Source organism: Pelobates fuscus, chromosome 6 (genome assembly GCF_036172605.1).
Source record: "Pelobates fuscus isolate aPelFus1 chromosome 6, aPelFus1.pri, whole genome shotgun sequence".
In the NCBI taxonomy this organism is placed as follows: Eukaryota; Metazoa; Chordata; class Amphibia; order Anura; family Pelobatidae; genus Pelobates; species Pelobates fuscus.
In genome coordinates this window covers 31,899,744-32,188,101 of record NC_086322.1, presented here as the reverse complement: position 1 = coordinate 32,188,101, position 288,358 = coordinate 31,899,744, and the positions used below count along the sequence as shown (strand labels likewise).

At 41.2% G+C, this 288,358-nt stretch overlaps 1 protein-coding gene across 2 annotated transcripts; it reads left to right on the top strand.

Moving 5' to 3' along the window:
- The first annotated feature begins 51,760 nt into the window (after positions 1–51,760).
- SLC4A11 (solute carrier family 4 member 11) lies at positions 51,761–240,682 on the top strand. Of its 2 annotated transcripts, XM_063457589.1 has the most exons (21): positions 51,761–51,853; positions 114,345–114,395; positions 143,950–144,108; positions 159,943–159,989; positions 165,732–165,963; positions 172,089–172,170; positions 182,328–182,451; positions 188,906–189,109; positions 192,117–192,155; positions 197,069–197,153; positions 201,655–201,780; positions 207,525–207,638; positions 210,237–210,369; positions 211,857–211,930; positions 216,352–216,601; positions 217,833–217,939; positions 223,897–224,065; positions 226,213–226,386; positions 232,729–232,924; positions 239,381–239,550; positions 240,009–240,682. In XM_063457589.1, the coding sequence occupies exons 1-21, from the start codon at positions 51,817–51,819 to the stop codon at positions 240,070–240,072; spliced, it is 2,637 nt and encodes an 878-aa protein (XP_063313659.1). In that variant the 5' UTR covers positions 51,761–51,816; the 3' UTR covers positions 240,073–240,682. The 2 variants fall into 2 exon arrangements, with proteins under 2 accessions (XP_063313659.1, XP_063313660.1); XM_063457590.1 differs by lacking the exon at positions 192,117–192,155.
- The last annotated feature ends 47,676 nt before the right edge of the window (positions 240,683–288,358 follow it).

Sequence of the window (288,358 nt, the reverse complement as noted above, 5' to 3'; positions counted from 1 at the left end):
CCTCATTATCCCTGTTAATGACCGTCATGTTAGAATGTACATGTCTCTAGTTTCATAAAATATCAACAGGGTTATTCACCAAAGTGAGAAGTCCAGGTGAATTAAAAAAGAGTTTCAAGTTAAAGGAATACTACAGGCACCCAGACCACTTCATCTCAACTTAATACTGACAGCCAATAGAGGCCCTACTGCAAAATAGTGGAGTAACCATCTGATTGGTGAGTGCGGCATTTTGTCACGTATGCACAAATCCCCTCAATACTTTCCTACGAGAAGGCATTCGATTGGCTGAGATCTTCAGTCTCAATGATCACAGCCAAAGCATCAGAGCTACACATTGGAGACCACTGCTGCGATTCAGAAACGTTAGTAAAATCTCCCTTTTAACCCCCGGCAGTGGAGGCTCTATAACCTAAATAGTCACTAGGGCACTATTGCATTAGGAATACACATTTGTTCCTTTAAGAGCAAAACTTAAAAAATTCTCAAAGTAATCTATGCTTCCAGTTCGTCAACTCTGACCTTTTTAATTTAAAGTTTACAAATTCTCGCCTGTTTGTTTCTTCCAATATTTAATGCACAAAACCAGGAAATATACACACACTGCCACTCTCAGCAGCCTCAATCAGCTCAGAGTCTGCCAAGGCAAAACTTTTATTTTCCCAATACACCAGCTGCGTTACTAAATGACTTAGGACTGGATTCCTGAAGTTGGGTAATGGCACTGTCATGTGAATAACCTTTTAATGTACACGGGTAAATTCCAAGAGAACCCTTAGTGCGGATTTCTTGGTAAATCATTTTTTTAAATAAATAAAGTGGGTGCCTTTCAGAACTATCGTTTGTCAATCTACAGATAGCAGATGCTAAATGTAGGAAGACAGAAGGGGAGTGAAACCTTGTGCAATTACAGTCAGCCCCCTCCCTCGATCTGTTTAGGTTTGGCATGATCCTGATGACAGCTGAGATGGTCATCATCATTTATTTATATAGTGTCAAGTTTATATGGAATGCCACGTACAAGGGTTGTTTGGTCAGCTGAGCAGCGCTAGACCATAGAGACCGTATCATAAGGATAATATGTACTGCTGCCTGGGCCACTGTTAGATAGACACAGTTGAGAGGGTGCATGGTAGTATTACTCTGTAGGAGGTGTTATTTAGCTAAAAAAAACACTCTCAAATGAATGGATATATATTTATTTTTTTAACAAATTGTTGCTATTTTTATGTGTAGCACTAGTAAGGGTAGTACATATTATAATTGCATAATATATATAAAATACAACTATTTTAGCACATTGACTGATCTTGATGCTAATGTGTTGTTTTAAACATGGGAGTAAAATGTTGCCCTGTACATTTACATTTATAATTTCTATTTGATTTTCAAGAGGTTCAAACATAAATACGCACAATTAAACAGAATAGCAATTATTTATAATTATTTCTAATATTCACTCTCGGTTCATTTTTATGATCAATTTTCAATTGACTCTGGTTAGTATTTGATTCAATTTGATTCAATGCTACTGCATGGGCTTATTCTTAAAAGGAATGCAATAGTGTTAGGAATACAAATCTGTATTCCTAACACTATAGTGCCCTCTGGTCCCCTCCTTGATTTCACATCCACCCCCTCCCCCCCCCCCCCCCCCCCCCCCCCCACACACACAACCTGGCATGTAAAGGGTTAAAAAAAACCGTTATTTACTCTCTTGATTCAAGCGCCAATGTCCATTGGTGCTGAGTCCATCTCCTCCAAAGTCGTCTGACGGGGGACCTAACGCACATGTGCGGCGAGTCCCGCTATCTCATTAGGCCCTCCCCATAGAAAAACATTGTCTTTCATATGGGGATTTCACTGATGCTGGGTGTCCTCATTCAGAGCCTCTAGCCTCTAGCGACTGTCTGGTAGACAGCCAATAGAGGCTTTCTTAGTCCTGCAATGTAAACAAAGCAGTCTCTCTAAAACTGCCATGTTTACATTTAAGCACTAAGTGGGGCAGGGACACTGCACCCAGACCACAAGACCGCCAGACCGCAAGAGCTGAGCGCGCATTCAGCCGGTCTCATAGGAAAGCATTTACATTGCTTTCCTATGGACGCTTCCGTGCTCCCACTGTGATTTTCACAGTGAGAAGGACGCAAGCGCCTCTAGCGGCTGTCAATAAGACAGCTACTAGAGGCTCTAGAGGCTGGATTAACCCTATTATAAACATAGCAGTTTCTCTAAAACTGCTATGTTTATTAAAAAAAAAAGGGTTAATTCTAGAGGGACCTGGCACCCAGACCACTTCATTAAGCTGAAGTGGTCTGGGTGCCTAGAGTGGTCCTTTAATCTGGCTGCTTATAGTGTGCCTTTACCTGCAGTCTTCTTGTGATCCCCAAGACTGTGCACAGGGGTGACAGAAACACACATGGGCTTATTTTTGAGACTTGAATTGAGTTAACAACCAAATAGAAAAACTGAGCACGGTATAGTTGTTAGAAAAGTCACAAATAAGCTGTCAATGCAAAGTCAAGTCAACACGACATTTACTGTTTCATGAACACGCTGAAAAGAAATGTTACAGAACACATTTGGATGGCTTTATTTATAGTTTACAAACAGAGAGAAGGGGGACAGAAACGGGGATAGAATAGGATAATACCATGAGGTTCTTTTGTAACGCACTTCAGAAATATCTGGTGGTGAGCATGAGAACACAAAACATACAAACCCAAATTAGCAGACGAACAATCCCATTTTCAACGGATTCCAGCGGGTTATGGTGATTTTTGACCCAGATTTGTACAAAGATTAGATCGAACTGCTGCCACCGCTATTGCAAACAGGTAGAAATCCGAGTTCATCCATACCTGTAAAATATTGTTTTTTGAGAGCCCTTGAATGTAGCTACTTTTATGTAACAAGTACCTTGGATCTCATACGACTAATACCAGCAATCTCTATCACAAAGTGAATTTCCATCTAAACCTTTAAATGGTACAGTGTTATTTTTAAGTTTGTTTATATCTTCTCCATAATGTCTGTTTTATGCCTCTATCAATAATCCATTTGCTGTCTCAACTTCCAAGGCTGTCTCGAAGCGCTCGTTACAAGGTCAGACTACGGACTCATTGACTAACTGTCTGTCTGGATATTCTTGGTCCCTTCCTATCTCTGGTTCCAGATACTTTTAGCATTTTTGTCTTGATGATTTTGTGCTTTATTTATTTACTTTTTTAAATTAAATTAGTTTAGTTTTTACCGATGAGCTGTTTCTGGTTTCTAAAAAAAGCTAAACAGGTGCTGGAATCGAAAAAAAAATATTGTATCACTTCACAGATTTTGTCTATCTAGTGTGATATTTAAATTATATAGCAACTACTTAGATTAAATGCCATTTTTAAAGGAACACTAACTTCAGAAAAACAAACATGTATTTCAAACCTCTAAAATAAAGAAGATTTACTAACTTTATTCTCATGCCATGCAGGACTAAGCCATGGCTCATCCAATCCAATGTCTCATCAAAGTGAAGAATTTGGGGGGCTACTATGTGACAATCCATGCAGTGAGCCAAGCACCATCTCTTCGGAGAGAAGCTCTAGCTCAATGTATCTTAATAGGAAGAATTCTGCATCTTTATGAAGACATCAAATGTCGGCCCTCCAGGACCACAACAGGTCCTGCCTGAATAACAGCCGTTAGAGATGTCCTTCAGAGACCACTGTAAACACTGCCTTATCTCAGAAGGCAGGCGGTGAGGCTCCTGATTGGAAGAGCCTCTTCCTGGAGAGGAAGGAATTTGTCTTCTATTTACACTTAATGTGCACGCGCAGAAACTTTAGGAAACTTTAGAACTTTTAGAGATTTAGAACTTAAAAAAAAAAAAAAGTTATATTATTATTGCACGATTTGTGTGTGTTAAACTGGAGGTGGTACATTCTTGATCATCGTGTTCCTTTAATCTATGCGTTTGTGTGTGATTTTCCAAGCACAAATAAAATGTGAGCACTGAAGGGTAAAATAGCTTGTGTGCATATTTGCAGACAAAGAATGAGCTGAAGTGTACTAATAACTTTGCCTGCTCTCGCCTTAATGGTATATGATTGTTGGAAATAAATGGACTATTAGGACAGAAAACTAGTTACCAAATGGCTATTTATTCTAGATTTATTATCAATCCAGTGCAAAATAAGTGCTAGTTTAATGTCATAGTACTTGCCAAGGTTTATTTGAATTCCAGACAATTCTCACTTTAGTAAATAACCCTGTGTGTGCATGTGTTGTAGAATCGTATGTGTGTGCAGAGGCGGCTCTCTTATTAGATGACCCGACACCAGGAGGGGGCCCGGCAGCTTGCTTGATATGCTGCCGGGTGCGAGACCCCTCCAGTCTGCACGGCTGGAGAGCACCAATCGCAGACACGGGTCTGCAGCTCGCGAGATCTGACCAATCAGAGTGTCGCTGCGGGTTACCACGGTAATGTTCTGACTGGGTCTCGCAAGATATATGGTCTGCAGCTCTGACCCTGTTGGGTTTACACAACTGCTTGTCTCCATGATTAAACCTCATATAATCTCATCACTGAATACAATGCTGTCATGTCCCCCACACACTGTCACCCACGTCACCATACTCCCACACACTGTCAGCCTCCCCAGACACACTGTTAGCATCCTGTCACCTCTCCCTACATTGTCATCACCCCCACACTGTCACCCCACCACACTGTCACCCCACCACACCGTCAGCTTCTTCATGCATCCACACTCACAATAACCACTCCTAATCCTGTTAATCTCACCCCCTCCAAACTCACCTGCCCCACTCTGCCATACTCACCTTGTCAAGTTAACCCCCCTAATTCTGTCACACTCACCTTCTCTCACTCTGTCACACTCTCCTCCCAACCCTGCCACACTTATCCTGTCACATTAATTCCTCTAATCCTGTCAACTCTGCCACACTCACCCTGTCTCATTAACCTCCCCCTTAATCCTGTCACACTCGTCCCTCCTACCATGCCACAATTGTCCTGACACACTTACCTCCAATCACCCTGTCACACTCCTTCATCAAACCATGTCATACTCCCTTTCCCTCATTCTCTCTCACAACCCCCCCACCCTGTCCCATTTACCTCCTTCACCCTGTCACGCTCTCCCTGCCACTGGTACCCCTTTACTCACCTTGTTACAGCTTTGCCATAAACGCAATGCACAAAAGCCACAGGCAGACCCCCATACACGCAACACACTTCAAGCAGCAACCCCATAAACGCAAACATGCTCACAGTGACATACATTCACACTCACAAGGATACTCTCTGTCAGACACACTCTCAGGCACATACACAGGTAAACTGTGCATCAATGTGTATATGTGACAGTGTGCATGCATGGCAGCTCTATTTTGTTCACTTTGGTGTTAGTGGGGCCTTATGTTTAAGTTTCGCCTGAGGCCTCATAAAGTCTAGAGCCGCCTCTGTGTGTGTGTGTGCATTTGAGAGCAGCTGCATGTGTGTGTTTGTGAATGAATTTGTCTTCAGATACTTGATTAAGTGGATGCTTTTAGTGAGTGTGTGAGTGTAAATGAGCGTATATTTTGTACGTGTGGGTTGATGAGCGTGTGGATACCTTTTTGAAAAGGCATACATGTGTTTATAGTGGATGTACCTTTCACAGTGTGTGCGGTATTAACGTGGGTCTATTAGCATGCATTAAAGCTCATTTCAGCTGCAGTTTGATTTTGGAGTCTTTAGTTCTTTTACCTGCAAGACGCCGGTTGCAAATCACCATAAACTCATGGTTAATGTTAACCCACACGGAAATTCTGCAAGTGTTTTAGTAAAGTGCGAAGTTAGGTCTCCTCCAGAGTAGATAATATTGTGTACTTCCTGTTTTGTTTCACTGTCAGCAGCATTTGTATTAAATAGAAGAATCTGACCAAGTAGCATGCACTATTACTGGGGAAAAGGCATGACTGCCAAGAGGTGCCTGAAAAGCATAATGAACCCCACTTTCCCCAGGCCCCCAATAAAGACACCGATTCCAAATTAAGGGGCTTGGCCACATATTAACCAACATATAATTTACAATCCTTTTAACTGCTGGCTGTAGAACCAAAAAGGTCTTAATATCACCCAGAATTTGGTTCCTATCAACTACCAACATCAGGAAGCCCCTCTACCATTGGTCTTGCTTTCGCAAGACAGGGAAAACTATGTAACTGTGACAATAACTGAAAAACAAAACACAAGAACTGTCAGGAAAGAGTAAAGAAAGCAAGAATCCACAGGAGCCAAGAAAAACTAGCAAAGCCAAGAAAAAGGGGCGTGAGGGTGGGCAAAGCTGCTTGCAGTGTGCTGCCACGGATCAACAGGAAGTAAGAAGGTAAGTGGCAACAATTTATACATCTTACACCCCAACATTGTATCTATCAATCCTCCATCCATAACTGCCTTGTCCCAAAACAGGCATGCAAGGCAGTCATGGCCCGCCTCACCTAAACGGTGCACTGGGCTTTGTTTATTCCAGATAAAGTCTCTGTCCCTCAAAGAACATTTATACAGCATCTAAAATCCTGTTTATTTATTAAACAGTGAAATGTGGGAACTTAAATTTAAACTTAGGTCACATGAATGAGCTAGAGATAACTATATTCACATCTTCGGTATTCGCATCTACCGTACGTTGTACAAATTAACCACATTATTATTATTTTTATTATTTTATTATTTATATAGCGCCATCACATTAAACTATTTAGCGAATACACTCTAACCAACTGTCCTGTTAGTATTTTGTAACGACCTCTTTCCTTTGAGAATAATTGTGCTGTTGATAAAAAATGGTTTACAATTCTAAGCCAGATACCAAATGGATACAGTATGTGTAAAACTGGAAGCCAATCAGGAACGAGGATAAGTGCACACTACTACCTATTACCCACTACCTATAAAAGTCACTTAAAAGAACACTCCACAGCCCAAATAAAATAAAATACACATACAAATCACTATTTAGTAGATATGCCCCTAATGAAAACATCTATACATTTGTTTATGATTTTTTTAATTTTTTTTATGGATTATATCTAAAATCCAACTTGTAAAACATGAAGTTCTCTTTTCTGCAGTCTTTGCAATCCCCCCTTCCTCCCCAGCCCAGACTTGCTGTGGCTGTCCAATCACAGACTTCCCAGTACAACCCAATGAGAAGTCTTTGCAAGGCAGGTGCTCTGGGCAAATGCTGCCTCTTGTGTTTAGCACCACTGAGCTAACCAAACCAGGAAGTAACAGGACCGATTGTCTACTTGATAAGCCAGGAGGTGTAACCAGGTTTAGTTATAAAAGTGTACATTTCCATTGAAAACTTCACTTTTTGTAAAGCTTTTCAGCAGGCTAAAGTGCTCTATGGGTCTGGAGTGTCCGTTTAGTAACTTTGAATCTATGCCGTTCCCTGCATAGTTTAATGCATACTCCTTAAGGAGTGCCATGTTTGTTATGCAAATGTATCCCCTCCCTGATTTTTCGTTTTGCACTCACTTGAACACATACTTTATAAGGGCGCTGCTGTGACTAACAGATACAGGATACCAAATACAACACGCTCAACTTCACACTAACTTTAAAGGATACACATTAAAAAAAAACAAAATAAAACACCTGACTTGGTCCTTATAATGGGGATTGAGATACAAGACAAATACCGTGCATTCAACAGGTGAAAAGTGAGATTCATATAAACATGTATGGTGTTATACTTCCTGACACAAAATAACCCAGACACCTTTATAAACATAGCCAATCCATTGGCTCATTACTTTTATTCAGCTTCACCCCCTACAACTTGATTTTAGAGTTTAAAGAGAAACTCTAAGCAACAAAGCATCTACCTCTCATTGTTGGTGTGTAGATCTTCACGTCCGCCGTCATCGCTCACCCCACGGTGTCTACAAATACGGTTAATACTACCCACAAAAAAAAAGCAGCAGGTTCTGTTCTTTTCCATGTGACGTATTGCAATGGTGGATTTCTATGAATGTGCCTCTCTTCCCAATGTTTCCCTATGAAAATGCACTGGACAGGACAAACGTCATCAGAACTGATGACTCCATCAGAGGAGACTGTCATTGTGCTGGAGTACAGATGTGATTCATGGATTTTTTTTTTTTGCAAGTGGGCCCCAGTGATTGAAATTGAAAAAGGGAGACTTTAACATTAAAATTATTTTAACATAGATGGAGTCCATGCCTCAACACATGGAGCTGTTTGGCAGCACGACGGGGACCTGCACAGTATTAGGCAGGTGGTTTTAATATTGTGATTAGTCGAAAGATGCCAGTAACCAACAGAATGACTTCCTTATGCAAGACAGTGAAAAATCATGTCCGTGTGTGATAGCATCCACGCAGGTTCTCCATTGACCTTAAAATGACAAGTTACTGCATACTGGTTCCTTTCACTGGAATGACTGCGAGCTCAATTATTATTTTACGTCACTGGAGAAACAAAGTATATACCTTGGATTACACATTACTGAATAATCTGCTAGATAGTTTCATTCACATACACATTGGAACCAATCTTCCCAATCTTGCAAATTCATAGCAGGCCACAGATTGGCCAGGACTGCCTAACCAAATCCTGAATTACACTGACAGATCAGATGATCCAGTAGATATATGAAAAAGCTTTAATAAATTATAGTGATATAGTTGTATTGCTTTGGTCATGTCATACATTTAGAATAATGGGCAGGAAGTGAAGCAGGAAGGACTGTCGGTTTTTAAACACTGTCTGACCCAAGGTGCTTGAATACGGCTGAAGGATCCGGTCATATACTAAATGTAGGGAGTTTTAATCTAGTTCCATTCAATACTTGTTTAACCCCTTAAAGACCAAACTTCTGTAATAAAAGGGAATCATGACATGTCACACATGTCATGTGTCCTTAAGGGGTTAAAGGATTATTATATTTAAAAAAAAAAAAAAAGATTACCTATATAAAAACACTGAAATATATATATTTGACAATTGCATATATCTTATGTATGTGCATATTCCAGCTCATAAAGTATTGTGTTTGAATCTGTGAGTATAGTAAGTGCATGCTGCTGAGTAAATGCATGCAGGGGAAGATAATGCTAGAAGTGTTTATGGTACAGAGAGGTTTAAAGCGACTCTGCCCTACCCCCCTCACAAAATGAGCATTTCATACAGATAAAATCTTTATTAAATGCTCATAAAGACTGTGTTGGAATGTTACTGTAATTCCAACCCAGTCAAAATATATCGCAAGACAAATTAGGGACTTCTTTGTCTTATGTATTTTTCCAATGCTTATCAAAGCTTTTCAAAAAAACTTAGCTACCGCTGTCAGCCTCTGTCAAGCCTTCAATTATCACTAGTGACGGCTGAGGTGGAAAAGGCTTAGTCCGACTCCATGGAGTATCTCGAGTACTTATTCTCATGCAGCCACTAGAGGCGCTTCCTTTACTACAACCAAGAAAACTTAGTTATAGATCAAATGTGCTCCTTTTGATTGATGCAGAGCTATGCTTTGCCGCGCATGTGCACTTGCATCCCACAGGATCCCAACATTGATGATATCAGCCAATCAGCGGCAGCAAGAAGAGCAGTGTTGCAAAGGCTTAAAGGTAAGTAATACTCACCTTTCAAACCCTTATGGTGGGGTGGGACACCTAGATAGGTCTCAGGACACTGTAGAGTTTGGAATACAAGATTGCATTCCTAATCCTATAGTGATCCTTTAAACTCAAAAATTTTCATGATAAGTGCTAAAAACAGGCTCTCCCTAGAGGACAGGCTCTTGTAGACAAGTCAGTGCCTACTCTGCCTAATGGGTGAAAAAGAGCATATCTTAAACTTTACCTAGGCAGTGAGTTTAATTGGCAGATTCAGTGAGTTTAATTGGCAGATTCAGGGTACATTGTGCAGTAAAATATTCCAAATGCCAGAGGCCTGCAATATTTTTGAAGACAGTTTAAACTTTCAAAAAGCAGTCTGCAAAAAAATAACGTTACTTTTAAATCTCTATGCCTTTCCCCATTCTGTATAAAGTTTATTTACATGCACACAGACACAAACACGCAAAAATATGCACACTAATACAGAGACACAATTAAGTCAGCTGGAAAACAACACAAATGCTAGCCAGCAAGATGATGACTATTCTCCTCTGTGACACAGGGTGCTTTCTAAATGGCTATTTAGTCAAACATTACTTTGGAGTACTCATTAACTGCCTGAAGCTGAGTGAATTCATATCTCAGAGTATTAGACAATTCCCAAATGGGGACATTACTTTCTCTTTGACCATATTTGATTTATTTCTTGTCATATCTCCAAAACCCCAAATTTACATTAACTCTACCTGGAAATTTGACATAATTTGTTTATTAATGGTCACCCTAGCAAATGATGGGTTTATATGCTGTAATTTAGCAATGTTTGTAAGGGATATAATAGCTGCTGCCACATCATCATTTAATTTAGGGAAGTCTATAAAAATACATACTTCCGTTCTTATTTAAAGTAATACATGCCTAAAGTATGCATTTCTCATTAATAGCCCTAAATCAGATCACGATCTGGCAATCTTGTATAAAATTAATTGATGACTAATATATTTTAACATTCTCTTACTCATATGGTGAGTAATGCATCTTGCATCAAGTTATGGGTAAACTTGTATAACAAAAAATGGATTTGGAAATGATCTATGTATAAACTACATTAATATAGACAGTATCAATATTCAGTGTTTAACTATTTGGTTGTTTAGCTATTTTGCATACACTGAATTATGGGTATTATTTCTGGATTGCCAGTGTAGTTGCAAAAAAGCTGAGCTACAAATGGGCTTTAAGTGTAAGGAAGAGCTCACTTCTATGTCAGACTTCTTCAGAATGCATATTTCCCAAGTGCCCTTATTAAGGAGAGTCCGTCCCTATTTTGAACCCAAATCCCTTTGTCCCTCTTTTCTCTCCTAATGCCCCTCTTTTCTTGGAGCTTCATATTTTTTGTGTGTCTGAGAGTATAACAGAGCGCCACGGCAATAATACTCACATCACAGTTGTGTGTCTTTAAACTACAATAAATGCTTGTTAAGAAATCAGCCAGTGTAAATAAGATACATTGTTATTGTTCTGAGGGGACGTATTGGAACGATTTGACCGAGACCCGTATCATTTCAGTGAGCTGTAGTGGTTATGGTGCTGCCCCTTTAAGTTAAAAAACACAAACAAATTCACTATGAGCATTACCAGACGCCAACATTTTACAAGTACCTGTAATTCTCTTTCATGTCATTCGCCTATCAATAATCCCTTGTAAAAAATAAAAAATAAACACACCAGGTCATCATAGCTCTAACGTTGGAGTATCAAGTCGAGAGACAGTTTTCTTTTATATGCTTTTAGCTAGTACATGAAGGCTTCATTTAAATGTCATTTCACAGATATGGCCCAGCCTGCTTTTCATACTGATTGAAGTAACGTCTTGGACTTTCCATTTTTCTACAATTTACATCATGATGCCTTACCTACTTTTATATGGGGTTTTTAAGCTCACACATACATATTCATACACAGACGCACTCACTTAAGATTCTAATGTTTGCCAAGATGATGAATAATTGCCTCGGGGACGCATTCAGTCAATGCTTGTAAATGGTTACTTTAGTTTAAACATTACTTAGAGGTATATTTGAGGCTGGGTAAGAGAGACGGGGCTCAGAGCATTAGCGATTGCATTACTGAAGACGGTGCAGGTAATACTTAAACAGGGATAACAATTATTAAGTCAGGGAAACTTTCTAGAGCCCGTAGGAACAAACTGCATCGAGAACTTGTGGTTAATACAAATATATCTAAATAAATGAGAGCACTCTTAGGTCTTCAATAATAAATGCATTAAATTAACTCATACACTATCAATGTTTCATCCTTTAGCGCCTTTATTAAGATATATACAGGGTGGGGCAACTCATTATTTTGTTCCAGGTACATATTATAACCGTGTCTTGGGAGATTCATGGCTAAGGAGCAACAATTAAAAATGGTTGAATTTTATTTTCAAAATTGAGACACATGTTCGGCGAGCGGATAATTTCAAGAAATTCCCAGATTCATTAGCCGCCATGTTCGCCCTACCTTTCGGTGGGGATATGTGAAGGAGCGGGTGTACGTGAACAAACTGCATACACTTGACTATTTTAAGTAGAATATCGGTGCAGAAATTCAAGCATTAGAGCCTCAATTATTAACTATTGTTATGAACAATGCAATCAAAAAAGCCAGACTTTGCGAGGCGGCAAATGGAGCTCATTTATTAAATGTCATTATCTGTACCTAGTCAAACAAATCTCCATACGTTAAGCATTCATTGTATGTAACATCATTGAAATTGGCTATAATTTAATTGAAAAGGTTATAGACTTCTCAAACCCTGAATTTTGTCCACCCTGTATAATACAGTCTATTGTGCTAAGGGGTTCTATCTTCTTTAGCAACATTTATATAATAACTATTACTAATATATAATTACTGGTAACTTACCAGTGGAACTTTTACTCTGTAAGCCAAACAAATGGGTACTGCCAATTTTTATTTTTACGCATCATACTGGGATGACCTTAACACAAGAATATATCAAGCAAGTTTTGAAAGGGATTATCCACTATTGAGTTCTTCTGAGTTCTCAACCAAGGGCTAACTGTGTCTTGATTTTGCAAGTCAATTGTCAGTCCACCATAACTTAATGTGGGGCTCAAACTGTCCACTAGCCTACTAGCCATTAGATATTCAGCCTTGAGGAGTGTGTCATGGATCCCCCATTACACTCAATGCTATTTGAAAGCAGCTGTGTATGGCTACATTCCCTGCATACTTGATATCTATGGCCTTTGAGAGCAGGGTTAAACCAAGGTACATAATAGGCAGAGTGTATACATCTCTTATCCAGCGCTGGCAATTTTCCTGGCTTAATGTAAAATGAATATTCCCCAAGTGTAACCAAGTGCTGTGTTATTGTTTGGAAATTCCTGGTTAACAGAAGGCAAGATGGGAACCAAATATGCCAAAGTGGGAACAAGGACCAAGCTTCAGGGATGCACCAAACCTGCAGGTGTAACCCTGTGTGCTCACATAAAGACTCGATCGGTGCACTGATAGGCTCTGCCTTGCCTTAAACCCATGGCCATAATATGGCAGCACAAATGGTAAGCACATACACATGCAAGGCTTTAGGGTATATGCACAAGAAAGCAAGGAAATGCAATCAAGTAAGGGACTAGGTTGGCATCAAAGCCAACATTTCTCAGGGCCCTAAGCAGTGTGCTGGATTGGGGGCCCCTCTTAAAGCCCTGGGCTCTGTTTCTGTGAGTGGTGTGTTTGTGTGTTGGCTGATTGTTGTGTGTGAAGTGGCTGCTGCTTTTAACATGTCAGGAGGAGGCTGAGAGCTCTATGTAGGTAGAGGCTCAGTGTGCTTGTGTATGCTGATAAAGTGTTGAGTTTGTAGTGACTGAGTGTTGTGTGTGCAGTATTCAAGTGTGTGTATTTTGCTCACCTCCTGCTTACCTTTCCCTGGTGGTCCTGTGGGAGTGAAAGGTGAGTTGGATTCCCCAGTGGGGAGTCATTGTGTTCTGCACCAATATCGGGGGCAGACCTCCTTATGAGCTCCCTGACAGTTCTGGAGCTCCATTAATAACTCAGAAAGCTGGGGGGGAAGGGGGATGCGAGGGAGCTCCTAAAGTAGTCTGCACCCAATATTTGCACAAGGCCGAGCAAGGAGATTTATTCATACCCTTGCTGGCCCAAAGAGGGCGCCCTCACAGCAGGAGCCAAAGATCCATGCCTACACAACGACTTACTGGGCCCCTGTCTGGAAGCAGGTCCTATGCATCCTTCATACATGTAAAAGTAGATGACAATGTCTCTGCTTTGTCCCCTTTCTACTGATTGGGCGGCGAAACTCCTCTCCTCCCTGAGCGCTGATTGGCGTGATTTTTTTTTCAGGATTGGCTGTTGCTTGGTTTGGGCGCTAAGTTTGAATTCACCAGACCAAATCAAGCAACGCTGTGGAACTGATTTCAGGGATCTACAGCGCCTCGAAACCCAGACTTTATACAATGGTTTCTCAGGCTCTGTACATCCGATAGCCCCGCTATTTGCAGGAATCCTAGCTGGGACCCGTGGCTATCCAGGGATATATGTTTCATGTGTGTACAACATTCCCTTCTCGGGTGCGAGCCCCTAAGTGTTTGTAATTGTTGTGCAGTTGGTATCTCCCAGATTGGGAGATAGTTATCTGTAAACCCCCACCTCCCCCCCTGCCTGGGAAAAAGGGAAGTGTACTGAACTGAATGCAGACCCCCTGTGGGGGATATGTGCATAAAAGGAAGCTGTATCAATAAAGGATGTTCAGAGCTGTATCCCTCCAAGCTGTCTCCTGTCCAGTTATTGCCGTCTAGTGCCTGGGAGCGAGCAGAGCCAGCCATATTTGCGCAGGATTCACATTAGACACCCGGGAACTATTGCTCCATACTGGCTGATTATGCTCCAATGATGCTGCAGGAGGTGGAGTTACACCTCCAGCAGCAAAGGGGTTAATCTCCATTTGTGCAGTGTTTCGCTTAAGGCACCATGACCACTTCAAATCATTGAAGTGCTCATAGTGCTTGAAATAACTTTTTAAATTAAATTTGCACTTGTCCACATTGTCAGTGTGCTGTAGGTCAATCCCCTAGATTGCAAACTCGTTTCAGTTGGACCTTTTTTATTTCTTGCGTCTGTCAACATTATCTCTGTCTGTCAATTACTTATTGTTACATAACTGCATTTTATAATTGTAAAGCACTGTTATAATGTAATGTAATATTGTAATAATTATTATTTTAACAGCGCAGTCTGGACAGGACATAACTGCGGTTGGCCAGGAATGTAAAAGAAACCCCCATATTTGCAGTACTATGTTAACTTGCTGCCTGCAAATAGTGTTTGTTTATAGCTGGCAAACAAACGGAGTCTCTGCAGAGAACACATACCCATGCCATTGCCAACACCAAAGGGGACACATTCATTCCAATATATCTAGTCCAATAATGGCAAGCACGCAGCCTACTCAGCCTACTGCAGTCTTAAGATCTAGAGCTTGGCTGTATTTACCCATTTAAATTATAAGGATGGGTTTAGGTGTTAACATTGGCCTGAGAGTGATACACATTAATGTTACGAGTTCCTAAATAGCATTACTTACTAACTGCATGTACTGGTGATGACTCAAGTGCCTCATACAGCGTTCCATTGGGTATTAGTTACAGTATCACCATCAAAGGCCAGATACTATTAATGTGCTGATGGGAAACCTTTGTAAATCGCCTTTGGTATTTAGAAAACACACAGGTTTCCATGCTTTCTTACCCATTAACTTGAACACTGTCTCCTCTCTTCAAGCTTAACTTGTAATGGATGGTATACATAGGTATACACAGAAAGATTTCTGGGGCAGAAAACCATTATCTGTGTGGACAACTTAGGTTCCATTTAAATCAAAGGAAGTGCAAATACCAAAGGATACGCTTGCCCTCTCTTACCCTATGTTGTGGGCACATGTAAGGCTGTCTGCAAGTTGCTATGAATTCAGTTATTCGAGATAAATAGGGTAGAGATCACTAGTGGTGGCATCTCAGATGTTTAGAGAAAGCTCTACCAATAAAGACCTGCCTGGACATAATGGGAATTGTAGTACCTTAATATTCGGGTGCCAGGGTAACTTAGCACTAGTTTAGGACCCCATTGAGTTAAATTAGAAAAATAAAATGCTTCATCACTTCACTAGAAACTAATATAAATGTATTTTGCAGAATAAAGGTTAGCCCGTAATGTCTTGCTCACACTCATTTATACTCTCTAAATGATTACCAGCTTGTAGAGGAGCACAATTCTCTGCCAATACCTGAAAGTTTGCTGAAAATGTAGGCTCACCCCTTCCTTCCAAAAAAGTACAGAAACTTCTAATGGGTCATAGCATTCCTTTAGTAAGGTGAGTGAGGTGATGAATGGACCATCTCACTGCTAGTCTCACATTAACATTCCAGAGATTGATAAACATGGCTATAGCAGTTTAAATACTTTTATTTTAGAAATATATGAAATACGTAACTTTATTTACTGTGTGTGGGTGTTAAAATGTCAAATGTAGACATTCTTTTTGCATTGTCTAAATATTTTTAATAAGCTATACCGCTAGTAATGCCTTCGGGGTCCTTACCGATACCGAAAAGCAGGTAAATTGAATATTTTTTTATTTATTTATATTTTTATTTATCTACTGTGTGTGTGTGAAAGAAATTAATGTTTGCTTTTATACTAACAAATTAAATATGCCAATATTTTTTTAATCAAACGTGCTTGTTGATTTAAGGAAATCTTAAAGGAGCCCTATAGGGTGAGGAACACAAACATGTATTCCTGACCCTATAGGGTTAAAACCACCATCTAGCCACCCCGGTCCCCTCATGCCTCCCTAAATATAGTAAAATCATACTTGTATTCAAGTCTGCAGCTGCTTATTTTGTCCCTGTTTCCTTTAGACCTGCCCACTGCCTGCTGACATCATCAGAAGTGGTAGCCTGATCCAATCACAATGCTTCCCCATATGATTGGCTGAGACTGACAAAGAGGCAGATCAGGGGCAGAGCCAGCACAAGTCAAACACAGCCCTGGCCAATCAGCATCTCCTCATAGAGATGAATTGAATCAATGAATCTCTATGAGGAAAGTTCAGTGTCTGCATGCAGAGGGAGGATGCACTGAATGTTTGGATGTATTTTAGGCAGCCATGACCCAGGAAGGCTCTCTAATCTGAGGAGTGGCCAGTGAAGTTATCACTAGGCTGTAATGTAAACACTGCATTTTCTCTGAAAAGACAGTGTTTACAGCAAAAAGCCTGAAGGGAATGATTCTACTCACCAGAACAAATTCAATAAGCTGTAGTTGTTCTGGTGACTATAGTGTCCCTTTAAATATGATTTGACATTTAGAAAAAGTGATGGTAGCCCCTGTGCTCCTGGCTTGTGGTGGGTTGTGAAGGCCACCTCCTTCTCACAGACTATGGACCCTGTCGAGGTAACAAACCCTAAGAGTGAGCAAATAGATGAAATTCCAATTTTTTGCATTGCTAATGTCAGAGCAGTGTTCGGATGGAACTTGTTGCAACTTTTTTGTAATGTGCAATTTTCCAATTCAGAACTTGAAGACTTCCATCATCTAATGAGACCATTTTGAACAGACTAGTTTTTTTTAGCTGCTGTAAAATATGCAACTGATCGTGTCTTGTTAAATGCAATTACCCTAATTGATAGACAGAAACATATTCTTATGTACTGGTGGGACTTCCTTGTTTTGTAACATGTGACTTTCTAAGTCAGTTTATACCAAAAGCTGTGGGTGTTTTACGTTGTTTTATAACACAGGCCTTTATGACAATTTCATAACTCGAATCTTTAAAGTGTTTTTTGTTGAAGCATTCAGACTCTTTTTCCTGCAAGCTGTTTTGTTAGAACGAGCTGTAATGACTTCTTTTTAATCATCTTAGATCACTTTCAGCTTATTCTAAGTAGCTTAAAAATAATTAGGTTTGAATTGGATTTTACTCTCTTGATGTGAATCCGGCCGCTTTCTGTGTGTATGCTTTAAGCAGAAAACCACATCCGCCTGCTATGCAGGGTTCCACTGTGCACTAAAATACAGTCATACATTTTATAATTTGTAGGTAGAAAGCACTCCGAGCTGCGTGGTGTGTATGAGTGTTTGACAGAGCTCCCCTGAAATAAAACTCATATTAGTGCGTTGTTTGGCATGAGTGCATGCTGGCAATTTAGATCAATTTGTGGTGTTTATGAGTGTAGAAAAACTTACAGTGAGTATGATTGTATCAAAGCAACAAAACTCACTGTAATGATTTTATCACAGAGCTTTGCAGCAACAAAACTCACTGTAATGGTTTTATCACAGAGCTTCGCAGCAACAAAACTCACTGTAATGATTTTATCACAGAGCTTCCCAGCAACAAAACTCACTGTAATGATTTTATCACAGAGCTCCCAACAACAAAACTCACTGTAATGATTTTATCACAGAGCTTCGCAGCAACAAAACTCACTGTAATGATTTTATCACAGAGCTCCCAACAACAAAACTCACTGTAATGATTTTATCACAGAGCTTTGCAGCAACAAAACTCACTGTAATGATTTTATCACAGAGCTCCCAACAACAAAACTCACTGTAATGATTTTATCACAGAGCTTTGCAGCAACAAAACTCACTGTAATGATTTTATCACAGAGCTCCCAACAACAAAACTCACTGTAATGATGTTATAACAGAGCTTCGCAGCAACAAAACTCACTGTAATGATTTTATCACAGAGCTTTGCAGCAAACAACACTCACTGTAATGATTTTATCACAGAGCTTCCCAGCAACAAAACTCACTGTAATGCATGGTCTATACGCTAATACACAAACACTGACCCTAACACTTCCTGAAACCCTCTGTCACGTACATGACAGAGCCTGGGCCAGGCTCCGCCTCCTTTCCTCCTCCCCTGACGTCTGCCAAAGGCGGGGACCCAATGCGCATGCATGGCGAGAGTGTTGCTCCAATTAGGACTAGCTAGTAGGAAAGCATTGAATCAGTGCTTTCCTATGGGGTGTTAGCTGACACTGGATGTCCTCATGCAGAGCGTGAGCACGTCCGGCATCGGTTAAGCGACCAAAAGTCTGCTAAGGATTTCGGGTTTTTTCTTCATTCGGAATGGTGGATAACAGCTCCATAGACACGTTTCCTGGTTTATACAGACAGAGAAAGAGAAAAACTGTAACATTGAGTACTGTAGATAATATGCTACCAAGCACTAAGTTTAAACGGAGCAACGTATCAAAAAGTGTAAAGGATGTTAGAGGCATTCTATGCAGCAGTGCAGTAATAATCACCAGTCAACCTTGTAATTCATTGTGTTCCTGATACGTAGAGGGTTAAACATCAATATGTAATTCTGCAGAACATTTACATTAGCCAATAAATGTATCACTTATTTTTTTAAAAGGCATACAGTTACCATACACAACAGGAATCCCATATGACATTATTAATACATAGACCATAGCTATTTCATTAACTTTTATGAACGGACACACACGGAGAACTGACACACACAGAATATATGAAAATGTAACCCTGTACAGATATTTCAACTGCAGTGTTATGGCTGGAATTTGCTCTGTCTGGCTGACAATTGGTTAATCCTGTACAAATGGTATTGGACCCTCTGACATCTCAATAGAATTAATATTATCATTATTATTATTAATAAAGCGACAACAAGGTCCGCAGCTCTGTACAATGGGTGGACTAATAGACAAGTATTTGTAATCAGATGGGTTGGACGCACAGGAACAGAGAGGGTTGAGGGCCCTGCTCAAATGAGCTTGTTCTTGTATCAATTTAGTTATTGTTGTCCCTGATAATTAGATAAGCTATAATTACTATGAATAATTTAAACCCTCTCACGTAATCATATACAGGATACTTGTAAATACCCAATATTACTATGATGGATGTGGCTTTATAAAACTAAATTGCATCATTGCATACTATGAATACTTAGGATGTGACATGTGTTTGTTTTTGTGTAAGATTGGCCAGGTTTCAATTCTACATTTTTGAGAGAACTAGCCGTAGCTTTCTTCAGACACTTTAAAGGGACACCATAGGCAGCCAGACCACTTCAGCTCATTAACCCCTTAAGGACACATGATGTGTGTGACATGTCATGATTCCCTTTTATTCCAGAAGTTTGGTCCTTAAGGGGTTAAAGTGGTCTAGGTGCAGTGCCCCTATCCCCTTAAAGGACCACTCTAGGCACCCAGACCACTTCAGCTTAATGAAAATCACAGTGAGAGCACGCAAGCGTCCATAGGAAAGCATTATGAATGCTTTCCTATGTGACCGGCTGAATGCGCGCGCAGCTCTTGCCGCGCGTGCGCATTCAGCCGACGGGGAGGATCGGAGGCGGAGAGGAGGAGGAGAGCTCCCCGCCCAGCGCTGGAAAAAGGTAAGTTTTAACCCTTTTCCCCTTTCCAGAGCCGGGCGGGAGGGGGTCCCTGAGGGTGGGGGCACCCTCAGGGCACTCTAGTGCCAGGAAAACGAGTATGCTTTCCTGGCACTAGAGTGGTCCTTTAATCCTGCAATTGTAATTATTGCAGTTTGCAGGGTCAAGCCTGTTTCTAGTAGCTGTCAATCAGACAGTCACTAGAGGCACTTCCTGGTGGTTAGGCGACTTCTGGTCGCCCATCTGCTCTGCACCAGGAAGTCCAGCCTCAAGCAAAACCCCATAGAAAAGCATTGCAGCAATGCTTTCCTACGGGGAAGGTCTAATAGTTTTGCGCCGGTTGCCGTACATGTGCATTAGCGCCCTCCTCCCCCCACGCCGGGTGACATCGGAGGAGGAAGAGCCCGAGCCCAGCACCAAGGGACATCGGTGCTGGGATTGGTTAAGTACAGTAAGAATATTTTAGTCCTTACTCTGCCACGGAGAGTGGTGCGGGGGAGGGGGGAGGACAAAAGCTATAATGCTAGGAATACCGCTTTGTACTCCTAGCACCATAGTATCCCTTTAACTGCAGATAACCTATTCTATTCATGGAAATGTGGTGCTGTTATACCCAGTTCTTTAGGGGTTAAATCAATAAAAGAATACAGCTATGCTATTTAGAATAGTGATTAGACCTGTCTTGATAATGTATGATCCATATAATTGCTTTTATAACATTTGCATCACGCACATGATAGATTGGTACTGTTTATTCTCAAATGTTTGGGAAGAATAACATCTACATTTCAAATATTAGAACTGTGTTTCAATGAACTGGAATATTAAATACTTATTATTAGTAACAGATTCCCACGGAATCCCAAAACCCGACACTTGTGTACTTAGTTAGCCTTTTCCACCAAGTTTATTATTTAACTTGAGCCCCTAGGCAGAAATGATACACTTGTTTCAGGTCACAGAACCTGCACTGTTAGTGTTTTCCTAATCATGTGACCGGGAAAGTCATGTGATTGCAGCATGCTTTAGAATCCTCACAAGACTCTGACACAGCGAGAGCTGTCGGAATCTGTCTTTTAACTCAAAATACCGAGTTAGCGAAACAAATTACGATTGTGGTTCAACTACATCTAAAGAACGTCTGGGTGTCCCGTGTCCGTCCACGATGTAAACCGTAGGGAAGAGTCAGCATTAGGTAATATGACCCAGAGGATGCAGTCAGGGAGCTTTCGGACAGCAATATGAACCACACAAGAAATCAACAACAAAAAACTGTGACACTTGGACCTCAATTTAATATTTCAGGATCAACATAACTAATGAGCACAAAACTTTTCAAATGATTTATCTACAGAAGTCAACAGAAAAGTTTTTCTAACAGATTCCGACCTTTTGAAAAGCTCATCGAAAAACGTACCTCCCAAGTTTCCCTATTTAGGAGGGACAGTCCCTATTTTGGTCCCAATTCTGCTTTCCCTATTTTCTATCCTAATGTCCGTCTTTTCTAGGAGCTCCATATTGTTGCTATGTCTGATTGTATAACAGAGCTCTACAGTAATAATACTCCCAGTAATGTGTCTTTGTACTACAATAAATGCGTTTAATAAATGTGTTTTAGAAAGCATTCTGTGTAAATAAGATACATTGTTCTTGTTCTAAATCAAATTTTAGTTTTACAAAGTGCTATTACTGAGTAACCTAAACTTTCTCAGAACAGCCCCACTCCTGGTAACACCCACACTCACACCCCTAAAATTATTGTGTCCCTCTTTGTCCATTTGAAATGTTTGGAGATATGCAAAAATACAATATGGAACACAATATAAAATGTATATACATTTTCAATCTTAAAAGACTACACTATAGTCACTAGAACAACTACAGATTAATGTTTGCATTTTCATGTAAACACTGGCTTTTCAGGTAGTGTTTACATTGCACCTAGGGACACCTCCAAGTGTCCACTCCTCAGATGGCCACTGGAGGTGCTTCCAGGCTCAGTGCTGCACAGTAGGCAGGACTGCCGTTCAGCGTCTCCACGCTCTGCATGGGGAGGCTGAATTTTCCTCATAGAGATGCATTGATTCAATGCATCTCTATGAGGAGGTGCTGATTGGCCAAAATTACATTTGTTTAATGTTTTTAGTTAGAAATAGATTAAAAATGAATCTAAATGAATATACGAAGTAAAATAGACCTTTTAAAATTATTTGGTGGTTTTAAAATAAACTGCTATCATTATAGTTACATCAGACTTCCACTTAATACAGAAAGAGTTATTCTCACTGAGTATATTTGACATAATTTCACATGCTGATTAATGCACATATGTGATTACTCAAAACACATGTATTGAGTTAATTTAGATATTTGGAGAATTTCGCTTACTAGATGCACAATAGTTTGATTTGTTTGTTACGAGATCACTTGATAGATTCAATCCTTTGATACACAGTCAGCGCGAGCCATTGGTATGTACTACCACAAAGGCAATGACTTCAGTCCCAATTACAATTACATTATTTAAAACACTGATTCAAACACAAGTCCATAGTTCAAATAAAAAAACCTAGAGGGAAAAAATATCTAGTGACCAGCAATAAAAATATTGTTTCCATTGTTCTTTTCTACATCTGCCGAATGAATTTATTAAAAATGTAGTAAATGTGCTGGACATCAAACTTAGGTTATGAAACTATTTTCAAATGATTTGACACAAACCCAGGGTCTCCCATATACCGATGGCTTGATGCTTTACCCCTTACTATCTGTATATTTAAAGGGACACTATAGTCACCTGAACAACTTTAGCTTAATGAAGCAGTTTTGGTGTGTAGAACATGCCCCTGCAGCCTCACTGCCCAATCCTCTGCCATTTAGGAGTTAAATCCCTTTGTTTATGAACCCTAGTCACACCTCCCTGCATGTGACTTTCACAGCCTTCCATAAACACTTCCTGTAAAGAGAGCCCTATTTAGGCTTTCTTTATTGCAAGTTCTGTTTAATTAAGATTTTCTTATCCCCTGCTATGTTAATAGCTTGCTAGACCCTGCAAGAGCCTCCTGTATGTGATTAAAGTTCAATTTAGAGATTGAGATACAATTATTTAAGGTAAATTACATCTGTTTGAAAGTGAAACCAGTTTTTTTTTTCATGAAAGCTCTGTCAATCATAGCCAGGGGAGGTGTGGCTAGGGCTGCATAAACAGAAACAAATTGATTTAAAGGGACACTCCAGGCACCCAGACCACTTCTGCTCATTGGAGTGGTCTGGGTGCCAACTCCCACTACCCTTAACCCTGCAAGTGTAATTATTGCAGTTTTTCATAAACTGCAATATTTACATTGCAGGGTTAACTCCACCTCTAGTGGCTGTCTATTAGACAGCCACTAGAGGTCACTTCCTGGGTTCTAGCACAGGTTTCCTGTGCTAGAGCGTCGCTGGACGTCCTCACGCTGTGTGAGGACCTCCAGCGTCGCTCAAAACCCCATAGGAAAGCATTGAAATGATTTTTCAATGCTTTCCTATGGGGAGATGTAATGCGCATGCGCGGAATTTCCGCGCATGCGCATTAGGTCTCCTCGGCCGGTGAGCGAGATTAGTCTTGCCCACCGGCCGACGTAATCACTAGGAGGAGCATCGCGGAGGCGGAGACAGCGGCGAGGGACATCGCCGCTGTCCCAGGTAAGTCACTGAAGGGGTTTTCACCCCTTCAGTAACCGGGGATTGGTGGGTGGGAGGGAGAGGGACCCTCCAGTGCCAGAAAAACGGATCGTTTTTCTGGCACTGGAGTTTCCCTTTAACTCCTAAATGACAGTGAATTGAGCAGTGAAATTGCAGGGGAATGATCTATACACTAAAACTGCTTTATTTACCAAAAGTAATTTAGGTGACTATAGTGTTCCTTTAACATGGAGGCTCCAGGAGAGTTAAGAGGGGCATGCTGACTATGTAGCCAAAATTGCAATAGTTGTTATGCTGGTTCGATTTCCTCTTTAAACGTTGTTTATTAATACAGATATCTGGCTTTGTAAGCTTGTAATATGTCATACGTTTGTTTATAGAAGGTGAGCAACCTGTTTTTGAATGAGACAGCAGGTCCCAAAATGTCTGGGTTGATGTACAGAACAGCTGATGGTCTCCACTAAGCCATCTTTTTATCACACAGAACACGTGTTTGTGCCAATAATGTGGAGACACGAAGGTGCCTAGTAGGCTGATTTACTAAGCTCTCAGGGAGGGCCAACTTGTTTATTTCTTGTTCCTAAATTAAGGTGGGAAACAGACATAGTTGGATGTTCAGTTCTTGTTTAGCTGGAGCTGTGCTGAGTGCGGTTTTAATGAAATCTAGATTAGAAATATGCAATCTTTTTGGTAACACTGTGCCAAAGTATAATTTTGGACTCCATAATTTTTTCTTTAAAGTAACATTTACATACGTTTAGGAATTCTGCTTGTGTTATGTATCGAAGGGGCAGATGCTTTGTGAGGTTTTATGTTTGTGGGCTATATTAATTATGTGTGTTATGTATGTGTGCTGGATGTTTGTGGTGTTATGTGAGTGTATGTAATGGTTGTGTGTACATTGTTGTTTGTAATAGAACGCGTCTTATGTGTGAATGTGGGCTGTTTTGTGTTTTTGTGTGCATTTGTGTGAGTGTGTGGTGGGAGTAGTTTGCAGGTTTATGTATGAGTGAATTGTTTGTGGTATTTTTTGTGTGTGGGCTTCTTGTATTTCTTATGTATTTTTGTGCCCTTATTTATATTTATGTGTGTAGGGCTGTATGCAGGGCCGGACTGGGAACTAAAAGCAGCCCTGGAAAAAAATTCTAGACCAGCCCAATAATGCGTCGCGCCAGCATAGTGTGCTGATATAGAGGGTGAAAAAATAACCTAAAATTGAAAACTATTACTCCAGCGAAAGAACGCATATAGGGCTTTACGGATTACGTCTCCCCATAGGAAAGCATTGAAAAATCATTTCAATGCTTTCCTATGGGGTTTTGAGCGACGCTGGAGGTCCTCACACAGCGTGAGGACGTCCAGCGACGCTCTAGCACAGTAGACAGCCACTAGAGGTGGAGTTAATCCTGCATGGTAATTATTGCAGTTTATGAAAAACTGCAATAATTACACTTGCAGGGTTAAGAGTAGTGGGAGTTGGCACCCAGACCACTCCAATGAGCAGAAGTGGTCTGGGTGCCTGGAGTGTCCCTTTAAGTTATCTTGCTCATTTTGAAGTCCTATGGGTATGCTCTTCACTTTGAATATGTTATTGTGCATGAGTATGCAACTAGCAACAAGACTGGGCCAATACGTGCTCATTACAAATATGTATATATTAATGACATTTATGTGTGTATTATGCATATATAAATGTATATTAATATATTATAGGCATAATTATATATGTTGCTAATACACACATCAATATACATGCATATATAAATATATATATATATATGTGTGTGTGTATTACTGTCAGGATCACATCAATTACGTCTATTACGTTTACCTCGTTTAGTGTATCGTCTCCAATTGTCTCCTTTTTGTCTCTTACAGCGACCCTTGTGTTTCTTTTACTTCATCCCAGTCCCTGTGTGTTTCTTTTTACCCTTCTCCAGCCTCTGTATGTCTCTTTCCCCCAGCCCCTTTGTCTCTTTCTCCCTTTCCAAATCTCATCTGTGTGTCTCTTTCTAACTCCAGACTCTGTGTGCCTTTTTCTCTTCTCCCAACCACTCTGTGTCCCTTTTTCCCCCAGCCCAGTGTTTCCTCCCACAAATCTTGTGTTACTTTGTTCCCCTTCCCTTCTGTATGTCTTTGTTCCCCCAATAAAAACCTTCTGTGTCTCTTTCTCCCCTCTCCTCCATGTGTCTGTCTTCCCCCTCTCCTCCTTGTGTCTCTCTTCCTCATCTCCACCCGTGTCTCTCTCTCTTACCCCTCTGTCTCTTTGCCCCTTCCCCTGTCTCTATTACCCCTCTGTCTCTTTGTCCCTCCATCCCCTGTGTCTCTCTATTACCCCTCTGTCTCTTTTTACCCCCTTCCCTGGTGTCTCTCTATTACTCCTCTGTCTCTGTGTCCCCCCATCTCATGTGTCTCTCTATTACCCCTCTCTTCCCCCCCCCATATCCTGTGTCTCTCTATTACCCCTCTCTTTGTCCCCCATTCCCCTGTGTCTCTCCATTACCCCTCTCTTTGTCCCCCTTCCCCTGTCTCTCCATTACCCCTCTCTTTGTCCCCCTTCCCCTGTCTCTCCATTACCCCTCTCTTTGTCCCCCTTCCCCTGTCTCTCCATTACCCCTCTCTTTGTCCCCCTTCCCCTGTCTCTCCATTACCCCTCTCTTTGTCCCCCTTCCCCTGTCTCTCCATTACCCCTCTCTTTGTCCCCCTTCCCCTGTCTCTCCATTACCCCTCTCTTTGTCTCCATTACCCCTCTCTTTGTCCCCCTTCCCCTGTCTCTCCATTACCCCTCTCTTTGTCTCCATTACCCCTCTCTTTGTCCCCCTTCCCCTGTATCTCCATTACCCCTCTCTGTGTCCCCCTTTCCCTGAGTTTTTACTTCTCTGTTTGTGTCCCTGCTGTCTGCCCCTTGTCACAGGAGGACTGAGGGAGGGGGCGGAGCTAACTACCAAGCTCCCTCGCAGTTCCCATAATTCCCAGCACAGCCACATCATAGAGTAATCACTACTCTATGATGTGTAGATGCTGGGAATTATGGGAACCGCGAGGGAGCTTGGTAGTTAGCTCCGCCCCCTCCCTCAGTCCTCCTGTGCTGACAGCTATGCTGCTGTCAGTATCAGTGAGTGTGCTGCTGGATCGCTTAGGCGGCCGCCCGGCACACTCACTGATACTGACAGCAGCATAGCTGTCAGCACAGGAGATGGGGCCGCCGGCCGCAAGGTGAGTAATCACCTCAGAGTGTGCCGCCGGACCGGCCACCCGGCGGCACTGACATGCGGCCGGCGGCCGCGATATTCTTAAAAAGGGCTGCAGGGCTCCCTCTCTATAGGGAGTAAGAGCTCTGCAGCCCCCAGGTGCCGCGGCCCACCGGGAAATTTCCCGGTATCCCGGTGGGCCAGTCCGGCCCTGGCTGTATGTGGTATAATGTGTACTGCCTGATTTGTGAAGTATGTGCGTGGGCTGTTTGTGGTATGTATGTGTGTGGATTGTCTGTGGTCTTGTGTGTGTGCTTTCTGTGATAAGTGTGTATGTGAGTTGCTTGTAGTATTTGTGTCTGATTTGGACTGTCTGGTGTTGCATGTGTATGTGGGCTGTTTGTGGTACTTTATTTGTATCTGTGTATTGCCTGTGATGTTAAATGTGTGCATGTGGATTGCTTATAGAATCTGTGTATGGTGTTTTACTATCTAATGTATTGTGTGCATGGTATTTTTGCGGTATTTTGTGTGTCCTAACTGTGATAAATTGTGCATGTAGATTGCTTGTAGTATGTGCGGTGGGGATGTCTGTGCTGTGGGGGCTGTCTGTGGCACTGTGTGTGTATATGTGTGATGTTTATGGTGTTGTGTGGGGAAGCTGTTTGTGGGGACGTACATGTGTGGGCTGACTATAGTGTATTGTGTATACTAAGTGTGGGGGTGAGTTTGCAGGATTGTGTTGGGTACAGATATCTACCTTAAAAAAAGTTCTTATAAAATTATTAACTGAATTAAATTTGTATTTATATAAAGTTATTATACCATTTTGCCTACCCTTGGCCAGGGGAGGGGGTGGTGGTCTGCCTTTCTCTCCATTCTGTTGCTTCACCAGTGAATTAGAGCATTGCCGTGGTAACCTGTAAGCAAAACCTGGAATAACTGACAAGCTCTGGGCGCGAAGGAGCACTCCTTCTGGTGACCACAGGCTATCTTGTGCTTGTGAGCGCTGGGGCACTCGGGGCCGGCAAGGAGATCCTCTGTCTTATTTGGAAACATTGGTTAAAAAGTTGTTAAACAAGTGGCAATTAGTGACCCCTCATTGCGCTGGGCACAGTGACAGTAACCTATAAATTTCTCAGCTGGTTACTGTTTAATGGGTGTCCACGCTGAGTTGAGATTCCCAACGTTTCAGATTTTTATGTGTAATAGAAGGGACAAAAGATGTTATATATTAAAACTTGAGTTACATAGGACAATGAAAAAAAAGCACCATATCGTACAACATGCCACCTTTATAACAGCACAGTAAGAAAATATTTTATAAGGAATTGTAAACTGTATATTGATACTTAAAGGACCACTATAGTGCCAGGAAAACATACTCGTTTTCCTGGCCATATAGTGCCCTGAGGGTGCCCCCACCCTCAGGGACCCCCTCCCGCTGGACTCTGGAGAGAGGAAGGGGTTAAAACTTACCTTTATTCCAACGCTGGGCGGGGAGCTCTTCTCCTCCGATCCTCCTCCTCTCCTCCCTTTCGGCTGAATGCGCACGCGCGGCAAGAGCTGCGCGCGCATTCAGCCGGTCTCATAGGAAAGCATTATCAATGCTTTCCTATGGACGCTTGCGTGCTCTCACTGTGATTTTCACAGTGAGAATCACGCAAGCGCCTCTAGCGGCTGTCAATGAGACAGCCACTAGAGGCTTTGAGGGCTGGGTTAACCCTAGCTGGAGCTAGGGTTAACCCTAGCTGGACCTGGCACCCAGACCACTTCATTAAGCTGAAGTGGTCTCGGTGCCTAGAGTGGTCCTATAACTGTCTAATTCTACATTTTACCCTGTCACTGACATGCTCCCCCAGCAGTTGTAATGTTTAACCCCTTAAGGACCAAACTTCTGGAATAAAAGGGAATCATGACATGTCACAGGACATGTCATGTGTCCTTAAGGGATTAAAGAACTCATGAGATCCCCAAATTCCTCACTAATAATGATGCTTCCTGAGTTAGATTATAAAATATATTTGCAAACAACGTTAACGAATTTATACTCAAAGTTAATAAAGTACAATACAAAGTAATATAGCTAAATGAATATAACAACAAATAGACACGGCAACTGTACCCAAAATTTCTGATTTAAACATGCTTAACCCCTTAAGGACCAAACTTCTGGAATAAAAGGGAATCATGACGTGTCACACACGTCATGTGTCCTTAAGGGGTTAAAGAAACATACAGATATTAGTGTCAATTTGGACACCAACAGGTTAATATCACACACATTCCCTATTGTCCCTTCCACTGCACTAAATGGGTTAAACGGGCTGCTCAATCTTTCCAAGATGGGTCCACTGTGTTTGTCATTCACCTTAGTAATTGTGGAGCATCTATCTGAGACTATGTGATTAACTGTGATGACTGAGGTCCAGTTTTAAGTTGATAATTACATAGTTTCTGCAGCACTGGTAGAAAAAAGTTCTGACATTTTTCGACTTTGATCACATTGAAAATACCTACGTAATACCAACCAAAAGTCAGAAAATATTATCAATCAGTTACCGATGCTCAATTTTTAATTTACTCCTTAACCCCTAAAAGGGAAAGGGGTCTTTGCTGCCCTGTGTGAATGGAATATAGTTGAAGATAAAAAGGCCATACTGCATAGTGTTCCTCTTTATTTTAATGATATCGAAGAGGGGCACATAAGTAACTAATTGTAAGTCATTTTCTAGCCATGCTTAAAGGGACAGATTCAGCACCATAACCACTATATGTCATTGTTTCACCAAACTCAATGGGGCATGTAGACATAGCCAGTGCCCAGCTCCTGCTTGTCGTATTGCTAATGTGGACATCTCACGTTTGTATTAGCAATATCAATTTGACTCAGGTTTGTACATTTGGACAGCAATAATGGGCTGTGCCTGTTTGCTGTTGCTAGTGTTTGTTCACTAGGTCTTACAAGGCTCCACTTCCTCTAACTGTGAAGGAGCCGCAGACACAAACTCAAAAAGACAGCAAAATGCACAGATACAAAGTGCCCAGATAAGAGATGACGTGGAAAGGAAACAACAAAAACAGTGTTATAGTCTAAAATTGGAATTCTCAGGAATTGACCACAGAGTTGCAAAAACTTGCCCCAAATTATTTTGTAGGAAAAATAACTGAATATGTCAGAAACTGGACAAAAAAATTGACTCATCAGTTATGCTTTATACTCTTTCCTTAACGGGAAAGATGTGCTAAGACATATTGCAAACTTTTCTGAAAGGAAATTGTAAGGAAACCAAGTATATTTAAACCTCCTTCGGTAGTTCCTCCTGAACCGCCAGAGCCTAGTGAATATAGTTGTCCATTCGGTAGTTGAAGTAGACGAAATCCATACGAAATACAAATAGCTTTATAAGATAATTCCCTTAATAAAGCATACGAATCCCCAAACATCAGCCGAAGTCAAGAAGAAGAGTACAAATAGAACTGGCTTTAATTATCACACACAGGCTTTTATGCAAGTCCCCATGCAAGGGGACATCCCACAAGGAGGGACAGAGGTTAACCAATCGGGCACAGTAATAACATAAAACACACCCAGTACACACCTACAATTCCCTCCCCTAGCCCTGGAGATAATCAAGTCTGATAAAGTAATAAACTGATTATCTCCAGTAAGAAAAATCACAGTTTTCCCCAATATCTGGAACACCCCTTTATACATGAGGGATCCCCACAATTATTAATATGTCCCCTGATAGCCCCGATCTGGGTGACCAACATATTCAAATTTCACCCAGATCGGTTCAGGGGTTCTCAAAAACCATGGAAGTCTTCTGTGACCGGTTCACTGTGAGTGGGCTGCCCAAAATAGTTCCACAAGTTTGAGTGGTTTTGCCGGTCACTTCAGTAAAAGGGAAAAAACAAATAAAGTACCAAATGGATCCCCCTGGCTCCTAGCAGCGATTGTACCCCTCATTCGTATGCACAAACGTACCGAATAGCGCTCTTCTAGCTAATCGGTACATATAGATCCAGCGTTCGTGGGTTTGAAACCTGTGTTCGGGAAGTCGAGTGTCCGATTTTTGTTCCAGACACTCGATGACCAAGTCCCGCTGCCTTTGTTCGTCTGAAAAAAGATGGCCGTGGTTTTCTCAACCACGTGGCGTTCGGTAGTACAAACGCTGGCTGCACACATAGAGGGTTTAATTGAAACAGGCTTTGAAGTTTAATGAGCCAGGGGGTGGTCTTTGTTCGGTAGTTACATCTACCGAATGGATAATGAAGAAATATTGAATAAAAAGGGGAATTTCTTCACAGAAATATACTATATTTAGTGCGCGCAGGTATATACTTAAAGGAACGCTCTAGACCCTAAAGCACTTTAGCTTGCTGAAAAGCATTGTGTGAAGAGTGTGTCCTACTTTTTCATTTTGCAAAAAATGAAGATTCCAATAGAAATTGGCACTTTTCTTTCAAGCAGACAACAGGTAACTTCCTGGTTTGGTTAGCTCTGTGGAACTGGTGAGACCTCACTTGGAGTATTGTACGCAGTACTGGAGACCGTATCCTTAGAAGGATATTGATACTTTGGAGAGAGTTCAGAGAAGGGCTACTAAACTGGTTCATGGATTGCAGGATAAAACTTACCAGGAAAGGTTAAAGGATCTTAACATGTATAGCTTGGAGGAAAGACGAGACAGGGGGGATATGATAGAAACATTTAAATACATAAAGGGAATCAACACAGTAAAGGAGGAGACTATATTTAAAGGAAGAAAAACTACCACAACAAGAGGACATAGTCTTAAATTAGAGGGGCAAAGGTTGAAAAATAATATCAGGAAGTATTACTTTACTGAGAGGGTAGTGGATGCATGGAATAGCCTTCCCGTGGAAGTGGTAGAGGTTAACAAAGTAAAGGAGTTTAAGCATGCGTGGGATAGGCATAAGGCTATCCTAACTATAAGATAAGGCCAGGGACTAATGGAAGTATTTAGAAAATTGGGCAGACTAGATTGGCCGAATGGTTCTTATCTGCACATTATCACATTCTATGTTTCTATGAACTAAACTCAAGATTTAACATTGAGCTACATTGGGAAGTCTGTGATTGGGCAGCCACAGAAAGTCTGGCTAGGATTAGAAGGGGAAGGCTTGCAAAGGCTTTAGGTAAGAAAAGGGCAGGTTTTGCATATACCTCCAATGACAAACTACATAAATTAATGCATGCAAATTTTCATTTGGAATATATCTTCTACAAAATTGGTTGTTATTTATTTTATATTTCGGCAATAGAGTGTCCCTTTAAAGCTTAATGTAGTGATTCTAGTGTCTATAGCTTGTCTCTGCAGGGTTAGCACTGTAAACACTGCCTTTTATATTCCTGACGCTATAGTGTTCCTTTAATGATTATCTTCTTCCGTTAACAGCGAGAGAAAGTGAAATATTTTAAATATTTTACTAGTAAATATCTGTTCTGTGTATTATTTTGCACTCAGCATTGCCTGAAACTCTAAAACCGGTATGAAGAGAATATTTTTTTTGTAACATACTGAATTATTTATAGTTTGAATGACAAGTTCCCTTCCTATATCTAGCCAGTAAAAAATAATGAGATTTGGGACCGATTAGCCAAAATGCAGTGAATACCTCAGTGCTGTGGCCTTACACACAGGGGAGAGATGCTGGATTAGGACTTATGATTTTATTGCAGTCCTCGCCGTGGGAAACCTTCCGGTCATCCTATACACATTTTACTATCAATGTTTCTAAGAACGAACCTCTAATTGTAAGATAGATATCTGTAATTAGTTTCTAATTCCCTTACATTGACTAGCCTGCTTCATTAAAAATTATGGAAATATATATTTTATATAGCCTTTCCCACTGAATCCAATAAGGGGTCTACCAGGAGATTCAGTCTAAAGTACATTGCAATTTAAATATGAATTTCATATGAGTCATATCCCCAGTAGGTCTAAAATTCAGCAGGAAAAGCCAGACACAATTTTGTTTATTTAGAATTAGTCACACTTCACTCTAAAATTCTAATTAAACATCTCAAGGGTTCCCGACAGATATCCTAGTTCTAGAACGGTGGCACGATATATTTTATATATGATTCAAAATGACCTTTAATTAGTTATTTTTCCTATTATTGTCATGTTTGTTTAAAGTGCCAACATATAACATAGCGATGTACAAAACGCGGGCCAATTATGAAATCTGCAGAGGTATGCCAGTTACATCTCCTAAGATTTCGATTTTGTTGTGTCAGATATATGTGTCAGATTCCCACTAGAGTTAATCAAACAAAATAATCTGTAATGACTGTAAACCTAAATCTTATCTGGGTGTTATCCTAAAGATAAAGTTAGTGCAAAACAACCATAAATCTGTATTCAATAGGATTAACACATTAATAGTCAAATAGCTGTATTGTACACTCCAAAATCAACAAAACAGAAAAAAAAAAAACAATATTGTAATCTATCAGTGATAAAGGCTATATATAGTCAGTTAAACAATAAAGGCATAAAACTTCCATAAAAAAACCAAAATTAAAAAAACTTACATACAGCTTCAAAAAACAGGACGCGTGCATCAAACTACCCCCAATAGTAGTTTCGGCCACATTATTAGTGCCTTTCTCAAGTGAGAAAAGGCACTATTGGTGAGAAAAGGCACTATTGGTGAGAAAGGCACTATTGGTGAGAAAGGCACTATTAGTGAGAAAAGCACTATTAGTGAGAAAGGCACTATTACTGGTGCTGAAATGTTGGGGGTACTTTGGTGCACATGTCTAGTCCTTTGAGGTTGTATGTAATTTGTATTCCTTTTCTGTTTAACCCCTTAAGGACACATGACATGTGTGACATGTCATGTTTCCCTTTTATTCCAGAAGTTTGGTCCTTAAGGGGTTAACTGATTATTGAGAGCCTCCCACTGATAGATTACAATATTGTATTTTTCTGTTTTGTTGATTTTTGGATTGTGCAATACAGCTACTTGACTATTAAGGCGTGCATCTCTGCATATCAATTCCTATTAGAGGTCATTGTAATAGTCATTTGGTCCTAGTTCTGGGTTTCCAGCTGCTTTGAGTAATAGGAGTTGTAATCCATCTGCAGCTATGCACCTACAATGATAAGAGATCAGCATGTTAGTTAATTAAATTAACACTATAGGGTCAGGTATTCAGCATCTCCTCCATGCAGAGCGTGCGGACGCTGAACGTCAGTACTGCTTTTTCGGCAGCACTGACCCAGGAAGCACCACTACTGACCATCTAAGGAGTGGCCACTTGGAGGTGTCCCTAGAGGCAATGTAAACACTGCTTTTTCACTGAACAGGCAGTGTTTACATGAAAAAAGCCTGAAGGGAACTATTATACTCGCAAGAACAATTACATTAAGCTGTAGTTGTCCTGGTGACTATAGTGTCCCTTTAATATTGATTTTAACTCCTGATGGGGTGGGGAAGGTCGATGGAATTTTCATTTGGCCCAATTAATCTGTAACAATAAAATCAGGAATGCGATGTCTGGCATGAACTGTGCTGAAAGCTGTAGAAAATAAAACAAGCACGCCATAAGTCTTACAGTCTATAGGTGATGTAATGAGAACAAGGAATTTGCTGAGTTATGGAAATCAGTGAGCCAAGAAATGGAGAATTATTCTCACAACCTGACCTGATGAGTCAGGCTAACAATCCTTTTAAACAGATCTATGGCTGAAGGATTCATAATGGCTGGTAAGTCAGGACATCTAAAGCACAACTCAAATGTAAAAATGCAAAACAACAACGTGATATAATATATTGAGTCCCTTCAGAATAATGTGTACACTGATTAGCCACAACATTAAAAGCACAACATTGATTATATCTTTACAATGGCACCTGTCAAGGGGTGGGATATATTAGGCAGCAAGTGTACAGTCAGTTCTTAAATTTCATGTGTTGGAAGCAGGAAAAATGGGCAAACGAAAAGATCTGAGTGACTTTGACAAATTCCAAATAGTGATGACTAGACGACTGGGTCAGAGCATCTCCAAAATGGCAAGTCTTGTTGAGTGTTCCCGGTATGAAATGGTTAGTATCTACCAAAGGTTGTGCCAGGAAGGATAGCCGATGAATTGGCATCAGGATCATGCTCGCCCAAGGCTCATTAATGCACATATGGAGTGAAGGCTAGCCCTTCTGATCGGACCACACAGTAGAGCTACAGTAGGCTGCTGAAAAGCTCATGATGATACTGCTGAATTGCTCATGATGATACCTGTTGTCTACCACCAAGAGCGCCTTCCATGGGCATGTGAGCATCAGATCTGGACCATGGAGCAATGGAAGAAGGTTGCCTGGTCTGTTGAATCACATTTTCTTTTAGATCAGGTGGATGGCTGGGTTTATATGCGTTGTTTACCTGGAAAAGAGATTGCAGCAGGATGCACTATGAAAGAGTCAAACGCAGGCAGTGTTATATTCTGGGCTATGTTCTGCTGGGAAACCTTGGGTCCTGGCATTCATGTGGATTTTACTTTGACACGGACACCTACCTAGATATTGTTGCAGATCATGTACTCCATGGCAATGGTGTTCTTGGATGGCAGTGGCTTCTTTCAGTAGGGTAATGCAACCTGCTACATTGCAAAAATGTTTGGGGAACATGACAAAGAGTTTAAGGTGTTGCCTTAGCCTCCAAATTCCCCAGATCTCAGTCCGATAGAGCATTTGTGGAATGTGCTTAAACGTGCTTGAACAACAACTCCAATAAGTGGAGTTCCCACCTCGCAGAACTTAAAAATCTGCTGCTAATGTTTTGGTAGCAGATACTATTGGATGTGATCAGAGGTCTTGTGGCGTTCATGCCTTGAGGCATCAGAGCTGTCTTGGCAGCACAAGGAGGACATACATGAAATTAAGGAGGTGGTTTTAATGTGGCTCTGATCAGTATATATAAAAGCTAATTTATTAAAGTTCAAGGTTTGACAGCTGATCCAGCTGAAGGTGTTAGAGTCCACACGCATACCAGTGAATCCTGCTGCCATGTAGACTGACAGGATTATATTCTAGTCTGACCTGTGGGGAATGCAAAGTGAATTGAAAGTAAATTCCACAAATTTAGGTCAAATTAGCCGAACTGAAAACTTAAATGACTTGGAGTTTTTTTCCCCCAAATTAGCTTAATTTGGCCGCTATTTTGAAATCGACTTTCAGGGTTTCTCATAATACTCTCACTTTTAGTGAAATAGATACGAATTGTGAAAATAGCACCTCTCGTCACATCTTGATTAGTTTAGCTCAAATGTTTAGGTTATTTTCTGAAATTTTGTGTGATTAGCTTTGTAGAGAGAGATGTGTAACCAGGGCCGGTGCAAGGATTTTTGGGTACATAGGCGAAGATGAATTTTTCCGCCCCCCCTCTAAAATTAACATCTTCACCTATGTGCCTCCTAACCAGCTCCTCCCTCTTCCCCGTCCCTTAGTGTTCCTCTCCCCTCCCCCCTCTTTTCCCTGTCCCTTGGTTTTTCTCTCCCCTCCCCTCTCTGTCCCTTGGTGCACCCCCCACTCTCTTAGCGGTCACACTCCCCTTCCTGGTGTGCCTCCTACCTGTCTTGTAGCGTTGCGGAGCAGACCCTCTACAGGAGCTTCAGTTTTCTGTACCTGGCTGGACTGACAGGAAGTGCTCTCTCAGTGAGCACCTCCTCTCAGTCTGGCCGGGTACAGGAAGCAGAAGCTCATGTACTGCGCTCCGCTCCGCCACGCTACACTCAGTGGTGTATACACACTAACAGCCACACACACTCAATGACAAACACACAGACGTCACTGACAGACACAGACTCACTGATCTGACACACACTCATTCATTCATTGACAGACACACACTCAATCACAAACATACTCTCACTGATTTGACAGACACTCACAAACACACACACACAGACACACACATGCATACAATCATTCACAGACACATACACACTCACATACACAGACACACACACTCACAGACAAACACATACACAGACACACACACACAGAAACACTCACAGACAAACACATACACAGACACACACTCACAAACAAACACAGACACACACTCACAGAAAAACATACACACACAAAGACAAACACATACACACACACACTGACAGACACATACACACACACACACTGACAGACACATACACACACACTCACAGACACACACACACACTTACACATACACTTTCAGACACACACTCACAGACAAACACATACACAGACACACACACATTTAGACAAACTCACACATACACTTTCAGACACAGACACAAACTCACACATACACTTTCAGACACACACACTTTCAGACACACACACAAACTCACACATACACTTTCAGACACACACTCACAGACAAACACATACACAGACACACACACATTTAGACAAACACACACTCACACATACACTTTCAGACACAGACACACACACTCACAGACACACACTCACACATACACACACACTCACACATACACTTTCAGACACACACACTCACAGACACACACACTCAGACACACACACACACTCACACATACACTTTCAGACACACACAATTAAATATTAATATCCACCCAGCCTCCCTACCTGGAGAGCTGGTGTGGATGTGTCCCTGGGGTCCAGTGGGGCTTCCGTGCGGCTGGCGGCAGCGTTCTAATGAGAGGCGGCGAGGGAGCTCTAACCTGTCTGCTCTGCTCCCTCGCGGGCTGTCTGCTGATGCCGCGGGAGCCGGAAGATGACGTCATCTTCCGGCTCCCGCAGCATCAGCACACAGCGCGCGAGGGAGCAGAGCAGACAGGTTAGAGCTCCCTCGCCGCCTCTCATTAGAACGCTGCCGCCAGCCGGGGGTCCAGGAGGTGACCTGGCAGGAGGGAGCGCTTCCCTCCTGCCGGTCACTGAAATCTGGCGCCCCCAGAGCCGGTGCGCCCTAAGGCGGCCGCCTGTGCCGCCTTATGGACGCGCCGGCCCTGTGTGTAACAGACAGTTGCTACAGAATTAGGGCCTTCCCGTCATGATTCTGGGAACCTAACACGCTAACAGGTCACAGAGAGGAAAAGGTGACGGGTTAAGCACACCAAGAATAGTCAGGAGACAAGCCGAGTAAGATGAGCCAGAAAACAGGAGAACGAGAAACAAGCCGAGGTCAAAGGGATGGAGAATACAGGAGAGTCGGAGGAACAAGCCAAATAATCGGTAACCAGAGAGAAACACAAGCAAACAGCAATACAGGTAACCAAAGACCACAACAGGGCACTGAGGGACAGGAAAGGTAAGTATTTAAACCCTGTGGTTAATTCTGATTGGATAACTTCCAATCAGAATTAACAATCACACGTGGGAGATATCTATACCTCCCACTGTGATTGTCATACTGTGACTTTAATGCCGGGTCACGTGGCTGACCCCGGCGTTTGCATAAATGCGCAGTCTCCCAGCGTGCAGCGTTATACACGCTGCCGCCGGGAGACGAGAAGGAGGATGCGAGTGGCGTCCGAGGCTGTGAGGACGCCGCTCGCGAACAGGCAGATGAAGGGGAGACCAGAGCACATACTGACTCGGGCCACCAGTATCAAGGGGACTACAACATATTTTTTTCTAAGAAGTGTTGCAAATAGAAATCTTGCTTATAACGGATTAGTTTAACACATAGCTGTAAATAGACCTGTTAGGGTTCCGACATACTCAATTTGTAAGTAGAGAGATAATCACATTAAATAGAGCTTTCCGCAGATAAAAGCATTAGGACATAGGTCACGGGTGGATGATGAACCTGATGTTTTAAGAATATATATAATTTGGTTACAAAGTTTGTACAATAAATGATGCAACTTTTTCATTGTACAGCTTTATTTTAAGATCAGCTAAAAATGGCGAGAGCCAAGTAGACATGTGCCTAGGGTTATGACACATGATTTGTGATCGGAGGAGTATTACACCATTGAAAACTTTGTGTTATAAAGCAAACTGCAGGGCAAGACGAAAAAAAATCTCTTTTATGTTATAGGTCAAATGGGGACACAGTTTTCACAAGACTGCAATGTAACATGAACCCTCTAAATGGCACCTAAAGTAGACCCATTACCTAAAAGAACTTCACATTAACCAACGGAGCATGACAAAAAATGTCTATGTTGTGTTAAGATTTTATATACGGTATAATAGATTTTAGATTGTTTTGTTAACAATTTTACCTTTCTTGTACTGCTTTGGATACTTACAATGGAGCCTATTATAATATATTTAACAAATTCAGCTTATTTTTACAATTTGGCTAAATTTAGCTTTTAACTTTTCAATTCACTGATTAGTAATCAGATATTTACTAAAATACAAATTATAATAAAAATATTTACTAAATACTTACTAGCATGCACCCAATTCTTGTGCTTAAAATATATCTTCAAACATGCACATTTCTTGTGCTTAGAACAAAATATTATGTGTGTGCACATTTCTCTTTTGCTTAGAACATAATATTATGTGTGTGCACATTTTTCTTTTGCTTAGAACACAGAATTTATGAGCGTATGCTTGTAGCACAATATTTATGACATGTACCTCTCTTGTGATTAGAAGATGCCTGTAAGCGTGCACCTAGCATCGCCTATCTCATGCTTAGAACACAACAATTACCAACATGCACCTGTCTCTTGTGCATAAAAAAAAATCAATAACGGGCATGTGCCACTGATGTTATGGAGGGGACAGGGGTGTGCCAGTCTGGCGAGCAGGTATGCCAGGCTGACTGTACACCATGCTTACTTTACCAGCATGCAATGGATTTTGTGATTAGAACACATTATTTATTATCAGCATTTACCTGTCCATAACTCCCAGCAGTTCCTGCTCTGGCAGATTGTCACAATTTTAGGTTCATGTTCCACCATCCCGGATTGGTTCCCTTGTGTTCTGTATCCGTGGATAGCAGGGAACTGTTCCCACCAAGCCAAATGTGTGGCATTGTTACACTGTGCTGGGGGCACTTGGATCATGCAGAGAGCTTTTCATCATTCATAAAGAACTCTTAATACTCCATTGGTATAAATCACTCTAACATTCCAAGCCACCACTGAGGAGGAATGTTAGATGAGTGGCCAGTATACCAATCAAAGTTATTCACTAAACAGGGTTTACAGTGCGTTGTAGTGATTATAGTGCCAGGAGTTCCCTTGCACCCCCAATGTAAGTTATCAAACCATTTGGTAACAGTTTGACTTCCTACCTGGGAAAAAAGCAAGTTCTGCTCTCTGCCTCCTTACAGCTGGAAGCTCCATTGACTGAGGTAAACCAGGAAGTACAGGGCTTGACCCATTGGCTGAGAGTGAACATCTGACACATTCAGCCAATGGGCTAGTCTTGCACATCATCGATAAGCTCAATAAAGCTACCAGACACACCGAGCAGGAGCTCCCAGCTCTCCCTTCTGGATGTGAAGAGGCAGGGAGTAGCGCCTGTCATGAATGCACCCTACTTCAAGAGTGTGTGTGAAGTAGTTGTGGTGGTGAAAGGGTTAAAGTTCACTATTTGTCTGCACTAGACCGGAAATAATAATAAAAAAATCCCACTTAACACCACCCACACTTAACCATAATAATTTATAAGTATTACTATTTTAACGCTGCCACAACCAAGACAATTTATAAATGGGGTGCCTTGGTCCGCCAGGTAACATAATAATAAAATCCCACCAAATACAACTTAGAAAATGATCTAAGAAATTGCAAAACATTAATTAGTCTCTTCAGGCAACGTGATTCTTAAACAGACAAAGGTAGAACATAATAAAGGAATATTTATTATGAGCAAAAAAATAGTCACAGTGCCTTAAAAAAATAGATGATAAACAAATTATTTCCAGGGGGTGGAGTTGAGGTGTACCTATAGAAACAGTAAGTGACCACCCCCTTGTGTTCCAGACCAACATCAATCCAAATGGAAACATTTGGTTCTATCCCCTCTTATGTACTTGCCACGGAAATAATAATGACATCTATGAATTTGTTACCATTTTTCCATTCTATAGACATGTCACAATTCTTACTTTTGACCCAATATAGCGGACATCACAAACCCTTCCCATATGGGTAAGTTACGCAAATCATGTTTAGGCTTGATTAGAAGATTGTGCTTGTCCCATTCTAAATATAATAAAAATGAGGCTTAATTATTATTCTGTGCGTAAGTATTAGTGTTTCTTTTGGATATGATACTGGAACACAAGGCTTGTTTTTTTTCTTTCTTGAAAGTTATGATCATTCTTTGACATAGCAAAGAAATTAACTCATCAATTAAGAGGTACAGGCCATATGGCTGTGGACAGTTAGTTTACATTGGAACTAGACATCCAGGCATCTCAAGTGTAGAATTTAACACCTTGCAGAGCCTTTCATTAATCTAAGGCTCAATCCATGTTGTAAACCACCTGCCCCCTTTCACATTCCAATACCATTTACATTACCCCTTCTGTCATCTGACCTTGCAACCAAGTGACCAATTCATATATGCACTACACAAATTACATTAAATGGCAATATTCTATTGTGCAACAATAAATTATGCACCCTTGGAGTGACAGCCCCTATCAGAGCATCCCAAGTCAAAACCGTTAGCAACTGGTTTCACTACTTAAATTGGGGAGGGGGAGAGGGGAAGGAAGCACCAGGGCACTACTAGCACCATAACCACAACAGCATGCTAAATACAAATCTGTAATTACAAATATATTAATTTTCGGTGTCATCTTCTTTACCTCTTGGCCCCTCTTGTGATCTTCCATTTCAAGCCCCAAGTTTATTTGACTTACACCCACTGGAAGAGGAAGTACCCAGATAAGCTGAGCGGCACATGTTCACAGATATGAATAATGATTGTTAAAGGTACACTCTAACCAACATAACCCATACAGCTTATTACTGTTGTTATTGTGCAAAGAGTTTTGGGTGCCATCTTCAAGCGGTTTGACATAAACAGACCCTCAAGATTGACACATTTGGTACATAGAACTTCTGCATTTGTTGTCCAGGTCTGGAAGGCAATGACAGACTTAGAACCAAGCGTGTAGAAAAAAAAAAATAAAGTGACCAAAATTATATACCTGAAAAAAAAAGAAAAAATAATAATAAAGTTAACAATATGATATACCCCAAGTTGCCAATGTTTTGGATCTCTCAGCCACTCCTGGTCCTTTTCAGTGTTTTAATGGAGGCATTGCACACTTCCAATAAACATATAAAAGTATATATAAAATTACCTAGTGCAGAGATCTTGTAATTGAGTGTCAATATGATGCCGCCCAACATTATATGACATTTGGGCAAATAACGATGCCCTGGGTTTTACTGCAGAGTGTGCTATTTATTAGCAGGACAAGATTTCTATTGCATTCTTCTTCTAATTTTTATGTTCTAAAATCTAAATGAATACAAATAAAACCAGCAATGCTTGCAGTAGCTATCTTTAATTTCTTGTGAACTTTAACTAGATAACTTTAGTGTTGCAAGACAGAAAACATTGTTTTGGGTATTTGAAAAGTGTTGTATAAACAAAAGGTTTACTGATCTCAATAAACTCTCAGTTTCTATAATACTTTACAAGTACTGTTATCACACAAATCGACTGACAGTTACATGAGTGCTCTGAAACTATTTCCAATTTACAGACTATTAGAGTTAGCAACTAAACAGGAGCTACTGGGAATTTAGGGTGGCCAATGTTTATCCAATCCAGCTTTTCAAACGTGACCATTTTAAAATATATTGTTTTAAAGGATAACTATAGGGTCAGGAACACAAACATATATTCCTGACCCTGTAGTGTTAAAACCACCATCTAGCCCCCCTGGGCCCCTCATGCCTCTATAAATATAGTAAAAATCTTACTGTATTCAAGCTTGAAGCTGTAACTCTGTGTGCTGTTAGACTCAGAAAAACAAGCAGTCTGCTGACATCATCAGCCTGATCCAATCACAATGCATCCCCATATGATTGGCTGAGACTGACAAGGAGGTAGATCAGGGGCAGAGCGAGCATGATTCAAACACAGCCCTGGCCAATCAGCATCTCCTCATACCCTCTATGTACAGCTACACTATATCTCATACATAGAGGATTAGTAAACAGCTACACTATATCTCATACATAGAGGATTATTAAACAGCTAAATTATATCCCATACATAGAGGGTTAGTAAACAGCTACATTATATCTCATACATAGAGGGTTAGTAAATGGCTGAGTTATATCGCAGATATATAGGGTTAGTAAAGACTTTAGGTCTATCACAGATGTACGTGCTTAGTAAAGTACTAAACTTTATTCCAGGTATAGAGCTGAAGTAAGTTCACCAGTTATACATACATTTTCCTAATTCCAATCCCAGAATAATGTACACTAGTGACAGCGAGCCCCTGGCACCCAAGGGAAACTAAATATTACTCTGATGCTCAAAGAGCCCAGAGGCATCATGGGAAATGTAGTTTTTAAAGTTAGATTTAATCACTCTATACTGTACCATAATTATTATTATTATTATTATTATTGCCATTTATATAGCGCCAACAGATTCCGTAGCGCAATATTTTGAGAGGGGGGGATGTAACAATAAATAAGACAATTACAAGAAAACTTACAGGAACAATAGGTTGAAGAGAACCCTGCTCAAATGAGCTTACAGTCTATAGGAGGTGGGGTATTAGAAACATTAGGATAGGAAATATCAAGTAGGATTGAAGCAGAGCTGGAGGAGAGAGCAAAGCACTATCCCATAGGAGAGCAAGAGACAGGTATGTAAGGGAGAGATTACTCTGGGAGGCCATACGCTTTCCTGAAGAGATGGGTTTTAAATGATTGAAGACTAGGGGAGAGTCTGATGGCAGTAGGCAAGTTATTCCATAGGAGAGGAGCCGCCCGTGAGAGGTCCTGCAAGCGTGAGTTGGCCGTACGGGTGCGAGCAGCGGTCAGGAGGTGGTCGCGGGCAGAGCAGAGGGTACGAGGAGGGGCATACCTCTGGATCAGTGAAGAGATATAAGAGGGGCTGGAATTGTTCAGTGCTTTAAATGTATGGGTTAGCACTTTGAATTGACTCCTATAGGATACAGGGAGCCAATGTAAGGACTGGAAGAGGGGCGAGGTGTAAGAGGACCGACTGGATAGGAAAATCAGTCTAGCTGCAGCATTCATTACAGACTGTAGCGGGGCAGTACGGCTTTTGGGGAGACCAATCAGGAGAGGGTTACAGTAATCCATGCGGGAAATTACTAGAGCATGGACAAGCTCCTTGGTAGCATCTTGCGTAAGAAAGGGGCGGATGCGGGCTATGTTTTTGAGTTGGAACCTACAGGACTTGGCAACAAACTGGATGTGAGACTCAAAAGGTGAGACCAGAGTCAAGTATGACGCCAAGACAGCGCGCTTGTAGGGATGGACTTATGTGGATATCACTGACTTGAAGGGAGAGTGAGAGAGGAGGATCAGTATTAGGAGGAGGAAAGACAAGGAGCCAGTTTCTGACCTTATAATCTGTCTTTCAATATTTCACCTTGCACACATATTATAATTACATAATGACACAATCTTCACGTGTGCCCATCAGTCAGCAACACCATATTTACTGCATGCATGCTTGGGTGTATAGATAGTGGAAGAAGTCATATTGTTATCATGGGTGTTCACCTATCAGTGAGCCCCATGTGAGCACCGCATGCACTATCGTGTTATCTCAAGCCATTCATTTTGTGACCCTTAGCTTCCTTGGCTTGTGACGTACAATCATATTGTATCCACCTTCAGTACACACAGGGTTACAGTTGTATATTTTGGGATTTTGACCTCAGCTTTCCATACGAGGTGATCACTCTGCGTCTGTTCTGTTGCTGTTGCCAAGACGATCCAATTTTGTGAGTTTGTTCATTTTATAAAATTTTGATCTTTCTAACTACTTCTGAATTTATATCTCTTACAAGCTTAAATGTGCAGATACAGCGGTGGAAAGTATAACCTAAAATTTCAAACTATTACTTCGAAGCTTCAAAATAAACAGAAGAGTGGCTTTATTGTAAGCATATGGGAATTAGCATATAGTCAATGGTTAAGTCCTATTACCCTGACATATTAGGGAAAGTTTGGAAATGAGACTAAAATGGTGATTGTAAAAACTTAAACTTCCATTTTTAAATCCTACGAGTGCACTCTTCACTTTCAATATGTTACCGTGTTGGAGAGGAAGCCTAGCAACCAAACTGAACTACTAACGGTTGATGTTCTAAATGAATGATATTTCTGTGTGTATTACGCATATATACCTGTATATCCATATATGTGTAAATATCACAGGCATAATACACAAATAACGAATACACTAATTAATGTAAATGCACATATATGTATTACTCCCAGAATCACATAAATTACAATTTATTGCTGGCAAAATATATAGATCGGGAGAAAAACCTATTTAGTAAGTGAGTTCCCTGCTTCCAAGGGGTGTAAGTTAATTATTTAGGGCCATAGCTAGTCAGTTAGGAGAGCAAGCACTGCAGAAGTTGAATGCTATGCTATTACGCATGGTTTTAAAGCTGAGTATTAGTGTAAATAGTTAACATCTCACAGGTACTTCAATAGCCGATTCCTACAAGCAGATATTCATTAATAGACTAGTCACTACTATATGTTCCAGTTTGAAGGCAATAGGAATAGATCTTCTATATATTGTCCTTTCCATATGAAAATGTGGCAACTTGCTCAGTTTCTGTTTTGTATATATATATATTTATTTTTATTTATCTTTTTATTGTTTATATGTTTTACATAGTTAAACATAGGCTTTGGTACAGCGAGATTACATTGAGATTACAGTTTCAGTATTTCACAATTTAAACAGTACTAAAACTTCACAGAATGTCAGCTACAGGTCGTATTAAAATCATCACAAATTTTGCGGTGGATGAAATCTTTTGAGCGAAGATAACATAACAAGTAAAAATACTGTAACAACAGATAATTGAAAAGAAACAATACATTTGTCAAATACAATGTGTCCTGGTCAGCTCCGATGTGTTTCATGCGTAGATAAAGGGATGAGTTGTAGAACCAAGGTTCAGTAGGGAGTGATTGAATACTAGGAACGTAGTGGAGGTATTGATATAGGGGTGGTGTGAAAGCAAGTTAGAGTGACGGTTAAGTGTGTTTTGTCAATTGGTTACTTTCAACCCAATCCCACCTCAAAGGAAGAGGAGGAAGAGAAGGAGAAAGCAGCAGAGGTGGTGGCTGTTTTGTATATTTATTTATAAAGTGTTTCGGCACAAGATCTTACTCGCTGGTGTATGTGGTGCTCTCAAGTACCACATACTTTACTTCTGGTGTACTGGGTGATGTCAGCTAGATGTGTCTGCTGAGTATTCACCTGTGATGTCAATGGGGGGTAATTCTGAAAGTGTTCTGTGCTAAAATAAATTGGTGCAAAAAAAGGGATTTTCACTAATGGAATGTACTTGCCGATTGAACCTCCTCTGGACTTTGAGCGCTTGGAGTGGCGTTATTTCTATTTTTCTGTTTTAGCATTTACTTATAAGTTAGCTCCTCCCCTCACGCCAGAAAGGACAGAGGATATAGAGCTCTGAAAGTTGCATAAATAAATCCACCCCTGTCAGGCATTCTTTTATTTCCTGCCGTCTAGAGCAGTTTGGAAAGAGTTTGCCTAGATTTGTATTTTTTTGCTCACCAGGCCAATATTTGTTTAGGCCTATCCAGGGTTCAGCCACTAGCCCCTGAAGACCCAGCAAGCAGCACAGATGTAAGAATTGCCTCCCTGGGTAACCCCTTCGGTGACCAGGGGTCTGACCTAACTCTCTCCCTCGAGGAATGACTGCTGTTCACTGGATGCATGAGGTCAAGACGAGACTAAGACTCTTTCTCTGGAGACCCAATAAGGTGACTACCTGGGTATGCCTCTTTTATGTATTCTGGGGTATGCCCAGGGTTTGTGAAGAATGGCATATAGGACGCAGATCAAAGTCTCCATATTTTCATAAGATACTTGGCATTCTGTTTTAGATGATTATGTGCCAGACAAATATGTCTGTTGCCCTGAAGTTTCAATCCCCATGACATTACCTGTTTTCCATGTTCTTGGTAGAGCTGGGGGAGTTTGTAAGTTCTCTTTATTTTGGAATTTTCCCATGCAGTATTTTTTTTTTTAATTCTTTATTTTATTTGTGCAAATAAGTAACAGGCAAGTTTGTTCTGCCACAATAGCTGAAGCAAACCAGATGATACACAGAAAGAAATAACACTATGACATGGGAGGCATTGCACATTTTTAGGGTTAAGTGAACAAGATAAACATATAATATAGCTTAACATCGTAATCTGCATGGTTATCGCTTGGATCCGTTAGTGATTATACATGCATGGCAGACATCGTTAAATAACACAGCTTTGCTATCGACTTTGTTGTCGTCTTTTAACGTTAGTGAAGGCACCGTATGTGAGATTATGCTACTATAGAGATAATACAATTTTTTAACAGTTAACACTATACGTGTGCTATAAGTGTAGCTGTCAACATGGCAACTCTCATGTTTAAATGTCGCTAAACAAGCCACCTATATATACAAGGTATGATGAGATGTCCCGGTGATAATCTGCGAGCCATGTATTAAATAACAAATGGTTGTATCATAAAAAAACGGTATGTTAGCAGGCTGATTGAACATTATGTGCATTTCAAATTAACAATCTAACTGAGTAAAACAGGCTAGGGTTAATTGTGATATAAGATTAGTTAAGTTTGGTTAATTCAAGCTATAAAACATATACACTGTTATAGCTTTGATACCGCTGGGTTAGCAGTCTTGAGTCAGAGTCCCTGTCCGGTGACTGATCTCGGCCTGCAGCCATCTCCCAGAGTTATGAGGCTAGCCGATTCCCTGGTTGGGCACCTGTTTAACATACATGCAATGTCCCCTGCAGCCATCCACGCTGTTGGTTGAGAGCGAGGTACTTCCCAGGCCCCAGGCCTGTTCCAGAGCCTGCACCTTGTTGCCACTAACTTGGGTCTTCTTTGAGTCCAAGTTGTTCCCATCCGGGAAGTTACAGGGAGCTGTACCATGTTGGCTTTGGCTCGTTGTTCTCTCCTGCATACGTGGTCTGTGCTTTGGGGGTATTCCCCGGGTGACTCTAGGCCCAGGAAGGCATAACGTAGCGTGGTGTGTCGTTAGTGCGGTCGGGATGCCTTTGGAGGGTCTCTCTTGCCTCTTCTCTTTTAATGTCTGCTTTCTCACCCGTGGCGGTGCCGCAGGAGGCACTCGGTGCATCAGCTCCAGTAGGTTGGCCCATAGTTTTCCAAAGGCTGCATCCAGTCGTGCTTCAAATTGACCTAGTGCTAAAGTAAGGTCGGCTGGATTTTGCACCCATGTTTGAGACATAGGCGCATCCGCCATCTTAGGTGTCTCTGCACAGTATTTCGTTTGTCGTGGAGGCGGCTCACAGCGACCCGGGAGGACCTTAGCATGTGGCCCAGCGGGGACCGGGATAACCCCCACCGGCCCAGAGGGGGGAAAGCGAGATCCAAGCTGCCTGCGAGTCGAGTAGTGGACAGGAGACCGGCCGCGTCTCCCGCCCGGTGCCTATTAGTAGGCCGCAAGGCGCTCTCTTCACCACGGGTGTGTTTCGCCATCGGGTTTTCACACCAATGCTGCCCGTTTGCTTCTGAGTCAAGGTAGATCCTTGCTGGGTGATGTTGTGGGGTAGATTGCCGTTTTTCTTGCATATATATGCTTTAGGGTTGAGGAGCTCCCTCACCCTGCGTCCTGTTCAGGCAGCAGCCAGGCCCCGCCCCCCCCATGCAGTATTTTATTTATAATTCTGTGTACTCTGTAACCCATTAATAATATATGCCCATTGTCAGTGAAGGTGCCATCAAGACGTATCCTCTCATCTATTCCTCTGCCAGTGAAATGAGCTCAGTGCACTCTCCTGTGCCGTTGCTAGACCAGTAGGGTTCCCTGCGTTTTGTCTTTGTGCTTTCTCTGTGTCTTTCTTGCAGTGATAGTGAAATCTATATCCTGCATCCTCAGTCTTGTTACCGAAAGATTCACAGAAATTTGCCACATCTGTATCGCTGAATCGTCCTATACCTTATTGCTTGTACATGTTATTAATCTGAGCTCTCTTGTATTTATGGAGGAGCCTGTGTATGTCACATTCTGTCGTTTTGCTTTTTGGAAATGCTTAATACCCATGCAAGTGCCAGTGAGACTTTTCTTGTCTTGTATCTGCGTGCATGCTGCACAAGGGACATATGCCCTATTTTATGTCAATGAATCATGAAATTTGCATCCTGCTCTCTGAAGGGACTAAAGATACCCTGTGCCAGGTCGATGTGTAATCTCTAATGTTCCTAAAACTCATCGTGCCATGTAACCTTCTCCTATGCTTCTGAACACATACAGAAATGTGTGCCCTGTCCTGTCGCCCTAAAATGATAATGTGCTGTGTGCCCTGTCCTGTCGCCCTAAAATGATAATGTCCTGTGTGCCCTGTCTTATAGCACTGGTATCTCTGTATACTGTGCTGGGTACCCTCACTTTCATATCCCTAGACACTGAGCTAAGTGGCCGCTATGCAAAGATCATGTGTCACTTATGGCACCCCTGGAACTATAGAGTGTTCTCTCTGATGTCTTTCCTACCAGCATGTGCCCTCAGTGATGCACCTGTTCGTTGTTTGCAACCTCTCCAATGCCCGACTAGCAGACAATGCCACCTGTGGTACCCCATGCAAGCATATTGTGCCTTGTATGAAGCTTGTGCAAGCATATTGGGCTCTGTGTGATGCCCCTGCAAATATAGCATGCCCTCTTTGTTGCCTCTGGAAACATTATGTGCCCATGCGAAGCCCCAAGAATGCATTCCATGCACTGTGTATTTCAGTCTCCTGTGTGACCCCTTTCAAAGCATACTTTGCCCCGTGTGTGACAGTCTCCTGTATGATTCTCCATGAAAGCATACCGTGCCCCGTGTGTGACAGTCTCCTGTATGATTCTCCATGAAAGCATACCGTGCCCCGTGTGTGACAGTCTCCTGTGTGATGCCCTTTGAGTGCAAGTTACTTGTGTGATTGCCAATGAAAGCATACCATGCCCTTTGTGTGCCAGTCCCCTGTGTGATGCCCTGTGAGTGCCAGTCCTTGAGTGATGCCCAGTGTGTGCCAGTCCCCTGTGTGTGCCAGTCCCTGAGTGATGCCCAGTGTGTGCCACTCCCGTGTGATGACCTGTGTGTGTTAGTTCCCTGTGTGTGCCAGTCTCTGTGTGATGCCCAGTGTGGGACAGTCCCCTGTGTAACGCCCTCTGTGTGCCAGTCCATGTATGATGCCCTGTGTCTGTGCTAGTCGCTGTGTGATGCCCTGTATGTGTGCCTGTGTTTGTGTGATGCCCTGTGTGTGCTAGTCCCTGTGTGATGCCCCGTGTGTGCCAGTCCATGGTATGCCCTGTGTGTGCCAGTCCCTGTGTGATGTCCAGTGTGTGCCAGTCCACTATGTGATGTCCTGTGTGCCTCCTCCTGTTTGTTGCACTGTGTGTGTGCCAGTCCTCTGTGAGATGCCCTGTGTGATGCCCTTTGTGTGCCAGTCCCCTGTGTGATGCCTTGTGTGTTCCAGTCCCTGTGTGATGCCCTGTGTGTGCCAATCCCCTGTTCGATGCCCTGTGAGTGCCATTCCCTATGTGATGTCCTGTGTGTACCAGTCCCTGTGTGTGCCTGTCTCCTGTGTAATGCCCTGTGTGTGCCAGTCCCCTATGAATGTGCCAGTCTCCTGTGTGATGCCCTGTGTACTAGTCCATGTATGTGCCAGTCAGACCCTGGGCCCTGTGTGATGCTCTGTGTGCCAGTTCCCTGTTTGATGCCCTGTGTGTGTCAGTCCCTGTGTGATGCCTTGTTTGTGCCAGACCACTGTTTGATGCTCTGTGTGTACCAGTCCCCTGTGTAATGCTCTGTGTGTACCAGTCCCGTTTGATGCCCTGTGTGTGCCAGTCCCTGTGTGATGCTCTGTGTGTGCCAGTCTCCTGTGTGATGCCCTGTGTGTGCCAGTCCCCTGTGTGATGCTCTGTGGGTGCCACTCCCTGTGTGATGCTCTGTGTGTGCCAGTCCCCTGTTTGATGCCATGTGTGTGCCAGTCCCTGTGTGATGCTCTGTGTGTGCCAGTCCCCTGTTTGATGCCATGTGTGTGCCAGTCCCTGTGTGATGCTCTGTGTGTGCCAGTCCCCTGTTTGATGCCATGTGTGTACCAGTCCCTGTGTGATGCTCTGTGTGTGCCAGTCTCCTGTGTGATGCCATGTGTGTGCCAGTCCCCTGTTTGATGTCCTGTGTGTACCAGTCCCCTGTGTGATGCTCTGTGTGTGCCAGACCCTGTGTGATGCTCTGTGTGCCAGTCCCCTGTTTGATGCCATGTGTGTGCCAGTCCCTGTGTGATGCTCTGTGTGTACCAGTCCCTGTGTGTACCAGTCCCTGTGTGATGCCCTGTGTGTGCCAGTCCCCTGTTTGATGTCCTGTGTGTACCAGTCCCCTGTGTGATGCTCTGTGTGTGCCAGTCCCGGGTTAGGGAGGTAATGAGTGTCAGGGAAGAAGGAGGAGGAGGTGGAGGAGGAGGAGCAGAGGGTGTGATGTCTCCCCCCTCCCCAATCTCCTCCCATGCAGGAGGCTGCCTAGCTTTGGCTAAAAAAACTTAAAGTGTCAGGATGGTGAAGATGGGGTGAGAGTGAGATCCGGCAGCACACAGCATGGCAGCCAGACGGGTATTCCACCTTCAGCCATGCGGTAAGTCTCAGCACTGCTATAACGCTCAGCCAGCAACAGGTCCCCCACCCCCTCCTCTCCCTCCCCTCCCCCCCCGTAAAACCCATTCACTGCACTGGGCCCCCCAGGCAGGCGGGGAGAGTCCATCGCACTGCACTGGAGCAAGCCCTCCTCTATGCACAGAGCTCCTCTCACACTCTCTCTCTCTCTCTCACTGCATGGAATCCTTCTCACTGTCTCTCTCACTGCATGGAATCCCACTGTCTCTCTCACTGCATGGAATCCCCTTCTCTCTCTCTCACTGCATGGAATCCCCTTCTCTCTCTCTCACTGCATGGAATCCCCTTCTCTCTCTCTCTCACTGCATGGAATCCCCTTCTCTCTCTCTCACTGCATGGAATCCCCTTCTCTCTCTCTCTCTCTCTCACTGCATGGAATCCCCTTCTCTCTCTCACTGCATGGAATCCCCCTCTCTCTCACTGCATGGAATCCCCCTCTCTCTCACTGCATGGAATCCCCCTCTCTCTCACTGCATGGAATCCCCCTCTCTCTCTCACTGCATGGAATCCCCCCCTCTCTCTCTCACTGCATGGAATCCCCCCCTCTCTCTCTCACTGCATGGAATCCCCCTCTCTCTCTCTCACTGCATGGAATCCCACTGTGTCTCTCACTGCATGGAACCCCCCCCCCCCCCCCTCTCTCACTGCATGGAGTCCCTCTCACTGCACATAGCTCCTTTCACTGCATGGAATCCCCTTCTCTCTCACTGCATGGAATCCCCTTCTCTCTCTCTCTCACTGCATGGAATCCCCTTCTCTCTCTCTCTCTCTCTCTCACTGCATGGAATCCCACTGTGTCTCTCACTGCATGGAACCCCCCCCCCCTGTCTCTCACTGCACATAGCTCCTTTCACTGCATGGAGTCCCTCTCTCTCACTGCAATGAGGCTCCCCTTCTTACTGCACAGAGCTCCTTTCACTGCATGGAATCCCTCTCTCTCACTGCAATGAGGCTCCCCTTCTCAGAGCTCCTTTCACTGCATGGAATCTCACTGCATCCAGGCTCCCACAGGCATGCACAGAGAGCCCCTCACACCGCACTGGGCCCCCCCCCCTCTCACTGCCCTGATCCCCCCGTGGCTGGCTGTTTTTGGGAGGGAAAGTGTTTGTGAGCCAGGCTGCTGCCCCTGTCTGGGACATTCTGCCTCATTTCTGGAGATTCTATTTCCAAACACCAGGGATTCTGCTTCAACAGCAAACAAACAGATGGACAAGTTGCATCATAGCTGGTTTACTAGTCTGTATGTTCTATATGGAGAGAGGTGTAATAACTGCGTGGAGCTGGTCACTATGTACAAAGCATGCACTATTCCTGGCTGTCTCCACTCTCTGTGTGTGTAATAATTGTAATATTCATAACTGTGTACCTATCTCTGGAATGTATATGGCATATGTACTACTAACTGTATCAGGTGTATTTGTAGATGGGTTAGAGGAGTGTGAGGTGTAATATGGAGGACTTGGTACAGTGTTTGGTACACAGGGGTGTAATAACTATATGTGCCTGATACAAATAGCAGCAGTGCTTGCTGGGTGTGTAACAGACTGCTCTGCATACTAACATTCACTGTTTGTGTGTTACTGGGTTGTAAACAGATGGATGTCCCTATGTAATATTACCCAGCATGTGTTACTGGTATGTAAACATGGGTATCCGATGGAGCTTTATATAATAGGGATGTTTTCTCAGATATCACAATGCATCTGTTGATGGATGTTTGCATCCTCTATACAAAGTAAACTTAATAAAGTCAGAAAACACTGAAAGCTGCAATTTATCCTAATATTCCATTATTCTGCTGCTGCTTCAATGGACTAATAATGGTGCTTAAAACTCCAACATAAAAAGAAGCTGATTTTTCTCTTGTACAACACCAGTGGGGGTCTGTTAACATTGGATCTGTATTACAATTCTTATAATTTTAGTCTTGATCTGACCGTTGCCTCTCCTATAGGGTTTATCACTATATATAAACAATGTGCCTTTTTTTTATTTTTTATTTATTTTTTTACATACTCAGGGATGTTTTCATACAAATCAGAATTGGATATCTCCATCTGTTTAATATTAAAAGTCATGCTGCTTAAAACATGTCGGGCCCTTTAGCTGAATATATAACATCATTTATTTCTGTGAAGAGAATGACAATTGATTTGTATCTTTGTTGCCAATATTCCGGGGCACTTTATGGTCTCTGCGCAGCCTGTAATTAGCAGAGCTTTTTATGGACACATTTCCTGTCTAGAACAGCTTTTTTTTTTTTTTTTTGGATCACTTACATCATATAAATAATTAAATGACCCCAAGGCCTGCGTGGATATGGCAATGTAATTATAAAGTTGTTATCGTACTGGGTCGGGATAGTACAGCACACTGCCACTTAAACCAGAGCTAGTCTCTAAATAAACTACTGAATTAAATCTGGGGAAAAAATCAGTCTAAAATAGCCTAGCTTCGAACATAGCCGAGTTGGAGAATTTTTCCAAATTCACTATTTAAATGTAACTTTCTAAAATTTAATATTTACAGTGATGAACAAAGCACAGTAAGTAATTCCTGTAAATGGACACAATCACGCTATAGATTGCTAGAGTATTTGAGCAGGGCCCTTTTCAGCTCTTGTTTAGGTCAACATTTGTTTTACATTCACAGTGTACATTTGTAAAGCACTGGAATATACGGTCACTATAAATGATGACAATAGGTTGCCTAGGTTCCATTACAAACTCTGTTTTTTAAGTGTTCCATGATCGCGGCGTCATCAATAGAAAGCCTTGGTCTAACTAAAATGGCTCTAGAGATGAGCGCGGGGCTGTTTGTTGAGTTAGCTGTGGGCTATCTTGTTGCTAACCTTCCCCGTTGCTCTGACCCTATTAATAAACTCAAAAATGGGACCTATAGAACATGAGCTGATTGCTGCATTGTTTGAGATACAGATGTGGACCCGTGTTTTTAGATGCAGTTGTTATGGTGCATATAGAGCACCTCAAAATGAATATGCTACATTAAAGTCTGCAAGAGGCCCATGGCAGTTGTAGTAATAATTGTAATATCCATAACTGTGTACCTATCTCTGGAATGTATATGGCATATGTACTACTAACAGGTGGATGGATAACCCTAGTGCTGAGGAGATACCTAGTGTATTGGACCGAATGAAAACCATTTTGAAGACGTTCGGCTCTAGACCTTGTTATCTCATCATTAGCTTGCTCGAATTAAAAGGATGTGTGATCTCACCTCCATAAAGGATGTTCTATTTAGCCACTAACAGGCTCTGGGCTTTGAATTGTGAAATACAAAGTATTGAATGGAGTTGACCAGAAAATTTCACATAATAAGCCTGTTTGCTAAAAATCTGAAATGTCCTTGTCGGCTCTCCTCAATCCCTGATTTAGGGAAGAATCATTATAGACTGCTTGTTAAAAAAATGGAAGAGATCATGAAAAATGTTAGTTCTCAAAAACGTACAGTGACATTTGCTGCAGGGATGCCTCGCAGTTGGTTTGTGTAGGCATGACACAAGTCAGGGGTAGCTGGATAGCAGGCGGGGGGAGGAGGTTATTCGATAAACCATAAATTGCTAAATATAATTCGAGATGGAAAATGATTCTCCACCTAGATTTCCAGTTTGGGTAATTTTTTTTTTTTTTTTTTTTTTTTTTTTTTTTCTTTTTCAATTCTGGGGCTAATTCATCTCTATTTGCTATTTGTTAAAAGCTCCCCAGAGAGAGAGAACTTATCTCTTTCTGGAAATGCTGAACACTTGGCAGGTACAACTTTTTGCATTCATCCAATTCCAATCCACTTTTCTAATTTGGCTGCAATCAGTTCCTCAGTTGATATTGTTGTGTGTGGGTTTTTTTTTTTGCTGATTAATCGCTCTGCCTTGGAATGATATAAGGAAAGCCCTATATCCTGTTACGAATGCTGACATAAAAAAAAAAACCCCTCTACAGGCCAGAGAAGAATGTAAACATGTTTGTCATGCGTGTGCTTAAAGGGGTATGTGAAGGAAAAGCATGCCTGTTTGCTGTGTAAAAAGTTAACCCTTTAAAACTCCATGGTTAATAAGATCCATTGATTCCATGCCTTTGTTGTCTAAGTAGTTAACCAGATTAACCGTCCGTTTTGATATCCGATGGCCAGATCGCTCACTTTTGTTTACTAGCAATGCATCCTGGCATTCCCTCGTTGGAACGGAAGACTGTTGGTGGTTCAGTAAAATAGAAGATTGCAGGAATGCATAGTCACACAGATGTGGCTGCTGTTTAAAGAATTGTCGATACTGTTTCAATACAGTTTAGCGTTTTCTTTTTATTCTGCAAATGGAAGAGGTTATCAACTTTTTAATTTGGACATGATTACAATTTTTTTTTATTGTATACAAACCTATCTTAAAGGCTGGTAAACAATTTATCTGAGTGAGATATAAATGCTTAGTTGGTGTATTCAATTAAAGGAACATTATTTTAGGAATGCAAATGTGTGTTTGAATAGTTTTTATCTGCCAATTTTGGCATCCCCAAAGGTAATACTTACCTTTCAGCTCTCGTCATGCTGGTCTTGCCATGGACACTCTGCCTTCCAGGCCGAGATCATCAAGATTGATTGATTGATCTCCGCTAATGCTATAGGGAAGCATTGGGCGGCTAGGGCGCATGCGTAGCATATCACAGCGCCGTTGAGATGCTCTGTTGGAGCAGCTTTTGATTAAGAACCAAGTCTGACTCGTTCCCATAGGGTACAGTTTGTTGTGTTTGGAAGACCGGCACTAGATGTGTGAACCCTGCAATGAAAACATTAGTTTTCCCCCAAATTAAAGGGTTACTGCACCAGTTGGTTGCGGTAGTTGAATTGAACAGTGGGTTACGAAACTCAAAAGCTGAGCTTGCCAAAAATATATATATTGGCAGAACTGAAGATTGTTTGTATCTGTCTCAGCTCTTTTTGCCTAAATTGTGTAAATTGGTCAACACTTCCCACGTCTTTATGAAATGTGTGTTATTCATGGACCAGTGTCATTTATTTATTTTCATAGTGCAAGGAATACCATACAGGCATGTGATGCCATGACTGCATTGACAAGCATATTGCAAAATCACAGGTAGATACAATGTCATGGGAAATCAAGAACTGCACAATTTATTATGTTTTTAAGAAACATCCTGAATTGTTGGAGACAAGAAATCATAGGATGACGATGTGATTGAAACCAGCATTTCCACGGTTAAAACTAAACAATGGGAGATGCTGACATGCTAGCAACTAATTTAAAGGAGATTATGGTTTAGATCAGATTAGGTCTACATCTGAATGCTGGATGCGAAGTAAACTGTTAGGCTCATAATGCACTCCAGGCATATAGAGTATAAACTCAGGAGTAATGAGAGCCTGTGCCAGGTAAGTATCCACTATCCAATCAAGGAGCACAACCGTAAATGTAAACAGAACTTTATTAGATTGGTCCACAGAAAGTAGGTATATCAATAAATCAAAACATAAATCACATAATAATGGTACAGAAAAATTGCCAGAAGTTCTAGAATTACATCCAAGCAGAATATATAGTGAACAGATTCCTAGACACCAATGTTATAAATAAATCATAGAGATACGAACGCACCAATAAATAGATATAAGAAAAGCAAATGCAGAACTAGTGAGATGAGGGAAGAAAAATCAATCGGCAAGCCCCCAATGTTTCGGCAAGAAAGATGCCTTTTATCAAGGGAGCTAGGTAAGTATCCAGACATGTAGTGTCAACAATGGGTTAAGATAACAACATGCTTATCAATCTTAGAAACATATTGGTTTAGAAGTGCAGGAGCAGTTAGCTAAGCTGATTATGTCACATATGTAAAAACTATATCATGGGGGAAAACCAAGAGAAGACACAGCAGTTTAAATGAAAGAAACAGGAGTCCCAGTTAAACAGAAAGTGGTTGTGGGACACAGGTAGACAGTTTATATTAGGCACTCAACCAACTCCAGATCTCAAGGCCCACAGCTTGGTAGCAGGGGATCAGCTCAGCGATATGGTTCAGCCAGCCACCCAGTGAGATGCAGGACGGCATTGCAGCCGTGAGGCCAGTGCCCCGCTCTGGTAGGATGAATCTGGTAGCTTGAAGTAGGCAGGCAGTCCCACTCTCCGTTTGAGCTTGCCCTGAAGGCCGCACTGTGCTCGGAACTTACACACCCCTCTGATTCCTCTCTGGGGTAACTTTTTAGGTGGCAGGTGAGTATGCCTTTTCTCCTGTAAGCTCTGATGCCTGGGTGAACTCCCTGAGCTCGTCTGTCTGGCAAAGATCCGAAGCACCGTCTTTTTCAGAGACGGCGTCCAGTTTGCTAATGCTGGCCTCTAGCCACGAGGAGGAAAATATGCAGGCCCCACTTGCAATCACTGAGGCAATGTGACTATAGGAGAGTGTCCACTGTGTAGAGTAGGCTCCTGGGAATGGGATAACCCCGCCGGTCCAGAGGGGAGTGGGAAACTGGGCAGTAAGAGAGAACACTCTGCGACGAGACCGTGATTGCTCGGAACAGGAGAGCGGCCGCGTCTCCCGCCCAATGCCTCCACCAGGCCCTGCCTGAAACTGCAGTGATCTTCTTGGGGGACTAAAACCAGAATTGCAAGCCTCTCCCAGTGCTCTCTTGTGTATCAGAACACCGCTTCTGGTCGTCAGGTAGGTTAAGGATCTGCTTTTGTAGGCATGAAAGATTGAAGTTTGCCGGAGCTGTTGTTGCATGGTGGTCAGGCCCCGCCCACAGTGTCATCTTTTTAACCCCTTAAGGACCAAAGGAGATTTTTGCTGATTGAACAACCTGGTTCGTGAAGAATATATATATATATATATATATATATATATATATATTATAATTATTTTTTTTGTTTATTTACTTAACTTAGAATTGTAAAATTTGGGTTAAAATAGGCTCTATCTTGAGCTGAGTTGGCGATTTTTTTTTTTTTTTTTTTTTTTTTTTTTTACTTATGTATTTTTGCCTAAATTCTACATTAAGTATTTTAACTTGGAAAATAACCCTGCGCACGTCTGCATGCCTTGTTCTGCTTATTTAATATTGGCAATATTATACAGGCCATAGGTTTATAAGCGAGTGAGATTTTGTTACAGAATCTTTTAAAGACCAGCTTGTTTTGATAGCACATACTGCCTCTTATCCGTTCAGGGTTAATGCTGTATATTTGTTGTTTTGTTATTGCCACTCCCTTATCCAATGCATTGCATTATCCCTCTGGGGCTCAATGATTTAAATACTGCTGAGTGCTTCTTTTTGCATAATTTGGAACATATCCGCAAGCTGGACCTGCAGTTTATTGGATTCATTGAGTGTCTATGGAATAAACATGTCTGTTGTAGAACCAAGCCATGGGTTTCAGCAGCTCTCTGCTGGGTTTTATTTATAGGCAAGCTCTACCTCTCTAACGCTGGCTTACATAAGCAACGAAATGCATGTGTTGGTGTGCAGCTGGAATGTGTTGGATAAAGTGGAATCCTTGCCAATAGCTTCAAACCTCTCTTTCAAATTGTGCTTTATATTTTTTTTTTGCTCGGTTGGAGAGACCCTGTTTTAGAAGTTCTCCTTATCCTTTGCCAGCATCTGTAGCACATGCTATATATTGCTGTTGATTGTTGTTGTGTGCCTGATGGTCCCAGTTTCTTTCAAAGAGCGTTCCATATGCCTGGATCTTGCCTGTCTGTGACAAAACTGGTAAAATATTTTAAAATAGAGGGCGCATCAGTAGAGATCCAGACAAGATTGGACCACCAATGGTAAAACAAAAAAACTACCAATACCAATAAGATACACTTTAGTTTCTGTGTTTCTTTATCCATTCGATTTACAGCATCCATCCACCCACCCACCCTTTCCCCCGTATCCTCCTCCTGTGAAGTTTTAAGATTGCTCACTGAGCAGTGGAGTGTCCCTTTTAATTAAGAAAGTTAGTTAATTTGTTAATTTTAATTAAGAAAGTTAGTTAAGTTAGTTAATTTGGAGCTGATGCTGTCCTCTTAATATCTCGCTTGCCATGGATGTGATATGTAGTAAAATTGTATAGTATTTGATATAAGTATTATTTATTATTATTTATTATTATTTATTAGTATTAATTATTATTATTATTATTTATTTATTTATTTATATATATATATATATATATATATATATATATATATATATATAATTTTTTTTTTTTTTTTAATAACTAATTAAGAGAGAAGGAATGATCTCGTAAGACGCAATACTGGTGGGGTTTACTAATCCAGGAATTGTGTAGATTTGACAAGGGAATTGTAAATTTTAACCCAAAATTGCCAAGCTGGGATTATGGTCGAATTGTTTTTTAGTACAGCATTTGAAGTTTGCAACTAACCTGCCCATTCCCAGTTTTAGTGAACCAAGCCCAAAGTTTGCATCTAATTGTCACCTCTTGGAATGGAATGCACATCTAGTTCCTGAGGGTGATATCTTTATTTATGGTTCTAGTCCCCACTGCCCAGATCCAGTCACGTCTCCATTCGGGCTATATGATAGCAATAGACAAACCAGCTCAATCAGTCCATCCTCTGCGCTGTGAATGATTCTTAGGGCTATATCACTGTCTCTGTTCTTCGTGGAAGTCACACTGACTGAACAAGAAAATCTGGCCTATTGGTCCAGCGGCAATCACATAGCACTGCTAGAAAGAGAATGGCGATTGGTATGTGCTCACCTGTTTGCTAAATGGAATACATGTTTGTTGCTGGTTTTTGCAATGTAAATACTCTTGCAATCACAGAATTTGCAACGCAAGTGTTTTGCGGGGTCCAACAGATCCATGACCATCAATGGATAATAAAAAACTGTGGGTATGGGCGTCAATATGTACCAGCTAGGGATATGGTTAGAATCGTAGCTTTTATAATGTCTGTAATCTTAATACTCTATTTAAATTGATCTTGGCGACACATTTAAAATGCGTTTTTTTTTTTGTTTTGTTTTTTTTTTAATTTATTGCAGAGAATTTTTATGACGCTTGCTTTTTTATGTTGTATAAATTGGCAAACAAATGTGTTTGGTATCAGTTATTAGTTTTGCAGTGCACTTAAAGGATTATTCACTGAAGTGAGAATTCAAAGTGGATTTCTAATTTAAGGTCCGAGTAGGCGATCTGGAATGTTTCCAATTTGGCTATTTATACCTTGAATTTTGATTTTCTCTTTTTAGTGAATAACCCAGTTAGAATGCATTTTTAGTATATCCCTGGTAAATTAATATATACCGTGTTTATTGGCGTATAACACACACTTTTTCTCCCTGAAAATAGGGGGCAAATGATGTGTGCGTGTTATACGCCTATATACATATTTTTCGCTCCATAAGACGCACTTTTTTCCCCTCAAAAGTGAAGGGAAATGTCTGTGCGTCTTATGGAGCGAATGTGAATGTTTACTTGCCTGTCTAGAAGCATGGGCCGGTGTTCAGCGCGCACCGCGGTACTGGAACTTCAATTTCAGGTTCCGGTTTCCGGCGGGACTGAAAGGAAGTGTGCACTCAGTGTGCACACTTCCTTTCAGTCCCGCCAGAAACCGGAACCTAAAATTGAAGTTCCTGTACCGCGGTGCACGCTGTGAAGCCGGCCCACGCTTCAAGACAGGTAAGTAATTATGGGACAAGGGGAGGGGGGGGGACACTATGGGAGGGGGGTGGAAAATACTATGGAAAGGGGGGCGAACACTATGGGATGAGGGTGGGGGAACACTATGGGAGGGGGGGAGAATACTATGGGAGGAGGGGAAATTTCCTTCTTAAAATGAGGTGCGTGTTATACGCCGATAAATACGGTATTTTTAAAGCATAGTGGTACTTTTTATTCTCATTTTATTACATATATATTTAAAGTACATTTCTAAATATTACGTATGTGTGTGTGTGTGTATATAATGTGTGTGGGTGGCTTATTGTAACGGTGCACGGCTAATATCTGTCTTTGAAGAGTTGGGGCACCAGCAGGTTAATAATTGGTAGAGATTCTAGACATCTGCTGCTAGCCCATGTACTCCAAGACTGCAATTTTATACATTGTGCTGGCCAAACCACTTGCGAATGTATAGCCGAAAAGTTATTTAAATTTTTTTTTTTTTTTTTAGCCATTGTGCAATGTCATCAACATGGCACTAAAGGCTACAAAAGTCCGTAGGTCACGAATCATACATCGATACAGAATTTGCTGGCGCTTATTTAAATAATATATAATAATTAATTTGGAGACCCTTCCCAGAGGTCATGTAGTAGATTTGTAGTGGCAAGGAAAGTGTGTGTGTGTGTGTGTGTGTGTATGTGTATATATATATATATATATATATATATTATTATTATTATTATTATTATTATTATTATTATTATTATTATTATATATATTTTTTTTTTTTTTAAGGAATGGCTAGTAAAACAGATGTTAATAATTCTGCTTGATCATACTAAGTTGGGATGTTGAGTTGGTGTGATAGTATGGAAGTATTAGCTTGGACAGATAATTCAGCCTGGCTACGGAACCATTACCGTGTGCTGTAGTGGTTGTGGTGCCTTGAGTGTTCCTTAGATGCATACAATTATTCTTACAGTTTTCTGCTTTTGATGCACCCATCTAATCCTAATGTGTGCCAATCCTACTGGGATTGCCTCTGCCCTGATTTCCTTATGAAATGGATGAGCAAATATAGTGGAATATTTTATTTACATTTTTTTATTTATTTTTTTATACTTTGTATTGTGTAGTATAAAATTATTATGGTCCACCAGATGTTTTGGCCACATTTATTCTGTGAGCCTCCTGTCGTACTCTGTGCCAGAGACACACTCCATTAGTTATTGTCGTTCTTGGGGTTGTGTGCTTTGTGACATGGTACATTATCTTGCCGGTTCTATCTATCTGAGAATGGGCAGATTGACTGACTATGAGACGCAAATGCTCAAATAAACGGTAGTATTGAAATGAGACTCAACCGGCATTAGATGAACTAATGTGTGCCAAGTGAACCTTTCAATTCCAGTCCCTTCCACGCGCATTTTACAATGGAATTCGGGATTTGTAGACCTGTCTAATCTCCAGTTCTTAATTTTTCCTGCGCTATGTGCCCATTCTATCCTTTTTTCCTGTTGTTGGTCTACAGGAGCGTAACCAGTCCTGGTCCTCTTCCTGGAAGAGAAAATCAAAAAATGATAGAGAAATGTTAGATTTTCTGTTAAAAGGAGTATACGTACCTACTGCCTTTGTCTATAGTGCCTCACACCACAAATGTAAAAATGACTACTAAAGTATGAATTCTGTGAATTATACATGTAAGAGAAGCCAAACTGCAAGCATAGCTGACTTTGAATTCTCATTTTAGTGAATAACCCTGATTAACAAAAATCTGTTTTATGGCAAATGTAAATTAGAGTAAGAGATTTTTATTAAATTTTATTCTGATTAGTACTTCATGGCCCGGAAATGGTGGTAATGAAATGTGAAAAATTAAAGGCATACTATAGGCATCAAAACCTCTTTAACTTAATGATACAGTTTTAGTGTATACATCATGGCTGGCTCTGCAGTTTTATTGTTCAATTCTCTGCGAATTTGGAGTTAAATCCTTTTTTGTTTCTGTCCATGCAGCCCTTGACAGACTCCCTCTGGCTGTGACTTTACCTCCTGCTCTGTAAATTTAACTTTAATCACTCACAGACCTTGCAGGGTCTAGACTGGCACTAACAAATGAGGTGATTTTAAAAAATAAAGAGGGGGGAAAAAGTTAAACAGACTGAAATAAAGGAAGTATAAACATTAGATCTCACTTTACAGGAAGTGTTTAGGAAGACTGTGTAAGCCACATGTAGGAAGGCGTGGCTTGGCTATATAAACAGAGCGATTTAACTCCTAAATGGCACAGCAGTGAGACTGCAGGTAAATGATCTATACACCAAAACTGCTTCATTGAACTAAAGTTGTTTTGGTGCTTAGTGTAACTCTTTAAGTACATCTTGTGTTTTATTTTTATTTAGCATGTTATTTCAAATTTCATTTGGATTGAGATAAAGATTCTGGCTGGCATTGCATGTGCATCTATACCTGTTGACTTTTTCTAAGATTCCCTCTTGGCTTCTAAGAACATTTTCTAAATCCCCAGATGGCAGCCAGTTCTATTTGCCGTAGGTCTTGTTGCCTGTTTATTCCATCAGCCTGGGATTGTCTCCGATCACACATCAGACAAATTGTTTCACCTGTTGCTCTTGGCAACCATCCCCAAAAGAGCCCAAACATTAGCAAGGTTTTTAAAGTGTGAATTGCCAAAAATTTAAAGGGAATTTCAAATGATAGCTAGAATCTCCCAGCTTAAATTAGTACTAATGGGTTTTTTTTTGTGTGTGTTTTTGGATTGGTGGAATAAATGCCCATTTGTCAAGACAAAATAATAGACAGCAGAGTATACACTGATATAAAGATAGAAAACAATAATTAACAAGGGGTATAGCACTAATGTAACAGGGTAGATAAAAATATTATGCATAAGTAAATGTAAACACCACTTATAGTCACTGGGTAATAAGATAATGAACCGCTTATAAAGCCGGTCCATAATGTTTGGACGTGGCTAAGCTTTGATTATATTTTAAATTAAAGAAAAAAAATAACCAAACGTTTAGTGAGTAATTTCATACGAATGGACTACAGCTGTGCGAAGGGTTAAGGTCCAAGTAGAATTAAACTCTGCGTTTTCTCTGGTAAAGTTATGGCTGTATGGCAGTTATTTATACATGTCACCAGATAGCGAGCGTGTGTGTATATACATAACTACAGGGTTATCCACTAAAGTAAGAATTGCCGGGAATTCAAATTGAATTTAAAATTTTAGGCCAAAAAAAGTCAGTTCTGTTTTGATTTTGGCTTTAAATTGGAATTCCCTTTAAATTTCCTATGATTCTAACTGTTAGCGTGTGTTCACTAAATATACCCAAGAGGTCTGCCTTGACGTGGCAGGTGGGCATACCCTCTCATGGCCATTGGAGGTAACTAAAAACCTGCATTTGTTTAAGAATACATAGGGATGTGGAGAGAGCACAGGTAACTTTTTGGTTTTTTTTTTTTTTTACTATATGTATTTTGGCTGATGTGTACTATGGTCGTTGCTGCTGCCCAGGAGTAAGGGGAGTTTGAGCGCAGGACTAGTTTCTTTGTATTTGTGTTCACTAAGTATGGTGAGCCTTTTTTATCCTGCAATTCTTCCCTCTGAGGACATGGTATCTGCAAAAACATTAATACATTTTTACAAAAAATTTTGCCTCTAGGGAAACTTGGTTGCAGTTTAATGAGGAACTGCTATTTTTGAAATTGTTACACAATCGGACAGCTAAAACTCTTGTTTATTAATTGTGCTGTTTTTATTACTTCTTGCCAAATTCAAGGCATTTCTGGCACAGCCTGGCATTCAGTTCAGATATATTCCATGTTTGCCTGTGTGAGGCTCACTAATGTAGAGGGAGAAATGATGCCAAGCATGAACAACGCAGACCTCCCATCAGTCTAGCTTTTAGCTGGACAGTCTAGATTTCGGGGTCCTGTCCTATCCTGCCTTCCCTCTATAGTTCCCTGGTGTCCTGTATCGAGGAACACCAGGGTATTTTGCCCGGGCAGCACAGCTTGCGCTGTGAGGAAACAATAGAACCTGCGTGGTTCCAAAGACGTCACAGTAATGCACGTCCTATCACTGGCAACAGACCCCTCAAGGACCTGCCCACCCTGTCCTGATTGTTGGGGAATTACGACAACGCATGGGGCATGGTGGCTCGATGGTTTCTCCTTTCACTCTGAATCCCTGTTCCTGCCTGTGCTGTATAGATTAGCCCTTTATTAATTATTTTCTGGGGAGAAAAAGGAAGGAACTGCCACCAACCAAAACAATAGTGTGTAACTTTATTTTTTATTTTTTTAAAAATTCTTCACAGGAACCCGAATTAAAGGAAGATTCCAGGAATCAAAACAACTTCATCTAAATGAAGTTATGGGCCAGGAGGCCACTGGAGGCACTCTTATCTCAAGGTGTTAAACTGTCCTCAAACCATTTTAAACCCAAAGTTGCCTCCAGCAGTGATGCCCACTCCTCCCGCAGCACCCAGCTTCTGAAATTTCTGATTCAGGAAGCATGGAGTGCGGAGGTACGCTTCTATCCAAGTAAATTTTGTGAGAATGGTTAAACCCCTTGAGGTAAGAGTGCCTCCTGTGGCCTCCTGGTCCATAACAACTTACAAGTTGTTTTGTTCCTGGAGTGTCCCTTTTAAAGGACCACTATAGGCACCCAGACCACTTCAGCTCAATGAAGTGGTCTGGGTGCCAGGTCCATGTAGGGTTAACCCTGCCTGCTGTAAACATAGCAGTTTCAGAGAAACTGCTATGTTTACATATGGGTTAATCCAGTGCCTTTCACAGTGAGAAGACACTGACGTCCATAGGAAAGCATTGAGAATGCTTTCCTATGGACTGACTGCGCGGCTCTTGCCGCGCATGTGCATTCAGCCAAAGAGGGAGGAAAGGTAAGTGTTTAACCCCTTTCTCCCCTTAGAGTCCGGCGGGAGTGGGACCCTGAGGGTGGGGGGGGGGCCTAAAGACCAGATAGTGCCAGGACAACTAGTTTGTTTTCCTGGCACTATAGTGGTCCTTTAAGGCTTTTGTTGCTGATGCAGAGTGTAACGGATCGCCTGGCACCCCGACTTGGTACCTCCGTTAATGGATGCTCCTAGTGCTTCCTGAGGACTCCAAGCACTCTGGCAGACACCACAATCACCGAATCCGAGAAACCTTTAAATTCTCCCAAGCATATGAATGCTGTAGACCATTGAATAGGAACCATACGAATAGGCTTGTACTCCTAGCAGTCAACTGGAACAGCATGCAATAAATCCTTCCCCCAATAATGAGACGACACATCACTTTGAGGGTAAAACAGGAACTATGGACGGGCACATCCAGCCTGGCTTTTATTCACAAACAGGTACATACAGGACACTCCCAGGGGGAGGATGAAATTGACCAATCACAGGGATGTACCTCCCACACATTTCCTCCCCTTAGATTAACACTTAACCCAATTATACAGTACACACTTTTCCCCAATTCCTGGATGTACCCCAAAAACAGGGGGTACACCTTTAAATCCAGCATCGCTGGATAGCCCTTATTCAGGGGGACAACATACTCAAAATTCAAGTCATTCGGATGAATGGTTCGGCAGATATGGGTTTCCAAAGATTTGACCGACCGCATGGGTAAAGTATCCGAAAACAGTTCCATGCATTTTGGCCCTGCGGTCGGTCACAAACAAGGGAATGAAACAGACGAATTGCTGGTGTTATAGAGACTAAGGGGGATTCACATGAATCCCCTAGTTCGTGAGTTTCTTTCTACCGAACGGCGGGCCGTTCGGTAGTTTCCCCACGAAATCCTGGAAGTCTGGAGGTCTCAGCGGTGTTTGCCTAGTCGAGTGTCCGATTTTAGTTCCAGACGCTCGACGGCAAAACACCGCTGTTCGGTAGTTTAAGATGGCCGCCGCTACGTGGTCGGCTCCCGAATGGCGGCCACCCAGAGGACACAGACCACACTGCACTGATTGCCAATTACCCGTTTGCAACATTGTTGCAAACGGTAATTGGAGGCACACTCATTCCTGGGTGGTCTGGTTGTTCGGTAGTTTCACTCAATATAATGAATGGAGTGATTCTACCGAACAATCAGATGAATGCTGCATACAAATCACCCAGGTTAAACTTAACACATATATAAATACATATATAATATTACAGGCTGTACACTAGGATATGCTTCACAGTCTTAAAGGGACAGTAGTCCCAAAAGTCCCAATGTGTCCATAGATGCTGTTAAAAGGGCCAGTAGCAGCAATATACAGTATAACAAGCCCAAATATAAATCTTTAAATGTACCAGTTTTCCAGGGGCCATAGTCAGCGGGTAAGAGGCAGGCAGCCAGGCCCCTCCAATGTCCAGTGGCGAGGTGGGTTCCGCCACACAGAGCTCATCCTTCTTTAATCTCTTAACGGGGGTTTAATACAAGCTACGTAGCTGAGGTATTTTAATCGTAATTTGTGTTTGCTCATACTAGAGAAATTGCTGCCAATATAAAGTTAAACTAAGCATCTGCAGGCGGCCATGAATTATTTATGCTTCTCCTAATGCTTAAATGAGATTTTTAAAGTTGCTTGCTGTGACATTGCGTTTGTTAAAGCACATGTGCTACACTATGTTTATGACTTAAACTTTTAACCAGAATTCTTGCCTTGATGACACATGTAATGGGAATGCAAGTATATTTATCATGTATTCTTCTCAGTACACTAATGTGTCCTGTCCTCTATTTATTTATTTTTTTTTTCATTGCTGCCTTGAAACACATCTAATGTCCGTCAATCTGATGCTCTCCGTAGAGATGAATTGATTCAATGTATCTCTATGAGGAGATGTTGTTCGGCGCATGCACAGCAGCCTTCTAATGCTTTCCTATTGGAAACATTGAATTGGCCGAGATCAGAAAGATTGATGATCTTTGCCTTTGAGTCAGGGCCAGCCGCAGCAAGATCGACATTGGGAGAGAAGTGAACTTGCCTTTTAACGCCAGACTGGGCCGGAAACCTAAACAGTTAGCTCAACACTAGCATTGGGAATACTTTATATACTTATTTGGATTCCTGACTATAGTGTTCCTTGTAAGCTCTGTGCCGGTAGATGTTTGCTCCAACTTTGGGAAGTGTTATTATCTCAATGGTACAGTCTGAAAGTAACTGCCTGGTAGAAAGTACTGCATTTATTGAATTGCTGAGGATGTTTAAAAAGGTCAGCTAGGTCCCGTAATAAAGAATGCACAAGCCGTGCTATGGCTAGGCTGCAATAATATCACTTCTATTACTTGTTTGTTGCTACATAATAAATTCTATTTCTCTCCATCTGGACGTGTCTTGTCTTAACCAGGTCCTTGTACAGCTGCTGCCCCCGGGATACAGATGGTTTACAATGAGAGATAAATTGATCTATTTTATCAATCTACGTAGAACGTCTGCAAAACTTCTCATATGGTGACAGCCATCATTTAAAAAATATATACACACAGAAACATACCTATGCATTACCCAATAACCACATGTGAGAGGGTTTCTGGATGTTTGAATACTTTGTCTATTTTTTTTGTGTGTGTGTGTATTCTGCTTATTTGAAATGAAACCATAATTTTTACCTATCTGAGCAAAAGTGAATGTTCAAGGTATCTGTGTTATCTTTACCTGTACCTCCTTCCTTCATACTAGGAGTGTAGCTTCTCAATCCCGTCACTGCCTAAATATTGAGAATAATTTAATTTAATCCACAAAGCCTCACATTCATTTATACTCCTTTTCTTTTTCTTATTTTTATTTCTTTTTTTTTTCTGTCCATTCTGCCCTAGCCACACGTGCTCTGGCTGGAACTCATACAGCCTGCTTGGGGAAAAAAAATGGTTTTAATTTTCAATCAGACCTGCTCTGTAAATTAAACTTTAAAGGGACACTATATTCACCAGATGCACCTTGAATGGCCACTGGAGGTGCTTCATGGGGCTGTGCTGCATGATGTTCAGCGTCTACATGTACTGCATGTATGTGCTTAACTCTACCCATCGAAATACATTGAGACAATGCATCTCTCTCTGAGGAGATGCTGATTGGTGAGCGCGGTATTCTGCTATGCATGTCCATTAGCCTCCTAATGCTTTCTTATGGGGTGATCTGGATGCCTATAGTATCCCTTTAAGTGTTGGAAACATATTTTATGCTATTTTTTATTTATTTAAATATGTTGGCTGATCAATTCTAAAACAAAGTTTGGCACCCAACATTACGCCGTGAAAATAACCCTTTTATACACTGGGCTATATATGCACGTACGTTGGCTTACATGTTTTTTTCTGTTCATGTTGCCTGGGGGAACCAATAATTAAGTTCCAGGGTTTTTTTTTTTTTTTTTTTCTCTCATTCATTCTGCAGATTCACGGATACTGTGTTACTTTATGAATGAACATGTTGTTATGGAAACACAGCAGTAGGATTATTTGTAGTCTCGTATTGGTCCTTTCCACACGGTCTTGTTACTGACTAGGATATTTGTGACAAATAATTGGTCAGAGAGCTGATGCATTTCATTGGCTACCATGGTAATTGCACCTATTTTGATTTTCTACTTATCTATCTAAAAGCATTTCAGCAGTAAGAATTATCTCCTTTTGTAGTAGAAATTATAATTGCGTTTTCATCATCTCGTAATTTTAAAGAGACATTTTAAGTACCACAAACACTGCATTTTAATTTAGTGGTTGTGCTGCAAAGAGCCTGTGCAGTGAAACACTGTGTTTTCTAAGAAAAGGCTAGTTAGAGCTTTCGCTTGTGGTGGTGACTTGGACAACCGCTGGAGGCCCTTCCTGGTGCTGTCTTGCAATCTTTGTAGGACTGACTTTTGGTGTCTTCATTCTCGGCAGTAAGGTGCTAAACACTCCTCATTGAGATGCATTCAGCTATGGGAAAGCATTAGATTGGCTGAGATTTTCTGTAGTGATGATCTCAGCCAGGGGTGAAACCAGTGTGCTGGGGAATGAAAGGCAAGTCAACCAATTTCATTATCTCTGTGGGAGTCTGAACATTTAAATAGGATTAAAAAAAAAAAAAAAAAAAACTTCTCCTATTCCTAAGGTTTGTGTTCTGTTCAATATAAGTAAAGGTTCTATTACATGCAGTGTCATTGGGCTCTGTGAAATTTTGGAAACTGATAAGGATGTTCCTTAGTAGTCTTTTAGTTAATCTCTAAATTTTACATTTAGGAATTACTTTTTATTTATATGTATGTATTTCTTTCAGTCCGTTTTAAGTGGAACAGTGTTCTTGCTAAACCGAGTGGGAATTCAAGTTTTGGCTGTCCAGCATTGGTAGTGGAGACATGGATCGGCTACTGCAGGCAAACCGTCAAACTGTTCCAAAAACACTTGACTACTTAGAATGGGGAGGCACCAGTGCACTCCTGGTTATGAAGCTGTAGTGGTTATGGTACTTGAATTCTTCCTTTTTGAAAATTAAAGTTCGCTTTGAATTCTTGGGAATTGTTACTCTAGTGAACAACACTGCAAATCTCTGAGCTAGATGCAACCAACCAATTAGGAGCTGTCATTTCTCTGGAAATTACACAACTGAATAAAACATGAAAATTACCTATAACTTGTGCCAATATTATTATTATTATTATTATTATTATTTTCTTCATGTGATGCTGTTTTTTGTTTTTACTTTTTTTCTTTTCCCTTTAAACTTTTATATTAAAATGAAACTGTAATTTCCCAGGATTTTAATATCATATTTGCTTATTCTTACATTTAACAAATATGTATTTGTGAATTGGGGAAACATTCACATTAAAATTGAAAGTATATATCCAAGTGCCTTTATCCTGCAAATGGGTACCTCCATCAATTTCAAATAAAATAAAGGTTTAACACAAGTTATAGATTTCATGTGTACCTATTTTGGGCCAAAACCACTCTGTCCGTCTTTTTTTTTTTTTTTAATACCCCATTTCCCTTTTTTCTTCTTCTAGAAGCTCTGCATTGTTGGTGTGTCTGAGTGTATAACATCGCTTCACATAATACTCCCAGTAATGTGTCTTTAAACTACAGTAAATGTGTTTAGAAATCCGTGTACATTACATTTTAGTTGGCTATCTATAAATGTCTCAGCCGCTGCACTCCCCTCCCTCCCCCCCTCCACTCACACCACTAAAATGAGTGTCCCTCCTTGTACATTTCACAAGATGGGAGGTATGTGATTTTTTTTTTTCTCAAAGTTTTATTCAATAATGTGATTCCTAGAGGAGTGGCCCTTTTTAATTTTATTTTTTATAAGAAAATCATGATTCCATATTTTGTTAGACGTTTCCTTTACACCCTTTTTTTGGACCAAGCTATGCTTGTTGTTAGAGTGTTTTTTTTTTTTTTTTAAATGTAATTTAGAATAATTTATCTTAAACTTCTACCGTATTTAATATTGTGTACTACTAGCAACTATTTGTCATTAATCACTTCAAATTACCTACAGTATGATTTGGTGTTTGGCAACCCCTTTTTTTTTTTTTTTACCCTTTTATCTAGAGTAAATATTTGCATACTTTCTGGATTCATGTAGTATTAAATAAATAAATTGCAGAGACATTCCGTGATGAAAAGCGTGTTATGGTTGTTTTGGTCGTAGTCTGTGTTCACTGTAATGAATGAGTGTGGGTAGTGAGGCTGTATCAAGTGCTGTTCAAAATTTCATGAGCTGCTTGCGTAGCATCCAAAAGATCGGTCTACCAAAAAATGTCAGACTTTGATAGAAACCCTTCATGAGAGTTTATTCAGTGACTTTTGATCCATGCTATGCTCTTTTGTATATTCCAATCTCTTCTGCTTGAATTTGTTTGCTTTTTTTTTTTCCCTGCAAAAAATAAATAAAAAATTCTTGCAACACTTCTTGCAAGGCCATTTTCGGGTTAGGCTTCTAAAGGTCAAAGGCAACATGCTGAGCGAGTTACCTTACAGCGGTTTATTCGTTTCCTTCAGGCCAGTGACACTTTAAAGGGTCAATTATTTTTGTTACACTAGCAAGCAAAAACTTTTAACCAATTAATCTACAAACCAAAATAAATCGAAACTTTCAAAAGTATGGACTAAACTTTCTGTGGGGGAGTCACTGCCTCCCTCTAACTTGCCCGTCTCCATTTCAGACCAGTCCACTGACAGAAACAGGGCATCATTGTACAGCAGTGGGGAAAACCCAACTCCAGAGCCTGCTTTACATTCTCACCTGACCGAGTGTTCCAAGGTGAAGAGATCTTCCAACTGCACATGTGTAAATCTGTCAGGCATGCCCAATGCAATTTTCCAGCATTCCTAGGGATGTTCCCCCTGGAGTGCGCGTGGAAAGCATAATACAGACAAAGCAGGTCAAATATGAAGAGAAAAAAATCCTATTTACCTGCCTAAGTTAGTTAGGGGAAAAAATACTAAAACAACATTTTAGTTGGTCTATTTGTACATAATTGTTAGAAAGTTTAGTACTGAGGAGGCCTATTGAATTTTAATGGCCGATTCTGAGCAGACACTGAACAGACACTGCCTGCAGAATGACAATAGACAACTCTTTGCCAGATACTGCAGGGCACTGGGTACCTACTAATGATTTCAAACCTGACATCCCTGAGTTCACTGCCACTCCTGGAATTCATAGTAAAGGGAATTGGGGGCACACGTGGAACATGCATATTTTTTTCATTTTTTTTTCAGGAATGATGCTGCTGTAGAGACCAAAATGTATACATACTAGAGATTACAGAACAGCGCACACATACAACACATAACAAGGCTACTTTACAATCCCCTATCTCCGCAAATAAATATGGGGATACAGCTCACCGATATGGCCATATTTTAAGACCACCACTACCTGGAATCCAGGCGGATTTGTTTCACTGTAGTTCGCAGGATTTCATGCAGCTATTCTTATGTTGATCAGTATCTGGCACAAAACCAAAAAGGAGTTGTTAACCCACCGGTGTGTACCAGCCTTAAAGCAAGCAATTCTGAGCACAAAGCATGCTAATGGGCATAATAAAAAAAAAAAAAAAAAGAAAAAGTTGTTTGTACCCCATTTTTTCCCCCTGACTTTAACAATTTGCCACAATGTATTCTCTCCCCCGCCCCCAGTATACCCTAATGAGATACAAGGGAAGACTGGGGTTCAAACTATATATCCCAGTACGCGATAAAGCTGTGTAAACGGTGTGAACATGGTTGCCTCTGGGATCCCCCAGTTTGCCCAGATGTAGTTGGGACAAGTGGGAAAATTGTCTAGGACCCACTCAACCCCTTGCAATAGTATCCCACTACTTAAAACAGGGCTCGCCAAATCCCAGGTCGCCATGGCGACTAGGAATTTGGTCCTGACGCCTGTGATTCGTCTGTCTAGCAATGGCTGCTCACGGGCTGTCACAGGAACCATCAGTGGGGCCTGGCAGCAGAAGGATCCCCCATACGGTAGTTCCCGCATGTTACTTGCTGACAATATCCACCTCTAAGAGGCAGACTGATAACCCGATAGCAGATATGGCTGTTGCTAAGGTAACGCAGTGTTACTAGCTCCCGCTACCCCCGTTAACCCAGAGGTTCTAAAGCTCTAACCTCACTCACGACAACAGCCAACTGACCCCTTATATGTTGATCAATCTACTTTATAAAATGTGCTGTATTGCTGATATGTCCTGTTTATCACACTCTGACCATTGTTACACTGTTGCTGACATGTCTTGTGGAATTTTGTGCACCTTCAAAAGCACAACAAAAATGTCAACAAACCTGATTACATTTTGTTATAGATATAAATTTATATATGTATGTCACATCAGATTAAAGCCATTTTTGTCCCTTAAAACTGTATGTAATTTGTGTTGGATCAGCAAATGATAAAAATGCAAATTGCAGTTGGACACAAACAGCAAAGATTGCTTGTGTCCTTAAGTGCAAGACAGGATTCTGAAGCTGCGTCCTTAACCCCTTCAGGACGGGTGACGGACGAGGTCCGTCATCCTGGGGATACTGATACCCTTAACGACGGGTGACGGAGCTCGTCCGTCACGCGGTAAAATTAACCCCAGATCGCCGCAATCGCGGCGATCGTGGGGTTAATGGTGCTCCGGTCTGCCTCTGTATTAGAGGCAGACCGGGAGCACCCGATAGTGCTGCCCCAGCACATGTGCCCGCTCTGACAGCAAGATAGTGGGGAATTGGGGGATTTAGTGTTAGGCTAACTAGGGGTTAACGTTAAAAAGTTTTAAAATAAGCTTTAAAAAGTTAAAAAAAGTTTTAATAACGTTTAAGTAAAAAAATAAACCCTTTACCCAGTCCAAATAGAAATTAACCCCTTCCCTGCCAGTCGATCACTGCCTACAGGGATCAAAATACAGATCACAGTATTTTACTGTGATCTAATTTTTTTTAACCCCTGACGATTAACTTGTATTTATTTTTTTTAACCCTCAGGGGTTACATTTATTTAATTAACTAATTTAAATATTGTATAATTAAATATTTTGCTAGCTGGGGTGGGTGGGAGTTATGGGGAAAATGGTGAATTTACTGTTAGTGCTGCTTACTGCTAGTTAGGGGTTAACGGTAAAAAAAAAAGCTTGGAAAAATGTTAAATCTGTAAAAAAAAGTTTTTTACAAAAGCTTAGGAAACTTTAAAAAAATTAATAAGCAAAACAAAAGTTTAAAAAATAGTTTTAAAAAGTAAAACAAGTTTTAAAAAGTTAAAAAATACATTTAATAACGCTCATTACCACTACACCTGGTACAAGCTAGCGGAAAAATGATCCCACGCTAAGGTTCAAAATATGCCTTTTGAAATACCCTGGGATGTCTGCTTTAACCCCTTAAGGACCGACCTGTTTTTGCGATGTTTGTACGTTAAGGACCAGAGCAGTTTTAACACTTTTGTGGTGTTTGTGTTTAGCTGAAATTTTCCGCTCTCTCATTTACGGTTCCCATACAAGTTATATATTGTTTTTTTCACGACAAGAAGGGCTTTCTTTACATACCAGTACTTATATTATGTCATATATTGTATTTAAAAAAAATAATAAAATATGGTGAAAAAAAAAAAAAAAAAACATGTTTTTGGACTTTTACTTGAAAAATCTTTTACTTATCTACAAAAGCTAATGAAAAAAAATGCTAAATAGATTCAAAATTTTGTCCTGAGTTTTAAAATATCCAGTGTTTACATGCTTTATTGCTTTTTTTTTGCAAGTTATAGGCCTATAAATACAAGTAGGAAATTGCGGTTTCAATATATATATATTTTAAATGTATCAATAGTGACCTTGTTACACCGTTATCTGTCATAAATCCCCGAAACACACCTAACATGTACATATTTTTTAAAGTAGACAACCCAGGGTATTCAAAATGGGGTATGTCCAGTCTTTTTTAGTAGCCACCTAGTCACAAACACTGGCCAAAGTTAGCATTTATATTTGTTTGTGTGTTAAAAATGCAAAAAACGCTAACTTTGGCCGGTGTTTGTGACTAGGTGGCTACTAAAAAAGGCTGAACATACCCCATTTGCAATACCTTGGGTTGTCTTCTTTTGCAAATGGTATGCCATCATGGGGCTAATTCTCATTCCTTGGCTACCATACGCTCTCAAAGGCAACCTAACCAATCTGATAAATTTCAATAAAAAAAAAAAAGTAAAATCAAGCCTTATATTTGACCCTGTAACTTTCACAAACACTATAAAACCTCTACATGTGGGGTACTGTTATACTCAGGAGACTTCGCTGAACACAAATATTAGTGTATCAGAACAGTAAAATATATATATTTGTGTTCAGCGATGTCTCCCGAGTAAAACAGTACCCCCATGTACAGGATTTAGGGTGTCATAGAAAGTTACAGGGTTAAACACAGTGCTAGCAAATTAAATTATCTGGACTTTTGGCCTGGGTTGGCAGGCAGGTGCCTCAAATTGCAATCATTAAAATTACTTAATTAGGTAAAAATATTACATAAATATGCACGTAGAATTTTAATATATACATATTTATATATTTGACGTCTACGTGTATATTTATGAAATGATTTATGTAATTATATATGTGGACATATGTATATTTCGTATTATTTTTATTTATTTATTTATACATAGAGATATATATATATATATATATATATATATATATATATATATATATATAATTACATTCTAAGTGTATTTTGAGATATATATATATATATATATATATATATATATATCAATATCAAAATACTGTTAGAATAAAATTGCATATATATATAATTTTTTTTAATTATTAAAAATTATTTTTATTTTTTGTTATTTATTTTTATTAACATATTATTTGTATTTTACAATATATATACCATATATATAGTTATTATATATATTGTATATATTCGTGTGTAATTTAAATATAAGTGTATTTTTATATTATTATACGTGTATATATAAATATAAAAATACACTTAGTATGACATTATATATATATATATATATATATATATATATATATATATATATATATATATATATATATCATATATTATATATAGGTATATATAGATATAATACATGTGTATATATATCATATATATATATATATATATATATATATATATATATATATATACACATATTATTATTTTTTTACACTTTATTTTGGATTTTACACTTGCAGGGAGACTGCCTGTCAGCACAGACAGTCCCCCTGCAGGCAGACACATGGACCCCTATTGCGGTCATGTGATCGAGAGGTCAAATGTGCCTCTTCAATGTCCACATATACCTGGCAAAGGTACATACGGGGGTATTTTTGTACTCAGCCGACATAGCTGAGCAACATATGAAGTATTATACAGTGGTAGCACACATAAGGTTTGCAAAATATACTGCGCAAACTCACTTTGTGTGTCAAAAAGGCAGAAAAAACGCTTATTACCACTACACCTGGTACAAGCTAGCGGAAAAAATATCCCACGCTAAGGTTCAAAATATGCCTTTTGAAATACCCTGGGGTGTCTACTTTAAGAAATGGTAAGCCTTTGTGGGGTAGTTTGAATTTAAAACCTGCAAAGATGCTTGGAAATTGCACATAGGCCCAGCGTCAAAATTCAAAGTTCTGTAAAAACTGATATGGCTTGGTCTCCAATATGGCACTGTAGCTTCACAAAATAGTGCCAAAGACATTCATTGGGGATGTCTTTTTACTCAGAAGACTTAGCTGAGCATAATTTGGAGGTTTTGAACTTAGTGGCACATATGAAATATACAAAATGCCCAGCAAAAAATGCAATCCGTATGTAAAAAAAAAATGCCCCAAATTATTTTTTACCACATAGTTTGGCATATATTGGTAAAAAAAATGGGGGCATGTTAAGGCACAATATGCACCTTATGAGAGACCCTGGAGTGTCTACTTTTACAAATGGTAGGCCGTTGTGGGGGTTTTTGAACAGTCAAACTGTTATAATACCCCAAATGGAAGCATAGGCTCATTAAATCCGTCTCTCAAAATTCTACTGTGAATACTGAAAAGGACAGGTCTCCTATATGGCACTGTAGCTTCACGAAATAGTGCCAAAGACATACAATGGGGGTACCGTTGTACTCAGCAGAAGTAACTGAACACATAATAAAACTTTGTACAGGAATAGCACACACCAACTTTACAAAATACACATGAGAAGTTCTTTGTTATAAGTTTTGTGTGCCAAAACCCCCCCCCCCCAAAAAAAATTTTACTCCAATATTTAGCAGAGGTTGGCGGTAAAATGGCTACGTAGAAAGTGTCAAAACAACCTTAGGTAAATAGCCTGTGGTGTCTACTTTATATAAATATATACTTTTGTGTGGCAATTTTATTTTCTTTTATGGCTATTAAGCTTACAAGACAAACATACCAAATTCTAAAATCGCTCCACATTAAAAGTTTATTTTACTCCTTGTGCTTTGTGACCTGTAACTACCAAAAAAAAACTTAAAATCCCAGACACATTACATATATTCTGTAAATCAGAACAACTAAATGAATTTATTTTTTAATTACTTTCATTAACCTGCACTAATTGTGCACACATTATTATTGCAAAAACTGTAAAAAAAAAAAATCGATTTCTTTTTTTTGCATTTTTCTGTATTTTTTTAATAAATAAGCATTTATGTATATATATGTGTGTTACATCAAATTAAAGCCCTTTCTGTCCTTTAAAAAACTGTATATAATATGCGTTGGTGCAATAAATTAGTAAAATCCAAATTGCAGTTGAACGCAAACAGCAAAAAATGCTGTTGTCATTAAGTGAAAGACAAGCTTCTGAAGCTCTGTCCTTAAGGGGTTAATACATATGTATTTGTTTATGTTGGACAAACACTGCTTATAAATTGGCCTATTCATTACTGTTGGGCTAAAATTTTTAGGCCATTCTCGTCATCTTTACTATCTTGAGAAAACTCAACGATGTTTCATATTAATTCCATAATTTATTGTCTTAAAACACACCATCAGACCGAAAAATGGAGTTCAAACATTTACTACATAGCCGAGGTGAATCCTAGATTTTTCATTAAACAGTACCCCATTCATTAGGATTTCTAGCTTCGTAAATGGGGTCTCAGTCCTCCTGAACGGCAAATACCACAAGTCCCATTTATTACACCGTCACCGAGCCACCTCATTAGTCTTTGACTATTTTTGTTTCGATAGACATGACCGTGAAAACATGTTTATTGTGCCTGCTATTTTTTTTATGACTTTCTTCTATGCCTCTTAAAGTGTTTATTTCCTTAAAGATAGCACTGTCGGCGCACTTGCAATTACAAGCCGATTCAGACTGCGTGCGAATTGCACTCACGGTCCTAATAACTGCTTTACCCTCCCCTCTTTCTGCTTGCCCTTTCCCCTCCTTCCCCTCCTCAGCGATTTTGATAGGGGGGTAGGCTTTAACAGTGAGATGAGCTGTCACTCCTTAACACATGAACTGTGTGCATGCGCGGTGTTGCGTTTAGTGGTCCATCTATGCTTTTCTAACCATTTGTTTTGAACATGAATGGGAAGAGGATGATGACAAAGAAGGCACAAATGTGGAAAACTTGGTGTTAAATAGGTTATTGGAGCGAAAAAAAAATATGCAAGAATGGGTTGGATCACCCTTTTAAGCTTTTATATAATTGTATTATTGATTGTTGCAAGTGATGATATATTTTTTTTTTTTTTTTTTAATGTTCCACTTATTAGCCCTCTGTGTTTAGAGCTGTATAAGACCTACCTCCCTGATGAAGCACTATTGGCCTAACCTCACTCCACCTTTTCCAAAACACTTTGTAAAACTCTGCCTCTATTCCATTCCATGATTGTTTGTTTTTGTTTATATAGATTTTTATGTGTGCGTCATGTTCCAACATTGATCTTATTCCTGGTTCTAGGTTTAGGTAGAGATTACCTAAAGGTAGAGAACTTCTAGGTAGAGCTTTCTGTATCTCTTTATAATCTAGCTCGGCTTTGCTGCTCTGTTTGTGGAAGTGACCCGCTTGGGTGCTGTTGCCGGCTGATTTTCCATAAATGTCAGGAGTTGCAGTCACAACAATGTGACAGCTGAGATTCACAGAATTAGGCGTGGGGAGAGCATTGCAACCTTCGCCACGTGGAGTTCCTTCTTCCAAGTGTACAAGTTCTAAACACGAATCATCTGATTTATTGCCATTGGCATGGAACAGACTTATTGGACCGCATGGGCTGTGTGCCAACATCGGAGATTATTTTATCACTTTATGGTGATTGCATTCCTTTATTAAACACAATATTGTTATGGTATTTGTACATTAACACCTTTTCAGTGTGTTATTGTTTTATGTATACATCTTGCATTTCTGAAAATGTTGGTATGGAACTATAATGCAATATTTATTTAATCCTTTCACTGTTCCATAGCACTCTGGCACCCGCAGAGTTAAACCTAAACAAGTAAAGTCTAATAATTCGAATAGTGCCCAATATAAACAAATGTGACTGTAAAATTATGTTCCAAGTCCCCTTTTCTTGTCCAATATTAATAGTTAATAAAGCACTTAACAATTAATAATAGTAAGAATAATAATCGATAATATTAAGTTCTAAATAATTAATATTCAGATGTTCTATGAAAATTGTATAGCAGAAATGCTCAGTTTTCTTGATCTGCTGACCTATCGGAATTTAAATCCAGATGAGGTACTGCAAATCCGAGCAGCCTCAGCCAGACCCATCCTGGCAGTGTGAGCTCTCTGCGTTGTTTTGTCATGGACGAGTGGAAACTTTCCCCCAGTACTCACGGGCACATTTAGATCATGAGCACATAAAGTGCCCCCCAAAATCTACCTGACTATTAAAATATCCCAACTGGCTGGTACCTAAGTTACGATTAGAAATGTCTTTTTATTGAATGTACGAAGTGAGACCGAACATACTATATATTATTCTGCCATTATAATTCCGTGTTGTGTGCTGTAATAATTTATCCAATGTTTACTAATTTATTTTCCTGCCTGTGGGGAAGTTTCATGACTGTTGTAGATTCTCTGTTCCTTGAATAGGGAGAATTCATTAGCCCGCCGACTTCACATATCATTTGTGTACAGGGAGTAATGAAATCTGTTCCTTGTCTTGTTATAGTGCTCGGCTAATTCAGTCATACATCTTTTCTCTTCTGACAAATCCAATCTGTCTCTCTCATCAACACGAATTTGTCCTTTTCAGAATGTCTAATGTGTGTGGCTAAATGTATCCAAGTTCTTAATTGTACGCTCACAGATGAATGAACGGACATAATCCTAGTTGATTTGCCACTTATCCAGGATTTATTCAGAGTTTCTAACCCCGTCCCCCTGTGTTACACTGTCTTCATTAATCTTGGTAACAGGTTTTATATCCGGTACCCCAGGGCTTGACAAATTTGATTGGAATCTAGGAGCCAGCAAATAACGTTGGGAGCCAGGCTTTTCAATGTAAAATATGCAATTCTTAAAGGGACGCTATAGTCACCAGAACCACTACAGCTTAATGTAGTTGTTCTTGTGTCTATAACCTGTCGCTGAGCTCATCAAAATTGATTATCTCAACCACGAAGGCAGGGCCAGCTGCTGTGAGTCTGGCACTGTATGGTAAAATCACCTTTAATATCCAGAAACAGGAGGGGGGGGGGGGGGGGGGCGGACGACCACGACCACGACCTAATGCTGCATTTCAGCACTATACTGTCAGGAATACATGGACTCTAGCTATATTTACACAGGAGCTATACTTGTATAACCTATAAAGTTCTTTGCCATTTTTGCTTATCAAGTTTCCCTTGAGAGATTCTTGGTATATCTGCAGCGAAGCCGGATCAGGTGTTTTGCTTAAACACAGGCCAATTCTCTTTAATTCTGCATGTTGAGGGGAAGCAAAGCACCTGAGCTTAACCGTGGTGAAAGAGCCATGCACACAAACTCGCTCTGTGCACGCTCCACTGGTTTGGAAATGTGCACACTTGATGCATATAAACCACTCTTTGCTCAACACTGCAGATGGATCACTTGGGTTTTAACCCATACGCGTAATGGAAACTGCTTGGCGACCACTCGCACACCTTTTCTCAATGTGAGACACAGCTCCTCCTCAAAGGGCTTTAAATGTAAATGGACATTATTGGTAATTTAAAGGTGAATTCCAAGTTTAAGGGCAAAGTAGATGAACTGGATACATTCCCTAAGTCCACTATGCTATCGTTTCGGCTACTTTCTCATTACATTTTTAGTGGATATCACTTTAACATTGGAATTCACTGTGAGTTCCCATCATTTCTCCCTTTAGTAAATAACCCTAAAAATGTTTATACATGAAAAGCTTTGGCAGCAAATTGCAATGGAGGGATGGTAGTGTTCTTTTAATGCATTGTGTTTATCCCTTAACAGTGTTTCCCAACCCAGTCCTCAAGGCACACCTACCAGTCCAGGATTTAAGGATTACCCAGTTTTGTCTAAGGTGTTTTTTCTTTTTTCTTTTTTTTCTAGAAACACCTTAGACAAAACTGGGTAATCCTTAAATCCTGGACTGGTAGGTGTGCCTTGAGGACTGGGTTGGGAAACACTGCCTTAGAAATCATAAATAAGATCGCTCTGTGAAAATCAAAGCTTTTATTGAGGCTACTTTAAAAAAAAAAAAAAAAAAAAAAAGGACATGGAACATTTATAAAATAAATTGGTCCAGACGTTCTCAAAATGTTGGTGGACCACGCATGGTCACTCTAGGGTGGGAATTTTTTATTTTTATTATAAAGCAGAATACATTTAATAGATTTTAACATTTGGGATTTATAAAAAAAAAAAAAACCCTTTCCAGTAGGGAAGCAGATGCAGTTACAATGAACATGCCCTAAATTATATCAGAGAATGACATGCCGTATAACAGTCTAGTTGCGTCTGGTATCAGTGAAAACGTTGCAGATAAGTGCCACACAGTAGGTGGTGACATGACTTCACTCCCATCAGGGCCGGATTAACATAGGGGCTGATGGAGCTGCAGCTCCAGGCCCAGGCCCATGGAATAGGCCCATTTAAAAAAAAAAATAAAAATAAAAAAAAAAATATATATATATATATATATATATATATAATTTTTTTTTTTTTTTTACACACTACTCTTAGGTTTACCACCTGACTTTTTTTTTTACTGGCACAGCCGGTATTTGAGGCTGCCTGGCCGTGCTGGTATTGCAGTAATACTGGCAATACAAATACAGGTAATTTTCTCAGAATAAATGGAGATTACTCTGCAATACCAGCACCGGCCAGTAGGGGTCACTGTGTGTGGAGAGAGGCAGGGATAGGAAGTTACAGCATATCCCTGCCTCTCTCTACTACTCACTGATCCGTGGTCCAGACAGTCCAGACAGAAGCTCTACAGCTCAGGTAAGTGAGGAATGGGGGGAAAGGCAGCAGGGACACATGGGCACACTGAGGCACTAGGGGACATATGGGGACACTGAGACATTAGGGGACATATGGGGACACTGAGACACTAGGGGACACATGGGGACACAGACACTAGGGGACACTGAGACACTAGGACACAGACACTGGGAGACCTGGGAACACTGAGGCACTTGAGGACACTGGAAAACATGGGGACACTGAGACCCTAGGGGACACTAGGACACACTGAGACACTAGGACACACTGAGACACTAGGACACACTGAGACACTAGGACACACTGAGACACTAGGACACACTGAGACACTAGGACACACTGAGACACTAGGACACACTGAGACACTAGGACACATGGGGACACAGACACTGAGAGACCTGGGGACACTGAGACACTTGAGGACACTGGAAAACATGGGGACACTGGGACACATGGGGATGCTGTGAGACATAGTGACATTGGGAGACATTGGGACACGGAGACACTATGTTCCCTTGTCCCCCAGCCAGTGTCCCTATTGTCTCAGTGTCCCCAAGTCTCCCAGTGTCTGTGTCCCATGTCTCTCAGTGTGCCTAGTGTCCCTATATGCCCCAGTGTGCCCATGTCTATGTCCCCATGTCTATGTCTCCCCAAGTGTCTGTCTCCCAGCCAGTGTCCCCTAGTCTCCCAGTGTCCCCTAGTGTCTTAGTGTCCCCAAATGTTTCAGTGTCCCCATGTCTCCCAGTGTCTGTGTTCCTAGTGTCTCAGTGTGCCTGGTGTCCCCATGTGTCCCAGTGTCCCTATATGTCCCAGTTTCCCCATGTCTATGTCCACAACTGTCCCCATGTCTCCCAGTGTCCACAAGTGTCTGTCTCCCAGCCAGTGTCCCCTAGTCTCCCAGTGTCTGTGTTCCCATGTCTTAGTGTCCCCAAATGTTTCAGTGTCCCCATGTCTCCCAGTGTCTGTGTCCCTAGTGTCTGAGTGTCTCAGTTTCTCCCAGTTTCCATAAATATCTGTGTCCCCATGTCTCTCAGTGTCCCCGGGTCTCTCAGTGTCCCCATGTCTCTCAGTGTCCCCAGTACCCTAGTGACATGGGGACACACTGAGACATTGGGACACTGGGAGAAATGGGGACACATACACTGGGAGACTAGGGGACTGGGCAACATGGGGACATTGACACTGTGATACATAGAGACACTGAAACACTGGGTGACTTGCGAGACTGAGACACTGGGAGACGGAGACACTGGGAGCAATCCATCTATACAGCAGAATCAAACTGTGAGTAGTTTGTTGGTGATTTTACTGGATTTTCTCTGATGTCACTCCTTGTGATTTACATCATGTGATGTCACGCATAACTAACTAATTATACAAATGATTAAGGCTGGTATTTTTTTCCAAGAAAGGTGGCAACCTTAACTACTCTTCACATACTCTTGCTTAAAGGAGCACTATAGGGTCAGGAACACAATCATGTATTTCTGATCCTATTATGTTAAAACCACCACCCTGGCCCCTTCTTGCCTCCCTAAATATAGTAAAATATTACTTGTATTAAAGTCTGCAGCTGCTGGCTCAGAAGTGGTTGTCTGAGCAAATTACAATACTCCCCATCCCCATAATCCCCATAGGATTGTCTGAGACTGTCAACTAGGCAGATCAGGGGCAGAGCCAGCACAAGTCCAACATAGCCCTGGCCAATCAGCATCTCCTCATAAAGATAAATTGAATCAATGCATCTCTATGAGGAAAGTTCAGTGTCTGCATGTAGAGGGTGGAGACACTGAATGGCAGTGCTTCACACTAGGCAGTACTGACCCAGGAAGCACCTCTAGCAGCCATCTAAGGAGCGGCCAGTGGAGTTATTTTCTCTGAAAAGACAGTGTTTACTGCAAAAATCCTGAATGGAATGATTCTACTTACCCAAACAAATACAATAAGCTGTAGTTGTTCTGGTGACTATAGTGTCCCTTTAAGTTTGGAAGCTTAAGAGGGATGTATGGGAACAAAACTTGTGTGGACTGGCTGACATTAAATTAGTTTGGGTAATGCAGACGTTGGTCTCTCGAACACTCTGGCATGTCCCCTTTCTTCTACACTCACTACATACACCTTCTCTCTGTCTCAAACTATATACCAGGAACTTCTGCCTGCTAGTAAGAAGGTAAGGAGACAAGTGGACCAGCGAGTGGGGACAGACCTTAGAAAGCATGGAGTGAGCGCATCATTAGACACATTTATGTCAAGCTCAAGGTGCTGCCTGCATGCCCTTAGTTGGACAGCCTGCATGATTGGCAGGCAGCCTGACATGAATTCATGCCAGACTGACCTTCCAATTCTTTGGACAAACATGCCCCCTTTTTGGGCATGTTCACCACATTTGGCAGGTCTTGTCACGTGATTCGCGCCAGTGGCACACTCTTTTACCCCGCCCATTGACTTCCTGCTTCACTGGACACTGCTGTTAGGGGTTATGGATTTACGTGAAAGATGAAAGCATAAATTAGAGAGAAATTAGCATAGAGTATGTGTTTGTTTTCCTCCAGCACCATCTCCATCAGATACATGACGCTTGGGAGGTATGACTGTTTTAGTGTTTTTGGTTGATAAGATTGCGTAATTAGGCCCATCATAATTGTCAGCACCAGGCCCACTGTGCTCTTAATCCGGCCCTGACTCCCATGCGTCTCTCTGGTACCGGAGTTTTCCCGTTGAGCATCTGTAAAAGTTGTATTAGTCATAGTCTCCCATTGTCTACGAAAGGTATCCCTACACTCTAAATGACCTACCACGAGGTGTTGATACAATAAGGATACTGTTTGCAGTCTGGATGAGATGGACCCACAAGCCTACCATGTTTTCAAATACAAACAAATCCAGTCTGCCCTGATCTATATGTCCCAGGCATGGGGCGATGGAAATTAAACGTCCCTATAGACACTGCTTTTTGTAAAGGTGATGCACAGTGTGCTCTACTACAGTGTGCTTTCTATACCTTCCTCAAACCCTTTTAAATTCTGTATTGTAGCGTTCTAGGAAACTTATTCATCAACTGGGTGGTGTATAATTGAAAAATGATGGCGAAATTAACATGAGTGGAGAATTCCTAGAGATGCACTTCACTATTCAGCAAATAAACCCACTGGATAAAAGCTCCAGTTCTCGGACTCTCAAACATTAATATACATCCTTCTCTGCACCTGATTGCTGTGCATTACTGGAAATATGCCTACCAGGAATCTGTCCTTTAGGGGAATCCAAAAATCAATACCTTTTTTTTTGTATTTGGAAAACGAGCTTGTTCAAGCTTATTTATTATTTATTACTGCTAATATTGTGATTTTCTCGAGTTTATACATACCCTTTAAGCACCAATCCACGGGTGTGTATTACTGCATTACATGTCTCCCGTAACCCTCAAAGCATTCGTTCCAATCTGGAATTCTAAAATGACTACACGATGACCTGGATTATTAAATCATCGATTCTACTGAATGTTTAACATGCAGGAAAATACATCTCTTAAATGAATAATTACTGCCACTGTGGATGCATAAATTGGTTAGAACAAACCTACCATCGTCGGAGCAGGTGTCTCCGCTTTTTTTTTTTGGAAGCTAAATGATTATTCTTTGAATATATATTTTTTTTTTTTTGTAGTAGTAGTAGTAGCTTTACTGATTTAGGCCGGAATAATATATATATGATTTTATTAAACTTGACTGAATAAATGTAGACCTGTAAAGAATAGCAATGCAAACATCACAGCATACTATCACATTAAAGAAGGAGCACTATAGGTAAATATTGCTCCCCGTTTAGCCCCCTTAAAAGGGGTAAAAATTATTCCTTTTTTTTCCAGATGATCTGCGGGCACTGGCCCTGCACCCAAACGCCTCCTTGATGACCTCATCAGAATGTATTATTTTTAGACAAATCCAATGCTTTCCCAGAGGGAAAGCATTGGATTGGCTGAAATCGGCAAGGAGGCGAGGTGGGGCCAAAGCCGGACTGGCTAATCAGGACTTCTTGAATCCATGCGTTTCTATGAGGAAAGTTTAGTGTCTCCACTGAACGGAGTGTGAGGCACTGCCTCAGGAAGCATCTCTCGCCGCCATATGAGGTGGCCACTGGAGGTGTCCCTAGGGGGCAATGTGAACACTGCCCTTTCTCTGGAAAAAATGCCCGCAGGGAATGATTATACTCACCAGAACAAATACAAAAAGCTGTAGTTGTTCTTGTGACTATAGTGTCCCTTTAAATATCTTAGACAGAAACAACGTATAGCTAGGTCATATAGGCCAACAAAATAACCAACAAAACAAAGTAAAAACTCAAGCAAAGAGACTGACGGTATGCCATAATGAGTGGTTCCAATCCAGCCCTCAAGGCACACCTATAGTCCAGCATTAATAAATCCGCGACCAGGAGAAGTCTTATCACAAGTCTTCAAAATTTTTAGAGAGGGGTTAATATGGCACGGTTACGCTGTACTTCCCTTTTCCCAATCGCTTCCTCCTTATTTTCCTCGTTTTCCACAACTCCCCTTTTTATTAAAATGTTTTTCATCCATTTCTAGCAAAAAACACAAGGCAAAGTAGGGACTAGTTTGTCTTATGTATTTTTCTTACGCCTGACTTTCTTAGACACTGGCCATAACTATACCAGTGACGGCTGCAGGGAATTGGCTCTATCAAGGACTGGATACTGAGTCATACTCCACAGACCTCAAAGCTGTACTCCTGCGCATGTGAGAGAGTACAGCAGGGAGTTTGCTTTTGGCATTGAAGAGGACCCGCCGGAAGAAAACGATGAGGCCCATGAAGGATCAGTACAGGTAAGTAAAACTCCTCTTTTTCCTGACCCCCAGCAGCGATGACCATGCTGATTTATGATCTATTCCGCATTCACTCCCATATTGCTCCCTCTCGTTATTGGATTACTCCTCGCAGTAATTTTTCTTAAGTTTCCCTTGCCTTTTTTTATCTTTATTTATTATAATTATATATATATATATACACACGCACCCCCCCCCCCCCAATACCACACTCATTTACGTCATTGCAAGCCCATGACCAACAGCATGTGAGTATTTCTAACTATTATGGCCATGAGTACAAATTAAATTTTAATGTCTTTCTGGAACAATTTGATTACACTCTCTAATTTGAAGACAAATGCGTTTAATTTACATTTTCCAGCGTGGCCCAATAATTATTCTCGGTGCACATACTTACTGTACTATTTTATATACACGCCGAGTAGGTTTCTTTTTTTTTTTTTCCATATATTTTTTTTCCCTTTCATTTAACACTTAAAGTGCCAAAATGCTGTTATTTGGATGTAACCATGACATCAACTCCGCCTGGGATATCCACATGTAGTAGTCTTCATAGTTACATAGCTGAAAATAGACTTGCGTCCATCAAGTTCAGCCTTCCTCACATTTGTTTTTTGCTGTTGATCCAAAAGAAGGTAAAAAAACCCAGTTTGGAGCACAATTTTGAACAAGCTTGACCCCAGAATGGCAGTCAGATTTATCCTTGGATCAAGCAGTTATTACCCTACATTGAAAGAATCTATTCTTGTAAATTCTGTTTTTGCAAGTACGCATCTAGTTGCTGTTTGAACATCTGTATGGACTCTGATAAAAACACTTCTTCAGGCAGAGAATTCCACATCCTTATTGTTCTTACAGTAAAAAAAACAACTTTCCTTTGCCTTAGACAAAGTCGTCTTCCTTCTGGTCTAAACGCATGACCTCGTGTCCTATGTAAAGTCCGGTTTGATAATAGATTTCCACACAATGGTTTGTATTGGCCCCTAATATATTTGTATAATGTTATCATATCCCCTCTCAGGTGACGTTTTTCTAAACTAAATAGGTTTAAATTTGATAACCTTTCTTCATAGCTGATATGTTCCATTCCTTTTATTAATTTTGTAGCCCGCCTCTGCACTTTTTCTAGTGCCATAATATCCTTCTTTAGAACAGGTGCCCAAAATTGCACAGCATATTCAATATGTGGTCTTACCAGTGATTTATAAAGAGCCAAAATGATATTCTCGTCCCGAGAATGAACGCCCTTTTTCAGGCATGACAATACCTTACTGGCCTTGGCCACTGCTGATTGACATTGCACATTGTTGCATAGTTTGTTGTCTATAACAATTCCCAAGTCCTTTTCGTGTGTTGTTATCCCTAATTCGCTTCCATTAAGGTTATACGTTGCTTGTGTATTCTTTACGCTGAAGTGCATAACTTTGCCTTCCTTTTTCAACATAAAATGTAATCTGCCATTTGAGTGCCCAGTCCCCCAGTCTATCTAAATCACTCTGCAGCAAAGTAATATCTTGCTCACATTTGTATTATTTTACAGAGTTTTGTGTCATCTGCAAGCATTGAAACATGACTTTCAATGCTGTCTTCAAGATCATTTATAAACATGTTAAATAGAAGGGGTCCCAGAACAGACCCCTGAGGGACACCACTTGCCACCTCTGTCCAGCTTGAAAATCCACCATTAACGACAACTCTTTGTACTCTGTTTTTAAGCCAATGTTCTACCCAAGAACAGGCATTTTCATCTAGACCGATTTCCTTGAGTTTGAACACTAATCTATTGTGTGGAACTGTATCAAATGCCTTGGCAAAATCCAAATAGATCACATCCACTGCAACACCCTGATCTATACTTCTACCTACTTCTTCGTATAATGCAATCAAGTTAGTTTGACATGACCTGTGCTTCATAAAACCGTGCTGATTTTTGCTTATAACCTTGTTCTTCTCAAGGAATTCTTGAATATTATCCCTTAATAAACTTTCAAATATTTTCAAAGCCACAGAAGTTATGCTCACAGGTCTATAATTTCCAGGCCAGGATTTTGAACCCTTTTTGAATATAGGAACCACATCTGCTTTCCTCCAATCCTCCGGAACACTTCCTGAAAGAAAAGAATCTTGAAAGATTAAAAACAGAGGTTCACTTATTTCTACACTTGGTTCCTTAAGTACTCGTGGATGGATACCGTCAGGCCCTGGAGCTTTGTTTATATTAACTTTCTTTAGTTGCTGCAGCACCTTGTCTTGAGTTAACCAATTACAATTATTCTGCAAGTTTTTAGTAGCAATCATTTGCACATCTATTGCCATGGGTTCTTCTTTAATATATACGGAGGAGAAAGTTGTTTAAAATTCCTGCCTTTTCCTGGTCTTCATTAACTAACACCCCCGTTTCAGTTTTTAGTGTACCTACACTTTTTTTTTTTTTAGAATTTATGTACTTAAAAAAAAAATGCTTTGGGGTTGGTTTTGCTCTCTTTAGCTATCATATTTTCATTTTGAAGTTTAGCAAATCTAATTGCCTTTTTGCACGCATTATTAGCTTCCTTATATCTTTTATAAGACGCATCTGATTTGTCAGATTTAAATGCCCTTTTCTTATTTTTAATCTCATGTTTTACTTCTCTACTAAGCCACATTGATTTTAATGTGTTTCTTTTATATTTCCCAATGGTACATACTGAGAAATGTACCTTTCTAATATTTGTTGGAAGATGATCCATTTATCCTCGGTGTTCTTTTCACTAAAGAGTTTATGCCAGTCAATATATTGTAAAGCTGCCCTTAACTTATTGAAATTGGCCTTTTTAAAATTATATGTTTTAGTATACCCCATGTGCTTTTGTTTTTTTGAGTCAAAGGACACTATATTGTGATCACCATTTCCCTTCTTGAATGATGGTCAAAAGATCAACGTTGTTTGTTAAAACCAGGTCCAGACAAGCGTCCATTCTAGTTGGTGCTTGTACAAGTTGTGACATGAAAGTGTCATTTAACACATTCAAAAACCTAATTCCCTTTGCTGAGCCACTAGTCCCTCTGTCCCAATTTATGTCCGGGTAATTAAAATCTCCAATAATTAAAGTGTTACCCAGATTTGCAGCTTTCTCAATTTGCTCAAACAGCTGTTGTTCCTCGTCAATATTAACTTTAGGTGGTTTATAACATATCCCAACCAATAGTTGGTTTCCCTTTTCCCCCAAGCAGATATTTACCCATAAAGCTTCCACATTTTCCTTGTCACAATCCACTTGCTTAAGATTTGGCTTTAACTCCTGGTTGACATACAAACATACCCCACCACCCTTCTTGTTTTTCCTATCCTTCCTAAATAATGTGTACCCATTTACGGTAACTGCCCAGTCATGTGTCTCATCCCACCATGTTTCAGTTATGCCTATTATGTCATGTTGCTTTGTGTATGCTATTGCCTCTAGTTCCCCCATTTTGTTATTTAGGCTCCTTGCATTAGTAAGCATACATTTATTATCATGAGTCACTTGTACTTTCTGTGAATTATCAACATTACATAGCTTCTCTGTTCTGAGCTTGCCCCTCCCCCTGTCTCCGTCTGCATGCATAAAGTTTATTAAACCTTTTTTTTGTTTGCTGATGATCAATTTGTTTTGTGTGTTTTGTCAGCTATGTGTATCTTTAAAGATCTGCGAGTGGGACTCTTTCACTCCTACCTTGAAAATGTTGGTTCCTCAGCAATTCTCCCGGAGCGTCAGTTGTTGCATAACAGCCTGACCTATCCTGTTTTAAAGTTCTTAGGCTGTTTTGGAGCTGTATAAAATAGATCTGTCCTGCCTGGGGGAAAATTAGAACATGTGTGTGTGTGTGTGTGTGTGTATGTATGTATATATATATATATATATATATATATATATATATATATATATATATATATATAATTTTTTTTTTTTTTTTCCATTTCATTATGCTTGGGGACATTTGGACATGTTTGCTATGCAGGTGGCGGGGAATCTCGTAGCTTCTCTTTAGTCTATTAACTTTGATGTTAAATCTTTTCCAGAGTTAGGCTTGCAGCACATATTTCAGGATATATATTATATATATATTTTTTTACACTTTTGCTTGTTTCCGGAACGTGTGCATCACATCCAACAAGAGGTGAAGTGTCGGCAAGCACACATTCCTCAAAGCTAGAAACCGAACTTCAGCAAAACTGACTGTGTGTTATCACACATTACCTGTGAAATTTTTCCTTTTTCTAATAAATATGGAAACTTCATAATAAACCTCAAGACTGAAGATTGGGTGGTCTATTGTCTCCGGATACCAGAAAAGATTGCTTGCCCTTTAATGCACCCCAGAATGCTTTAACTGCAGTAACTTTAGTCACCATGAGAAACAAAAGGTTGCAAGTTCAGTACCCAGCAGGGTTTACACACCCTTTCATCCCAAATGCCGTTTGGCCACTACTATGGTAAAGAAGTAAAAAACGATTTTAATGGCTCCTTTTTAAGTTGAATTATTGCCATGTTTATTAAAACAAGATATATTAATGTGAATAAGTAACTAAATCTGCACAGTGCAAAAACGCTGTGCGTGCGCTCACAAATTGCGTGTGTGTTTGGGGGAGGGGCGCAGGGTTTTCTGGAACCAGTTTAACGATTCTCTATAGAAGGGTTAATTACATTTTCTAGCAGATCTATTTATTTAGAACATTATGTTCCTGGAAAGGGCTGACATCATGATTTAATTAGAAAAAGGCATCTGCACAAATGTATATGTGGTCATCGTTAGCCCTTATAGAATAGCCACGGTGCTCGATGTATTTATTATTAATGTTGCTAGTTTGAAATTGCCCACATATTATTATTTCTACTTAATTTACCGCCGTTGTAGCTTCAATATGTGGCATCCTGTAAAGCAGGTGTGGTAGAATTGCATTGTGCGGCTTGTCTGATGACCACGGCATTGATACCAGATCAAATGCCTGTTTTATATCATCAAGTTCTTTTTATCAAGTAAAATATTAATGAAGAGATTTAGTGCAGTTCTCATGTTGCTCTGCAGCACACGAGACAGCCCAAATTAAAATCTGCTGAAATTCTACTTAAGGTCCTTTTAGTTGGATGGTGAGAGCCACTTCAGCGCACTCCTTCCTCTCTACCCATCCTAAAATCCTCCGGTTTCTTATCGTGTCCCAGGAGGAAGGCGAATTTGTTGAAGATCTTACTGAAGTAAGGCGATATATACATTTTTTGTTTTGTTTTTACTTTTATTCCAAGCTGACGTAGATAGTTTTCAGTGAAGGGAACCAGGTGTCCCTTCACGGGTCTTGTATGACTGAGGAAGACAAAGGATTGGAAATGTTCCCTTAATCTTAGATAGTCCGTCTGTACCCTGTCAGGCAACATGTGGAGTCTGCTACATTTCAATAGTGTCCAATAATGCCTCCTCATAATCAATCCGGGGGTTTATGCCTGTTGCGGGCGGCTGGGCTTATGCGCCAAACAAGGTGTATCCTCTTTGTTTAGGTGGCTGGGAAAAATCTAAGCGGAGTGCCGAATTACCGGTCTATATGCTTCCCTGTGTCACACAAAGGAGAAGGGTCTCCCTCACTGGCCAGACCACTCTCCTGCCGTGGGGACAAACCGGGATATCTTCTCCTACTCAATCTTCCTCACTGGCCCTAATACTTTTATTGCATCAGAATGCTCTGAAAGCGCCGGCTGTAAAGAACTATCTACACCCGCTCTTGGTGCCGACCGCAACATCTTCCAGCTCACCACCAAGGGTTAGGATTGCCCCTGTTTCTGTGCCTCCTCCCTGGCCCAAAGTAAGCCTGAAGGAGGAGAGGGGAAGAAACTTCAGTTTAATTGGTGTTGGTTTGTTTATTATTATTTTTTTTCCCCCTTAATAATTCCCTTAATAATTCGCCTTTTTCTCCAGTACAGCCATTGTCAATATATCCTCCATTATTGGACCCATAATTGCCACTTTTTCCCATTATATACATTCTCCCTACAACTTTATACCCTATGCCCCTTACTATAGTTCATACAGCCCCTATTTCCCCCCCTGCTGGCTGGTAAGACACACATTTCCATTGTCCACTCTAGACATTTCACTGTTAATGTTTTTTGTTTATCAGTCCTGTTGTCTCATCCCCCTTAAATCTCAGCAGTACTTTTCTGGGATATTTAAAACTCTGTACGAAGGTAAGAGAGATCCCCAATGATCACAGTAGACCGCACAGGAGAGGGTGTTTGCCCGTGGCACTACATACAGAGTGGTGCGTAATGTCAGCAGTTAGAGCCATGATGCACGTCTTAGATGATCTTGATCTTCCAAAACGTGAAGCGACCAAAGGTTAGATCCCAAGGGCATTGTGGGTGTTGTAGTTCTACAATGGCTGTGAATCTGCCTTTCTACAAGGGAAATGCAGTGCTCCCTGTCCCTCCCGCATCCTCCCTTTCTGTCCATGTGCTAAGCTAAACACACAGCCAAATCCATTTAAACAAATAGGAAATGTCAGTTAACCCATTCACTGCCACAGCTGGAAGGCGGAAACTACAGGAAACTTCATATGGAAGCAGTGTTAATTTATTATCTACAATCAATTTTTATAAAGGCACCAACTGCATGAAATCCAAGAGGCTTAGAAAAAAGCTAAATAAATAAATAAATTCAGAACTCCCTTGGGTGATGGGAATGCCAAGCAGTTAAAGGGTTACAAAGTTATTGCTGCATAGACGTCTCTAGTAGATTTGTTTACTGTTGCAACGAATACTAATCTCAATTTTTTTTAATTTTATTTTTTATTTCTACTGGATATTGTATTGGAGCACCGTGAAGCCCGGTTAATTACCCTGTTTGTGACCGTAAATTACAACAGGGCTGACCTGTGTTGCCACCAAAATGTTTTAAAGGTTTCCAGTTAGCATGGCGTATTAACCCTTTCAGGGCCATGGCTAGATAACCCCAGGACTGAGAGAGCAATGGAGTTCCTTTTGGTTCTAAAGGGGTTAAGGTCACCAGATCCTATGCTGTGCTAGTATTGCCACGCAAGAGGGAGAAAAGTGACTAGAGCTTAAATCTGGGAATCAAGGGGTTAATGTGCTGTGAGTTTGGCATTTTTAGTGGCGGTTAAAGTTACCATACATCTCGCTGCTGGCTCTTTGCTAGATTACGGCCAAAATGCCAGCTGGGTATCAGAACATTGTCCGTGATCTTTTTGGGTATTTCAGAATGTTGACAAACTTCTTGAGAGGGTAAAATACATGAAACATTTTATACCCCCCCCAAAATAAATAAATAAATAACCCCTCTGAAATCTATTTCCTGCTTGCCCCATTCCTCTATAATGAAGCTGACGCAGATACGGCTCAGCACCTGGTTCTGGCAACGTTTTGGCAATACCTGTTCAGAATATGTGCGCTCCTCTTGTTTGCTGCCATCCACAAATTGTCCTTTTACTTTGTTCCTCCCAGTCCATACGAGGGCTTTCCTCTGGCATCTCTCGCATCTCTCGTCCAACATCCGCAATGTGCACACTTTTCATTACTCAGCTTATTTTTTTCCTCTCTGCATTATCAGAGACAGTGAGTGCCGAAGCAGATGGAGTGTGGCCTTCTCCAAATTCTTGGCTTTGGTCACTGTCACTTTTTATCGCTTCTCTCTCTCTCTCCCTCTCTCCTTTTTTATTTTTTTTTCCTTCTTCCTTTCCTCCACGGTTTCTCCCTTTCCTGGTCATTCTGGTCTGGCTAGCAGGAAAAGTGTGTAACTTCAGTGACAGCTGACAGGCCTTACTCCCCACCTCCCCCTTTAAACTCCACCTTGCTTCTATCCCTCGCCAATAGATATCTGCTGCACTATGTACACCCTTCACTGACAGGACTTCGCTCATGAAGGTCCAACAATTGTTTCTCCATAAACCAAGTTTTAATGTGACTTGGGCATCCCTTATCTTCAACTTCTTTCTAACCATCGCTCCCCCAATACAGGTGAGCCTTTTTATTACCTATAAAAATGTTGTTTGTGTTTTTTTTTTTTTTTTTTTTTTTTTTTTTTTAATACAGCTATATTTAAGTTGGGAACTTTTGTTTTTTAAATTTTGGATACTCTCGCTATTCCCTATATGTAGCCTGTTGCATTTTTATTAAGGTTTTCCTGGTGGTAAGTAGGCCAGTACATTATAAAGGAGAAATATTAACCCTTTACTGTAAATACGTGCTGACTTGTATGGTTTCCGTGCGTTTGCGAAGTTTATTTAATTTTTTTGTACACATTATTTGCATGCATTTTTTGTTTTGCTAATATCTTTTATGCAAATAGAGGTGGAATTTAACAAAAAGCCGGTCGCATGAAAACCAGCTTCGAGTCACAAAGTGGGCGCCAGTCATGTAATATTCATAATGCCGCTTTATTGTTCGCAGTTCTGAATGAGCGCAGCTTTTATTTCAAAGGGTAGGACTGATGCTTATTTTAGGCTTGTTTATAGATCCCTTTTTTTGTATAATTTATTTTCTTCCTTATTAAACCCAATTGGGTCAGGGGAATTACAATGTGTCCCTCGTTGTCTGTTACTCCATTGATGCTGTGAAGAATTACAGATCTTGCAGTTCACCCCTGGCCTTTTCAATATGTAGTTCTTTAGGTAGCATCCCTGTTGACTGTTTAGAAAGATGGAGACATATTGGGTAATTGGTGTGGTGTGTGTGTGTGTGTGTGTGTGTGTGTGTATATACAAGAAAACTGGTTTAAAAAGTTCACTCCGATTGATGTGTTGCATAAAAGAAATATAGATCTTATTTTTTCGTGCATCTTCAAAAACTAAATAAAATCAGGTTGCCTCCTAAATTTATTTGGCTTAAATCAACACAATCTATAAATGCCAGTGCTGACTGACTCATGCTGTGATACATTAGATTATAAATTATATGCGTAATTCATATATTATAAATTATATGCATCTCCCAAATTTGTACGTTAAGCAACTGGAATGTTGGGTTGGTGTTCAGGAGGTGCGCAGTGGGCGTCACTGGGGGGAAAAAAAAGCAGGTTCCTCTGACATGCTGGCTTGGTATGTTCATTGACAAGCCAATGCTTGTATTGGGTGCCCAATATCCGGCTTTGAATCACATATTTTGGTGGTTTGTTTGTTTATTTTTGGTCTGGGGCACCTCTGAAGAAGAGGGTCCGTAAAAGTAACTTGGGTTGGCTGGACATGGCCCCCAATGTACTGTGCCACCACATTGCGTCTATAATACGTACATGGTTTACAAAATAAGGTTGTTATAGCTTACAAACAAGTAAACTTTGTTACGAATTACATTTTGTAGATATTTATTACTGGATTGATTATTTTAGCAGGCAGTGAAAATCTATCATTATCTGTATCAATAATATTGATTGATTATTCTATATTGACTTTCAATATCTCTTTTTCGATATGTTGGCTGAAGTAGGCTTGCCATGAGTGCAGTGGGTAACGAGGAATCTCAATCTGTTTTGTCAACTGATACTAACTGGTTTTATTTAAGGATACTTTTTTAAAGTTTCTATTTTTAATAATATTTTATTATTTATATAGTGCCAGCAAATTCTGTAGCGCTGTACAATGGGCTAAAAACACCATCACAATTTATTATATGAGTTTCAGGTCAAAGCAGCTGTGTCCTGGAAGTTCAGGTACATTAATACACAGCGGATGTTTCGGCACTGTTGGGTATTTAAGGATTGTCAAGAAATTGAAAGATTTGGATTAAGTGTATCTTTAAATGCATCCTCTTGATGTGTGTTTTGGCTTGTGTGTTTTGTACTCTCCTGATCACAGGTTTCTGTATTAGACTAATCTGTCAGTCTATGTACCCAGTGTTTTAGATGCAGCAGGTACATACTGTCCGCTATCCTTACAATGCTGTCTTAGGTCTGTTTTGCAAGCAGCGTCCTATACAGTTTAGCACAGGAGGGAGACATTGTCTTTGGGACTGAGTTTATTTGTGGAATATGGTTATCTTCACAGCAGTTTGATAAAATTCCATTGCAATGTGCAACTTTTCGATACTTTACTAATGCATTTTCTTTTTCCCCTTCAACTTTTCGTTGTAAGAGACAGAGATTGGTTAGAAAGCACAGCTTTCGTCCTGTAACAAGTGTTCTTTAGCACTGCAGATTAAACACTTTTTTTTTTTTTTTTTTAAATTTAAATCAAAGTAATAGAAATTTTACATCACTGCAAATGATCAGGTTTGTGCAAAATGTGTTTACTGGTCCACAAGAATTTTTAATGATGAGGTTTAAAAGCGCGTTTTTGTGTAGGACACAGAAAACCGGTTGTACACTCACCCACTGAACAAGTTGTCCAATGTTTGTTTACAAGTTGCTACGGTCAGTTTATTATGTACATTTCTGCTTGACCTGAACTAAATTAAACCAAATTATACGCCTGTACCTGTTTTTGAACTGTGATCTGATCCTATTTCTTTTGTCAGCCTCTTGAACAAAGGCAATGACTACGATCTCTTAAACAAACCTTGACATTTATAGCTTGCTGTGGGACAGTTACTGATCAACCAAACATTCTCAGATTTAACATGCTTTCTGTCATTTTCAATTTATGAATAGAAGCACAGTAGAGCCACACTTTGATTTTGTTTACTTTAAGTGGGTAACTGAGAAGGTCTTGGCCAGGTGAGTGGAAGATGTCTGTTGTTTGTAGAGAATTGTTGGTAATATCCGAACAGCAGCTGGTGGTTGCTTCTGTCTTAAGTGATTTGATCAGAGCGACCGTTTCTCTAGATTACAATTATTTATATAGCGCCAACATCTTCTGCAGTGCTGTACAATGGATATAGATGTAATCTAGCAAAACATGTTTGACATACTGGAACAAATGGGCTTACGATCTAAAATGGCGAAGGTCAAATACGCAGTGGGAAGTCAGGGACTCAGATGATCTGGATGTACCTGAAAGGATGGGAAGGGTGTTTGAGAGAAGGGAGCAGACTAGCACTTGGTAAAGACTGTCAAGTCGAAACGCGTTGTGCTGTCTGATTTTATTTTATCTTGCTGTTTTATTTTCTGCATTGTGAGCCCAATAAAGAAATATTTTTCCACTTATTTAAGTTTGGAAGCCGCATTTTTGGCTACAAGCAGATCCAGTAAGCAGCAACTTGGATGCTACACATATTGAAGAGCCATAAAAGTCTGAGCGTGCTTACAAATAGGCTCAGCAATATGTGAGTTTGACCAGTTGGTACTTTTATATGCTGTATTCTGTTATATAATACGCTATGATTTGTATTTTATGTTTTATTGCAGATATTTAAGAGCTATAGTTTACCATCCAAGGTCCTGCAGTGGTAGTATTTTACCATTTTATGTGTTTGCTCTCACCTATTGACTTTATTTTCTTACTATTTATTAGTGTTGTTGGGTGACATAACACTTGTGATTGTAGCAACATTGTTTTATCTATTTTTATTCGATTACTGTATTTTAGCTCTTTGTATACTGGAACAAACGGGCTTACGATCTAAAATGGCGAGGGTCAAATACACAGTGGGAAGTCAGGGACTCGGATGATCTGGATGTACCTGAAAAAATGTGAGGGGGTTTTGGGAGAAGGGAGCAGGGACTAGAAAAGAGATCTTGCTTTCTACACCTAGAAATATACAAGTCCTCTAACTTGTTCTTAAAAGGTCCAGAGTGGGCGCCAAGCCATGAGACACGCTGTAGAGAAATTCTCTCTTCCGTTTTTTTTTTTTTATTTATACTTTTTTAAATCTCCATTTAGCACCCTCTTTTTACATGTAGATGGCGAAAGGTTAGGACAATCCCTTGTCAAGGCGACAGCCCTGAGAACCTTTTTTTTTTTTTAACTCTTGAAAAGATTAAAAATCCAAATTGCTAAATCAAAAGCTTCAGCTGTGATCAGAAACCCATGTGAAGCCTTACATGTTACCTTTCCACTAGAACTACAACTTTTTATAGTTTTTTTTCTTCTTCTTCTTTTTCTCTTTAACACAAAACGCAACCAAAAACCAAGTTCTCTGCGTAAAGAAGCCTAGTGTGTATTTTTTTGCAGAAATGAGAAGTAGCAAACGTTTAATTCCTCTTTCTGTGAACTGCTATTTCTATGCAATCCGCTCACTTGTTGTAAATTTCTCTGGTCCTCGTTTATGTGATCATTTTTATTTACTTTAGTTTAACTGTTAAATTTGTTTTAGAGTTCTGGACCTATTAAATTCTGTTGCGTTTTAATAGATTCAATAAAGAAAAAAAAAAGTGATAAAACCTTGTTAGAATGCTTCCTGGCTTGTCCTGTGACCGAGGTCAGTAAATATTAAATGGTTTGATTTTCTTTGCATCCCTTTAATTCTGTCGTGTTGTACTGCTGTAGTCAAACAGTTAATTCTTTTATTTTTTTATTTTTATGGTCTCTTTATCAGCCTGACTGTGATTTTTACCAGCAGTTAAATAGCAATTTGTCCCACTGATTGCACAGGCTCTCAGACTGTTGATTGTAGTATGGAAGGTATACTACGCAGGTATGTTTCTTCCTTAGCCCGGGTTCTCTAATCTCCCCTGCCGGGCCAGATGTTTATGGATTTCTAACCTCTGTTTTGCTGTTACGGAACATCTGTACAATCCCGTGCAATTATATCCGAACGCTACAAAGAAGCGAATCTGCTTGGTTTAATGGCATACTAAATAACTTTTCATTGTGCTTGGTTTAGTGAAATATGAGCTCAGCTGCACATGATTATATTTTATTTATTGTAATGCTTTTAAAATTGTGTGCCCTTGTAAGTGCAGTGTTATTTTGCTTTGGTATCTCAAATTTGGAAATGGCCAGCCTGTAAGCTGATTTGTTCCCCCATCCACCGTTCGTTAATCGGCTAACAAAATCCCTATTGTTGCTTTATTGTTACTAAAGTGAAGTGGGACACAGAACCTAAGATGCCCATACTCCGTATGCCAGGGCGTTCCTCTTATCTTGACTTTTTTATGTGTTTTTTTTTTTTTTTTACAGAGATTCCACATTTTAAAGGATTAGTTAGATATAGAAAACACTCCGCACATCATTTTTCATTGTAAACTTTGACTTCGTATTAATTATGGACTCATTGTACTCAGGGTGTATTTTCCACGGATCTCCCACAGTGTGGAGCAAAGGGGTCTCTGTAAAGCCACAAGTACCCGGAGCTGCATGTTTTCCAAGTTCTGTCTATAGATCCTCCAGCCTTTGTATAACCCTGCCGGTATGGAGTTATATATGCTGTAGTGGCAGATGCATTATGGAGATGTGTTCAATGCAGAATCAGTGCCTGATTAATACCCGGTCTGACTTTGTCTTTATTCTTGTTCTGTAAAAGCTGGCAAAGACGTTAAAGCTCCGAGCAGTGTGGTTGTTTGTTCTGTGTGTGTGTACATTGTGTTTGTGTATATGTATATAATTTTGTGGTTCTGTGTGTGTATGTGTAAATATATATTTAGATTATATATTTTTTTACAGAATCTAAATATTCTGTAAGTTAATCTAAATATTCTGTAAGTATGTATAAATATATATATTTTTGTGTGTGTGTGTGTATAAACAATTTGTATTTGTAGAGGCTTCTTTGGAAGGAAGGCAGAGACTTATTAGCTGTGTTTATTAAACTCTTATCTGGAAACGTTTCTTTATTCAGCGATTACATTATTTGCTCAGGTTTGTTATCAGCAGTAGGATGTACTCGGTTATTGCAGATGTGTGCTTTTCTTTGTGTACCGTCATATGACTGTAAGATTACGAGGATCATATTACTTTTTGAAAGAGTTGGCGATCGCTGTCCATTTATTGCCACCAATAAGAGGTTTGTGATAACTTATTGATTTATTGCAGTAATTATGTATGTCGGTGTGAAATCGGGTTGATATGCTGTTTGGGTGCTATCTTTTTGCCCACAGCAACCTCGCGTTGACTTATTTTAAGACAATACAATGTTTATTCCTTGACCTTCAATACATTGTCCTCTTCCAGTAGGCTGCCATCTTAACTTGAATCGACCTGTGCTGGTTAATTGGTTATTGGTGAAGCTGAGCTACCACTACCTAGTGATAACTTTTTATGTGACTGTAATTTAGAGTAGAAAATTAAGCATTTCAAAATGAAACTTTCAGAGTTTAAAAACTCAATACTGTGAGTTGTAGACATGTGAGTGCGTAGAAAGCTTAAAAATAGAAATTCTGTGAAAATCCTGGCAAAGGGGCCGCGGTGACATTCACTTGTTTTGGAGGAAAAATGTGCAACCAACCTATATATGATTTCTAAAACTCCATATGTGATAAGAAATGTTTTTATTTTTTCTTTGCTGGCTTGGCTGGCCATAGTGAATATCTTGCCTTATCGAATCATGGTTTAACTTGTGTTGATATGATCCCTAGGATGGCAACAAGGAATTAATTTTTTTATTTTTTTATTTATTTAATGTGCTACATTGTGGTTTTTTTGAGAATTGCCCACTTGGCGCCTTCATTTCAGCACCTTGGCCCTTTTTATACCGACATGCTGTTGCCATGGATATGTTAACCGTGGGGTTCAGTCCTAAACTTTTACATAAATGGTTATAAGTAGATAATTAAGTCGCTAAATACGTTTTAGAGTTGTGCTCCGCCTGCCCGCATTCTCTGCTGCAGCCAGCTGGCTGGCCATTTGAAATATCTGGGGATATGTGACTACCTGGGTAGTGGGATTGTATGAATGGTCACAAGTGGAACCTGTGTTGTCTGGTCATAGAGCTGGAGGTAACTATTATGGGATGGGAACAATACGAACAACTTGGAATGGAATTCAAGAAACCTATGTGGCTACTATGGAGTGTCTTCGGAATTGGTTCTAGACACTCGCACAAATGACAGGACCCCTGAATATCTCCCGAACACTCCGTAGCATTAATTATTTCCTAATTCACACTAAACTGCTTTATTTTCTCTCTGGTTTCCTCGGTTTAAAGGTGATATATATATATATATATTTAGAGTACATGCTAGATTTTAAAATGGATATTTCTAACAGGTCTAAACCACTAATCAGAGCAGCTGAAGCAATCCTTAGGATAAAATATGTACAGTGAGTCGGTGAGCTAATCAGCAGGATTCATGGCTCCCCTTTTAAGCGGTTATTTGAAACAAGAGGCTGATTTCTGCATGTAACAAATAGTTGTAATCACATGGCCTCAGTAGGTAGTAACACTTTGTATAAGTTGAGTTTTTCGGCACATTTTTTGTGCTGAAAAACCCCAACTCGACTTATACTCGAGTCAATGTCTGTATTATGGTAATTTACATTGCCATAATACAGACAGGGGGCTGTGTAGGAGGGGGCTGGCAGGAAGCTCTTACTTACCTCTCCTGCAGCTCCTGTCAGCTCCCTTCTCCTCCACGCCGGTCCGGTCAGCTCCCAGTGTAAGTCTCGCGAGAGCCGCGGGGTCATAGTGCGGCCGTGAGACTTACACTGTGACTTGCAGAGGGAGCTGACCGGACTGACGCGGAGGAGAAGGGAGCTGACAGGAGCTGCAGGAGAGGTAAGTAAACGCTCCCTGACAGCCCCCTCCACTGAACTGCCAATGCCACTGGACCACCAGGGAGTGAGAGCCTGCCATGTATCAAGCAGGGAGGGGGGATGAAAAAAATAATAAAATAATATATAAATATGAATAATAATAAAAAAATATTCAAGCATCAGCTAATTTTTCAGCATCTATTTTTGTTAAAGTTGTATTACACATACACACACTGTAAATAAATATTCAATTAATATAATTTTTTTAGGATTTAATTTTATTTAGAAATTTGCCATTAGCTGCTGCATTTCCCACCCTAGTCTTATACTCGAGTCAATAAGTTTTCCCAGGTTTTTGGGGTAAAATTAGGGGCCTCGGCTTATATTCGGGTCGGCTTATACTCTAGTATATATGGTAAAATGACAGATCCTTTACAGTAAAATAAAATATGGCTTTGTGGTTCAAACAGAATAAAAACTAGACCTGTCAGTTGTATGTTTTTGGAGCTGATATGTGAGATCTATTAATTTTAGTACTAAGGCACCAACATATATGTGTAATACAGTAGGTTTAGAAGGGTCTTGCTTATTTCAGCTTAGTCTTTATCAGTAATGGCTAACTTTAACTGATGCTTAGCCATATTTGGACATAGCTGATGTAGTGTCTCTTGGGTTATATTACTATTTTTGAATTGCATAATAAATAACAAGACATATCCATATGTGTTTTATATTCATTAAATACATTTCTCTAACAACAGGGTCTTAATCACTACTATAAATAAGTAGTTAAACTTAGATACATAGTATCCCTTTTTAAAATTTTTTTTTTTTTTGGTTAAATCTGCACCGGTCATCTTCCCAAAAGCTCACCTTTACAGCAAACCTGTTTTCCTGGCACTAGAGAAATTTACAGTGCCCCCCTCCCTCCTGCCACCTATCCGACGTCGCTGAAGGAGTTAAAACCCCTTCAGACACTTACCTGAATCCAATGCCAATGTCCCTCAGCACTGGGTCAGGCTCCGCCCACGCTCCTTCCCCTCTGACGTCCGCCAGCGGGGGAGACCTAATGCGCATGCATGGCAATGGCCGCACGCGCGTTGGACTTCCCCATAGGAAAGGATTATTCAATGTTTTCCTATGGGGATTCTGGCGACGCTGGAGGTCCTCATGCGTAGCAGAGGAGTTAACCCTGCACTAATTACACTTGCAGGGTTAAGGGTGGTGGGAGTTGGCACCCAGAGCTCTCCAATGAGCAGAAGTGGTCTGGGTGCCTGGAGTGTCCCTGTACAAGGAAGGAGCCTAAAGCAAGCAGGAGATCTCACAGGTGGGAAATAATTGTGTAGTTGTGACCTAAAAGGTAGGAGTCAGCGTTTTGGGAAAAAAATAAATCCTTCCTAATAACATTTCTGATATTCTGATCCACTGCACTGATTAGATTCAAAATATACTTTAAACTATACCTCTTAATGAGGCAGTCATGTCAATTTAAAGTTCTTCAAAATATTTAAAGTTGAGATCTTACAATTATATGGCGAAGCCTGTCGCATTAACGTAGACGCACAAGCTTGTTTTTAGATCAGCTGCCAAAGGTCGTATTTAGAATGTCAGAAGCGGTCAGAGTTTTTGAGAAAAGAGAAGAAGAATGGGGGGAAAAAAAAACATAAAAAAGCAAATTTGCCTGGCCTGCATCCTTCTAATTAAATGCCTGTGGCGCTTCATATGTTTGTAGCTTTGAAGCATCCGGGGAATGTGCACATTGTTATATTTTTGGGGGGCACAGACCCTGAACTGTAATCCAGGAATAAATGTCTGCTGGTGAGTTTATTACAAGCCTTCAAGCATATGAATTTAATCAATTTATCAGAGTACGCTGGCTGCTCATTCAGGAATGTAGCCAATGCTTATTGGAGATTAGCCTTTTGTTTTGTGTAGGTTTTCAAGGCTTTATTTGGGCTGCATAGAACACTTGTAAGTAGTTGTGGGATAAAATGGTGGAATTTTCCTAAAGAGGGCGTCAGTAATGGACCGATGACTGGCCTGTCCTTGATACATCGTGAATACAGCACATGAGCAAGGTTTTGAAACTTTTTGTACAAGGTTTCAAAGAACACGTTGCATTTGCTTGCTCACCAGTAGAAACAGTGGAAAGATTGGTTTCTGGGTAATTTTAAAACTGAACACTTTTTTGTTGCATATTACAGAACACCTCTGTTTTTGAATCTTTGGGGAGGCAGTGCTGTGACCATAACCCGTTTGTTGTGTTTAGTTTCCTGGGACAAGATCAGTATGCTTTATCCATTCCAACCAGTGAGGACTCACTGGAATAGCATGGAGTTCTGGGTTGCTGATAAGGAAGATGCCATACTACTCCAACAACAACCACAAAATCTGTATAAAAAAAATGAGTTGACTTTCACAAGTGGCAAAGTGTGGCCCAATTCTTAGCTGGCCATGAACGGATAAAACAGTTGCTATGACACGCTATGTGTCATTGTGCCATAGTTCTGTATGTTCCCCATTTTCTTTAATTCTGTGCAGGCAGTTGATTTATAGATTATGATGGCAACGCAGTAATACCCAGGAAGGTCGAAATGACCAAAATCTAAATTGTTAAACCATGCTATATCTATACGGTTGCTAGAAATTTAATTGGCGTGATGTACAAATTCAATTTTGCTGTCTCCAAAGATGCAAAGTCCTGTCGTAGTTGACTTAGTCTCTTAAGATTTTACATCCTACAAGGGAGATAAAAAGAATCAAAATCTGTCTGTCTGTGATGGCATTCTGACCTATGTTTTATATCTTTTTTTTTTTAATTCTTCTTAAAGACGTGTACAATGTTGGTTATCATTCTCACGGTTTCTTTCGGTCTTTAGAAATCCTAGTACAGTAGTTTTGATATTTACAGAATACTAGGTCCATCAAAATTTGTTTTTGCAAGTGTTACTTGTTATATTTTTCTCTTATGTAATCATTTTTCGTAGTTTTTTTTTTTTTTTTTATATTGTATTTTTCTTGTTTACCTACCCACCTGAGATTTTTCGTGTTTCTACTAGAATTCCCTCTTGAGTCTCTGTCGGAGGTGGAACCTTGCAATTTCTGACTCTAGCAGAATTTGCACAATGGTCTCTAAGCACTGAAGTGTTGTCAGGGAACTGGCTCCAAATCAGAAGAGCCATTAACTGAAATGAACGGCTATCTTGTCATTCTTTCATTTGGTTTTAATACCCCGCTTTCCTTCCAGAACAAGACCATGATCTGGCTATCCATTTTCATTAATTGGAAGCACCAACATTTGTTTTTAAATTGCCTTAATCGTAGAATGTGATACTTCTCATTGTGTGTTTTTTTAGAACTTTGTTACTTTTTCAGCAAGCTTAATTTCTATGCAATTACTTGTTGCATGTATACCCAAAGGAGTTCTTCTTTTTCTCACACTTTGATACAAATGTGATGGCTTGCTTATTTATTTTTAATTATTTATTTTCATTATTCGATAACAGAGGAGTGGTGTAAAGGCCACGTTCGTAGCGATACATAACGATATAAACCTTAGGGCTGTAAACACACGTCACACTTATACATTGCACTCTCCATGAATAGGGTTAGTCCGTTATAAGGATTCATTCAACACTCAGTACCCACCTTTATATTGGCTATAAAAGGGGGGTGGGGGGGAGGGTGAGGAAGAGGTTATGATTGTCACTGGAGCCTAGATTAAGGTCAGGATCAGCTGTTTATAATCAGCTTGACATCAGCCTGTTAGGGCTCTAACAGTACAGTGTAGTATGTCAGGTAAACAATTGTTTAACGTTCTGCATACTTTAAATTAAAACAAACCTAAACCAATATGTAAAAACAGAAACTAAAACACTAGGTGTGAGGTTGTGGTGTGGCTGGGGAGTCCCAGAGTGGCTAGCAAAACCGGGCCTTCCACTGGATCGGTGATCTTGTATGTTTTTGCCCTCTTTCTTGACCCAGTCACCTGGGTGTTGCCCACCTGTAAGAAAGTCCTGCAGCCTGGAGGGTTTTGGTGGTGGGTTGCATGCTTTTATGCCAAAGTAATGTGTCCCTGCTCAAGTCCTGGAAAAATACTATTTGGTATGATTTGAAAGTCCTATGGTGTCTTCCCTTTAATTGCCAACATTAGGGCTAGTTTGTCGGATAGTTTCTGGTAGCGTAGTATAAGGTCTCGGGGTGCTGTTTGTGGCATTTGGCTTTTCTGTAGACCCCCATCAAATGAGAAGTATTTGGCCTGTTTCTTGGGTAGGAGTGAGGCCACTATCTGTCATACAAAATGTGGAAGTCCTTCCAAGTGCAGGATCTCCGATACCCCCCTGATTTTGACATTCCTCCTCCTGCCTCGATCGTCTGGTTTGTGAGGATTGCAGCTCCCTCACGGTAATCGGTAAGGTGTATATGCTTTGTTTTAAATCTTGTACCTCTGTTTCTGTGGCTTGGGTGCGAGCTGTTACCACTTGCACTTCAGTCTGCTTGCCACATTCTCTGGAGGCCTGTCAGCATATCCTGAATGTCCCTCTTAGTCGCTGGGGCCGACATCGCTGTGGTTTGTGTACGCTCCTGTTCGGTCACCTCCATGGCCTGTGCTGTGTCTACTTTCCCGTCCACTGACGGTAATGGTGAAGCCTCAGTGGGGGTTTGGAGTTTGGGCCTTTTCTTGCGGTGGCTGCAGCGTTAGGCCGATGTCGTGCTGCGTTTTGGGCGTGCACGGTAACTTTTTGGGTTCTCCGACCCATCTCCTCTGGACTGTCTGGAGCAAGTTGTAGTACCGAGGCGCCAGCCCTGAACCATGCTGGTATCCCTCCAACTTTCTCTGGCGGTCGGGCGCCGGCACGGTAGGCCTTAAGGCTTTTGTTGCATGATTTCGTACCCGGGGGTAGGAAAAAGCATTTGCGGCTGAGTGCCCTGGTTGCGTGCCTGTCGGAGGATTCAAAGTAGGGCTATGGGCGCTGAGGAAAATGGCAACTGCTCCAGTGTGCTGTTAGCCTCCGTCCCCCGTCCCCCCTGTGATGGCTTATTATGGCAATTCTCTGTATAAACCCCTCTGAGATTACATAGCTGAAAAGAGACTTGCAACCATCAAGTTCAGCCTTCCTCACATTTGTTTTTTGCTGTTGATCCAAAAGAAGGCAAAAAAACCCAGTTTGAAGCACAATTTTGCAACAAGCTAGGAAAAAAATTCCTTCTTGACCCCAGAATGGCAGTCAGATTTATCCTTGGATCAAGCAGTTATTACCCTATATTGAAAGATTATATCCTTTAATATTCTGTTTTTGCAAGTATGCATCCAGTAGCTGTTTGAACATCTGTATGGACTCTGATAAAACCACCTCTTCAGGCAGAGAATTCCACATTCTGATTGTTCTTGCAGTAAAAAAACCTTTCCTTTGCCTTAGACAAAATTGTCTTTCTTCCAGTCTAAATGCATGGCCTCGTGTCCTATGTAAAGTCCGGTTTGTGCCATAATATCCGGCTTTAGAACAGGTTCCCAAAATTCTGTGTAGCTTTGCCATTTTCTAATTTTTGAGAATCCGAGTGTGTGTGTGTGTGTGTGTGTGTGTGTATAAACGCTTGTATGTTGATTGATTTTATAAGAAACAGATTAGAATTAATTAAATGCAAATAAGCTGTAAATCTCTCACATAACTACTTGTTAGACTATCTAACGTGAGATGTGATTGCGTGAGGTCGAACGTGCAGAAATAGTAAGGCAAGGTGCACCAGACCATGACTTTCGTACATTCTAAATTTTTATGTGAATAATGACAAATATAGGATGACGGTAGTTCTTACAGAAAAATATAGATTCTAACTGTACAGCTGCCCAAACCATTTTACATTTATTTTTAAAGTTTCCATTTTAATGTATACCATTGGAGAGAATTAGTAATGGCTGCTATATGCTGTTATTGAGCTTGGTCTGTTAGTGGTCTGACATTTTTTTTGCACCCTCTATTTTATCCCACGCTTTTTTATGGAAGACGTGATGTTTTGCAGTAATCTCGAAGATGACACCGATGTGTCTGCATCCTGGATTTAACATTTACTGAAAGGATTAGACCTGCTATGCTGTTGTCCTGATAGTTGTCGCTTTTTATCACTAGGTAGCTCAGGTTTAAATGACAAACCACATATTATTTTATCTGAAAAGAATGCCTTTTCTGGTAAATGTAGATAAATACAATCTGTGTAGACTGCTTCTGTGTACTCCGCTGTGGTTCGTGTTTGCAAGATTTCTCTAGATCACTATTGCTGGTTACCGGCAACACATCCAAATGGTTTGAGGGAATGCTAGGCTTTTTCCATGTACACTGAAGGCTTTATATTGGATGGAAAAACCTGTAACGTCACCCTAGAAATCTCAACTCAGAACCTAGTGATATTATCTCCTGTACATGAAAACCATACCTTGGGTTTTCTCTAACACATTAGAATTGGCACTTTGTGTTAGGAATTCCTGTTCCCATTGTGCTTTATGACCCATTAAAGCTGCTTTGTTACTTCGCAGAGCAGATTTTGCATTTAAATGAATCCGGTTTTGTTCTTGTTTCCCATTGTTTTTATTTATTTATATTTTAAAGGGGTACTATAGTCTCCAAAACAACTTGAGCTTAATTGAAGCAGTTTTGGTGTAGAGAGCATGCCCCTGCAGCCTCACTGCTCAGTTCTCTGCCATTTAGGAGTTAAATCACGTTTTCTAAACCCTTCCGGTAAAAGAGCTAATGTTTAAACTTCCTTTATAGCACAGTCTGTTTAATTTAGAATTTTATCATCATGCAGGAGCCTTCTATGTGTGACTGTATAGTTCATTTACATAGCAGGAGATAAAACCTTCTAAAGTAAGTTAACATCTGCAAATGAAACCATTTTTCATGCAAACTGGGTGAGTCACAGCCTGTGACTCAGCTGTATAAAATACAAAAGTTAACACCTTTACTGGCAGAGAATTGAGCAGTGAGACTGCAGGGGCATGATCTACACACCAAAACTACTTCATTAAGCTAAAGTTGTTTTAATGCCTATAGTGTCTCTTTAACATTCACCTTATTTTTTCAGCTATACATAAGATGAAGTAGGGACTACTTTTTCTCATGCAGAGCGTGATCTTTTGCCTTTTTTTCGATGGGCTGAGCCCAAAGTAAAGTTCCATTTCAGTTGCTCAGTTAATATACCCACAATCCATCAGTCCAAAGAATTGCACAGAAGGGCGACCTGCAGATAACCTAGACAGACGAGAACAAAATGGCGGCACCCAGGTATTAAGATTCTGCACAAGGAAGGAAATATGAGCGATACAGATGAAGGCAAGTAGCAAAAAAAAGGGGGGTGGGGGGTATAATCATTAAGATACAGGGGCTTTAGGAAAGGTAAACTGAACAAATTTTTTTCCATAAACACACTGCTAGTGGTTGCTTTCCTCCTCACAGCCACTAGAGGCGCTTTCTCTACAACAACAGAGTACAAGTGAGGCTGGAGGCTCACAGGAAGGCATTGAATTCTCTGAGGAGCACCGGATTGGCTATTGAATCAAGAGTCGGATGACGTCGTGGGAGGCGGAGCAGTCTTGGTGTCGGAGAAAAGGTAAGTATAGAAACCTTTTCTCTTTTCCTTCCACGTTTTTACTGGAATGGAGACTGTCGACATAAAACAAATCTGCAGATAGGGCACTATAGTGTTAGCAATACAGGTTTCTGTCAGGGGTAGGCAACCTTTGCCAATCTAGATGTTGCGAACTACATTTCCCTTAATGCTCTGACAGCTCTAATGCTGGCAAAGCATCAGGGGAGAAGTAGTCCACAACATGTGGAGTGCCAAAGGTCGCCTACCTCTGCTTTAAGGGTACATGTTTACTTTCAGTGGAGACTCTCTGCTCTTCATACGCCAAAATATACATTGTGCGGCAGAATGTACAGCTGTTAAACAGATCGCCTCCTTGTTATTAAAATATTTACATATTATTATTACCAGGATATTTAACATGAGGAGGCCACATACTGTGATACCGTAATATTTAATATGCTGGAATCTCTCCAAATACAAAAAAAGTACACATGCTCTCTGGAGCGGATGGCTAAGCGGTGGTGGTTGGAACAAGAGGCAGACATTGTTTTTTAAATTATAGAGGCTTGACCCATGGGGTCAAAATATACTGAAAAACACAGCTCGCTTGCCAAGGTTTGTAGTTTACTTTGCAATGAATTATGGGCAGAGGGGAAAAAGAAAAAAACAAATCTGTGGATTACTGTTTTTTTGAGCCAAAACCATAATTGCTGGTTTTCACTGCAGCTTGAAATGTGTTCATCGTATGACCGAGTTTATTTCAAAATTACAACAAAACTGCAGGCTAAGGGCCTCTGTGATTACCAATAAAGTTTGGTATATTTCTCTTGTGAGCATAACTTTTGTAGATTACATTTTGACTTATCATTTTTATCAGTCTGTGATACGAGCCAGACTTGGCTTTCAACGCAGGCGTTGTAGAGCTTTTACGGAGTGCTAATGATCGTGATAAGAAAACCTCTGCTGACTGTTTTTTTTTGTTGAATAAAGCCAAAATTGTGGGATCTGTTGCTAATCTTTGGGGGCAAACAGGTTTAGATCTACTTGCCATGGAGAATGCGAGTTAGTAGTATTACGGATATTTGCTTTATAAATCTGGTATGTGACCTGTTTAATAGATGTGTAATGCATTACATTATTTTATCGTTCGGTCAGCAAATCATCTGACTCAGGAAAATAGTGAAAGATACAAAGTACGTCTGCCAGAGTCATTTGTGAAAGATAGATTACCGGTTATAAAGGCAATCGTTGCAGAAAGTCTAATATGAAGAGAGTAAATGCCAAGAAGAAAGACTATGCATCACTGTATATGCATCTGCATAGGTATTGAAGCGGCATAAATTAATGCAAAATTAAAAAATATGAGGCAGAGAAAATCTATTTTGATTAAATTGAAATAAGTTGGATTTTATGCAGTGGTTCCACGTCAGTAATAAATGTCACTGAGCGCATGCGCACACAATAATCGTTTCCTTAGAAAAGGTTAGATACCAAGGAAAATGCTACACAACACACAGAGTTGTCAACATTCTTACACACCTTACTAGCTTCTGCCTTTCTCACACTCATACCCAGCTAGCAACTTGCACATAATAAACTAGACACTCTCTCACAGGTGTATGCAGTTATATGTGTGTGTGTGTGTGGGGGCTTATACAATATAAAGCTACACACACACACGCAAATATTTACATTTATAGCCACTCATCCTTGCAAACAAGTGATCACTGTCCCTGGTGTCTGGTGATTAGTGGACTGTCTGCAATTCGGGAGAGCAGAACTTCTTTGCGGTTATCCCTTGCACTCCCAAGTGTTGTATTCAATCAATACCATGAGCATGTGATGTATCACCATATTCTCTTTGCCGGATGCGGTTTGGTGGGCTAATGGAGCTCTGAAACAGTGTCCGTCATTGCTGGATGCAGAGGCAATCCATTCCTTGAAGATTACGGGAGCTGGTCAGGGGAACTTCCCATTTTGGTTATACTATGGTAACCGAATGCTTTACTTTTGTCAAATCCTGATTTACCAGCAGAATACTAGTAGTTTGAGGGTTTTAGGTTGGGTATCTGTCGTTAATGATGGTCCCGTTATAAGAAATACAACTTCTTCATCCAAAATCCTTATTTTCCAAATTGCTAAATTATCTGCACACGGTAGAACTCGCTTGGGGATATTAACACATTTTTATACTACATTTTAACAGCAGCTGCAGCCTGTGGTAAGGCCCTCAGATAGGTTATCCTGTGGGGAGTGTAGATAGGCATTCAAGGTCATCTTTAGCACACCCTGTTATTTTGAGATGGGAGACATTGTGGAGAAACCTAATGAGGCTCAACAGGTGTCTGAGTACAGGACTAGTCCTGTCTGCTTTGACTTGTGTAGTGGTGTAGGGTCACTAGATCCCACCATGTTTCATTGGAGCTCTATAACTTGGGCAGCATGTGAAAAGGATTTGCCCTGATACATATAGAATTCAAATGTTGCTGATAGTAAATCAAGTAATTGCTCATCAAGACATTCTGCCTAATCCAGGTCGGTACTTACATGAGCTGTCTATCAACTGGCAGTGTTGTGTTTCCTGGCTACAAGAGCTTGGAGTATCTGCAGAGTGTTGGAGTAATATAAGTTGTTCTCCCCCAGGGGTATACATGGCTAGTTCATTTAGCGGCTTCTGTATTACTGAACTAGCGAACGAGCTCTGATTATTATTTAAGATATATATTACAGCAAAATGCATCATTTAGTTGGCACGTATTTGCTTTTAGCTGTAACCATGTAATACCCATTGTCAAAGAAAACCTGTCTGAATTAAATTACAATCATTATCCATTTTATTGCTTTGAATTATAAAAATTAAATTAAATTGTTCTTTTGTTTTTTTTGTTTTTTTTTTCTCCAGAGAGTCCTCCAGCAGCGATGTCCAGAAATGGATACTTCTTTGAAGAGACTGGTAAGTGTATTTTGTATAATGTTCTAAACCATAAAAAAAAGTAAATTCTGGAGCTAGTTACTAAAACCGAGGCAGTCAGTAGGAACACTGCTCTGGTTTCTATAGTGATTGCCCTACATTTATAATTGATAATGCCCCCTGTGTGATCTATTGATATGTGTGCAGTCAGATACTTTTTTTGACTAGCTGTGTTTGCTGATTACATTTCTGTAGCAATATCCTTTTTAAACTGCATAATGGAAGTGTCTACATTTGCCTATAAATAGAAAGTGACTGCTTTTAAAGGTGACGGACATTTTTGCCCCATAATTTCTTTCCTTGTCAGATATGTCACATGACTCCCTATAACTCTGCTAATCTGGAACATTGTATACCCTTGTAGAGCTCTAAACATCAAACTGTAGCAAGTTAGAGTACGAATAACAAAATTGAGACTTAAATAGCCAGGCCATGACGTTAAAGATTTTTCAATTTGATTTAAATTATTTTCTATTTGATTCTTATGGGGATATTCACTAAATTCGGCAATGGCAGTTACTCTTATTTACTAAAGTCAAATATGGGTGGAATTCAGCCACCCCGAACGAATCCGTGTCCGCATTAGGATCAGTGCTTTTGCATCAGAATCCAATGCAAACTGTAGTACCTGGAAGATTCACAAAGCAGAATGCATCTAGTAGGACACACATTCACAAATTATCATTCACTTGCATTCATGCAAGTAATAGTTCATTTTAATTCGGTTTTCCCCGCTGGCAGCACTATCAGCCAGCATGCACATAGTTAAATAACAATCAGCAATGCTAGGGTTAATTATGTGGCGGCTAGCCAGTGCTTCCTAGTCAGCTGTCACTTTGAAGAAGTAAGAAGAAAAAAAAAACTGTGGCGAGGCTTCCTTATGAGTTTCCCCCCACCCATGATCAGCGAGTGGGGACTGTTACAAGGGAGGGGAACTAGTGGTGAGGGTCCTAATAATAGTAAATCCACAGAAATGCATAATTCTAAAACTATTGCTGTTGCAGTAATAATCAGAAACAAATTGCCCTTTATTGCAACATTTATTGCCATGTTGTTTTGCACCTTAATTTGTAATGTTTCACAGACTCTCATGGGAATTTGAGCATTTTACTTTGCTTATTCACGTTCCCAAGTGAGTTTCTAAGCCATGCTGTTTTGCACTTTAATATGAATTTTTAAACTTTTGAAATAAAGGACAATTTATCTTTATTATCACTGCAACATTGACCATTAAAAGGTGTGTATTCCTGTGAATTTACCATTATTGACGTGATACTAGACCACATTGATCAGGTCCTTGTTCCTCGTGGCAATGGCTACATTTAAGGCAAGTGCCGAATTGAAAGCATTGTTGCAAGGCTAAACATGTTGCAAACTTAATTCCTGCTGTTAAAGGAACACTATAGTCACCTGAATTACTTTAGCTAAATAAAGCAGTTTTAGTGTATAGATAATTCCCCTGCAATTTCACTGCCCAATTCACTGTCATTTAGTAGTTAAATCACTTTGTTTCTGTTTATGCAGCCCTAGCCACACCTTCCCTGGCTATGATTGACAGAGCCTGCATGGAAAAAAAACTGGTTTCACTTTCAAACAGATGTAATTAAGTGTTCTTGCATAGCAAGACCACTTAATGTTATCTCACATATATATTATTATTAAGTGTTCTTGCATAGCAAGACCACTTAATGTTATCTCACATATATATTATTATTATTATTATTCTTATTATAGCCAAATTTGCCACCCTAACTCCTCCCACAGTTTTTACACTACATAGACAAAAATATACCAAAACGTGCAGATTGTTCCCGATCGGATTGCTATTACTTTGTGGAACGTTTCGCCGAATGGTTCACGGAATATCGTCGTTCTTCTGGCGAAATTTGTCCCATAGGAATGAATGGCAAAGCTAGAGTGGGAGCTGTCAAAAGCTGAAAAATCAGGACATGATTTCTAAACTGCCACCACTCCCTCATTTTCAGGCCCACCTACACAAATCTTATATCAAAACGTTCAGCTATCCCTGCTGCCACTAAAAATGTCCACGGCTAAGCCATAGTCCTGATAGTTTTCGCAATATGACCATTTGTTTGCAACTCACGCCTTCCATTGACATTCATTGAAACTCCACTCTGCAAAGCTCACATTTGAAGGGCAATTTCTAAACTGCGACTGTGCCTTCATTGTTAATATCTCAGAGACATACTATGCATCAAAATGTAGGTCTGGGTCTTGTGATTCTCACAATATAAAGCTCTTCACTGTAGGATTTATAGTTTTTAAAATACGACCGTTTGAAGATGGCAACCGCCAAAATACTCTGACCTGTGCAAGGCTGCAGCAGCAAGTGATGTCATAGACAAAGCCTTTTGTACACCTGCTAGAGTTTTTATAAATGTATGGTTTAATGTAACTGTGCAACAAAGATGCAATTAAATGTGCTATATAAATGATAACAGTTACTGCGCCCACTCCAGTTGTAGACTACTGGTGGAGGCAAGAACACTTCACAATTTCCCCAGAAATTTTAGCTTTTCTAGTTATTCTTCTTCTTATTATAGCCAAATTTGCCACCCTAACTCCTCCCACAGTTTTTACACTACATAGACAAAAATATACCAAAACGTGCAGATTGTTCCCGATCGGATTGCTATTACTTTGTGGAACGTTTCGCAGAATGGTTCACGGAATATTGTCGTTCTTGTGGCAAAATTTGTCCCATAGGAATGAATGGCAAAGCTAGAGTGGGAGCTGGCAAAAGCTGAAAAATCAGGACATGATTTCTAAACTGCCACCACTCCCTCATTTTCAGGCCCACCTACACAAATCTTATATCAAAACGTTCAGCTATCCCTGCTGCCACTAGAAATGCCCACGGCTAAGCCATAGTCCTGATGGTTTTCACAATATGACCATTTGTTTGCAACTCACGCCTTCCATTGACATTCATTGAAACTCCACTCTGCAAAGCTCACATTTGAAGGGCAATTTCTAAACTGTGACTGTGCCTTCATTGTTAATATCTCAGAGACATAATATACATCAAAATGTAGGTCTGGGTCTTGTGATTCTCACAATATAAAGCTCTTCGCTGTAGTAGTTATAGTTTTACAAATATGACCGTTTGAAGATGGCAACCGCAAAAATACTCTGACCTGTGCCAGGCTGCAGCAGCAAGTGATGTCATAGACAGGGCCTTTTACACCTGCTAATGTTTTTATAACTGTATGTTTTAATGTAACTGTGAAGCACTTTGGGCAACAACATTGCAATTAAATGTGCTATATAAATAAATAATAACAGTTACTCCGCCCACTCCAGTTGTAGAGTACTGGTGGAGGCAAGAACACTTCACAATTTCCCCAGAAATTGTAGCTTTTCTAGTTATTAAGTGTTCTTGCATAGCAAGACCACTTAATGTTATCTCACATATATATTATTAAGTGTTCTTGCATAGCAAGACCACTTAATGTTATCTCACATATATATTATTAAGTGTTCTTGCATAGCAAGACCACTTAATGTTATCTCACATATATATTATTATTATTATTATTATTATTATTATTAAGTGTTCTTGCATAGCAAGACCACTTAATGTTATCTCACATATATATTATTAAGTGTTCTTGCATAGCAAGACCACTTAATGTTATCTCACATATATATTATTAAGTGTTCTTGCAAAGCAAGACCACTTAATGTTATCTCACATATATATTATTATTATTATTCTTATTATTCTTATTATAGCCAAATTTGCCACCCTAACTCCTCCCACAGTTTTTACACTACATAGACAAAAATATACCAAAACATGCAGATTGTTCCCGATCGGATTGCTATTACTTTGTGGAACGTTTAGCCGAATGGTTCACGGAATATCGTCGTTCTTGTGGCGAAATTTGTCCCATAGGAATGAATGGCAAAGCTAGAGTGGGAGCTGGCAAAAGCTGAAAAATCAGGACATGATTTCTAAACTGCCACCACTCCCTCATTTTCAGGCCCACCTACACAAATCTTATATCAAAACGTTTAGCTATCCCTGCTGCCACTAGAAATGTCCACAGCTAAGCCATAATCCTGATAGTTTTCACAATATAACCATTTGTTTGCAACTCACGCCTTCCATTGACATTCATTGAAACTCCACTCTGCAAAGCTCACATTTGAAGGGCAATTTCTAAACTGCGACTGTGCCTTCATTGTTAATATCTCAGAGACATACTATACATCAAAATGTAGGTCTGGGTCTTGTGATTCTCACAATATAAAGCTCTTCACTGTAGGAATTATAGTTTTTAAAATACGACCGTTTGAAGATGGCAACCGCCAAAATACTCTGACCTGTGCAAGGCTGCAGCAGCAAGTGATGTCATAGACAAAGCCTTTTACACCTGCTAATTTTTTATAACTGTATGTTTTAATGTAACTGTGAAGCACTTTGGGCAACAACATTGCAATTAAATGTGCTATATAAATAAATACTAACAGTTACTCCGCCCACTCTAGTTGTAGACTACTGATGGAGGCAAGAACACTTCACACAATTTCCCCAGAAATTGTAGCTTTTCTAGTTATTATTATTCTTATTATAGCCAAATTTGCCACCCTAACTCCTCCCACAGTTTTTACACTACATAGACAAAAATATACCAAAACGTGCAGATTGTTCCCGATCGGATTGCTATTACTTTGTGGAACGTTTCGCCGAATGGTTCTCGGAATATCGTCGTTCTTGTGGCAAAAATTTTCCCATAGGAATGAATGGCAAAGCTAGAGTGGGAGCTGGCAAAAGCTGAAAAATCAGGACATGATTTCTAAACTGCCACCACTCCCTCATTTTCAGGCCCACCTACACAAATCTTATATCAAAACGTTCAGCTATCCCTGCTGCCACTAGAAATGTCCACGGCTAAGCCATAGTCCTGATAGTTTTCACAATATGACCATTTGTTTGCAACTCACGCCTTCCATTGACATTCATTGAAACTCTACTCTGCAAAGCTCACATTTGAAGGGCATTTTCTAAACTGCGACTGTGCCTTCATTGTTAATATCTCAGAGACATACTATACATCAAAATGTAGGTCTGGGTCTTGTGATTCTCACAATATAAAGCTCTTCACTGTAGGATTTATAGTTTTAGAAATATGACCGTTTGAAGATGGCAACCGCAAAAATACTCTGACCTGTGCCAGGCTGCAGCAGCAAGTGATGTCATAGACAAAGCATTTTACACCTGCTCATTTTTTTATAACTGTATGTTTTAATGTAACTGTGAAGCACTTTGGGCAACAACATTGATATTAAATGTGCTATATAAATAAATAATAACAGTTACTCCGCCCACTCCAGTTGTATACTACTGGTGGAGGCAAGAACACTTCACAATTTCCCCAGAAATTGTAGCTTTTCTAGTTATTATTATTCTTATTATAGCCAAATTTGCCACCCTAACTCCTCCCACAGTTTTTACACTACATAGACAAAAATATACCAAAACGTGCAGATTGTTCCCGATCGGATTGCTATTACTTTGTGGAACGTTTCGCCGAATGGTTCACGGAATATCGTCGTTCTTCTGGCGAAATTTGTCCCATAGGAATGAATGGCAAAGCTAGAGTGGGAGCTGGCAAAAGCTGAAAAATCAGGACATGATTTCTAAACTGCCACCACTCCCTCATTTTCAGGCCCACCTACACAAATCTTATATCAAAACGTTCAGCTATCCCTGCTGCCACTAGAAATGTCCACGGCTAAGCCATAGTCCTGATAGTTTTCACAATATGACCATTTGTTTGCAACTCACGCCTTCCATTGACATTCATTGAAACTCCACTCTGCAAAGCTCACATTTGAAGGGCAATTTCTAAACTGCGACTGTGCCTTCATTGTTAATATCTCAGAGACATACTATGCATCAAAATGTAGGTCTGGGTCTTGTGATTCTCACAATATAAAGCTCTTCACTGTAGGATTTATAGTTTTTAAAATACGACCGTTTGAAGATGGCAACCGCCAAAATACTCTGACCTGTGCAAGGCTGCAGCAGCAAGTGATGTCATAGACAAAGCCTTTTGTACACCTGCTAGAGTTTTTATAAATGTATGGTTTAATGTAACTGTGCAACAAAGATGCAATTAAATGTGCTATATAAATGATAACAGTTACTGCGCCCACTCCAGTTGTAGACTACTGGTGGAGGCAAGAACACTTCACAATTTCCCCAGAAATTTTAGCTTTTCTAGTTATTCTTCTTCTTATTATAGCCAAATTTGCCACCCTAACTCCTCCCACAGTTTTTACACTACATAGACAAAAATATACCAAAACGTGCAGATTGTTCCCGATCGGATTGCTATTACTTTGTGGAACGTTTCGCAGAATGGTTCACGGAATATTGTCGTTCTTGTGGCAAAATTTGTCCCATAGGAATGAATGGCAAAGCTAGAGTGGGAGCTGGCAAAAGCTGAAAAATCAGGACATGATTTCTAAACTGCCACCACTCCCTCATTTTCAGGCCCACCTACACAAATCTTATATCAAAACGTTCAGCTATCCCTGCTGCCACTAGAAATGCCCACGGCTAAGCCATAGTCCTGATGGTTTTCACAATATGACCATTTGTTTGCAACTCACGCCTTCCATTGACATTCATTGAAACTCCACTCTGCAAAGCTCACATTTGAAGGGCAATTTCTAAACTGTGACTGTGCCTTCATTGTTAATATCTCAGAGACATAATATACATCAAAATGTAGGTCTGGGTCTTGTGATTCTCACAATATAAAGCTCTTCGCTGTAGTAGTTATAGTTTTACAAATATGACCGTTTGAAGATGGCAACCGCAAAAATACTCTGACCTGTGCCAGGCTGCAGCAGCAAGTGATGTCATAGACAGGGCCTTTTACACCTGCTAATGTTTTTATAACTGTATGTTTTAATGTAACTGTGAAGCACTTTGGGCAACAACATTGCAATTAAATGTGCTATATAAATAAATAATAACAGTTACTCCGCCCACTCCAGTTGTAGAGTACTGGTGGAGGCAAGAACACTTCACAATTTCCCCAGAAATTGTAGCTTTTCTAGTTATTAAGTGTTCTTGCATAGCAAGACCACTTAATGTTATCTCACATATATATTATTAAGTGTTCTTGCATAGCAAGACCACTTAATGTTATCTCACATATATATTATTAAGTGTTCTTGCATAGCAAGACCACTTAATGTTATCTCACATATATATTATTATTATTATTATTATTATTATTAAGTGTTCTTGCATAGCAAGACCACTTAATGTTATCTCACATATATATTATTAAGTGTTCTTGCATAGCAAGACCACTTAATGTTATCTCACATATATATTATTAAGTGTTCTTGCAAAGCAAGACCACTTAATGTTATCTCACATATATATTATTATTATTATTCTTATTATTCTTATTATAGCCAAATTTGCCACCCTAACTCCTCCCACAGTTTTTACACTACATAGACAAAAATATACCAAAACATGCAGATTGTTCCCGATCGGATTGCTATTACTTTGTGGAACGTTTAGCCGAATGGTTCACGGAATATCGTCGTTCTTGTGGCGAAATTTGTCCCATAGGAATGAATGGCAAAGCTAGAGTGGGAGCTGGCAAAAGCTGAAAAATCAGGACATGATTTCTAAACTGCCACCACTCCCTCATTTTCAGGCCCACCTACACAAATCTTATATCAAAACGTTTAGCTATCCCTGCTGCCACTAGAAATGTCCACAGCTAAGCCATAATCCTGATAGTTTTCACAATATAACCATTTGTTTGCAACTCACGCCTTCCATTGACATTCATTGAAACTCCACTCTGCAAAGCTCACATTTGAAGGGCAATTTCTAAACTGCGACTGTGCCTTCATTGTTAATATCTCAGAGACATACTATACATCAAAATGTAGGTCTGGGTCTTGTGATTCTCACAATATAAAGCTCTTCACTGTAGGAATTATAGTTTTTAAAATACGACCGTTTGAAGATGGCAACCGCCAAAATACTCTGACCTGTGCAAGGCTGCAGCAGCAAGTGATGTCATAGACAAAGCCTTTTACACCTGCTAATTTTTTATAACTGTATGTTTTAATGTAACTGTGAAGCACTTTGGGCAACAACATTGCAATTAAATGTGCTATATAAATAAATACTAACAGTTACTCCGCCCACTCTAGTTGTAGACTACTGATGGAGGCAAGAACACTTCACACAATTTCCCCAGAAATTGTAGCTTTTCTAGTTATTAAGTGTTCTTGCAAAGCAAGACCACTTAATGTTATCTCACATATATATTATTAAGTGTTCTTGCATAGCAAGACCACTTAATGTTATCTCACATATATATTATTATTATTATTCTTATTATTCTTATTATAGCCAAATTTGCCACCCTAACTCCTCCCACAGTTTTTACACTACATAGACAAAAATATACCAAAACGTGCAGATTGTTCCCGATCGGATTGCTATTACTTTGTGGAACGTTTCGCCGAATGGTTCACGGAATATCGTCGTTCTTGTGGCGAAATTTGTCCCATAGGAATGAATGGCAAAGCTAGAGTGGGAGCTGGCAAAAGCTGAAAAATCAGGACATGATTTCTAAACTGCCACCACTCCCTCATTTTCAGGCCCACCTACACAAATCTTATATCAAAACGTTCAGCTATCCCTGCTGCCACTAGAAATGTCCACGGCTAAGCCATAGTCCTTATAGTTTTCACAATATGACCATTTGTTTGCAACTCACGCCTTCCATTGACATTCATTGAAACTCCACTCTGCAAAGCTCACATTTGAAGGGCAATTTCTAAACTGCGACTGTGCCTTCATTGTTAATATCTCAGAGACATACTATACATCAAAATGTAGGTCTGGGTCTTGTGATTCTCACAATATAAAGCTCTTCACTGTAGGAATTATAGTTTTTAAAATACGACCGTTTGAAGATGGCAACCGCCAAAATACTCTGACCTGTGCAAGGCTGCAGCAGCAAGTGATGTCATAGACAAAGCGTTTTACACTTGCTAATTTTTTTATAACTGTATGTTTTAATGTAACTGTGAAGCACTTTGGGCAACAACATTGCAATTAAATGTGCTATATAAATAAATACTAACAGTTACTCCGCCCACTCTAGTTGTAGACTACTGATGGAGGCAAGAACACTTCACACAATTTCCCCAGAAATTGTAGCTTTTCTAGTTATTATTATTCTTATTATAGCCAAATTTGCCACCCTAACTCCTCCCACAGTTTTTACACTACATAGACAAAAATATACCAAAACGTGCAGATTGTTCCCGATCGGATTGCTATTACTTTGTGGAACGTTTCGCCGAATGGTTCTCGGAATATCGTCGTTCTTGTGGCAAAAATTTTCCCATAGGAATGAATGGCAAAGCTAGAGTGGGAGCTGGCAAAAGCTGAAAAATCAGGACATGATTTCTAAACTGCCACCACTCCCTCATTTTCAGGCCCACCTACACAAATCTTATATCAAAACGTTCAGCTATCCCTGCTGCCACTAGAAATGTCCACGGCTAAGCCATAGTCCTGATAGTTTTCACAATATGACCATTTGTTTGCAACTCACGCCTTCCATTGACATTCATTGAAACTCTACTCTGCAAAGCTCACATTTGAAGGGCATTTTCTAAACTGCGACTGTGCCTTCATTGTTAATATCTCAGAGACATACTATACATCAAAATGTAGGTCTGGGTCTTGTGATTCTCACAATATAAAGCTCTTCACTGTAGGATTTATAGTTTTAGAAATATGACCGTTTGAAGATGGCAACCGCAAAAATACTCTGACCTGTGCCAGGCTGCAGCAGCAAGTGATGTCATAGACAAAGCATTTTACACCTGCTCATTTTTTTATAACTGTATGTTTTAATGTAACTGTGAAGCACTTTGGGCAACAACATTGATATTAAATGTGCTATATAAATAAATAATAACAGTTACTCCGCCCACTCCAGTTGTATACTACTGGTGGAGGCAAGAACACTTCACAATTTCCCCAGAAATTGTAGCTTTTCTAGTTATTATTATTCTTATTATAGCCAAATTTGCCACCCTAACTCCTCCCACAGTTTTTACACTACATAGACAAAAATATACCAAAACGTGCAGATTGTTCCCGATCGGATTGCTATTACTTTGTGGAACGTTTCGCCGAATGGTTCACGGAATATCGTCGTTCTTCTGGCGAAATTTGTCCCATAGGAATGAATGGCAAAGCTAGAGTGGGAGCTGGCAAAAGCTGAAAAATCAGGACATGATTTCTAAACTGCCACCACTCCCTCATTTTCAGGCCCACCTACACAAATCTTATATCAAAACGTTCAGCTATCCCTGCTGCCACTAGAAATGTCCACGGCTAAGCCATAGTCCTGATAGTTTTCACAATATGACCATTTGTTTGCAACTCACGCCTTCCATTGACATTCATTGAAACTCCACTCTGCAAAGCTCACATTTGAAGGGCAATTTCTAAACTGCGACTGTGCCTTCATTGTTAATATCTCAGAGACATACTATGCATCAAAATGTAGGTCTGGGTCTTGTGATTCTCACAATATAAAGCTCTTCACTGTAGGATTTATAGTTTTTAAAATACGACCGTTTGAAGATGGCAACCGCCAAAATACTCTGACCTGTGCAAGGCTGCAGCAGCAAGTGATGTCATAGACAAAGCCTTTTGTACACCTGCTAGAGTTTTTATAAATGTATGGTTTAATGTAACTGTGCAACAAAGATGCAATTAAATGTGCTATATAAATGATAACAGTTACTGCGCCCACTCCAGTTGTAGACTACTGGTGGAGGCAAGAACACTTCACACAATTTCCCCAGAAATTGTAGCTTTTCTAGTTATTATTATTATTCTTATTCTTATTATAGCCAAATTTGCCACCCTAACTCCTCCCACAGTTTTTACACTACATAGACAAAAATATACCAAAACGTGCAGATTGTTCCCGATCGGATTGCTATTACTTTGTGGAACGTTTCGGCGAATGGTTCTCGGAATATCGTCGTTCTTGTGGCGAAATTTGTCCCATAGGAATGAATGGCAAAGCTAGAGTGGGAGCTGGCAAAAGCTGAAAAATCAGGACATGATTTCTAAACTGCCACCACTCCCTCATTTTCAGGCCCACCTACACAAATCTTATATCAAAACGTTCAGCTATCCCTGCTGCCACTAAAAATGTCCACGGCTAAGCCATAGTCCTGATAGTTTCCACAATATGACCATTTGTTTGCAACTCACGCCTTCCATTGACATTCATTGAAACTCCACTCTGCAAAGCTCACATTTGAAGGGCAATTTCTAAACTGCGACTGTGCCTTCATTGTTAATATCTCAGAGACATACTATACATCAAAATGTAGGTCTGGGTCTTGTGATTCTCACAATATAAAGCTCTTCACTGTAGGATTTATAGTTTTAAAAATATGACAGTTTGAAGATGGCAACCGCAAAAATACTCTGACCTGTGCAAGGCTGCAGCAGCAAGTGATGTCATAGACAGGGCCTTTTACACCTGCTAATGTTTTTATAACTGTATGTTTTAATGTAACTGTGAAGCACTTTGGGCAACAACATTGCAATTAAATGTGCTATATAAATAAATAATAACGGTTACTCCGCTCACTCCAGTTGTAGACTACTGGTGGAGGCAAGAACACTTCACACAATTTCCCCAGAAATTGTAGCTTTTCTAGTTTACCTTAAATAATTGTATCTCAATCTCTAAATGAGCAGTGAGGCTGCAGGGGCATGTTCTAATCACTAAAACTGCTTCATTAAGCAAAAGTTGTTCAGGTGACTATAGTGTCCCTTTAATTATGGGGTCATTATGCTAGCCAGCCGGCTTATTACATAAAATCAAATAAATAAAATCAAAACATACAAGTAAGACCCACATGTTATTACGAGGGAGGTTTAAAACTTCCATATGCTCACACCTGTCAACAGGTGGCTGTATATCTCCTATATGTTCTCGCAACTGAGTATCCATTGCTGCCAGGTCATTAGGGGACGTGGTCTGTAAAGTATTGGGGGGGCATAGCCCCCAACTCATGGGTAGAGGGTGGGGATTATTTTCAATATTCACTGCCCCCTCCCATTGGCAAAATACAATTATACTTGAGGAGGCATGGACTCCTCCTCCAGAGTTGGTCCAATCCAATGTTCTCATAGAGGAGCATTGGGGACTGGATGTGCATGCCTGGCGAGCACCACACATGCATCAGATTTTCGAATAGCAAAGCGGTGAATCAATTCATTTTTGGGGGGGCTGCAGTCACGTGACGGAACATTACTTGGTTGCTACAACTAGAAGTGCCTCTGTTGGCTGCCAGTATAATGGAGGTGTTTTAACCCTGAAAACATTGAAAACAGCAATGAAAACATTGTGTTTCTAAAAAAATAAATAGGCTGTTTTACAATGCAGGGTTAAACCTACAGGTCCACTAGATTGAGACGAAGTGGCCTGGTGACTTTAGTGGCCGTTTTAAACTTCCTCTCTTGATACTAGTCTTTATTTATACTTCTTTATTTATATCTCTTCTTCCCTGTGCCATATCTCCATACCTGTTTGCAGCCATTTTTTTGGGCTCTGCCCGTGATGTCTGCTGTTTGTCCTTCCGTGGGATTGATTTTTACTGAAGGATTGTGGGTAACTTTATTGATTGAGCTTATTTGACCTGCGTTCAATCTTTGCAATACTAGTATGTGGTTTATGGAGGCCTTTTTCCAAAACCATGCATTTCTAGTGGACCATTCGTGACCAAGTCTTTTGAAGCTTACTGTACATGTTTAATTTCAGCTTGTTGCTAATTCTGACAATACTGTGTACTTTATCCAGACAAATCCTACAGCTGTGTGAAGATCAAAGCCTAGAACATTGTCTCTTGTAAGGAACACAATGAATGAATCTAATTGGCTCATCCTTTTATTATTTTTTTCACTTTCTATGGCTTAATCGAAGTTGATTTTCCACAAAGGCTTTTTAAAAACCTCTAAAAGTGTAGATCAGAAAAGGAAATGTAGGCTTTGATATCCCGCACTTTCACTTTTAAATTCAGTTTAATTAAAATAAAAGTTAAGTTACGATCTAATGTTTTTCATTATTTACGTGTGTGTATGTTTTATACCAAGAGTTGTGGTGGGGAAAAATGTGTGGATGAAAACCCCTTCCACCTGAAGTAAGTGGATAGTTAATACATTGCTGAACACAAATACGCACACCAGTCAAGCCATAAGACTTGCTTTTCCCACAGAAATCATACTTTAACAGTGCTCACTACTGCAAGGGATTCTGGGTAGGTGTATGCAAATGAGCTCAACAAAAAACCACATTTTTGCTGCATTATTATTATTATTATTTTTAGAATTGTTATTATTTATATAGTGCCAACAAATTCCAACAAATTCCGCAGCGCTTTAGTGGGTGGACGAACAGACATGTAGTTGTAACCAGACAAGTTGGACACACAGGAACAGAGGGGTTGAGGGCCCTGCTCAATGAGCTTACATGCTAGAGGGAGTGGGGTAAAGTGACCGCATTATGTAGAGATTTGAAAGCAAGAACCGGAAATTTAAATTGAGCCCTATATCTAACTGGAAGCCAATGTAGGGACTAACAGAAGGGTGAGGCGTGGGAGTTGCGGGCGGACTGGAAGATGAGCCTTGCCGCCGCATTCATTATGGACTGTAACAGCGCAAGCTGGGAACATGGAAGACCACTGAGAAGCGGATTACAGTAGACAAGGCGAGAAAGGACCAGCACCAAAGTCGCATCTGGCGTTAAGTACGGGCGGATGCGTGCAATGTTTTTGAGATGGAAGCGGCAGGATTTGGCGATCGACTGAACATGAGGCTTGAAGGAGAGGTCGGAGTCAAAGAGAGCACCTAGGCAGCGAGGCTCATAATTCCACTTTATACATGGATTCCTTGGAGTATGTGTCTGCTGTATACGCTTTAAAACACAGCTCTATGTGTAAATACATGTTTTCCTCAAATAAAAATTGGTGCAACTACCCCTATGGACGAGCTTCCACTGAGTTTTATAATAACGTGGGGAAGAGAGACCGCTAAAGAGGTTAGGTTGCTTTGTGTGTCTGTAGAACACTAACACAGTTGGTATAAAGCATCGTCCAATAATCACGCCCGATAAATGATTTACAATAAAATACAATGTGAAATAAAAGATATATGGGCACGTTATGATGGTTTTGAAATGTTCCATTCCATTTGTTAGAATGACTGTTTGTACCAAAACTATAAAAGAAACGGAGAAATAATTGTCTGACCACAAACTCTTTTCAGACAGTTTGTATAATCCTCTTTATTAGGAATGTTAACTCCAAACTCTGCGCAGACAGAGGGTTCTCAGTACAATTCCTGACACAGAGCTCTTTGATGTACAGGTTTTGGTTAGAGAAATCCTAAAGCTATGATAAAGGGCTGTGAGGATGGAGTACGACACCCTGATATTCATGTTTTTTGTGTGGAGGTTTTTTCGCCCAGACATCTTGTGATTTTAAAATAGGTTCTGTGTAGAGAATTTTAACTACCAAGATGAACTCACAAATGTCTCAAACCCAGTTTCATTTAAGAACAGAAAGTATGGCTTCAATCAAACCGAAAGGGACTTTTTCACCTTTTTTTCTGAATCCCCAATGCTCACAAATGTCCCCGCAGCTGATGCGGCAAATAGCCTTCCTCACTTTCAATCTTGTGTTAACCTGTTCTTCCCTTTAATACATGAGGTGTCAACCCCTGCTAGCTGATCGGCCCACTCCCCTCTGCCATCAAAGATGTAAAAGTATTGTAAAGTCTGGTGGTGAATAAAAAAAAAATAATAAAATGTAATTTCCCCTGATGCTGTGGCTCCCTTTTTTTCACACTTTTTTTTTTTTCCAAATGCCTTTCATTGACATTTTCACCCTGCCTGGCGAAATCTTGAGGTGTAACTATGCCTACTACCACCGAAGACACAGTTGGGTGAAGTGGATATGGCACTTTTTTTTTTTTTTGCTAGAGACTGGATGTGTGGGAGAATAGCTTTGTTCTTGCTCCGGTTAAAATGTTGAGTGGGTGGTCAATTGCCCACTGACTTTTTCTCTCACTTTTTAAGATTTTTTATTTGTAATTCTCCCCCCCCCCCCCCCCCCCCCCCCATAAAATTGTGTCAACTCAGGGTTGGCATTGGAAAAAATGTCTGATATTGTGTAGAAATTAGGATGGGCAATATTGTAGCCATTTTTGCTTTTATCACCGCCATGGCACCACGTTTCTGTTGTTTCTGTCCAAATGGCCTCAGGGAATTCAGCCCAATCGAGCAACAACATAAACTAATTCCTCCCCCCACCCCACCTGAAAAGAAACGTGAAATAATTCTGCTGGAGTGGTCTGCACTAGTATAGTTCAGTCATTTTTGTGATAAAATATTTAGTTTTGTGCACGTTTTCTACCCATTACTGTAAACATTGTTTCTCATTAATCCTTTTTTGGTATAAAGCACCTTTTTATTTTTGTATTTTTTTTTCTTCTTCTTCTTCCCCTTTTTCCTTTTTTTATTGTATATAATGAGGAAAAACAGGAAAGAATATTTTTATTTTTGGAAACTCTCTCTACTTGAAATGCATTTTAACATTCCAGAGCACGAGACTGCCCTCTGCACAGTTCCTGTATTGCTGTGGTCTTTGTTACTGTGTCTGCTTCATATCTCAGGGCGCGTGTCTTCCTCTTTTTGTTGTATAAAGTGTCCGCATTGTATCCCCAAACAATGCACGGCAATTTTTACAGATTTGGGAGAAAAAAAACGTAAAATAAGAAGTGGGATTACTGCTGGTTTCTTTTTAATGTTATGCAGCAGAAAACAAATCCTTTATATGTTATGGTGACAGATGTGCCCTACAAGGGTGAGCAGTTAAACCATTTGCAAACAGTTTGTCAACATAATGGCTCCTACAATGAAATTTGTTTAGCTGCACTGAGCTAAACTCTTCTGTGCAGGGGCCACTCATTGGCTGAGAGTCATCTGTGCTCTAGCAGCCAATGATTGAGACTGCCTTTGGAGGCCCACTGCACTCCGTTAGATTAGCAGGTGTCCAGTGGACCCTAGGTAAGTTATCAAACGGTTTGACTACTTGTCAATATATTATTATTTTTTATTTTTTTAATGCTCTTGCTTAATCAGCTCTCATGCAGTCACTGGAGCTATTGGGGGAGATGGCTAATATTATACACTTACATCAAACAATTATATATGTATGTGTAGTATCTATTAAGTATTTAGGACTGCTCAGCAGTCAGATGAGAAAGTATGGCTTTTTAGATTGGAAGTGTACTAGTAGTGGCCACTATTCAGGCATACATTTTGTTTCTAATCCAAATAATCGATATGGGGAAATCTGCTGTTAGAGACTTCCCATCTTTGCAAGTCTGCTGTCACCTCTTTAGAGCATCTGCTGACTACGCACTATGCAGTTCTAACGTATAATATCGCAGTATTTTTATAAAGAATAGTTACTCTTTCCCCGTTTATGGTGACCGTTGGTGATATTGTCCAATGTCTGAGGATCTATCTGGGTGGAAGTTAATACAATACAATACACAGTAAAAAATTAGACTGTCTTGATTTCAGGATTTGTTGATTCCTGAAAAAAGTGAAATACATTTAACCACTTAAGGACACATGACATGTGTGACATGTCATGATTCCCTTTTATTCCCGAAGTTTGGTCCTTGAGGGGTTAAAAAAAAAAAAAAAACACCACTCCAAGTGGTATAACCACTGCAGTGTTTGGGAGCTAGGAGACCATTTGACGTCCCTCAAGTGAAGTTAATAAGTTGACATTTTGTTTATTCATTTCTGTAACGGCTACCCAGGTAGTGAGAGGGTATCAGCCGTTGGTGACGTCCTCTTCCCTGCAAGCTGCTGTGTCAAAGTAAAGCTGGTATAATCCCATTCACGATATCCAGAGGGAGAGTCAGGTTCAGCTGTAAAAAGAGCAGAGTAATATTCCCAAATAATCCCCTTCCAAGAACGAGACGAGGCTATGTTTTGAAGGGTCAAAAAGAACTGAGGACTGGAACACCCAGCCTGCTTTTTATTACAGTTACATACAAAAAGAACACACCCAGGGGGAGGCATAAAATCACCAATCATATACACGGTACAACCCCCACGTCCCCTCCCCTCAGATAACCATTTAACATAATTAACATGTACAGTAATTTATCCAAGTTCTGGATGTACCCCAAAAACAAGTATCCCCAGATAGCCCTCATCCAGGGGACCAACATATCCAAAAATCAGTCTATTCGGACAAATGGTTCGGGTTCGGGGTGTTATGGGGTTCCAAAGTTTTGACCGACCGCACAGACCAACTAGCTGAAAATAGTTCCATAAGTTTTGGCCTTGCGGTCGGTCCCCATTCGTACGGTGAAAAGGTATGAAATTCGTGCCATCCAGTCGAATCTCGGTGGTCGCTAGAATCCCCATAGTCTGTTAAGTCTTTCTACCTAACAGCAGGGCGTTCGGTAGCTTTGACACAAATCCCCGGTGTTATGGAGGTCTCAGCGGTGTTCGCCTGTTTGTGTAGCCGATTTTACTTCCAGACGATGGCTGGCAAACACCGCTGTTCTTGCGCAAGATAGCCGCGAACACGTGCAAAGTCCCGAAATGGCGGCCACCTATACTTTACACAGTGGATTCGTGCGGACCCATACGAACGGAGGAAATGGAACGAACAGAGGATATAAACTATAATTCCCTTGATTATTCTACAGACACCAGGCAACTTGTAAGGATCTGTTACAATTTCTTATGAGAATGTTAACTAAAACTACTCCACCACCCCTTTAGTAAATAACCTTGTAAATGTTAAACGATAAAGTGAGGATAAAGTCAGGAATTCAAGGTTAATTTCATATCTAAAGCAGTATTGGGAAAATGATCTTGCTTGGTGGAGCGTGTAGAAGAGACTACAAGGTATTCCAAACTTGAATGAGCTCCGCAGCTGTAGAACATGTGTCTAGGTTAGGAAACACACTCTGTTCTGACAAGTTCCCAATTGACACAAGTCATGAAAAATCCCTGTACTGTTGTACGGTGAGCACTAGACCTGTGCAGAAACTTCACCCATGAATAAATCAATTAGTCGGTACCAATATCCGTTCAATCTGCTCCCCAATTAATAGAATCGTCCAGGAAATAAATACATTTATAAACTACAAACACAATAGGTGGAGCAAATTATATACTTTCCTCTCTTCTCAATTGGCCCAGCAATGCTGCAAAGACAGAGAGGTATACAATAGTGCAGATAACTCAAAACTATATTTAAAATATTACTTTATATAGGAATGCACTCACAAGAGTAGAGCCATAAAAATGACCTGGCTCTGGTGTGGATGGCTTTAGGATCTATCAGGGTGATCCAAATCCCCCTGTGGATGGTCTGGGTACCTGGTCTGGATACCTTGTCTGGATTCCTGGAGTGTTGCAGTCTTCTCCCAGCAATTAGTAGCAGGAACTCCAAATAGTGTAAAAACAAAATGTATTATTAAACATATGGATAAAAGTAAAATAGAAATAAATACTTTTTATAATGTTCAATTTGTTGCCAAAACGCGTTTCGCCTGGTATGGCTTCCTCAGTTGGCTTGGTTAACATTATCCAGTCCTTTCTGTTCTTTATATATGTTGAATGTGTTCTAGTTCGCAGTCTTGTTTCCGTGGATGCATCCCGCGTTCCACCTATCAGTCGGTGTCTCAGTTCCGGGTTACGTCACGACTCCACTTCCGGGTTGTGGCGTATCTAGTCATGTGGTTGTGCAATATGGTTGAAACGCAGCATACGTCCATTCAGATCTTTGGAAAGCACTTTGCCTTCCATTCAGCCGGTAAATTGTAGCAAAAAGAGTCCTGGTAACACTGGATCCCTGCATCTCTGTGCGGTCTTATTCTACACCAAAATCATGTACATATTGAGTTATTGTATTATATTGGAAACATAGGCAAATAGATGTTTAATAAACACACATATTTCAATTTAATCCTCACATATATTAAAAAATACAAACGACTAATATTTAAAGTGGTCATGTAGCCATAATGTATGTGCCTCAGTACAGTCTTTTATGCCTACAAACCCTGAACATATTGATTTATTGTCTTATATTAAAGACATAGACAAGTATATAAATATCAGTTGAATCACACATTCCTCAATTGTATCCTTACTTTCTGAAAAGTCACAAATAGCTCATGTTTAAAGTGACAGTGCAATCATAATACGTGTGTGTAAAAAAAAAAAAATTCAATCCCACATGGGGTATAAGTGCAAACACCTGTTCCTTAAAGTGGCAGAGTGATCTTACACAAGATTCAATCTAAAGTGAGGAAATAGACAGAAAAGGAAATATATTAAAGTGACGGTGTAATCATACATTTATGTATGCATTGTTCCATTATGTGGACTCAACGTTAAGGAAACCCTTTTTAACCTCGGTTTTATGGTCTTATTAAATGCCCAATCCTCTTCATCTACTGTTTATTTGCCATCACATACTATTAAATGGATACTGTAGGGAACACAACTCTTTCTGTAAGATATGATTGAAAACAAAAACTGCATAGGAGAGTATTTATTTGTAATTCCTTTTTAGATAGAGCATCTTCCTTTTGCCCAATTAGTAACGTTTACTCTACTTAATGAATATGCTCTGTGAGCAAAACATCCCTGAATCAGCTGTGGTTGTCACGTGGGTGTTGGCCGTATTGAAATCTGGCACATGGCCTAAATAAGGGCCTCGGCAGCGCCTTACGACTTCCTGTTTTGGGATCCACGTGATGCTGTAGACAGGTGGCGTTGCCTGTCATTGCAAACTGAAAGTCTAATTTTAGTTTTAATGTATGCAAATACTTCCTTGAACTCTTGTCAGCCTAATTTGACTTTCATTAGAGCTTTGTTTTATTTATCTGCCTGTATTAACCCCTTCACATCCTAAGGCCTCAGTTTGTAACATTTTGTCCTGGCTTTGCCTTGTCTTAACTAGATAGTGAGATCATTTACCAAATCTTTAAATGGTTACTCCAACTCTTTTTATTTTTATTATTATTATTATTATTATATATTTAGGTTTAGAATTCCCTATTTGGCCTTTGTCACTTTGTCCCTCTGATTTTTCTTAAATCTGAACCTTTAAATGTATGTTCCATTAGTTGCTGGGGCAAGTTCTCCCTGATCTGTCCCACGCTTAATGTGGGAAGAAATGGCTCAGGAGTCTAATGTAAGTGATACTGTAATGTATGTGAAGTATGATAAGGGGCTGCTTGGAGAGCTGGCACTGAAATGTATGAAGGGGGGCTGCTCAGAGAGCTGGCACTGTAATGTATGAAGGGGGGCTGCTCGGAGAGCTGGCACTGTAATGTATGAAGGGGGGCTGCTCAGAGAGCTGGCACTGAAATGTATGAAGGGGGGCTGCTCAGAGAGCTGGCACTGAAATGTATGAAGGGGGGGCTGCTCGGAGAGCTGGCACTGTAATGTATGAAGGGGGGCTGCTCGGAGAGCTGGCACTGTAATGTATGAAGGGGGGCTGCTCGGAGAGCTGGCATTGTAATGTATGTGGAAGCCGGGGGGGCTGCTTGGAGAGCTGGCATTGTAATGTATGTAAAGGCCGGGGGAGCTGCATAGAGAGCTGGCACGCTAATATATGTGAATGGGAGGATAAAAGAGGGCTTAATTTGCAAACTCCTGCCAGTGAAGAAATGGATAACGTCTGCTGCCAATGTGCAGTGCGTGCTAACGATTAATATGTAATCTGCACAGAATTGACATTAGTCAGAGTGGGACAGAGTTCTGGGCTGACAGTAAAGTGTGCCCGGTAGTGTAACTAGCTCCACCACAAAAGTGTACGTGTGTGTGTGTGTGTGTGTGTAGTCTTTCACTCAGAATCACTGAACGTGGGGACTCCTTCCACCATTAACACTTCTGAAATCAGAAGTGGTTATGGTGATTGCAGTAATCCTTTAAAGGGATACTATACTAAGATGTATTCCTGGCACTATTGCTCCCTCACACTCCACCCATCCCCCACTGACGTGAATGAAGTATCAAAAACCCTATATTTACTTACATTATCCCAGTGCCAATGTCCCTCTGTGCTGGATTGCGTCTCCGCCTTCTCAAACGTCTTGCCACGAGGAATCAATTCATTCCTATTGGAAAAATTATTAAGCTGGATGTCCTCATGCAGAGCGTGAGGACGTCCAGCATTAGTTACTGGACCAATGGTCCGTTTCGATCCAGGAAGTGCCCCCAGTGGTTGTCTGGTAGACAGTCAGTGGAGGCAGACTTAGAGCTGCAATGTAAACATTGCAGTTTCTTTGGAACTCAATGTTTAACATTGTAGCACTAAGTGCAATAAGGACACTGCACCCAGACCACTTCAATGACTGTCTCTTGGCGTAACTACCATGGGATTCCCAAGTTGTAAAATCCTAAGTAGAAAATTACATCTTTGTGACAACGTAGAGTCTGCTCCCCCTCAGACTCTGCTTGCACTTTTAATGGCCAGTGGCACTGGTGTGAATAAGATGACAAGGTAGTGATTGATTCTCTTTAAGGAAACCAGTGAGAGCTAGCAGATGCACAATGTCCCGTTAATGAATGTGCCAGTTCCCTGGCTCTTCATTTTTCATTTACAGACAAGATCTTCCAAGAATTAAATGGAAATACAAATATAAAATGCCTGACTGACAAGTTACCACTGTGCTGTCACCAGCATCAATTAAGATGATCGCTCCAAAGCAGAATGCTGCTGTCCTCTTGTATTGCAGTAAACCTGCCAGTGGATATCCAAGATAACTGGTCAAGCAATGGATGTTGTAATAACCCTTGCATTCCGTCAGCTCGATGTATAGAAATTTCTGGGTCAGGTCATCTGTCATTCTTAACTGAAATTTCTAGTTTGGGGTATATATTTATTACTGGTATTTATAAAGCGCCAAGATATTCCGCAGCACTGTACAATTAAAGGAGAACGTACAATATACACAGACAAATACAAAAGACAGAGCGGGCCCTGCCCGTAAGCGGAGATTCAGCCATCAAAGCTCTTTGTATTAAAAAAAAAAAAAAAAAAAGCTTGGATAGACAGCCCATGAGCTTACAATCTAATGGATATAATGGGGATTTGAGACAAGAGGTAGCAGGGGGTATTTGGAACTCTTTCCAAATTATTAATATCCTTCTGAAGATATGGTCTCCAGTACTGTGTACAGTACTCCAAGTGAGGTCTCACCAGTGTTCTGTACAATGGCATGAGCACTTCTCTCTTTCTACTTCTAATACCTCTCCCTATACAACCAAGCATTCTGCTAGCATTTCCTGCTGCTCTATTACATTGTCTGCCTACCTTTAAGTCATCTGAAATAATCACCCCTAAATCCCTTTCCTCAGATGTTGTTTAGTAGGGTATCAAATATTCTGTACTCTGCCCTTGTGTTTTTACGTCCAAGATGCATTATCTTGCACTTATCCACATTAAATGTCAGTTGCCACAACTCTGACCATTTTTCTAGTTTACCTAAATCATTTGCCGTTTGACTTATCCCTCCTGGAACATCAACCCTGTTTCATATCTTAGTATCATCCGCAAAAAGACACACCTTACCATCAAGACCTTCTGCAATATCACTAATAAAAATATTAAAGAGAATGGGTCCAAGTACAGATCCCTGAGGTACCCCACTGGTGACAAGCCCATGCTTCGAATATACTCCATTGACTACAACCCTCTGTTGCCTGTCACTTAGCCACTGCCTCACCCATTCAACAATATTGGAATCCAAACTTAAAGATTGCAGTTTATTGATAAGCCTTCTATGTGCCACAGTGTCAAAAGCCTTACTGAAATCTAGGTAAGCAATGTCTACTGCACCACCATGATCTATTATTTTAGTTATCCAATTAAAAAAACCAATAAGATTAGTTTGGCATGATCACCCTGAAGTAAACCCATGTTGTCTCTGATCTTGAAATCCATGTGTTTTTAGATGTTCAACAATCCTATCCTTTAACATGATTTCCATTACTTTTCCCAATACTGAAGTAAGGCTTACTGGCCTATAGTTGCCCGACTCCTCCCCACAACCTTTCTTTTGAATGGACACAACTTCGCTAATTTCCAATCTCCTGGGACTATTCCTGTCAACAATGATTGGTTAGATAAATCCGTGAATGGTTTTGATAGTACGACATGTCGACATGCTGTGTTTCATAATTCCGAACATGATGATGTCCTTTTGCAATTTGCCGTTAGATGCTCTTCCTTGCTAAAATCTTCAGTCTGTCTGACAGCCGGTAGCGGCATGTTCTTGGCCAGTAGTAAACATTGCTGTTTCCCAGAAATGGCCAGAGAAAAGTAGCAATATCTTTGCACCTAAACCACTAAATTAGGCTGTAACAGATTTGGTGATTCAAATATCCATTTAATCTGTATGCTGTTGGCTGCTGTTTCATTATAGGACAGATACACAGATCACAAGGCATAGTATGAAGTTGCGTTCATAATTGTTTTCTCTTTTACAAAATGAATGTGTAAGTATCCGAATACAGGGCATTGCTTGCACTCATCTGTCTTTTACAAGAGTTTCTCCACTATGTCGCGTTGTTCCCTGTGAGGTCGGACCCAAAGACCCAATGGTGGCTACCTTTACAGGCTTGCTGGCAGTCCCGATACACCCGATGTTGGCTACCTTTACAAGCTTGCTGGCAGTCTCGGTACACCCGATGTGGTCTATCTTTACAGTCTCAATGTCATATAATCTGTTTGTTACGTGGCTCCTTTCTGAATTTGTAGCATTCCTTTCCTGCTGTTTCAGGGTCTGTGAGATTTGTTGGTAAGGAGAAAATAAAATGTAAAGAGCGACACCGTATTCTACAACATCCCCGCTTCAGCCTGTGCACTGCCTGTCACCCTGATTAGCTCCGTGTCAGCCACGCACTCTGTGCTGAAAACATTACAATGACAAGTACTCTCCAAGATGGCAGGAAAGGAAAATACTTGTGACCTATTGACACCGCTAAATACATAGTCTTTCATTCTGTTACTTGGCCTTTGTGACTTGCCTATTACAGGGTCGCGTTTCTTTAAAGAGGAGAGAACTCAAGTTGTTTACTTACCCTGGTGTTTGTGTTTGTCTGACCAATAGGTCTAGGTCTTCTCTTAATAGGAAAATGCAAAGGGGAAAGGTCTAGGGCAGGGATAGGCAACCTTTTAGCAGCACTGTGCCGATATAGGATTGTGATGTCCCGTTGCGTGCCGGTCCTATTTTTTTAAATTGAGATGTCTATGTTGCCGTATTCTGCTTGTGTTATTTATACTGCAGTTGCTTTGTATCGTGGTATTTGTGCGTATGTGAGCTATTATATTGTATATGTTCATTAGTAGTTTATGGTATCTTGTATGATACATATGAATGCGGGCTGTGTATGGGGGCCGCTTGTGGAATTGTGTGTGGATGGATATGTCACATTGTGTGTTTAGTAGTGTGTGGGGGCTGTTTGGGGTATTGCATGTAAGAGGCTGCATGTGGGGTTGTGTGCATGTATGTGGATTGTTAGCGGGTTACGTTTGTGCAGATTGTGTGTTGTGTTTGTGTGTGGGCTGTTTGTATTATTTGTATGAGAGGAGGGTTATTCTACATTTCTGTGTATATCTAGTTGTGTGGGTGGCTTCCCTGGGTTCCAGTGGGGACCAGGCTGGCCAGATACAGGTCAAGGACAGGAGCTGCAACAGCAGCTGCGGGTCGCTCTACTACAGTGTGGATTTCCATTCACAAGTGCTGGAATGAAGTGATCTGAGATTACTTCCTCTACCTGCTGCAATGCATAAATTGAGGATTGTCCTTCGCCACCTTTTTGTATTAGCAGATATCTGAATTTTTACTGGGACTAATGATAGGCCAGAGCCTGTTTGGCTCTAGCAGCCTTGAGTGCCGTGCAAAGACACTTTGAGTGCCGTGCATGGCACTAGTGCCGTAGGTTGCCTACCCCTGGTCTAGGGAATTGTTTGTTCCCAGGCCTAAGATCAAAGGGGAATATACTGATATATAGGGTTTTCTTTAAGCCTGTATCATCACCAGTCCTAAGCCTCTACCTCTCAAGGGAAAATAAATGTATCCTTTTAAAGGAACACTATAGTCACCTAAATTACTTTAGCTAAATAAAGCAGTTTTAGTGTATAGATCATTCCCCTGCAATTTCACTGCTCAATTCACTGTCATTTAGGAGTTAAATCACTTTGTTTCTGTTTATGCAGCCCTAGCCACACCTCCCCTGGCTATGATTGACAGAGCCTGCATAAAAAAAGATACTGGTTTCACTTTCAAACAGATGTAATTTACCTTAAATAATTGTATCTCAATCTCTAAATTTAACTTTAATCACATACAGGAGGCTCTTGCAGGGTCTAGCAAGCTATTAACATAGCAGGGGAATAGAAAATCTTAATTAAACAGAACTTGCAATAAAGAAAGCCTAAATAGGGCTCTCTTTACAGGAAGTATTTATGGAAGGCTGTGCAAGTCACATGCAGGGAGGTGTGACTAGGGTTCATAAACAAAGGGATTTAACTCCTAAATGGCAGAGGATTGAGCAGTGAGGCTGCAGGGGCATGTTCTATACACCAAAACTGCTTCATTAAGCTAAAGTTGTTCAGGTGACTATACTGTCCCTTTAAATAATACAAACTCTAGAGGTGGAGACATGTTTTGTTTTTGCCCTTCTCCCCAATTCATACAGTCACACAAAGTGCAAGGCAGTGGTTGATATAATGGAACGAGGTTGGGGCACAGCCTACGTCTTGGTCTGAGGGCAATTAAAGCAGCGTTGACCGAGGATGCCCAACCAATGTTCTCACACGAGCTATAGTTCACCTCCCCTCATTCAAGTATACATGTTAGGGAATTCTCAGTACCTTCATTCTCCGTTATTTTATAAAATAATGAATAAAATCGCCCTCTTTCACTCACCTTCCCACTCCTCAAACAGTATCATTACTCCTTTCAGTGTTCATTCTTTTACTGTAAAATGAAATCTAGATAATGCGTTCTTGCCTCGGAATGTGCCATTTTTTTTTTGTGTAATTGTTGAAGAGAACCGGCCCTTTGCTTTGTGATCACTTAAACCAGGAACTACCCGAGATCTGTGTGACAACCCCCTTGGTTTTTCGTACTCTAAGTGCGCGTGAGTGATCACGTGTGCATAATAATCATGTGTGCGTAAAAACATCGCACTCGTGTATGCTCACCAATGTCTAGTGCCTCTTGCAAAAGTGTAATGCACATGGCGGCTCTGTCTCGTTCATAGGAGGAAAATCCATGACAGACCTGTAAATCTCATATTTAATGGTACAGGTACACTACAAAGAGGAGATTTCTCTCCCTATAGCATTGAATTGGCTGGGTCCTACCAATTATTAGAGGAGTGTCTGACAGCCATAGCATGCAGTCTGCTTCCCAGGATAGATAGCGGAAATCTGAATTCTTACTTTGGTTTAAATGTTCTCACCAGAGACCCAAATGTATTGTTCTGTGTATATGTTGTTAGTTCTGTGTATATGTTGCAGCAGCAATAAAACATAGCGTTCAGTTTACCAGTGTATTCCTCTAGTATTTGTGCAGATGTTGGTGAATTTACTCAGCATAAATATAGTTTCCTATTACAGTAAACCCCTAGACATTTTTTTTTTTTAAATAAATAGACCTAAAGGGACACTATAGTCACCAAAACAACTTTAGTCTGTTGAAGCAGTTTCTGTGTATACAGCATGCTTCGGAAGTTTCACTGCTCAATTGTCTGTCATTTAGGAGTTTAATCATTTTTGTTTCTGTTTGTGCAGGCCTAGTCGAACCTCCCCTGGCTGTGACTGACACAGCCTGCATGAAAAAAAAGGCTACTTACTTTGAAAGTTTCTATTTCCTGCTCTGTGAATTGAACTTTGACTACATAAAAGAGGTTCCTGCAGGGCATAGCAGCAGATAAGAAATTCTAAATTAAATAGAATGTGCAATTAAGTGTAAACATTAGATCTAACTTTACAGGAAGTGTTTAGGAAAGCTGTATGACTAAACAAAGCTATTTAACTCCTAAATGGCAGAGAATTGAGCAATTAGATTGCAGGGACATGGTCTATACACCAAAACTGCTTCATTATGCTAAAGTTTAAGTTTACAGATGGAAGTGGAACTGTCACATTAGCAACCTTCTTAAAAAAATTTCTTCTTTTTAATACGTTAAAATCTTTAGGTATTGATTTACATGGATAGCCCAGACAAACTCTTTTTGTTAACGTTAAAAAGTTGTTCTCATTTGGTACACCTGCAAAGATTTGCAGCTATTTTGGTTTCTATTTATTTGAACCTTGCTATAGTTTCGATTCTCTCATTTGTAATAAAATAACACTTTATATATTGCAATTATTCCAATGTTAATTCTCTGTGACTCATGCTTTGGACTGTTTAAATTGGAATGATGTAAAACCTGAAATTAAGGAAATGAAATGGGAATGCTCACAAGACGTTTTCAAACCCTTTTCTGTATGTAGTTTACTAGTGGGAATAACGCCTACGCTGTAACTTGTGCAATACAAGTAGTACCTTCAAAGACTTCAGAGCTTTCATTTTAGGACATTTTCGGGCCATTTCTTGCCTGCTCTGTATTCATTACACGGAGTTATTTATGTTAATTTCATATCAGATCCTTTGATCATCGTGCAGCTTTTCTCATTAAAAAACAAAAAATTAAAATACAAATGTTAAAATATTCACTATTCTAAAATAAAAAGGCAAAGTAAGGGATGATGTGGATTATGAATAATTACATGTCTTTTGTTCACGTAAAATTTAATTAATAAATTATAAGCAAATTTAAATGCAATGGTCAGATGAGTACCAGTACATTCTCGGTATTGGCTGTGCTAATGACAGTCTAGTAAATGAAACATTCTAGCATTCAGTCTGTGATCGCTCACTGCTAGATCATAATTGTCTAAATCTTGCCATGCCCTTCTCAGTTAATTATTGTCCATGATTTTTAATGCAATTTTTGTGTAAATACAGCTATTAAATTTCAGTTCCATAACTAGTTTAATGATGTAATCCAAACTGCAATGTGCAGCAATCTCAAACAAATCTTTGTGAATGAGGGTGTTACTGTATGTGTGTATGTACTAGACACAGTCATTACCCTGGTTTGTTTTCTATTAATATGTGTACTTTAGGCTTTAATCTACTTGTTATGTTGGCTTAATACCACTTTAGTTAGATCTGATAACCAGCTGTGAGTTTTACTATACTTATTAAGTAAATTATTAGATTGTGTGTGTGTGTGTGTATATATATATATATAATTTAACACTTTTTCAGACTAAAAAAGGAAATTGAAGGATTAAAATAGGCAGAGAATTCCATAAATATAGGTCGACCGCTTTTCTTGTGCAACCTTTACATTTTACACTTCACATTTTAAATTTGGATTCTGTTAGTTTAAAGTTACAAGAATGCAATAAAATATTCTATAAACCACTGTCCAAGAGGTGTGTACAATTTATATTGCCTCTCATCACATTTTGCCATAGTCGGTTTCTAGCCCAACGTCCGTTGGGTTAATGGGGAAGAAAAGGTACGTGCCCAGCTCTGAGTACAGGTGCTCACTTACTTGTAACTGTAGTGTAACCCTGGTTCTCCATCCAGCCACAACATTAATACAAGGATGTTTAGGCCTTTGGACCCAGTAAGTTAGTACACCAACGTTCGTACCTGTTCAAACCTTATAATTACATGTTGGATTCCTGCTAGGTTAGTACTTGGAATAGAATTAAGCTCCTCTCCCCAGTTTCCTAATTTCCTTTACCAGCATATCACTAAGGAAATGGCAACCCTGAATGGGTAGTGTAACTCCCTATAATCATGGGTGCTGCCTTCATCCTAATTTATTGGAGAAGCATATACTTCAGGTAAATAATAAGTAAAGGTCCGCCTCTGGAGACTTTCTTAAAATACTGTACATTACATTTCATGTCCTATTATGATGTGTTGTGATCTCCCCAATGGCACAATTTTACCATAATACAGAGCACTGTTATTTATCTCCTATTAATTATTTAATCTCTCTGTAAGGGCTATTGGCACTGGCTCCCTCTAGTGGTTCCCCATCAAACTGCTGACCACGGAGAAAGGTTAATTTAGGACCATTTTCAAAAACATGACAAAGTTGAAAGGAACTAAATATTTAACAGGTTGAAAAGCATGACACTCAATGTAGAATAGGGATTTTAATATGTAACAATATGTAGGGTGAGATTGTACATGTTTCCAATTGGTATAGCAATGCTAATATGTGCGCATATATCTGTTTTGTCCATATGATCTAATGTGAATCACGTGTGTTTGTTACAGGTTACCTGAAGTGTGACACTGATGATGGCTGTGATCCCAAAGAAGAGGATGGAGGTGGAGGCGAGGAACTTTTTGACACTGTACACTCATCCATTGTTTCTGGAGAAAGCATCAGGTTTTTTGTGAACGTCAATTTGGAAGTCCCGCAAAGTGCTGCAGGTACGTGCTTAGTATAAAATGTCAAATAGCAGCATGGCATTGGCATGAATTGATGTATATGGCCATTAGCACAGACTCTGGATTTGTAATGTCAAAAATGACTTAAAGATAGTAAATATAATCTATGCATTGTGTCTGGTTTTGTAACTTGATTCCCCTCCCCAAAGTTCAGTGATGGCATCTCATGACCTTTATCAAGCATGCATCCAATAACTTAAAGGGGTCAGCTTTACCCTGGAGTGTCTCTCTTGAAAAATATGGTAACTGCTTGCTAAAGAGCGTGCTACGTTTACTTAATATCATTTAAGCTAAAATCTATTCTAGTTTATTATTTTGTAATTCATACATGTCTGTTTATACCTCACCTTTCAGAGTATCTTCTGATTGATCCTTGCTCTATTAGGACAACAATCTTTAAATGCAGCTAATTCGTAGTTACTACCAGCTAGGCCCCGAAAGAGCTACTGTCCCTCCTAAATGTCTCTCCCAACAGTGAAAATGGACAAAGAGGGACACTTTAAAGGACCACTATAGGCACCCAGACCACTTCAGCTTAATGAAGTGGTTTGGGTGCCAGGTCCCTCTAGAGTTATCCCTGCAGCTGTAAACATAGCAGTTTCAGAGAAACTGCTATGTTTACATTAGGATTAATCCAGCCTCTAGTGGCTGTCTCATTGACAGCTGCTAGAGGCGCTTCTCACTGAGATTTTCAGTGCGCAGACGCCAGCGTCCATAGGAAAGCAATGAGAATGCTTTCCTATGAACTGGCTGAATGCACACGCGGCTCTTGCCGCGCATGCGGTCGAAGAGGGAGGAGAGTCCCCAGTGCCGAGGGAGCCCAGTGCTGGAGAAAGGTAAGGTATTAACCCCTTCCTCCCCATAAAGCCTGGCGGGAGGGGGGCCATGAGGGTGCGGGGACCTATTAATACTCTAGTGCCAGGAAAACAAGTTTGTTTTCCTGGCACTCTAGTGGTCCTTTTACTTTAGGGATGTGAATGGGGGTGTGGCCAGGAGCAGGGCTCTTCTGAGACGTTTTAGGTAACTTGGTAATACCATGTCATGCAACCAAAATGTCATTTAGAACAAGAACAATGTATCTTATTTACACAGACTGATTTCTAAACACATTTATTGTAGCGTATAGACACATTAATATGAGTATTATTGCTGTGAAGTTCTGTCTTACACTCAGATACAGCATCAGTATGGAGCTCCTAGAAAAGAGGGACATTCGGTTAAATAAGGACCCAAATTAGGGACTTTCCCTCCTAATTAAGGACACTTGGGAGTTATGCCAAACTCTAATCATAGCTGACTTGCAAAATTTAGCGATGTATAAATGTGGGGGTGTTGGGCAGCTGCACTTTGTTACAAGGTTAAGGTCACATTATCGTTTTTATAATAGCCTCTCGTGTAGTTACTTTTCTTCCTTTTCATATATATATAATTTATTTAGTTTTCCTTTTAATTCTTAGTTGTTGTTTGTGTTATTTTTTTTTTTTTTTTTCCAAGGGCCTCAAAATTGCCAGAGAATTATTCCCCCTAAGGATAGTGAACCCACTAGCTCAAGCAGAATTGTATAACATGACTGATGCATTATAATTTGCTTTTGCAGTTTATTGTGAATTGGATTGGCTGTTTCCCATGTCCATTGTCCTGTTTTGACTTAGAGCTTCAATAAACACCAGGCACATTTTTTTTTAATCGCTTTTTGTGGGACCTTCTGGTTTTCTTTTTTTTTTTTTTAATTCTTTATTTTGGGTGTGCACATATTAAACAGGTAGCCGGTATGCGCCACAACAGCGACATCCAGCAAAATCGGTAAACATAGGTAGTACAAGTCATGGCATACGTTATGCAGGCACATTTTTATAGTTATTGTAAAACATCATACGATTAGACACCGTGTTTGTAATATAACTTGCTAGGTTAAACATGTATAGAACAGAACTAGTTGCTCTTCAGTTGATGCGTGTGTATCCCGGTTGTAGCGTGATATATAGGCCTTAGGAGCCCAGTGATTGATATAACTAGATATGTAGTTAGCAGAGGTAACAGTGGGTGTATGCGTACCTAGCGCTTTAAAAAAATAAAAAATAAAATAAAAAGATAACGCAACTGTTAATGACTTAGTTAACAGGTGAGAGTCAACAAGTTAAGTAGTCAGGGAGGACGAAGACAAGCGCTCAGTAGTGATAAGCGGTTTTGGTCCGCAGCGGGCAGACCGGTATAAGTAGGGGATCGCAATATTTTTTGCAAACCTATTGCTCAATGGGCAGCGGATTAGGCAAGGTATTCTCAGGAGCATATACTTGTCTGCGCTTTAGGCAACATGAGGTTTAACATGAAACAAGCTGTTCCTATCCCCAGTTAAGTTATACAAGTTAGAAACCGCTGGCCCTTTATCTACATGGCACTTGAGCATATACATCAGAGGACTGAGTAAAACTCTAAACTAGCGAGTATAAATGAGAGAAACAGACATTAAAAAAAAAAAAAAAAAAAAAGTGTGCCTATGGAAAACCCAGGCAGTTTGGCATTTGTGGGTTAATTAGAAGAGTCCATTCAGTGGCATCTGCTATTGTGGTCTGTCCCATAGTGATGGCACTGCTGTAGGCAGTAAGCCGGTGTTCAGCCTATGCCCAAGGGCGGGAAACGAGCGTCCTGAGCACTGGGGGTTAAGGAGGCTGCAGTGCTCTGGTGGCTTTGTTGAGCATCCCTCCTGCCCCAGGCCGGTCTGCAGGCCAGCATCCTCTTGCCACGGACATGGGGGCTCCAGGGGTCCCAGTCCTCCCCTGTAAGGGGCAGCCCGGAGGTCCTGATGGTAGGTGGCCGCTGTCTGCGGGCGATCCTCCGTCTGTGTGGATGATGCCGTGGGGCTCTACCCCTAGTGGCCCTCGGCCTGGGTGATCTCTTAGTGGAGGGTTTCTGTGCTTTGGAGGTGTGTGTGATCGGGGTGGGGGCCCACTCACCACCCGGCCCTCAGCCTCCTGGTCGTCCACTTGATGCCGCTGCCTTGCTGCAGCTTGGCGTGCCTCCAGCGCGGCCCAGAAGCGGTCGAAGATTTCATCCAGCCTGTCCTGTGTTAGCTGCGCTGGAGTGAGAGGCGCTGCCTCAGATTGCTGGGTGTCAGAGTCCCGCTGGGTATTTCGTGCCGCCATTTTGTGTGTCCGCTTGGTTGTAGATGTAGTTTAAGTTGCTTTTATGCAGGATACAGGCTAAGGTGGACCGGGATGACCCCCGCCAGGTGGGGGGGGGGGAAACAGGGCTGAAAGGCAAGCTTGGAAGGTCCCAGCGGCGCTCGGAACGGGGGGTCGGCCGCGCCACCCGTCCGGCGACTGTGCTAGGCCTCACTCCAACGAGCTCTGTCTTATGTGCCGTGCACCCGCGAGCAGCGTACCCGGGGTTCCTTGGCTGTGTCCAGAAGCAGGTGAGTCTCGTTTTATGGCGTTTTTTCGGCGTTTTGGCTGGCTGGCGTGTGGTAATCAGACTAAGTATGATAATTGAGCTCGGAGCTCAAACGATGCACGTCCAGCCGCTATGCTGTCCAGGCCCCGCCCCCCATAGACCTGCTGGTTTTCAATGATGTCACTTGTCGTTACGATTCATTTTTTCATCTTAAGGCCCCTCATTGATTGGGATGTAGACTAGGTGGGCTATTTAAAAAAAAAAAAAACCCACAGCGTTCTATCTTCCATCATTTCAAATGTTAGCCGGCGTTTGCCACATCTAGGCAATATGTCCTTATGATTACTGGTGGCGTTTATCGACTTTATAAAGAATAGAGGATTCCAGTACAGAAGCAGACTGAGGTCATATTTAGTTGCATCCTGGGATAATATCTCATAACATCTGCTCACGGAATATTTAAATTAATAAAAACTCATTTAATCAAATCCCCATTTAAATCAGGCAGAGGAACAATTGCAAAAGCCCAGCGCAGGTTTTGAATATTGCAATATTTTATAACTCCTCGCTTCTGTTATTTAGCAAAATCATAAGCAGTGCAAAAAAGCTGATTTTGTTTTTAAAAAATAAATAAATACATTGAATTAAACTCATTTTGGACATTCCAGCAGTGTGTTCCTTTACCTGTCATACCTGTAGCTGCCATAACTACATAATCACACAGCGCTATAAGGCATTTTGTTGTAGTTCTGTGCTGAACTAGACCGGAGTATAACCTGTCTGCATGCGCAGATTGCAGCCGCCCCAGGCTTGTCATGTGACACAGGCGCTGCAGTGTGCAGTACCATGAATCTTATCCCATGGCTGCTTAATGCCAATGTTTGTCATGTGACATAGCTAGGGGCTGCAGTCTGATATATATATATAATTATAATGTAAATTAGACCCAGGGTCCCAATAAGACACTTTTCATTGTGAATACATATTCGGAATATTTTTCACTATATGTTGAGTTATAGTGCTTATTAACCAACTGGACAGTAGAGTAGCGTAAGAAGTGGTGACTGGGCGTCTTTAAAAAAAAACCAAAAAAAAAAAAACACAAAATTGTTTCACTGGTGCAAATATTTCTGAATTTACTGAATTGTTGCTTCTGCCTCTCCACTGACTTCTAATTATACTGCTCTGGCTACTAAACTCTGCCAGTATTTGACGGTCCTTGGAGTTCATTGAATGGGAAAATATAAATATCCATATATTTTTCCCCATGTGATGTCTCCAGGGATTGGCCCTCCCTTTCTGGAGCCCCCTGCAGGAAGTATTCCCCACTTTTTTAGTGTGTGCATTTTACTCTTGTTTTTGTGCAAACACTTGTAGTCCATTGAAGCTGGCTAGAGAGAACAGATCTTTCTTCATCTCCTCTTATTTTGTGTGTGTGTGTGTGTGTGTGTGTGTGTGTATGTTGATATTTTGTATTTTTTCTGAAAGTATGTTGATTATATTTATCATGGCTATTTTGTTAAATGGTATACTGAACCTTTTATGAAGATCAATTGATCCCTTCGTTTTTCGGATTTCATTCTTCTGATTGATCTGCCATTACATACTAGTGTTGAAGAGAGTGAGAGGGGTTAGAGGTCACAACGTATGCGTAATAATGTTGATAGTTAATGGATTGCATTCTTGAGATGCATTATGCCAGTTTGGGAGCTATCTGCGTCATTATACTATATGACACCTACATAAGGTATACCGACCAATAGAATAGGAGATCCGTGACTGGATTAATATATTGATGATCCTTATCAGATCATTTTATTGGTGTTCATCACAACAAAAAAAGTATTTGCATCAGAATGTGAAGACTGTCCAATTTAATTACAGTAATGTAGCTCGGTTAAAACTAAATATAAATAGCACATACGGCAGAGCACTATGGATTAATCGGGCTATTCACTAACTGGTGAGAGGCAGAGTGCTCAGGAGCCCCCCAATTCACATAGCGTTGTGGGGTTTCGTAGGCATTTCAGCCACACAAAGAAAATTTGCAATTTGTGGTGGTTTCCAATTTTTTTTTATGATCAGATTTTTTTTTTTTTTTTTTAAATTCTTTATTTTTGTGTGCATGAGTTTAACATAGATTTTCTCCAATGCCACAACAGCGTTGGCAAGAAATATTAATAAAACAAGACATTTCTGTTACATGGCATTTGAATATACAGCACAATTTTTTGTAAGTAATAGCAGGCATAGAAAATTACAGGCTAGAGACCCTATGTTAGGGAAAGGTAGATTTTACAAGCTTAAAACAAGGATTTGTATGACATGAGTATTTTGCAAGGAGAGTGGCACAGACATCTTTTCTACAAGTTTAGTGTTAAATCTTGCTTGTTGCCTATGCATTTAAGTATACATTTTTAACACGCTTATTTTGTAGAGTATCCTCGCAGCGCCATCTATGCATCACCGCTTTTATGCCTATTTGTGTTTGTTTCCAAGACATACATTATATTTAGGCACATCAGGCCTGAGTAGCCTGAACACAAGTGTAGTGGTGTGCGACCTGGGAGACCCAGCGCAGCGCGAAAACAAAGCGAAAAGGTGGTGAGTAACAAAAAGTCAAACTGGGTGCGACAGGCAAGGGCAGAACACAGTCCCCTCCGGTACATGATCCCCGGCACTCTCCCGCCGCTGACCCGTGTGCAGGAAGCGTCGGCAGGGCTCCAGCAGGTAGGAGAATTCGGCAAGTACCGCTCCATCGGTATAAGCCCTGGTTCTTTATCTGGGGGTCTTGGCTGGGGTGCTTCGTCCAGGCGCTAGGTTGCGATGTGAGGCACATCCTCGCACGTCTCAATGCCCTGGAGTGCAGCATTGGGGCCGGACCCAGTCGCCGAGCACACAGGCTTGGGCTGCCATTTCCTCAGCTGCTGTGGCTTGACAGTGCAGGGGTGGGTGCTTCAGCCCGCCTGTAGCTGTGTTGTGGTTCCTGTCTGCTGGCAGTCAGCCTTGCCATTCCAGACTGTGAGGCCGCCATTTTGTATAACAAGCGCGGGTGTCCGAAAGCAGGCTAAGATCTGTGGGATCTGCTCCTGATGGCGCCGGATCTCTCCACTGTAGACTGGGATAACCCCCCCGGTCCATGGGGGGGGGGGAACGGGGCCTGTGAGGAGTGTCACAGGGCTGCTGTGTGGCTGCTAGAATATAGAGCAGAGTGGCGGCCGTCCACCCTGCTTCTCTCCCGTTTAGGCCGCAGGCTCCAAAGCTGTGTATAACCCTCCGGGTCTCCAAAGCTCCCGATCTTGGGGTCTGCAGTAGTGCCCACAGCTCCCTGCTCACTTTGCTGTACCTCTAGGCTGAGATAAGAACAGTTGATGCCACAGTATTCGGCCCAGATGGCTAGTTTTTGCAGGAGCCTCTCCCGCATGTGACCGGTCAGCATGGCGGTCAGGCCCCGCCCCTATGATCAGATTTTTAAAGGGACATTCGGGACACCATGACAAATTCATGGAAATTAAGTTATGGTGAGAGGAGGTCCTTGGGCCTCAGCTTACCTCAAAGCGTTAATCTGCCCATGAAAACCCCGCCTTTGGTAAAGCCTTGAATCTTGGAGCCTCAGACAGTTGAAGGTCTCAGTCTATCACTATCTCCCCATTCACAAAGTGGGAACGTAAGTATTTTTCTCAAACTGTTTAATGAATGGAGAGCTACTGATGGGCTGAAAGAGTTAGCCTGTCCGGGTTACGGATTCAGGTCTCACGCTGCTGTGGATGTTCGTGGCCAGAGCAGTTTGTTCCCAGACTCAACATTTTGCCAGATTGTTCCTTCAAATAAAGATGAATTAAAAAAAAAAAAAAAAAGACATGTTTATTCTTTAGAAATATTGTTGCCATTCTGCTGAATATAATGTGTTTGCAACAAAAATATATCATAATGGACAAACCCTCACCCATTTGAATAGTGACCATAACTATCTAATTTATTCCAATAAATGTATATTTACAAATAAATATATAATACACAACAAAAGGGTATTTTGGGGCCGTCCCACGTTTCCACTGTTAAGCTTGCAGAGGGCGTCTTTTTAAAGGAATACTATAGCACTGAGAAAGTGATAATACAAATGTGTGCTCCTAACGCTATAGTGTCCTAATCACAGTTTAGTGGACCACTTTTCAGCACAAGAGTTAAAAACGGTATTAATAATCTTTTCTCCCACGCTGCTCTGCTCTCACTGTGGCTCGCCCCGCCTCCTTGACTGAGATCATCAATCACTATAATCTCAGCCAATCCAATGCATTATAAGACAGTGAGAATGCGATTTTGAAATAGCCGGGTTTAACTCTATTTCTGCAGAGGCGCCTCTTGTGGCTTTTTAACCCCTTAAGGACCAAACTTCTGGAATAAAAGGGAATCATGACATGTCACACATGTCATGTGTCCTTGAGGGGTTAAAGTGACCGCCACTAAAGGCATTTACACCCTGTAATTTAAACATTGCTGTTCCTGTTGAATGACAATGTTTTATATTTGCAAGGTTTAAAGCGAGAGGGACATTGCACCCAGACCACTATAATGAGACTAAACTGTCCCTTTAAGCTGAACCCGACCTGCCATACCTTGGTGACAATTTAGGCTATAACTAGTTAGCTGGGCCGAGTCATTTCAAACAGGCTGCTGACTAATTGACCATGTGAGGAACCTTTTAAATCCCACAGAGAGATGTCTAGCGGCAAGAGGTCTGGGGCCATTGAAAGCATATTAAGCATACAATAGAGGGCCTACTTCCTCGTATTAAAGCAGACTCCTTGTTTATGACAAAGTACACAATGCTGACAGGGCCTCACCTCTCAACTCCTGAATAAGAGCTTTGAAGTTCTGGCATTGCACATTTTTCCTTTGCAAGGAGGGTGGAAACACTGATGAACCATTATTTGTTGGGTGACATCAGGAGACCTCATTGAGATGAGCTTCCTATTTTACATACATCTTAGACAAAACAATGCCATAAAAATGTGTAATGTATACAGTACGGTGCAAAAGTCACAATCCATCACGAAAAATACAAATTAAATCCTTTTATCGGAGCAGTGGTTAATTGGTGAAAGATACAGAGAAACAGGAATTCAGGGAAAATTATGATTTTTTTTTTTTTTTTATGTAATAAATCCGTAATTTGTGTGGCCTGTCTTAAGGTGTCAGACTTGCCTTTACCCAATATAAACTGCTTTGAATAATATTTGCATGGTTAAATTGCTGCTTTGTTGTGATTTGTTTATTAAAGGGCCAATCTAACCAAATCTGCTTACTGACATGGTTATGGTGCTTGGATACCGTCCCTGCTTTTTTTCTATCGCATTGTTTTTCAAAACCGGGTTTAAGGCGGCTTACAGCTCTGCCTAGAAGCCCTGTCAATCAGAGGGTCGGAGAGTAAATTTCCCAGCTCTTATATTGATTAGTATGCCCGCATTGCATATCGTGCTAACGTGAGAGGGGTTTACTGATTCATGCAAGACCAAATAGTGTACCTGTCTCTGTTACTACTGGTGTTGCAGATGGTATCCAAGCACTATAACCATCTCAACAAGTTGAAGTGATTATGGTGCCTAGAGTGTCTCTTCAAAGATTTCAAAGCGATCCAATAAACATAAATACTGACTGTCACCTTTTTAATAGCTGTGACTGCAATCTTGGCCCATTTTTCCGAGCAAAACTGCTTTTATACATTTGCAATTTTGTCCCAGCATAAACTGCCTATTTTAGATCAGCTTCGACATATCAAAGACCTTGGTTTCGACCTTGAATATTTAAAAATGTAATACCATGGACCATTAAAGGGATTCTTTAGTGTTGGGAATACAAATCTGTATTCCTAACCCTATTCCCTCACCCACACCCCGCCCTCAAACCCCCTTTAGACAATAAACTGTTTTATGTACTCAACCGATTCTATCACCGATGTCCCTCTGATCACCGAAGTCCCTTGGATAATACGCATGGGCTGCAAGAATTGCAAGTGCATTAGGCACTCCCCATTGGAAAGCATTGAATCAGTGCTTTCCTGTGGGGTTTTCACTGATGTTGGATGTCCTCATTTAGGATGAGGATGTCCAGTGGCTGTCTGATGGCCACTAGAGGCAGTCTTAGTCCTGTAATCTAAACATTGCTATTTCTCTAAAACTGCAATGTTTTTACACTGCAGCAATAGGTGCAATAGGGACACCGTACTCAGGCCACTTTAATGAGCTGAAGTGGTCTGGGTGCCCATAGTGTCCCTTTAAGTCTCATTGTACTAAAGCAAGATTGATACTTGTCAAGCCATGCCCACATAAGACCTGTTTTACAAGATTTTTAAAACCACTGATCCACACAATTTTGCTCCACAGGGTGTGCTTGCCTGCTTTATGGGTCAGTAACTGTTTCACCACTGCGTGTCAAATTATGTCGCACCTCAAACAACTGAAGGAAGCACCAAATGATATATTGTGTCATGTGTCTTCTCTTCTAATCTATTGGTTTAAAGGAACACTATAGTCACCTAAATTACTTTAGCTAAATAAAGCAGTTTTAGTGTAAGATCATTCCCCTGCAATTTCACAGCTTAATTCGCTGTCATTTAGGAGTTAAATCACTTTGTTTCTGTTTATGCAGCCCCAGCCACACCTCCCCCGGCTATGATTGACAGAGCCTGCATGAAAAAAAAAACTGGTTTCAAATTCAAACAGATGTAATTTACCTTAAATAATTGTATCTCAATCTCTAAATTTAACTTTAATCACATACAGGAGGCTCTTGCAGGGTCTAGCAAGCTATTAACATAGCAGGGGAATAGAAAATCTTAATTAAACAGAACTTGCAAATAGGACTCTCTTTACAGGAAGTGTTTATGGAAGGCTGTGCAAGTCACATGCAGGGAGGTGTGACTAGGGTTCATAAACAAAGGTATTTAACTCCTAAATGGCAGAGGATTGAGCAGTGAGGCTGCAGGGGCATGTTCTATACACCAAAACTGCTTCATTAAGCTAAAGTTGTTCAGGTGACTATAGTGTCCCTTTAATATTGCTGCAATTATTGGAATGAACTGACCAATTAAATGGGCTAAAATAATTATTAGCAAACCTGTTTGATGGTACTGTACATACATTTCAAAGAATCCTCTGTTTATATCGGTTTGTCTAGCTACTTTATGACTTGATAAAAAAAGACCATTTGCAGGTCTTTATACCGCACTATACTGCATATACAGGTTCTTGGCTGTGTTACTAACTACAGCTGGAGATTACCAGGAGTCTTTCCTAACATCGCTAATCACCAGAACATATTACGAAGCTGCAATGGCCCCTTCAAACGGTAACTTTTCTGGGCCTTGGGACCACGTACAGTCACAATGTTTAGGTCTCCATGGTATTGTGCAGGTAAACCTTCCAAACACCTGTTAGCCTGTTACCTGGCTATTCTGGATTTGGGTTAGTCTCCATTGTATATTACAATGTTGGGAATTGTGTTTGGAAACATAATATGCAGGCAACTCTTCTAACAAACTTTAATATTGAATTTCTCTTTTCTTCTTTATCAAACCATCAGCAATTAATCTTTTATAAAGCCCTCGTTTAGACGAGAGATTGTAATTCCATTTAATTAATCATGATTGTGCATTTTAAAAAAAACTGTTAAGGATTTAAAAGCCGAAAGCTTGATTTTTTGTTTTTTTCAGATAAAGAACTTAAATATAAATCTACTCTTAGTCATAAATAAAATATGCTCCTTTAGGATAAAATAGTCTATTACACAGGATTGTAAGTCACCTGCTCACCAGAAACCTGATTGGTATGTATGGAAACTGCTGAAACTTTGTTTAACATAAATTATAATCCTAGGTGTTGGACTGTATTATCTAACTTGTTTGTCCGAAAGAAGACGGTTGTTCTATGAGGCAAGACTCCCCTATTCAGAGCATGAATACAATGAATAAATATTTGAACACATATTCATATAAACGTTGCATATTAATAACTGGATTGCAACATTCAGACATCGGTCATCATTTGTTTCTATGATCTCCTCCTTCTCAGCAATGTATGGAAGTGTTGTGATTGGAATGCAAAACAAAAGTATGGAAGAACGTTTAGCTCATAAAGGCCCACTTAGCTTTACTATGAAAACACTGCAGGTGCCCAGACTGAGCCAGAAACTCATTTTCTCAGTCCAGATTCTTTGTACTTTTTCCACCTTAGATGAATGGGAGAACCAGCTTTCATGTTCTCGGTCCAGGCAGGAGCGATGGATGCTGCTTGGTAACACAAGCCTGCTCTGGTTTCCTGGATAATTTAGCATTTTCGTTGGCTGCCATGTTTACTATTTCTGTGTTCTGTTAAATTGGCAAGTGTTCAACTAAAGTGTTTTTTTTCCAATCTGTAATTACGCTTTGTGTTTGAGAAGAGTTTCGGTATTTATTGTTTAATTCAAATGTTGTTTTGCTGTAGGTATAAGGGATACAGAAAGTAAAAGGGGGTGGGGGAGCAGGGGTGACTGCATGTTACAGTGATACACAATACTTAAAGGACCACTCTAGTGCCAGGAAAACATACTCGTTTTCCTGGCACTAGAGTGCCCTGAGGGTGCCCCCACTCTCAGGGACCCCCTCCCGCCCGGCTCTGGAAAGGGGAAAAGGGGTAAAACTTACCTTTTTCCAGTGCTGGGCGGGGAGCTCTCCTCCTCCTCTCCTCCTCCTCTCCGCCTCTGTTCCACCCCGTCGGCTGAATGCGCACACGCGGCAAGAGCTGCGCGCGCATTCAGCCGGTCGCATAGGAAAGCATTTACAATGCTTTCCTATGGACGCTTCCGTGCTCTCACTGTGATTTTCACAGTGAGAATCACGCAAGTGCCTCTAGCGGCTGTCAATGAGACAGCCATTAGAGGATTAGGGGGAAGGCTTAACCAATTTATAAACATAGCAGTTTTTCTGAAAAATGGGTTAACCCCAGCTGGACCTGGCACCCAGACCACTTCATTAAGCTGAAGTGGTCTGGGTGCCTAGAGTGGTCCTTTAATACAGATAATGGTGTAGTCTAGAATGAGTCTTAACCCGAATTTTAAACATTTCCATTAGCCATATAGTCAACCCCAAAGATATTACCGTTCCATTTTGGCCTATCCATGCATTGCCTACGTGAACCCTTTTGTGGAGGCAGTGTCTCTGATGATGGGGTGGGGAGGGGGGTGGGGGGGTTGGTAAAAACAGTTGGTAGAAGTGGTGGATACCAGTGGTCAACCTAGTTGCTGGAGTGTCTGTTCTTATGGGGTGAATTGCGCATTTTCAAAATTACATGTTGGCTTTGATAGCCGTAATACGGGTTTTTAGTGTCCCTTTTGTGTATGTGAGGATGAAGCTCTTCGTCAGCCATCTCTCGTCATGCCCTATTTGTCCTCTGCTCAGTTTTCGAGTTTATTTATCCAACACCCTTTCTCCCTGTCCAATATGTCAACCATGTGAGTGGAGTGCAGTAAACTTTAGCAGTAAACTTTTGTACTTGCGCTGAAAAAGCAAAACTGTTCTCTTGTGACCCATAGCACCAATACCTTTAATTTTCTGTATTTAGAATGAAGACTTGTTATTCTTGCCTAATAGTCTACAGTGTGACTGTTTTAATTCATGTTAACATTATAGCTTGTGGACCTGGTACACAGACCGTTAATTAATATTGATTTATTGACCCGGACTTCGATATGTTTAAATATGTACAATGCTAGGATTGTGTGGATATTTGAGTGCACTAGCTCGGAGTTAGAGATGCAGATGGACTGAGCTGATGATGGGTAAACATGGCACCGTAGAGGTTTGCGAATTGAATTTCCCACAATCCTCAGCCAACTCAAGTGCTTGCGGAATGAGCATCAAGTGAAGTGGATTTCAGAAATGTCTATAATAAAGAGGATGGCTATCGCTGGCCTAGGATATAAAAAATGTATAGGTTTATTTAACTTTGATAATATATTGTGTGTATTCACTTTAATATTTATTACACTTTCCTAAAATAATTTCTTGCGACCCAACATTAAGTGGATTGTGCTTTCCCGGCAAAAGAATAACATTCCCTCCAGTGATCATCACGACCTGTTCTTGTTACACACTGAAAGGTCTATACATATGATGATCTGCGTTTCTAAGATACCCCTGGTAACCATTCACAATCAAGGACGTGGCATCATGGTTACCTAGTGACAAGTGCCCCCTCCTGCTCACATTTCTCAAAACTATATCCTGTAATAAGAGAAATGCCAATGCTTTATAATGATAATCTGTATGGGCAATGAACACACTTGTTTAATGCATTAAAGCAAGCATGTCAAACTCAAAGGCTAACACGGGCCAAATTATCCACGTTTAAGTTTATGAGGACCGCAAAAAAAAAAAAAAAAACATTTTCATAGAAGCGTAGGTTTATTTGGAAAAGTACAGTATAAACAAAATCCCAGCATCGCCCCCGCCCTCTACACTAAAACCCAGTCCCCCTTTATACTTAATCACAGTCTCCCCCCTCGATACTAAATCTCACTGACGGACGGAAACGCTCATTGACGGACGTACATGCTGACGTACACATTCTTGCACAAGCTCACAAATCATTTTATTTATTTCTGATTGCTCCCTACCTTTGGGAGCTGGTGTGGGGCCTCTCCCTGGGGTCCGGTGGGGATCTTCTCTCTAGAGGTCTCCCTGCTCCTCATTAGCGCAATTTAGTGAAGCCGGGCCGGAATTACGTCATATTCTGGCACCCAGCATCACCACAGAGGGCGCGCGCAAGGGGTGAGGAGCAGGAAGTACAGACTGAGCTCCCTTGCTGCCGCCAGCGACCTCTCATCCTTGCCGGATAAATTTTAGCAGAGTAGGCACCTGCAATGTGGGGAGAGCAGGTGCCTACTCTGCCTTGACGGCAAGCATGTACTCGCAGCTTGCTGTGCCGCGAATTTGATATGCTTGCATTAAAGGAACACTATAGTCACCGGAATAATTTTTTTTAGAGAAAAGGCGGTGTTTAAAGATTAATAGCACCTGTAGGTGCAGTTACTCAGACGGCTACTAGAGGTCCTTCCTAGTCCAGTGTTGCACAGTGTGAGAGCAATGGTGTTCAGCGTCTCCACGCTCAACATAGAGATGCTGAATGTTTCCTATAGAGATGCTGAATGTTTCCTATAGAGATCTGATCATTGATTCAATGCATCCCAATTAAGGAAATGCTGTTTGGTGCAGCGTGGTGTTTTGCCGCGCATGCGCAAAAGCCTTCCAATGCTTTCCTATAGGGAAATTGGCTGAGATCGTCAAATGTGTGGCGCTAAAAAAATAAGCTGAGTAAAAACATCTTTTTGACAGCGGGCTGGATACCTATACAGTGCTTTTGGAGCTATAGTGCTAGGAGCACATGTTTATATTCCTGAATCTATCTAGTGTTCCTTTAAGATATTGGTGGGTTAGTTTGATCTTGTGAGGACAGATAACCTGCTTTGTATGCCCATTGTGATTTCATTAGTAAGCACTGCCTTAGACTCCCTTGCTTGGCCACTGCGCCACCGTCCCTGGCTGAGATAATCAAGGGAGGCATTGGTAGGCTAGTGCGCATACACCGCAAAACACTGCAATCCAATGGTTTATATGAGCTCTATTAGATAGAAAACAGTCAGACTCGTTCACAGGGACAGCTCCTCTAGTGGTTGTCAGGAAGACAGCCACTAGAATGTGCTTACCCAACAATAGAAGCATTCATTCGGAACTGCAATGTTTTATATTATCGGGTTAATACAAAATGGGCTCTGACCGAGAAAACATCATAGAGCTGACGTGGTCTGCGTGCCGTTAGTGATACTTTATCATTTACTATCTTCCAGGTATCTGCTATAATTTCTATCTATCTGCATTGGCCTTTACGACTTTCATTGGAAAGCTTTTTTTTAAAAAAAACTTTGATTACTTACTCTTTCTGCAGTGACCTGGCACATGCATGCTTTACATCCCAACATTCTGCTCCTTTGTTTGGGACACTGCAGTCACCTGTAGCCTCTAATTTAGTCATTACCACTATGTTTAATGGCTTTGCAGTCTTAGGTCTTACATGTACGATCAGTTTACTTGTAATTTTAATGCCATTGTTTGTATATGTCCATAATATAAGAGCTCAATATTGTACTAATCTAAAAAAATAAAGTAGTATTCAATCATTTTATGATCCAGTTCTACAATTCTTATGGACATAGGCCTATCCAGGTCCAAAATAAAATAACCTGATGTTTTAAAAGAAAAATTGTCAGGTTAGATCTGTGAGCACAAAAACACAAGTATTTGGGCAGTACAAATGAGCTTGCCAGTTTAATACATACCGTATCTATTTGTATATTTTGTTTGCCAATTTAACACTTGACCTTCTTTAATTTCAGCAGAAAATGAAAGTTCGGGCTGTGTATTACTGCATACGTCGAGAAAAGTAAGTCCGATTTTTACTGTATCCTGTTTTTGACATGTGTTGATTGCTTTCTGGGTGTACAAATGTTGAATGTTCACAGGAAACATGTTTTAAAACCACAAATAAAGAGTCATATTTATTATGCATGGAATTTAAAGGGGAACTATCAATCCCCCCCCCCACACATTCTGCTTTTTTTTTTTTGTCCGTGTTATATTGATGATGTAGCTTTTGAAATGACAAAGTTTTTTTTGTGACAAAGTCAAGGCACATATTGCATTGGAGGAGGACAGACCGTTTGTTTGTTTGTGTGCTAAGTGACAGGTGCATAGAGCAGAGTGTGTGACGGTGATAAGTAGGGAGCCAGGATGGATGCACTCCCTTCTAGGATAGACGTCAATGCAGGGGTGGATTTCTACATTTAATTTACATGGTATCCATAACAAAATCGGCATTTCCCCTTTAACTTGAAGTCATATTAAAGGAACACTATAGTGTAAGGAAAACCTGTTTGTATTCCTAACATTTTAGTGCTAAGCATACTATTTAGGTTCCCTCCCTTTCCCCAGATTGCTCTGAAATGGTTTTAAACTTGGCACCCTGGCCATTATGCAGCTGATGATCTCACCCAATCCAATGCTAGCAGAATGTGGTGCTGCGACAATTGACATCCCTTCATAGAGGTGAATCATTGCATCTCTATAGGGAATGTTCAGTATCTCCATTAGAGATGTTACTGGGCCCCAATATAAACACTGTCTTTTCTCTGAACATTAAGCTGTAGTGGTTCTGCAGAACACAGTGTCTCTGTAAGCAGCAAGAAGGTGTTATCAGAAAATTAAAACATTTTAGTTATTTTATAATTAAAGGAACACTATAGCGTTGGGAATCACAATATGTATTCCTAACACTATAGAGCCCTAGTCACCTAAATGGTGACTAAGTCCCCTTCCAGGGCAAATAAATGGTTAATTAACCATTTATTTGCTTACCTTAATCCAGCGCTGGGCTCCCTCGTCACTGGCGACCTCTCCTCCCCCAGTGACGTCGGCTCCAGAGGCACCCGTGCGCATTCAAACCCTCCCATAGGAAAGCATTACTCAATGCTTTCCTAAGGGGGTCTTTTTTTGACGCTGGAGGTCTCTGAGGTCCGTGAGGACGTCAAATAAGAGCGATTTACTCTGTGTGAATCGCAGAAGTGCCTCTAGCGGCTGTCAATGAGACCGCCACTAGAGGCTGCATTAACCCTAATGTAAACATAGCAGTTTCTCTGAAACCATGTTTACAGCTGAAGTGTTAAAACTACGGGGACCTAGCACCCAGACCACTTCATTGAGCTGAAGTGGTCTGGGTGCCTATAGTGGGCCTTTAAAGGTTATTTATTTTTTATTTTTTTGTCTGCATTCCTTTTGTCCCCTAAGTAGTTGGTGGGTGTTGAGATTGCGTTTTAAGGTTGAAGACCCCAGGCGTCTCTTTCACACCTTTAATTCTCTTCTTCGCCCTGCTGTGGCCACCCCCAAAACTAACCTTACTGCTGATAACTTCGCATGTTACTTCACTGACAAGATTGAACAGCTAAGGAAAGAATTCTCCCCTCCTTGCCTTTCTGTTTCTCAATCACACATAGATCATGCCTTTCCTACCCTTCAGACATTCTCCCCAGCTACTGACCAAGAGGTGGCTGCTCTTCTTTGCTCCTCTCGCCCCACCACTTGCCCGCTCGATCCTGTCCCATCTCACCTTATTAGATCTCTCTCCACTTGTCTCGTGCCTTCTCTAACACACATCTTCAACTGCTCGCTCTCCTCTGGCATCGTCCCTGCTGACCTTAAACATGCCACTGTAGTACCTATACTAAAAAAACCATCCCTCGACCCGTCCATGCCCTCTAACTACCGTCCCATATCCCTGCTCCCTTTTTCCTCAAAGCTTCTGGAAAGACTTGTCTTTACCCGTGTGTCTCATTTCCTCAATTCCAACTCTCTCCTTGACCCTCTTCAATCTGGCTTCCGCCCTCTCCACTCTACAGAGACTGCCCTTATCAAAGCTACTAACGACCTAATCGCAGCTAAATCCAAAGGCCACTACTCCATACTAATTCTTCTTGACCTCTCAGCGGCCTTTGACACCGTTGATCATGCTCTCCTTCTTCAAACTCTTCAATCGCTTGGTCTCTGTGACTCTGTCCTCTCATGGTTTTCCTCTTATCTCTCCCAACGCTCATTCAGTGTCTCCTTTTCTAATGATACCTCCTCCCCTTGCCCTGTCTCAGTTGGAGTTCCCCAAGGCTCCGTCCTTGGTCCCCTTCTATTTTCTCTTCATACTGCCTCTCTTGGCAAACTTATTACCTCTTTTGGATTTCACTACCACCTGTACGCTGATGACACCCAGCTATATCTCTCCTCCCCGGACCTCTCCCCTGCCGTCCTGCAACGTGTCACTGCTTGCCTTTCTTCCATCTCTGACTGGATGTCCTCCCGCTTTCTGAAACTCAATCTCTCAAAAACTGAGCTCCTTGTCTTTCCTCCTCCTAATACTGATCCTCCTCTTTCGCTCTCCCTCCAAGTTTGTGGTACCAACATCAGTCCATCCTTGCAAGCGCGCTGTCTTGGCGTCATACTTGACTCTGGTCTCACCTTTGAGCCTCACATCCAGCATGTTGCCAAATCCTGTAGATTCCATCTTAAAAACATAGCCCGCATCCGCCCCTTTCTTGCACCAGATACTACCAAGGAGCTTGTCCATGCTCTAGTAATTTCCCGCATGGATTATTGTAACCCTCTCCTGATTGGTCTCCCCAATAGCCGTACTGCACCCTTACAGTCCGTAATGAATGCTGCTGCTAGATTGATTTTCCTCTCTAGTCGCTTCTCTCACACCTCACCCCTCTGCCAGTCCTTACATTGGCTTCCTGTATGCTATAGGAGTCAATTCAAGGTACTAACTCACACCTATAAAGCACTGAACAACTCTAGCCCCTCTTATATCTCCTCACAGATCCATAGGTATGTCCCTTCTCGGTCTCTCCGTTCTGCCCGTGACCACCTCCTGTCCGTTGTCCGCACTCGTACGGCCAACTCGCGCTTGCAGGACTTCTCGCGGGCGGCTCCCTTCCTATGGAATAGCCTGCCTACCGCCATCAGACTCTCCCCTAGTCTTGCATCTTTTAAGAAGTGCCTTAAAACCCATCTCTTTAGGAAAGCTTATGGCCTCCAAGACTAACCCTTACCTCACATACCTGTCTCTTGCCCTCTCCTAAAGGGCAGTCCACCTTATTTGATTGCAAATTCCTGTCCTAATGTGTTTTACACCCCACCTCCTATAGAATGTAAGCTCGTTTGAGCAGGGTCCTCTTCAACCTATTGTTCCTGTAAGTTTATTTGTAATTGTCCTATTTATAGTTAAATCCCCCTCTCATAATATTGTAAAGCGCTACGGAATCTGTTGGCGCTATATAAATGGCAATAATAAATAAATAAATAAGTTCCCCTTCTCTTCTATGCACCAAGTTAACTTTGTGTTTCAATTCAATATGCCTACATGTCCTCTGTTCTTCTTTTATTCACTAAACGGCTAATTATGTAATCGGTAGCTACATAACTATGCATTGTGTATTTTTTTATTTATATATATATATATATATATATATATATATATATATATATATATATATATATTTAATCTAAAACAAGGGACTGTTAAGCTGGTGTTGTACCGGTTTGGCTAAATCACAAATGACATGATTTTATTTGGGGATATTCTGCACGTACTGTGCAGACCCTGCCGTTACGGTCTCGCTGCTCGTACTGTGCAGACCCTGCCGTTACGGTCTCGCTGCTCGTACTGTGCAGACCCGGCCGTTACGGTCTCGCTGCTCGTACTGTGCAGACCCGGCCGTTACGGTCTCACTGCTCATACTGTGCAGACCCTGCAGTTACGGTCTCGCTGCTCGTACTGTGCAGACCCTGCAGTTACGGTCTCGCTGCTCGTACTGTGCAGACCCTGCAGTTACGGTCTCGCTGCTCGTACTGTGCAGACCCTGCAGTTACGGTCTCGCTGCTCGTACTGTGCAGACCCTTCCCTAGGCATTGCAAAACTCAGGCACCCCATTTCCCCCCCCCACACCTTATAGATACACATACACTCTCACTGACACACACATACATACACACTCACTGACAGACATGCACATACTAACAGACACACACAAACATTAAAAAAAAATAAAAAAAAAGTACACTTCAGTCCCCCCAGTTATTGTCACATTGATCATACTGTACAGACCATACGTTTCTTTGTTTATGTTAATTGTGCCACTCTGATGGGGAATGCAACTTTATTCCATTTATCACTTTGTAATCATAGTAAATGCCAACCATAAAGATACTAATTGTAGCTGTCCGGACTGTATACTCTGCTGATTTGCTCATGGGCCATAAAAACCTTAGAGCCTTCTTTATTTTGAATTGACCATCTTCTATACACATACAGTAAAATGTGAGCTCCTGTGTGCTGTCATGATCTAGTAAATCACATGGCTCCGTTATGAATGGTTGGGATATCTGTCTAGTTTATGTTGGCATGACTGTCAGATTGCTCAGATGATCCCATTATTTGCAGCAGTGTCACCCAGTACATTACGGATGTGCAGAAAACTCGAACATGCACATTGTAGAAGATTCAATGAGATTTAGATTCGGGATTGAGGAGGCCCGTAAAATGTTTTAATAATCAAATCCAGGACCGTTTTACGGATTTCAGGGTGAATTTGTTTTTTATGAAGGAGACCTATTTTCACAATGAGGAGCACTTACTGTTGTTAAATGTTCCTGTGTTCCTGTGTTACACAACCATGCTGCTCAGTCCTAGCGCCTCCCATGAGATGTCTCTAGCGTGCATTCCCTACCAGATGATTGGCAGTATGGGTTGCAGTTATCCTTTACTCCTTCTCCTCAACACAGATACAAAGACTTTATTGCATGTAAGAGTGCAGCTTAATGTGTTTTAGGAGTTTTGTTCTTAATCCTTTGCAGTGACTTTTTTTGTTTTTTTACTAATGCGCCTGCAATGATCTGATTGAACTAATGGCCGGCTGTGCGCAGCTCAGTGTCCTCCATTTTCATCCACATAACCCCTGAATGGACACCCTACTTCACAGTATAAAAATGATTGAGTGCTGTCCCCCTTCTTCTATTCGGACCCCTCTCCACAGTGGCTGCACGGAGTCCCTTACTTGTTAAATATCCCAAGAACTCTTGCTGCACTACAGATTATGGAATAAGTAAAAAAACAGCGGACCTGAACGAGAGTCTCTTGATTTATGACTGCGGACATTTGAAATGTATTTAAGGGTACTCTGAGCACCGGGACTCCTTCACTGAATTGAAGTGGTCACAGTGCCTAGAGTCTATACTCTAACACTGCACATACAGGGTTTAACCCCAGAGATGTAATTCCACCCTCAACATTAGCCAGCCCAGAATGAGAGTCCCTGGTGGTGACTATGCATCCTGTGCATATTGGATGACTGTTGTCAGCAGACGTCATCATTCATTTTTAAGTTTCTTCTTAGGTTTGTTGTTAAACAGCACTTACATAACAGATAGATCTATATATGTCTTCAGCAGTCTGTATTTATGGAAAATTAGGAATTGGGCTCTGACTTGATTCGCAGTCAGTTCTCTCTGAATGCTTGCTCTTATACCTGTGGTGTTGGTTAATTCTATAGATCTTGTCATCAATGCTTTCTGTTTCTTTTTTCAGTACCTGAAGTTAAAGAACTTTGAGGAGGAGGTGAGAGCTCACCGGGACCTGGATGGCTTCCTTGCCAAAGCCAGCATAATCCTGGATGAAACGGCGACCTCTCTGGACGATGTGCTAAGGGAAATGCTGAAGCACTTTGTGGAAGACCCGGAAAACGCCGAACCCACCTGCAACTTTGACAAAATCATGAGCACTTTATTCACTGATTCTGGCGCTCCTCGCGAAGGGAATGGTGAGTATTTTTTGCTTATTGGCCATGGCCTTCTCTTGCCAGCTTTCAGGGTTAACTGAAATGTTGGCAACTTCTTGGGTAATAATTTACATTTTCATGTTCTCCAATAGTAAGTAGTCTCTAATAATTTCTATTTTTATAGAGCAGATTAGATGAGTGTGGTGGTGTATGATCCCTCCCAGGGTTCTATCACGAACCAATTGCAAATGAAAAATTAATGATTTGCACCAATTATCAATGAAAAAGGAACTTCTTTTTGTGCTCTGAACGCTTGGCATATGACGTACATTCAATGTAAATGTGTATTGTAATGATCCCACGATGCTGTGTGCTTGGACCCATGAGCATTCATGTATGGTTAAATGGCCGAGGATTCCCGGCACTATAACCAATTCAAAGCAATTACATTGTTGTAGCGACTACAATGTCCCTTGTTGTACAGAGCAGTGCCAACATTAACCATAACTGTCCTGCGGCACAGGAGAAGGATTAAGATCCCAGAGAGCTGTAGACAGGTTTTGGTGCCCCTTCATTGACATATTTAGGTCCCGCTCCCGTAGGTATGGTAAATTGGAACAAGGAAATCCATGGCTCTCGATCTTCTGTTTAACCCCTGGGCCAACTGCAGTCTTCTTATGGTCAATCCTCTTTTGTACGGCTCAGATCTGCTGTTCAGAATTCTGATTTTTAGAATGGAGGTAACTTGTATTCCATCTACAAGTGGGGAAAGAGTCACACATTGTATACGAGGTCCCTTTTATGATTCTATACGTTTTCTGTTTGTGGAGTATTGTGCTTCTCAGGCTATTAAATTCAGAACAAAGCTTTCAAAAGGTGTTTTGAGCAGAGCTGTTCATTTGCATCCCTCTATCTCTAAGTCGCAGATTTGTTTTGACCCGGAGGGCCGACCACTGCTGTAATCCTTTTTAGCTTGCAGTACAGAAACAGTCTGTCAAAGTAAACCTACACAATTCACTGACAAAGGCAAAGGTTCTTCACCTGCAACACTTTCTATAAAAATGAATAAAAAATATACTTGGCAAAAAACATCAATACCGGTTCGGAGCCAGTAATGTTGTGGGTTTTTTAATAAAAAGACAAAAATATGCACGAGTTGATGATTGCTGAATTGTTTAAGCTGAATGTGTTTGTCTTCTTATTGTCCTCGTATTGCAGCAACAGATACAGCATTGCTGAATAAACGGACATTAAGAAGGGTGCATTTCACATAATGGATATCCTGTACCACAACAGTCCATAGAGGAGTCTGTTATATGTTTATCACTGATAGCTGCCCAGTAATAGTTAATAGGAGCTGGCCCATGGTGATAAAATAAGTGACTTGTGGGGAGCATTACATACTCCATGCATTTAATTTGATTTTGAGTGGACCTACCATCCAGGAATGTGTGAATGGCAAGGTCATCGTCATGTAAGGAATAGATTTAGATTTGCATCTCAGATTAAAGGGACTCTCCAGGCAGAGTCTTTTACTCACCTGGTTCCAGCGCCGGGAGCCTCGTGAAGCCGCGCCCCCTATTTCGTCAAAATGACAAAATAGGCGGGCGCGAGCAGGGAGCAATCAGACGCTTCCATTTGGAAGCGTCATTGCTCCCTTGTGCGCATGCACGGCTTCGCCGCACATACTTCAGAGGGCGGCATTTATGCCGCCCTCTGAAGTCCTGAGCGCACTACCGCGCATGCGCACGGTGTGCGTGGCCGAGAGCTGACTGACAGCTAAGCTCACGGTCTTTGCCCGCCCCCCTCCTCTGCTGACAGGCTGGAGAGAGAATGCGCGCACACAGTGCCTTCTCTCTCCTGCACACGTGAGACGTATTTTAATACGTCTGACGTGTACAGGGCCTTTTTAGGGCCCTGCGTGATCGGAAGTCCCTCTAGTGGCCGTCTGAGTGACGGCCACTGAAGGTATTCCTATCAATCAATGTAAACACTGTATTTTCTCTGAAAATACAGTGTTTACATTAGATTGCCTGCAGGGAGCTATAGATCTCACCTGAACAAATACATTAAGCTGTAGTTGTTCAGGTGACTATAGTGTCCCTTTAATACAGAGAGTAAACCGTGCATAATGATTTTCACAGTTCGGGCCCTATGCGGCCACATGTATTTATTATTCAGCAGAACACTGTAGAGAGTTGCAGTCATTATTTTGCTGCAGAGTTTTTACAACATTAAAGGGACACTATAGTCCCCAAAACAACCTTTGTTTATTGAAAGCGTTTTGGCGTATAGATAAAACCTTTGCAGTTTCACTGCTCAATTTTCTGCCATTTATTAATTAAATCACATAGTTTATGCAGCTCTAGTCACACCTTGTTGCATCTGACTTACAAAGCCTTGCTAAATACATTCTGTGATATCCTGCTAGATCATGTAGGAGCCTCCTGTGTAAGTTCTAAAGGAAGTTAACATCTGATTGAATATAAACCCATTTTTCTCATGGAGGCTGTGTCACAGCCAGGGAAGGTGTGGCTACGGTTGTACAAAAGTGATTTAACTCCTAAATGGCACAGAATTGACCAGTAAAACTGCATGATCTATTCACCACCACCACCGCTTCATTACGCTAAGGATGTTTTGAGGAGCATAGTGTCCATTTATATTTAACTCCCAATTATAATATCTGACAACATGGCATGGATTGAAGGATTTTGCGTGGATTATCAGGTCTCTTGCACCACCTACCTACTTTTAACCCCTTAAGACCGCAGCCTCTAAACGCCGCAGGACGGCATAGAATGTCCTGTGCGTTCTTACCCTCCACGTGGCCGGCGGCACGTGGCCGCTGCAGATCGCGGTCGGGGGGCATGCCTGGCCCCCCAGGCAGCCCCCCTGTGCCTGGGGACCGCGGTCTGCAGCTTCTGATCGTAGTGACAGGCTGTCACTGCGATCAGTATTTACCATGTGTCCGCCGATTTGAAATCGGCTGACACATGGAGCCAGCCGCATTCTCCTTCAGCAGATCGCGGTCGGGGGACATGCCTGGCCCCCCCCACCCCCCGGGGTCAGTAACCGCGATCTGCACTGTCAGGCTGCAGTCTGATCACACTGACAGGCTGCAGCCTGTCAGTGCGATCAGTGTTACTATGTGTCAGCCTATTGGCTGACACATGTAACTGCAGCCATTAGCCCCCTACAGATCGCGGTGGGGGGCATGCCTGTACCACCCAGGCACTCCCCCTGTGGCCAATGACCGCGATCTGTAGGAGGTGATCACAGTGACAGCCAGTCACTGTGATCACTGTTGGTATGTGTCAGCCAATGATCTCAGATCACTGGCTGACACATTGTCTCTGCCCCTCTCCTCAACTCACATGGATCTGAGAGAGAGAGGCAGAGACATGTTGCTTTTGCAGCTCCTGTGAAAAACAAAGTGTTTTTTTTTTTTAAAGTTTTAAAATATATATTTCATTTAACCCTTTCAGTGCTGATCACAGCATATTACTGTAATCAACCTGATTAGGGCATTTATTTTAGACTTACAAGCTGAAAGGGCATCTAATATAATCTGCCTACTTTTGAAAATGGTTTGCCATAACGGTGGGAATGTTATTACCCAGGCTGCCATACTCTCTGAAAAGCTACATAGGCCCAGAAAATAATATTGGCAAACTTACAAGCTGAAAGGGCATCTAATATATTTCGCCCTGTGACTTATTAGTAAAATCTGAAATAATAGTACGTGGGGGTACCGTTATATTCAGAAGACAGTGTTAAATCAAAATACCAAGTCTCTAGTGCACTTACTAATATCTGTATTATTACATTTCCAGTGAAAATGCTATTTATCTGATTAAAAAGACAAAAATCAAAGTAGAAATCGCTACATGGGCCCAGCATTTCTGTTAAAATGGCTAGACCAAACATCTCAAATTATGCCATTTGTTATACTCTGGGGTGCCTACTTTTGAAAATGGTTTGCCATAACGGTGGGAATGTTATTACCCAGGCTGCCATGCTCTCTCAAAGGCCAGAAAATCACTTTTTTAAATTGCCAACTTTGAAAAGGACATCTAATATTTTTGTCCCCGTGACTTCCCCCCCAAAACAGAAAATCTAGTACATGGGAGTACTGTTACATCCAGGAGACAATGTTAAATACAAATAGTGAGGCTTTGTTGCAATAACTCATATCAGGAATATGAAATGTCCTGTGAAAATTGAGTTCATCTGTGTGAAAAAGCACAAATAAAGCTATAACCGCTATGTGGGCCCTTCATTTCTGATAAAGTGGTTAGACCAAACATCTTGCAATGCACCATTTCTTATACTCTGGGTTGCCTACTTTTGAAAATGGTTTGCCATAACGGTGGGAATGTTATTACCCAGGCTGCCATGCTCTATCAAATGCAATATAGGCCCAGAAAATCACTTTGCCAAATTTCAATGTAATAAAGCCTAAATGAATAAGCCGTATAAATGACCCTGTAACTTTCCAAAACCCCATAAAACCTATACATGGGGGGTACCATGGCGCTCGTGAGACATCACTGAACATAACATCAGGGCAGTAAACTATATACTAACAATAATATTATCAGTGAAAGTACAGATTTTATGTGAAAAATGCAAAAAAACAAATGCTAACTTTGGCTAGGGGTTGTGCCCAATTGGCTACTACAAAAGACTGGGCATACCCCATTTTGAATACCCCGGGATGTCTACTTTTTCAAATGGTATGCCATGATGGGGGTAAATTTCATTTCTGGGCTGCCATACGGTCTCAAAGGCAACCTAGGCCACTCAAACCAATCTGTGAAATTTCTATGCAGAAAATAAAATAATGGACAAGCCATATATTTGACCCTGTAACTTTCCAAAACCCCATAAAACCTATACATGGGGGGTACTGTTTTACTCGTGAGACATTTCTGAATACAAATATGTATGTTTTATTGCAGGAAAACCGAACAGTGTTCTGACATTAACAGTTAAATTGCCATGCTGAAATTGAAAAATAACAAGATTTCATAAATTTTTCAAGTTTTTTAGATTTTATTCATATAAAATGGAGTTCCATATATGAATGTTTGATATTAAGCTCTGTTTCCCCTGAACAAAATGATATATAATAAGTGTGGGTGCACTTAGTATGAAAGAGGTACATTATTGTTGAACAGACATATAGTAAAATTCTGTGGTTTGTTTACATTTTTTTTGGATCACAACTTGTACATTTGGCTGCGGTCTTAAGGGGTTAAGGGGCTCAGACAACTTGCAGGCTACTGCACATTCTCTGCATCTGACTTGACCCTTCTTTTTCCATGAAATAAGTGAGCTCTCTGGGTCTCTGATTTAATACGGTAACTGTGAGCACGCGTGTGGGACCCTCAACACTTACTGTGCTGCTTAGTCTCCATTAAATAAAATAAATGATTCTGCATGTTGAAAGTTACTTTCTAGAAGCTCACAGTAATAACCTTGAGTTTATCTAGCACTGCACATCAGAGGTATAACTTGAAGTGTACGGTAATTTTACAAAAAGTCAGAGGAAACCTACTCAAATGTCTTGGTGAATTTGTGAGGAAAATATGAAGTAGAACTGCTTAAAAATGAGCCTGATCTCTGGAGATTCTGGGGGAGACTGGCTGTATACTAGATTTTTACTTTTCAGACGCCTGGGCCTCTCGTGTCTACAGCCAGCGATTTGGGTTTTTATGCTGCAGGCTTTTTGGTATGTTTGTTGGTGGTTTGCCACTTTCTTCTGCAGCTGAGCATTTAACTTGTGGTCTGAGAAAGCCGTGGAAACGCAGCTACGAAACGCCTTCCAGAAATCTTACATAATAAACTTCTGTTTACATTTGACAATGCAGCATTCATGGCCCGACTTGGGCTCATCTGGGTCCAAGTTGGAAGACCAAGCACCCAAGGCCTGTGTAGGGTTTGTTTATCTGCTCTTTAGTGCTAGCATGTGCTGGCTCGCCAAGCCAAAAGGCAGATAATGAAGAAATGGGGCCAGTTTTATAATTAAATCTGCATTAAAACATGACATAATTTACCAAGGGAGTGTTTGTTTGTGCGTGCTTGTGTGTGTGTGTGTGCATGTGTGTATGTTAATATATACAAACATTAGTTATGACTTTTCTTTTTCTCTTTCTTTTCAGTTCACCTCCTCTCAGATACAATTCAGGGGGTCACAGCGACAGCCACTGGGGTCCAGTATCAGCAATCCTGGCTCTGTATTATGTGAGTATTCTGCCTGCTTGTGGTGTGAGCTGTTAATGCTGACATAAGATTTGTATTATATGCAATGTATGTAAAAGGTCTGTGCCCTGCTTTGATTACCAACGTACGTTTCACAAGCTTGTTTTGAAACCATGAGATCAACCTTTTTCTCTCTTTAACGGTGTTCATATTATTGATACTGTATATTTCTTTTTATGACAAAAATTCCGGGTCCTCGTCACTCTTTGGCAAGGCGCTTTCTGTTTTATCAGACATTTGGCATGCAGTAGGTCTAGGATTTCTTGTTCAGCAGGTAAACATTGAGTAAATCCATTGAGAGCTCTGGAATCCTATACATTCACAGGAGAGCTGCCAAACATATTTACTGCCATCCTCAGTCACTGGCTTCAAAGTGCTTTCAGGATTCCCCAGACATCTCCTCTTACTTTTCCCATATATTTCACAAATAGGTGTTTGCAATGTCTAAGACAAAAATAAATCTCAATTGTAAAAATCTACAGCATTATATTTGGCTCTTTTGTAGAACGTCTACCTCCATCGATTCTTCCTATCTATCAATATTGTAGTTCTGTGCTCAGATTTGCCAGCCCTGACAAAATAACACATATTTTCACTTGGAATATTCACAGAACACATTAACACTCCTTCGTCAGTGAGGGGAAAGAAATGAAACGCTACTTATGTCTGATTGTTTCAATGCAGAGTTAATATGTATCTGCCAAATTTAAATGATTGAAAAAATAAAACCGTAAATGTATGTTCAAGCATTGTGGCAGAAGGATCTGGGTCTCTGCTACTCCAGTGCCAGCTGAATCTTGCCCTTGGGCATTAAGAATAAAAAAAAAACAAAAAACATGCATACCCAATAATGCACTGACACCAATATGTTGGGTAAAATTCTGTCCATAGCTTTTAATATAATATAATATAATATATCAATTTTAATACAAAAAGTCATTGTCAAACAAACCCTATGACACAGTAACTAGCCACCCACAACATTACAATGACAATGACCCCGATATTAATAATATAATACCATAACAATGTAACAACATAAATAACCTCATGAAACATAATAAAGTACAAACAATTTGCTCGAATGATCCAAGGTAGGGGTATAGGGGTATATTGAGATATAGGGACACATGGGGGCTGGGGAGGGGGGGGATAGTGGGACACATGAAGGGCTGGAAGAGAGGGCTAATAGGCCACGTGGAGGGCTGGGTGCTAATTGGACACATGGGGCTGCTTATGGGACACATGGGAGGGCGAATAAGACATACAGGGCTGTGAGTGGGCAAATGGGATGCATGCATTTCTGAGAAAAGGCAGTGTTTCCATTGCTGCCTAGGGACATCTCTAGTGACAGTCACTCAGACAGCCAATAGAGCTGCTTCCTTGTCCAGTGCTGCACACTGTGCAGCACCTATGTTGAGCATCTCCACTCTCTGCATGGAGGCCCTGAACGCTCCCCATAGAGATGCATTGATGTAATGCACTGATTGGTGCGGTGAAGCACAGCGTTTTGCCACACATGCGCAATAGCCTCCCAATGCTTTCCTACGGGAATTGAATTTTCGTTGGCTGAGATCATCCAGTTGTCAGTCAAAGTGAAAAGCACACTCTTGTTACTTCAAAATGAGCAAGATAATGTAATTTTTACTGCTGTGCAATACCATACATTCACAATTTCAGTCCAATTACGAAACTTTCCTTAATATGTCAAGGTTGTTGTACTGAAACATTGATGATATGCAAATGCACGTCTGCTTACAACAAATCCACTATTTTGTTTATTTTGAAGCCCTCTGAGTGCTTTCTTTCGCGTTTGAGTGATAGTTTTCAGGTTTTGTTCCCCGCTTTCATATCTGCACACTATGCTGACACGCTGCATTATGGGGCTAGTATATAATTTTTTTCCAGGGCTGCTTTTCATTCCCAGTCCAGCCCTGGCCACAGGCCAGCTCGAAAACCTACCATACCAACTTTTAAAACACATTAATTCAATCCCGAATAACAACCCATTCCTCCCTCCAATTTACCTATCCAGTCCCCCCGCTGCTGTGACCAGACGGAGGATAACTCCAAACCTAACACAACATCAGGGATGGTGGAAGGGACAACAACAAGGTCTGTGAGAAAGCATTAGAATGGGAACATTTTAAGATGGCTGCCCTATATGTATCAGCCCAGATAGCTAGCCAATCCAAACACACTAACTCTGAATGCCCGCCTCCTAGCTCTGTCACGGGCCATCCCAGATAACTAGCCAATCCAAACACACTAACTCTGAATGCCCGCCTCCTAGCTCTGTCACGGGCCATCCCAGATAACTAGCCAATCCAAACACACTAACTCTGAATGCCCGCCTCCTAGCTCTGTCAAGGCCCATCCCAGATAACTAGCCAATCCAAACACACTAATTCTGAATGCCCGCCTCCTAGCTCTGTCATGGCCCATCCCAGATAACTAGCCAATCCAAACACACTAATTCTGAATGCCCGCCTCCTAGCTCTGTCACGGCCCATCCCAGATAACTAGCCAATTCAAACACACTAACTCTGAATGCCCGCCTCCTAGCTCTGTCACGGCCCATCCCAGATAACTAGCCAATCCAAACACACTAACTCTGAATGCCCGCCTCTTAGCTCTATCAAGGCCCATCCCCGATAACTAGCCAATCCAAACACACTTATTCTGAATGCCCGCCTCCTAGCTCTGTCATGGCCCATCCCAGATAACTAGCCAATCCAAACACACTAATTCTGAATGCCCGCCCCCTAGCTCTGTCACGGCCCATCCCAGATAACTAGCCAATTCAAACACACTAACTCTGAATGCCCGCCTCCTAGCTCTGTCACGGCCCATCCCAGATAACTAGCCAATCCAAACACACTAACTCTGAATGCCCGCCTCTTAGCTCTATCAAGGCCCATCCCCGATAACTAGCCAATCCAAACACACTTATTCTGAATGCCCGCCTCCTAGCTCTGTCATGGCCTATCCCAGATAACTAGCCAATCCAAACACACTAATTCTGAATGCCCACCTCCTAGCTCTGTCAAGGCCCATCCCAGATAACTAGCCAATCCAAACACACTAATTCTGAATGCCCGCCTCCTAGCTCTGTCAAGGCCCATCCCAGATAACTAGCCAATCCAAACACACTAACTCTGAATGCCCGCCTCCTAGTTCTGTCACGGCCCTATTCCACTAAGCTGTGCTGCTCCTTGGGCTACATGCTGGCCCTCGGAAGCTAATATGCTAGCTAATATGGATTTTATTCTTTGGACTTATGGTTCTTGCCTTAAAGTCAACCATTGTTCTTAAAGGCACACTCTAGCCCCCAAAGCACTTTAGATTGCTTAAATACTTGTGTGAAAAGTGTGTCTTTCTATCTCGCGATATATGTGTGTGTGTGTGTGTGTGTGTGTGTGTGTATATATAATATAAACAATTATTAAACCCCTCTGGCTGTCAATTGGACAATCAGTCCTGTTAATTCCTGGTTGTGTAGCTTAGTAGAGCTAAGCTCAAGAGGCAGCACATTGGCTCCCATAATGGCATACTATTTAAACAAGTATTCTAAATGTAGTATTTATAGTTATTTGGTGTAGCCACTTTGTAATGGCTGGACTTAACGTAAACTGTCATAGGCCAAGGTCATGGGAAGTCAGAGTAGTCGGTATAACAAGCCAATAAGTCAGTAGAGGCAGCTAATAAGTGGTCCCTAGTGATTCACTAGTTCAGCTCTGTATGGTAGACTCTGAAACGTTTTGTTCTGCAGAGGGCAGGTAGAGATGGACAGGAAGGGCAGTAATAACTAGAGTCCTTTTGAAATCCTTTCTTGTAGCAAATGCAACACTTTCTCTGGGGTGACTTTTTACAGCATGTCGGGGGAATCGGGAAGGAAAGTGCTTGCCATAAAGTCTTTAGGCATCCTCTCATTCAAAAGGAGTATTGGGGGACTTGGTGAATAAAATATTAGACAAAAGTTTTAACTTAAAGGGACACTATAGTCACCTGAACAACTTTAGCTTAATGAAGCAGTTTTGGTATATAGAACATGCCCCTGCAGCCTCACTGCTCAATCCTCTGCCATTTAGGAGTTAAATCCCTTTGTTTATGCTCCCTAGTCACACCTCCCTGCATGTGACTTGCACAGCCTTCCATAAACACTTCCTGTAAAGAGAGCCCTATTTAGGCTCTTTATTGCAAGTTCTGTTTAATTAAGATTTTCTTATCCCCTGCTATGTTAATAGCTTGCTAGACCCTGCAAGAGCCTCCTGTATGTGATTAAAGTTCAATTTAGAGATTGAGATACAATTATTTAATGTAAATTACATCTGTTTGAAAGTGAAACCAGTTTTTTTTTCATGCAGGCTCTGTCAATCATAGCCAGGGGAGGTGTGGCTAGGGCTGCATAAACAGAAACAAAGTGATTTAACTCCTAAATGACAGTGAATTGAGCAGTGAAATTGCAGGGGAATGATCTATACACTAAAACTGCTTTATTTAGCTAAAGTAATTTAGGTGACTATAGTGTTCCTTTAAAAATCCAAAAATGAATAGGGCTTCCCTATGGTTGCTTTTTTTTTTTTTTATACAGCTCATAGGAGTTAAACATTGCAATATTTATACAGAGACCAACCTTTTCAGTTCACCAGATAATGCTTTATACATTGATCGGTCAGGTCTACTTCCCCCATATACTTGCTGTAGTTTACAATGCACTTCGGCATTTACGGCAGCTCATTTCTTCCTCTGACAGAGACTGGCACTGTATTTCCGTTGTGCATTATAAACTGCATGTATACATCTTTCTTATATGTGAACTGAAGGGCCAGCTACTCATCCTGAACTAGACTTGAAGAGCTGCTTCTGCCACTTGTCAGACCCCACCAAGGAATCCCAACTTAGGGAACTAATTAAATTCTTCCCTGAGAATCTGCATCTAGAACTGCAATCACTTATACCAACTAGTCCCTACATGGGCACTTTCTATATGCTTCCCAAAATTCACAAAGCAGGTAATCCTAGAAGACCCATAATTACAGGAATGGGAACTCTCACAGAACAGATCTCAGGACTGGTGGAAAATACCCTAAAACCTCTAGTCACCAACAGCTTCATAAAAGACACAACCGACTTCCTCAACAGACTCAGCCAAATCACCAATCTCCCTGCTAACACCATCCTTGTTACCATGGATGTGGAATCTCTGTACGGCAACATTCCACATACAGATGGCATAAATGCTTGCTTCCATTTACTCTCTTATGCCGACAAACAAAAATACAGTCCCGAATTATCACAGAACTGGCACTATTCACCCTCACACGTAACTATTTCGGTTTTAACAATGAGGTTTCCCTACAAACCATGGGCACTGCTGTGGGCACTAAGGTGGCACCCCAATATGCTAATCTGTTTATGGCAGATCTTATACAGCGATTCCTAGAAATACAGCACACCAAACATACAAATATTATCGCTATATCGATGATATCTTCATAATTTGGACTAGAAGCGAAGAAAAACTGATACAGTTCCATAACTCTTTTAACACATTTCATCCATCAATCAAACTAAAAATGTAATATTCCACTAAATCTGTGAACTTTCTGGATTCCACTGTGACATGTAACAATGGCACAATCCTCACCTCGGTTTACAGAAAACCCACAGACTGGTGCAGTTACATTCACAGCTCCAGCCCACTGATGGGAAGAATAAAGAAAACGGGACCAGTCAATGCCAAAAACCTCGCTACAAACTGTGTCGGCACATATGCACAGACAACACAGCCACACACAACAATAAAAGCTACAGCATTAAAGGGTCATACTCCTGCAGATCCAGCAACAGGGCCGTCTTTACCGCGGGGCAAACGGGGCAGCTGCCCCGGGCCCAGTTACTCCTGGGGGCCCGAAGCAGCTGCACCGGGGGCCCCACTTGCCTCAAACATTTCTCCCACCGGCCAGGGCAGCCACACACTAAGGAGGCCCACCGGGTGGCCCATGCACTAAGGGCCACCCGGTGGGCTTCTGTCAGCAGGAGCCCGGTCTTGCGCTCTGGCGCTTTAAGAGCGCGACCGGGCCCTCTTGCTTTTCAGCAGCCGGCTGGGAGGAAGTGACGGCTGCGCGTCACTTCCTCCCATAAAGAGAGGAGCCGCGCGGGAGGAGGAAGAGGCAGAGCAGAGGGGGTCTGGGCCGAGCTAGCCAGACCCCAACTCCCAGCAGCTTCAGCCACCCTCTAAGGTAGAAAACTGGGGGGTGGGTTTTATAATGTAAATTTTGAGTGTGTGTGTATGTGTGCGTGCCAGTGTGCCTGTCAGTATGTCTGTCAGTATGTGTGTCAGTATGTCTGTCAGTATGTCTGTCAGTAAGTGTGTGTCAGTGTGTGTGTCAGTGTGTGTGTCAGTGTGCCTGTCAGTGTGCCTGTCAGTGTGCCTGTCAGTGTGCCTGTCAGTATGTCTGTCAGTAAGTCTGTGTCAGTGTGTCTGTCAGTGTGTCTGTCAGTGTGTGTGTCAGTGTGTGTGTCAGTGTATGTGTCAGTATGTCTGTCAGTGTATGTCAGTATGTGTGTCAGTATGCCTGTCAGTGTGTCTGTCAGTATGTCTGTCAGTGTGTGTCAGTATGCCTGTCAGTATGTCTGTCAGTGTGTGTCCGTATGCCTGTCAGTGTATGTGTCAGTATGTCTGTCAGTGTGTGTCCGTATGCCTGTCAGTGTGTGTGTCGTATGTCTGTCAGTGTATGTGTCAGTGTGTGTCAGTATTCCTGTCAGTGTATGTGTCAGTGTGTCAGTATTCCTGTCAGTGTATGTGTCAGTATGTCTGTCAGTGTATGTGTCAGTGTCAGTATTTGTGTCAGTATGCCTGTCAGAATGTGTCAGTATGTCTGTCAGTGTGTGTGTCAGTATGTGGGTCTGTATGCCTGTCAGTGTGTGTGTCAGTATGTCTGTCAGTTTATGTGTCTGTGTAAGTATGTCTGTCTCTATGTGTCTGTATATCTGTGTGTGTATCTATATGTTGTCATTGTGTGTGTATCTGTATGAAGTCTGTGTGTGTATCTGTGTATCTGCCAGTGTGTCAGGTGTGTATATGTGTGTCTGTGTAACTGCATGTGTGTCAGTGTTTGAATCTTTGTGTATGTCAGGATGTGTATCGGTGTGTCTGTATGTGTGTCAGTGTGTATCTGTATGTTGTCTTTGTGTATTTCGCTGGTATGTGTGTCTGTGTATCGGAATTTGTGTCAGGTTGTGTATCTATGTGTCAGTGTGTCTATATCTACTTGTGTGTTTGTGTGTGTATATGTGCATACATCTCAAGATTCACACGCTAACACTACACACAAATACACCCCTGCATTCAAGCTTCAGCACTACATACAAATACACGTCTGTGTTAAACACCAACATTATATGTATACACACCCCTGCATTCAAAAACCAACACTAGATATAAATACATGCTTACATTTAAACGCCAACACCACATACAAAAACCTGTTTACATTGAAACATACAAAAACTGCTTAGTGTTAAATACAAACCTGCAAACATGGGTAAATGGTAGAGCCCCAGCTGTCAAGGCATTGCTGGAGTTGTACGACAGATGGGGATCTACCTTTTAAACATCCTTGCAATAGGGAGGCCCAAAAAAATATTCTTGCACCTCTCTACTTTAGGTTGCCACTGTATTAAGGGTGATAACATGAGTGCACGACAGGGGAGGGTGTACAGGGTCCAGGGGGCCCAAGCAAATGCTTTGCCCAGGGTCCAATCAATATTAAAGACGGCCCTGTCCAGCAATGTGGTATACATGATTCAATGCACCAAATGCCACCTAAGATGCTACATTGGGGAAACCACCCAGCCATTAAATGGCACTCAATGAAGGACCTACAAATCAAAGCACTGAAAGGGGGTTTTAAAAATACCCAAAAAAGAAAAACTTTTGAACGCCAAAATGATCAAATTGTTTAACAGCAAGAATAGAGGACTAAATATTGATTTGGATTTCCTGTCCCACTACCAACACTTTACATGAACACTCCCCCACATTATCTTACTGTACTGTCATATGTATCAACACTTTAAAATGCATTCCAATAGGTTTACTCTATCAATATACAAAGTACTATGTGTAGACCTATGCTTCCCATACTCGTATGCATGTATGTATATATATATATATATCTGTGCATTCATGTGAGTATATATATATGTGTGTGTGTGTGTGTATATATATGTGTGTGTGTGTGTGTATAAAGTGTACCATCTTCTGCACTGTCTGCTTGTTTTGTTTTTGTTTTTTTCTCCCTCTCCCCCCTCACTCTGATCCTCAGAAACATATTCATGACCCTCTGCAAGAATGTTGTCTATTTTCGATCAAACCTGTGTCTTATCTGCACTCATGTCGCTTTGACCCCTGTATCACAATTAAACTTTGAATTCTATGTGTCGTCTTGCTCAGAAATGCATCAGACTTGAGAAAGGGATGTTCTCCCGAAGGCTTGTCATTAAAAAATTCTGTTAGTCCAATAAAAAAGGTATTACAAGATACACATCTTTATCTGTCTTTTACACACCTATATAAATATTTCTTCACCTGTTCTCATGCAGCTGGGGGGTGTATATTATTTGTGGTCCTGGTTTCTAGATGATTTACATTTCTATAGATAATTGATGGTCTATTTGGCTGCAGATTTGATTTGAGGGCTGCACAGTTGCTTTGAGACGTTTAAATCATATACAAGAGTTACTGGATTGAAATTCTGTCTGGTACGATTTCCCTCCTCCGTGAACAATCTATTATTTGTGTTTTGGCTTTTTTTTTTTTTTACGACAAGAATGTTGTCCTTTCAGGTTTTGTTGCACTTTTCTGTTTTTTTTCTAGCCAACCAGTCTGAACAAATATTAAATCATGGTATGCATCCAAATCATACTCCGCTAAAACTGGTTCTCTGCTTAGCCAAACACCGTGATTCAAAATGACCCATTCACAGCAGCACAGGAAATGAACTTAATTCAATTCTTATCCTCGGAGGCAAATCGGTCTGCCGTCATCTTGGACACTTGAAGACAGTGGGACGCCAAAAGGGGGCATTTGGAAAAAAACCAAAAACCTAAAGTTTAAAAAATATGTGAGAGCTATTCTAAATAGTTAGATTTGATGCAATAAGTTTAATTCTTCATGATCTAAACTCTAACGCAAGAACTCCTCAGTAAAGTTGCCAAGCTATTTCAATTGCATAAAACAGGCAATTTAACTATCAGGGTGTCAATCAAAAATCCATTCGCTAGTAAAATCCTCCATGTGGATTCGCTTAGAAGTTAATTGTTTAGGTCTGCGAGAAACAATGTATCCATTCAGAATTCTTTTTGTTTTCATCTCCAGCTCGCTCACTCTTATGTACAGTGTATGTAAACACATAACATCACGCTTCGGAGATGGGATAACCCTGGGGGGCTTACATTTTATCATGCAGAGGATGGTAACACGGGAGCATTCGCCAAAACAGAGATTTATTTCAGCATTTTTTTTTTTAATGCTTTGTATACTGCTGTAATTGAAATCAAATGCTATAAAATTGGTTTAATGTTTAATTCCAGGGGACAGGGTAACATGAGTCTGGTGGGAAAAAGTGGGTGATGTGTGTCCTCATGTGGTTTGGGGATTCTAGATGTTTGCTTTGCTAATGTGTTTTTATTTATTTTTTATGTATTATATAAATACCTCCACCATTTTAAAGAAGGTTACCCATCCCGTCTTCCTCATTTCCAAACTACATGTAGCACTGGAAAAACATTTTACGTTTTTTATTTATTTATTTATTTAAGATTAATTGGCCTGTTAAATAGTCAGCCATTTTCTTCTCATCTTCTTCAGATCAGAGCGCTTAGTGCAACAACCATACAATGTGTGATGGATTTGGTAATCGGATTTCTTGTCTGAGGGTTTTGATTGTTATATGCAGGGCCCTTTAAGAGTTTTTCTGCAACTCCAGACATATGTAGGGGAAAAATAGTCTTCCATAATCAGTGAGTGATTATAACCTGATCTCCGATTTCCGGTAGCATGCCAGTGTATTACTTTGATATTAAATTGTTCATTCCTCTACGCAGAGATTGACGGTCTGTTTTTATTTCAGTTGCACTATAAAGTCACTTCAGAGACGGCACGTTTGTATCAGTCGACTGGAGAGGCCGCAGAACTGGGGAGAAAACTCCTGCGAAGTCAGATTTGTTATTTTAGTTCTGGCTCCTCCTAAAATGGTAAGTGCAGGATAATCACATGTAATAAAAGAATGAAGGTACCGGGGTTAGCTTCATAATGGATATTTTCTCTACTTACTATATATTCTTTAACCATTCATCTTCTAAAGCTCTAACTGTTAAATACAGATACTGTTACCAATGGTTAAATACAGCCTTAACCTAGAGAAATATCGATGTCACTTTGCTGGGTGACTTGTTTATATTTCATTTTATTGCTTTGCTAAGGTGATCACATTCCTCTATCTGAACACAAACGTTGGTACAGAAGGCATTCTGCCTTCCTATTGCCTCAATGAAAGATCAGCCATAACTCGTCAAGCTGATAAATGTGATGATTCCATGGCAAGGTAGCTGGATATGAGAGACTAAACTTATAAAATCAATGTATTTATCCATTCATCAACATTCATTCATCCATCCACATTCATCCACACATTAATCTTCATTCATTCATCCACATCCAACTTTTACATTTTAGTTCTAAAGGGAAACAAAATCCATGGTAAGAACTCCTTATGGTCATTGCATAGCTTATAATGCACACGGCATTATATAAGGTATAAGGAGGTCCTCTGTCCCTGTCTCCCCATACACAGGCATGGAGGCGGGCGGCTAGCTGCGTGTATTGCTGCCGGGAGGCAAGAGAGCTGTGATGTCCCTGCAATATTGATGTCATATCCTGGCCCTGGTCTCATTAAAGGGACACTCCAGGCACCCAGACCACTTCTGCTCATTGGAGTGGTCTGGGTGCCAACTCCCACTACCCTTAACCCTGCAAGTGTAATTATTGCAGATTTTTATAAACTGCAATAATTACCTTGCAGGGTTAGGTCCTCCCCTAGTGGCTCTCTAGACTAGAAAGCCACTAGAGGGAACTTCCTGGTCCCTAGCACAGATTATCTGTGCTAGAGCGTCGCTGGACGTCCTCACGCTGTGTGAGGACCTCCAGCGTCGCTCTATTCCCCATAGGGAAGCATTGAAATTAATTTTCAATGCTTTCCTATGGGGTGCGCCAATGCGCATGCACAGCATTGCCGCGCATGCGCATTGGGACTCCTCGGCCGGTGGGAGGGATCAGTCTCGCCCACCGGCCAACGGTGGAAGAAGGTGGAGCGGCGGGGGAGGAGCAGGCAGCGACGTGGGACATGTCGCTTCCTGAGGTAAGTGACTGAAGGGGTTTTCACCCCTTCAGTAACCGGGGATTGGGGGGTGGGAGGGAGAGGGACCCTCCAGTGCCAGGAAAATGGATTGTTTTCCCTGGCACTGGAGTTTGCCTTTAAGAGGCGCGCGAGGCCGGGGTTGCAGAGCAGGGACATCATAGCTCCCTTGAGGCCCACCTACTATAAGTGCAGCTAACCCCCTGCCTCTATGCCGCCCCACTTGCCGCCTGCCTGCACGATCCCCCAGCATGCCGCCCGCCTCCATAATCCCAAAACTTGCCGCCTGTCTCCATAATTACCCAGCCGGCCTCCCGCCCGCTGGGCTCACATGACCCAAATGCCAAGACAAAATTTGATTGGTCTAGCCCTGGTATAAGGAGGTCCTCTGTCCATGTCTCCCCACATGTGTTGTATTATAACTGAAGTGTTTCTCTGCACACAGAATATTATAATTGCTGCTTTAAGGTGCAGCTTTCCATGAAGGAGTTTGAGCCCCTTTTGTCCATGTGTGTTTGTATCTGAAAGATTCTTAAACAAAGCAGTTTGTTTGCATTTTTTATGCATTATCTGGCACAGTGTATAGAGAATGGTGCCAGAAATGGTCCCCATTGGTTTTGGGTAGACCGTTCTACTTACGAGAACAGTTTACTGAATCCACTTATCGGAGACCTGTTAATATGATCTACCCGTTCTAATCCGATCAGACTGAAACTTGCTTGGGAAAACGGTTTTGGCTTCTGATCGAGAAATTAAGAATAATCGATTGAAAACTGTCAGATGCATGATTTCTTCCTGTGTACCTGAAGTGTGCTTTTAATGTTATAATGTAACAATCTATCATATTAAAAATAATGACATTTCTCTGACGAGGCCAGTTTTCTTCCACGGATCATGTTGTTCTGTTGTTTAGCTTCAGAGAAGTGCTTAATATTAGCAGAGCCCACGGACGGACCGATCGTTATTTATCTTCATTCGTGTGAGAAATTCCATTAAGCTTGGATAGTGGGAGTTCTCAAAAGCTAGACTGCTGATTTTTTTTACTCATACCATGTACATTTCTCAGGACCTCTTTAATTTTTCATTCTTCCAAAACATTTAATTAAACCCACATTTTTTTGCATACCGGAACTTTGAGGGGTAATGCTGTTAAATAAGTTAATGTGCGAGGGCTTTTACTGGCTATTTACATTCCTTGGTTTAAATCCATTATGTCATGAAATATCACATCAGGGAGCGATGTATCTGGTAGGGCCAAACAGTGTGAGGACAAAAGGAATGTAGTGTATAGTGCTAGGCGTATAATTGGTGTCAAATGAAAGATACATATTCATGCCATGTAGGCTGACATTATAAGCCAGTGGGTGACATTTTAAGGCAACATGATGTTGGGTGCTAATGACAAACGAATATGCTTAACATTTAAACCAAAAATTCAGTATCCGTGATAATTTATCAAGCCAGTCTCTTAGGGCGGGTGAATGACACATCATCCGTGCTGAAATTAAAGGGACACTCTAGTCACCCAAGTAACTTTAGCTTAATGAAGACGTGTTGGTGTATAGATCATACCCGTGCAGTCTCACTTCTCAATTATCTGCAATTTAGGAGTTAAATCACTTTTTTTTGTTCTTCTTTTTTTTCTGTTTATGCAGCCCTAGCCACACAGCCTGTTTGCTACTCACAGCATTCATTTAAAAGAGTTTCATTTTCAATCTGAAATTATCTTGCTTTAGAATTTTTCCTCTCCTGCTCTGTAAATTGAACTTTAATCACACACAGGTGGCTCCTGCAGAGTATAGAAGGCTATTAACAGAACAGGAGAGAATAAATCCTGATTTAAATAGACTTTGTAATAAAGGAAGTTTAACCCCTTCAGGACAGAGTCAATAGTGCACGTTCTGATCAAAACAAAACGTAAACAAAAACTGGAATTTGCGCTATATGTCTGTTCAACCGTAATTCACCTCTTTCATATTAAATGCACCCACACTTATTATATATCATTTTGTTCAGGAGAAACAGGGCTTTCATTTCATATAAAATATTTATATATGAAACAATTTATTATGAATAAAATAAAATAAACTGTAAGAAATTAGAATTTTTTTTTTAATTTGTAGTTCCGCCTCACATTTTAGCTGTAAATGTCATAATACTGTTGGGTTTTACTGCAACAAAATGCACATATTTGTAATCAGCGATGTCTCACGAGTACAACAGTACCCCCCATTAACAGGTTTTATGGTGTTTTGGAAAGTTACAGGGTCAAATATAGAACGTTCCATTTTCAAATTGAAATTTGCCAGATTAGTAATGTTACCTTTGAGACGGTGTGGTAGCCCAGGAATGAGAATTACCCCCATAATGGCATACCATTTGAAAAAGTAGACAACCCAAGGTATTGAACGTGGGGTATGTTTAGTCTTTTTTAGTAGCCACTTAGTCACAAACACTGGCCAAAGTTAGCGTTCATATTTGTTTCTGTGTGAAAAAAGCAAAAAACTAATATTTGGCCAGTGTTTGTGACTAAGTGGCTACTAAAAATGACTGGACATACCCCATTTGCAATACCTTGGGTTGTCTACTTTTGCAAATGGTATGCCATCATGGGGGTAATTCTTATTCCTGGGCTACCATACGGTCTCAAAGGCAACATAACCAATCTGGCAAATTTCAATGTCAAAAAAATGAAATGCGAGCCTTATATGTGACTCTCTAACTTTCCAAAACACCATAAAACCTGTACATGGGGGGTACTGTTATTCTTGGGAGACTTCACTAAACACAAATATTAGTGTTTTAAAACAGTAAAACATATTACAACAATAATATAGTCCATAAAAGTGCCGTTTGTTTGTAAAAAATGCAAAAAACTTCACTTTTACTTAAAATATCATCGTTGTAATACAATTTACCAGTTTGAAACACTAATATTTGAGTTCAGCGAAGTCTCCCGAGTAAAACAGTACCCCCTATATACAGGTTTTATGGTGTCTTGGAGAGTTACAGGGTCAAATATAGTGCTTGCGAATTAAATTCTCTGCACTTTCTCCCTGTGTTGTCAGGCATGTCAATCAAATTTTAATTAATTAAATGACATAATTATGTTAAAAAATTACTTAAATATACACGTAGAATTTTAATATATATGCATCTATAGGTATTTAAATTCTACGTGTATACTAATGTAATCTTTCATGTAATTATATGTATTTATCTATATATATTTGCGGTTATTTGTATTTTATATATAGATAGATATATATAGAATGTCATTCTAAGTGTATTCTGTTTCCAATATATATATATTAATAACAAAATACAGTTAGAATGAAATTACATATGAATATATAATTTATTTTAAATTTTGTTTCAATATTTTATTTATTTATTTTATTATTTTATTTATTTATTATTGTAATTATACGTATATATATATAATATATATATGTAGATCTATTATATATATATAATATATATATACATATTATATATGTAACGTCATTCTAAGTGTATTTTAATACTAATATATATACTAATATTAATATTAAAATACATTACGTATGACGTTACATATATATAATATGTATATATATTATATATATATATATATATATAAATACTTGTATTTTATTTTAACATGTGTATTTAATTTTTTTTTTACACTACCTACCAGCAGGGGGACTGTCTAATATTTTAGACAGTCCCCCTGCTGGCAGATCCATAGCCAGCTATAGGGGGCCATGTGATCGCTCTTTGAGAGCGATCACATGGCCCCCGGGGGCCTCATTTGCCGGAGGGGGGCTGCCTGGGCTCTCAGGCAGACCCCCAGAAGAGGATCACGGCGGAGGTAAGTATAGCTTACCTCCTGGGGGCTTCAGCCGTTACGGCGTTCTATGCCGCCGCAACGGCTTCAAAGCCCTTTAAAGCCGCGACGGCATAGAACGCCGTAACGGCGTTAAGGGGTTAAGCATTAGATCTCTCTTTACAGGAATTGTTTACGAAGGTTATGCACATTACATGCAGGGGGGTGTGACTAGGCTGTATAACCAAAGGGATTTAACTCCAAATTGGCAGGGGATTAAGCAGTGACACTGCAAGGGCATGATCTGTACACCAAAACTGCTTCTTTAAAGGGACACTACAGGAACCCAGACCACATCTCATTTAAGTGGTCTGGGTGCTGTGTGTCTGCCCCTTTTAGAAAAAAATCAGTGTTTACTTTGCAGTGTTAAAACTGCTCCTAGACAGCCACTAGAGGCACCTAATGGGCTTCCGCCAGTTTCATGGAGTTTGACCCGTTAAACTATGCTGAATGTCCTCACACTCAGCATGAGGACATCCTGCGTCAACGAAAACCCCATTGGAAAGGATTAAGCCAGGGCTTTCCTATGGGGAAGACCTCATTTGCATTACACTCCACCCCACCCCCATCTTCTGACGTCAGAGGAGAAGGAGTGTGACCCAGCCGATGGAATTGAGTAAATGAATCATCGGAGGAGGGGTGGAGGGGACTGTGGGAACTTGTTAGTGGTAGGAATGCATCTTTTGCATTAACACTAAACGGTTTCTTTAAGCGAAAGTTCTTTTGGCGCCTATAGTGTCCTTTAAATTTTTCTATAATTCTGAAGTGTTCCTTTAAATAGACACTCCAGGCACCAAAACAGCTTCATGTAAACTTAATTATGCTGCAGGAGGCCCCTGGAGGGACTCTTACTTCACAAGGATAAGCGGTTCGCGAACTGTTTAACTCCAATGTTGCCTCCAGCAGCATATGGCTTCAGAATGCTCCTATTCAGGAAGTGTGGAGTGCTGTCGGACAGGGACACCGCTGATTGGTTGATAGCACTCAGCTGATGCTCTCGGCCAATTGGTGACTCCACATTCGCTAAACTGGCTTTGAAAAGTTGAGTTTCTTTCCATGCCAGTTTAGTGAATAGGGTGTCACTTACTGGCTGAGAGGTCTGCACTGGATTTGCAGATTGTAGTCACTATAATCCAAGCCAGGTACGAGGGTTTGCTCCATTGCTGGGAAACGGCACCAGAGTGTCCCATGGCATCATCAATACTACACAGGGCTGTAGAGCTTGTGGTTCTGGGAGTAACCCTTTAAGGTTGATCTTTTCTCCTGATATGAACAGTGAAAAGCAGAGTTGGGCTTGTTTGAATGCTCTTCTGTTTCTTTGAAATATATGAAGCACTACTTGTTGTTTACTATGATGTAGGCTGTTCTTGTTATAATTCACATACTGATAACACTAAATATTTGTTTCTTTTTTTTGTTTGTTCAGAAAAGTACAAAGACCGCATCAGAAGTTGGAAGGACATTTGCAACAATGTTTTCTGACATTGCTTTTCGTCAGAAACTTTTAGAAACCAAAACGGAAGAGGAGTTTAAAGAGGCCCTAGTGCATCAGAGACACCTCTTGACTATTGTAAACAGACATACATCTGTAAATGACAGCCACAAACTACACAGTCACAAACCATTAAAGGTAAGACAGCTGAACAACAGAAATCCACTAAACACACTTCTTTGTTTACACCACTCGTTGCTCACTGATCTTTTTATTAGAGATCTTTAAGCTACTGCCATAGCCAACAGGAGGGGATTTTTGAGTTGAATGAATGCTACAGAAACACGGAGTGTCCTTCTCTGTTGATTTAATCAGATATGCAGTATGTTGATGCCCCTGTATTATGATATTGTGACCTTGGTACAGAGATGGTTACAGTATGACCTTTATCTGGAGAAACCTTTAGGGGCTATCATACCGATTATTAAGAAACACCAGGAAACCATAATTTAAGGATTATACTCGTTCTTTTTAAATCTGTATATTGATAAATCCTAGACTCTTGGTAGTCCCTGAGCACTTCTTTGAGAACCATTATTTTAGTGGAAAAAAAAAAAATCCTAACGAAAAAGGGTCAACGACCCAAATTACATAATTGTTCTCCATTTCTAAATATACGACATTGACATGTTTGGGAAATAGCTGCATAGGAATAAGAAAAATAAAAAGTTTGGAGCTCACCGGCATCCTGATATGCCATTCTGCCCCCCGTTCCCCCAACTTGTTGAAAGATCAATGTCCTGTATCACTGAAATAAAGGGTTTTGTTTATTAGAACCCAACGCATTCCCATCCTCAAGACTGTAACTATTGGGATAATATCAAAACCTGAAGCAATGCCATGCCTTAAGGACTACTACAATAACTGTTAGAAGCAGGGTATAATTGACTGGTTGAAGCAAAAACAAACAAAAAGATCCAAGAACACTGAAAATTGATAGGTTACATTTTTAGACCATTTCTTTGGAGATTCATTACAAACAGAAACATTTATATTACTGCAGATCTCATTGGTTAAATTGTAAATGGTTTGTCTTGCAATGATTTCCGTTATTATATCTGTGAGATAAGCCTCTATATTTACTCCTATATTTACTCGTCTGATATTATGTCGTAGGATGAGAGCAGCAAACAAACTACTAGTCTGTGCAGTTTTATATATTGACTCCTACATACGGTACCTCCAATGTGTCCATGTACTGATGTAGCCCATTGCTATTTGAAATATGTTGGAACATTAAAGATTTAGGAAGCTATCCTGCCCAGTATTGGATAATTACGACAATAGTCCAACACACCCTAAACGTAAGCCACTCCAATTTTATTGAGCTCTCACAACAAAAAGCAATGTTAGGCCCCTATTCATCGTGGAGTTCCTTTCCATATAGTGGTGTGCTGGACTATTGCCTTTTGGATTATTCCCATGACAGTGGACCCAGGATCATGTTTCTAGGACTGCGTGTGAGTACTCATACTAGGTGGGTGCGGGCCATTTCTCCTTTTTACATTGACCGTATTGGATCTAGATGCAACACAAGCATTCAGAAAAGTGAATGCTTGTAATGACTTGCATCTTAAAATCCAGTTCTTATTCCTTATAAAAGGAACACTGTCGTATTAGCAATACAAACCTGGTTGCTTTCCTGGTTGCAGATTATTTTTACATATAGGCAACAAAATGTGTTTATTATTTTTTATTTTTATTTTTTTACTATAAGCCACTCCAACCCCCAACAACTTCATCAAATTCTCACAAATGGTCCAATCCAGTGCTCCTCATAGAGTGCATCCTAATGCTTCGCATAGGTAGAAATTAAATTCTTTCCTATGAGCTGCAAGCTCACGTGATTGTTTTAGACGGCCACTAGAGCTGTGTTTTGCCCTGTAGTGTAAACCTTGCGTGTTCTACAAAACTGGATAGCTCCTCGATGGAGTGTTCAGCGTGACTTGAATGGTCCTTTAACTGCACTGACCATTTTATTGCTAATAGTTCTTAGCCATGTCATTATCACTTTTGGCTAAAATAAATTATTACAGTTTGTTTTTTCCAATCCATGCAAATAGATTATATATTTTTTCTGATTTATCAGTCGCATGGTGAAAATAAATGAAGCGGGAAAAACACAAAATCATTTCACTTTTTCTGTGTGTTTTACTTGATTTAAAGAATAAAAAATGCTAGCTAATACAATAATGCAGAAATGCCCATTAGGACGGACTACTGTGTAGAAGTAGAATGTGGAAGCAGTACCATATTGTGTTTTTCTTGGCATCAGTATATATTGGCCGCTATTGGTTATCCACGTGCTTACTTCCTATATACAGTAGAATGTTATCAATACCCCATGGGGAATTATAAGGTTTTTTTTGTTTTTTTTTCTAAATGCATTATAATGATGATAACCCAAAAAACACAAAGCTAGCATATGATGGTATCATCCTTCAGTCACTACCCATAATGGTACAATTATAGCTCACAGTACAGGGGCACTGAATCAGAAATGAACATATTCTCTTTGATGCCCACTTACCTACTCCCTGTGGTCATTCTATGGATAATTGCAGATACTCAGTACGTGCTTACAGCTTGTTACATGAAACATGACCGATTCCCGACATTTGTGTCTTGCTACTTTCCCACTGCCTTCAGCATATTACTCCGTGTAGAAATGGGCTTATATTCCCCAGGCATAGCAACATGGTTTGGTTTGTATTGTTGGAGTAAGGGGACCAAGAGGCTGAGTATAGGACACTGCGTATTGGATATTTTAAAATCTCAGATTTATGGTCGTGCTTCACCAGGCCAGGTGTTTCCCAGAGAGTAGCATGTGACAAACTGGAAGGACTGATATCCCATTGGCTGCACATCATTCTAAACTGGAATACAAATAGATCTAAAAATGTGTTGGCTGAAATGATAACTATTGGTGTCCATTATGCATAAAAAAAAAAAAAAACGCTCAGGAATCTCCAGGAAAGACCTGGACGTTACCAGCTGGGGTTGACTCCTATATAATTCTGGCAGCAATGCTGTATATGGGTTTAGATCTGCAGATATACACATGTATTTTATTTATTTTGTATTCTGTTACCGATTGCTTTTTATGGATATATTTTATTTCTGTTCTTTGCATTTCTCTCTGGAGGATCTGCTTCTTGTTCCATCCACTGGGCATCCCAGACAGGTCTGCCACAAATCCTTCTTCTGCCTACTGGTCTGTGTCTGATGCCTGTGAGCAGGCTCCTTTTTGTAATATTAACCTGGGGCTGGCTGGAAGCTTTTCGATGGAGAGAATTATATTTAGATTTATGTATTCTTTCTAATGAACACAACGATTTCCCAGTTCTTCTATCTCAAGCTCTCTGAGAAGGGTATATATCTAGTTTTTAGTGTTTCTGTAGATATATTTCTGTAGGTGGCAATATTGTACGTTTTAGTCCAAATTATTATCCAACTACCCAAGAGGTCAGTTCTCCCCTTCGCTTACTGACCAGCCAGCTCCATGGTACTTCCTCTATATGGAGTGAAACTATGACTGTTTTGGCTAAACAAGCTTCTTGGGTTGGGTGAGGGATGTCCCGATTCTTCAGTATAAAGTAGTGAGGTGTCAGTATGTTTAGACAGGCTTTACTATCGGTTAAAATATGTACATGAATAATCTAATTTATTTACAACACAGGTGAATTTGGGAGAAGCATTGTTTTAGCATAGCATGTTTTTCTAAGTGTTATATATTTATATATTTATATATATATATATATATATATATATATATATATATATATATATATATATATATATATATATATATTTTATAGTCTGTCTAGATATCTAGTCTTTCTTCTCCCTTGTATTGGCACTGGGAAGCCTGGCTGCTGATGGTAGCAATTTTAGCTTTCTATTGCCTGACGTAAGATATAGCGTCCCCCTTACTGAAAGTAAGAACACACCAGTAACTTCTGTAATCTTTAAACTAGGAATTGTGGAGCACCGGCAGTGGAATTTGCAAATCGTATTCCCCATAATCCGGTTTAGAAAACCAACATCCAGCATGGATCTTTCATCCTAGAATTTGCAATTCCCTTGTCAGTCTATGGCCATTACCACCTCTTGTATTGCATGGGGCTTCTTAGTGCTTTTTCTGACACCGTCTGAGTAGCGCTGATTTTTAAAAAAAAATGTATTGTAGTAAAATCATGCTTTGATTTTAACCATGAATAATCCCTTGACTCTGGAGTCAGCAGATGCTAATGAATGTGCGTGTGTAGGTGTATGTTTGTCTGTCTGCTTCTGCTTTGTATGTGCACAGTATTTTCTGTAATTTTGTATCCATTGTTGTAGGCTTATGCCTCCCTAATCTGTAATTCCAAATCTTCAATATGAACTTCCTTCCTCTAGAGCCGATGTCAACAAAATCTGATATTGCAGCGTCACGGTTTACCTCTAAACTAAAAAGGTTTGAACCTCTGTTCTGCTTAAATGGTGAACATTTGACGATGTGTCCTCTTTATTAAAGTAGCAATCGATTTGTTTCAATAATTCTATTCCATTATATGAAATATACTGAACAGACCTGCTGGCGATTTGGCTGGCTGACCATCGTAAGACATGCAGTCTGAAAGGCTTTTCTGAATCTTCTTAGCTATAGTTTGTAACTGAATATCACAGTATAGCAAGAGCAAATAGAACACTTGACTGTTAATTCTTTACTGTTACTGATTGTGAAATAGTTCAGGTCTTGAAAACATTGAGCTGCCGTTTTGCTTAACGACTGTATTAGTTTCATCTGTCAAAACAACTCATGCTAATGTCACAATAGATTCACTCTGCGCCATCTCTACCTGTCACACACATCACATTCATTTCAGTGACAAATATATACATTTCTCTCTCGCAGAGGGCTGTAAGAGAAATACTGCATCTCCTGTTTGTGTACGTTTTGACCATCTCTGCACCATTCCCTCCCCCCATTTCTCTTCGTAGTGTGGAAAGTCATACTCACACACAACTTCTGTTGCAAACAATGTGAGACTGATTTGCTTTTGAGCGTTTTTCACTGCCTTATTTGTTTGTGGGTGAGGCATTGGGCAGGTACTTAAAGGGACACTCCGGTACCAATGCAACGTTAATGCGTTTGATTGATTTGGGTTCTTTAATATGCTGTATTTTTTTGCATGCTTAAATCTTTATAGTTTTTGCACACCGAAATAAATGTTTTTTTTGCAGAATTCGCACCATAACCTGCCTCCTTAGCCCCACCTCCACACTTCAGAAAGACTTACTTATCGAATATATGCAAACGGTCTCAGCCCCAACAGCACAGAATGAGCGGCTTTTAATTCATATCCTTGCTGCACTCAGTCAGAGAAACCATAAATGGGTAGTGAATAACTTACTATATGCCTCACTGAGTGTCCACTCCTTCTAATGCAGGTTGGCTTGTAGTTCAGATCATTCAGTGAGGTCAGTGGCTGAGCTGCGTTCATACATTTGATAAGGAAGTATTTCCTGGAGTGAGGAGGGGGGGGGGGGGGGGGTTAAAGGGTAGGTGTAGGGTGTGCGGCAGTCTGCAAAACCTTTATTTATTTTATGCAGAAGAGTTAAGCATGCAAAAAATACAGCGTAATAATGAGGCCTAAACCTACCAAAAACATTAAAGTAGTATTGGTGCCTGGGGTGTCCCTTTGACCTATAGTGTGCACTGAAACCACTATTTACAGCTGATGCCATCTGCTGCAACTCTTTACTTCCATCACAATAATTGATGGCAATTAGTATCGGAGGCTGGGAATCATAATTGTAACGCCATAGTAGTTATCATTTAAGGGTACTGCAGTGAGGATTTAATCTAGAGAGGTGTGTGTGTGTGTGGTTTTTTTTTTTTTTTCACAATAGCCAGGCATTAAGTTACTTGCTACTGCAAGCCATGAGAGTCCATGGTATACTCGCCAGGAGTGAATTTCTACTTGCCAGGGATACTTTATATATGTGTTAGTTTATTTATATTGGGAAAACAATTGGTCACTAATGACTAAAGTGACCATTCAAGAGTCGACATAAAGGGCATTAGCCAAAATAGCTAATATTTACCAAAACAAGTAGCATTCTAAAAAGGGATCAGAACTTCAAAATAGTTGGCTTCAAATGTTGCCTTTACTGAGAATAAAAATTATAAAAAAAACATCCACCAAAGCACAAAGATGTGTATTTTTTTTGGGACACAACTGCTTTATGTAAAGCCATTTACCTATGAATCTGAGTGACTTCAAATACCAGACCAGAATCCACATCATGCTGATGAGGCCCACAAGGTGAAAACTGCAGTCCATGACTCTGGTTTGAAGAAAAAAAAACAAAGTGTGGGCTGTGATCCAAAAGAACTAGTGTCTATTGCTATGGTAATCTGCAGAAATGCATTATTATTTTTACATGTGAGACACAATCTCTGTGCTCATTAGCATTTAAAGCTGGGAACTCTGGGATAGTTGGGGTAACTTTATTTCCTGAGCCTGTGACCAAGGAGGACTTCTCAAAATGTAACTTAATATTTGAAGTTTGGTGTTGCATAGCAGTATTTATATATGTTACTGTTATGTATATGTGTGTCTGTATTCATTATTGGTGGTATTATCTAGGTTATAAATTTATAGTACAGATTGCACATATTTAGTTTTAAGAAACTTTACAGCAGGGCTCAAAATGTCAACTGCCGTTTAATGAGTGAAAATTTAGCCCTGACACATAGACATACAACCTGCTGCCATAGACTCTCCGTGCTTTCAGAGGCAAGTAACTTTTCAGGCTGGGCTAATAACGTAGGACTTGAGTTTAAGCCTGAGTTTACCTGGTTTAAGTTAATACTCTCTGGTACTATGTAGTACTTTTGTCCCATTCACACCATTCCTTAAAACGCCTGGTGAGTGTAGCAGTGGGGTTTGGTAAACTGCAGGGTTTTTTTTCCCTCTCAATCTTTGTTCCATCTCGGATGGCCAGTCCAGAATGGAAATAGTAAACAGAAGACTTGTTTGAAGAATTGACCCAGCCGTAGTGTACACATATACAATTGAAAGGTGGATAGATATTTTTTTCTAATTTGCGGTTCTTTCTAGTCCTTTGGTGATTGGTTTTTATTCCTGACCTTATCCGATCTCTGCACATACCTTCCTCATATTGACTTGCAGCTAAGAACATTCATCTTGAAGCATTTCATGGAGATCATTCTGAAACTAGCAACATTTAATGCATATCATCATGCATCTATGTATGTTTCATGCATACCATCACGCATCTATGTATGTTTCATGCATACCATCACGCATCTATGTATGTTTCATGCATACCATCACGCATCTATGTATGTTTCATGCATACTATCACGCATCTATGTATGTTTCATGCATACTATCACGCATCTATGTATGTTTCATGCATACCATCACGCATCTATGCATGTTTCATGTATTTCTCCAAGCATGTGACAGCATCCCAGCTGGGAAGTGTGCTTCTGTTTTCCATTCTCTGTAACAATCTAGACGTTCATACTCCATCTCACAGATACAGATCTCAGGTGGTATTTTAGGTTCCCTAATTAAAATCCAAATAAGAAAATAATTCCTGAATATCAAAATACTGTCTGTGAATCATTTCCATCCAAAAAGGACCTGGCAACGTTTCAGCCTTTTTTTTTTTTTTTTCACGCCTGGCTGTTAAAGATTGCATGGTGGAAATGTTGCCAGTCTTTGTAGATTTGCCCTCTTTGGTGTTAGGAGATCCCATCATATCTCTAATCGGTGTGACTATAATGGGACCACTAACCTCACTCCTGTGTTTTCCTAGTTACGAATAGGTTGGTTATTCACCATTGTATTTTAGTGTAAATTTGTGCACAGGTTTTTTTTTGTTGTTTTTTTTTTTTTCGTCATCACCGTCCGTAGAAGATGATGGAGAACATCCGGTGAGCAGCCAGTTGTCTTGATGAAAGACATTATTAATGAATTATAACCTTTTGCCTGTATGTGCTTTATGCCTGCTTCTGCCAGAATGAAATGCCTTTATTACCATTGTTTATTTCTAATACCGTTTCCGTCCTCTCTCCAGATGCAAGAATTTTTCAATGTGGGAAAGGGAATTTTTGATGACATTGCGCGCAGGCTACCAGTATACCCATTGGATTTTACAGACGGTAAGATGCATGCATTTATTCATAGCACCTGGCTTAGATCAATTGTGCTCCCACAACGATCTGAAAAGCAATACATATACTGCCTGGAAAAAATACGATTTTACTTAAAAGCTTATTAAAATATATGATCTATAATGCCAATCTTTCCTTTAAATAGAACACATATTCACTGAACATTTAACATAGTGTTCTTCAATTTCTTTTTTTAGTTTTGTGCTCCTTTACCTTTATCCGTGACATACGTCATTGACCCCTTGACGTATGATTGGTCACTATTAAAATAGTCCAAATAGTATGCTGGGTGCGTTTCAATTGCCTCAGCTGTTTGTGTTTCTGAAATTATTTCCATTTACCCATTTACCCGGCTTGGAGCTAATTCTAAAACTGGCATAGTAGGCATATATATGCACATCAATTAAAACATAGTACCCATGCAGTCTCTCACAGCACACTGTACACTTAAATACAAGGTTTATAGTGCCGCCAAGCTCACCTGCTAATATCAAGTCAAGCATCTTAGGTAAGTTCCTACCAATTAACCATGGAAACTAGATAACCCTAAATTACTGACACAATTCCTCTGTTCTTTCTGACATACGCTTCAGCTACTGTACTCCATGTTAGTACATGCTGGTAGATTGTGATAATAGTAAAAAGAAAAAAAAAAAAAGTCGGTCATTAATTTTACAAAATAAATTGCAAAGTAGCTTGCAGTATGAAGGAGACTTTTATTTGTAATTTGATTTTTTTTTTTTTTAAATTAATCTAAATTGGAGTGGGTAGATGGCCAATGGCTGCCCTAGTGAGCTGTATTCTCCCATTTTTGCATGCTGATTCAGTGAAGCCACAATGCACCCCCTGCGTACCTTTCCCTGGTCATCATGTGAAGGGGTGTAGGAGCCATCTCATCCCTGCTTCCTTTTTAGCAATGCCATAGAAGTGAATATAAATAATTTCCAGGAATGTTCTATAGAGTGCATTCATTCAGTATTCTCACGTGGTAAAATGCGTAGGGTTCAAAGGAGGAACATCCTCTCTAGGGGGCAGACCTGCTCTTTCTAGGTTAGTCTTCACAGGGAACATTTGTCTTTTTTTTAATTTTTTAACCAGATTCCAAAATCTGAACCTTAATAACTAATCGCTAGGATAGTCTGACCTTTTTACTGCTACAACTCCTAACCAAATCTCTGCCTCTTACAAGATCCCTGCTATTTGCCTTGTAGCTAGTAAGAGCATTTATGTTTTACTTGTCTCCTATAAACATGCAAAAATAGTTTGTTTTTTTTAATTTATTTTTAAAAAGACACTTTGTGCAATATAGAGTGGTCATGGGCAAAATTATTTGCTAACTCAAGAGATGCATATGCACAGATTTTCTTAATTCAAGTTACTCACATGTTTTAAAAGGAACGCTAGGTTTTGTGAAACTTTTTTTTTTTTTTTATGAATTCGTCGTTAATTTGAAACTTTTTTTTTTTCTGTGTTAAGATCACTTAAAAAGCCAAAATGAAATGCATCTTTCCATTATGTCTACTCTCTTTAAGGTTTGAGCTTCTGGTACGATTAAAAGCCGTAAAAATGTCAGACTAACCTGGCTCTTGCTTATTTGGAAAATAATTCCTTGAAACGCAGCCTTTTCTGACTGTTTTATCAAAGAAGATACTGTAGTGGGTTTGCTCTGCACTAATGATGGCTGTCCTACTTTTGCATGAGTTTTCTCTAAGCTGCTCTGCCATCTAAGACCGTAATGTTATATGTCAGAATGACTTGGGAATATGTCAGAAACCTATCCTTGATCACTCAGATTCTGAAACCTGAAAATGGGTTTAATAGCAGGCTTTGAGTATACCGTCTGATAAATGAAGACTATAGTGCTGTATGTATTTCCCGGTTCTGTAATCTTTCTACTTTGATTATACAGTGTTTGTGTTTTTTTTTTTTTTTTTTACTTCAACAATTTTTTAAAATATCTTTCTTTCCGTTTTTCTTTTTGTACTAGTGACTTTTAGATTAGCCATCCGAATACAGCCACGTACGTACTGGTAGCCTTTATTAGATTTTTAGCTGTAGAGGTTGTACGACAGAATAGATTGTGGGTTATCTGGGTGGTGGTAGTACAAATACATATAGATTAGCTATACATCAAGATACTGTGAATGCATGCTTACCTTTATAATCACAACGAGGAGACGGCAAAACTGGTGCCTTTGTATATCGGGCTTCTCATAGCTGTAAACTATGGGGTGTTTCGCTCTGTCTTGAGATCTTTTGAGGGGCTGTATGTATGCCTTACTGGTGACCTGCATACCATGGTGTAGAGATTATGCTGCACAATTACGCCTTAGCGGTACTTTCTATAACAGCCTGATTTACAGTTGGTTTTGTAAATAGCTTCCTATTTAGATTTTTTTTTTTCCTTTACCAGATGTAATTAATAAGTTAATATAACACTTGGGACACTACTTCAGGAGTACTGATATACAGGTGTGTCTGATGGATATCTCCTGGTACCTTCATAAACCACTAGGTATCTTTATAGTTTGGGAAACATTCCACTGTAGGGCATATTTAGTTGATATGCTCCCACCAATAGGACTTTTAAAAGATTGATATTTTCTTCCTTTCCTTGAGGGCATTCCCTGCTGAGGATATGTCTTTTTTTATTTGTTTTTATTTTATGGTATGACGCACCAGAACCTCTCTGCACCATAACTTAATTTCCCTACTTTGCGCTACTTGTTGTCGATCTATAACAGATTGAGACTATTTTGAAAACAAATTTTCCATCTTGAACTGTACCACTTTAACCAAAATCTAGGAGTTTATTCCGAATTGATTGTGTCTGTCAATGACTTTCCTCCTGGAGAGGCTTTCTATAGCTGCCCTGTATATGCTAGCAGTATTCCACTGCATGAGATTCGGTGGTGGATTAGCTATGTCTTTTTATGCCTTCGCTATGTCTTTTTCACATTTTCAGACATAGCTAAGGCAGACATTGCTAATGAGGAGAAAACATAGGAACCTTGTTTCATTTCTCCTTTTCTCTGTGTGATTTCTTTATGCTGACTGCCAAGTGCAAAGTCTGGAGAGCTAAGATTGAGGTACCCAGTTTTAAGGTAAATAAGTGTGTATTTCTAATACACATTTGCTAACTACATGGGATAAATAAACCTAAAATAAAACATTTAAAGGGACACTATAGTCACCAGAATAACTACAGCTTATTGTATTTGTTCTGGTGAGTAGAATCATTCCCTTTAGGCTTTTTGCTGTAAACACGGTCTTTTCAGAGAAAAAGCAGTGTTTACATTACAGCCTAGGGATACCTCCACTGGACGCTCCTCAGATGGCTGTTAGAGGTGTTTCCTGGGGCAGTGCTGCACAGTGTGACTGACATTCAGTGTCTCCACTCTCTGCATGGAGACACTGAACTTTCCCCATAGAGAGCATTGATTCAATTCATCTCTTTGAGGAGATGCTGATTGCCTATGTTCAGTGGCAGATCCAGCAGCAGACTGGAATAAAGGTAAGATTTTACTATATTTAGGGGAGCCAGGGGGTTAGGTGGTGTTTTTACCACTAGAGGGTCAGGAATACATGTTTGTGTATCTGACCCTATAGTGTTCCTTTAAATGTACTTGGTTTTATGGCAATTTCAACACTTTTAGAACACATTTTTAACTGCAAGATTTTTAAAATATTGCCCCAAATCTGTTTGCAGTTTGTTTGCTTGACACAACAAACTAGAAGAACCAGATAAAAAGTTAAAGTTCTTCCCCTGAGTACTGCATTAAAAACTGAAACCGAGGATATCAAACCAGCTGCTTGCAAATAATGAAGACCATATTATATGCCCATGTAAAACCAAGCATCTGGATATTCCACAGAAAACACAATTTTTATATCTCCAAAAGTTACAAATTAATAAAATGACTCCAAAACATAAACATGTGAATAAATCTTTTATTTTTATTTTTTTAAACCAAAATTCCCTCAGTGACCAGAACCCATCAAGGGAATGTAGTTTTGACCTTGTGGTTCTCATCATCATGGCACCATTCGAACCGAAATCAGTGCTGATGAGAACCACGAGGGTGAAACTGCATTTGATGGATGGTTTCTGGTCACTGATTCGTTGGGCTCACAGTCCACACTTTAGTTTAAAAACGTGTCCATTGCTTAGGGTAGCTGAAGAATGATGCCTGTCTGTGCACACTTGCATACCAATCTGGGAACTCTGGGACTGTTGGAGACATGATTTCTCAAGTTTCTATGCCCAAAAAAGAAATCTTAAAGTCCAACTTGAGATGATGCATAACCGTAATGCGTGAGTGTGTGTATATCCATATATTTATAAGGAGTTCATTTCTTTGGAAAAGCATTGGACTGTAATTTTCAATAAATACCATAAATACCAATGCTTATATTAATAGCACAGGTATAATAGCAGTTTCTCCTGAATTTCCCTTCTAGGAATTACTAACACTTTGTTCTCCCATAGGTATTATCGGAAATAACAAGGCCATCGGAAAGTACATTACCACTATGATTTTCTTGTACTTTGCATGCCTCCTGCCCTCAATAGCCTTTGGCTCTTTGAACGATGAAAGCACTGGAGGGGTGATTGGTAAGATTTTCTTTGAAGATCATTTGTTTTGCATCTATCAACTTGGAACAGAGTAAACAGGTGGGTAGCAGCAGTGGTTTTAAGCAGCAGCTCAACTTCTTTGCTCTCTGATGGGATATGTGACCAAGTAAAACGAACTCTGGGGGGAGGACAGGGAGGGAGACTGACAAGAGCAACCTGTCCCTTGCCTGGATTCTGCAGATACGTCGACCAGCTAGAAAGCACACATTTTTCTTTTAAAAGCCCACATACCCTATGTCCCTTACAAGACCCTCTAAAAGCAACCATTTATGGGCAACCTGCAGCCCTCCAGCTTTTATCAAAGTGATCTGAAAACAGGAGAGGACAAGCGAGAAGCCCCTCAGGATGTAGTGGGATGTTCTGCAGTTTGTTCCATAATACACCCAGCAGCATTCTAAATAGGTATTTGAAAATTGTAAATTAATAAGAGAGCCTCCAAATGCAGAAGTATAAAACATTTCTACATGAGACAAAAAATGGAAGCTGTTAATTGACACAGGGTTATTTAGGAATTCTAATCGGATTTCACATTTTAGACCAAGACTGGGGGGGAAAAAAAAAACATTAATAAAATGGTATAACATTTTAATCTCGATTAGAATTCTGTACAATTCACACTTTAGTGAGTAGCCCTCTATAAGTAATTTGTTTTTATAATTTTTTTGCACTTGAGTATCATTTTAGCATTGACTTTGAACTGTGTCTTTGTAATGTCAAAATTATCTTTCACATAGGAAACAAAGATTTATTTTGTATTATTATTTTTTTTGGAGAAATTAAATGTTTGCAGGCTGCAATGCCCCTCTCCTCCTTAATTCTGATACCTAAACTTGAAATCCAGGCAAGCGCAGGTGCCATTAATTGTCAAAAGCATCCATAGTGTTAAAAGGTTTATTTTCTTGCCCGCATATCTCTGAGGTTGTTAAGTTAGTGTTGCTGCTGCTTCATCCCCTACAAAACAGACTCTTCAGCTCTTAAGGGATCTATTTTTACTCCCTAATTGCCGAAGGGGATGAATTGCATAGAATAATTTTGGTGGGAGGCTGTTCTCTACGGGGAATGTTTGTTGTCCTCTCCTGAGGTGTCAGCTTGTGGGACTCTGCTTCCAAAAAAACAATGCACTCATTGGTCACATACACTGAGATCTTAACTTAAAGGGAAACACAACGTGAAACGAATATAAAACTTGGATACCTGCCAACATATACAAGCCCCGCTGCTCACATTCTTTTTGTTGTGTGTTGCTTTAATGTGAGAAATACTAATGAAATAAATGAAGCTTACCGCGACACAAATTTTACACTGATTTTCAGGGCAGTTTGTTTTTCTTCTTAAGTGAAATATGTCACAAAAAAGTTTATTCAGTGACATGGGTAGCTTCTTAACTCGTTCTCTGATGATAACGTGCAAAATGCAGCTGTGAACATTCACTAATTTCCTAAATCACATTGCTCAGAGAGCTGTCTGGTTACTAAATGCTCTGTTGGGACATTGTTCTAGAGCAGGCTTCCTCAAACTCCGGCCCTCCAGATGTTGCTGCACTACAACTCCCATGATTCTATGAATGAAATAGATAGGCTGAGAATCACGGGAGTTGTAGTTCAGCAACATCTGGAGGGCCGGAGTTTGGGGAAGCCTGTTCTAGTGAGAGTATCTCTGCATTCTAGACAGGAAGGCCCTACTCAATCTTCCTGCTCAGGTAACTCTGTGCTCCGACCATTGCATTTGCCAAGGTCCCTCTATAGGTAGTGTGCCGAAAGTAGGTGGAAACTTGGCCCAGTTATTGGTGAGTACCCAGGTAGATTTTAATGTAATTTGCAAAACATTTAACCATTTCTTATAACACTTTTAGTTTAGTTATAGAAAAAAAAAAAGGGAGGTGATGTGCTTTCGTTTTTAGAGGTGATATATCCTCTTATCCTTGTTTTGCCCTGTATTTGTGCCACCACCAGATATCTAAATAATGAGTTTCTACAACATCGGCACCGATTTCTGATGGAGCTAGATTAAACCTGGCTCTGATTAATGTTACATGGCTAATTATTTCACATGGCTAATTATCATTGATCACCTGAGAAGCTATTATAGACCTGGCAAATTAAGTGAAGGCTGGTATTAATCTACATATTATTTATATGGCCATTTATGCACCTTGGAGCAATACATGAGTTACCAACTACAGCTGTCACAATAGTTTTCATGTCCGATTTAGTACCAAAATTGCAGGGTGGCAAAAACAACCTAAAAAAGTTGTATTTAATAAAAGATCATATATCTCCGTTTATTTCTTTATTATGTACATTTACTCTTCGTAAAATATTTGCTAATAGGATTCTAGTAAACATCTCCATCTGTGTCTGCACAAAATGTTGAAAGCAAACTGTTGGCATTCATCAATAGGAAGTAATATTTATACACAAAATCCTGGATACTTGTTTTTTTCACATTATATAAGCCGTTTCCCTTTAAGAAAGATCCAGGATGTGGTCATGTTTGGTGAATTATCATTAAGAACCAGAGGTGCGTGTATCTCTCCTTTTTTGCAGCCATTTATTAGCACAAGGGAAATCCACATCTCAATGAAATCCACCCTCTGAGTGCCAGTTGTGCACAATGCATTGCTTTCCCACAGGCAGTTAGAGGGTTAAATAGTGTATGCACCATTTCAGTGTGTTATCCTATACACATCTGTGTTGCCAATCAGTGTATTCTGCGCACGCTATGTGTACTGTGCCTCGAGTTCGTACATTTCTATAACCTGCATTACTGTGGTCTATTTAGTAATATTCTCTCCCACGTTTGTTACATGAATACATTTCAAAGAATGCAATATAATTACAAGGTGAACTCCTTCCAGTGATCAGAAACACTCTGTTCCACGCCAGATCCCCTCTTGCTTTATCAAAAATGCAATATGTCGAAGTGGAGAGAAGCGGTCAAGGGATGCTGCTGGACCTGTACATAATATTTCTTTACAAACACTAACATAATTGCCCACATTGCTTTATACATTTGCTTGTTTGTTTCATGTTTGCAGTATTGGTGCACAGCTTTTGCTCTGTTTTGTATAGTGGCAAAAGGCATGAATTCTTCGTTGATGTTTGCACTTACCTGCTACATTGTACTGCCACATGTTAATGCTGCTATGTTGTGCTCGGTAACAATGACCCATAGGAGACTTTCTGGGTGACATGAGAGAGGAAGAATGGGTAGGCAGAGAGCTAGACCTATAGAGGGATTTAGGCAGAGTAAGTGAGCCCTTTAGAAGTATGTAGGCAGGGGTAGCTAGACCTCTAGAGAGTATAGAGCAATCATACTAGTGGGTGATTATCTATTTATACCTACCGTATACCTATACTTGACATATCTATTTTTTTTCTTCACTTTTGTTTAGTACACAAGCACTGCTTTATTTGCCTCAAACTGGGCAATTTTTCATATATATACCAATTTATTTGCCTTAATACTGGGCAATTTTAATAGTTTATTTTAATAAAATTTATTTATTTTACATATGATATTTTCCTAGCCTGGATTAATCAAGTATAATGGTATAATTGGTATATGATACCAATCCCAGCCCCCTTGTTTGGTGCACTACTTCTCTTCCACATATATAGTTTCTATTTGGGGTTACCACCCCTTTACTTGTGTACCAATTTACTATTCGGCTCGTCCAAATTCCCCCTTGTTTTCTGGTAGGTAGAGGGGAAGATCTGTAGAGGTAGGTAGAGAGGGGAAGATCTGTAGAGGTAGGTAGGTAGAGAGGGGAAGATCTGTAGAGGTAGGTAGGTAGAGAGGGGAAGATCTGTAGAGGTAGGTAGGTAGAGAGGGGAAGATCTGTAGAGGTAGGTAGGTAGAGAGGGGAAGATCTGTAGAGGTAGGTAGGTAGAGAGGGGAAGAGAGGGGAAGATCTGTAGAGTTAGGTAGGTAGAGAGGGGAAGAGAGGGGGAGATCTGTAGAGGTAGGTAGGTAGAGAGGGGGAGATCTGTAGAGTTAGGTAGATAATGTTCCCAAAACATCTTAAAATACCTACAGTGCGCAGTATACAAAGTGTTGCTGTTAAGGAGAAAAGTTTGATGCGGGCCCAATATAAAACTGTAAAAGCATGCAACAATGTTTAGCAAACTCTATTCCTGTGTATGCTGACCCGTCTGTCCCATTCTGTGGCTGTAACACAGCCTAATCCATGGTCGCAATCTGCTGTTTGCCATCTATTTACCTTACCAACCAGCTGGGTTTATCATTATTGCCATGTAATCCTGCCTGGCCCTGGTATGAGCCCTTTAACCCTGGCAGAGCTGCTCTGTAATCTATTTTCCACTCTGTACTGAGCAGACACCCTTTCATCTCCTCTGAAAACGTATCTGCCGGAGGAACATGCTAAAAGCATCTTCAATCCATTACCCAACTCATTTAGAGCTTGCGTGGGTGGCACATAACTGCGCTGATCTTTAAATTTAATTTACTGATGTTTGCCTACATCAGCCTGTCATATCTCGTGGATGGCTGCAATGTTCATACTGTGCCGCTCACAGAAGTAAAATAACCTTGAATTCTGTAATCAGATGCTGCTACATCTTGCTTTACATTGACAGCTGTCACACATTCCATTACATTCCATCCCTAATGTTTAAATGCTGTCCTCATTGCCGATAAATGGGTTCTGGGAATATTAACTGCAAATAGTTCTGTCTATTAATGTTTTCTATGTTCTATATTCGCTCCTGTTTGGTTAAGGAGATGCCATATGCTCCCCATTTACATAGGGCATGCAGGGAATCACTAATTTACTCGATTCCTCCTTATTCATCACATGTTAACATTTACTGAAATCAGACTGCTCATGGACACCTCACTACAAGTAATCTGCAGTCATAAATGAGGACCGGAGTATAGTGTTTGATGCCATTAATCATGTACTTCATGTGTGGCACTGTGCAGAAATTGTCTACATTGTGTACCTCCGCCCTGCAACGAAAACCAGATTATTAATGAATAATCCCAATAAACAAAAAGCAGGTTAGCATTATTAATTAGTCATTCTAATAAACAAAAAGCAGGTTAGCATTATTAATTAGTCATTCTAATAAACAAAAAGCAGGTTAGCATTATTAATTAGTCATTCTAATAAACAAAAAGCAGGTTAGCATTATTAATTAGTAACTCTAATTACTCTATGTACAGGCTGTCCTAAAACTTCAGAGCAGGAACCTAAATTATTAGTTCATGGTCACATTTAATTATATTGGACACCTAGAAGAGGGCCATGGTTTTTGGCCTTTTGTTGTTTTGGGGGATCTGTGGGACATTTGCCTGTATATTGGAGGCATTATTTCATGAAGTTTAGTATATTCTGAGAATTAAAGTGAGACAGCTATTTTTTTTCACTTTATTTATTTTTTATTTTTTTGTATGCATCTGTGCGATATAGTATGGATGGGGATCTGATGAAACCAACCGCTCTTTATGTTGATGAATCATTTGCTGAAAATGGAGTCCATAGCTAAAATCAGGGATAGCCCAATACTGATTCTCCAACTGTTTACAGATTCCATGTGTGATCTGTTATCAGTTAACCATGGAAAATCCAACTGCTGGGCATTCATATTTGACTATCCTTTCGATTAAACATGTAACCTTCCTGATATGTACATAGTGTGCTTTATGCTCTGTTAGTTTAGGAATGCCCATCTGAATGGCATTTACCATTCTCGTTCCAGACGTGCAGAAGACGATAGTTGGACAGTGCATTGGAGGCGTCATATATTCTCTCTTTTCTGGGCAGCCTTTGGTTGTTCTTTTAACCACTGCTCCATTGGCACTCTATATCAATGGTAAGTACTTTTAGTTTATTAAATTGCAAGAGTATAATTGAGTGCCTTATCCCATGTTGTCCTCCTTTTATGTTTACAGTAGTGTTTAGTATAATATTTGTTACATTCATATATATAATCCAACACTTTTTTAAATCAAAAAAGACTTTAACAAAAGTTTCACAGTTTCGTATTAAAGACAACAGTATAATAAATAACAAATGTGGCACATTTGTCAACCAAATCCTCTAGATTGAAACCGTCCATCAATAAAAACATGTCTAAGTAATAAATAAACGAGACATACACATAAATATTGGCACTCTAACCAGAAAAGCACAATTTACAACTTGGTGGAGTACACATCCTAGTATGTATCCTTTATTGGGACCAGTTCCACCCCCAACCAAGTGTCTAGGGTCACAAGAAAAGGGCGGCCCTCTGCCGAAAATCCCAACCTTCTGCCACTGATTGGATGTTAAAATCAGACCCAGGGCTTCCTCTAACCTCCCAAGTTACCTAGGCCCTAAAGCTCTTCATTTAGTTTAGAGACTGGCATACATATACATAATACCATGTTCTAAGGGTTCAGGCTCCAGGCAGACTGATTTTAAATGGGCGAAGTCCCATCTAAAAGTAGGATGTTGCTGGTTAGAGGCCAGGTATGTGTTGAATTGCTCCAACGGAACTGGTTTAGGACAATTGGATTGATTTTGCTTTGAGTGTACCATTGACCGGTATATGGCATGACCCTAGTTACATGAAGCCCCAAAATCTCATAAAACCATTATACTCTAGACCTGGTGGGAAGGCTGGGTTATGTACTGCTGGTAATAAAGTGGAAGGAAATGAGGATGTTAGCCAAATTGGAAATGCGCACACCAGAAATGAAGAATAAAGTTCCCTTCGAGGCATGGAGGAGGAAGTGTTGAGTTACCTGCAAATCAGTAAAAATGGAGAGCTTAGGGACAGATGGTGGTACCCAAAAACAGCAGATTTTATTTCAGGAACAGGTACAGCAACATTTTGACTCCGTATATAAGCCTTTATCAAGGCTTGCTAAAGGCTCATATTACTGAGCTGAAAAGCTGCTGTACCTGTTCCTGAAATAAAATCTGCTGTTTTTGGATACCACCCTGTGTGCGTAGGCCCTCTATTTTAGTGAATATTATTGGCATTTATATGGCGCTAACTTATTCCACAGATATTTACCATATTATAAAGGGAGCATTTAACAACAAATAAGACAAACTGTTACACATTTCAAAAGGAACAATAGGTTGCAGAGGACCCTGCTAGAAAGAGCTTACAATCTAGAGGAGGTGGGGTGTAAAAGCACAATAGGAAGGCCATCATGAGGGATAACAACAAAGTGAGAGATGATAATGTGTTGAGAGGAAAAATAAATTACAAAGTTTGACTGTCCAAAGGTATGAAGTATGTGAGGTGGACAGCTCGGTGGACAGTTCTTGTTAGTGTCACATTTTTGTTTTTGGTAGAAAAAAAATCAGACTTTTCCATTATGATTAATTTTATGCGTGATATAAAGATGTAATAACACACAAAGCTGTGACAGGGTCCAGGCTGATCAGGAAACACCTTTTATATTTAAGAACAGCACAGTGCAAATATTAATACATGTGTATTTTGTATTCCACACGAGTCTACATATACAAATGGAGTTATGTTATGTTTCACCAAAGTTGTCCCACAGTGATAGTGACCAGGGTAAGGAGCTCCTGAAGATAATCAGTTGGTCCACAGTGATGGTAACCAAGTTTTGGAGCTCCTGAAGGTCATCAGTTAGCCCACAATGATAGTGACCAGGGTCAGGAGCTGCTGACGTTATTGTAGTTGGCCAGGATGAATGCCTCTTCTAGTTCTTTGTAGGTCATCTTTTACATGGTAATTGGAATATTTCTTCAGCACACAGCTTTACTTGTAGGCCGGGCGTAACTCCAAGCAGGGAACAGCTTATCCGAGCTGAAGCCCACCAGGTTATTTTCAGAACTATAATTACAATAGGAATCTACAAAAGAATTTGTCAAGAGTATTTGCAAAAATAAAATTTTGAAGAGATATTGCACCGAAATATCCTGTCAGAATGGAAACTGTACATTTAACGCATTAAGTGCCAGGCAAGATTTACCTTCCCCATGTCTGATACTTTGTGGAATGACATTGTTGAAGAATTCTCATTAATTATAAAAGTAAGGTAACATGAGTCAGAACAGCTTGCATTCTAATCTATTGTCATAGATCGTCAAGAGGCAGAGGGAGTTTGTGTCACATGGAACCATCTGGAACAAACCTCTCTCATTAATTGACTGGGAGAACTTCTATCACAGCAGCCTCAGTATAGCACCAGTGACACACGGCTGCTCCTAGCCTAGGGTCACTCATGATTGAATCTTCAAATGCCCGAGCATTGCATGTGGTGTAATTATACTCTGCCTGGCAATGTGTGTGTTCTACGAGATACAATTCAATTTATCCAGAGAGAATGCTGTTCTAATCTAATTCTGAGTTCCGTTATGCTTTGAGCCAACAAGACAATAAGCCAGTATGAAGCTCCAGCGCTTTCCTGTGTATAACTTCTCCATTGTTTCCTCTCCCCAGTTATCCGAGGGATCTGTGATGACTACAGTCTGGATTTTAAAGCTTTCTACGCCTGGACAGGGCTATGGAATAGCTGCTTTCTTATCATCTACTCTCTGTTTAATTGTAGCTTGCTGATGAAGCTTTTTAAGAGGTAACATGCTAAAGATCTTTATCATTATTTTCTTGCTAAGTATTGTTCCAGTCCTCCAATGACACAATCCTCCGTGCATTATATACATTTAATAAGGGAAAATATCCTTCTAATCGAGATCATCATGCATAAGATGAGCAATGCGTTTGCCTGCTGTCCCTAATAGTTATACGGATTGACAGAAGTAAGTAGAACATGAAGAAGCCAGAAGGCAGGTTAAGACTTGCCTACACGTTAAAAATAGCTGGAGTGATAACCCTGTGGTTAAAGGGACACTATAGTCACCAAAACAACTTTAGCTTGATGAAGCAGATTTGGTGTATAGACTGCCCCTGCAGTCTCACTGCTCTGTTCTCTGCCATTTAGAAGTTAAATCACTTTGTTTATACAGCCCTGGCCAAACCTCCATGCATGTGACTTACACAGCGTTCCAAACACTTCCTGTAAAGAGTCATCTAATGTTTACACTTCCTGTATTGGAAATACTGTTTAATGTAGAATTTCTTAGATCTGGCTCTAATAGCCTTCTAGACCTTGCAAGAACCTCATGTATGTCATTAAAGTCTAATTTACGGAAGAAGATAAACTTTTAAAATAAGTTATCTTTTTGAAAAGTAAACCCCCCCCCACCCCCCTTTTTTTTTTTTTTTTTACAAGCTTTCAAAAAGACATAACTTATTTTAAAAGTTTTTATCTTCTTCTGTAAATTAGACTTTAATCACATACATGATGTTCTTGAAAGGTCTAGAAGGATAAGATCTAAGAAATTCTACATTAAACAGTATTTCCAATACAGGAAGCATAAAAATTAGACAGGGAGGTGTGACTAGGGCTGCATAAACATAAACAAGTTATTTAACTCCTAAATGACAGGGAATTGAGCAGTAAGACTGTAGGGGCATTATCTATACACTGAAAGTGCTTCGTTTTGGTGACTATAATGTCCCTCTAAGGAAACTTGATTGCATTTGTGAGACAATTTAATTATATATATTTGTTTATTTACAAAGACGAGGCTTGTGATGGGACAGGCGCAAGTCTATTTAAAAACCATATTACAAAGGAAACCAAAGCTGCCATCATATCCACCTCCATGTCCAAATGGTATTTTTGTTCATGACATTAATCATTTATATTGTTTGGCCTGGAGTCCAGACAAACTGATATGGTTATGCATCCACTGAAGTTCTCAGCCTGTCCTAATTGTATTTCAAATTTCTAATCCGCAACCACAATATTGTACTGTATTTTCTGTTTAAAATGTAAACTGTATGTTTAGTATAAATGTATTTTCATACGTCTCTCAGCATCATGGAAATCTCACATTCGAGTTGTGAGAGTGCCGTGCGTGTGTCAAATGATGTACGAACCTAAATAGTCCTCCAAATGTTCCGTTTGTTAACATGTCATGAAAAAAAAACAGATTTTTGGGTACGCCATCCTTATCCGCAGTTCTCCTCCCATTATATATTGTTCTCTTTTCACAGGTCTACAGAAGAAATTATAGCACTTTTCATATCCATAACGTTTGTGCTGGATGCACTTAAAGGGATTACCAAAAGTAAGTGGTAGAACATCTCTATCTGCTCGTGAACCTTTGCCTCTCGACGTGCTTAAAAAAAAAAAAAGCTTGAAGCGATAATCTCCACTTATAACGCCGTGCTTTAAATGGATCGGTATCACTTCAATAGAAAGCACAGGAGGGAATATTTATCAATGCGTTCTTTTGTTGTTTTTTGCTTTTATAGCAAGTGAAAGCTCAATTTATATGAAAGTAAAAAGTACTATGCAGATAAATACGAGAGTTTATATTTATTTCTCCCTTGGCGCAATATGTATGCTTACGATTGGCTTGGTTAATATTGCCCAATTCTATTCACACAAGAAATGACCATATTTCTGTCTGTATTGTGCTTCAGAACCTATGCTACGGTTTAAAGACCATTTGTGCCCATTGAAAAGTTTAAATATTACTTATCTATTCTGTGTTGATGATTTTTTTTTTTTTTTCTTCATTTAACATGCATCCTTTGTCTTCCCCTGGCATAGCAGTATGAAGGCTGTAGTTACAGCCTACCCATGTGTGGTATCCCACGATGAGTGTATGGTGGAATTCTGCACTCTAAAATTGTGCGGAGGGTGTTTTAATGAGCCCATAGCAGGGTCTTAGATCATAGTTAAAATACATGTTGTAGCTTACTCTGCCTGCAGAACATACGGTTTTACCATATGTTTATTTGCATTATTCTTTTTCTTTAATAGTACAAATGGGGAAATTTGAATGCCTCCATTATGCTATTACACGTTTAGAAGAGTAGAATGGCTTCAGGTCGCTGTTACGGGAACATACAAGAGTATTAGGGGAGATGTTGTTTCACAAAAGCCCGAGAGCAACTTTTAAAATCATTAAATCAGATTGTGTACCAGGCTAGTCTGTTGGATATCAGCTAGCAGCAATGTATATATTATTCCTGTTTTCATTAGAAAAATGAGAAACCCAAAGGGATGTCTGTCTCATATTTTATTTTTTGAAGTAATCTCTCCTGGTGATCCTGGTCGGGAGGAACTGCCTGATAACCAAGGCAGTCCCCCTGCATCTAGTCTGGCCCTCCCAGGCTAACTTTGGCCAAGGTTTGTGACTAAGTGGCTAATAAAAAAGACTGGATATACCCCGTTTTGAATACCCAGAGTTGTCTAATTTAGCAAATGGTATGCCATTATGGGATTAATTTTAATTTCTGGGCTGTCATATGGTAATGTTACGAAAGCCTTGTTTCTCTGATCCAAATGATATATAATAATTTATAATAATATGGAAGAGGTAAATTATGGTAACAGACATAGTCAGATTCCAGGTTTTGTTCAGAACGTGTACAACTTCCTCTGTCCTGAAGGGGTTAATAAAGCAAGTTCCACACCAGTCTGTTTAACTTGTTCACTTTAGATCAGAGAAAAGTATAAATCCGGTCAAGCAATATTTCTGTATTTATTACCTTAATTTAAAGTAACACGGTAGGGACTGTAAAGGCTTCATCTCAATTAAGTGGTTATTGTGTTTGGCGTCCCATGTTGCCATTCTTCATTCAGCTTTAAATGCTCCCAGAAGCCCATCCCATCTGTGCTGCTTAGGCTAACGAGGAAGTATTGGTCTCAGCAGCAATGGGTGGCTGTGATTTAGAGTGTCAGCTCATCACAGTCCCCATCGCAGGTATGAATCACGTTGGCCAGTGGAGCTGGGTGGTGGGAAGCCAGGGATTATTATTTAGTGTCAAACTGCTCTAAAATAGCCATAGCACCTAAAGACCTGGATGTAAAGGTAACTCAAAGAGATTAACTGATTTTTGTGCATACTTTGTCCCTTTAACTATAACAATGAGCATTAGAATGATAGGGGCACAGCTCAAAGCTAGATTGTATATATCAGTGTATCGCCACTGATTATCCCCAATAATGCTCTGGTTGTGTATTGGGCTATGCAGAATCCTACCGGCAGACCAGGTGGTCCATTGGTTATCTTACCAGCACAGTGTCTTTTTATGAAATATGTAGACATTTAACCTGAAATGTTAGTTAATCTCACGCAAACATACCTAGCTGTGTGTAGCACTGTAGACTTTTAACATAATTTTCCCCTTGAAATGCAACATGATCTCTTCTGGAAAAATATTTTTAATATTTATTTTTTTTTTCTCTTGCATATGAGAAGTCCTATATATTATTAATTTTAAACTGTTGTTTCCTGTTAATTACCAAACCAACCAGCTGCAGCTTCCAGGCATTTCTGGTTTTACTAAAATATGTACCTTGCGTAGGAAGCTGTGGGAACAGCTGGAATTACAGGACACAAGAGGTCACATCTCATTGTATAAAAAGTCACCTGTTCAAAATGAAGCCTTGCGTTCTATCCAAACGAACATGTATGCCTCCACTTCCTTGTCTGTCAGTAAGATCTCCCAAAACCACTCTTTAAGTATTAGCGGCAAGCTTTTTGCGATTTTTCCTGTTAATGAAATGATTAATGATTTGTTAATTGTTAATACATGATTGTAGGACTTGTTCTCCAGTTGCCACTTTACTGGAGGTGGAGCTGTCATGAGGTCAAGCTGGTTGGGCCATACTGAATGACATACTGAATGCCATGCCGATGACTTTACCTACTAAGCCTACAGGTTATTGGGCACAGGTTAATGAGTCTGGGAGCGTTGCTTTATATTAATTAATGTGATGGTAATATGTTCTGACATTGCTGAGAATATTCTCGCTTCCCACTCCTCGGCAATCGCTATTATTTTATATTTTGATCCACATATGCCAGGAGAGGTATTGGACACACAACCATCGTTGCCTAGAAGTGTAACTAGCACATACCTGCAGATCTATATCCTGGTGCAGTCCTTAGATTAAAGGAACTCTAACCCTTATTAGTAAATGCCATCTCATGGTTCTAGGGAGATTTTTTTTTTAGTTACTGTATTAATATTTAAGTGACCTCTTGATTCTTATTTTTTATTTTTTTTTCTGTTCATATATTCCTGGCTTTCAGGGTTTTTTATATTTTATACTGTTATAACTCAAGCAAGACATAACTGCAGTGGTTATATGTTCAAACTGCCGACCGTATAAAATTACAAGTCGTATAGCATCCACTTTTTGTAACTTTAGGAAATTATTGCAGCATTTGCCTTGGAATTACAGGACTTGCAGAAAAACACCATAAATGAGGACGTCCAGAATGTTTTTTTACATTTTCTTTCTCAACTCCTTATGTAGCCTTGGGCAGAAGAATCACTTTAGTACATTCCATTTCAACTAGTCATTACGTCAAAAAATAAATGATAAATATCTCATAATAGGTTCACACATGTCCATTGTTGTCTTAATAACAATTGGTTTTAAGTGAAATTGGTTTTAAGTGATATATCCTTGGCAGGGAAACTGTTTATAAGGGCTTTTATTTTTGATTGGAACAATTGTCTCCATGGACACTCTTTTATTTTATTTTTTTAATATAATTATTTCTTTTATTTTGCAAGGACATGAATCTAGGGGTTATTTATTAATTTATTCTTCTTTTGTGAGGCTCTTGATTAACTCTGACAATTTGCAACAGATAAATTACCTGTCTGAGTAATGCAAAGAGCATTTCACCATCTATGTCTCGTAGACCTCTGGGCTCTGATGAACACCACCTTCTCATGGTGCCTTTTTACATACAACTCCTAGCACAACTCTTTGCCTGTCCAGGTGTACCTTCTCTGTCTCTGGAAATCAATTCATCTTCCCTTCCACAAATATTAGTCTTTTTCTTTCTACACCTCTTCCCAACCTTATAAAATCTTAATTTCTCTAATACTTTGCTTTTTTCACTGTTATATTTAATCCTTAATCTGTACTTGTTGCCAACTCACAAATTCTGCCATTTTCAAAGTCCACAAAAAAAAAACAAATTTCTCCATGATTTCTTGTGTTAACTACTGGAACCTACTCATCGATGTCCTTCCTGCCAAACATATGACCATCTACAAAATGCTGCTGTTGATTATCTTCCTTACACATCCTTTAAAAAAAAAAAAAAAAAAACTTCTCGTACTAGCAAGAATAACATTTAATGTGTTTCCTTTTTCTTACAAAACATCCCTAAATGTAACTTTTAATCATCACTTATTTGCTTGTCTTGGGTACTAGAGCTTTCCTCTTTCAGTTAGAAGACTTTTCCTGAGTTACCGATTATCTCTGGAGTTTATTGCCGGCACAAAGTCTCTCACATGTGTCTCACATATATTTTTTCAATCTAAGTTTGCTTTCGAACAGTTCATATTAGCTTTATATTACACCGTTATTGATTTTTGTTTGGTTAGTCATCTCATGGTAATCAATGAAGTTTGATGATTTCACTACTGAACCCCTTGCCTAGGAACGTGAAAGTGAGATGTAATCGATGTTATGGGTTTTTAATGCTTTTTATTTGTTTTTCTTTCACAGTTTTTAAGAAATATTACCTGGACGCTCCTGACTCGCATGCCGTTTCTGAGAAAGGATCCATGGAAACCTTGCCAAATCTGAACATTACCCCCGACACACTCTTTAGTTCGGCCTGGAACAGCTCACTCCTACAGAATCACAGCCTAGATCATGACGGAGAGCAGCACGGGAGAGAATCTGCGGTCCTCAGTCTCATGCTGATGTTTGGGACGCTGTGGCTGGGCCACACACTCTATCAGTTTAAGAAGAGGTGAGTGTGTGTAAAGGAAATGCACACTTGGCATACATTGTCTTTAATCAGACAAAAAGCAGGAGGCCCGGTCCCTAAGGGATAGTGCATAAAACATATATAACATACCTGTGTGCTAGCTGGATTGTAAACAGATGTAATTATCACTTCCCCTAATGCATCACTAAAAGGACACTCCACTGCCCAATTACAAAATAAATAAAAATCACGGTTTAGTAGATAAGCCCCAAATAAAAGCTTGCATGCATTTAATTATGTATGTTTTTTCATTGGGGATATACCTAAAACCAGCTTGCAAAAACCTTTTGCCTGCTGCCTTTGCAAACCCTCCCCTTCTAACCCCGCCCAGACTTTCTGTAGCTGTCCAATTACAGACATCCCAATACAGCTCAATGAGAAGTCTTTGTAAGTCAGGTGCTCTGGGCTATTGCTGCTTCTTGAGTTTAGCTGCATTGAGCTAATTAAACCAGGAAGTAACAGGATCTGTTGTCTGCTTCAAAGCCAAGGGGGTGTAACCAGGTTAATTTATAAAAGTGTTAAAATCTGCACTTTTTGGAAAATGGGGGAAAAAAAAAACAAGAGGACAAGCTCTTCACAAGTTGTTTAGGGGTCTGGATTGTCCCTTTTAAAGGATTCATTACAGCCATAAGGAACTAAAATAATCATGATGTCTCAGTGGGGGCCAAAGCTATCCGTCTGAAATGTAGTTTCCCTAACCGGAGTTATGTTTCTATCTCTGCTCGGCTGCTTTACTTCTACAAACAATTAGGTGCAATCACCTTGGGTCTCATTCGTATGATGTGCTTGTTCTAACCAATAATTAATAATTCAACCATAACTCTCTCGGGGATCCCAGCTAGAGATTCCAGATCCACCAGGCTTGTCTGGGCAGCAGATGAAGTCCTGCCTTGCAGTGTGTAAATTCACATTCTGCCGAATGGAGATCCGTTATTACCGGAGGTTTCTGTAGGATCTTTTTATTTGCTGCCGGACAGTTTGTAGAGTTGATTTGTGTCCTGGAAACATTGTAACTTTGCCATGCGTAGTCCTGACACTGGTTACAAACCATTGCTCTATACTGACACCGTTTAGGTGTCCAAGTTATTCTTTAATAATCTGTATATTACATGGTCCAAAATAAAAATAAAAGAATGTTTTGATATTATTACTAATCATTCTAATACAACGTATTAATATAAAACGTTATTATTGCACCTTTCTATATTTTCAGTCCTTACCTTCATTCAAGAGTGCGTGAAATGCTGTCAGACTGCGCATTGCCGATATCGGTGCTGACCTTCTCTGTAGTGGGATCCTATTTCTTTAAAGAGATATACAGTGAGTACATGGCTGTAGTGTTGACATAACAGTGGCGGGCGCAGACTTGCAGTCTGAGAATCGAATACCTGGGGACATCGTATTAGTCTCACAATTAGAGAGGATTAGTGATCCTTCTGATCAGCTTTTCACGTACGAATAACCCTACCCCCCGACGTTCTTTCATTTAGTCTTAATTTGTGACACCTGAGAATATTAAGAAAGCCTGATTCTGGTGATTTTTTTTATGTATGGACCATTTTAAAAATGAATTTCCCACAATACCTCGGTAGATTTGACTGCTATTCCATCCACAAAATTATGTTTCTAGAAGATCTGGAATCTTTCATTATTGGAAATGGCACTTCTTGTATGTGTGTCTTAAATGTTAAATATTCTGCAGACACGAGTAAGCATTTTATTAAATCGGCTTCACCTCGGCTGTTCTCTAAAATCAACTGCCAATCTGAAATAAAATGCCTTTTAAATTCTGCTGACTGTGCAGGCCAATTGGTGTTAATTTAGTCGACTAAAACTAAAAACAACTCAGATGACTAAAATATGTCTAAAACTATAATGGCTTTTTTTTTTTTTTTTTAATTCTTTATTTTATTTGTGCATGGAAGATCACATATAACGTACCCTGCCACAACAGTCAGAGCATGTAAAGTCAAACAAAGAGTTGCATTGGTTAGGCAGTGAAAAAACTTTGCACATTTTTTTTAAGTTATTAACGCTTGACACAGAATTGTATTCAAACTGATTACTAGCAAAAGTAAGAAACAGGATTAGCTTAAGATGTGTTATGAGAAAAGTAGGTAAGTTTGCAGGCTAGTTGTTCAGGCTTATGTCACTGTGTATTAAGCGTTAGGTTACCTGCTGAATAAACGTTAGGTTACATGCTGGATAGACATTAAGCTAGATTACATGCAAGGCTGTACTCGATTGGGACAGGTTAATTAGTAAACGTTAGGTTGCATGCTAAACAGACATTAAGCATATATTACGAAGGGTACAATTGCATGGCCTCTAATTAGACTGCTTATTGTTCATCATAAGTAACATCACTATTTATGGATTAGTAGGCTCCAGCACCACCACGAGGGCTGGTAGTGACGGTGAGCGGCAAAGGGCCTAACTCGTATCTCAGTCCTGGCTCCCAGGCTATCCTATGCCAGCCAGGGGTACCGCATGGTCCCTTCTCGAGCAGTCACACTGCAGGACATTGTCCCTGATTGCAGGCATGTTGGTCGCCTCTGCGGTCCCCTGCGTTTCGGGCTACGGTTTCAGCGTGTTTGGCGCCCTTGAAGTCGCCTCCATAGTGCCGCTGTGTGCTTCAGAGAGGAATGGTGCTTGATCCGCCGCCATGTTGGTGATTTTCCCGCTGGTAGGAAGGTGCGTCGCATTATGCAGGTGGTACTCGTTGGTGGAGAGGCAGGACAGCTCATCTGCCATTTCAACCTCCGCCAAAAATCGGTGAAGTGCCGGTTCAGCTTGGAGAGGATGTCTGCTAGGCCAGCTCTGGATCGTGGAGACCACGCGGTGTCCGCCATGTTGAGTGTGGCGCTGAGAAGGCCTCCGAGACTCCGGTCGTAGCAGAGGTGAGTAGCGTGTTTGGGTTTGAGAGTGTAAGCTGGTAGTCCCGGTCTGCTTGTGGTCCCGATGTTATCGCACATGCCCTCCGACATCTTTATTTCAGTGCTTGGGTTACAGGTCTTGGGGGCCCTGCTACGGCACCGCCGGTGTTTCGCGGTATTCGGGGCCTGAGGGTGGGGACCGGGATCACCCCCCCGGTCCAAGTAGGGGGGGGGGTACGGGGCCAGTTCCCCACGGGACCGACTCATGGCAGGGTGCTGATCGGCAGGCAGCGGGGCAGCGGCCGTCCACCCCGCTCACCTCCAGAGTAGGCCTTAAGGTGCCAATGAGGAACCCTCCTCCTGGGGACTGAAGCCCGTTCGGCCAGCCTCTCCCTGGATCCAGGGCTCTCTGCCCGCTGGGGGCCACCGATGCTGGACGGCTGTCTGCCCAAAATCGCATTTTCGTTGCTTATTTGGGCCTAATTTGCAGGAGCTGGTGTCGAGTGCGACCATCCAGCTCGGCGGTCCGGCCCCGCCCCCCATAGTCTGCCCTATAATGGCTTTTTAGTAAAAAAAAATGATGACTAAAACCAAATTGAAATTTGCCACCAAAATGAAGCGGTGCGCACCACCTGTCACTTCTAATGTTTTATTTTTTTCACTTTTATATTGGCTTTTAACATATATGTAAAAATATATTAAGCGCATAGTCAAATTACGTCAATTCATCTTTTTTGCTGCACATGTCCACTGGCACAGGTTCGCAATGTGCACAAAACCCACATACTGCTAATATTTCAATTGGTGCAGACATGGGGTCTCTGTACTATCTGCATGGAAGGCAGATACTTTCTTTGTAATTACACCGTTGAATAAAACCGTTAACATGTTGCATAATTGTGTTAACCATTTGTTTCATGTGATGCTCTGTTTTGTCTAAAATTAGATTAAAGTTTTAGCAAACTACATTATAGTCCAGTTTATTTCAGGCACAGGGAGGGCACACATTGCAAATGTGGAAGAGAAAAAGAAACGTTGTTTAATTTCTCATCTTGTCTGGATGCTTTCTCTATGCTGACTGCCAGGTGCAAAGGACACAATGTAGAACACTGACTGACAGAGCTAACATGGAGGACAAATATGTGAATTTCTACATTTAATTTAAAGCCGCTATGTCAATCCCCAATCCAAATGTCGTAAGATAAAATCTTTCTGATATAATCACATTGATTGTATTGGAATTTCTCGGAAATTTAATGGATATGCCATTTTTTCCTGCATGTTTTCCATGGGGTATGTAGGAAATACTGCTTGGAGAAGCTGCAGATCTGCTGTTGGCAGCCTTTGCAATCCCTCTATTATTCCCAACCCAGAATTTCAGTCTGTGGTGGGGATTGCTCCAATCAGTAGCTTCTCTGTATACCCAACGGTATAGGATCTTTTTTCTGTAAGTAAATAAAATATATTTGTACTTAAATTAAGAAATAAGGCACTCAATTCAAATCTTTTTTTCAGTAGTGATAACCAAGTCTGTGTAATATTCTTAATTTAATTTAAGCTTTATTTCCATTAATAGAGGTCATCAGACCTAATAAGCTGACTCCAATAGCCAGGCATCTAAAAGACAGAGGCAATAAACACCTGGCACATCCCTTGCCCACTGTCCTAAATTCCTTATTAAAGATGTTTGTAGTGTTTTTCAACATACACTAAAACTGCAATGCCTGATTATTATAAAGGTTTATTGGGTGAAAACAAACACTGTTGTGGCTTAGTTGGATATTAATATCGGTACTTATAGTACTGTTCAGTCAAGTACCAGACTCTGCATCAATTGCTGGTGTGTATCACATCTAGTCCATTCATAGTGTTACATTCTAAGCAGATGATCTTTGAGATATTGCAGGGTCAGGATTTCTCATAGAAACTGCTGTGAATTACACACACAACATATTTGTTTAGTAAGAACCATTGGAAGAAAGTCTGAACGAGTGATTTATTTCTGCAGTTTCAGTCTACGCTCAGTAGAGGGCAGCGGGGTTCTCTATATACGGTACATTTAATCTTTGTTTAGGGCAGGTGTAAACCCAGATAAGACCTTTTGATGCTGATCGGTAGAAACATTTTGCCAAAATTTGTATGATCAGCTCACCTGCAGGGCTTGTAATAAAGACACTTGCTGCCGCATTGCCTTTCCATAAATTTTATTTGTCCCATGGTTTCGATGAAGACTGGTAATTTCTATGCAAATGATACATTATTATGCAATCATTTTATATTCCGGTAGAATGTACAAATCCCAGGAGGTAATCTACATCTCCGAATGCCAGCTGATGCAAGGTCCATATCGCTGTCTGCCCATAGTGATTTCCCTTTTGATGTCATTATATAAAATGTATCTGCAAATGAATGTCCGCCAGAGGAATCTGTCTCTGAATGTTCGTGATTTCAGTGATTTGTGTTGCGTACATTTTTAATCATGCAAAAAGAATACATTGCATATCATAATATGATACAACAACTGCAAAGGATGCTAAGCTGGTCTGTGGGCTTGTTCTAATAAACCAACTCCAGAATATCGGTTTTATTTATGCCCCTAAAATATAGCTCTCGTACTTGTCAACTTATGAGGTTTGATATATTTGCTGCTGTTTTATTAAGAGGATTTTTTTAGGTTTATATTTACTTTCATTGCTTTATGAAAACCAAGTACAGAAAATTGGAATTCTTTCATATGTAGATGTAGATGTTACATTTCAATTATATTCTGTGTAAGTGCCCCTTTTGACAGTTGAGTTGGAAATATGGGAGCCCTCTGGAATCTAATAAAACCTGGGGAGTTAAGGTTGGATAACTCAGGAACAAATGTTTTTACCTGAATTTCAAAAATCTATGCTGTTTGGTTTAGAGCTTAAGAAAAGTGAAATATCCAGAGATAATGATGGATTTTTCTTAATTACAAATAGTTTGCTACTTTGATTACGTTGCAAGACTGTAAAAATGATGCATTTTAGTGAACCTAAAATATTGATCTCTTGCATTACTGTTCCAAATAAATGATTGTTTGTGTTTTGTTTTTTTTTACATTTACTTTTTATAAATGTAACAATTTTTGCAAATGTTTAGTAAGTCCTAGAACAATTCTTTTGAAAAGCCCATTTTTTAAAAAATACTTATCTATTTTTAAACATGCAATGCATTACAGAAAACCAAATGTGACTGCCAGCTGTTTAATTATGACTTTCTCATGCCCTTCATATGTTCACGCGGAAACATATTGACTGTTTAGTACTTACACATAATAAAAGAGACTTTAATGGGAAATCCAAGATATTGGTTAAAATGACTCCTCAAAATTGGCCATTTTCAAATTGTTCTCACCAAAAAACAGGAAGATCATTTGTCGCTAGTATTGCAGATGTTTGGATGTAAAACTTGGAGGCTGCGGATATTTGGGTAGGTGTAGTGGGGGTTATTTTCCACGTTTGCACATGTCATTGATCAGCGTGGGTGATATCTAGAAACACAATGGGATGTAGGAACTGAAGAGAATCTTTTGGCAAAACCGGAGTAATATTTCCATCCCAGGAAGGAATTCACACTCTGACGTTCGTGATGTTTAATGGAAACAAATGTCTGACACAGAATCCTACGTGTCGTTTTATAAACCCCTTTTACTCTTATGCCAAATATGTTTGGGGATTTTTCACCCTCATTTATTAATGACCTAAAACAACATTTTAATGCTTAATAGATTGAATTAAAAATTAAAAATACGAATTATTAAATAATTGCTTTAACTGTTTTCTCATGTCTGACTTGAAATTAGCACGAATCAACACGAAAAAATATTGAGAAACCTGCAAAATTAATAAGTAGGAAAGACTAGAACAAAATAATTTGTAAAATTGCTGTTTTAGTGAGAGGTTATGTACAATAATTTTATTTTTATTTACAGTAGAAGTACTGCGTAGGAATTCTGAAATGCTCAATAAAGCAGATATAAATGAGATTTGTAGGTAGATTACAAACGTAAACAAAAATCTGCCATTTCCAGTTTCTGATTAAAATGCATCATATCCGTGTTCTCTCTTTAACCCCTTAAGGACACATGACGTGTGTGACATGTCATGATTCCCTTTTATTCCAGAAGCTTGGTCCTTAAGGGGTTAAGTGTCAGATAATTGGCCAAAATATTGCTTTGCAAGGTCTTACAGTAAGTGGCAACCCCTTTCAGTCCAGTTGCTTGGCTTTGCCCTTCCATAATTACCATGCTTGTCCTGGTTATCTGATATATAAATAATAGAGATTTGTGATCTATGTTTATCTTGCACCCTGTGCTGTTAATGAGGCAAATTAAGTGATTCCGGTTGCTCACTACACTCGTTCTTTTTGTTGCAGTTGCCAAGTTTAACTACATTCAGACGGAGAGCCTGTTTGTGCTGGCCCCAATTGGATCTCTGTCTATGGGCTCAATAACCAGTGCCATGGGGCTGGGTTTCCTTCTATCCATGCTCTTCTTCATAGAGCAGAACATCGTAGCGTCCCTTACCAATGCACCGGAGAACAGGTACATCTCCTGCTTGTCTGCACAGGTTTCTGCAATTTTAACCTGGTACATTTAGATTGTATCTGCAATTCTAACCTGGTTTAATATCTCTTGGTCTGTCTGTCTACCAAGGTGTCACTTTATAGAGCAGAATATGCCTTCTTTACATATACAGTATCTCACAAAAGTGAGCACACCCCTCACATTTTTGTAAATATTTTATTATATCTTTTCATGTGTCAACACTGAAGAAATGACACTCTGCTACAATGTAAAGTAGTAAGTGTGCAGCCTGTATAACAGTGTACATTTGCTGTCCCCTCAAAATAACTCCACACACAGCCAATAACGTCTAAACTGTTGGCAACAAAAGTGAGTACAGGTGGTCCTCGTTTTGCGACCTACCTGTTTTGCGACCTACCTGTTTTACGACGGCTCGCACTTATGACCAGCTCTCTCGTGGGGTGGTTAGTGCGAGCAGTCGTGGGAATTAGAGGGATTCCCTAATCTGCTGCGTTCGTCTATGTTCGGGGAAATATCCCTGAACACAGACATGCATACCAGAGCAGGAAATCCCCAAACTCACTTATCGACCAGGTCGTAGGAACGGAACCCGGTCGGTAAGTATAGAGTCCCTGTACACCCCTAAGTGGAAATGTCCAAATTGGGCCCAAGTAGCCATTTTCCCTCCCTGGTGTCATGTGACTCAAGGTCTCAGGTGTATTCAATTTGGTGTTATCGATGTCACACTCTCATACTGGTCACTGGAAGTTCAACATGGCACCTCATGGCAAAGAACTCTCAGAGGATCTGAAAAAAAGAATTGCAGCATGGTGTGCAAAACCATACAGCGGTTTCACAGGACCGGTTCCATTTAGAACAGGCCTTGCCATGGTCGACCAATGAAGTTGAGTGCACGTACTCTGCTTCATATCAAGAGGTTGTCTTTGAGAAATAGACGTATGAATGCTGTCAGCATTTCTGCAGAGGTTGAAGGGGTAGGGGTCAGCCTGTCGGTGCTCCGACCATACGCCGCACACTTCATCAAATTAGTCTGCATGATGGTCGTCCCAGAAGGAAGCCTTTTCTAAAGATGATGCACAAGAAAGCCCGTAAACAGTTTGCTGAAGACAAGCAGACTAAGGACATGGATTACTGGAACCATGTCCTGTGGTCCGATGAGACCAAGATAAACATATTTGGTTCGGATGGTGTCAAGCGTGTGTCGCGGCAACCAGGTGAAGAATAAAGACAAGTGTCTCTTGCCTACAGTCAAGCATGGTGGTGAGAGTGTCATGGTCTGGGCCTGCATGAGTGCTGCCGGCACTGGGAAGCTACAGTTCATTGAGGGAACCATGAATGCCAACATGTACTGTGACATACTGAAGCAAAGCATTATCCCCTCCCTTCGAAAACTGGGCCGCAGGGCAGTATTCCAACATAACGACCCCAAACACACCTTCAAAACGACCACTGCCTTGCTAAAGAAGCTGAAGGTAAAGGTGATGGACTGGCCAAGCATGTCTCCAGACCTAAACTCTATTGAGCAAGGTCTCGAACATCCACCAGCTCTGTGATATCGTCATAGATGAGTGTAAGAGGACTCCAGTGGCAACCTGTGAAGCTCTGGTGAACTTCATGCCCATAAGGGTTAAGGCTGTGCTGTAAAATAATGGTGACCACACAAAACATTTCCACTTTGGGGTGTACTTACTTTTGTTGCCAACGGTTTAGACATTAATGGCTGTGTGTTGAGTTTTTTTTTTTTTTTAGGGGACAGCAAATTTACACTGTTATACAGGCTGTAAACTTAGTACTTTACATTGTAGCAGAGTGTAATTTCTTAAGTGTTGTCACATGAAAAGATATAATAAAATATTTACAACAATCTGAGGGGTGTACTCACTTTTGTGCAATACTGTATATATCCACATTGCCAGCAAGTGTTGGTAATAGTGTTATTTTTACATTTAGATTTCATCTTAAATCTATGTGCCAAACTCCACTGTACAAGCAACAAAATGATTCCAAAGTTGTGACCAAAAGAGTGATGTGTATTCAACCGTCAAAGATGGACCTAGTGACATTTTAACTGTTTGTCTTTGTCAAGATTTGTACTGCGTTTGTTGGAGATCGCCAAATAACAGTCCTTGTATCATCTCTTTCAGGTTAGTTAAAGGTACTGCGTACCACTGGGATCTCCTACTTGTGGCTCTTATTAACACGGGGCTGTCGGTTTTCGGGATGCCATGGATACACGCAGCCTTTCCTCACTCTCCCATGCATGTCAGAGCATTGGCCAATGTGGAAGAACGAGTGGAACATGGACACATTTATGAGACGTAAGTGCAAGAGCGTTTTAAGTATACTGGGAAGGTCAGGACAATCATTTGTCATCCAATTAGCTGTAACAATAAGGGTTTAATTGTAGGGGTAGTCTCAAAGTGCAGTTTTTAGGGACGATTTTATTTATTTTTTCCTAATTTCCTTTCTTTATTCAAAGCAAACCTTTCATTTTAAAGGTTAGAGGTTATTTTGATCTATACGTTGTTCTAATCAAAAGAATATTCTGGTTTACATAATTTTTCCTGTGTATGCTTGAACCCCTATGAAAGTTGTCAGGATCCTGACGTTCCTGCTCTGGTTGTTTAGGCGCCCAAACTGATGAGATTAGACATCTTCAGACTTTGTAACCAAGTTGTCAAACTGTGTATATTGCGTCATCGTTCTACTGAATATATACGCTCTTCTTGGATATTCACTGAAAATGTTTTTATTTTTATTTTATAAACTGGCTTGTATGCACTGCTATTTTTGCCACTTTTTTCATATACCTCTTTTGTTTCTGTAATTTTCGGTTACAAGTGAATTCCCCATGTGTGCAGCACGGGTACAAGCATCAGCTGGCCAATGAAGAGGCTAGTAAACGAAGTATGCGAGAGGCTAGTAAACTAAGTGTAATAAACGTTTAACTCGCAAGTTGGAATAAACTTGTAATTAATAATAACATTAATAACTAAAAATAATAACTTAAAAACAGTGTAAAGTCAGAGTCCACACTCCTTGCTTTCGGCAATTCAATAATATTTATTAATAGAGGCTAATTAAACAAATAAACAATACATATACATTTGAAATAGGCTAGTATATGTTGCTACTAAAACTAATCATTGACTGAATGGAAAGTAGGCTAAATCAACATAGTAAAATAGGCATAGACTCGTGATACAGTTACCACTCCATCGATCAGCAGCTGAGAGTAAGAGAGAGAGAGAGGGGTGTGTATAGTGGGGAGAGGGAAGAGAGAGAAGGTGAGGAAGGTGAATTCAAAGCGAGATAAAATGTGCTATTCACAGGGCTTTAAACAGGTTAGCCCCTCCTTCTGCTGGACACACCTCCCTTAGTCAATCCCTTAGGATGTAACAGAGCCAGAGTGCCTCCTGGGGGAAGGGGGGGTTGCACTGGAAGGGAATGGAGGAGGAGTTTATCAACAACCCAACTGATTTTGCCTTGTGAAAGGCCATGTGCTTCACAGAGGACTCCATTATTGCCTAAGGGTAGAATGGGGGCTTGAATCCCTGTATTAGAACACAATAACACTTCATTGGCATACAGTTTGGCTGTTAATCACATCCCCCCACTTATTACACTAAGTATGCAAGAGGCTAGTAAACAAAGTATGCGAGAAGATGCATAAATCCCCCTAAAAATAGTAGCGACAAATGTACTGCAAGGTTTGGTACACAGTTATAAAAGAAACGTGTCCATTAAGCTGATACCAAGTGTAGATGGCTCAGTGGGCTAATGCTTGGTTCAACCCTCGGGGGTCACAAGTTCAGCCTTCTCACATTTGTTTTTGCTGTTGATCCAAAAGAAATTGTTCCAATTTTGCAATAAGCTTGGTAAGAAAAATTCCTTTTTGACCCCAAAATGGCAGTCTGATATCTCCTTGGATCAAGAAGCTATTACCCCACTAGTTATAAATTATATCCCTGTTTTGTTTTTTTTTTTGCAAGTATTTATCCAAATGCTGTTTAAACATCTGTATAGACTGATAAAACCACCTCTTTGGGCAGAGAATTCTACATCCTTATTGTTCTTGCTATATAAAAAAAATATATATATTTTGCCTTAGACTAAATCTCCTTTCTTCCTGCCTAAACATGTGACCTCGGGTGCTATATATAGTCCTGTTTGTAAATAGATTTCCAGATAATGGTTTGTACTGGCCCTGAAGATATTTGTATAATGTTATCATATCCCCTCTGAGGTGCCGTTTTTCCAAACTACAGAGATTTAAATGTAACATTTATTTAACTAAAATTATCCGTTCCTTTCATCAGTTGTGTAGCCAGTCTTTGCACTTTTTCTAGTGCCATAATATCCTTCTTTAGAACAGGTGCCCAAAATTGCCCAGCATATTCAAGGTGGGGTCTTACCAGCAAAATTATATTTTCATCCCGAGAATTAATGCCCCTATTTATACATGACAATACCTTACTGGCCTTAGCAATTGGTGATTGACATTGCTTTCAGAACGGAGGAATTGCGTGTAACAGGAAGAAATAAAAAATAAACAATGTAGATAAAACCCAGTAATATCCCCAGGTCTGAACACTTGACTAATTTTAAAATTCTAAACTTTGTAATGGCTTACACTTGTATCCAGGGCACCACAGCTTTAATTTTGTTTTTGTTTTTTAGCATTCTTTAGCAGCTACCTTCAGATCCCTACCACAATACAACCTAGTCTGATTCCAACCAGACCATATGTAATTAAATTAGTGAATAAGCGTTCTTAAACCATGCTCCTTGTAACATATTGTGAAAGACACTGTTAAAGGAGTGCCAAATCAAATGAAGACTTTTTGATAGGTGTTTGTCTTGTATATTATTTCACTCAATTCTTTTATAAAAGAAAAAAAAGTTATGTATTTTTCCTCCCCATAACCTGGCCCCGTTACCTATTCCCCTTTTCACACAAACTGTTCCAAATCGGCCCCTGCTTAACCGTGGAGAGGCAGACTGAGCTGAACTAGGGGAGAGCATGTACCCTGCAAACGGGAGGAAAGGATTACTTCTCTCTCTGTCAGCTTAGATTTTAGCAATTGTTAATCTGACAAATTCACCATTTTGCACCATTGAGAACTGCAGGCAAACTATCATTCCTATTGATTTTCCTAATCTGGGTGAAATTGTTCTTGCTTCTGCTAAGCCAACGAGGGTATTTATCTTTTAACATGACTCTAGCACACAATGTTTAATGTTCGCACAACATCCATTAGGCCTGGAGCCTAGTCTACCCACTCGTGTAAAACCTCCACAACGCTTACTCCATCTTCCCCATTGCTTGCAATGTGCCACTGATCATTGCACTAACCAATCCAACCTTGTAGAATGCACAGTCAAGCTGCGGAATATTGCCTGACCCAGAAACGTCACTTCTGGTTTTATTGGGATGAATTCCTCCTCCTTTTTAAAACGGATTCTCCCCAATGCAGACTTCCCACTGACTTCTCTGCCAAGCTCCCCATCTGCGCCATAGTTTGCCTGTCCCATGTGTAGCCGAGGCTCATGTTAAGACATATGTATTATTATGTATATTACTGTTATTTACTGTTATTTAACTGTAGCTTCTTTCTCTGCTGATATGAATGTTTTATGTAAATATGGTTCCTTTCGGAATCGAAAAAAAATCTCCCCCCTCTCCAGTAACCGTGTATTGCATTTCCATGTTTTAGGCCATGTAGTCTTTTATCAGGTATATGCGTATTTACCATGTACCTGAATTTTTATATTTTGTTTGCTTTGTGTTGGAGATCATTATTTTCTGATGCTTTATATTACTGCTTCCTTTTGTTTGCTCTGTTTTCATATGTAAAACGCTTTAACTTGCATGCTTTTTACTGAGACAGAGAATTCAATGTACGTCATTATGTTATGAGGATATTTCAATAACTGATGGAAAAAGATTGTGTACCCACAGCCTGCCTGTTATTCTTGTGAAATCACCTATTATGCCAGATGATCATAAAAGCTCTGAAATTACTTTTAAAATGCATTCAGTAGTCCTTCAGAGTGAGAGCTATACTAAGGAAATAAAGACAGTACCGGATAGACAACAAATACAAAAGGGACAGAGGTTCCTGCCTGTCAGCCAAGACCTAGTCTTTACAGCCCTTTTGTTAGCTAGCCCATTAGCTTACAATCTAAAGGTAAACTCAGTTCTGCATGGAGTATCCATGAGCTGCAGGGTATTTCTTAGGAATTTCATGGCAGCACTGCTTACATTAACACCTGGCTGTTTTGTTAAGTTAATACGAAGCTGCTCTTCAATTTGTACGGTTATCCTCACTATTACTTTATACTTTCCTTTACCATTACCTTACACGAAGGTCAGAACATTACGTAAAACAAAGCACACGGTCAGTTCATAGAAATCCATATTTAGTTTGTGATTGTAAGAGAATGATTTTCTGTATTTCTTTGTCCTCGTGAATGCTGTCGGCAAGTTAATGATCTGAGATTCTGTTGCTATTCTTTGTCGAATCGGGCTTTGTAACAATAGCAATTCTTATCTTCATGCTAGGTCTTTGTGATCCGATAACCTGCAGCCGCAGACAAGATCAGATACGTCTATTTATTAGTAGTCTCTTGTAGCTTGCCAGGCATGCCAAGTCACTCATGGTGGGTGAAGAGGTTATTAGTCAAGTATCCAGTGAGGTAGAAAATATCCTCTGGTTATATAATAGATTTAAATGAATGCTAATCCAAACTCTACTAAGATGGTATGTGATCCGATGTGTACAGCAAGCATGTACATACATATAAAAAGTATAATGAAGTCTTCGGATCAAATCCTTATGCCAGTCTAAATTCAGGGGGCAACAGACGCCCCATGGTTTCACGATAACTAATCATGGATCATTGCTTCAAATCTTTAGTCTATTACTGGGATGACCAAAAGTTAAAATCTCCGCTCCTGTAGAATGTAAGACTGGCAAAGTTGTAGTTTTGATAGTTTGTTTTATTATTTCTGTTAGAATATCTTGTTATTTGAGAGACTTAAACAAACGGCAATCCAAACTAAGATAGTTCGTCCTGACCGGATGTATGCATTATATCTATTGGAATCCTTAATTTCTGGCAGGTGTATGGTCCTCAAGGGCACCGTATGCGACAACTGCATTCTATCCTGTGTGCGGAACATTGATTGAAATATAAAATCATTTGCATTTATTTATGCAAAAATCTGACCGATGTTTCATGCATCTTTAAAATTCCTCTATTACCAGACAGGTTTTCTGTAATGTGTCACCTGCAAGCTAAGGGGTTTCTGTTAGAAATAAACGTGATATTACGGAGTATATATGTAGTATACCTCAACAAAGCTGTGTAAGTAAATAGGGATGGTGTAATAATTGAATTATCAAACAACTTTATGTGAAGTATATTATTCTTTTCTAACTCGAGTCACCTTTGCATGATCTGAAATTGGGGTACACTGCCAAACTGGCTGGTCAGACGCTTCTGGTCCCTGCGGACGTTACAAGCTTGGACCTGTAAGTAAATCCTTAGAGCTAGAGTTTTCAGTCCACTGACTCACGATCCATCGATCTTACTTCCTAACACATTGGGAACATTTATTACGTAGAATTTATTCAAATAACCCTCATCTGCACGAATGTGGTTTTTAACGTATATGTAAAATAATGGATCTAGGTTTCTTTATAATCTTTATGACTAATGATATAATAACATTATGCGCACAGTGGCCATCTACATAATGTTATATTGTAGGTGCTCTATCCTTTTTAGACATTCTGTTTTTCCTAAAATTAAATACTTGTCATATAAAGTGCGTATTGGAATGTACCATGTTGTTTATATTTACTGTATCGATAACTATGTGAGATCTGTTTTGTTCACACAACTGTTGCTCGTTGCATTCTAACCATGATTCTACTAAATGCTGCTACACTGCTCAACGTGTGAGCCTCCTTTAAATTGCAAAATTGGAGACCTGGTTGACGGTGTATTTTCCTGGGTTTAAAACAAAAGGATTATTTGACATTTTTACTAGTTGAACACTAGATGCAGACTCTGCTAATGTGGCCAAGAGCTGATTGTGTGTGACATAACTGTACATTCTATCAAGAAGACATTTGTAGAATGAAGTAACATTTGGCATTTTGTAGTTAAATAGAACCCTTATGTAACGGAGTATGTTGGATTAAATTTGAGATTTCTGGGGTGTAATTATTTTATGATACTGTAGACCTGTGCAAAAACTTGTTTTGGCCGTTTGATCCGGTTCAAATGCCTTTTTAAGCCTTGTCCGGGATTGAATGAGACTCCAGAGGTGAATCTTGGATTAAATGGTTAGTTCGGGTTTGGATTGAAAGGCATTTAATTCAGACAATCTGGCCAGAACAAATGTTTGCACAGTCTCTTCCAACTTTGCACAAATTATATACATTGGCTTATTTAGAAGCTAATTTTGGGAATTTTTAACAATGATAAGATCTGTACACAATGCCCAGATTTGTTGCTGTGTGATCTATGTATACAGCTTCATGGAGTGTTACACTTTTTTCAGAATAAGCGCTCGCTGATCTCCCATTCATTGTCTCAAAGCATCTCCCCATTCCACCTGTGTGAAACTCTTGTTTGTGTCCCCCCAGGATTGTAAGTGTGAAGGAGACCCGGCTGACATCTCTGATAGCCAACGTCCTGGTTGGCCTCTCTCTCTTCCTCCTGCCTTATCCATTGCAGTGGATCCCAAAACCTGTCCTGTATGGCCTCTTCCTGTATATTGCCCTGACCTCCATTGACGGCAGCCAACTCTTTGAGCGAGTGGCCCTTTTGTTGAAAGAGCAGGTAGGTGGATTCATTGTGCGCAGTCTGTAGTGCACTCAGGATATACACAAAGTATCTCTTTTGACACACGTGATTTCCCCAGGAAATGTATTTATTGTATGTATCGTGGCAGCCTCACAGACTACAAAGACACATCAAAGAAGCTATTGTGTACAAGCCAAGGCTGATAGGACTTTGGGGAATTCAAGAATTCTATTTTCCTGTCTGGGCTAGGTGATCAGATGTGATTTTATGTAAGACAGAAGAACAGGATAATTAACTGAAAGTTTAGATTCTTTATTTTACACTTTCACCTGCTCCCTGCTAGGCATGTTCATAGTGCTTCGAAGCCTTAGGAAACCTCAAATCAGCCATTCAAGCACCATTACCACTTCACACCAATGTGAAACTGCGTGGTAAAGTGAGCATACACTCATCTAGTATTCCCTCAGCTGCTCTGACTGCGCTTTATTCTAAATATTTTCTGTCCCACACTTTAGGATGGGATTTTAGCATTGACCCTTTAATTTAAAAACAATGTATTCTTCATGAAGCTAGTGTAAGAGAAGATAAGCCAGGGCTCAACATTTTCTCTAGCCACATTGGCTAGTGAAAATATCGTCTTGGCAAGTATAAACTTACATGGATTATCCCTGAGCTAAGCCACCCCTGGCATTCCCTCCTATTTAGTTGGGTTTGCATAGGTAATGCAGGAGTGATACATCCTCAATATGTTCATGATAGCAGGGAGGCCAGGCTGTTAATGCTGTGAAAGTCAGACAACAATTGGAAGGGCTGCCTATAAAACACAATCCTTGAATTTCAACAATACAATAGTCTGTTCAAAGATCTGTACTTAAGTATTTTTTTCTTCTAACCCTTTTGTAGATGGTAAGCTAATTTTAGCAGGGCCTTCTTCATTTCTTGTTTCTGTACACTGTATTTTGTTTGGTTTCTAATATTCGTCAGTTATTTAATTGTAAAGTACTGCAGAACATGTTGGCAGCTTGGCTCATTCACTTCTTGTTTGTTAATGTAATCTGTGCAATCTGTGTTTATTAAATAATATGAGTTACAACAAGAGGGACAAACTCAAGAAGTCCACATAAAGGCTTGCCAGGAATTGACCAAATAAAATTGCTGATCTAGCTGGTAATCATGGAACTATGCAAAGTCTGAAACCCTCCTGGGCATGGGTAGACCTTTATATGCAGAACAGGACAATACATAGCAAGAGGCTATTAGGATATTCTAAAATATCAACATAAACAATACACAAATGAGTTGTTAAAGGGACACTATAGGCACACAGCCCACTTTAGCTCATTGAAGTGGTCTGGGTGCAGTGTTCCTGTCCCACTTATTCCTGCAAGGCAAAGGTGGATTTCACAGATAATACACTAACTAGGAGTGCAATCAAACCTCCAATAGTGCAGTGCATACAGGTACTTTTTCCTAATGGGGTTGCACTGGACTAAGGAAGAACGGGCTGGAAGATCTAACACTGTGAGAGACCAGCGGGGTGAAAACTGCAGGAAAGTAGTGAGGTGATAAACAGGGGGGCAACAGTCGAAGTAAGAATGAACAGTAAAAAAAAAAGGGAAGGTGCAAGGAAAAAGAAAAGCGGGGGAGAGGGGGTGAAGAGGTGCGATAGAAGTGAAAACAAGCACTGTGTCTGAGCACACAGACATCCCATCTCCGGTCCAGAACGATTCCCTGAGTTTGCACAAGTGAATCCACAAATGAGCTACGTCTCATTTAGATATGTCTTAACACCTGAGGAGGAGAGAAACCCACCTGCGAATTTACCGCTCTCTGTCCCTCACCTTGTTGGCTGCCAGATTCTCAAACAGTCAGGTGTCCTCCATCTACTGTGTTCAACGCACCAGAGTGGGGGAACAGGAGACTTGGAGTTCGTTTATACACAGTAAGAATCTGAGGCTGCATGGATCTTAAAAGGGTGTTTAACTATCCAGGGATTGAATTCTGTTTGTATGAGCATAGTCTTTCCTTGTGTTACACATATTCTTTTGTTATTCACTCTTCCTTTCCTTTTTCGGAGAATGTTTTCTCCTTGGCATTTCGCATTTTGCAGTCTCATTTTCTGGCAGTCTTCCACAGTTTCCTGTCATTACCAGAATCCAGATGGAAGGTCATAAGGGTTCCCATAGTAATGAATCCTATCCAAATTCAAATATATTGTGAAGAAGAGTATCCGCACCAGCGTGCTCATTGGATTTTGCTGCATATTTTTTAACCCTTTCTCCATGCTCTTTATTAAGCAGACCTATTATAATGGTCTGTTTATTATGCTAATTCTTTTAATTGTTTGTTTTTTTTTCTTTCTTGTTAATACAGTTCCTCATTATTCAAAATAATTGCACTTATGTGTTGAGCCTTTTATTATGAAAGCATACCGTCTCCCATAATGCTCTTGTCCCTCTTTAGTTTACCTTTTATCATAGAAGTGATTGTGTGTCCAGGAAAGCATGTTTGATATGGCCAACGCACTCTTAGCAGAGAACTGGAGGGTGTCCCCAATCCTTAAACAGCACGGCTGACATAATATGAGGCTTGCCTGTAAATCGGAACTCTATAGATTAATTCTCTCAACTTATTTTAATAATGTATATGACAAGGCATCTTCCGCCCATTGGCTGTAGGGGGAAAACAACTTTTTATGTTTTGGCTAATTTTGAAGCATACTGTGGGGAAATTTATGGTTGAGTTATTATTGAATGAACAAAGGTTACATTTTTAAAATAGTAGTAGTTAAAAATCACAGTAGCATTAATCCATTAATGGGTGAATTACTGGTGTTAAAGCCTACTGACCGCATGACTTGCAGGGAGCACTGTTTCAGGGTTCTAGAGCCCTGAATGAAGCCTTAGTGTGTCCAATGATGGGCTCACACTACACCTTTCATGGACTGTTCCCTGGTGTGCCCAAATGCGGGACAGGAGGGAACAAAGTTGGGACGTCGGGACGGTCCTGCAAAAAAAAAAAACAGACTGTTGGAGGGTTTATTAATCAGACAGAACTAGAACATAAATATACCAGCTCTACCTTGACTAGGGGCCAATAAGTAAAACTTGATCTGCCCGTTGAGTGGCTTTTTTTATTTAATTTTTTTAAATTTGCCTTATTTGTTTTTGTTATACATTAGATAAACTAGAGACTATTTATAGAATAGAAAACTGAGAACAGAATGGAGGCACCCAGGTATAAAGATCCTGCGCAAGGTAGAAAAGATATAAATATAAATAAAGGCAAGTGGCAAAGCAGGCAGCATGTGTATTGTATTCAGGTTTGCTGCTTCCAAGACATGAAATTCAAGAGCTGACTGTTCACTTACTGCCTCATATATCCCACCCCTTGCCAGGTGCCATTATAACGATATAATCAATGTAATTTACTTCACCTGTCAGTGATTATAATGTTGTGGCTGACCAGTGTATCCCCTTAACAACCACCTGATGGACTATGCTGTCATGCAGTGCAGGGCTTTAATGGTCAGTGATGTCCCAGACCGTCCTGCAATAACGGTACCAGCAGGGGTTAAACATGTGATACCTAGGGGTCCCCTCAGTTTGTGGCCCAGGATTGACAAATGACCTATATGCTGCACTTAAAGTGAGTGCTACTCATAACCCTTTACATATATCCTGCATAAAAAAGGGGTTCCCCAGGTGTCTTTCGAACACTTGTTCCCTCTGTCAGTTAAGGCCATAGATCGTGGCCCCCTAACTACCAAAGCTATAAGCAAATCATACTTTGGCCCCCCCCCCCCCCTCCCCCATGGCACTTAAACAAAACGGGGACATTGTGGTAGAATGAACAATTGGGCAAAAAGACCTTGGTCACAAACACATTGTATCACAAATAAAGCCTTGGTCCTTAAGTTTACCCATACTCACTTTTTGTTTAATTTATATTTCATTCTCTCCAATTAACCATTTACCACCAGTTTGGGAGGGATTTTGGTTTGTACACACTTCTAGAAAACGCAAGAAAAGACTCAAATGGAGCTTAACATAATACGTGTTGGTTTGTTCCCATGTACTGCTTTTCTAAGGTGTGATTTGAAAGAGTGTCCGTTCACTCCAAAACCAGTTTATTGATTTCGATGTTATGTGAGAGTAAAATTTTTATTTAATGTTCTCGGTTAATTTGCTAGGAAATCAATTTGCACAATGTATAGATTACATTTAGGTTCACATGTAATTTTCGGTACAAAATAAATGTAATTTATTTTTCTCACCATGACAGAATCCCTTTAGAGCATAATTCTTGGATTTTTAAATTACTCAATGACTCACCCAGTGAAGTGGTACAAATTCAATTCCACTAATTGTCCATTTACCGCTCGCTGTGCTGATGGCTTATTTGAGGAATTTCTCTGCAGTTTTAATTCAGAAACTGGCAAAAAGCCTCTCACAGTACTTGCTTTAACAAATCGTGAGGGAAAAGTCTTAAAAAAAAAAAAATATGCTCCTAATTTGTTTGGATGATTTATAGTGTGTGTATGTGTATATATTGGATTAGCCGTATTAGCCCAGTAGACAAGATTCCAAAATACCAGAGTGTTGCAGTATGCAATGTTACATTTTTTTTATTGGACTAACCTAATATTTCAAAGTCAATCGTTCGTGCGTTTTCCTCTCTTCCTCAGGTCTGAAGCAATACTGCGTTGTAGGTTAGTCCCATAAAAATGTATCGTTGCATACCAATACTCTGGTCTTTTGGCATCTTACAGCTCTCTTTCTGGGACAAAGTTTTAAAAGTGGAGCCATCAGCGGGAACATGGGAATTTCCTCTTTTAGAATTTTGCCCTGCTATTGTTGGGTATGAAATACTCACTAATGTTGGAGAAATAGTTGAAGTAAACTGAATAAAATTGATGAAAATACAATAATACTTTCTATAGAGAGAAAAAAAAAAGTGCAGGTGTCCAGAATAATTCAAAGCGGTCACGTGGGCCTGATCTCTCATTTGGTGTAGTAGATGGACCCCCAAAAACATGCGTGTACTTTCTTTTGTTTGTTTTCGTTCGTGGTATATCCAATATTGGCTTGCAATAGCTGTTCGTTCGTGGTATATCCAATATTAGCTTGCAATAGCTGTTGATCTAGTTGTTACGGCTATCCCTTCCCTATTTCCTTGGCACATACTGTACTGGTACTTTGACCATTCAGAGGTTTCTCATTGAAGACCCTCTGTGATCTAGCCACAACTGCAGTTTATTATTTTTCCTTTTTTTTTTTATTTATTCACACTTCTCAGTAACACAGCTCATTTGGAGATGTTAGAAGGACCTCTTGGAGAAGGAAGCAATAGAAGTGGGTAAAAGGCTAAAGTTGGAGGTAACAGATGTGGATAAAACCCTATTTGACTGTCTGGCAGACAGGGTTCTTTTAATATTATTTGAACTTAGTTTTCACCTGTCGCAGGATGCCAGAATGGTTTATTGTGGGATAACTATAATAATACCAATAATCAAATAATCCAATATAGTAACACTGCAACGGTCGGAAATATTACAGGATTCCTGTTGCACACCACTCTTGTACAGCAGTTCAAGAAAGATGTGAAAATAATACATTTACATAAAAAAATTGTATATCCAGTTTTCTTTATTGAAAGAGGACAACAAAAACCTAGCATCACTGCTTGCATAGCCGATGGGACTGAAAGTGTTTCCATGTAACGTGCTTTCTCAACAATTTTGGGCTGTGCTGTTGACTTGACTTGCAGACTATTCTAATGTTGTATTTAAATGTCATGAAACCTGTATGTCAAAGCATCACATCATTAGAACGCTTAAATAGTCTCTCCCATCTTCCTTATCCTTTAAGTGCTTGTAGCAGCAGGTTATTCAGGTGTTAGAATTTTCTTTCAGCTAGATTTACTGAAGACTTTTAAACATTCACAAAACTGGTCGTAATAGAATATGTTGGTACACAACCCATTCTGGCTGTCTCAATGCCAACCTATATCATTTTGTTTCTTGAATATCTGTCTTCTTTAGTTTAGTTCAGTGTTTGTTGCACAGCATTTTTCTGGGTTCGGTGATTAAACTTGGCTGGATTTGTTTTGGGTTTGGGTGGACAGTTGAATTCCTCTGAAACCCCCAGGTCCCCATTAAAATCAATGGGAGTCGTAAGCTGTAAGTTCTTTGTCTCGGCGAGTAGTTCTGTACACATTCGAGGGATATGTGGACTTGTTGTTCGTAGCTTTAGCTATTTACGTAGGTGATGAAAATGTAAACGTGCGTGAGCGGACCACTAGGAAGTATATGTATAAAAATCATGAACTTGACGAATGTTTTGAGATAATCGCCTTCTATTTGGTTACTAAACAAAAATCTTGCTATTCTCTTAGAGAATTTGTAATTCTAAAAAATCCCCTAACCCCCCCCCCCCCTTTTTTTTTTTCCCCTCTTCTAGTTTAACTTTTCTTCTGTTTTTGCCCCTCCAGACAGCCTACCCACCAACTCATTACATCAGAAGAGTCCCTCAAAGAAAGATCCATTACTTCACAGGGCTGCAAGTTCTCCAACTGCTGATCCTCTGCGGGTTTGGAATGTCGCCTCTCCCATACATGAAAATGATCTTTCCTCTCATCATGATCGGAATGATCCCAATCAGGTACAGTGTTACTTTGCTATTAAGTTGGCTTTGTATCATGACTCACCACCTACAGATTTATGTTGTTGTGTGTTTGGATTCATATTAGAAATAAGAAAAAAAAAAAAAAAACATGATTGAAAGGGATGATTGTTTTCTTTTAACGTAAAGTGAAAATATCTTCTTCTTAATAGAATTCATGAATGTTTTAAATTATAGCGTATCAGTAAAAAAAGGAAAAAAAAATCCCAAATACTAAAATATATAACTTCAGTCCGAGGCCACTATGGGTCTTTCAAGGAATTGATCATGGCTTAGTTTGTTGACATTGAGCGATTAGATCTTCATGTCATTATGAAACTCAAGTCTGTGTATAACAGAGCTGTACTAAACTTTGAGGTTTTCTATCAAACCTGAAGTATTAATTTTTTTTTTTTTTTGTCAAAATTTTTTTTTTATGTATTTTGTTTTTCTTTCAGATACAACCTGCTACCAAAAATCATTGAATCAAAGTACCTGGATGCCATGGATGCAGAGCACTAGAGTGGATGGTCCTAGGAACTTGTGGATTTTTGGCCAGAAAAAGTGTAGGTTGTTGGAGTCCTACAGTTGTGTGGAATGTTTGACCAAAGCTGAATCGAGTGACTCTTTAGAATCCAAAAGCTGACAAGTTTACATGATGGCTACGGGAGACCCTAAAGATGCCATGCAGTGCTCTCAGCTTGTGTGTCATCGTGCAATTGTAAAGGGTTTCCTTGATTCCTAGGTTTTTCTTCTTTAATTTTTGATGCATTATATCGCAAAAGAACCAAATTTAGAACTTCTAGGACTGAGACTATCCTTGTGAAGGATTTAAAATGGTGAGGGGCCAAACATTTTTTTTTTCTTTTTTCTCTCTCCAATGAACCTTGCAATATATATATATTTTTTTTAAATCGATCTCATTTGACATGAGTGGACTACAGACGAAAATCCAAGCGGCGCTGAAAGAGGACATTTTTTTTTTTTTTTAAATATGTTGGAGAACTGATGAGAACTTGTGTTTTTGGGTCCCTAACTCATGACTGTCTCTGCTGATCAACCAACCAAAAGTGTTCACATGTACTTTTCTTTTATAGTAGCTACTGCTAGAAAAATTATAGAGGTTAAGCTATTTGAGTCTTCTTTTGAACGTTTTTATTTTGTTCATCTGTGTTTTGGGTTTCTTTTTGTTTTGTCTTAACGAAAAGAAAAAAAGAAAAAAAAGGTTAAATTTGAGTTGTGAATTTGCACAGCAGCGACTTGGCATTATGCACAAATTCACTCAGATACCAGCACTTTTTCAACTCTAAAGCTTTTTTCGGTGTAATTTGTACGTGTGTGCGCGTACAAACATTGATACATGCATGTCTTACAGTGCATTTAAAAAGCATTTTTATGTATAATGTTTATACAACACTAGTGAAGATGTCACACTAGCGTTTACTATATGACCTCCTTCTGGATGTCCAAAATAGCTTAGAAGCTTTAAGATGTTGAAGGATATTCACTTATTACCTGTAATTTAGTGATGGCAGCAAAGGTCTGATTATGATGTAAACAATGTGGGAATCTGTTAGTTACATGTAATGAGGGAGTTTAATGTCTCCTACTTGGTAGTTTTCCCTACACCTACACTCTTTCTTTCACCAAGCTACATATTTAGAAAGGAGAGCAAATCTGTTCTTCTTTAAGTTGTGTTCCGAAAAACAAAATCTGCATATTTTCATCTCAGTTTTTTGGGGAACAAAAAATATGTTTCCAGTTTTTTGTCTTTGTTTGTGTTGTTTTTTTTGGTGTTTTTTTTTTTCTTTTTTCTTTTTTTATGCATAGTCCTCTTGGTCAAACGTTATTTCCCCCAAAGTATCATTATGATCCCAAGGTGGACTTTAGAATTGATAGAGGTCCATAGCTGTAGTTCATGCCCTCTCACCAAAGATGTCTGTGTTTTGTTATTTCCCATTGATCCTTGATTGGCATTGATTCAGCCTGGCTGCTGGATGGATGTATATGCTGCACAGTGCCAGATTGTCATCTTCCCATAACTCACCTATTGTGTTTATGTGTGACGAATGTAACACAAAGCCTACTTTACTACAAAGTATTGTCTCCAAAGTCTCTAGATTCTGTAGTATCTGATGTGAATTTTGCATGATGATTTCAACGTAAGGCTGAACTTATTATACTGGTTTTCATTTTTTTTTTTTTTTTTTTTTAAAGAGAGGATATTTTTGTAAATACGTATATGTTGGTTTAATGTCAATGCTCTATATATGACACCTAGGCAAATGCTCTCCCTTTGTCTATAACTTGTTCTTTATTTTGTTTGCTGTGACATATTCTTGTGTTGTGACATGCATGAAACTTAGTTTCTAAAGACGGCAATTTATGTTTGGGTTAAAAAGACAACCCCTTCTTCGACCTTGAGCAAACGGCAGTCATATGGATACTAAGTATCATTCTAAGCACCTGACTCCACAGAAGCAAACTGTCCATGGTTGCAAAAACCCACCTATCTGGGAGCTTGGTAATATTTGTTTCTTGTTACCCTGGGTAACGAGATATTTCCTTTAGTTGGACCTACATATAAAAAAATCTAGCATTGCGGCATCATTAGCACTGATGTCTTAGGATGCCTTTCTAGTGGTTTCCTACTAAAGTTACTAGCCCTCCATTATGGGGATTAAGAAAGTAGGGAGATATGGATATTCTTTCCTCTCCTCCATGGATGAGAGAGGGTGGAGGTCAGATGTGTGCAGAAGGCACGGTGTGCTCATCACCCGATGGGTCCCCAATGCCGCATTGCTGCTTAGTGGTGTTTGCTATGAGCAGGTCTATTCTGTAAAAATGTAAGATGTCTGGAATCAAAAAAACAAAAGAGCACCGTAGAAAATTCTATTAATAAACAATGGTTTCAAATAATATGTGACTACTGTGTTGACTTGTTTCTTAACATGGAGTTGAATGTTTACGGAATGTTTCATGTTGGAGGATATGGATCACAAAAGGCACCTATCTTACACCAGATGCTAAGTGCTCAAGCCAAAAATACACTCTCTGAATCCGATCCCTTTACACAATATATGCTTGCGGTGTTAATAGAAATCCAAATATCCTAATTTAATGGCAGATTGAAAATACACCCTACTACAAGCTTCAAGGGACACGCTAAGCACCAAAACAACTTAATCTTACTAATGCAGTTTTGATGTATAGGCCATGCCTCTGCAGTCTCACTGCTCAATTATCTGCCTTTTAAGAGTTTACATACTTTGTTTATGCAGCCCTAGCAAGATCTCTCCTGGCTGTATCCATCCTACACACTTCCTGAGCAAGGTCTAATTGTTTTACTTATCTTATTGCACAGTGTGCTTTTAATGAACCATTTCCTGTTTTCTGACCTGTTGGGAGACTCATGCAGGCTCCAGCAGGCAACTGTGTGATTTAATGTTCAATTGCAGAATTCTGGGTTCTCTCCTGCTTTCGTTTCCTGGTGTCCCGCATCTTTAGGACTAGGACCATGATGGAAGCTTCCGAAGTGCTGGGGGGCTGGCCAGGCAGCTTGTCTGGTGGCAGACCTGCCCCATATTTTTGATGAGATCCCCTTCTTCCGAGTGGCCCTGCCCACTGTGAGCATTACTGTAAAAGCGCCTCACATTGCTGGTGACACCCCCTCCAAACTCTACCCACCTGACCGGATGTTAAATAGCAGAGAATTTAACAATCATACTACAGGTGCACCAAAACTGCTTCACTAAGCTAAAGTTGCGTTGGTGTTTGCAATATTGCTTTCATATAATGTCATGCTTAAAGCATGGAATCGGAAGTCTTAAAGCGGCCCAGTCACGTGCATAGCTGAAGGGTGAACTTGGACATGGCAATAGAATGGAGAGTAGTTTTAGCAGATTATTGTGTGAGGAGTAGATGGGCGAGACACCACTCCAGAAAAACAGTATTTTCTGAAAACGCTGGTTGAAGTAACCTTTTAGAGAAACTCTGTTCAATGTTCATTTTATAAAAATCTTTAAAAAAAAAAACATACTCTTATTTACTGTGTTAGAAGTTCCAATGCAATCAAAAGATGTGATAAAGGCTTCTGACGGATGAGGCACCAGGAGTTTAAGAAGGGATAGGTTGCAGTTGGCTTCAGGTATGTCTAGATTTGCGTTCAGTTTCACTCTCCAGCCTCGGACAACCCTAAAAAGAGGGGACAGTTGCTTTAAAGCAAAGCATAGGACCATTCCTCCGTGATCTCATGATGGTAAAAGTGCTGTCAAAAAGTAACGGTGGGATTGGGATAGAGATTATTATATAGAACTCAAAATATACCCTTACGAAATGACTTTGAATGCATGTCTTAATAGAACAAAACAAAAAACGTTAAATAAGAAACTTGCCTTGAATGCTGCCGAGTTGTCTGCCAAACATTTTATTTATGAAATAAAAAGATTTCAAGATCGATTTAAAAAGTTAAATCCGAACAACCACATTCTAGCAAAGTGAATAAGACAGGTTTCTTTTAAAACCCATAGGTGACATATGATAAACAAAAACCATTGTGACAACAGTTTTATCAAACTTTCAATAAACAAGTCTGGTATGACTTTAACGCTGAGGAAAAAAAAGTCTTCTAGGATAGGCCTCTTTTTATAAGATAGATATATATCCGCTCTGCCGGTGACCTTCTCCTGTCTGCTGCTCGCACCCTTACTGCTAACTCGCGCTTGCAGGACTTCTCGCGGGCCGCTCTCTCCCTTTGGAACAGCCGGCCTACCCCCATCCCTTAGTCTTCAATTGTTTAAGAAGTCCCTCAAAACACATCTGTTCAGAAATGCTTATGGACTCCCAGAGTAACTTATCTATACTTATCCAAACCTGTCTCTCGCTCTCCTAAAAGATCCACACTCCACTCTCCCCTCCAGCTCTGCTACTAAACCACCTTGTTTGGTGGCTGTCACCCTTGCTGCCCTGTTGTGTATTTGTACGCCACCTTCTCTAGACTTTGAGTTTGTTTGAGCAGGGCCCTCATCTACCCATTGTTCCTGTGTCACTGTGTAATTGTCTCATTTATTGTAAATTCCCTCCCTTTCATAATATTGTAAAGCGCTGCGGAATTAGTTGGCGCTATATAAATACCAATAATAGTAATATATAGCTATGTGCATTGTATTAAATAAAATAAGTGTGTGTGTGTGTGTGTGTGTGTATGTATATATATATATATATATATATATATATATATATATATATATACACACACACATATACACTTTATATATTTTTTTATTTTTATTATTGAATACAATGCATCAATGTATAGTGCTTTCTAAAGGTCTGTTTAATACAAAGGACACAAAAACATCCGCTGAGATCCCAGCTGGAAAGATATCAATCGCTGCAGTACGTGTGTTTCAGTATAAAAAGAGCCATAAAAAAGTGTTCTGCCCAGGAAGATTGTTCTATCAAATTCAGTACCTACCTTAAACAATGGGAGTATACTTTGTTTGTTCTTTAGCAAAGTGTGATGTTCTATTAAAATGCTGTCATTGTGCACCCAGGCATTACTCCAGATACATGTGACATAGTTCTTACTCAGCTCTGGTGAAATCTGCCAGAACAGGTGCGGATTGCCTTTTGGCCAAAGCATTTGGCACGTTTTCTTCTGTCAATCTGGCTAAAGAGTAGGGTGACCCATTGCTTCGCTTCCTTCCTGACCGCATTTCTCGGATGGCCTCCGGGGTCCTAACAGCTGTGCTATTCTGTTTTTATTCTGTTCTGTTTTTTAATGTTTGAATGTCCTGTGTCAGGTATGACCTAACGTTGCAGAATATTTCATTGATGAAACCCCTTAGCCCATTATAAATGTTTATCTATTTCTTCATATTCCAAGCAAATAATTACATATATCTTAAGCGATAAAATATGAAAGTAGACATGTACATAAATTTATTTCCAATACTTAAAGGGACACTCCAAACACTTAAAGCAATTCAACTTTAAGGGTGAATAGAGTTTTCTTGTTTTTTTTCATTTTACAAGAAGTGCAGTTATAACAAAGGAAAATAAATAAATGGCACTTTTCTAAATAGAAATTGTTACACCTGCCCGGCTGTCAATCAGATAACCAGTCTTCCTGGTTGTTTAGCTTAGTGGAGCTAAACTCAAGAGGCAGCAATTGTCCTTGATGCCTTGCAAATACTTCTCATTGAGCTGCATTGGGAAGTCTGTGATTGGACAGTCACAGAAAGTCTGGGCGGGCATAAAAGAGGAGGATTTGCAAAGGCTGCAGACAAGAGATTTGCAGGTTAAAAGCAGTGTTTAGATATACCCCAAAATGAAAAATATGCATAATGTGGGGTTGCCAAGTGAGAGAAAAAATAAAAAATCTTTTGTCCAAGTGCTTTTATTTATTATATTTGTTTTCAATCTAATCCATTTTAAATAAATAGGAACTTTTTGTGTAGAACCGTGACAAATGGGAGGGAACGATCCAGTGGTGTAGAATAGATTTACGTGCTGCAGCCAGGATCATATGAGCCAGTTTAGGAACCTGTCCCGAACTCTCTGGCAGGACGGCCAGTAATGGGGAAATACTCTAAATGGTTTACCCAATAGTTGAGTTATATCATTTCTAACTTGCCCCCAGAATGCCTCAACCCCCACACACCCATTGATTATTTGATTTATCATCATACATGGACGTGGCTGCTATCACTGTCCTGATTCGATACACTGACTGTCTACGTCTTGTGAATTAGTTGTTGTGGATGCAAAATGGAGGGGAGGAACTGTCTGAGTCTATTGACCAGTATTTTAGTGAGGAGTTAATTAGTGTAACTGGTCTGTAAGAGGGTGGGAGAGCCAAGTCTTTCTCTGGTTTTAAGATTAGAATAGTTTTGGATTGTGTGAAGGTTGTTACCGGGTCTCTGTCTACGTAAATGGAGTTAAAAAGGGATGTTGGGGTGCTAATTATTTGGCCTTTTGCCATTTTATAGTTTTCTTTCGTGAACCCATCAGGTCCTGCGACTTTGTCTGCTTACCCATTTTTATTGCCCAACTTACCTCCTGTCCCCTCCTATTATCAGTTTAAAACATGAAAAATGCAGCAAGAGGTTAAGATTGTTCCTCTTTTAAAGGGAACTTAACATTAAATGTAGAACTTCCCACCTCTGTACCCCGTAGCTGGGTGCCTCCATATTGGCTCTTTGTCAGATTTTATTAGCTAGGTTTGCAGCTTTTGGTCAGTAGCATCCAGAAAAGTGGAGAAAAGAGACCATATGTCTTTCTCCTCATTTACAATGCGTGCCTTGGCTGTGCTTGAACTGAACAGGAATGTCTGCTAAATGGTTAAACTGTAGGCACTGTAACCGTTTCATCTCACTGAAGTGGTTGTATTGTGTCTAGTCACCTGGCACCATACTAATGTTCATATTTGGACCATTGTTTTTGCTATAACAAACGTTCCAAGCCCCTCTGTACTAATCAGACTAATGATGAAGCATTAGCCAGGACAACAATGGGCGGTGGTGATTGACATGGTAAACTTTCAGCCTATAACAATTGCCTATTGATTGTATGACTTGGCATGCCCGAAGAAGTGTTTAATCTCTGTCTTAGTCATATCTCCAGTAGGGGCCATGCTGTCATCACCCATGAACCCTCACTAAGTGTTAAACTGCTCAAAAATGGCTCAATGTTGTATGGAGGGACTGTGCCAGATTACTACAGGCACTAAAGCCAATACAATGAGCTGAAATGGTTATAACCCCCACAGTGCCGCTTTAATTAAAGCTTTAGGTGACTTTCAATATTTTATTCAGTGGTTGTATAGAAATTATGGTTCCCCTTTAAAGCACTATTCTTAGGTCAGTCATCCAGTCAATATGCTACCATCTGCAGTCTCTCCTGCTCTTCCTTCTTGACCATTGATTCCTCACATCCAGTCAGTCTACAAATTCTGCCACTTCCATTTTTAACATTGTTTATAGCTGGTTCATCCAGATATTTGATGCAGTTTGCCTACATTAAGTTTATCTCGTACTTTGACTATTGCAACTCTCTCTCAATGTCCAATGCCCCTTTACAATCTACAATGAATGCTACTACCTGGTTTATCTTACTGATGAATCCCATCTCACACTTCTTTCAATCTGTATATCGGTTTCCTATAGTCTTTAGGTGTAATTTCACTATAAGGTCCCAATACTTACCTGTAACGCTCCGAATAATGTTCACAATGGAGCCCAAGTCTTCATATCCTCATTAATAAATGTCTCACCCGACCCCTCTGCACAGACTTTTGCCTTTTTGTATATGTATTGAATTGGCTGTAAACATGAACATGAGTCAGATATGTGTAGTTGAGGACATCGGTATCTGATGTTTTTCAGAACAGCCTTGCATCTGGCCACATCCCGCTCACACCCTTAAAATTCAAGTGCCCTCTTTGTCTATTTGAAATATTGAGCGATGTGCTGTAGCTGGTCCTATTAAAGGGAATATCTAGATTAAAAAGGGCATATTTTTATGCATTTGAAGAGTGCACTTAAAAAAATAAAATAAATCTGCATTATCATTTTCCAAATTCTGTTCCTGACTGTCTTGTCTTACTTTGAGAAGTCATGTCAATGTTATGCCGATCCACATCCTTTAAGTCCATAACTCAAACTACGGTTTGGTGAATATACCCCAAAAACAATCTGTCTGTCTATCACTGGAACATTTGCAAATGTTAACAAAGTAATAATAAAATACAGTGACATTGCAGAGTTCTCCGATACTGTCCTGGCAATATCTGCTGACTTCAAAGAATGTTTCTTATCTCTCATAGATGGCTAGCAGCGGGCAATGCTTTATGCCAGCATTAGCTGCCAATTCACAGAGCTGTGTATGGCTAGAGACTGCAGGAGCATAATCTATGTACCAAAACATTCTTCTTTTTTTTTTTTTTTTTTGTCAATCTTTCTTTATTAAAGGCATATAAGATGGGGTACATAAGAAAAGCAAGGGAAATGTATGAGTGATTTACAACATAGGGTTGATTCATCATTTGGCAATATTAAATTACATTTTCAGGATAGCGATGCCTCATTTAAAAAAAAAAAAAAAATTGTCGCTAAACTATAGGTTGAAAATACAAGCTATGGATTATAGGGTTAAACAGGCTTAGGAAATATGCAATACTAGGCTATTGGTTAAATAGAGTTTAGAAGCTAGACATGCTGAACTGTTGCGTCATGGTTGCTAACAGGAGCATAGTAGTGAGAATAAGACGTTAGAGTACAATTTAAATTGCTAAGACAAGCTGGCAACGTAGCAAACATCTAGCTGTAGAGCAACAATTTGAAGATCAGTTGGGTCCTATTGACTAGCCTGTCAATCCAGGAAAAGGTCTGTCTAGCAGCATATTCAATAACATTGTTAATCAATGTACCCAGGACAGGAAATATGTCCACAGCGAAAGCTAAGCAGGTAATGACGATAGGTACGTTAGACATAGTGGTTGGTAACCAATGTGAACCCGTCTGATAAGACAACTGGGGCTTATCTGCGTAGGCAGGACAAGTATGATGTGCTATGTGTATAAGACATGCCGTGGTGTGTGGCGATTGTACCTAGTGATTGGTGAGAGAGCACGTAGATAGCCTGTCCTTCATGTAAGGTAGTGCATGTGGCTTGTTGTAGGCTCAACAGGGTACTCGATGTTAAGGCTGGAACCAGTCATGCTCACTACAAGTTATGTGGCTATTATGCAGGCGTAGTGAAATAATAGAGAATAGCATAAAATTAACCTGCCAGGTTGTCAATGTTGCTGGATAAGACATCTACAGTATACCATACTATCCCGACCAATCGCAGTATGCGAAACTTAGTATTCGTGCATAACAAGTATTGAGGCTAGGTCACAGCTAAACATGCTAATTTGCCCACCAACCCTTCAGAGTTATGCAGAAGAGACTTATTCCATAAGGCATCGTGGTGAGTGCATCCGCACAGTGGGAGCCCAATAGAGAGAGTCCATGCAGGCAGTCCAGGCTAGGCCCTCAAGAGCCCTCTACTGGGGACAGACTTGGAGTGACGTCCCGCGAAAGGAGCTAGATCAGCCGATACCTCTGCTGGGGATGATGGTAACTTGGACCGGTAGAGACCGCAGGGAGATGGTGAGGTGCAGGTAGAGGGAGTTCTCCAGCCCCTGGCCGGTGTAAAGGCCCACACCTGCGGTCCACAGACTCGGTACCTCGCGGCTGTGGCCGTGTCTTCCCTCTTGCGGGCGCCGTGGGTGATCTGCCATCACCGGCGATGGTCGGAGTTCCGGCGGTGTGGTCAGGGTCATGGAGGCTTCCTCCTAGTGGCCTACTGCCAGGGTGGATGTTTGGGGTGAACTGTGTCAGCGGTTTGGTGGGGTCCACAGGGTGGGGGCTTCATCTTACCCCGTTCCGCGACCCCCTTCACTACTTTCACAGGACCAGACTGCAACTGTCTGCTGCGTTGCTCCCAGAAACTCTGGAAAATGCTGTCCAGTCTCTCGGTGCAGGAATCCACCGGGTTAGTGCCAAGTTTTATGGGCACAGGCTTTAGCCACATAAATTCGGGTGCCATCGTGTGTGGCCTGCTGGCCTTGCCTTCCAAGCAGTGTGGCGCAACCGGGGCTTGTTGTGCTGTGTGCCGGTCCAAAGAGGGGAAAACGGGGACCCATGCCGAGGTCGTCGCTAGGTATTACCACGGGAGAGCGGCTGTCCCTACCGCAGTTTCCCTGCATGTCTCCCTGCTGACTAGGCCGCACTGCTGGGCTCCGGTTTCTGCGGGCGTTCAAAGTGGTTATTTCAGGACCCCTTGTGTCTGCTTCATTAGTGCTGCAATCCGCTCTCGATTGTGTGCTGCTTGCGGTATGGTAAATGCTGTTAAAGCTGTTTTAGAGCAGTTGATGGCAGGAGCCCTTAGAGAGCACGTCCGGCCATGTTGAGAGTCAGGCCCGCCCCCCCAAAAACATTGTATTAACCTTAACTGACACTTTATAGTAGGCCAGGTAAACATTACCCGGCCTTACCTAAGCATCCAGTAATTCACTCCATCCACAGCATCTAGAACCTTGAAAGATAATGTCAGAATGAGGAAGCCCAATATTACAATGAATTTAAAGAACCAATGGTTGGGAGTTATTCCTTAAAGGGAATCTCCAGTGCCAGGAAAACAATCTGTTTTCCTGGCACTGGAGGGTCCCTCTCCCTCCCACCCCTCAACCCCCGGTTACTGAAGGGGTGAAAACCCCTTCAGTCACTTACCTGAGGCAGCGGCGATGTCCCTCGTCGCTGTCTCCTCCTCCGTGCCGCTCCTCCTCTGCATTGTGTCGGCCGGTGGGCGAGACTGATCCCGCCCACCGGCCGAGGAGACCTAATGCGCATGCGCGGCAATGCCGCGCATGTGCATTAGCGCTCCCCATAGGAGAAAGCATTAAAAATGTATTTCAATGCTTTCCTATGGGGAAATAAGCGACGCTGGAGGTCCTCACACAGCGTGAGGACGTCCAGCGACGCTCTAGCACAGGTTTCCTGTGCTATGAAGGAGGAAGTGACCTCTAGTGGCTGTCTAGTAGACAGCCACTAGAGGTGGAATTAACACTGCAAGGTAATTATTGCAGTTTATAAAAAAAAACCTGCAATAATTACACTTGCAGGGTTAGGAGTAGAGGGAGTTGGCACCCAGACCACTCCATTGGGCAGAAGTGGTCTAGGTGCCTGGAGGGTCCCTTAAAGGCACAGCGCTCTCTTCTTCCAGTCTCCCTTTATAGCCCATCCTGCTCTGAAAACCTGTTTAATAAACAGATCAAGTTAACTGGATCAGAGATTTTGGTGCCCATATAACCTCATTCGAGACTGTCATGACATGAAGTATAATTTCTATAAAATCTACAGCAGTTCAGCAAGCTTTCCAACATTCCCAGATCTGGTGGGATAGTTCCTGGTTCTTGTTTTACTCTCCCAGGATGGTCCCCTTGTCCTGTATCTGTGCCAGGGCCTGGTGTGCAGGTATGCGTGTTTCCTGTATAAGATCCTGACCTTATGTAGGTTTTATTATATTTATCATATCCTTCAATGTTTGTACACATGTCAAGATTTTCCAGCGACCTGATGTGATCACTGGCTTTTACATCTGATACTTCACCCTAACCAGACTCTGTGCTAACGATGTATATTCAGCAGGTAGAAGGACAGTGTATATGTTCTTATGGCAGATACTCAAAATACAACTCACCCACTGGTACTGTATTACTCGGGTGTATGAGGAGATATCCGATTAGATGGGAAATTTCGAGGTTACTATGTACACTGTGTGTATTGATTAAACATCGCTGAATTTATATCTGATGAGCATGTAACCCACTAGTTCCAAGACACATACAAGGGAATCTTGTGGAGGCACCTTCTGGAGGATCCGCAGTTTAATCAATACAAAACGGGGTTCCATTACCCAGCGTGATTTGTAATACCAGTAGCAAGGGTGAAAAGAGGTCTATTATTTGGGGTAAAAGAGCTAGAATCTCCATCTCATGTCTGTCTCACAGGTAAGGGAGACCATTCCCTCCTAATTGCAGGAGATTCCCATAAGATATTCTCATCTGGAGACTAACGGTCCTATAGCCTCCATGAGCAAATACATGGCATTTGTGAGTACCACCTGGTGGGGGAGCATAGGTTTTACTGAATGGGGACCAGATAATTTTTCATGCTCTGACCAAGGCTGTACCACTGTATGGCTGTCTCTGGCATACACTGCTCAATATCTGTTGGCTACAGGAGAGTGGAGGGACCTATTGTATATGGACACATTGCACCTAGGCTTGGGATCGGCTGAAATATCTTGGCTTGGACATACGTTTATACCAAAGAACATACAACATTCTGTTGTCTCTGTTGTCCCTCATCCTGTTAGATTGTGAGTTTGCTTCACCCCGTTTGTCATACATGTGTTGTTAGAATGAAATGTCTGTCTTGTTTGCTATTGTACAGTATGCTGTGGAATATGTTGGTGCTATATAAATAATTGTAGGTTAAGGTCAGTTGCCAATCTCCTTTGATTTCAGATTTTATTTTTGATCTGTTTTTCTTGTGCCTACAGATTATCTGTTCTATTCTCTCTTATATGAATCTAATACTTGCTAATAGTCACACATATCACAATAACCCCTCGGAATAGGTGTCACCCACACTACCATACTGTGCTTTTTAGAATATCACACGAAACTCAGTTTCAGAAAGTAATTGTTTTTCGTCACTAAACCAGAACAATATACTTTTTTCTCATTCCTTGGCATTCTTTTATACCTAAACAGAAAAACAGGATGAGCCCCTCTGGAAAGGGGAGATATAATGTGTCCTGAGGATATCTAACAGGGAGTAACCCGTAACAAATTGGAGAAAAACACATTTATTGTAAACCATTAGATACATAAAAATAAAATAAACAGAATCCACATCTAAATCCCTGAGGAGAGCTAAATGAGCTCAACGGACCTAGGGGGGATATGAGATGGGTAGGGGTTGCTGAGTAACTTTGAATATACCTTACTTCACAAATGTATCCAGCGCTTAATGAAAAATTACCAAGTTGCAACAAAATGTCCAAAGAAAAGTAAATTGAAACTTTCAGAAGCATGCAGACCACCTTGGTCTGTTGAACTCATTAGTAGAGTTGAGTGAACTTGACCGCAAAGCTCGGGTTCATTCCGAACATTACGTTTTTTGGACCCCGGACCTGAACATGGACATATCAGTGTATGTTCGGGTTGGAGTTCCGTGTTCGGCGATTTAATGACACGTTTTGAAAGGCTGCAGGGCAGCCAATCAACAAGTGTTTGACTCGTGTGCCTTTAGAAGCCATCACAGCCATGCCTACTAATGGCATGGCTGTAATTGGCCCGTGCATCATGTGACCCAGCCTCTATATAAGCTGGTTACATAGTATTATTAAATTATGCCCCTACTCGCTATACATTGAGGGGGATCTAATGTCCGGCCCCCTGGGCCCCCACCCCTGCGCGGTGGGAGGAGGCCCTAAATAACAATAAGGGGGGGGACCTACTGTCCTCCCTCCCGGCCCCCACCCCTGAGCGGCGGGTGGGGACCCTAAATAAAAATGTAACCCCCCCCAGGTGACTAGGGGTCCACAAACCCCTAGTCACACCCCTGCCCCCCAAAAAATTACCCCTACCTACCCCCCTCATCCTAAAAATAATGAGGGGGGGGGCTCTTATCTAAATACCTGTAAAAAAAAAATCCACCAATCAGAATGCTCTGTGTCATTTGTCTGAGGAGAGCTAATGAGTAGAGTTGAGCGGACACCTGGATGTTTGGGTTCGGCCGAACTTCGGAAAAAAAGTCCAGGTTCGGGATCGAACTCGACCCCGAACCACATTGAAGTAAATGGGGACCCAAACTTTTGGGCACAAAAATGGCTCTAAAAAAGTCCTGGAAAGGGCTAGAGGGGTGTAAAAGGAAGTAAAATGGGGGTAAGAGTAGGACAAGTGCCCTGCAAACAAATGTGGATAGGGAAATCACTTAAAATAACACAAAATACATAACATAAGCAGCCGCTTAGTAGATAACTCCCTATTTCCCACGGTATTAGGGAGCTATCTACCAAAAGGCTGAAAGACCTAAATTGGTCTTTCAGCCAAATGTACTAATACTAAGTAAAGATTACTTAGTAGACATGTGCATTCGTTTTCGAACGAAAGCGTTTTCGGCCTAAATTCCTGTGGTTTTCATATTCGTCTGCAGAAACCTAAACGAAAGAGCAACATACGATAATGGAAACAAAAGGAAAGTGGAAATGCCGAATGATTACCTTTTCGTTTCCATTAGCGTGCGCAAAAAAAAAAGCAAGGAGGGAGCCAGCAACTAAACAGAGTAGGGGCATGTCAACTAAACAGCGAGCAGCCAGCGGCTGCTCACTGTCATTACACACTAATTATAAATCAATTTGGGGGTCACTCTGGGGACCCTAATTTAATAATGATGGGGGGGACCTAATGTCCCCCCTGATCCCCACCCATTGCCGGCGGGTGGGGACCCTAATATAATAATTGTGGGGGGGACCTAATGTCCCCCCCGGTCCCCACCCATGAGCGGCGGGTGGGGACCACAAAATATAAAGTGCCCAGCCCCTAGTCACCGACCCACCCCCTACCCCCAATAAAAAAATCCTACCTACCCCCCTCACCCTAATAATAGTGAGGGGGTGGGCAAAAAAATAACCTGTAAAAAAAATAAAATAAAATAATTCATAGTTACCATTTGATTTCTTCTTTTCTTTTCTTTCTTCAGCCCCAAAAAGGCCAAATAAAAACCCATAATACGCGCCGCAAAAAAAAAAAAAAAAAAAAAAAGCGCAAAAAAATAATGATAATCCTCCTTCACCCATGGAGGGCTCTGCACAGACTGAGCTCAGCAGGGCGGGAGAAGACTTATAAAGCCTTGCCCCACCCTGCAATTAAGCTCAGAGCACTGTGATTGGTCGGTTTAAACCAACCAATCACAGTGCTCTGACAGGTAAATGAAGAGGTTGACAGTTAAGTCTTAACATTTACCTGTCACAGCACTCTGGTTGGTTTGAAATCCACCAATCAGAGTGCTCTGTCATTTTACACAGCGTGGGAAAGTTATTTGGAATTTTCCCATGCTGTAAAAAGTGGCTAGCACTCTGGTTAGTTTAAATCAACCAATCGGAGTGCTAGCAATATTCCCCCAATTATTGCACTAGTGACTGGGCAGCAATAGCTGTCCAGTCACTTGTAATTTTAAATTTGTTTAGGCGATATGCCCCTACTCGCGGCAATGCCGAGTAGGGCCAATAGGATTTAAGAGTGATCCCCATATTGATTTATAATTAGTGTGCAATGACAGTGAGCAGCCACTGGCTGCTTGCTGTTTAGTTGACATGCCCCTACTCGCGGCAATGTGGGGGGGGGGGGGGCTACTGTCCTCCCCCCCCACCTCTGCGCGGTGGGTGGGGGCCCTAAATAACAATAAGGGGGACCTACTGTCCTCCCCCCGCCCCCACCCCTGTGCGGTGGGTGGGGGTCCTAAATAACAATAAGGGGGGGACCTAATGTCCTCCCCCCGCCCCCACCCCTGCGTGGTGGGTGGGGGCCCTAAATAACAATAAGGGGGACCTAATGTCCTCCCCACCCCTGAGCGGCGGGTGGCTGCCCTAAATAAAAATGTAACCACCCCCCTTACCCTCAAAAAAAAAACCCTACCCCCCTCATCCTAAAAATAATGAGGGGGGACACTCTGGCTGGATTTCAAGCTAAGCAATCAGAGTGCTCGGTGGGGGGGACGGGTGTGACTAGGGGTTTGGGTCCCCTAGTCACCTGGGGGGTTACATTTTTATTTAGGGCCGCCGCTCAAGGGTGGGGGCCGGGGGGGAAGACAGTAGGACCCCCCTTATTGTTATATAGAGGCTGGGTCACATGCTGCATGGGCCAATCACAGCCATGCCATTAGTAGGCATGGCTGTGATGGCTTCTAAAGGCACACGAGTCAAACGCTTGTTGATTGGCTGCCCTGCAGCCTTTCAAAACGCGTCATTAAATCGCCGAACACGGAACTCCAATCCGAACATACACTGATATGTCCATGTTCAGGTCCGGGGTCCAAAAAACGTAATGTTCGGTACAAACCCGAGCTTTGCGGTCAGGTTCGCTCAACTCTACTAATGAGTTCAACAGACCAAGGTGGTCTGCATGCTGCTGAAAGTTTCAATTTACTTTTCTTTGGACATTTTGTTGCAGCTTGGTAATTTTTCATTAAGCGCTGGATACATTTGTGAAGTAAGGTATATTCAAAGTTACTCAGCAACCCCTACCCATCTCATATCCCCCCTAGGTCCGTTGAGCTCATTAGCTCTCCTCAGGGATTTAGATGTGGATTCTGTTTATTTTATTTTTATGTATCTAATGGTTTACAATAAATGTGTTTTTCTCCAATTTGTTAAGGGTTACTCCCTGTTAGATATCCTCAGGACACACTATAACTCCCCTCATAACTCTCTGATTGGTTACTTAATCCACCAATCAGAGTGTTATGAGTCAAATTACACAGCGGGGAAAATTCCAAATAACTTTCCCACGCTGTGTAAAATGACACCGAGCATTCTGATTGCTTAGCTTGAAATCCAGCCAATCAGAGTGTTCCCCCTCATTATTTTTAGGATGAGGGGGGTAGGTAGGGGTTATTTTTTGGGGGGGAGGGGTGTGACTAGGGGTTTGGGGACCCCTAGTCAACTGGGGGGGTTACATTTTTATTTAGGGCTCCCACCCGCCGCTCAGGGGTGGGGGCCGTGGGGGAGGACAGTAGGATCCCCCCTTATTATTTAGGGCGCCCACCCACCGTGCAGGGGTGGGGGCTGGGGGGGAGGACATTAGATCCCCCAATTTTTATTTATGGCCCCCACCCACCGCTCAGGCTGCTCACTGTTTAATATACATGCCCCTACTCGCTGTATAACGAGTAGGGGCATAATTTAATAATACTAAGTAACCAGCTTATATAGAGGCTGGGTCACATGCTGCACTGGCCAATCACAGCCATGCCATTAGTAGGCATGGCTGTGATGGCTTCTAAGGGCAAACGAGTCAAACGCTTGTTGATTGGCTGCCCTGCAGCCTTTCAAAACGCGTCATTAAATCGCCGAACACGGAACTCCAACCCGAACATACACTGATATGTCCGTGTTCGGGTCCGGGGTCCAAAAATGTAATGTTCAGTTTGAACCCGAACTTTACAGTCCGGGTTCACTCAACTCTACTAATGAGTTCAACAGACCAATGTGGTCTGCATGCTGCTGAAAGTTTCAATTTACTTTTCTTTGGACATTTTGTTGTAGCTTGGTAATTTTTCATTAAGCGCTGAATACATTTGTGAAGTAAGGTATATACAAAGTTACTCAGCAACCCCTACCCATCTCATATCCCCCCTAGGTCCGTTGAGCTCATTAGCTCTCCTCGGGGATTTAGATGTGGATTCTGTTTGTTTGTTTGTTTTATTTGTATGTATCTAATGGTTTACAATAAATTTGTTTTTAATCTTATATATGCTAAACTCTGAGGACTCTTCTGTGTGCTCCTCGGACCTTCAGTCACTGGATCACATTTGTACTTTATTCTTTTATACCTAGCTAAGTGTGTTATTGTATTATGCACTCTACGGAGACCGATGAATAATATATATTACTTCCTGCGTGGATAATGTGCAGTGTGTTTACTTCATTCAAACTTTTCATACTCTTCAAAAAGTGTAGAAATGTTTTCTTTGTTTTGTGTGTGCTGTCTATTATCTCCATAATAACGTTTTTTATTTAATGTAAATTATAAAAATAAAAAAATTTGCCTTGAGCACTGGTGAATGACCCAGTGACTCGGTTATGTAAGGGAGAGCAGTCTGTACAGTTGGGAAAGTGTTTATGTGGTTTACACGGATCCCACTGGGCCTGCAGAGAAAATAACAAGATGCGAAACAAGAGAGAAATTGAATTACATTGCTCAGGTAATCAATAAAGGCATTCATCTGGAAATTATAGCAAATAAGAAATGCTGCATCACAGCTCTGTACCCCGGCTGCATGATAGAGGCTTGTATTTACATGGAGACAGCACCTTCAAGTGGCTATTTCTATTAATGCAAGCCTCCATGCGAAATGGTTGACTTGTGCATTCTGTTTGAAATGAGTTGGGATTCATCCAAAGTTTTGCATGATCGACGGATCGTCTGAAATTCTGAATTCCAAAACGTGATATGGACGAATCATGGAAAACAAAATGGACAATGAACAAGCGGTTTTGTTTGTTTTGTGATTCAAAGTTCTGATTAACCCCTTAAAGACGGTGGGCTCTAATCGCCAGGGGGCGGCATAGCACGTCCCCGTCGTCCTTTGTACTTACCTCATCACCAGCGATCGCGGTGGGGGGACTCACTTGGCATCCCAGAGAGTCCCCCCTGCTTCTGTTCTAGCCCTCCTGGGCCATGTAATCGCAAGGTCCTTGCGACGACCTCAAGACCAAATGGACGGCATAGCCGTCCACAGCAGTGCCAGTGGGGGGAGTGTCTGTAATGACAGGTACTCCCCCTGCTGCCTGTAAAAAGTAGAAAAAATAAGTTAATAAGTTTAAAATAAATTTAATATATATATATATATATATACTTAGATCATATATATATCTAAAAAAATTGTAATTTCGTTCTTACTGTATTTTGATATTAATATATATATATTGGGGGGGCGGGGCTTAACAGCGGGTCGGAGCGGACGCCATTACTCGCGGCTCCCGAGAAAAACGGCACAATCCACTTAAAATCGGGGGCAGATCCGACCATCCGACCGGCAGACCGGCACCAGCACGACCTAAAGAGCCGGTACATGCCGTTTTTCCTGCAACCCGGGCTGCAACGGCGGAAAAAGAGGCTTGCGGCCTACCACCTACCCCAGGGCCTCAACCTCGAGGAGTGGCAGCACCCGTTCCAGTTCCTGGACGCTCAGACAAAGTCAGCCACAACCATCACGCCGGGGTACTTGCCTGAAATGGGAAGGAGATCACAAAGACCCCCACAGGGGACGCCAGGAGACTCCAGGGACATCGGCTCCATGCTTCAGAAGCAGGCCCAAAGTAAGATGGCGACGCCAGAAGCAGGTACAGCCACCAACACTCCCCAAAGTCCCACACAGGAGGAAACACAGCCTCAACTTGAACAACGGAGCTGTGCACAATTAGCTCCACCTTACCCTGACCTCTCCAACTTAGCCACCAAGGAAGACATTAGGGCACTACTAGCGGACTTCAGACAGACCTGGACAGCAGATATAGCTGTGCTACAGACAGATCTGCAGATGGTGACAGACAGAGTCAGCGCCACAGAAGACGACATCATAGACGTAAAACAAACGGTGTCCACTATGGGCGAATCGCTCCAAGAAGTGCAGAAAGCCCAACAAACACTTTCCCTACAACTTACTATGCTAGATGACCGCTCCAGACAAAACAACCTGAAGATCAGGGGGGTGCCCGAGACCATCTCAAAGGAGGAATTGCCCCACTATCTTAGGCGCCTGGTGACTTCACTAGTAACACCAACACAAGCCAAAAAAGTAACAATCGACAATATATTCCGCCTACCCAAATCATCCAGGGCCCCATCGCAGGCTGTTAGCGACATCCTTATCCACTGCACATCCGCCCAAGACAAGCGGACACTCCTAGCGGCACTACGAGACCGCACGCCCTACCAGTTCGAGGGCTCAGACCTGTCATTTTATCAAGATTTATCACGACACACCCTACAGTGGAGGCGCACAATGACCCCAGTGACAAGCCGACTTAGAAGTGCCGGAATAATGTACCTATGGGCGTCACCAAGACTACTCAGAGTGCTCCACAACGGGAACACACACACCTTATCTTCGACAGAAGAAGCCCCAGCTCTCTTCAGGACACTGGGACTAGCCGCACCGCCTGACGACCCAGCAAACACCCACACTTGGGACCCGGCGACGGTAGTCCCCTTCACCCCGAGATGCAGACAGGAACCACGGAACGGGACTTGAAAGACTGCCAGACAAGGCCCACACAAACAACCAAAGGCCGCACCCGCACTACCTTAGCCCCAACACTTCTGTTAAGAGTTAATACTTCTGTTCGAACTGCCTACCTAGGCCAGCCCCATACCAGGGTGGTCATGTTTTACCCCCCCCCCCGCCTCCCCCATGGTTAGGGGAACAACACAAGCCTACCTACTCGCACTTAGCCACATAGGCCCCCAACGAGCCATGCACCTGATCTCCAGCCACCACATTCATACAATGCCGGTACATTTTTGTTTCATAAACTATACCAAGCCCATAGGCAGTGCTGTACTCTACTCTACGGTATCATACACTGCGCCACTAAACTACCCTTAAGTATGGCTCACTACACACAAACCACACTCCTGTAACCTTAAGAGCGACCAGCTCTATCCTACGCATAGTTCGCTCAACAAGTAATGCCACACACATAACGCCCACACGACCGATAGCCCCTTACAGTATAACAAAAGGGTGGGCTGATAAGCTACGATCCGGCCACACTTATATAAAAAAAAAAAAACGTGCATTGCTTCTCATGTTACTTAAAAGCTATAACCCACTTGAAGATCCACTTGTGTTTAACTACTGTTCTGTTAGTACGCTAAACCTGTTAATAAAATTGTAGACAGTTAAAAAAAATATAAAAGGAGGCAGACACTCATAGGAGAGGTTGTGTTATGTTAGCATGCTCCCAAACTGTATGAAAAATGTACATCCCCTTCATTCTATTCTGTATCCCATTTAACATGTGCCTCAATAAAAGAAAGATTGACAAAAATATATATATATATTGATATCAAAATACACGTAGAACAAAATAATATATATCTATATACATAAGTATATACGTATATATCACTATATATATATATATATATATAGATCTATATATAAATAAAAATGTTATTTATTTTCATAAAATTATTCATATATATGTGTGTGTATGTATGTATGTGTATATATATATATATAATAATTCTACGTATATATTGATGTAATAATTTTACATAATTAGGACATTTTATTAATTACAATTAGCGGTACCTGCCTGACAACCCAGGCCGAACGTCCAGGGAAATTAATTTGCTAGCACTATAGTTAACCCTGTAACTTTCCAAGACACCATAAAACCTGTACATGGTGGGTACTGTTTTACTCGGAAGACTTTGCTGAACACAAATATTAGTGTTTCAAAACAGTCAAATGTATTACAACGATGATATCGTCAGTGAAAGTGAAAATATTTGCATTTTTCACACAAATGGCACTTACACGGACGATATAATTATTGTGATAATACAATTATCACAATTGCAATCGCTATCAGCGAAGTCTCCCGAGTATAACAGTACCCCCCATGTACAGGTTTTATGGTGTTTTCAAAAGTTAGTCAAATATAAGTCTTGTGTTTCAGTTTTTTCAAATTAAAACTTGCCAGCTTGGTTACGTTGCCTTTGAGACCGTACGGTAGCCCAGGAATGAGAATTACCCCCATGATGGCATACCATTTGCAAAAGTAGACAACCCAAGGTATTGCAAATGGAGTATGTCCAGTCTTTTTTAGTAGCCACTTGGTCACAAACACCGGCCAAAATTCTTATTTTCTCCAATTTTCTTTTATATTTTATTCATATTAAATTGTTTCATATCTAAATATTTGATGTTAAATGAAAGCCCTGTTTCCCCTGAATAAAATGAAATGTAATAAGTGTGGGTGCACATAATATGAAAGAGGCGAATTACGCCTGAACAGACCTAGCGCACAAATGCCAGGTTATGTTTACGTTTTGTTTTGATCAGAACTTGTACATTTAGCTCAGTCCTTAAAGGGTTAAGGGACCGCCACCAAACGTGGTTGGTTGCTTCTTCTCATTTGATCTTTGAGCAGAATGGCAATATTTATATTAGGTATATAGTTTGCAGTACACTGACACTGCCAATTTGTCTGAATCATTTTTTCAAGCAGTTAAATTTGATGCATCGTGCAGGTACAAGTTACTGCAAGACTTAAAGCTGGGCATGATAGAAAGGGTTCAGAACACTGTGCATCGCAGTTTGCTGTGCATGGGGCTGCTCAGGCTGGTCACAATACCCAGGATGATCCCTGTGCACTGTTGAATCAACTTCTAGACCATGGAGCAATGTAAGAAGGTTGCCTGGTCTGAATCACATTTATTTTAGATCTGTTGGATGGCCAGGTGTGTGTGCGTTATTTGCCTTGGGAAGAGATGGCAGGCCAACGGAGGCAGAGTTATGCCCTAGGTAATGTTCTGATGGGAAACTTTGGGTCCTGGCATTCATGTGGATGTTACTTTGACACGTACCACCTACCTAGAGATTGTTGCAGACCACATACACTCCTTCGTGGCAATGGTGCTAATGTCTTGGTGCCAGATACAACACGATATTGACTGACCCCACAGTGGTCTTGTGGGGTCAGTCTATACCTCAAACAACAGAGCTGTTTTGGCAGAATGAGGGGGGACTTGCATGATGTAAGGCAGGTGGTCTAAATGTTAAGGCTGATCAGTGTATGCTAATGAGTTGGTGTAAAACCATTTGGGATCCCCAGATCTATACATAGAGAGCATGGACGTTTTCCTTTATGCAACATCATTTGTTTATTTATGTAGTTAAAACAAATTGTGCAGGAATGGATACATTTAGAGTAATCCCAATAAAACGTGCTTTTTGTGTTCTCTGTGCAATAAATCCGTACATTCGCTGTGTTAATTCCCTATGGACTTTACATATGATTACAGGTTTATATTTTTGAGGCTTGTATAGTCATGTCAGATGAGTTTGTGTTTGTCAGTGAGTAGTGGCAGAACTAATAAAGATAGTGATACCGGAGAAACTGACGGAAGCCAAGCACAGAGAAGTGGACACAGGTTTCTTCAGGAAGGAAGAGATTCTTTATTCGATTCACCGACCGGGGCTCAGAGGGACTAATGTCACCAAAATACAACAAGATCTGAGCCCAGAACTGACTGTGTAAATGCATAATATAGACATATAGCTCCTCCTATAGTTAACTCTACCCACATATACTCTTTACCCAATCAGCTGAACAAAGCCTAACTTCCCTTACCTGTTAGACCACATGGCTCACCCAGAACAATGGAGGAGGGGAAGTGTTTTCAGTTTCTGCATTCCTGCACTTGCTCAATACAGTGTTGATTGTATCTTAGCTACGTGTAACTGACTAACTGATACACCAACATTTACACATATGCCACATGGCAATCTTGTCCTAGTAAATTTATTTTTACTGAGATTCCACCACAATAGGACCCTGGTACCAGAAATGTTTTTGGGCGTAAGGCTAGCCAAAAGGTAGATCCCTATTTGTCGTAAAAATCCCACAATGCTATGCCAGCTGGGGATCTACCATTTGCCCATCGCTGCTAGGTTGCGTTTGTGGGTTTGAATGTAAGCATGTTTTTATGGTATATGTGTGTGCATGTAGGGGTGTATTTGTATCAATGCAAGGTTTTGTGGACCCAGGACATACTTGAAAACAAGAGAAATCTCAATGTATCCTTCCTGGTAAAATATTTTATAAATAAATACATTTGTTTGTACTGCTGCAATTGGAATGCAGTGCTGTATTTATGCAAAGTGTTTGCGTTTGAATGCAGGGGTGTGTTTGGATGTAGTGTTGGCTTTTAAATGTAGGGTACATTTGTGTGCAGTATTGGTGTTTGAGTGAAGGGGTGGGTTTGTATATAATTTTGGAGTCTGAATGCAGGGGTGTGTTTCAATGAAATGTTTGTGTTTGATTGCAGGGGTGTGTTTGCATGTAGTGTTGGAGTCTGTATGTGGCAGTGTATGTGCATACATCCCAGTAATTAAACATACTTACACAGTTATACATACACATTAACATACAGATCCACACATATACACACACACACACATTTAGATACACAATCACACACTTTGATACACATACACACAAACCAACACACACATTGATAAATGTCATACTGTTTATATTTGCAGCCACCCTCCTATTAACATACCTTTAGTGTGCAGGAAGGTGGCTGCTTGGAATCCAAGCCGGCTCTCTCATTCCTCTCTTTCTATTTCCAGTTGTTCTGGTGACAATAGTGTCCCTTTAACTATCAGTTTAAATTCTTCTCTGCGTTGAAGAAAAGTTGGGAAACTTGTCACTCGCATTAAATATTCACACTCCTGTTACTTCCAGCATAATGCATATTAAAGTAGGTGGTGAGATGCCAGCTGGCGCAGTGTGTTTGTATTCTCTCCGGCTAGCGAGATATGAGCAATGAATGATATTACATACAGATATTGTTATCCTGCTTTTAACCTGTTTCCCAGTTTCACAGTGGTGTATCCTGGTTTTGTGCTGCCCTAGGCACTGGGGGGGGGGGGGGGGTAGAGGGAGCCATGGCTCCCCTTACATCATGCAGTGCCCTCCCACCCTTGTGCCCAGGGCCGGCGCTACCATAAGGCGGCCCAGGCGGCCGCCTTAGGGCGCACCGGCCATGGGGGCGCAAAATCAGGCTGACCGGAAGGAGGGAAGCGCACTGCGCTCCCCTCCAACCGACGACCTGTTGTAGCGTGGCCGAGCGCCCGGTTCTGCAGGCGCGCGAGGGAGCACTCTCCCATGTGTGCTTCCTCTTCAGCTCCCTCGCGCGCCGTATACTGATACCGGAGCCGGAAGATGACGTCATCTTCCGGCGCCGGCATCCCTACGAGGTGCGCGAGGGAGCTGAAGAGGAAGCACACATGGGAGAGTGCTCCCTCGCGCCAGCCAGCCAGCCACCAAGGGAGCCAGGGAGCCAGCCAGCCACCAAGGGAGCCAGCCAGCCAGCCACCAAGGGAGCCAGGGAGCCAGCCAAGGAGCCCAGGAGCCCAGCAGCACCACTGGACCCCAGGGAATCCCTTCAGCACTCCAAAAAGGTAAGGAGGCTGGGGGATTAAATTAAAAAAAAAAAACATGTGTTAGTGTGAGTGTTAGTGTGTGTGTGTGTGTGTCTGCTAGTGAGCGTCAGTGTGTGTGTCTGCTAGTGAGCGTCAGTGTGTGTGTCTGCTAGTGAGCGTCGGTGTGTGTGTCTGCTAGTGAGCGTCGGTGTGTGTGTCTGCTAGTGAGCGTCGGTGTGTGTGTCTGCTAGTGAGCGTCGGTGTGTGTGTCTGCTAGTGAGCGTCGGTGTGTGTGTCTGCTAGTGAGCGTCGGTGTGTGTGTCTGCTAGTGAGCGTCGGTGTGTGTGTCTGCTAGTGAGCGTCGGTGTGTGTGTCTGCTAGTGAGCGTCAGTGTGTGTGTCTGCTAGTGAGCGTCAGTGAGTGTGTCTGCTAGTGAGCGTCAGTGAGTGTGTCTGCTAGTGAGTGTCAGTGTGTGTGTCTGCTAGTGAGCGTCAGTGTGTGTGTCTGCTAGTGAGCGTCAGTGTGTGTGTCTGCTAGTGAGCGTCAGTGTGTGTGTCTGCTAGTGAGCGTCAGTGAGTGTGTCTGCTAGTGAGTGTGAGTGTGTGCGTCTGCTAGTGAGTGTGAGTGTGTGCGTCTGCTAGTGAGTGTGAGTGTGTGCGTCTGCTAGTGAGTGAGTGTGTGCGTCTGCTAGTGAGTGTGAGTGTGTGCGTCTGCTAGTGAGTGTGAGTGTGTGCGTCTGCTAGTGAGTGTGAGTGTGTGCGTCTGCTAGTGAGTGTGAGTGTGTGCGTCTGCTAGTGAGTGTCAGTGTGTGTGTCTGCTAGTGAGTGTCAGTGAGTGTGTCTGCTAGTGTCAGTGAGTGTGTCTGCTAGTGTCAGTGAGTGTGTCTGCTAGTGTCAGTGAGTGTGTCTGCTAGTGTCAGTGAGTGTGTCTGCTAGTGAGTGTGAGTGTGTGTCTGCTAGTGAGTGTCAGTGTGTGTCTGCTAGTGAGTGTCAGTGTGTGTCTGCTAGTGAGTGTCAGTGATTGTGTTACTGTGTGTCTCTTACTGAGTGTGTTTGTGTGTGTATTAGTGAGTCTGTTTGATGTCTGTTAGTGAGTGTGTGTTTGTCAGTGAGAGTGTATGTTTTGTAAGTGAGTGTGTATGTCTGTCTGTCGCTGAGTGTGTCTGTCAGTAAATGTGTGTCCGTTAGCTGGTGTGTATGCATCTGTTCGTGAGAGTGTGTGTGTGTCTTCAGCACTTACCTTTCTCCCTTGGCGCTGGGGATTCCTCCGCCTCTCAGCTCCGAATGCCCTTGCCGTGCACGCATTCAAACCGCCCATAGGAAAGCATTACTCAATGCTTTCCTATGGACGTTCAGTGTTTTAGAATAGCGGAAGCTCCTCTAGTGGCTGTCAGTGAGACATCCACTAGAGGCTGGATTAACCCTCGGTGAAACATAGCAGTTTCTCTGAAACTGCTATGTTTTCAGCTGCAGGGTTAAAACTAGAGGGACCTGACACCCAGACCACTTCATTGAGCTGATGTGATCTGGGTGTCTGTAGTGGTCCTTTAAGTGTGTGTGCATCTGCATGCACTGGCGTACATACCGCGGTCGCAGGGGTCACGGCCCTGCAACCCCTGCGACCAGGTGCCCGCCGCCATGTGTTGCGGCCCCGGCCAGCGCAAAGTAAGCGCGAGAGGGGGGGGGGGAGCACGGATCAATTTGCGCACTGGGGCCCCATGGGTCATGTGTATGCCACTGCACCTACCCTGGTGTCTGCCGCAGGCTGTGTGGAGGGGGCGAGGATATGAATGACATCATATCCCTGCTCCCTGTGTACCACACAGCGCGGCTGGCGCCCTGTGATGGGGCTGGGCTGCAGGACAGGACTCCAAGGAGCCAGACAGCATGCATCCAGGGGACAAGATTGAACTGATGTAAGTATGTAATTGTGTATGTCTCTGTATGTATGTATGTCTCTGTATGTATGTATGTATGTATGTATGTATGTAGGCCTCTGTATGCCTGTATGGCTTTGTATGTATGTTTCTGTATGCCTGTATGTCTCTGTATGCCTGTATGTCTGTACAAAATGTATGTTTCTGTATGCCTGTATGTCTCTGTATGTACAAATGTATGTGTCCGTATGCCTGTATGTCTCTGTATGTACAAATGTATGTGTCTGTATGCCTGTATGTCTCTGTATGTACAAATGTATGTATCTGTATGCCTGTATGTCTTTGTACGTATGTGTCTGTATGCCTGTATGTCTCTGTATACCTGTATATATGTATGTGTCTGTATGACGGTATGTCTCTGTATGCGTGTATGTCTTTGTATGCCTGTATGTCTCTGTATGTATGTATGTGTCTGTATGCCTGGATGTCTCTGTATGTATGTTTCTGTATGTCTATGTATGTATGTATGTATGTATGTATGTTTCTGTATGTCTATGTATGTATGTGTCTGTATGCCTGGATGTCTCTGTATGTATGTTTCTGTATGTCTATGTATGTATGTATGTGTCTGTATGACGGTATGCCTCTGTATGTATGTCTTTATATGCATGTATGTCTCTGTCTGTGTCTGTATGTCTCTGTATGATTATTTCTGTGTTTGTATGAACCTTATTTTAAACGAGGGTGGGGGGCACCAAAATGCCTCTTCGCCTGTGTAACTAAAAATCCTAGCACCGGTCCTGCTTGTGCCCCCCGGCCAATTGAAATTGAAGTCGGGAGCACTGCATCTCCCTTCACAAACTGCCACAGCGCTGTCACTTTGAAACTGTGTTCCACCCTTTTCACACGTGCGGCCAGAGGGGCACTGTGTCTGTGTGTGTGTGTGTGTGTGTGAGGGGGGCGGGGGGGGGGAGGTTCAGTCTGTGTGTGTGTGTGTGTGTGTGTGGGGGAGGGGTTCAGTCTTTGTGTGTGTGTGTGGGGGGGAGGTTCAGTCTTTGTGTGGTGGGGGGTGGTTCAGTGTGTGTGGGGGGGAGGTTCAGTGTGTGTGGGGGGAGGTTCAGTGTGTGTGGGGGGGAGGTTCAGTGTGTGTGTGGGGGGGAGGTTCAGTTTGTGTGGGGGGGAGGTTCAGTGTGTGGGGGGGAGGTTCAGTGTGTGTGTGGGGAGGTTCAGTGTGTGTGTGGGGGGAGGTTCAGTCTGTGTGTGTGTGGGGGGAGGTTCAGTCTGTGTGTGTGGGGGGAGGTTCAGTCTGTGTGCGTGTGTGGGGGGGAGGTTCAGTCTGTGTGTGTGTGTGGGGGGAGGTTCAGTCTGTGTGTGTGTGTGGGGGGAGGTTCAGTCTGTGTGTGTGGGGGGGGAGGTTCAGTCTGTGTGTGTGGGGGGGAGGTTAATTCTGTTTGTGTGGGGGGGGATTCAGTCTGTGTGTGTGTGTGTGTGTGGGAGGTTCAGTCTGTGTGTGTGTGGGGGGGGTTCAGTCTGTGTGTGGGGGGGAGGTTCAGTCTGTGTGTGTGGGGGGGAGGATCAGTCTGTGTGTGTGGGGGGGAGGTTAATTCTGTTTGTGTGGGGGGGATTCAGTCTTGTGTGTGGAGGGGAGGTTCAGTCTGTGTGTGTGGGGGGAGGTTCAGTCTCTGTGTGTGGGGGGAGGTTCAGTCTGTGTGTGTGTGGGGGAGGTTCAGTCTGTGTGTGTGGGGGGGAGGTTTAGTCTGTGTGTGTGTGGAGGGAGGTTCAGTCTGTGTGTGTGTGCGTGTGGGGGGAGGGAGGTTCAGTCTGTGTGTGGGGGGAGGTTCAGTCTATGTGTGTGGGGGGGAGGTTCAGTCTGTGTGTGTGGGGGGAGGTTCAGTCTGTGTGTGGGGGGGAGGTTCAGTCTGTGTGTGTGTGGGGGAGGTTCAGTCTGTGTGTGGGGGGGGGAGGTTCAGTCTGTGTGTGTGGGGGGGGAGGTTCAGTCTGTGTGTGTGTGGGGGGGTTCAGTGTGTGTGTGTGGGGGGGGAGGTTCAGTGTGTGTGTGTGGGGGGGGAGGTTCTGTGTGTGTGTGGGGGGGAGGCTCAGTCTGTGTGTGTGTGGGGGAGGGGAGGTTCAGTATGTGTGTTTGTGGGGGGGGGGTTCAGTATGTGTGTGTGTGTGGGGGGGGAGGTTCAGTCTGTGTGTGTGTGTGGGTGGGAGGTTCAGTCTGTGTGTGTGTGTGTGGGTGGGAGGTTCAGTCTGTGTGTGTGTGTGTGGGTGGGAGGTTCAGTCTGTGTGTGTGGGGGGGAGGTTCAGTCTGTGTGTGTGTGTGGGGGGGGGTCAGTCTGTGTGTGTGTGTGGGGGGGTTCAGTCTGTGTGTGTGTGGGGGGGGTTCAGTCTGTGTGTGTGTGTGTGGGGGGTTCAGTCTGTGTGTGTGTTGGGGGAGGTTCAGTCTGTTTGTGTGGGGGGGAGGTTCAGTGTGTGTGTGGGGGGGAGGTTCAGTCTGTGTGTGTTGGGCGGGGGGAGGTTCAGCCTGTGTATGTGTATGGGTCAGTCTGTGTGTGGGGAGTCAGTCAGTATGTGTGGGGTGGGCCAGTCTCTATGTGTTTTTGAGTGTGTGTGTGTGTGTGGGTCAGTCTGTGTAAATGCTAGACCTCCAAGAGAGATACTTCTCATTTTCTGACCTCCCCTGTACCTGATGGATAGGCAGCTTTCTCAACCACCACAGAGCAGATTGTGCCATCCCTTCAGGGAAAGAGGAATTTTCTTTATTAATTGTTTAAAAATAAAATAAAAATAAAGTAAAAATTGTAAAGCTCTTCCCTATCCCACTCTCTACACCCCCTGAACACAGTACACCCTCACAGACAGTGAACCCCCCACATACAGTACACTTCCACCAACACAGAGTACACCTTTGCATACACACAGTGCACCCCTCACAAACATTATCTCTTCACGCACATACACACGTCTTTCCCACATACCTTCACCCCCACGCACACATGCATGCATACATACATACATGCTTCACCCCATTACACACCGAATCTCATATATATATATATCTACTGTATAAGCACACAATGCAACCCCAATACACATACACTCACAATTCAGCCCCTAGATGCACATGCACTTACTTTACAGGCCCTTTCAGCACATACACAATCTCAAGAGCTCCTATACATGAGCATTTGCTCAAACTACAGCCCCTAGTTACACATAGTACACCATAAACAGACTCCTCTATACACACACTTCACCACAGCCCCTTCTAAACACCATGAAAAATGATCTTGCATTTCCTGAAAAGGTTTTCCAGTTTCCATAAAAAGGTGTCTTGTCTGTAACAAGGAAGACGCAGCGGTGGAACTACAATGAGTGCTGGTGCTGCGGTTACACCGGAGACCCATCAAGTGGCCCGTGCAATTAGGGACACCCGATGGGCATGTGTCTTCAGGGGCCCAAAACCGTTTTTGCACCGGGGCCCACTCTACGTTAGTTCCACCACTCTGCAGCAGCTTCCCCGGAACACAAGCTCTGCCCCTGCATGGAAGATCGCCTCCCTGTACGCAAGCTCCATCCCCAATCTGTGACTGAGACACACACTGACAGACATACAGTGACAGGCACACACCTTCTGACTGAGACAGACCCACACACACATACCATTTTCCCACAAATTGCTATTTTTATTTTAACTTAAATCCATCCAGCCTCCCTACCTTTGGGAGAGCTAAGTGGATCTTTCCCTGGCGTCCAGTGTGTCTCCCCTCAGTCTTCCTGCAGTTTCTCTCTGCTCCCCTGCGCGCTCTCTATAGTGATACCGGGGCCGGAGTGACATGTCACTAAACCTGCCGCAAGGGAGCAGAGAGGAACTGCAGGAAGGTTACTGCTCCCTTGCGCGCTGCCTCCATGCTACCCGCAGCAGCTGGCTTTAATGTTTCCTGCGCGGCTTCGCAAAGAATTTGTTGAGTCCTGTGTATGTGTGTGTGTATATATATTACACACACACACACATATATATATATACACACATTTTATAACTGCCCCCCTACTTTTGTCCCTGGCCCCATTTGTACCCCCCTGTAACGGCTACCCAGATAGAGAGAGGGTTTCTGCCGTTGAGGACGTCCTTTTTCCCTGCAAGCTGCTGTGGAGAAGTAGGCTGATGTAATCCCATCCACGATATCCAGAGTGAGGAGCAGGTTCAGCTGTAAACAGGAGCAGAATACTATTCCCAAATAATCCCCTTCCAAGAACGAGACGAGGCTACGTTTTGAAGGGTCAAGATGAACTGAGGACTGGAACACCCAGCCTGCTTTTTATTAGAAATAGATACACACAGAACACTCCCAGGGGGAGGATGAAAACAACCAATAATACAGATGGTAACACCCCCACGTCTCCTCCCCTCAGATAACTACATAACCCAATTAAAATGTCCACATTTTTCCACCAGTTCTGGATGTACCCCAAAAACAGGGGGTACAGCTTTAAATCCGGTAGCGCTGGATAGCTCTCCTTCAGGGGGACAATATATCCAAAAATCACCCCATTCGGATGTACAGTTCGGGAGATATAACGTTCCAAAGTTTTGACCGACCGCACAGACCAACTAGCCGAAATTAGTTCCATGAGTTTTGGCCTTGCGGTCGGTCTCCGTTCGCACGGTAAAAGGGTATGATATTCTGGCCATCCATGCGAATCGCGGGGTTCGCTGGAATCCCCATAGATGATTGCATATAACTACCGAACGAGGGGACGTTCGGTAGTTTCCGTACGAACTTATGGAGGTCTGGAGGATTCAGCGGTGTTCGCCTGTTTGCGTATCCGTTTTCAGTTCCATGCGATTGCAGGCAAACACCGCTGTTCGCACACAAGATGGCCGCGAACACGTGGAAAGTCCCGAAATGGCGGCCACCTCTGCATTACACGTGAAATTCGCACGGAACCAGACGAACAGAGGAATGGAGCGAATGGATGTGTAAATTGTAATTCCCTGGTTTGTTTCACATCCACCAGAGGTTGTTAGGGATCTGTTACACTGCTCCCCTTTTGTGGAACACTCCGGCAGACCCGGATTGATCCTTTTCGGGTCAACTTGGGGCTGTCCGGTCCTTTGTTAGGGCAATAGTTCTGTTTGTCTGGACAGACCGTCCGCGTTCCCATTAAACTTGCCAGGGCGATATTGGATGGAGAAATTGTATGGCTGTAGGGCGAGACTCCATCTCAGTAAGCGTCCATTATCTCCAGCTACTCTGTTCAGCCATACAAGGGGGTTATGATCAGTAATTAAGGTGAATTCTTGACCATACAGATATGGGGTTAATTTCTTTAGGGCCCAGACCAGGGCTAAGCACTCTTTTTCCACTGCCGCGTAACTCACTTCTCTAGGTAAGAGTTTTCTGCTGAGATACGCGACAGGGTGTTCGCCCCCGTCTTCGCCGACCTGGCTTAGCACTGCCCCCAGTCCGTACATGGACGCATCTGTGTGGACGACAAATCTTTTGTTAGGGACGGGGGCAGATAAAACAGGTGCATTGATCAAGGCTTGTTTCAAGGTTTGGAAGGCTGTTTCACAGGCGGGAGACCACAGGACTACTCTAGGTAAATTCTTCTTTGTCAAATCTGTCAAGGGTTTGGCGATGGCGCTGTAGTCAGGGACAAATCTCCTGTAGTACCCTGCTGTCCCTAAAAAAGCTAACACTTGTGTCTTAGTGTGGGGTGTGGGCCAATTGGCTACGGCCTCTATTTTAGCGGGTTCTGGTCGTTGTTTCCCACAACCCACCCGGTGTCCCAAATACTGGACTTCAGCCATGCCAAAGTTACACTTCTCCGGCTTTAGAGTTAGGCCGGCGGCCCTAATCTGATCCAACACAGTCTCTATGTGTTGTAGGTGTTCCCCCCAAGTCTCGCTATAGATCGCAATGTCATCCAGGTATGCGCAAGCGAAGTCCTGGAAGCCATCAAGGAGGCGGTCCACTAAGCGCTGAAAAGTAGCTGGGGCGTTTTTCATCCCGAAAGGCATGACCTTAAACTGGTATAGGCCAAACGGGGTGACAAACGCCGACTTAGGGATAGCGTCCTTGGCCAGGGGAATCTGCCAGTACCCCTTGCACAAGTCAATGGTGGTCAAATAGCGTCCCCTGGCAATGCGATCCAATAGCTCGTCTACTCGGGGCATGGGGTATGCGTCTGTCACAGTTCGGTCGTTGAGGCGTCGGTAATCGACACAGAACCGGGTCGTCCCGTCCTTTTTGGGGACTAGGACGACGGGAGATGCCCAGGGACTGTCGGATGGCTCTATAACCCCTAGTTTTAACATTTCCTGAATCTCCTTCCTCATCTCTTCTTTTACAGCCTCGGGAATTCTATAGGGAGTTTGTCGGAGCGGGGCTTGTCCTGGGGTTTCTACGTAATGGGTCGCTACAGGTGTGTAGCCTGGCTCCTGGGAAAAGGTTAATCTCTTTTCAACTAGTAGTTGCTGGAGTTGTTCTCGTTCTGTGGGAGTTAATCGCTCCCCTAGCTGTACTGTATTAAGCAGAGTTTTGGACTCGGGGTTGGCTAATAGATCAGGGATGGGGAGACTGTCAGGGTCCTCAGTGGCGGGGATGCATATGGCGGCTATGTCTTCGGGCCGTTCTTGGTATTCCTTTAATAGGTTTATATGAAAGGACTTCTGTATCTTTTCGTCCTTGCTACTGGCAATGATATAGGTGGTGTCACAGACCTGGGCTACTACTTTGTAGGGGCCTTGCCAGGAGGTCTGCAATTTATTTCCTCGAACGGGTTTAAGCACTAGAACTTTCTGTCCTACCTGGAATGTTCTCAGCCTAGCGTTCCGATCGTACCAATGTTTCTGCCGACCCTGGGCCGCATGGAGATGATCCCGGGCCATCCGGGATAACTGTTCCATACGGTCCCGCATTTCTAGCACATATGGTACGATGGGGACACCTTCGTGTTCCGTCTCTCCCTCCCAGTGCTCTCGGATGAGGTCGAGAGGGCCTCGCACCCTCCGTCCATAGAGCAGTTCAAAGGGAGAGAACCCAGTGGACTCCTGCGGCACCTCCCGATAAGCAAACAGGAGGTGTGGCAAAAATCGCTCCCAGTCTCTGTATTCCGCCGTAAAGGTCCGTAGCAATTGCTTTAGGGTACCATTAAAGCGTTCACAGAGACCGTTAGTCTGGGGGTGGTACGGTGAACTAAGTAGGGGCTTAATACCACAGACCTTCCACAACTGCTGGGTTAAGTCTGCGGTAAACTGGGTCCCTCTGTCCGACAAGATTTCCTGGGGAAATCCTACTCTGGTGAATATCCCGACTAGCGCACTAGCGACAGTGTCAGCCTGGATATTCGTCAGAGCGACGGCTTCTGGGTAGCGGGTGGCATAGTCCACCACGGTAAGAATGTATTTCTTACCAGAGGGACTGGGGTTAGGTAGGGGTCCTACTAGATCGACTGCCACCCTGCTAAATGGTTCCTCGATCACAGGCATAGGGGACAGTCGAGCTTTCGGATGATCCCCTCTCTTCCCCACCCTCTGGCATACATCACACGTGCTACAGTAACGGCGCACGTCCTTCGAGATTCCTGGCCAAAAGAAGGTCTGAGTGATTCTGTATGTTGTGCGGTTACCCCCTAGATGTCCTGCTAACGGAATGTCGTGGCCAATTCGGAGAAGCTCCAATCGGTACTTTCTAGGTACCACTAATTGGCGCTTCTGCGAAGGAGCACAGCCTCTCTTCCTGCCTTCGGTTAATCTGTATAATCGGTCCCCTTCCCATATAAAACGTTCCCGCTCATCCCCTCTATTGTCAGCTAGTTCTCGGTACTTTCGGAGGGTGGGGTCCTGTCTAGTTTCCCTCCCAAACTCCTCTGGGGTGTCCCAAGCTAGCGGTCTATCTGTAGTGTCATTGCTAGGTGTCTGTCGGTGGTTTACCTGGGTCTCCCGACCTGTTGGCGGATCGTCCTCGATACGGGTCTGTGAGCGGGTGGTCACGGGGCAAGCCGCAGCAGTAGTGGGTAAAAAGGCCGAGGCTAGAGGGCCAATATCATTGCCCAACACGACCTCAGCGGGTAGGTTGTCCATAATGCCCACCGTGGTCTTTCCTGACCCGACTCCCCAATCCAAGTGTACCCGGGCGGTGGGTAAGCGAAAAACAGCCCCCCCTGCGACCCGAACAGCAACAGTACGGTTAGACACAAGTTCTGGTTTCACCAGATGCTTTTGTATTAAAGTGATGGTAGCGCCAGTGTCCCTTAGGCCTTGTGCTATCTGTCCATTTACACGCACCTCCTGACGGTGGTGCTGGCGATTATCTGGGGAAGCCGCTTGTATGGGGTTGGCCTCATATAATATTCCCAGGCATTCCTCAGGGCTCCCTTCAATTTCCAGGCAGTGAGCAGCAGCGGGGCGTGAAGATGGGCTTTCGTTGTTAGATGTGCGCCTCCAATTATTATTGGCTGATCCCAACGGGCAAACACGGGCAATATGTCCCAGGTTGCCGCAGCGATGACACGTCACTCTGTAGGATTCCCGGGGCTGGTTGTTAGACCCTTGAGGACGTGGAGGTCCTGGGGGTACCGGGGCCCGGAATTCTGTGCGTGCAGCGTATGTTGGGGTGCGGGCCTCTGTTCTAGGTGCTGGTCGTGTAGTACCTTGGCTCACTTTTCTCGTTTCCACATATTCGTCCGCTAGTCGTGCTGCCTCATTTAAGTTGGCTGGGCGGCGATCTCTCACCCAATCCTGTGTATCTGCCGCCAAATCTTGGAAGAAATGTTCCATCAAGAACAATTGTAGCACTTCTTCTCCGGTGTTAGCATTGCACCCTTGCATCCAATGTGATGCCACCCTTTGTAGCTTGTTTGCCCATTCCATGTGGGAGTCCGCTGCCTTCTTTTTGGACTCCCGGAAGCGACGGCGATATGCCTCTGGGGTGACTGCGTATCGGGTGAGTAGTGCGGCTTTCACCCGCTGATATTGTGTGATATCTTCGGCCGTGAGTGCCCGAAAAGCCTCATTTGCTTTTCCTGAAAGTTTTCCAGCCAGAATAGTAACCCATTGGTCTGGGGGTATCTGGTGCAGTGAGCACTGCCGCTCAAAATCTGCCAAATACCCATCAATCTCTTCCTCATTTTCTGCAAACGCTTTAAATGCAGTAAATGGTATTTTCCTCCCTGCAGCAACGGGAGGAGGAGTAGGAACTATATGTGTACTAGCTTGTTGCGCCAATACATGTTCCGTGTCTTGCCTCCTCTTAGTCTCGATCTCCTCTTTTGCGTTCTTGAACAGTCTGTCCACTAGCTCCGTGGTCTTTTCCGGATATAATGCTAATCTTCGCTGTACAATAGCAGTGAGTACATCGTTCTCGCTGACCGGTGCAATAGGTTCAGTTACCTCCATGGATCTATCCATTTCGTCCAGCTCCAGTAGGTCAGCTATCAGCTCTCTCCTTGGTCTGTTACTAGCACTCCTACCACGATTTTCCAATAGATCTTTCAGTGTGGGTCTTTTCAGCTTGGCATACTGAGACTCCATTCAGCACTTGCTCCTTGGGCAAAAAGAACCATCCCACCGCTGCCACCAATGTAACGGCTACCCAGATAGAGAGAGGGTTTCTGCCGTTGAGGACGTCCTTTTTCCCTGCAAGCTGCTGTGGAGAAGTAGGCTGATGTAATCCCATCCACGATATCCAGAGTGAGGAGCAGGTTCAGCTGTAAACAGGAGCAGAATACTATTCCCAAATAATCCCCTTCCAAGAACGAGACGAGGCTACGTTTTGAAGGGTCAAGATGAACTGAGGACTGGAACACCCAGCCTGCTTTTTATTAGAAATAGATACACACAGAACACTCCCAGGGGGAGGATGAAAACAACCAATAATACAGATGGTAACACCCCCACGTCTCCTCCCCTCAGATAACTACATAACCCAATTAAAATGTCCACATTTTTCCACCAGTTCTGGATGTACCCCAAAAACAGGGGGTACAGCTTTAAATCCGGTAGCGCTGGATAGCTCTCCTTCAGGGGGACAATATATCCAAAAATCACCCCATTCGGATGTACAGTTCGGGAGATATAACGTTCCAAAGTTTTGACCGACCGCACAGACCAACTAGCCGAAATTAGTTCCATGAGTTTTGGCCTTGCGGTCGGTCTCCGTTCGCACGGTAAAAGGGTATGATATTCTGGCCATCCATGCGAATCGCGGGGTTCGCTGGAATCCCCATAGATGATTGCATATAACTACCGAACGAGGGGACGTTCGGTAGTTTCCGTACGAACTTATGGAGGTCTGGAGGATTCAGCGGTGTTCGCCTGTTTGCGTATCCGTTTTCAGTTCCATGCGATTGCAGGCAAACACCGCTGTTCGCACACAAGATGGCCGCGAACACGTGGAAAGTCCCGAAATGGCGGCCACCTCTGCATTACACGTGAAATTCGCACGGAACCAGACGAACAGAGGAATGGAGCGAATGGATGTGTAAATTGTAATTCCCTGGTTTGTTTCACATCCACCAGAGGTTGTTAGGGATCTGTTACACCCCCCCCCCCCTAAATATGAATCCTGGAGAAGCCACTGGTTGTGAATATATGTGTGTATGTGTTTATAGGGAGTGTGTGGGCCCAGGAGTTGTTGTGTGTGCATGTAAGGGCTGTACTGGTGTGTATCTAGGAGTTTTAGGGGGTTGCATTGTTGTGTGTACGCGTATAGAGGTTATAGTCACATGTATATAGGTGCAGTGATGTGTGTGCATTGGGGGTGTAGAGTATAGGGGTATAGTGTGTGAGTGCATACGAGGTGTAGTGTGTGTGTGTGTGTGTGTATAGAGGTATATCATTTGTGTACGTGCAGGGGGTCTAGTGTGTGTGTGTATATAGAGGTATATAGTTTGGGTAAGTGCATGGAGTGTAATATGTGTGTATATAGGTTTATAGAATGTGAGTATTATGTTTGGGTAAGTGCATGGAGTGTAATATGTGTGTATATAGGTTTATAGAATGTGAGTAGTATGTTTGGGTAAGTGCATGGAGTGTAATATGTGTGTGTATATAGGTTTATAGAACGTGAGTAGTATGTTTGGGTAAGTGCATGGAGTGTAATATGTGTGTATATAGGTTTATAGAACGTGAGTAGTATGTTTGGGTAAGTGCATGGAGTGTAATATGTGTGTATATAGGTTTATAGAACGTGAGTAGTATGTTTGGGTAAGTGCATGGGATTTAGTGTGAATATAAGGGCTTAAAAATTAATTTTCTAATTTAATTTTTTTTTTTTTTTAAAGAAATGTGCTCCCCCCTCCCCTCTTATTACCATGCAGGAGAAAGGGAGCGCGCTGATGTCCTGGTGGTCCAGTAGCTGGTTATCTGATCTATGCCTCCGCAGGTTACAGGCTATGTCTCTCCCTCTTGCGAGCACCTTTGTTTGAGAGTGTTGCCGCGGGAGAGAAGGAGGCTGTCCGGCATGCTACTGGCTGCTTCCTGGTGCATTTCCCCCGGTAACCTTACCTTCACTCTAGCATATGAGGGGTTGGTGCTGCACTGCATGGGCTGGTAGAGGGGATTCTTTGGCCATTGCTGCCCAGTGGGCATTTGCACTGTTTGCCTGATGGCCAGTCTGAACCTTATTTAGTGTAAAAAAACAAACAAAAAAAAACATGCTGCATTTGGTCCAAGGATTCCTCTTGCTTATTGACTTGTACACACCTTACCGTATGCTTTCTCTTTAAGAAATATTACAAAATCCTCTGGTTTAATATGTAATAAAGAACAATTATAAGCACTTCAATTTTTTTTTTCAACGTCTGATGTTCTCATGATATAAATTTTTAATTCACTCTAGAAATATTTGATGAACTCTTTGCTTATTTACTCAGAGCCTCTTTCAGGATCAGTGGTTCAGTAGAGAAATCTGCAAACATCTGGAGCACAGTTATGGCCTGACTCATGTCCCTGTGATATTTACTAGGGGAATCCAGTGCACAGCTCGTTATAACAATGTGTTACATTGCAGTAGCATTATGAGTATGTATGAAATATTACATGAAACCGCAACTTTCACGGTTATTCATTAAATACCAAATATGTATCTGGATGGACAAACTTCATAAAACACAAAAAATATGCAGATCAGATTGCCAATTATCATAATTACGAAAGCCTAATCCGGAAGAAATTTCGTCATAACAACCAAATCTGCACCATTTGGCTGGATGCGTGTCATGTCGGCTTTAAAATCTGTGCTATTTGCTTCTCAATCCTCTGTGTCTGGGATATACAGTTGCAAGAAAAAGTATGTGAACCCTTTGGAATGATATGTATTTCTGCACAAATTGGTCATAAAATGTGATCTGATCATCATCTAAGTCACAACAATAGACAATCACAGTCTGCTTAAACTAATAACACACAAAGAATGAAATGTTGCCATGTTTTTATTGAACACACCATGTAAACATTCACAGTGCAGGTGGAAAAAGTATGTGAACCCCTAGACTAATGACATCTCCAAGAGCTAATTGGAGTGAGAGGTCAGCCAACTGGAGTCCAATCAATGAGATGAGATCGGAGTTGTTGGTTACAGCTGCCCTGCCCTATAAAAAACACACACCAGTTCTGTGTTTGCTTTTCACAAGAAGCATTGCCTGATGTGAATGATGCCTCGCACAAAAGAGCTCTCAGAAGACCTACGATTAAGAATTGTTGACTTGCATAAAGTTGGAAAGGGTTATAAAAGTATCTCCAAAAGCCTTGCTGTTCATCAGTCCACTGTAAGACAAATTGTCTATAACTGTAGAAAGTTTAGCACTGCTGCTACTCTCCCTATGAGTGGCCGTCCTGTAAAGATGACTGCAAGAGCACAGCGCAGACTGCTCAATGAGGTGAAGAAGAATCCTAGAGTGTCAGCTAAAGACTTACAAAAGTCACTGGCAAATTCTAACATCCCTGTTAGCGAATCTACAATATGTAAAACACTAAACAAGAATGGATTTCATGGGAGGATACCACAGAGGAAGCCACTGCTGTCCAAACAAAACATTGCTGTACGTTTACAGTTTGCACAAAAGCACCTGGATATTCCATAGCAGTACTGGCAAAACATTCTGTGGACAGATGAAACCAAAGTTGAGTTGTTTGGAAGAAACACACAACACTATGTGTGGCGAACAAGAGGCACAGCACACCAACATCAAAACCTCATCCCAACTGTGAAGTATGGTGGTGGGGGCATCATGGTTTGGGGCTGCTTTGCTGCGTCAGGGCCTGGACGGATTGCTATCATCGAAGGAAAAATGAATTCCCAAGTTTATCAAGACATTTTGCAGGAGAACTTAAGGCCATCTGTCTACCAGCTGAAGCTCAACAGAAGATGGGTGTTGCAACAGGACAATGACCCAAAGCATAGAAGTAAATCAACAACAGAATGGCTTAAACAGAAGAAAATACTACTTCTGAAGTGGTCCAGTCAGAGTCCTGACCTCAACCCGATTGAGATGCTGTGGCATGACCTCCAGAAAGCGATTCACACCAGACATCCCAAGAATATTGCTGAACTGAAACAGTTCTGTAAAGAGGAATGGTCAAGAATTACTCCTGACCGTTGTGCACGTCTGATCTGCAACTACAGGAAACGTTTGGTTGAAGTTATTGCTGCCAAAGGAGGTTCAACCAGTTTATTTTTTTTATAATATATTTATTTGGTATTTTGACAAAAAATGACAATTTATCTGATCATTACATTACATTTCATCAATAAAACAAAACGACATAAAATACAAAAACATACATACTTAATTAATAACAGGGCAGCTTTTAATACATTCTATTCGGTCTATTCAGGTTTGTAGAAATTCTTATTTATTTTTATTTGTTCCGGGTAACATCTAAACCGTTGACAATTTATTTAACCAATTTTCATATACATCTATTTTTTTACTTTGGGAGAAAAAAGTTTCAGCTATAGATTTTTCCATATTAACTTGTAATTTAATTTGGGAATAGATCTGGTGTTTCTGTAAAGGTATAGAAGATCTCCAGTTTCTGGCTGTTATTATTTTCATGGCTGTAAAACAGTGAACCACAAAACATATATCATTACTTGCTTTTAAGTTCCAATTTACATGGAGTAAAGCAATTTCGGGGGAAAATATTAACTTTATTCCTGTTATTATTTGATAAAGGTCAAAAACCCAAGACCAAAATGAATTAACACACGGGCAAGTCCACCATATGTGGATATATGTACCTGTATCATTACCACATCTCCAACATATAGGGTTGTACTGATGGTACATTTTGGATAATTTATTTGGAGTTAAATACCATTTGTTTATCATTTTAAAGTGGCATTCCACCAAGTTCAAACAGTGGATATTTTTATATAATTGTTTCAAAGAGGAGCACCAGTCTCCGATGGATATCGTTGTTTCTAAATCTCGTTCCCAAGAATTTATTGTATTTATTGGACTATCATTAAGTAAATCTAAAAGGAGATTTGCTTTTGAAGTGATCTTATTTATGTGTTTTTTATTAAATATAATTTCCATATAAACGAAAGCTTTGGAAGTAGACTTTAATACATTTTTATCCACAAAGTTTTTTATTCTCAAATAGGTGAACATTTCTCTCTCAGGTATCTGAAATTTTATAACCAATTCTTGAAATGTGAGTATCTTATCTCCATTCATTATTTGCGCTATAGTTAAAGAATCTTTATTTGGCCAGAGCCTTAACCCCTTAAGGACCAAACTTCTGGAATAAAAGGGAAAGGAATCATGACATGTCACACATGTCATGTGTCCTTAAGGGGTTAAAGTCAGATCTTTCATATTTTGTTCTATTACACTCAGTTTACAAGTTTTTGGTATGTATTGTGTAATTTTCGACTCTTTTTTGATCTCTTTCCATACCTGTAATGATTGAGATAATATTAATGATTTATTCCTAAGAGAATCAATACACTCCTTATCACTATTAAGCCATAGGTAAATCTCTAGATTATTTGTCTCAGTAACTTCTGCCTCAATAATTGTAGCGGTACTTACCCCTTCCAATGGCCGGCCGGGGTCCTCGGTTCGAGCCGCGCGCGGTCCTGCTGCTTATCGAGCCGCGCGCGGTCCTGCTGCTTATCGAGCCGCGCACGGCTCATCCGACGGCTGTAACAGAAAGGCGGGCAGTGACCGCGAGAAGCAGTCACGTGTCCCGTCTGACTCTAAGAGCGTGCTGCGGGTCTCGGGCGCGCTCTTAAAGGAACAGTGGAGAGCCTAAATTGGAGAAGGTCTCCCATTGGCCCCTGTCATGCCACATTCCACATACACTCACCTGAACTGAAACAGTTCTGTAAAGAGGAATGGTCAAGAATTACTCCTGACCATTGTGCACGTCTGATCTGCAAATACAGGAAACGTTTGGTTGAAGTTATTGCTGCCAAAGGAGGTTCAACCAGTTATTAAATCCAAGGGTTCACATAGTTTTTCCACCTGCACTGTAAATGTTTACATGGTGTGTTCAATAAAAACATGGCAACATTTCATTCTTTGTGTGTTATTAGTTTAAGCAGACTGTGATTGTCTATTGTTGTGACTTAGATGATGATCAGATCACATTTTATGACCAATTTGTGCAGAAATCCATATCATTCCAAAGGGTTCACATACTTTCTTGCAACTGTAATTGTGTCAGCTCTCAATTAAACTAATTATCTCCGGGATGCAAAGTGCAACATTGAATAACCTCAAAAACATATACAAAGCAACATTGTACCCCCACACTATATATCCCCAGATAGGTCTGATCTGAGCTCCCATCCAGTGAAAATTGTGCTCGGATCAATGGGGTATTGTCCACCAGGTTAAAGTTTTGGCCGAATATAGTTCCATGTGGCGTCTGTCACATTCCGATTGTAACGGACCGTTTCAGCAGACAAGGGGTTAAAATCCGTTTAGGCGATAATCCCCTTTTCACAGACAGGCACAGCTACTGTAAAATCACCAAAACTCACGAATTGGATATAAGTGAATGCACCAAACTCCCGAACTGCATACAAGGGAATAAGGTAGCACTCCAAACTCCCGAACTGGAACCTCACGAATAGCTGCTAGCAGACGAACAGGAAAAGCTCCCAAGCGGCTTACACTCCTGGCAGTCAGTCCCTATCAGCATACATTGACCCCCCCCCCCAAGAACAAGGCTCCGTGTTGAGGGTCAAGCAGTGGTCTGTTTATTGAGGGCTACCTGCCCCTGTATTTATGCAGGTCTCCCACCTGGTGGACACTCCCCTAGGGGACCAGATGGAAGACTGTAACAACTGACAGACAAGTACCAATTACAGACATACAGCAGTAAAACATCCCCACAATGCATCCTGGCTTCCTCCTCTCTGCCCTGGAGAAGTAATTAAATTATCTCCCAGGACAAAGGCAAAACTCCATTACACACGTGGGGACACAAAGACAGACTATCACTTTAAAATACATAAAGAAACATTTTAAACATAAAACACAGACATGTAGCATATCCCCAGATAGCTCCGGTCTGAGTGCACATTATTAGGCGAATGGCACTCAGACCACACGAATACAGTTTAATTGCCATGGAGCCAAAGTCTTTAATTACACTAATATGCTCCATGGCATGGCTATCTGGGTTAAAACATTCACCTATACAAACTACCGAATTTGCATGTATTCACCAAATCCATACGAATTAGAACCAGGGGCTGGAGGTTCAGCGGTGCCTGCATGTAAAAGTGTCCGATTTTGGTGCATGAAAGCCGGGCAGAAAAGCGCTGGCTGCCCGGGGAGCTCCAGAACACCGCCACCTAGCGGGCGCTAAGTGTAACAGCGGCCACCCAGTAACAAGCAATTAAGCTGCGGTTAGCCGCAGCTTCAGGGAGGTAAATTGGCAGCACACTCCAGCTTCTGGGTGGCCAATTAACAGCGCCGGACGGCTTCCCACGGCTCTGGGGAGGTTGCAAACAGGCTGTTTGTTCGGTAGATAGAATCTACCGAACGGCTGTGCAGAAAGGGAGAAATAAATCCTTCTGCATAGTAAAATTAACCCTTTAGCTGCCGGTCCATAATCCAAAGGCAGCAGGCGGGCAACCAGGCTCCTCCAATGCAATGTGGCGAGATTGGTCTCATCACATCTCTCCCCCTTTCCAAACAGACTAACAGGGTACCTGACCTCCTGCCAGTCAGTGCCCTTGTTAGTCCAGCAGCCCACCCACAAAGCAGAAAAAACAGTACAGCCCACCCACAATAAATGGTCACCACACCTGGGTAAGGGAGAATCTTGTCCATGTCCAGGTGCCTCACCACGGCTGTGTGGGGGACTGGTAGGCTGCCTTGGTGGGTTGCTGAGTGGGCAGAGACCAGCGGTACTCTGTCCTGGTGCCAGCACTACCACCGGAGTAGTCTGGTTGGAGCCTGGTTGCTGGAGACTGACTGTCTCCCCTTAGGTGCGTAGCTCTGCTGCAGAAGGGGGAGACCGACTGTCTCCCCTTTGGCTAAACAGCCCTGTCGTGGGCGGGTAGGACCGACCGTCCCTACCCCCTGTGTGGTAAGTGCAGAGACCACGGTCCCATCTGCACAGCTGTGGGGCTTACAGTCTCCCCCTGGTACATTAAGCTGTTGCTGGGGAGAGGGGGTAACAAGCTCCTCTCCCGATAGAACACTCTGCCGCTGGGGAATGGAGACTGAGCTCTCTATTCCCTGCCCATTAATGATCCGCCGCTGGGGAGAGGTGGTAACAAGCTCCTCTCCCATACATACTTCCAGTCTTTGCGGAGGGAGACCGACTGTCTCTCCTCCCAATACATAGTTCTGCTGCTGGGGAAAGGAGACTGGGCTCTCTATTCCCTGATGGATACTCTGCCGCTGGGGAATGGAGACTGGGCTCCCAATTCCCACCAAATAACACTGCCGCTGGAGAATGGAGACTGGGCTCCCAATTCCCGGCACATCACACTGCCGCTGGGGAATGGAGATTGGGCTCCCAAGTCCCAAAAAATCACGCTGCCGTTGGGGAGGGAGGACACTGCTCTCCTCTCCCTGGACTTCCCACTGCCTTCCCGGCATATCACTCTGCTGCTGGGGGGCAGGAACAACTACCTCTGCCCCCTGTAACTCAGCCTGCCGCTGGGGAGGGAGGACGCTCCTCTCCTTTCCCTGCACTTCACACTGCCTTCCCGGCATATCACTCTGCTGCTGGGGGTCAGGAACAACGACCTCTGCCCCCTGTAACTCGGCCTGCCGCTGGGGAGGGAGGACGCTGCTCTCCTCTCCCTGCACTTCACACTGCCTTCCCGGCATATCACTCTGCTGCTGGGGGGCAGGAACAACTACCTCTGCCCCCTGTAACTCAGCCTGCCGCTGGGGAGGGAGGACACTCCTCTCCTCTCCCTGCACTTCACACTGCCTTCCCGGCATATCACTCTGCTGTTGGGGGTCAGGAACAACGACCTCTGCCCCCTGTAACTCAGCCTGCCGCTGGGGAGGGAGGACGCTCCTCTCCTCTCCCTGCACTTCACACTGCCTTCCCGGCATATCACTCTGCTGCTGGGGGGCAGGAACAACTACCTCTGCCCCCTGTAACTCAGCCTGCCACTGGGGAGGGAGGACGCTGCTCTCCTCTCCCTGCATTTCACACTGCCTTTCCGGCATATCACTCTGCTGCTGGGGGGCAGGAACAACGACCTCTGCCCCCTGTAACTCAGCCTGCCGCTGGGGAATGGAGACTGGGCTCCCAATCCCCTGCAATTCACACTGCCGCTGGGGAATGGAGACTGGGCTCCCAATTCCCAATAAATCACACGGCCGCTGGGGAATGGAGACTGGGCTCCCAATTCCCTGCATATTACACTGCCGCTGGGGAATGGAGACTGGGCTCCCAATTCCTAATAATTCACACGGCCGCTGGGGAATGGAGACTGGGTCTGTCACCTTACTGTCCTGCTGAGCCTTCCCAATGGAGTGGAAGAGATCTCGGTAGTCCTGCTCCAGTTCCCACTCCAGGGTTGCTAAGTGAGCCAGGTCTTGCTCTACCTCATGGGGGTCATCCCACTCATGCCTAGCCTCCCTCTCATAGAAAATGTCCTGAAGTCTGGTTTGCGCAGGGCTCCCGAAGCCAGGCTCTGCAAAGGACTCCCATAACAAGCCAGGAACATCAAACTCCTCTCCCTATGGCTTGTCATGTTCAGCTGTCCAGGGTATATACTGTGCCATATACCACCAGAGCGCCTGGTAGGCATCCTCCAGCCATAGCTCTAGTGCTCTAGTTCCTTCACCCATTCCTCCAGGGGCTGCTCTCCCAGGAAGGGCATCCGCAGGGCCACTTGCTTCTGCAACCGCTGCTCTTCACTGGGGAGACTCTCACCCCGCTGGTATTGTACATTATCCAGGGCCTGGTACCAAATGCCTTTCCTTAATGCATCCCGGTCATCCATGTCACCCTCATCGTACTCCCCTGCTGGTTCCACCCTGGTGCTGTCAGGGTCGCTGTACTCAGACATGCGTTGCCCTCAAATTGTAAATCCAAAGAAATGGTGTTCTGTAGCTGTCCTTCTGGCTGTAGGAACGATCCCGCCGCTTGCCACCAATTGTAACGGACCGTTTCAGCAGACAAGTGGTTAAAATCCGTTTAGGCGATAATCCCCTTTTCACAGACAGGCACAGCTACTGTAAAATCACCAAAACTCACGAATTGGATATAAGTGAATGCACCAAACTCCCGAACTGCATACAAGGGAATAAGGTAGCACTCCAAACCCCCGAACTGGAACCTCACGAATAGCTGCTAGCAGACGAACAGGAAAAGCTCCCAAGCGGCTTACACTCCTGGCAGTCAGTCCCTATCAGCATACAGTGAATCCCGCCAAGAACTAGACAAGGCTCCGTGTTGAGGGTCAAGCAGTGGTCTGTTTATTGAGGGATACCTACCCCTGTATTTATGCAGGTCTCCCACCTGGTGGACTCTCCCACCTGGTGGACACTCCCCTAGGGGACCAGATGGAAGACTGTAAAAACGGACAGACAAGTACCAATTACAGACATACAGCAGTAAAACATCCCCACAATGCATCCTGGCTTCCTCCTCTCTGCCCTGGAGAAGTAATTCAATTATCTCCCAGGACAAAGGCAAAACTCCATTACACACGTGGGGACACAAAGACAGACTATCACTTTAAAATACATAAAGACACATTTTATACATAAAACACAGACATGTAACATATCCCCAGATAGCTCAGGTCTGAGTGCACATTATTAGGTGAATGGCACTCAGACCACACAAATACAGTTTAATTGCCATGGAGCCAAATTCTTTAATTACACTAATATGCTCCATGGCATGGCTATCTGGGTTAAAACATTCACCTATACAAACTACCGAATTTGCATGTATTCACCAAATCCATACAAGTTAGAACCAGAGGCTGGAGGTTCAGCGGTGCCTGCACGTAAAAGTGTCCGATTTTGGTGCATGAAAGCCGGGCAGAAAAGCGCTGGCTGCCCGGGGAGCTCCAGAACACCGCCACCTAGCGGCCGCTAAGTGTAACAGCGGCCACCCAGTAACAAGCAATTAAGCTGCGGTTAACCGCAGCTTCAGGGAGGTAAATTGGCAGCACACTCCAGCTTCTGGGTGGGCAATTAACAGCGCCGGCCGGCTTCCCACGGCTCTGGGGAGGTTGCAAACAGGCTGTTTGTTCGGTAGATAGAATCGGTAGATAGAAAGGTAGAAATAAATCCTTCTGCACAGTAAAATTAACCCTTTAGCTGCCGGTCCATAATCCAAAGGCAGCAGGCAGGCAACCAGGCTCCTCCAATGCAATGTGGCGAGATTGGTCTCGTCACACCGATCTTTTTACGGGAGCTCTAACTACTCGAGGCAGGGGAGCTCCCTCTTGCTTATAGTTATTATGTGCTTACACTAGTGCCAAACATTCTTTCTCTACGGTTCCATAACTGACCTCTTGTGGTAATAGTTTTCTTCTGAGATATAACACCGGGTGTTCCGTGCCGTCGTCCCCAACTTGAGTTAACATTGCTCCCAGTTGAAAAATAGAGGCATCTGTGTGGACGTGAAAATGTTTTGTGGTCAGGCGCAGCCAACACAGGAGCCTCACTGAGAGCATTTTTAGGTGTTGAAACGCCTCTTCTCACTCCGGGGACTATAGTACATGTCTGAGTAAATTATTTTTGGTTTGGTCAGTGAGGGGCTTGGCTATTGTGCTGTAATCTGGGACAAACCTACGGTAATACCGTGTTGTCCTTAAAAAGGCCATGACCTGGGGTTTTGTGTGGAGCTGGGGCCAATTCGCTGCAGTTTCCCTGAGGGGCAGGTCTTGCTCACGTGGCCTTCTAAATCGACCTCTACCCAGTAAAATGGTTCAACATGGCTTTAGGGTGGTCTCCTCTTTTC

What these genes read in the sequence shown, in the direction of transcription:
- SLC4A11 (XM_063457589.1), top strand. Translation starts at nt 51,817, where the DNA reads ATGGCAGCCAGACGGGTATTCCACCTTCAGCCATGCG. An exon ending in ACAGTCACAAACCATTAAAG is followed by an intron (nt 189,110 to 192,116) that starts GTAAGACAGCTG and finishes TTCTCTCTGGAG; the next exon opens with GATCTGCTTCTTGTTCCATC. An exon ending in CCCATTGGATTTTACAGACG is followed by an intron (nt 197,154 to 201,654) that starts GTAAGATGCATG and finishes GTTCTCCCATAG; the next exon opens with GTATTATCGGAAATAACAAG.